The sequence below is a fragment of the Desmodus rotundus genome, chromosome 2 (assembly GCF_022682495.2).
Source record: "Desmodus rotundus isolate HL8 chromosome 2, HLdesRot8A.1, whole genome shotgun sequence".
Classification (NCBI taxonomy): domain Eukaryota; kingdom Metazoa; phylum Chordata; class Mammalia; order Chiroptera; family Phyllostomidae; genus Desmodus; species Desmodus rotundus.
In genome coordinates this window covers 96769854-97019204 of record NC_071388.1, presented here as the reverse complement: position 1 = coordinate 97019204, position 249351 = coordinate 96769854, and the positions used below count along the sequence as shown (strand labels likewise).

At 41.6% G+C, this 249351-nt stretch overlaps 4 protein-coding genes and 1 pseudogene across 5 annotated transcripts; 1 reads left to right on the top strand and 4 right to left on the bottom strand.

The window, feature by feature from the left end:
• Positions 1–15845: 15845 nt before the first annotated feature.
• On the bottom strand, positions 15846–42923 carry TIMMDC1 (translocase of inner mitochondrial membrane domain containing 1). Its single transcript, XM_024578114.3, has 8 exons — positions 42800–42923; positions 42477–42699; positions 39948–40113; positions 36999–37087; positions 36419–36486; positions 29993–30071; positions 21752–21862; positions 15846–18617 (listed from the first exon to the last, which is right to left on the bottom strand). The coding sequence occupies exons 2-8, from the start codon at positions 42683–42685 to the stop codon at positions 18467–18469; spliced, it is 873 nt and encodes a 290-aa protein (XP_024433882.1). The 5' UTR covers positions 42686–42699; positions 42800–42923; the 3' UTR covers positions 15846–18466.
• A 7191-nt stretch (positions 42924–50114) lies between these two features.
• Positions 50115–70405, bottom strand: POGLUT1 (protein O-glucosyltransferase 1). The gene is made up of 11 exons (XM_053918408.2): positions 70085–70405; positions 69258–69348; positions 67842–67985; positions 63462–63597; positions 61126–61247; positions 56667–56726; positions 55165–55264; positions 53425–53483; positions 52205–52372; positions 51304–51360; positions 50115–50702 (listed from the first exon to the last, which is right to left on the bottom strand). Exons 1-11 carry the CDS (start codon positions 70167–70169, stop codon positions 50546–50548), a joined length of 1179 nt encoding a protein of 392 aa, XP_053774383.1. The 5' UTR covers positions 70170–70405; the 3' UTR covers positions 50115–50545.
• Positions 70377–107467, top strand: TMEM39A (transmembrane protein 39A). 2 transcript variants are annotated; one of them, XM_024577895.3, is made up of 9 exons: positions 70377–70511; positions 80529–80715; positions 87026–87248; positions 92344–92427; positions 96395–96549; positions 100802–101150; positions 101926–102113; positions 103990–104110; positions 106990–107467. In XM_024577895.3, the coding sequence occupies exons 2-9, from the start codon at positions 80603–80605 to the stop codon at positions 107221–107223; spliced, it is 1467 nt and encodes a 488-aa protein (XP_024433663.1). In that variant the 5' UTR covers positions 70377–70511; positions 80529–80602; the 3' UTR covers positions 107224–107467. The 2 variants fall into 2 exon arrangements, with proteins under 2 accessions (XP_024433663.1, XP_024433662.1); XM_024577894.3 differs by lacking the exon at positions 70377–70511 and adding an exon at positions 79026–79312.
• Positions 74521–78706, bottom strand: LOC112320423 (serum response factor-binding protein 1-like; annotated as a pseudogene).
• Positions 107468–116574: 9107 nt separating the features above from the next.
• On the bottom strand, positions 116575–222507 carry ARHGAP31 (Rho GTPase activating protein 31). Its single transcript, XM_045185868.3, has 12 exons — positions 221841–222507; positions 163991–164093; positions 157979–158123; positions 147558–147640; positions 146721–146828; positions 145692–145834; positions 133882–134080; positions 131651–131775; positions 127724–127786; positions 125312–125887; positions 124110–124393; positions 116575–120307 (listed from the first exon to the last, which is right to left on the bottom strand). The coding sequence occupies exons 1-12, from the start codon at positions 221938–221940 to the stop codon at positions 117872–117874; spliced, it is 4365 nt and encodes a 1454-aa protein (XP_045041803.2). The 5' UTR covers positions 221941–222507; the 3' UTR covers positions 116575–117871.
• Positions 222508–249351: the final 26844 nt, after the last annotated feature.

Sequence of the window (249351 nt, the reverse complement as noted above, 5' to 3'; positions counted from 1 at the left end):
AGGACCTCATTTAAATTGAAGGTGAAATAAGGAACTTCCCAGACAAAAGAAGGCTGAAAAAATACACTTCCACCAAACTAGCAATGCAATATATGCTAAAGGGATTGCTGTAAGAGAAGCAAAAAAAAAAGAGTGAGAGAGAGAGGAACACAAGTACAAAGGGAGGAGGAATAGATAAGTACCTATCAATAATAACCTTAAATGTAAATGGATTAAATGCTCCAATCAAAAGACATAGGGTAGCTGAGTGGATAAGAAAACATGACCCACACATATGCTGCCTCAGAACAAAAGACTTACACAGACTGAAAGTGAAGGGTTGGGAACAAATTTTCCAAGTAAATTGACAGGGGAAAAAAGCTGGGCTAGCAATAATTATATCTGACAAAACAGACTTCAAAACAAAGGCCATAAAAAGGATACCCAGAAGGACACTTCATAGTATTCAAGGGAAGAACCATCAAGAATACACAAACATTATAAACATAGATGCACCCAACATAGGAGCACCCAAATATGTAAGGAAAATCTTGAAGGACTTCAGGAAAGATATTGACAGAAACACATTTATACTAAGGGATTTTAACACCTCACTGTCAACAATGGATAGATCTTCCAAACAAAGAATCAACATGGATATTGAAGCATTGAACAATGTCCTAGATCAAATGGACTTAACTCATATATAGAGAGCCTTTCATCCCAACGAAGCAAAATACACATTCTTTTCAAATACACATGGAACATTTTCAAAGATGGACCACATGATAGGACATAAAACAAGCCTCAACAAGTTCAAGAAACTTGAAATCATATCAAGCATTTTCTTGGACCACAAGGGCCTGAAACTAGAAATCGACCTCAAAGAACAACTCAAAAACACTCAAATTCATAGGGATTGAATAGCATGTAATTAAACAATGAATGAGTTAAGAATGAGATCAAGGAAGAAATCAAAAACTTTCTGGAAACAAATGAAAATGAACTCACAACAACCCAAAACCTGTGGGACACAGCAAAGGCAGCCCTGAGAGGGAAGTTCATAGTGATACAGGCTTACCTAAAAAAGATGGAAAGATTTTACCCTGACTGGTGTGGCTCAGTGGATTGAGAACCAACCTGCAAACCAAAGGGTCACTGGTTCGATTCCCAGATCAGGGCACATGCCTGGGTTGCAGGCCAGGTCCTCAATAGAGAGTGCACAAGAGGCAACCACACACTGATGTTTCCCTCTGTTCCTCCCTTACCTTCTGTCAAAAATTAAATAAAATCTTTAAAAAAATAAAAGATAGGAACATTTCAAATAAATGATCTAACCCTACACCTACAAGAACTGGAGGAACAAGTCACTCCTGGTGCAGGTCTGTGAATTGCCCACTCTGGGAGGGAAGGGAGTTGCTAGGCTGCTATCATTGCCCTGGCTCTCCTCCAATGTCACCATGCAGCCATGGTTTTTGGCACCACACCAGGGGATCTTCCTAGTCAGACTATAAAACTTCCTTACCACCCATTTTGAAACATCCTCTGCACACTTCGGTTTCCCAAGTTGAAATCAGCTAAGATTCTGTTGGCTATTCATTTTGTTTTTTGGAAGATCAGCTAAGTGTCCCAGTTGATGCACAAGCAAGTGGGCTCAGCTTCACCACCATTTTCTCCTGTACCTACTTTTTTTATTATTATTGATTTTAGAGAGAGGAAGGGATAGAGAAAAACATAGGTGTGACAGAGAAACATCAATTGGCTTTCCTCTCATAGACACCCCAAATAGGGATTGAGCCCACAAACTAGGTATTTTCTCTAACTGGGAATTGAACTCACAACCTTTTGGTTTATGGAATGACATTCCAACCAACTGAACTACCCATGCAGGGCTAAAATAAGATAGGTTTTTAAATTGTGTATACATACAGACATATGTTGTTTTATGGTGCTTTGCTTTATTGCACTTTACAAATGTTGCATTTTTTAAAAGATTTTAGATAGGAGAGAACCAAGATGGTGGCGTAGGTAGACACACTGCGCCTCCTCGCACAACCAGAACTGACAGAAAATCGAACGGCAAGGAAGTCCGACACCAAGGAGATAAAAAAGAAACATACATCCAGACAGGTAGGAGGGGAAGAGACGGGCACCGGGGCAGAGAGGACTCGCGTGGCCGTGGCGGGACCAAGACTGGCGGAGTGTGGGACGAACAGGGTAGGCAGTCTGACCACTAGCAGACCCTGTGGCCCCACATTCGCGCACAGATAAACCGAGAGGGCCGGACTCAGAGTGGTGGAGAAGGGGGCAGGCAGAGTGGGGGGTAGTACCTCGCGGCCCCACATTCGTGCACAGCTAAACCGGGATGAACGGTGGGGAGCAAAGCAGACCGTGTAACCCAGGGTTCCAGCGCGGGGAAATATAGCCTCAAACCTCTGATTGAAAATGCCCATGGGGGTTGGGGCGGCAGCAGGAGAGACTCCCAGCCTCACAGAAGAGGTCATTGGAGAGACCCACAGGGGCCTAGAGTGTGCACAAGCCTACCCATTCTGGAACCAGCACCAGAGGGGCCCAATTTGATTGTGGGTAGCGGAGGAAGTGACTGAAATCCAGTGGAGAGTGGAGCAGGCGCCATTGCTCCCTCTTGGCCCCTCCCCCACGTACAGCGTCACAGCGCAGCGACCAGCATTACCCCACCCCGTTGAACAACTAAGGCTCCACCCCTTTAAGTAACAGACATGCCAACACACACACACAAAAAAAATGGCCCAAATGACAGAACACTTCAAAGCTCCAGAAAAAATACATCTAAGCGAGGAAGACATAGCCAACCTATCAGATGCACAGTTCAAAACACTGGTTATTAAGACACTCACAGAATTGGTTGAATATGTTCAAAAACTAGATGAAAAAATGAAGCCTATGCTAGGAGAAACAAAGGAAAATGTACAGAGAACCAATAGTGATGCAAAAGAAACTGGGACTCAAATCAACAGTGTGGACCAGAAGGAAGAAAGAGACATCCAACCAGAAAAGAATGAAGAAACAAGAATTCAAAAAAATGAGGAGAGGCTTAGGAACCTCCAGGACACCTTGAAACGTTCCAACATCCGAATTATAGGGGTGCCAGAAGGAGAAGAGAAAAAACAAAAAATTGAAAGCTTATTTGAACAAATAATGAAGGAGAACTTCCCTAACCTGGCAAAGGAAATAGACTTCCAGGAAGTCCAGGAAGCTCAGAGAGTCCCAAGGAAGCTGGACCCAAGGAGGAACACACCAAGGCACATCATCATTACATTAGCCAAGATGGAACAGAAGGAGAGAATCTTAGAAGCAGCAAGAGAAAAGGACACAGTTACCTACAAAGGAGTTCCCATAAGACTGTCAGATGATTTCTCAAAAAAGACTTTACAGGCAAGAAGGGGCTGGCAAGAAGTATTCCAAGTCATGAAAGGCAAGGACCTACATCCAAGATTACTGTATCCAGCAAAGCTATCATTTAGAATGGAAGGACAGATAAAGTGCTTCTCAGATAAGGTCAAGTTAAAGCAGTTCATCATCACCAAGCTCTTATTATATGAAATGTTAAAGGGATGTATCTAAGAAAAAGAAGATCAAAAATATGAACAGTAAAAATGACAGCAAACTCACAGTTATTAACAACCACACCTAAAACCAAAACAAAAACAAACTAAGCAAACAACTAGAACAGGAACAGAACCACAGAAATGGAGATCACATGGAGGGTTATCAATAAGGGATTGGGAGGGGGAGAGAGGGGGGAAAGGTACAGAGAATAAATAGCATAAATGATAGGTGGAAAATAGAGAGGGGGAGGGTAAGAATAGTGTTGGAAATGTAGAAGCCAAAGAACCTATAAGTATGACCCATGGACATGAACTATAGGGGGGGAATGTGGGAGGGAGGTGGTGGGCAGGATGGAGTTGAGTGAAGGGGCGGAAATGGGACAACTGTAATAGCATAATCAATAAATATATCAAAAAAAAGATTTTAGATAAAGAGCAAATATGTTTTTTAGTACAAGCATGTCCCAAACTTTGCAAGGGACATACATACTTTTCCTAAAATGTTTTTACTTTATTTTTAATTAAATATATTGATGTGATATTGTTTAATAAGACTATGTAGATTTCATGTGTACATTTCTGATACATTATTGGTATATTGAAGTGTCCGCCTACCACCAAAGTCAGATAACCTTCCATTACCATATATTTGGCCTGCTATACCCTTTACAACTACCCCCACCCCCTTCCTTCTGGCAATCACCATGCTGTTGTCTATGTGTATGTTTTAGTTTTATATCCCACATATGAGTGAAATCATATGGTTCTTAGCTTTTTCTGACTTATTTTTCTTAGCATGATATTCTCAAGGTCTATCTGTGTTGTCACAAATGGCAGTATTTCATCATTTTCTTATGGTTGAATAGTATTCCATAGTAAATGTGTATCCCATCTTCTTTATCCAGTCCTCTATCGAAGGACACTTTGGTTATCTCCATGTCTTGGCCACAGTAAATAATGCTGCAATGAACATAGGGGGGTACATATCTTTGCAGATGTATGTTTTGAGTTTTTCAGTAGATTCCCAGGAGAGGGATTGCTGGGTCGTATGGTACTCTAGTCTGAATTTTCCAAGGAACTGCCAGACTATTTTCCATAGTTACTGTACCAGTTTACCTTCCCACCAGCAGTGGATAAGGGTTCCTTTTTCTCCACACTCTCTTATACTTCTTTTTGCCTGTCTTGTTGATAACAGCCATCCCAACAGGTGTGAGGTGGCATCTCATTGTAGTTCTTTTTAGGTTTTATTTACTTTTAGAGAAAGGAGAAGGGAGAAAGAGATGGAGAGAAGCACCAATGTCAGAGACAAACATCGATCAGTTGCCACTTGTGTGAGCCCAGACCAAGAACCAAACCCTCAATCTAGGTATGTGCCCTGACCAGGAATCAAACCAGCAACTTTTGGTTTGCAGGATCATGGCCCAACCAACTGAACCACATTGGTGAGGGCTCATTATAGTTTTGATTTGCATTTCCCTAATAGCTAGTGAAGTTAACATCTTTTCATGTATCAGTTCACTGTTTGTATATCTTCTTGGGAGAGGTGTCTGTTCAGGTCCTCTGTCCATTTTTTAATTGGGTTGTTTGTTTGTTTGGTGTTGAGTTTTATGAGTTCTTTCTGTATTTTGGTTATTAACCTTTTGTCAGAGCTGTTGTTTGCAAATACTGTCTCCTATTTGTTTGGTTGCCTTTTTGTTTTGTTGGCTGTTTCTTTTGCTGTGCAGAAGCTTTTTAGTTTGATATAGTCCTGTTAACTTATTTTTGCCTTTACTTCCCTTGCTTTGGGATCAAATTCGTAAAATGTTCTCTATGGCCAAGGTCCATAACTATAGTACCTATGTTTTCTTCTATGTAATTTATTGTTTCAGATCTTATATTTAGGTCTTTGATCTACTTTGAATTAATTTTTGTACATGGGGACAAACCATAATCTAGTTTCATTCTTTTGCATGTGGCTTTCCAATTTTCTCAGTACCATTTATTGAAGAGGCTTTCTTTTCTACAATTGTGTGGTTTTGGCTCCTTCAGTGTTCTCATCTATCAAAAAGAATTTCTACCTTAGAATGAGTAGTAAATGAAACAATGCATTTAAAGCATAGAACAATGCCCTGACACACACGACACTATATAACAAATATTAGTTATGAGGTTATGAAAACATATGCACCAGTATGTTTTTTTAACAGTAACTTTTTTCAATCCTCACCTGAGGATATGTTTAACACCTTTAGAGAGAGAGGGTGAGAGAGAGAGAGAAAGAAAGAAAAACACAGAGAATGATTGATTCATTGCCTCATGCACAAGGCTTGACCCGGGATTGAATGCGCAACCAACGTATGTGCCCTGACCAACAATTGAACCCACAACCTCCTGGTTTACCTGATAATGCTGCAACCAGTGGCCAGGGCTACACCAGTATGTTTTCACCATGATTTACATGTTATTACCACACTGCATAAAGCATGTTTAATTATCCAATTCATGAATTGCTGATGAACTGGAATTAGTCAATCTGTTCATAATTTTATTCATACTCACATGTAGATTAAACCCCTCTACTAGAAGATATAAAATTGGATGGTTGGTTTTAAAGGTAATTTTATTTGTATCACAAAAATATTTATCAGAATAATAAAAGCAAATACAACTTTTTGAAAAAAATAGTACTAACACATTTATGAAATGTAATAAGCAATGATAGTATAATTTATTTAAATATAAATGAGGTGTCTTGTCCTGGGCAGGTAGCTCAGTTGGTTAGAGCATCATCCCTGACACACAGTTTGCAGGATCGATCCCTGGTCAGGGCACATACAAGAAGCAGTCAATGAATGCATAAATAAGTGAAACAAGTCAATGTCTCTCTTGCTCCAAAAACATTAATAAAATAAGGAATCTGTCTTTTAGGTTATTCCTATTTTGTGGCTATTTCTTGAGGTTTCTTTATGATCATGTAATGATTATGAGTCCTTTTATTTTTATAACTTTTTTTTATTGTTGTTCAATTACAGTTGTCTGCATTTTCTCCCCACCCCTCCAACCCACCCCAGCCAAACCCACCTACCTCCCCCGCCTCAACCCTCCCCCTTGGTTTTGTCCATGTGTCCTTTATACTAGTTCCTGAAAAGCCTTCCCCCCACTACCCCCTACCCACTCCCCTATGGCTATTGTTAGATTGCTCTTAACTTCAATGTCTCTGGTTATATTTTGTTTCCTTTTTTCTTTTGTTGATTATGTTCCAGTTAAAGGTGAGATCATACTGTTTTTGTCACTCACCCCCTGGCTTATTTCACTTAGCATAATGCTCTCCAGTTCCATCCATGCTGTTTCAAAGGGTATAAGCTCCTTCTTTCTCTCTGCTGCGTAGAATACCATTATGTAAATGTACCACAGTTTTTGGATCCACTCATTTGCTGATGGGCACTTCAGTTGCTTCCAGTACTTGGCTATTGTAAATTGTGCTGCTATGAACATTGGGGTGCATAGGTTCTTTTGGACTGGTGATTCAGGGTTCTTAGGGTATAATCCCAGCAGTGGAATTGCTGGGTCATTGGGCAGTTCCATTTTTAGTTTTCTGAGGAAATTCCATACTGTTTTCCACAGTGGCCTCACCAGTCCTCATTCCCACCAACAGTGCACTAGGGTTCCCTTTTCTCTGCATCCTCTCCAACATTTGTTTGTTGATTTGTTTATGTTGGCCACTCTGACTGGTGTGAGGTGGTACCTCATTGTGGTTTTAATTTGCATCTCTCTGATGGCTAGTGATGCTGAGCATCGTTTCATATGTCTCTGGGCCCACTGTATATCTTCCTTGGAGAAGTGTCTGTTCAAGTCCCTTGCCCACTTTTTAATTGGGTTGTTTGTCTTCCTGGAGTGGACTTGTGTGAGTTCGTTATATATTTTGGAGATCAGACCCTTATCTGAGGTATCGTTGGCAAATATGTTTTCCCATGCTGTTGGTTCTCTTTTCATTTTAATGCTGTTTTCTTTAGCCGTGCAGAAGCTTTTTATTTTGATGAGGTCCCATTTGTTTATTCTTTCCTTTATGTCCCTTGCTTTAGGGGATATGTCTGTGAGGATGTTGCTGCCTGGAATGTCTGAGATTTTCCTGCCAACATTTTCCTCTAGGACTTTTATGGTGTTACAACTTATATTTAAGTCTTTTATCCATCTTGAGTTTATTTTTGTGTATGGCGTAACTTGGTGATCGAGTTTCATTGTTTTGCACGTAGCTGTCCAGATTTCCCAACACCATCTGTTGAAGAGGCTGTTTTTGCTCCATTTTATGCTCCTGCCTCCTTTGTCAAATCTTAATTGCCCGTAAAGACTTGAGTTTATTTCTGGGCTCTCTGTTCTGTTCCATTGGTCTATGTGCCTGTGTTTATGCCAGTACCAGGCTGTTTTGATTACAGTGGCCTTGTAATACACTTTGATATCAGGTATTGTGATCCCTCCTGCTTTCTTCTTCTTTCTCAAAATTGCTGCAGCTATTTGGGGTCGTTTATGGTTCCATATAAATTTCTGAAATGTTTGTTCTATATCTGTGAAGTATGTCATGGGTACTTTAATAGGGGTTGAATTGAATATATAAATCGTTTTGGATAGTATGGCCATTTTGATGATGTTAATTCTTCCAATCCATGAGCATGGTACATGCTTCCATTTGTTTGTGTCTTCCTTAATTTCTTTCTTCAGTATTGTGTAGTTTTCTGAGTACAGGTTTCTTAACTCCTTGGTTAGGTTTATTCCTAGATACTGTATTTTTCTTGTTCCTATATCAAATGGGATTTTTTACTGATTTCTGTTTCTGATGTTTCATTGTTGGTGTACAAGAATACCTTTGATTTCTGAGTATTGATTTTGTATCCAGCTGCTTTGCCAAATTCATTCATTAGGTCAAGCAGTTTTTTGGTGGAGTCTATAGGATTTTCCATGTACACTATCATGTCATCTGCAAACAGTGACAGTTTCATTTCCTCCTTTCCAATTTGGATGCCTTTTATTTCTTTTTCTTGTCCGATTGCTGTGGCTAGGACTTCCAATACTATGTTGAATAGGAGTGGTGAGAGAGGGCATCCTTGTATTGTTCCTGATTTTAGTGGGAAAGCTCTAAGTTTTAGTCCATTGAGTATGATGTTGGCTGTAGGTCTCTCATATTGGCCTTTATTATGTTCAGGAATGCTCCCTCTATTCCTGCTTTGCTGAGTGTTTTTATTATAAATGGATGCTGTACCTTATCAAATGCTTTTTCTTTTTCTTTTCTTTTTTTTTCTGCTGAGACATCCACTGATTGGCTTATCTTATCTTTATTGTGGGAGCCAACCCCTGGGTGCAGTCCCAGAGACTGGTCATCCATTGACCTGTGGGGCAGGCCCAGGACTTCCTAGCTCTGTCTGCAGAAGAATGAAGCCTCTGCTTGGGACCATCAAATGCTTTTTCTGCATCTATTGATATGATCATGTGGTTATTGTCTTTGCTTTTGTTTATGTGGTGTATTATGTTTATTGATTTGTGACTATTGTACCATCCTTGCATCCCTGGGATGAATCCCACTTGATCATGGTGTATGATCTTTTTAATGGAATGCTGGATGAGGTTTGCCAGTATTTTGTTGAGGATTTTAGCATGTATGTTCATCAGCGATATTGGCCTGAAGTTTTCTTTCTTTGTTATGTCTTTATCTGGTTTTGGGATTAGGATGATGCTGGCTTCATAAAATGAATTTGGGAGTCTTCCATCTTCTTGAATTTTTTGAAATAATCTGTGGAGGATGGGGGTTAGCTCTCCCTTAAATGCTCTGTATTATTCTCCTGAAAAATCATCTGGTCCAGGGCTTTTGTGTGTTGGAAGCTTTTTGATTACTGTTTCAATTTCATCAGGTGTTATTGGTCTGTTCAGGCTTTCTGCTTCTTCTTCATTGGGTTTTGGAAGGTTATATTTTTCTAAAAATTTGTCCATTTCATCTAGGTTTTCACTTTTCTTGGCATATAGTTCTTCATAGTAATTTCTTACAATCCTTTGTATTTTGGTGGTATCAATTGTAGTCTCTTCTCTTTCATTTCTGATTGTGTTTACTTGGGTCCTCTCCCTTTTCTTCTTGATGAACCTGCTTAAAGGCTTGTCGATTTTGTTTATCTTTTCAAAGAACCAGCTCCTGGATTCATTGATCCTTACAATTGTGCTTTTAGTCTCTATGTCATTTAATTCTGCTCTGATCTTGGTTATTTCCTTCCTTGTACTTGCTCTGGGTTGTCTTTGTTGTTGTTCCTCAAGTTCTTGTAGGTGTAGGGTTAGGGTGTTTATTTGAAAAGTTTCTATTCTTTTTAGGTAGGCCTGTATCACTATGAACTTTCCTCTCAGGAATGCCTTTGCTGTGTCCCACAGGTTTTGGATTGTTGTGAGTTCATTTTTGTTTGTTTCCAGAAACTTTTTGATTTCTTCCTTAATCTCATTCTTGACCCATTCATTGTTTAATAGCATGCTATTCAATCTCCATGTTTTTGAGTGCTTTGGGGTTTTTCCTTGAGGTTTGTTTCTAGTTTCAGTCCCTTGTGGTCAGAGAAAATGCTTGATATAATTTCAATTTTCTTGAATTTGTTGAGGCTTGCTTTGTGTCCTATCATGTGGTCTATCTTTGAAAATGTTCCATGTGTATTTGAAAAAAATGTGTATTTTGCTTCTTTGGGTTGAAAGGCTCTATATATATCAGTTAAGTTCATTTCATCTAGGGCATTGTTCAATGCCACAATATCTTTGTTGATATTTTGTTTGGAAGATCTGTCCATTTTTGACAGTGGGGTGTTACAATCCCCTACCAGAATTGTGTTGCTGTCAATATCTTTCTTGAAGTCCTCCAAGATTTTCTTAATGTATTTGGGTGTTCCTATGTTGGGTGCATATATATTTACAATGTTTATGTCTTCTTGGTGGATTCTTCCTTTGAGTATTATGAAGCAACCTTCTGGGTCTCTCTTTATGTCACTTCTTTTAAAGTCTATTTCATCTGATACGAGTATTGCTACCCCTACTTTTTTTCCCTGCCCATTTTCTTGGAATATGTGTTTCCAGCCTTTCACTTTCAGTCTGTGTAGGTCTTCTGTCCTGAGGTGGGTCTCTTGTACGCAGCATGTGTGTGGGTCATGCTTTCTTACCCATTCAGCTGTTCTATGTCTTTTGATTGGAGCATTTAATCCTTTTACATTTAAGGTTATTATTGATAGGTATGTATTCATTGCCGGGTTTTTTGTACCTGTATTCCTCTCTCTCTCTCTCTTTTCCTTCCTTTCCTTAAAGGAGTCCCTTTAGCATCTCTTGCAGAGCTGGTTTGGTGGAGATGTATTCTTTTAGACTTCTTTTGTCTGGGAAACTCCTTATTTGGCCTTCTATCTTGACTGAGAGCCTTGCTGGGTAAAGTAGTCTTGGTTGCACGCCTCTGGTTCTCATTACCTGGAATATTTTTTGCCATTCTCTTCTGGCTTGGAGCATTTCCATTGAGAAGTCAGCTGCTCACCTTCTCAGGGCCCCCTTGTATGTTACTTCCTGTTTCTCCTTTGTTGCCTTTAAGATTCTCTCTTTGTCTTAGAATTTTGCCATTTTAATTATGATGTGTCTTGCAGTGGGCCTCTTTGGGTTCCTCTTGATTGGGAACTCTCTGTGATACCTAGATTTGCATGACTTTTTCTCTCATCAAATTAGGGAAATTTTCCATCATTACTTTTTCAGACAGGTTTTCTATCCCTTGCTCTTCTTCTTCTCCTGTTGGTATCCCTATTATACAGATATTATTATATTTCATGTTGTCCTTCATTTTCCTTAACCACTCTTCATTCTTTCTGAGCCTGTTTTCCTTTTCTTGCTCTTTATGGGTGTTTCTTTCTATTTTGTCCTCCAGCTCGCTGGTCCGATCCTCTGCTTCATCGAGCCTGCTTTTGTCTCCTTCTACTGTGTTCTTCAGTTCAGAAATTGTATTCTTCATTTCCTCTTGGCCCTTGTTGATAGTTTCTATTTCCTTTTTCATGTTGATATAGTTTGCAGTGAGTTCATTGTAGTTTCCCTGTAGTTTTTGGTAATTCTGTGTGAGCTCATTAAGCTTCCTTATAAACAACTCCTTGAACTCATTATCTGATAGTTGACTTGCCTCTTTTTCATTTAGCATTGTTTCTGAGACTTCCTCCTTTCCTTTCATGTGGGGACTGTTTCTTTATCTTCCCATTGTTTGTGAGACTCTTCTTGTTAGCCTCTGCTTCTTAAGTTGCTCTGTTCTTACCCCCTGCATTTATGGTGTAAACTTCTGTGGTAGAATACCTGTGAGGTTCAGTGGGATAGTCTCCTTGATCTCCCGCTCTTACTGATCTTGGGCTGTGGTTTATGTTGGCTCTGTGTATGTCTTTGATTTTTGGTTGTTGTTGAGACTTTCTTTGGTGGGTCCATCCCACCAGCTGTTTATCTTAGGGTCAGTCTGTCCCCCACCTCTTGTTTTCTGTTGTGCAGGTGTGGGCAGGTTGTGTTGGAGCTGGTTATTCTGTATGTACAAAGCTTTGAGGCTTTTCTCTTGCTCTTGTTCAATTGTTTGTTCTGAGTAATTTCTTCATTATTTAATTGTATTTCCAGATAGGTCCTGGGTTGAGTTAGTGTGACTTCCACTCCCTCCTTCACCTTCTTCTGTTCTTAGCTGTTGGTGTTTCCTTTGTTGGTGGGTTTCCCCTTCCAGGAGGTATCCTGGTGTTCACGGCTTCTACCTACTCTTTTTTGTGATAGGTTGCAGGGGAAAGGTGAAATGGTTTAAGACAGCAGGAGTGTATTATATGATATTTAAAGTACCAGCCCTTAGAGAAGAGATAGGAGATCCTTTGGATATATATATATAGTGTTAACCATGACATTTCATCTACCTTTTTAGAAAGGGTGGAAAGAAGATAAGATTCTTGTTGTTGGGGGGAAGGATTGTGAGTTGGATGTAGAATGTTGTGAGCTTGTGGAAGATCAGATTATGAGGTAAAGTGAGAGTAAAGGGTAGAAAATATGTGTAATATAGCCATGGCTGGTGTGTCTCAGTGGATTGAAAATATGTGTAATGTGTGAGAGAATAGAGTTAACCACACCAGTAATAAAGTTCAGGAAACAGTGAAGTGGGCTGAGATCTGGGAGGGGTTCTGTGTAGTATTTACAAATGTATGGAACAGCTACTATTTACAATATTAATGGAGCAACAATCATATGACAGAATCTATGTGATCTGGGTAGCTAGAATAGGGAGTATGGGTCCTAGAGTAGTGTGCTAATGGAACCCAAGTGAAGTGAAAGACAGCTAATTAACAATACACTGTGAAAGAGAGAACAAAGGGAAACCAGTCAAACAATGCAAATTAACCAGTCAAGCGAAGAAAACTAAGCAGAAAGAAGAAAGACACAAATACTAATAAAATGAGTGATGTAAGAATAATGAAAAAAATAATAATACAAATATACAATATGTTGCAAGTTCTCTGGAGTAGCAAAGTGAAATTTGTTTCACTGTCTCAGCTGTTGGGATGCCCCCTCTTTGGGTCCAGCTTTGGTATTTCACAGTTCCAGGTTTTATTGTCTCACTTGTGGGGATTAAAAAAAAAAGGACAGAAGGAAGAAGAGATATAAAAGGAGAGAAAGAAGGAGTAGAACAAGAAAGAAAAAAAGAAAGAGAGGAAGGAGGTGTTAAAAGAAAGAAAAAATAATTAAAAAATTAAAAAACTTGAAATTACTTTAAAAAACAACAAAAACAAGCCCACTTGGCCAAGCCAGTTTTGCTGGTCTTTTGGCTGTAGCCAACCCAGGCAGCCTAGCCCAGCTCTTCTCGGTCCCAACCAGCTCTCGGGCAGCCTCCCGCCCAGTTCTCCAGCAGCCCCCACACCCTCAGGTTCAGCCACTCACTCTCGTCCAGGCTATGGGTGCATACAAGGGGCCTTCCTTGATTTGCACTCTTCCTGGTGTCTGTGGTCTCTCATCTCTCTGAGTTGCACTCTCCCTGGTCAGTGCCTGTGGTCTCAGTGTGATGTGCACTCTCCCCGGTGCTTCAGATTTGGACTTGATATCCCCCACAGCCCCAAGGGACCACTGGGCAGCCAGGTGGAGAGGCGACTGGAGCTGTTGCTGCCCTAGAATTCCCCAAAGTGCCCCCGAGGGTCTTTTTCTTTTTGAGAAATCCTCCCGCTCAATCCTGCCGCTCCCTCCGCTCCCTCCGTACAAGAGCCTGTACTCTCGCACAGCCCACCTTAGCATCTAGGCCAGGGACTCTCAGGGTCAAGGCCCCACACGGCCCAACTCTCAACTCTCCCCAGCCTGCGCCCACAGTCTCCGCAACCAGGTCTCTCTCAGTGCTGCTCAAGCCTTGTTTGGCAGGGGAGGAAGCCATTAACCCAGCTCTCCTCTCCCAGGAGTCCTGCGGCAGGCCCAGCGGGCGCAGGCCTGGGGCTGCAGTCGCCCTGTTCCCCCGGTTGGTCCCAGGGACCTTTTTATCCTGAAGCAGCCCCCTTACCGTCTGTTTTTTCAGTGTCTTCTATACTTTTTGGTGTCCTGTCTTCATAAATGCTGGGGTGCTGTTGGCTGTTCACTTTGTTCCTCAGTAGATCGGCTAGGTGTTTCACCCATGTGCAGGTGGAAGTGGACTCTGCTCCCACCTATCTCATCACCATCTTTCCCTCCTCGGATTATGAGTCTTTTTTTTATTATTATTGTTATTCAATTACAGTTGTATGCCTTTTCTCCCCATCCCTCCACCCCACCCCAGGATTATGAGTCTTAACTAAATGCAGCAATTCTTATGTTTGTTGTTTGCTTTGTCAGTCCACTACCTTTATTTTCATTGTGTTAACTACTTTTTTCTTTTCAATTCTGTGCTGATGTCAGAACAATCCAGAAATACCAAGGAGAGCTATTTTAGGGATCTAAGGAAGCCCTATGGAATGCTATTTTTAGTACCTCAATTTCTTCTAAAGATAGCTTAGTGTTTAGTGTACATGCATACCCTGGAAATATTGCAGGTTTGGTTCCAGCCTACTGCAATAAATCTAGTATGACAATAAAGCAAGTCATAATCTTTATGCTGGGGAAGGTTCTTGCATTCAATTTGTAAAATGCAACATCGGAGTGACCTCAGAAGATTGGTGGTGTGACAGATCACCTAGGTCTTTCCTCTTGAAGTTTCAACAATCTCAACAGCCATAATTCCACAAAGGATTCCCTGCTCAACACACAAACACATCAGAAAGATCCATGCATCGAAACACCTAAAGCGGGGCAAATGGGAGCAAACTGGGGAAGCGAGAAGGGAAAAAAGCTCAGAGGAGCCACAGATGCAACCCTGCAATCTATTTTGCTCACCACAATCAGCCTGGAGAGGGAAAGAATAAGGTTGTGGCTGGAACTCCCTTCAGCAGATGGAGCAGATTTAATGAGCACTCCTGCAGGAGTCGGCAGTACATCTGTGGCTGTGCCCACATCCCTGTGGCTGGGCAGGGATGAATGAAGCACAAAGGTGTAGCCACACTTCTTGTGGCAATTGGCATTCCAGAAACAAAGTCACAGTCCTCCTCCACTCTCCCATAGCTCGCCTCTGCAGAAATACTTGTCATGGTTCACACCCATCACAAACATTGGGGCATTCACAGAAGGGACAGAGAATGAACCTCTTGGCTCCTCCTTTCAAGTGAGCCCCAGCCTTCTGCAACATAGTGAAGATCCCAGTGGACTCCACAACATATTCAGCACCAGCATCACCCCATTTGATGTGGATGGGATCTTGCTCCTGGAAGATGGAGATGGACTTTCCATTGATGGCAAGCTTCCCATTCTCATCCTTGACTGTGCCTTTGAACTTGCCATCAGCAGAATCATACTGGATCATGTAGACCATGTAGTTGAGGCCAATGAAGGGGTTACTGATAATATCCACTTTGTCAGGGTTAAAAGAGCCCAGATAATCAGGCCCCAATATGGCCAAATCGGTTCACTGCAACCTTTACCACTGTATCTCAGGGTTGTGGCTGGCACTCCGCAGGAAGACACGGCAGGAGAAGCACAGAGCCTGGGCAAATAATTTTTGACAAAGGAGCCCAAAACATACATTTGGAGAAAGGAAAGCCTCTTCAATAAACGGTACTGAGAAAATTGGAAAGCCACATGCAAAAGAATGAAACTAGATCACAGTTTGTCCCTACATGCAAAAGCTAATTCAGAATGGATCAAACACCTAAATATAAGATCTGAAACAATACATTACATTGAAGAAAACACAGGTACTAAATGTATAGGCTTCGGTCATAGAGAACATTTTATTGATTTGACCACAAAAACAAGGGAAGTAAAGGCAAAAATAAATGAGGGGGACTACATCAAACTGAAAAAGCTTCTGCACAAAAAAGAAACCAACAAAAAGGCAACCGACTGAATGGGAGTAGATATTTGCACACAACAGCTGCGAAAAGGGGTCAATATTCAAAATATGTAAAGAATTTATACAACTCAACACCAAACAATCCAATTAAAAATTGGGCAGAGGCCCTGGCAAGGTGGTTCAGTTGGTGGGAGCATCTTCCCATACGCCAAAAGGTTGCAGGTTCTACTCCCAGTCAGGGCACATACCTAGGTTGCAAGTTCTATCCCTGACTAGGGTGCAAATGGGAGGCAACTGATCTTTGTTTCTCTCACACATCAATGTTTCTCTCTCTCCTGCCTCCCTCCCTCTCCCTCTAAAATCAATAAACATATCATCAGGTGAGGATTAAAAATTGGGCAGAAGACCTGAACAGGCACTTCACACAAGATGACATACAAATGGCCAACAGATACATGAAAAGACAGTCAACTTCATGAGCTATTAGGGACATGCAAAACAAACCTACAATGAGATACTACCTCATACCTGTTAGAATGGCTGTTATCAGTAAGACAGACAAAAACAAATGCAGGAGAATGTGGAGCAAAGGGAACCCTCATTCACTGCTGGTGGGACTATAAACTGGTATAGCAACTATGGAAAACAGTCTGGCAGTTCCTCAAAAAATTAATAGGGCCCTGGCTGGTGTGGCTCAGTGGATTGAATGCTGGCCTGGGTACCAAAGGGTCACTGGTATGATTCCCAGTCAGGACCCAGGCCTGGGTTGCAGATCAGGTCTCCAGTATGGAGCATGCAAGAGGCAACCACACATTGATGTTTCTCTCCCTCTCTTTCCCCTCTAAAACTAAATAAATAAATCTTAAAACAATAGAATATTATGGAGAATATTATGCTAAGTGAAATAAAGCAGTCTGGAAAAGCTAAGAACCACGCGATTTCACTCAAATGTGGGATATAAAACTGAAACTTGTGGACACAGCAGTGTGGTGGTCACCAGAGGGCAGGGGTGTGGGTTGTGTGGGCATGGAGAGAGCCTAATTCTCAGTGATCCTTTGACTTCAGGTGCTGAAGTGCATAGTTTAGTATCACAGAACTGTACACTTGAAACCTATATGGTCCTATTAACCAATGTCACCCCAATAGCTTTATAAAATTTTTTTTTAAAATAAAATAGTTTTGTTTTAGCTAAAATCACAAGGCTTCGAAGCCACATGCTGGTCTTCTTCCAGAGCCAACTGTTTTATCCACCACACTCACGGCTTCACAAACCTTGTTCCTGTGAGCAATGGTATTTTCAAAGTAGGAACTATGAGGTCTAACATTGAGACAAAGCACTATTTTTCTTTTGCCTTTGATAGTTAATTCAGCCATCCCCATCCCCCCCACCTCCCCTATTTAGTAAAAGTCACAATCTGCGGAACAGCTTCCAAGGCAGTAAGCTCCTGGAGTGTAGAAACTGAGTATCTATCATATCTATGCTAAGTAACCCATAATACAGCACAGACACTTTGCCAGCAATACTGACAGAGTAAACAAAGTCAGGCTGCTTCTGTAATAATGCTTATCCACTTCCTTTTTGTGAAATTCATGTTATTTCAAATGACAGGAATCATTTTTTATTTTTATTAAAACCAAACACTACTACTTAGGCCCCTACTGTTACTAGGACCCAAGGGCACCAGGGTTTCACAGACCATTTACCTTACCTGGTTCTTTTCTCTCATCCTCCTGCTGATTCCTAGAGGACCCTTTTAAAGGGCTACAAGCATACATACATACATAACCTGTAGAGTTCCACATTAATCTTTTGGGAAATTTTTAATTTACTGTTATAAAATTTAGAAAAAAAATATTGATCAATCAATATAGACATGTCAAATATATAGGTTGATCAATATAAATACATGTATGTATTTAAATTTAAGGATATGTAAAGTGAGAGTACACTGGCCCAATTCTTGGTTTCACAAACAGGTAAGAGTTCTTTATATATTTTGGAGATCAAACCCTTGTCCGAGGTATCATTGGCAAGTATGTTTTCCCATATAGTTGGTTCTCTTTTCATTTTAATGCTGTTTTCTTTAGCCATGCAGCAGCTTTTTATTTTGATGAGGCCACATTTGTTTAATCAACAAAACAAGCAAGCAAAATATAACCAGAGACATTTGAAATTAAGAACAATCTAACAGTAACCAGAGGGGAGGTAGGAGGGGATAATGGAGGGGGGAAGGGGTTTCAGGACCAACTATAAAGGACACATGGACAAAACCAAGGGGTGGTGGGATCAGGGGACAGAGGTGGAGATGGCTGGGGTGGGGAGGGGAGTGGCAGGGGGTGAATGCAGACAACTACTTGAACAACAATAAAACAACTTTTAAAAAAACAAGTAAGAGCAAGCACTGCCACTACAGGTGCTAGTGCTTACAGCTGTCATCGAAGCAACCAAGGAGTCGCCCAAACACCGACATGCAGCAGACATGGCAACATAGCTTCCTTCGACTCTCCAGTGAGTTTCAAGTTCAGAACAAGTTCAGTCCTTGTCTTGTTTATCTGTTGATGAGGGGCTTCTAGGAAGATTTAGTAGTTCTTCAATTCTCTCAGCATCATCCTTAGATCGATTTTTCTGTAGGCTACGTTCAATTTCTTCAGGGAGGAGCTCAGTAACCTTTAGTCTGGCTTTCCTGTAACCAAAGAAGGAAAAGGATGTATCAAGTCCTGCTATGCTTTAGTTGGCAGAGATTTTTTTTTTTTTAAGATAGCATTTGTCTTACTCTCCCTGTGAATTATGAGCATACACTGCTCCTTGCACTTCAAATACACTGACTTTCTTCTTTCTCCTAACCTGTTCCACTCACAAGCCAGCTAGAATTCTTATATTACCAAAATGGAGACTGCTACTGTGGCAGCAGAGTTGTCATAGGGCTGACGTGATGCAGGGGCTGAAGCACCCTGATCTAAGGTGTAAGCCTTGCAACGTGGCTGTCCTCTTGCCTTCACAGTCAGGGGGACATGAGTCCCCAGCCACTCTGTTAAACTGTTTGTTGCCATACCTTGTAGAAACTGCACAGAAGCTTTAACAATGGTAACCTTGGTACAGAAATATCAGATGGGATGCTACAGATGTATATATATGAGGAATTAAAATCTAATTTCTAAATAACAGATTAGTACTTTTTCTAAATGAAGTCGTATTCCTTTCCTTTCTTTAAGTGATTATCAGGGTCATCTACGACTTTCAACTCTTCACAACCAGATTTGAGTTCTTTTTTCATCTCTATAGCCAGTTTTCTAACATTTGGTGCTTAGTAGGGCAATTTTTTAGATTCTAACTATGTTTGATTTCCCTAGATTAAAGAAGCAGATAAAAGTTTCTTTCCATATACTAATGTTTCCCAGAAATATCATTTGTATATGTATATGTGTGTGCATATGTATATATGTATGTATATAGTCAGTCCAGAAAAAGTCAAAAGTCTAGGCATTATTAATATAATGAGAATGGTTTGTGAGACAATGATGTGAACTTCCAGCCAAGGACAGTGGACTGGAATGCACATGTGTGAATAATGACAACTTCACTGTACTAGTCAGTGGGGGCGGTAGATGCCATTGAGTGAGCATGTGTGCTGTGTGGCCATTGCATTCAAAATGACTTGAGTGAGTAGAGCAACAAGTCTGCATCAAATTTAGTGTTAAGCTTGAACATTCCTCAGCGGAAACTATTTGGATGATTCAGAAGGCCATAGCTATGGGGAACTGATAACTGGCAGTTTCATCACGATGACATGCCCACTCATGCATCACGTCTTGTGCAGAGTTTTTTGGCGAAACATCAAATTGCCCAGGTGACTCAGCCCCCCGTACCCAGATTTGGTGCCCTGCAACTTCTGGTTTTTCCTAAAACTAAAATCACCTTGAAAGGGAAGAGATTTCAGACCAATGAGATTCAGGAAAATAAGACATGGCAGCAGATGGCGACTAGGAGAACTGTGAGAGGTCTCAAGATACCTACTTTGAAGCTGACTGAGGTGTCCCTGTCCTATGTACAATGTTTCTTACATATTCTTCATTAAATGTCTCCATATTTTTCATATTACATGGCTGGATACCTTCTGGAAGCCCTGTTTTCAAGGTTTCATTGGCTCCAATAATCAACGCTTTTTCTCCTATAGCACCTAAGTCCTTGAACAACAGATCTACAGACCACATATATATGTATATATATATTTTTCATCCCATACTTTGATACTATTTCCTTCTGCCGAAGTATTCTTTCATTATAATTGTTTTGTTTTTACCCATATTCCACCACTAAATAACAATCAACTTCTCTAGTTTCCTATTTCTGGTTTCCATTTTTTTATCAAAATAAAATCATTACTTGTTCATATTTTTCCAAATGCTAATTCTTCCATACTTCCTATATTAGATTCAAATAGCCAATATACTTTCTTTATCTTTCCAACTCCTCTCTCAAGGTTTCCTTTTTAAGAAAAGAAGTCTCTTATGATACCTAAGAACTAGAAAGAAGGTAATGCTTTCGTGTTTTTAATTCTCCCTAATATTAAATTTTATGCTTGTTACAAAATTTTAAGTGTCTTTGCTCTAGAACCTATATAACTGTATATCTCAACCTCTTAGTATGGAAAAGAGAAAGGAACAAAATAAGCATATATTGAACACTGTGGTGTGATTCTGCCCTTAGAATGCCTGAGACAACTTAGGGATTAAAGTTAAGAATAATGTCTAAGGTCATAGTGATGAATAGTCTAGCTAGGATTTAAAGCCTTGTTTTCAAGCTTTCATTGGCTTGAATAATCAACGTTTTTTCTCCTATAGCACCTAAGTCCTTGAACAACAGATCTACAGATATTAAGAACTCCCATGTCTGTGTGTTTGTTTAGCACAAATGAAAGTTTCAAGTAAAAACCTGGATAAAAAAAGACTGCCTATCTATTCAACTCTCAGTGCAGCAGCCGCAGCCAATGTCACCTTAGGTACCCAGGAAGCTGAACTGTAAGAGTCATTTGTACCAGGAGCACTAGATGGCAGCTTATTACATTGATCTTACAAAGAATCAGCATGAAGTCTACTGTCAGTCTGACTACTAGTCCACAGGAAATGTCTACATGGAACAGGTGAAAGTTTTCACCCTCCTCAGTGGCATCCGGTCCATGTCCAGCCACTACACCTACTTCATTCCTCCACATCCACAGCAAGAAGTAGAATCTCTTTTTTCTTTTTATTCTCACCCAAGCACATTTTTTTCCCCACAGTTTTTAGAGAGAGAGAGGAAGGAAGAGAGAAAAATCAATGTGAGAAACATTGATTGGTCACCTCCATTATGTACCTGGGGTACCTGGACTGGTATTTAATCAACCCTGTGCTTCAGTCTTTACTGCAGTTGCGAGATACACTGATACCAGCCATAAACCACATTTATGGTTTATGTTCCTCAAAGAAAGGGAAGAATGCTAAAGCAAACAGAGAAGCTATGTGACTTCCCTTTCAGTACTCCCACCCTTTACTCCCGAAAGAAACAGCAGTTCTGTAGGAATTTTCCCCTTCCTGAAATCCTACCAACTCTCTATAAGACTCACTGGCTTGACCAGAGATGTAAAATGGGTTTTTGAGGACAGGAATCCACCCATCTTCTTAAGATGCTGATGCTCGAATAAATCACTTTCCTCCTCACCAGCACCTGTCTCATGAGTTTGGTTTTTGTTGAGACAGGCAGCTAAGTTTGGGTTCAGTTATAGTATCTAAGGCCTGCTGCTAGGAAAGTCAGATATCCTAGTCTTAACATGTTCCTTACCACTCTTCCAGTTTCAGCTCACGGAGTGCTTTTCGATCCCTCTGTTTTCGTTCCTGAACCGTCTCACCATAATACTTCTGAAGTGCCATCAACAGGCTTCCTATAGGAGTGCTGAGGAAGAAGCAGAGGGGAAGCTTAGAAAAAACATGCCATTAGACCAGACAAGACATGAGCATCTCTGCTAAAACATGAGCAACACCAACTGAGCCATTTGTTCACTGATGGGTACAGGAACACTTGACGATTAAAGTGTCCTTGTTGAATAAAAACAAAAATCAAGGCAATTTCCTTCCTGTTCTGAACAATAAACACTCACTGCAACTTCCTTAATAAGTGATATAAAAACATGTCTATAAATTAGCTACTTTTTAATCAAAAATCGACCAGGAAAACACATGATTATGAAAAGTTCTAGTAAGTAGCTTTATACTGAGGATTTCTCAGAAACAAAATGAATACAAGGAATGGCACCAGATCCCCATTTTTGGTTGAGGGAAGAATGCTAGTGGCTTTTAGGGTTGGAGCCACCAAAATATCCTAAAATCCAAAAGTTCAGCACAAAGGTCTCACCCACAAGGCGAAGAGTTGCCCATTAAGAAACTGATTTATATTATATTTATTACAATAAGGAAGAGGGTTTTGTTCTTGTGTACTCAGAGAAAAGAAGATATTTGGCTCTGATATAACTTAAATTTCCTCTGGCTACAACTTAAGTACGCTTATTTAAAAAATTACTGTTGCTAAGTGGAAATGTCCATAGACAGATGAATAATGAAAATGTTACTACAATGAAATGTTATTCAGCCTTAAAAAAAGAGATCCTGTCACATGCAATATAATGTCCTCAGGGATGAACCTCAGGGACATTATGTTAAGAAAAATAAGCCAATTACAAAGGACACTTATGATTCCACTCATGTGAAGTATCTAAAGTGGTCAAAACCACTGAAACAGAAAATAGAAAGGTAGCTGCCAAGGGCTGAGGAAAGGGAGAGGGAATATTACTGTTTAATGGGTACTGAGTTCCAGGTTTGCTAGATGAAAAAGTTCTGGAGATCTGTTGCACTACAATGTAAATATACTTAACACCTTGGAACTATATGATTAAAAACTGTTAAGATGGTAACTTTTATTTTTATTCCACAGTGAAAAAAGTTTATTATTGTCGCTAACTTCAACAATTTTTCCCTCCAAACCAACCTCTTACATTAACACAACAAAATGTCAGCAATAAATGAAGACATGCTAAATTTAAAAATAACTAATTAAAAAAAGGAGGGATCACAATACTTGATATCAAGTTTTATTATGAAGCCACTATAATCAAAACAGTCTGCTATTGGCATAAGAACAGACACATAGATCAATGGAACACAACAGAAACCCCAGAAATAAACCCATGTCTCCATGGTCAGTTAATATTTGACAAAGTGGGCAGGAGCATAAAATGGAGTAAAAATAGCCTCTTCAATAAATGATGCCTGGAGAGCTGGACTGGTACATGCAAAAAAATGGAATGAGACCACCAACTTACACCATACACCAAAATAAACTCAAGGTGGATAAAAGACTTAAGTATAAGTCATGACACCATAAAGTCCTAAAGGAAAACATATGGAGGAAAATTTCAAATATCTCACACAGCAATATCTTCACTGATATATCTCCTAGAGCAAGGGACATAAAGGAAAGAATAAACAAATGGGACTTCATCAAAATAAAAAGCTTCTGCATGGCTAAAGAAAACATCAGCAAAATGAAAAGGAAACCAACTGTATGGCAGAACATATTTGCCAATGATACATGAGACAAGAGTTTGATCTCTAAAATGTATAAAGAACTCATATGACTCAACACCAGGAAGACAATAATCCAATTAAAAAATAGGCAAACAACCTGAACAGACACTTCTCCAAGGAGGACATACAGAGGGCCCATAGGCATATGAAAGGATGCTCAACATCATTAGTCATCAGAGAGATGCAAATTAAACCACAATAAGATGCCACTTCACACCGGCCAGAAGGACCATCATAAATAAATCAACAAACAACAAGTGCTGCTGGTGAGGATTGCAGAAAAGGGAACCCTAAGTGCACTGTTGGTGGGAATGCAGACTGGTACAGCCACCGTGGAAAACAGTATGGAATTTCCTCAAAAAACTACAGAGGGAACTGCCTTTTGATCCAGTGATCCCACTGCTATGATTATACACTAAGAATACTGAAACACCAATTCAAAAAAACCTATGCACTCCAATGTTCATAGCAGCATTATTTACAATAGCCAAGCGCTGAAAACAGCTTGAGTGCACATCAGTAAATGAGTGGATCAAAAAACTGCTATAAGTTCAGGCCAAGATGGAGGCATAGGTAGATATGCTTCGCCTCCTCATTCATCCAAAAGAAGGAAAAAAACAATTTAAAAACAAAATCAACCATAACTTCCAGAAAATCCAATAGCATGGAAGTCCAATAATGAAGGAGTTAAAAAAGAAACATTCATCCAGACTAGTAGGAGAGGCAGAGACGGGAAGCTGGGGCAGAGAAGACAGGCAACAAGGTACCAGATTCCAGACTGGGTGGTCCCACAATAGTGTGCAGATAAACTGGGAGGAACAACTTGGGAGTGACACAGACCATGCAACCCGGGGTTCCAGCATGGGCAAGAAAAGGCCTCAGAACCTCTAGCTATAAAAACCTGTGGGGATTGTGGCAATGAGAGAAACTGCCAGTCTCTTGAAAGTGGGGTGAGGGCCGAGTAACTGGCATTGTTCCCTCTCTAACCCCTCCCACCACATGCAGTGCCACAATGCAGCAAAGTGGGTTGCCCCAGCCTAAGAAATACTTAAGACTCCGCCCCTTACAATGTAACAGGTGCACTGAGACAAAGAAATATAGCCCAAGTAAAAGAACAGATCAAAACTCCAGAATAAGAACCAAGGGATGAGGAGATAGCCAACCTATCAGATTTTGGCAAAGTTCAACACACTGGTAATCAGGATATTCACAGAATTGATTGAGCTCAGTCACAAAATGAAGAAGAAGTGAAGTCTATACAAAGTGAAATAAAGCAAAACATACAGGAAACAATCATTGAAGGGAAGAAAACCAGAACCCAAATCAACAATTTGGAACAAAAGGAAGAAATAAACATTCAACTGGAACAGAATGAAAAACCAGAATTCAAAACATGAGGAGAGACTCAGTAACCTCTTGGACAACTTTAAATGTCCCAACATCTGAATCATAGGGGTGTCATTAGAGGAAGAGCAAGAAATTGAAAACTGATTTGAAAACATAATGAAGGAGAACTTCCCCAATCTGGAAAAGGAAATAGACTTCCAGGACATCCAGGAAGCTCAGAGAGTCCCAAAGAAGTTGGACCCAAAGAGGAACATGTCAAGACACATCATAATTATATTACCCAAGATTAAAGATAAGGAGAGAATCTTAAAAACAGCAAGAAAAAAGGAGACAGTTACCTACAAAGGAGTTCCCATGAGACCATCAGCTGATTTCTCAAAAGAGACCTTGCAGGCAAGAAGGGGCTGGACAGAAGTATTCAAATTGATAAAAACAAGGACCTGCAACCAAGATTACTCTATCCAGAAAAGCTATCATTTAGAATGGAAGGGAAGATAAAGTGCTTCTCAGATAAGGTCAAGTTAAAGGAGTTCATCATGACTAAGCCCTTATTATATGAAATGTTAAAGGGACTTATCTAAGAAAAAGAAGATCAAAACCATGAACAGGAAAATGACAACAAAGTCACAACAACGAACAAGTGAACCTAAAAAACAAAAACAAAAACAAACTCATCAAAAACTAAAACAGGAACAGAGTCACAGAAATGGAGATCACATGGAGGGTGATCAGTGGGGAGGCAGAGGGGAAAATGGGGAAAAGGTACAGGGAATAAGAAGCATAATTGGCAGGTACAAAATAGACACGAGAGGTTAAGTATAGTATAGGAAATGGAGAAGCTAAAGAATTTATATGTATGACCCATGGATATAAACTAAGGGAGGGAATGCTGGAGGGAGTAGGGGTAGTAGGTGGAGGGAGACAAAGAGGAGAAAAAGAATGGGACAACTGTAATAGCATAATCAATAAAATATACTTAAAAAAAAATTATGGTACATTTAGGCTTCCGGCCAAGATGGAGGCATAGGTAGACACCCCGTGCCTCCTCACACAACCAAAAGAAGGACACCAACAATTTAAAAACAAAAAAACAACCAGAACTGATAGGAAATCAATTTGTATGGAAGTCCAACAACCAAGGAGATAAAGAAGAAATATTCATGCAGACCAGGAGGAGGGGCAGAGACGGACAGCTGGGGTGGAGAGGACTCGCGGGAAGGCAGCGGCTGGCGGACCCGGTGAGGTGGCGGATTGTGGAACGGGGCAGGCTGCAGCTACCAAACCCTACAAGATGGTGGCTGGCAGACCCTGCAGCCACACATTTGCGCATAGATAAACCAGGAGGAATGGTGGGGGAGCAAAGCAGACGGTGCAACCCAGGGCTCCAGCGAGGGGAAATAAAGCCTCAAACCTCTGATTGAAAACACCCGTGGGGGTTGAGGTGGCAGCAGGAGAAACTCCCAGGCTCACAGGAGAGTTCCTTGGAGAGACCCACAAGGGCCTAAAGCGTACACAAGCCCACCCACTCGGGAATCAGCACCAGAAGGGCCCAAATTGATACTGGGTAGCAGAGGGAGTGACTAAAATCCGGCAGAGAGTGGAGCAAGCGCCATTGCTCCCTCTCGGCCCCTCCCCCACATACAGCATCACGGCGCTACAACCAGCATTACCCTGCCCTGGTGAACACCTAAGGCTCCGCCCCTTTACATAGCAGGCGCACCAAGACAAAAAAAATGGCCCAAATGAAAGAACAGGTCAAAGCTCCAGAAAAAATACAACTGAACAACTAAGAGATAGCCTACCTATCAGATGCACAGTTCAAAACACTGGTAATCAGGAAGCTCACAGAATTGGTTGAATATGTTCAAAAACTAGATGAAAAAATGAAGGCTATGCTAAGAGAAACAAAGGAAAATGTACAGGGAACCAATAGTGATGGGAATGAAACTGGGACTCAAATCAACGCTGTGGACCAGAAGGAAGAAAGAAACATCCAACCAGAAAAGAATGAAGAAACAAGAACTCAGAAAAATGAGGAGAGGCTTAGGAACGTCCAGGACATCTTGAAACGTTCCAACATCCGAATTATAGGGGTGCCAGAAGGAGAAGAGGAAGAACAAAAAATTGAAAGCTTATTTGAACAAATAATGAAGGAGAACTTCCCTAATCTGGCAAAGGAAATAGACTTCCAGGAAGTCTAGGAAGCTCAGAGAGTCCCAAAGAAGCTAGACCCAAGGAGGAACACACCAAGGCACATCATCATTACATTCCCCAAGATGAAACAGAAGGAGAGAATCTTAGAAGCAGCAAGAGAAAAGGACACAGTTACCTACAAAGGAGTTCCCATAAGACTGTCAGCTGATTTCTCAAAAGAGACCTTACAGGCAAGAAGGGGCTGGCAAGAAGTATTCCAAGTCATGAAAGACAAGGACCTACATCCAGGATTACTGTATCCAGCAAAGCTATCATTTAGAATGGAAGAGCAGATAAAGTGCTTCTCAGATAAGGTCAAGTTGAAGGAGTTCATCATGACCAAGCCCTTATTATATGAAATGTTAAAGGGATTTATCTAAGAAAAAGAAGATAAAAAACATGAACAGTAAAAATGACAGCAAACTCACAGCTATTAACAACCACACCTAAAACAAAAACAAAAGCAAACTAAGCAAGGAATTAGAACAGGAACAGAACCACAGAAATGGAGATCACATGGAAGGTTATCAACAAGGGAGTGGGAGGGGGAGAGAGGGGGGAAAGGTACAGAGAATAAGTAGCATAAATGGTAGGTTGAAAATAGACAGGGGGAGGGTAAGAATAGCATAGGAAATGTAGAAGCCAAAGAACTTATAAGTATGACCCATGGACATGAAGTATAGGGGGGGAATGTGGGAGGGAGGAGGTGGGCAGGATGGAGTAGAGTGGAAGGGGGGAAATGGGACAACTGTAATAGCATAATCAATAAATGTATTTTAAAACATTATGGTACATTTACACAATGGAATACTACAGGGCAGAAAGATAGAGGAACTCCTACCCTTCTCAGCAGCATGGATGGAACTGGAAAGTATTATGCTAAGTGAAGTAAGCCAGGCAGTGAAAGACAAATACCATATGAGCTCACCTAAATTTGGAATCAAATGAAGAAAACAAATGAGCAAAATAGAAACAGAGACATAGAAATAAGGAACAAAATGACAGTGACAAGAGGGGCGGGGGGAGGGGGGAAATGGGGAAAGAAGGGGAATGGTCTACTCAAGGAATATGTAGAAAGGACCCATGGTAATGGACAACAGGGTGGGGATTGACTGAGGGAGCTGGGGTGGTGGGGGTGGGGTGGGGGGGGTAGGGCAGGGGAGAACAATGGGATAAAAACTGGGACAACTATAGCTGAAGAATAAAAAATAAAATTAAAAAAATAAAGCTAACTCAGAACTTAAAAAAAAAAAATAAAAGGACCTATAAATCTACAGTGTTACCTTCTGAAAAGAGGAAAGGAAAAGGGAGTGGGTACATGGAGGGAAAGGGAGAACTCTTCTATTCAGGTGAATGCCCATGAGAACAGGAGAAATGATAGAATAGCAAGTCAATGTTTTGCCTTTGTAATAACTAATTATATCATGTATCATCAATGGATCATTAAAAAAATCACTAAAAGATAGCTGGAAAGCAGGCTATTCACAGACTTTTACCGCATAGATAACTAATTAATCATAATGGGAATAAGATACTACTGCAGCAGAGAAATTTGTGTGCAGAATTAAAAAATGTACCCCCAAATTTTCCTGCCATCACACCCCAACTCTGAGTATGATGAGATATTATGCCCATGATTATATTATGTTACATGACAAACTGATTTTACGTATGTAATTAAGGTTACTAATCAGTTGGATTTGAGTCAATGAAAAAGGAGACTATCTGCCTGTACCCCAAGGCAATGCAGAAGAGTTTTCTCTGGCTAGTGTTAGAGTGGAAGTCAGAGAGATTTGATGTATGAAAAGGTTCAACATGCTGGTTGCTGGTTGGAAAATGGAGGGATACTGTGAGGTGGAATGTAAATGCCCCTAGAAACAGAGTGATGCCAGAGTGACATCCAGCCAGGAAACAGGAACTTCAGTCCTATTGCCACAAGGATTTTGTCAACAACCTGAGTGGTTTAAAAACAGATTGTTCCCCAGAGCCTCCGATAAGAGCCTGCCTGGCCAACACTGATTTTTGGCCTTGTGAAAGCTTGAGCAGAAAACCCATTCAAGGCAGTTCAGACTTCTGACCTATAAAACTATGATATAATAAAGGGAACTGTTCTAGATGAAAGGAATCTAAAAAGACAATTACTAAATACAATATACAATTGGGTCCTAGGCTTTAAACATTTTCTTGTACACACATTATTGTAATAACTAAAGAATTTTGAATATAGATCCTACCTAAGATTGTTTTATTGAATCAATGCTAAATTATTAATTGTGATTACTGTGATATCACTGGACAATGATCTTATCCTGGGAGATGCATACTCATGTAATTCAGGGTCCAGAGTTATGAAGTTGCAAATTGTTTAACCAAAAAGAAAAAGAAATATACACATATCCCAAACACATACAGAGGTAGAATACAAATATGGCAAAATGTTAACAATTGGTGGTTCTAACTGAAGTGGAAATGGGTGTTCAATGTATTCATTCATTCAATGTATTTTTCTGTGGGTTCAGAATTTTTCAAAGTAAAAAGTTAGAGAAGATATTGTTTTTTAATTTATTAAACTAAACAAACAAAACAGAAACTTTTTAAAAATAGAAATGTGCTTAACTTTCTTATTCCTTTCTCCTGTTCCTTATAAGTACCTTTGGTCAAACTACAAATAGTTTCAAGTGTTAGCAATATTTAAAGTTTTTAACCCAGTGAAAACTGGAAGTAAATGAACAACTGAGGTAGAATTAAAATTGGACAGTCAAAGCTATTACCAATATGTGACTAGAGATCTTTTATAAGGTCTAAGTATTAAATTTGTTCTTTAGAAATGAACGAGATATTAAACAAGCAGAGCATTAATGAAAGTTGTGTTAATTTAGAATCAAATCATGTTAATACTTACCCTAGCAAGGCTCCAATTATGCCACCAGCTACCAGGCCATGCAGGCCTAAATTTATTCTAAAAAGACTTCCTGTGACAGCTATTTAAAAACAAACACAGAAAAACAGCAATATTAAGTCACCTTTAAGCACTAGAATTCTATTTTTAAGTTTTTCTTCTATAAAAAGGGCATAAATACCTAAGAAGGTTTTCTGAACCCAACCTTAGTATACTATCACAACCAAGATTTCCTGGGTCTAAAATGCCAATACGGCTAGCTTCTCTTCTATTCTGCTGGTTCAAAGGAAGAAATGCTCCTTTTACAAAACAAATTCCTCGATCTGTTCTATGGATCCAACCTCTTCTTATTCTAGTTCATTTTTACCCACCTCCCCTTAAAAATCTGTAATTCCTTCACTTCCACCTCTTTCATTTTTTTCTTCTTCAAGGAAAGCTTTCCTCCCAAAAAACAACGGAAACATCTACGGCTTATGCCTTCACTCCTTACTGTATGGCTACACTACACCTCTCAGGCAGGCCTGAGAGCAGACATGCCTTACATGGTAGCCGGTGCTCAGAGATTCCTTCCCACTGGGATTGTATATCCATAATGGTCATTCATTTTCCTCTTTTACTAAGCACAACACAACTAATGTCATCTCAAGTGGCAACATTTTTAAAAACTAACATTTGAAGTTTATATTTATTAGTTAAGTACTATATATTTTTCTTACATTTTCTAACATTTTTAATTAACAAGAACGAATGCCACCTTTAATTCTATTACCCAGAAAGAGTACAAAATTTAATCTTTTTTGCTAGTTTTCTTTTACAAAGTATTTTTTAAAAACCTATTACAATAGCCAAAATCAGGAACACTAACACCAAATGCTGGTAAGGGTGTGGAATGACAGAAACTCTCATTCATTTCTGGTGGAAATGCAAAATGGTAGTCACATTGGAAGACCGTTTGGTAGTTTCTTATAAAATAAACAAACTTTTACCATATGATCCAGCAATCATACTCCTTAGTATTTACCTGAAAGAGTTCAAAACTTATGTCCACACAAAAACCCGCAAACACATTTATAGCAGCTTTGTTCATAACTGTCAAAACTTAAAATCAACAAAGATGCCCTTCACTATGTGATAGGATAAATGAGCTCAGTACCTCCAGACAACAGAATATTATTCAGCACTAAAAGTAAATGACCTATGAACTCATAAAAAAAACATGAAGGAACCTTAAATGCATATTAAGTGAAAGAAGCCAATCTAAAAAAGCTACATAATGTATGACTTGAACCGTGTAACATTCTTAAAAAACTATGGACTTAGTAAAAACATCAGTGGTTGCAGGGGCAAGTTGGGGAGGGGGGCTGAATGTGTAGAGCACAGTTTAGTGTAGTAAAAACCCTCTTTATGGTACCATAATAATAGGATATGTCATTATACATTTGTCCAAACCCATATGGTATATAACACCAGGAGTGAACCCTAAGTTAAACTATGGACTTAGGGAGATAATATTATGTCAAAATAGGTTCTTCAATTGTAACAAGCATACCACTCTCGTAAGGAATGTTGGTAATGGAAGAAGCTATTCGTATGTGGGAGGGAAGGAAGTATATAAAAATCTTTGTATTTTCTGTCCAATTTTGCTGTGAACCTAAAACTGCTCTAAAAAATAAAGTCAAGGGGTTAGAAGCTGTCAGCAGCCAAACATCAAAATTACAACTAAAATACAGAACAGCATTCCTTCACAATCACCTGAAATCTGGCTGAATGGAAGTCCTACAACTAGGGAATTACAGAAGCCGCCACATCAAGACTGGGGGCGGGGGGGGGGGGGGGGGCGCAGTAGAGATGCAAAATGGGCTAGTCCCACACCCAAATGTGCCAGATAAAAATTGGGAGGGATAGCTCAGCTGCAGAGGTCCCCCCTTTGGGGCACAGGTCCCAGTCCCACACCAGGTTCCCTCAGACCAGAAAGAAGTCCCCCTAACGTCTGGCTGTAAAAACCAGTGGGGAGTGAGGCTGAAGGAGTTGGAGGGTTTCTGGAGCCCCAGCAAGTTCCTCTTAAAGGGCCCATATACAAACTTACTTGAACTCACTTTGGGTTCCAGCACTGGGGCAGCAGCTTGAAAGGCACCAGAGACATACAGGGAGGAACTAAATTGTCTAGCATCAGGACAAGAACTCAGGGTGGGCAGCAGCTTTCTCTGAGACAGAAGTACTGGCAAAGGCCATTGTTCTTTTTCTGAGCCCTCCCCCCATAAGCTGGTAGGCACCATAGCTGAGATTCTTAACCAATCTGGTTCACACTGTTTGCCCTACCTTGGTAATTCCCTGAGGCCCCGCCCCACCCAAGCTGTTTCCAGTGGCCTTTCCATACTAATGGCCTGTCCTGGCTCCTGCTTTCAGATTTTCCTAAAATCTCTCAAACATGCAGTATCAGGAAATGAACCCCGTACCTCTGGCTAAGTGGCCCCAGGCCTGGCACTAGCAGCAGCCAGACTTGGCTCACAGCTTGGCCTCACCTGGGCACCTCTAAGTCTAGCACAAGTAGCAGCCATCTGTAGATCCCTTTGTAGCTAATGCCAGGTGGCCCTGGGCAGAATACAGGTGGCAGATGACCTTGGCCTACACTTCCCAGGAGAGCCTAGAGCCAGCACACCTACAAAGAAAGTTTAAGACCACATCAAGGCACCAGCATCCAACCACCTCCACATGCAGCACACTCAATGAAAAACACCTTGTTTTAATTTTTTAATTCAATTTTTTATTCACTTATATTTAGATACTTGTTTTTTGTATTACAAAGGAATTTTAGCATTTATTTTTGGACATATTATGGTGTAAGAAATTTTATGTCACAAATAATTACAAAACATAAGAACAGATACAAGGTATTTCAGGTACTACCCATGTATAGTGTGCATCCTTATTTCTCCTTCTAAAATTTGGGCAAGAAGTGTGTATTATACACAGCAAAATGTGGTATATCTTGCTCTGTGGGCTGGGATCCTGCACAGCTGATCCTGCATGGTGGTCAGAGGTCAGTGGCCACAGCCAGTTCTTGCAGCTGATCAGTCTGGGGGTAAATTCCTCCCACTGACGTGCCAACAGCAAACAAGGCTCAATTACAAGAGGAAAGTGTATACAGACCACATAGATGGTGCACCTCAAGTACCCAGCTAGGGTGATCAGAGAGGCTGTACAGTAGACCCTACATAACACCTACTACACCAGGCCATGCTACCAAGACCAGAAGACATAGCAACTCTACCTAATACACAGAAACAAACACTGGGAGGCTGCCAAAATGAGGAGACAAAGAAACATGGCCCAAATGAAAGAACAGACCAAAACTCCAGAAAAAGAAATAAAATGGACACAACCAATCTACTAGATGCAGAGTTCAAAACACTGATTATAAGGATGCTCAGTGAACTTAAGGGAAGAGTAGATGAATTTAGTGAGAACTGCAAAGAGATAAGAAACAAAAACAGAGATAGAAAACGTAACAGACCAGTCAGAAGGGAATAATATATTAACTGAAATGAAAATACATTGCAGGGAATCAACACTGAAGTAGATGAGGCCAAGGATCAAATCAGAGATTTGGAAAATAAGGAAGCAAAAAACACCCAATCAGAACAGAAAAAGGAAAAAGAATCCAAAAATATGAGGATACTGTAAGCAGCCTGTGGGACAACTTCAAGCATATCAACATTCACAACATGGGGATGCCAGAAGAGAGAATACAAGAAACTGAAACCTATTTGAAAAAATGACAGAAAACTTCCCTAACTTGGTGAAGGAAATAGACATACAAGTACAGGAAACACAGAGAGCCAGTCACAAACAAGATGAACCCAAGAGACATCGTAATTAAAATGCAAAAGGTTAAAGACAAAGAATCTTAAAAGCAACAAGAGAATAGTTAGTTACCTACAAGGGAGCTCCCATAAGACTGTCAGTTGATTTCTCATGTAGGCCAGAAGGGATTGGCAAGAAAGATTTAAAGCATTAGAAAACAAAATTATGCTACCCAGCAAAGATATTATTTAGAATCAAAAGACACATAAAGAGCTTCCCAGAGAAGAAAAAGTTAAAGGAGTTCATCATCACCAAACCAGTATTATGTAAAATGTTAAAAGGCCTTCTTTAAAGAAAAAACAAATCCTCAAAATATGAACAATAAAATGGTAATACATACATACCAACAATTGAATCTATAAAAACAAAATAAAAAAACAAGCAGAACAGAACAGACACACAGATACAGAGAACATTGTGACTTGTTGCCAGAGGGAGGGGGTTTGGGGGAGGTTGGTGAAAAAGGTGAAGGGTTTAAGAAGTACAAATGGGTTGTTACAGAATAGTCATGGGGATGTAAAGTAGTGCACAGGGAACATAATCAACAATATTCTAAGAACTATGTTGTCAGATGGGGGCAAGACTTATCAGGATGATCACTCAGTGAGTCATATAATATCTAATCACTGAAGTGTACATCTGAAACATATTAATAATGTATGTCAACTAGAATTGGAAAATTAAAAAAGGATTTAAAAAATAGCCAGACTCAGCCCTGACCAGTGTGGCTCAGTGGACTGAGCGTCATCTCGCAAACTGAAAGGTCACTGGTTCGATTCCCACCCAGGGCATGTGCTTGGATTACAGATTCAGTTCCCAGTCAGTGTGCATGCAAGAGGCAAACAACTGATGTTTCTATCTCACATCGATGCTTCTCTCTGTCTCTCTCTCCCTTCTCCTTGGTCTAAAAGTAAATAAATAATCTTTAAAAATAAAAAGAGTCAGAGTCCTTATTACATGGAACCATGTTTTCAGTGAATACAGATAGTTTTTGTTTTTTTTTTTCAATCCAGATGCTTTTTATCTCTTTCTGTTGCCTGAATGCACTGGCTAAAGTCTCCAGTATAATACCAAATACAAGAGCATTCATTTCAAGCATACACTTCAGTACAAGCGTATAAATCTTTGCCTTGGTCTCAGTCTTACAGGAAAACCAGCTTTTCACCATTAAATATTACATTAGTTGTAGATTTTTCACAGATGATCTTTATCAGTTTAAAGAAGTTCTCTTTAAAAAAAAAGTAAGTTTCCTTTTATTCCTAATTGAGAATTTTTATCTTTTTGTCATTTTTTGTCATTGTATATTTGTTTTTTGTCAAATGCTTTTTCTTTTACACTAATCCTGAATTCCTTAGATAAATTCTACTTGGTTATGGTGTATAATCCTTGTTTGTTGCCAGATTTTGTTCACTAATATTTGTAAAGGATTTTTGTGTATATATTCTTGAGAGATAATCATGTATAGTGGTCCACAGCTGTGGATTCCACCAACTGCAGGTTTAAAATATTTGGAAAAATAATCCCAGGAAATTCCCAAAAGCAAAACTTGAGTTTGCCACACCCCAAGTACTACGCTGAATCCACGTGAAGGAAGGGATGTGTAGTCATACCCTGCTGTAGCCCATATGCAAACACTATGCCATTTTATATAACAGACTAGAGCATTTGTGGATTTTTGGTATCCATGGGAGGTGATGGCACTTGAGGAGTGTGATGTCTTGGAACCAATTCCCCCATGGATACTGAGGGATGGCTGTACTTTCTTTTTTTAATGTTCATTTTAATCATCTCCCAGAGGTAGAGAGCTTTAAAATAAAATCCAAAGTCTTACCATGAAAAACCTGGCCCCTTCCTAACCAATTTATCTCAAACCACTCTTACCCTAACTCACTATGTTCCAGTCATGTTATTTTTGAGAAACTTTCTTGCCTCGGAGCCTTCCCCTTTGATGTTCCCTCTGCCTAGACTACTCTTCTTTGCAAGGCTTGTTCCTTCACATTCTTCAGGCATCAAATGTCAAAGCTTAAATGTCACTTTCTCAGACGGGCCTTCTCTAATCACTCTGTCCACAGTAGATCCCACTGCCCTGTCTATTTGGTATATTCTATCATAACAAACTGTTTTCCCCATTCCCCGTTAGACTGTAACACTCCATGGAAGCAAAGACCTTTTCTGTTTTGTTCACCATGCATACCAAGGACCAAGTATAATAGCCTCCATACCTTTGACAGGAATGCTGAATAATCCCACCAAAGAATTTACTAGCTATGACTTTTACGTCCTTACATACCGTATTTTTTGGACTATAAGACACACCAGTACTTAAGATATACCTAGGTTTTAGAGGACGAAAATAGGAAAAAAAAAAACCCGTTCCACCACTGCCTCCCCCACTCCCCGCCAGTGAGTCAGGTACGCTACATTCGGACTATAAGAGACATCCCCATTTTCCTCCCAAATCTGGGGGGGTGGGGGAGAGGAGTGTGTCTTACAGTCCGAAAAATACGGTATTTCCCAAATCCTGTTTGAGATTGAAAAACGTAAGTAAGAACAAAAATGTCTTACCTCCTGCAATGAAAAAATGGCTTATGGCATTTTTATCTCGGTACACATTTAAACCAGTGTTCACTGTGCTGGGAAGAAGGGAGGAAGAGGGAAATATAAAATTTAAGGTACATCCCATTTACCTTCTTGACCACAACTTTCACTGAAGAGATATGTATTAGTTTAGAAGAGCCTATTATGTCAATCCCTGATCCCACTCAATGTCCTTAAATGTCTTTCACATTATTAATACGCCTGTGGATTCCTAGGTAGACCTTCTCCTGCTGAAGAATGAACAAAATAACAATCAAATTTCTGGAATAAATATTCACTTAAAAGTAGAAATGTAAAGAAGAATTTTGCAGAATTTCTCTTACTTAAAAACTTTGTATCTATTTTGATACCAGTTGGTAGACCTCCATTCATGAATGCAAAAACTACAACTGGCCCAGTCTTTTATATAGATAGGCAACAGTTCTTAAGAAAAAGGTATTGTGAATCACTTTCATGTGGGTGTTCAGTTTTCATAATCCCACTTGCTCAAAAGATGTGCTGATAAAAGAATACCAAGACCCTCTTTCACAATTCAGAGAGAACTTACTTGAATATAGTCACAAACACTGCTGTTCTCCAACCCCAGCGCCAGCCATACCGGATGAAGCCTCGTGTGGCAGCACGATGCGCAGATTGCTAAAGTTAATAAAAAGGCTGTGAGGTTCCACGATACCTTGATACTTTCCTTATTCTAAAACTGCGGTGGAGGGATATCAGCTATGGGTTAGGCAGGGACACCTGAACAGATAGAAACTAGAAAATCTCTAGAAATATCCTTCGTTAAGTACTGAAGCTTAAGCAAAAGTCCCATGTGCATCCTATTCTATGAGGAGATAAAAAAGAAACTAAGAATTGCCAGTGTCAACCAAGTAATCCATCAATTAAATATCACTGGGATGGCAAATACCATGCCAGCAATAAAATCAGTATTAGACATGATGCTTTTTCCCCCACCAAGAAATCTTGAGGAAAAGAAAAACATAAAATAAAGAACTGAGTAAATGGAAAATTAAAAGGTAAGGATTAAAGTAATACAGATGTGTAAGAAAGGAGCAGAGGAAGACAAAAGTAATCATTTACTGACCACGTTCTAGGTAAAAGGTGTTAACATTTTACCCCATTTAATCTTTATATTTTTTTCAGGCAGGTGTTTTAGTTTTAACTAAAGCACAGAGAGGAAGTTTCTAACCAAGATCACTCAGCCAATAAGGAATAAAGTGAGAAATGGAAGGTAGGTTGTCTGTCTCCACAGCCCATTGTCACTAGACTACCATAAAAGGCACGTCCAGTATAATATTGTGGGAATAAACTCTGGGTATTTAAAGAATCTGAGAGAATCCCTAACTGGATTCTAAACTACTATATAGTATTGGGCAAGTGAAAACCACTCTGAAAGGTATCAGAATGAACTCATGGCTTTTAATAAGTAGGCAGATACACAAAACAGATAGAGATGTATGTGGGAGTATGCATATGAATACAAGTCATATGCATGCACACACACTGCCTAACTCTGTCTGCCTAGGGCCTAGAAGCCATGACACCCCAGTAGCAATGACTGTATCTAGCACCAGATCTTGGTTTTTAAATATCATTTTCCACTAAAAGAAACTGGAGTTCCTTGGTGAAATGGTCCATTCCAGCTTGAAAAGTAAAGGATGAGCTAGGAATACCTCACTGTGCCAAAAAGTAAAGATGTGCTCAAAAAATGATGAGGAAGTATCAAAAGGATCTAGCTTGAAGGGCTCCAACTGTCCATATCTAGGCTAATTTGAGTATCAAAATAAATGATGATAATAATGGATTTATAAACATACAGAATAAAATAAGAAACCATGAGTCCACACTAAATAAATCAAACAGATACACAAACAGAGGGAAAGTAAAAGCTCTTTCTGATAGCAGAATACTAACCAATAAATGCAGAGGGAATGACAGAATCAGCAAATGGCCATTCAGCACCCACCACATTGACAACTGTTTTCACACAAGAATCGTTAGTGAATACTAAAACTACAAGGTAGACACTTGATGAAAAATAGGATATTTGCATAGTCTCAAAGTATCTAGTAAGTATCCATAAGGTAACATTAGGGCAACAATTTTCAACTTTTTCATTTCATGGCACATAAAAACAAACTAAAATTCTGCGGCATACCAAAAAATATATTTCTTGCCAATCTGACAAAAAAAAAGGTATAATTTTGATGTGTTCATACTGGACAGCTATTGTTGTATTGGCTGTTGTGGTGTTTTTTATTTGACAATCTAAGGGAAAAGAGATCAGTGGCCCCCAATACACAGTCAGGTACTGCCTGCTTTAAGAATTCTTGCGGCGTATCAGTGTGCTGTGGCACACCTTGAAAACTGCTGTCATGGGGAAAAACAGTTAACTTCATGGTGGAAAAACCTTGCAGTGACCATCTTAAACAAGTGACTAAAGTAAACACCATGAGTGTAGTGAAAAACAGGTATCATGGGCTGCTGATATAGTGTACTGGGGACACATCAATACTAGGATATTCCTGCTAAAACACATGACCAGAATCTAATCACATTTTTAAAAAATCAAACAAATCCAAATTAAGGGAAATTCTACAAAATAAATGGTCCATAATCTTCAAAAATGTCAAGGTCTAGAAAGTCAAAAACAGACAGGGAGCTTTCCGGATTAAAGGGGACTAGAGAGACATGATGGGCAAATACAGTATCTGATACAGTATCAGATCCTGGAACAGAAAAATTTTTCCATTTAGTTACTTTTCAAATAGATTGTACTAGTGGGACAACTAGCAAAATTTACATAAAGTCTGTAGATAAAATATACTCTATCAGTGTAATTTCCTAATCTGCATAATTATATAAGAAAATGTCCCTTTTTTCAAGAAACAAGGCTGAAGTATTCATCATGTCTATAACTTACTCTCAAGCAGTTCACACACACACACACAAATAACAGTAGGCATTATACAGAGAAAAAAATGATAAAGCAAATGTGGTAAAATGTTAACATTTGGATAATCTGGGTGAAAGGTATATTGCAATTCTTTGTACTTTTGAAACTTTTAAGTCTGAGATAATTTAAAAATAAAAAGCAAAAACTCTGAGCTGTAACTTCCTCACTAGTACAACAGAATTGATGCACAAAGCTAACAAATGAGTTACACTCTACAACGCTCAAGCACAGGTGGCAAACACAAGGTCCAGGGGGCGAATCCAGCCCTCCACCTTGTTTTGTCCCCTCCCAGCACTTTGTTTCTACCCAGCAGGGGCTCCAAGCTCTCCCTTAACTGTTAAGGAGTAGTTACATTTTTACAGTCCTAAAACCACATTCAGCCCTGTGAAGGCAACCTCAAGACTGATGTGCAGTGGATAGACTGTTTCTTTACTCTTGACATCCTGAACCCGCCCAACCTACCACCTAACTGAATGATTAAGCGTAAAGTGAATTGCTAACTGGCGTGCCCATGAGTACTTTTAGAACACCAGTACCTACCACAGCATCAAACCGGTTATGATAAACTTCTGCTTGGCTCTGCTCAATGTAGCGCTGTTTAGCATGAATAAAAGCTGGTATTCCCCCATATGCCCAGCCAATGATGCCTGCTGAAACTGCTGCCCTATAAATATTCTGAAGTTCCTTTGACATTCTCTCCCGTTCACTAAAACATCAAAAACAAAATGTTGTTTGGCATTAGTATATGTATACTTCTCTCCAAAAAATAGAATGGAAGAATTACCCCAAATGCTAATACAACCACATTTTTCATTATGGGCTGAACCAATTAAATCCTCTGATGAATTAAATAATGCAGCTACAAGTAACTCAAATTTCAGCCCAAACTAATCTATGCTGTTAGAAATTAGGCTAATTGTTAGTTACTCTTGGGAAGGCACACTTAGGAGAGCTTCAGGTATGCTGGTACCAAGTCTCTTGGTATTGGGTTTCTGAAAACCCACTGATCAGTACACTTACACATTTTTCTAGATGCATATTGTACCTCAATAAAAAGGGGTTTTTTTTTAAAGGCACTTTCATTTAATGACTACTATAGCCTCTGGAAATAGGAAGAAATTTAGCTGGGTGTAGAGATCATGATTTTCCTTTTTGAATTTTAAGCTAACTTTTGGAAATTACACACTTAAGGCATTTTAGGGCAATGTATGCAAGAATGAAATCTTAGCTGTAAAAAAAAAAAAAAAGAAAAGGAAACCCTATCTTTTCTAATACTTCAACTGTTATGTCATGCTCAGGTGGGCACCAAATGAGAAAACTCATGATGCAGCGGACAGCACAGACCAACCCAAACAACAAAGAAAAATGTTTTAATTCAACTTATTACTCTCAACAGCATAAACTAGAACTGCTAAGATGTCCTCCAGATATGTATCCAAGATGTGCTCCAGAAATTGCTCTGATGAATAGCTACATTTGTTGAGTATTAAGTTACTATAAATAATGATCTTACCAGGTAAGTAAACTATTAAATGTTAATTGTTTACATTATTAACTTGTTTCTTCAGCGACTATACAAGTGTTTATCTAATTGCCAATAGCCACATTTCTGATATCAGAATCAGTGTCTTTAGTTTCTGCATCTATGAGAGAAATCTAAATCTCTTAGAAAACTGCCATTCTTATACGATGTCAACAGGAAAAACTATAATTTGAACTTTATATTTTATCCTTTATAGTGAATAAGATCCACAACATTTACATGAAAAATGGCCTATGGTAGAATTCAGAAAAGAAAAAATGTAAAACAGCTTACGATTTAACACGCAGATGTATATACTTTGTACTTTTTCAGCTTCTGAAAAATTCCATGACACAGGTGATATTTACCTACATTTTGCCAATATGGAAATAGAGGCTCTAAGAAATTATATGGTTGGCCCAAACCGCTAAAAAATAGTGGAAAACAAACAGGGCACAGTGGTTGGAAGCGCCTCAACTCCAAGTAACAACAATGGAGTGTAGCTCTGGTCCTGTCACCCACTGCTAAGTGACCTGCAGCCAGATCGCAATCTCTGTGAATCTTGCGTTTCTCATTTATGATAGGTGGGAGTGCGGAAGTTACGTTAGATTGTCTTTCATATTTCTTGCAGCTCTAACATTCTCTGGTTTATAAAGCTTATCAAAATAACCCTCTTCCATTACACACTACATAGGATCTTTCACAAGAATCTCAACTAAATATTGGAAGGATCAATGAGAAAGGCTAACTCATCTTAAAAATAAAGATGATTAAATCTAATTAGAGTAAATATAACTCTGCCAACTCCCTTGCCCCAACTATATGCCCCTCAGCAACATGATAAATATTCAACGTTAATTTAACCACTTTATAACACAGTAAAGTACTTGATAAAAGGGCAAACTTTTCACCAGTAATTGATAGATAAAATGAATCAAAAAATCAATGAAATATACTGTTTTTCATTAAAATTAATGAAATTCAAAGGATTATCTTTTATTCTGAAATATCCTCATTTGTTAAACCAGCTAATATCTTTTATAAAAAGGCAATAGGTGCTATTTTTATATATCCCTTATTTGGAAGAATAAAAATTTTACAGCCCTCTGCCCATCTCTCCAACTTCCACTTTTTTGGAGGGTAGCGGGGTTACTGGCCATCAAATACAGAAGTTTGGGATCAAGTGAAATCCGAAAAGGAATACTGGAGTGGGATCCTGCAGATGTGGGTTCCAGAGTCAATTCTGACACTAATTAGTTCAGTCCAATTCTTCTAATCTGTAAGATTAGAGTATTACACTAAGACTATATTCCTTAAATATCCCTAAAAGCTCTTATTCCTGAGTCTCACCCTTATCACCTAAAAACCGTTCGGTCAACACAATTGTCACATGAAACGACGGGATGCAAGCCAGGGACACAAATATTAGAAGCCCGAATCTCATTTAAAAATAAACAAAAACACCCTGTGGTCCTTTGCTTCAGGGTGACCCAGGTTTCAGGGTATTTCCTTCGCAGCCCCTCCCCACGGGCCCCAAGCACTTTTACTCTTTAACAAACAGCTCTCGGAGACGGTCCCATCCGGACTCCAGGTTATGAGGTTCCGAGACGCAGGAAGGCAGCTTCTGGTCCTCCACAGGGACCTTCGAATCGGCGGCCACAGAACTGACAGTCACAGCTTCCGCAGCAAAGACCCGGGGGAAAGGACCCAGCGCCCCGTAGAGGAATCTCCGGGGCGCGGGAGGTCGCACCTCCATGGCCCTCTCCGAACCTGCGGACAGACACAAGCTTGGGTTCTCGGAGCTCCAAGGCCTCTAGGAGAGGCCGTGGGAGAACAGCAAGGATAACTAAAAGAACATGTGGGTGAATACCCGTGCACTAGGTACGAATTTAACCACTGCCACAGCTCTTGGCACACCAACCCCCTACACTCCGCCTCACTTTGGAGGCTCTAAGACAGAGGAGACAGGAAGTCCTGCCTCACTAGAGCAAAGGCCAAGGGGCGGGGCGACGGCGAAGACGGAACGGAAAACACTTCCGGTTAGAGGCGGGACGGACCGCAGCGATACGGAAGTGAGTTAACAGCACGTAGCCCGGCTCAGCACTCTTTGGCTCGGCCACTGGTTCCGCCTCCTTGAGCTTCCAGAGCCAGCTTGGGTCTCCGGCTTGTTCCCTGCAGCAGGTATTGTCACAGGCCGAAGTAATTTAGGGCATTTTAAAACGCCAGAAATACCACAGAGATGAATAAGAGAGTGCAAGATTCAATATAAGTGGAATATGGACAGTAGTTTTATGCAAATACAAGCCCAACCCACCCTATCAGGCACGAGGAGCTTCCTGGGCCGGTTCCGTTCGTACTCGTTCAAGTTTTGGTTTCCAGAAAGAACCGAGGCATTAAAGAGGGGTCTTGGTTCCAGATACGCTGAGATTTCCAGAATGCTGCTTTGAATAATCAGTTTGGGGCAGTTTCTTACAAGTAGGGTTTTACGCTCCCCCCACCCCCCCGCCCCATTTCCTATTGTTTCTATAAATGTCGGAAGGACAGTTTCTGGAATTTATAGCAGGTGCGTGTTTAATAGTACAGCAATAATTGCCCATCAGTGCAGCCTCTGCTAACAAGCTTCCAAGTATAGCTTTTATTAAAACGCACGTATTTAAAAGTCTCAGACTGGTTTGTGTACTTCAAATCCTTGCTAGCAACCAAACATACTCTCTTATATTTGCCAATCCCTACCCCTCCTTTATTCCTTTCTAGATGTAATTCAAAACTTAAACACTCTTTAATAAGTAGAATTCTGGAATTTGATAGCTGTTGTATAGAGCAAGGGCAGCGCAGACTTTGGATGTTTTTCAGGAATCCAATATGGAATCACTGTCAGCCATGACAGTTACTCAAGTGGCACGATGCTCAGAACTGAGGTAATGGGGTGTGACAGGAACGCCCTTCCGATGGCCCTGAAATACCAAAGCCACAAGTCTGAACACTCAGGTAAGGACTTCACCTGGACACCGATATGAGTGGGACTGCTACACATTGTGGACTATAAAAATTCAGAGCTTCCACTATTTGTTTTTAAATCCTCACCAGAGTATGCTTATTGATTTTAAAGAGAGCAGAAGGGAGAAAGAAACATCAATGGGTTGCCTCCCATAGGCGCGGGATGATGCTCCAACCACCTGAATCACCCAGCCAGAGCAGAGCTTCCACCATTTGATGCTTGAGCTTGGCTTTACCAGGAGTCACGCTTGGAACCCAATAGCACTCTAGCTCCACTAGATGCATGCCACCACTGTAGCCGCCTGGCCTGAGGTCTGTGCCTGACTCTCCATCCACACACACCACCAGTGAACAGGACTTTGCACCTGATGCTTGCTCTGCTTGCTCTATCACACAAGCTCCCCCTTTCTGAATGTAACCTGCATGTAACTCTAACGGTTTTGGGGGGAGGTCCCCCCAAATGAAGCTGGCACCACTGTGTAAAAACACAAATGTGTGCGACAACTTTTGGGGATGCTCTGTTGCTCACAACAGCTGAAATTTTATAGATAAGGCCAGAGAACTGACTGACTAGACTAGCTGAATTACTGACAGTGAGAGAAAGATTTCACTGGTGTCTGGGAGACAGGATTAGTTTCATCTCCCTTACTACATACACTATATCCCAACTTCCTATTTGCTGTCTTAGTAGAGTAGCTTTGAGGTCAGAGACCATGTATATTCATCTTTATGTCCAGGACCTAGCACAATGTTTGGACATACACTGTTGAACAAAGAATTCAGATCCCCTGACTCTGGCTCTGGCTCCAGGTGACCGCTTATTGCATATAGGCTCAGGAGGGTATCAGGATAAAGTCACAAGAAAATGGCTATGCATTTTTTCTAGTCTATATGTGGAGAAACCTAAATGCTTACGATGATCCAAGAATCATCCTGAGGTGAGGGAGGACTTGGAATTGTGAGGCAGGTGTGATGAGCTGATACTAATGGAATAATTTATACGCAACTCAAATGTCTCCAGGACTCACTACCCTGTGGACACAAAGGAGGTCATATTAACAGGCAAATTTCACTAACTCCATAGCTGCCTTTTCCTCTGGGTAACTGGAGCTTCAGTTGTAAGTTTCCTTTTGCCACACGGTACCTCAGGAAGATCCTAGACCCTTGGCCACTGCTCACTGTTATTTCATCACATCTCCTAAGACTCTGTCACAAGCCCACACTCGCGCTTCTCCAAGCCCCTGGGTCTTTCCTTCTTTTATCACTAAAGAAACACTCTCTCTATTCTGTGGTCTGCTTTTTGAAGGGGCTAAGAGCAATAATAAACCAAAAAATGTTAAGAGGTTTACTTGGGCCACTCTGTTTAACATATAGCTCTCTCCTCCCACTATGTGCATTTGCCACCAGAATGAAGGAATCAGGGAAGGATTTCAGTATAGTCACATTGTGCCTGGAACCACTGTTCTCCCCTCAGCCCTCATTGCTGAGTTCTGCTCATAGAACTCAATAGCGTCTTCTGGCATCATGAATTTTCTCCCAGGGTCAAATTTCCCTGTCACTGCCAGATACACCAGGCAATGCTCTTGTCACATTAGTTTATTATATTACATGTTATACAGACTGTTTCCATAGGTAGAATGAATTTTGAAAACTCCCAAGAACTATTTCATTTACCCATCCCTCAGAACATAAGGATTTTTTACCTCCATGAAGTTTCTCATCTGCACCAGATGAAAATTGCTTCTTCCTCTAAACTCAAAATCTAGTGTCTTTGTGAATAAACTGGCCTTATAAATCTCATGTCATTTTAATCACCTGCTGCTAATGAATGCCTCTAGTATTACCATCTCAACTACACAGCTCCTTCACGATAGTCTGCTGTAAACGCCTTATTTCCCACTATTTATGCATAGTAGATGCTCAAAAAGTATTTAATAAATATTAAATGAGTAACTGTAATTTTACCCCCTGCCTCACTCACACCTTACTAGTAGATGCAGTAGGATTATCTTAAGTGAAAGCCATCTTTAGGTGCATGGGAAGATGATTTTTTATGTATATGTGTATTCCTGTTCGTTGTCAATATAGGGGTGAAGGATAAAGGATAGAGAACTATCCTCTTTGGAGATGACCCAAAGGAGCCCATGAATATTGTCTTCTCTTGGGAATATTAGGCTGAGAGCCAGAGCCTGGCAGACTCTGGACCTACACAACAGTGGCAGTCTATCATTGACAACTCTTGCTGAGATTCCTTGAGTTGGCTTGCTGTCTACCCTTCCAACTGCTGTGAAACTCATTTAGGTTCTTCAACATGCCTTCATATCCTTCGAAAAAGTTCTTTTGCTTAATCTAGCTAGGGGCAGTGTCTGTTCTTAGCGACCAGGAGAACCTGACCTAACAGTGGTATAAGGTGGGCCACTGACAACATCACACAGGTGACACTCACCAAATAAAGGAAAAGCATAACTTGTGTTATCCAAGTATCCCATTTCATTCAAAGAAACTAAATTATACTCTTTCCTTGAAACAAAAGTGAGGCCTTTAGATCACTGAGGAGGAAGGGGCAAGTTTGAGACCCAGCTAGTATTAACAGCAGCAAACAACCTTCAAAAGTTATGGGGATAAAAATTATTTTCAAAAACATACATTTTACATATTGTTACACACCATCCTCATACCATCCACATCAAGGTAAACAGGTAAGTATAAAATCTGATTAACATTTTCTGTATTTAAATACAAAGATGTCCTTATTGACTCCACAAAGGGCAGATGACATTTTGCATTGTTCCAATTGTTAGTCTTGAGCAGTCACCCACTGGAGCCAATGGCTATGTAATCTGTAAGTAGGATATAATTAAACCAGCTGTCTCCATCCATCCACCCATTCACCCATTCACCCTTCCAACAGTACTTTAGTGTCCACTCTGTGTGACATTCACTGTACTGGATAATGTAGGCTTCATGAGTAAAATATGACTCCCACCCATCAAGAAATTCATAGAACAGTAGGAGAAATAGTCAAACAACTACACTTAAATGTGATGTCATAAAATACAGGCAGGAGCAAAGTATTATGATGCTCCATAACTGCTTAGAGAAATAAAGGCTTCAAAGTGAAGGTGATGCTTGAGCTGGAAATTAAAGCAAAATGGGAAACACTCCCAGGGAAATGTGTTTCAGCTCCTAATCCAAAGGACAGAAAATTTTATCACTAGTTTAGTCAGAGGAGAAGTAAAATACAGAGAGAATGACGACATCTACTAGGACCTCAAATTGACAAGGCAAAACCATAATATAACTCAGAAATCTGGACCTCTTATTGCTAGACTTATATCACCTAAGGACAAAATCCCTAGTAATTGTTTTTGATGTTTTTTTAAATATACTTATTGATTATGCTATTACAGTTGTCCCATTTCCCCCCTTCACTCCACTCCATCCTGCCCACCCCCTCCCTCCCACATTCCCCCCCTATACTTCATGTCCATGGGTCATACTTATAAGTTCTTTGGCTTCTACATTTCCTATGCTATTCTTACCCTCCCCCTGTCTATTTTCAACCTACCATTTATGCTACTTATTCTCTGTACCTTTCCCCCCTCTCTTCCCCTCCCACTCCCCTGTTGATAACACTCCATGTGATCTCCATTTCTGTGGTTCTGTTCCTGTTCTAGTTGTTTGCTTAGTTTGCTTTTGTTTTTGTTTTAGGTGTGGTTGTTAATAGCTGTGAGTTTGTTGTCATTTTACTATTCATTTTTTTAATCTTATTTTTCTTAGGTAACTCCCTTTAACATTTCATACAATAAGGGCTTGGTGATGATGAACTCCTTTAACTTGACCTTATCTGAGAAGCACTTTATCTTCCCTTCCATTCTAAATGATAGCTTTGCTGGATACAGTAATCTTGGATGTAGGTCCTTGTCTTTCATGACTTTCAATACTTCTTTCCAGTCCCTTCTTGCCTGTAAGGTCTCTTTTGAGAAATCAGCTGACAGTCTTATGGGAACTCCTTTGTAGGTAACTGTGTCCTTTTCTCTTGCTGCTTCTAAGATTCTCTCCTTCTGTTTCATCTTGGGGAACGTAATGATGATGTGCCTTGGTGTGTTCCTCCTTGGGTCCAGCTTCTTTGGGACTCTCTGAGCTTCCTAGACTTCCTGGAAGTCTATTTCCTTTGCCAGATTAGGGAAGTTCTCCTTCATTATTTGTTCAAATAGGTTTTCAATTTTTTGTTCTTCCTCTTCCCCTTCTGGCACCCCTATGATTTGGATGTTGGAATGTTTCAAGATGTCCGGAGGTTCCTAGGCCTCTCCTCATTTTTCTGAATTCTTGTTTCTTCATTCTTTTCTGGTTGGATGTTTCTTTCATCCTTCTGGTCCACACCATTGATTTGAGTCCCAGTTTCCTTCACATCACTATTGGTTCCCTGTACATTTTCCTTTGTCCCCTTAGCTTAGCCTCCATTTTTTCATCTAGTTTTCGACCAAATTCAACCAATTCTGTGAGCGTCCTAATTACCAGTGTTTTGAACTGTGCATCTGATAGGTTGGCTATCTGTTCGCTGCTTAGTTGAATTATTTCTGGAGCTTTGAAGTGTTCTGTCATTTGGGCCTTTTTTTTTTTTTTTTTTGTCTTGACATGTCTGTTACTTAACGGGGCGGAGCCTTAGGTGTTCCCCGGGGTGGGGTAATGCTGGTCGCTGCGCTGTGACACTGTACGTGGGGGAGGGGCCAAGAAGGAGCAGTGGAGCTTGCTCCACTCTCTGCGGGATTTCAGTCACTCTCTCCCCTACCCACAATCAAATTGGGCCCTTCTGGTGCTGGTTCCCGAGTGGGTGGGCTTGTGCACACTCTAGGCCCCTGTGGGTCTCTCCAACGACCTCTCCTGTGAGGCTGGGAGTCTCTCCTGCTGCCACCCCAACCCCCACAGGCATTTTCAATCTGAGGTTTGAGGCTTTATTTCCCCACGCTAGAGCCCTGGGTTGCACTCCCCGCCATTTGTCCTGGTTTATCTGCGTGAATGTGGGGCCGCAGGGTGCTATCCGCCGTTCTGCCTACCCTGTTCTCCGCCACTCTGAGTCCGGCCCTCTCAGTTTATCTGTGCGCGAATGTGGGGCTGCAGGGTCTGCTAGTGGTGACTGCCTGCCCTGTTCGTCCCACACTCCGCCAGTCTCGGTCCTGCCAAGGCAACGCGAGTCTCTCCGCCTAGGCTGCCCGTCTCCGCCCCTCCTACCGGTCTGGATGAATGTTTCGTTTTTATCTCCTTGGTATCAGACTTCCTTGCCGTTCGACTTTCTGTCAGTTCTGGTTGTGCGAGAAGGCGCAGTGTGTCTACCTATGCCTCCATCTTGGTTCTCCCCCCTAGTAATTTTTAATACTCAAAAAATTCAAATTTAAATGTCTGCCTTATTCCATGCAATGATCTTACCAGGGATATTTAACTCCTCTAAGAAGTTCCTTAGGCTTACATTTTTGTGGAAGGGAGTTTATAAGGCCATTTCCCACAAATGCAATAAAATCCTGAATTTACATGACTGAATCTCACATTGACTAATTTTGAAACCAGGTAGTACCAACCTGTTCTCAGGAGTCAAAGGGAAAGAACTGATTTCTCTGTAGAAAGGCTGGGCTTAAAGGACAAGGATGGTTCTGAGTCATTAGATTATATGAGTTTTAATCCAACAATTTTTTATTTTTGACTATGTTAGTATGAGCATCCTGAGAGATTTAACTACTATCCAAATGTCTTTTTCAAAAAGGAAAAAGCCAGTCCCTGCAAAACTGTGAAAGGGTGGACTGCTGCCAATTGAAGGAGGAAAAATATTAAAGGTGTGCAAAGAGTGAAGAATTGGCTGTTCTATGCACAGTTCCTTTGAAGAGCGAGAGCTACTTCCTAAATTTATTAAGAGGCTTTTATTTTTTTAAGAGACCATAAAAAGAAGGGTGTGAAGGCACAAAAGGAATTCAAGATCCAATTGCAATTACTCATGCAACTGGCCCCTTTCTATATGGCATCAAAGAAACCTCCTGAGTACCCAAGAGTGTATGCTTTTAAAAAAGAGAACTCCTACGTCATTGCATGGCACAACTACTGCTTCCTCAGACCTTTCAGGAAATGATCCCTAAGTATTTTTCACAAACCATATAGGGCTTCCTTACATTAAAATATAGCATCAAAGATCAAGCCTAGAATAACTGCAGAATTGTGGTGATGAGTTGTACTAAATTCTAATGACTGGGTTTCTGCTCCAAACAATGGGACAAAGGACATCATCCCATGGACACAGTCAGTTTCACAGTGATGGACATACATAAGTGGATGATCTGAGGCACAAGCTGTGATTGGTCCTAAGAAAATGTAAGGTAGAATTGGGTTCAAAACCCACATTTCATAATTTTTGGTCCTTATTCAGCCAACGCGTTGAGCTGCTTCATATCTGTATTATACATATTTTGGATCTTTCTCAAGATTTGCTCTGGGTGAAGCATGATAAGGATAACCAGATATTTGGCTTGATAACACTATTCAAGGCATAGATACCACACTCAGGGTCAGCTTCCCCCCACAGTGTATCTCAGATCTGCTGCCAACAGTGCGGACTTTGGTCCAATGATGACTACTAGAGTTCAGTTTTCAAGATTTTGGGAATAATCTGATCATAGTCTTTCCTTCTTGTTACATTATAGGACAGGAATTTAGAATATTCAGTCAACAGGTTCTCCCAGTAACAGGTGACGTCATCCATCCTCAAGTGATTCATAATAAACTGGCTTCCCCTAAAGACAAGATTAACAAGAACATTTAAAGCACAGCATTTAATAATACTAATAGCTCATGAGTGCTTACCTTGTGCCAACACTGTTCAGAGTACTTTATATGAATTAACTTTTTTTAACTCACCTGACAACATGTTTTTATTGATTTGAGAGAGAAAGGAAGAAACATCAATAGGTTGCCTGGGAATCAAACCCACAACCTTTCGGTGTATGGGACAATGCTCCAAGCAGCTGAGCCACTGGTTACAGCTATATGAATGAACTCTTTTGATCCTCAGAACCAATACTCTAGCCATCATATCCACACATGTGCTCTTAGCAATAGAACTTCATTTTTTTTTCTTAAAAACAAACATGTAAACAGCCAATGCTCAGAAAAAGAACTTGATTAGTTACCTCAATGATTTCAGTCTACTTCTATAAAGGATAGGCTTGGGACATCTGTGAATGTGTGTTTTTCCCCCAAAACTGTTTTAATTCTGATTATCTCTGTATAATATGGATCAAGTCCAGACAGTGCCATGGTAACAATATTCACATAACTTTAGCGAGAGCAAAATGGGGAGGATAAAATGGAAAAGGAAAAATGAACAGAACTTACCTTTCAGCGATTTCTTGAGCTATGTCATCATTTGCTTTTACAAACTGCAAAAGCTCCCTAAAATGGAAAGAATGATTAGATTCTGAAGTATAGAGCAAGTTTATTAGCACTAAATCAGAAAGACCATAGATTGAGTTCTACTGTTAATCTGTAGGTATGTTGCTGGTAGATTATTTCTTTTTTAAAGGAAGGATATCAGGGTCCCCACAGGAACAAAGTAACAACAAAAAGCCCCCACACAGGCTAACGGCAATGTTTTGTAGTTTGCGGACGTATCTGAGAAAATAGAGAGATATTCAATGATACACATCAAAAGTCAACAGTGCAGGCCCTGGTATGGCTCAGTGGATTGAGTGTGGGCCTGCAAACCAAAGGGTTGCCGGTTTGATTCCCAGTCTAGGACACATGCCTGGGTTGCAGGCCAGGTGCCCAGTAGGGGGCGTGCGAGAGACAACCACACACTGATGTTTCTCCCTTCCCCTCTCTAAAAATAAGTAAATATATTTTAAAAATCAATAGTGCAGAAAAAACTTCTCTTATCTCCTGCTCTGGCCCCCTTATGTTTCTAGCCCCTGTCATCATGAGAGGAAATTTTCTTCAACTTCAGTGGGATAATTTCTCAAAATGTATCTGAGAGTTCCTTAGACAAAGTAAGAACATTAAATATCCCTTTCTTTAGTCTTTGAGAGATTAGAGCTTTTTCACTGAATACTGTCTGAAAGTCACATTTTGAACCAGCACTTTTTCAAATTATATCGTACTTATAGCCTCATCTATGTTAACAAAATAAAGAAAAAGCTTTCAGTGGAAAAAGTCATCAGAAGTATATGCCTTGAAAGGCTGGGGACTTAGAGGAAGATTACAGGAGTCACTAGACTCTGTTTGGCAAAGAGTGGCTTACTGGACATTGGAGAGATCTGTTTTGACTGGAATATAGTGAACCCATGGCTTCAGTTGTGGATAGAAGAATTCCAGCCACTCATCACCAACATGGAAAACAAGTGAACCACACAGGAAGAGGTGTTTGAACCGGAAACTTGCAGCTACACCTCTAAAATTAAACAGATACCTGAGAAAGAAAGAGAAGAATGTACTTGATACTATATAGTTGCTCCCATAAATATGACCATTTTTTCTTAATCCCTTTCCCCCTTTTCTCCTTTGTTGACCACTCTCCCGTCTCCTTCCTTTTAATTTTTCAAAGACACATCAGCATATCCCTGTGGCATTTCCATAAACTCCTTGCTTTTCCAGGGGCTGTAGGTTATTCCTGTAAATGTCAGGATGAGGTGGAAAGGGGGAAACTTTCTACAGGCAGAGCTAGATACAGCCAGCAGCTGGGTGCTAAGTAGAGAGGATTCAAGGCTCAGACGGAAATGATACCTCATCTCACCCTTTGCTATAAGCTACTATAGGCCTAATGTCTCCAACTTGTCATGCCCACCCCAAGGTGTGTTTTTCCCATAGGGTACCCCATCTGGTCAAAGGCATGCCCCGTTCCCTCTTCTTCTGAAGTATGGAGAGGACAATCAGGCATACCTAATCAATCTCTAAAGAAATACACCCTGGGAAAAAAACTATTTAAAAAGAACATTTTCTTTCCAATATGTCTCCTGCATGCACCTGTTTCCAATCAGAGCTGCTTCTCCCTGTAGTTCCCACTGTGCACTGTAATCAGCATCCATCTCTCTGAATCCTGCCACTGTCCCCTTCCTGGCCTGATTTTACCTGTTCTTCTAATTCTTAGTCCTGGCATTTAAATATACTATTTCAATTACATATTCTTTATTCACGTTGAATCTTAAAACTATTTTATAAACCTGATGAGTAGTCCATCTAACTTTAGCTACTCACTGGATGGGGTGTGGAGAGAAGGAATCCCATCACTCTGATTAGCACACATGCTCTATGGAAGCAGGGACTATATTTCATTGTCTACACAGTTTCCATGGAAGTTATGACAGAGCCTGTGCACAGCAGGTTTTCAGTAAATGACAGCTAAATGAATTGCTGTGACTTTCATAAACCCCAGCTGGGCCTTGGCATTAAAGTTCTCACCCAAAGTGCAGCTATTCCAAAAGCAAAAGGGAAACCAAGAGTAAGGAGTCCAGGAAGTCTTACTTGTATTTGCAGTGATCCACAAGATGGACATCCTTAGCAGCTGGCTTTCCCAGGGTATCCTTTAAGTGAAAAGGAAGTTATTAACATTAGTGATAGCATTTACTGAAGACCACTGTGCAGCAAGCAAGGCAAACATTTCAATCACATGATCTCATTTAAGTCTCAATAAATATACTCTGGAAGCATTATTACCTCATGTTATAGATGAAGAAGCCAAGGCTTAGAGAAGTTGGACGATTTGCTCAGGGTCACGTGGCCCTAAGTTGTAGGGCTACATTTTTAAACCTGGGTCTGTCTGATTTGAGAGTTTAAGCTCCCCTGGAGCTTATGAACTCAGAGGTCATGGCCTACAGTGCATTTCACTCTGTGTAAACTATACGCACAGGAGGTCACAAGTAGGTCAGAGGTGTAGATCACGCACAAATTTTGTTGGTCATGCAAAGTATTTGAAGTAAGTATTCAAATCACTGCCAACATTTATAGGTAGTATGATATTTCATGCAAAAATCCAGATTTTCAACTTTGCTTGTAAAAGGAAAGGAGAGCTGGTAAATTGTGCCCCTACTCCCCTTGACAGCAATGACTGGACCTTTGGCGCTCTCTCCTGCGCACCCCTTCGGCCCCTGGAACATCTGCACTCGAGACACCCATCCATGCGCATTCCAGTCACCTTAGCAGGTGAGAAACTCCTGGATGAGGGCTACGAGTCCTGTTGGCTTTTGCAGCCTCCCACAGTAGATGCTCTGCTGAATGGATATTTTTTTCACATTTTTATTATTAAGCAAAGTTTCTTAAAATTCATTTGCTCCTGTCTGATTAAGACTATTATACAGTAAGTATGTCCATCTTAAAGATACACTTAATTTTTCCCACAAGAAGTTTAAATATTTTTTCTTGTATCATCCTCATACAGTATGTGGCAATTTCAGATAAGTACATTTCGAGCTTAAAGTTCTTTGAATTAGGCAAGAAGTCATAGAGTTAAGAGGACAGAAATGGGCTCCAAAACAAAGCCTACCAACGCTGGCTTTACCTTAGAATACTCAGAGAGTTTTAAACAAATGAAGATGCCTGGACCCTATCCCCAGAGATCCTGAGATTCATTTGAATCGTTTCCGAGCTCTCTGCTTGGATTGTATAGTCACAGGGTTGAGAACCACTGGTTTAAACCAGGGGTTGGCAAACTGCAGTCCATGGGCCAAATCCAGCCTACTGCTTGTTTTTTGCATATGACCCATAAACTAAGACTGTTTTTACCTTTCAAATGGTTGCAAAAATCCAAAGGAAAATAGTTTGACATATGAAAATTACATAAAATTCAAATTTCAGAGCCATAAAGTTTTACCAGCACACAGCAAAGTCCAGACATTCACGTGTTGTTTATGCTGCTTTCGTGCAGCGACATCAGAGTCGAGTAACCACAACAGAAACCGCGTGACCCACAAAGCCTAAAACATTTACCATCTGGCCCTTTACGTAAAAAGTTTGTAACTTCTGGTTTATAAGTAATATATAATACTACTCAGAAGTAATATAAAAGTAATATAAAATACTACTCAGAATATGGACCAGAAAAGCAATGTGAGTTTGAAAAGGAATGCCAACACTAGTTCATGCAACACTCTCCACATTCATCACATAACTGACAGGAACCCTACTCTGAAATTCTACCCAGGTGGCAATGTTCTTTGAGTGAGAATATTCGCTGCTTTAGGTTCTACTCAGATGATTGGTGATTACTTTCATAGACTTCCAGGCCTGGTTTTTGGTGTACTCTGCATCAACAAGTTTTGGATTTTTCCGAGATAGGAGAATGAGAGGATCTCGCTCAGGACTTGTCCTATAAAAGAAACACATGACATAAAACTATATGTCCTACACCACAGTACCATTCCCAGTCTCCGGAAGGTAAGCAGTAATTGGACCCAATGCAATGATGGTACACACAGGTGCACAACTCATTGGCTACTTGAATAGTGGAGGAGAAGCATACCGGATACTGCAGTATCTAGGTGGTCCGGGGCTGTCCCCACTTCACCTTCAGGGATGGGGAGTATTTGGCCCTTCTTTGCTCGCATCCAGTTTTTAAGGTTATGTTGTTTTGGTCACTACAGCCATATCCCAGGAAATGACTTCCCTTTTAGGAGGGTTCATGTAGCCTCTCTGATCAACAGTACCCAGAACTGTGTGACCATGTAATCACCACTCACCAAATAGCTACATGACCTTTGTTATATATGCTCTGTAAAGTCTAGGATAATATTTAAATGAAAAAGAAAACTAAAAGGCTTAAAAACCTGAAGATTATTGTAGAAAAAGTTCTTGCTAGGGTCCAAGTAGCAAATGGTCTTGACATTTGTGGGGTCATAGACCCTCTGAGAATCTGATGAGAACTATGCACTCTCCTGTCTAGAAAACTGCACAATCCCCCTGTAAGTTCAAGAAAGTCCTAAAACCTTAGAAGTCCACACATGGATCCCAAGTTGAGAATCTGTGATCTCAAGATTTGAGCAGCAGAGAAGTTGATAAGAAATGGTAAGCAGGGGCTGTTCGGCCATCTGCACTCTGAAGTCCACTGTTCAAGTAAACAGAGGGTGGGATCCCTAATAAGAACTCACCAAGAAAACTACAAAACCCTTCTCTCAGCAAAGTCTCTTTTGTATTCATCTGTTCAACACACACTCATTGTGTGCCTATGTGGCAGACACTGACCTTGGCAGTGGGGATACGGAGCTGAACAACACAGATGCAGTCCTTCCCCACCTTTTCCTTTTCCTTCTTCCTCTCTTCCTTCCCTGCTGCCCTCTCCATTTTTACCAGTCTCTGTCCATGCTCTCTATCACTGTTGGGCAGCCACAGGGTCTGATGAAAAAGGTACTCAGGAAATAACTAACAGAGTGACTGGGCAAGATCATGAACTGCTCCCAGGAAACTGTAATCTCTCAGGTCAGAGGACAACTCATCTTTCTGTTTGATGTTCTGTACTCATTGCCCATCACACTTGCGGCACTCTGTAAGTATCTGTTGACTTACTGAGTGAACTTTACTTCTTTGAATTTCAGTTCAATTAAGAGTGATTTGGGCAAGTAATTTGAGTTCTTCTGTAGTCTAAAAGTTCTATGATTCTACATGGATTTCTTAGTTTTCTTTGTGAGCTAGAGTTTGCTACATCCTCAAAATTACTTAGATATTACACATTAATTGTAAGAATATCTTTGTAAAATGCCAGCAAATATAATCACCTTGATCCTCGGAAATACGCTGTGGAATTTTTCTTTTTCCATGGCCACTGCACTGCTGACCTAAAAATAGGTTTTGATTAGTTTCTATGGTTTTTTTTTTTCTTAACTATATAAGGATGTGTTTTAACCATTTTTGAGGATTAGTTCAGAGCTTTACATTTTTAAATAAGTCTGAGCCAGGCTATTCAAAATAAAAATCCCTAAACGACATTATGTCCCCTTTTGTTATTACTTCATTCCTCCAGAGGCATCAGCAAGTAGTATCTACACATCTACTGCTCCATTGATAAGTTAACAACATTCAAAGAAAAGTTCCCAAACACTAAGTGACATGTTTAGGGCTATATAATTCAGAGGGTTTCCTCTCTACTTCAAGTAGAATGTTATTAATAAAATTGACATGCAAAGAGAACTGGAGAAAATATCAGAAATTGAATTAAGGGTCAGAAAAAGAATCACTCCTTGACTTCATGGGTTGGATACATAGGAGGTATCATCAGGTTTAGTGTGATTGTGCAAAGCACCCTGGTATTCTCAAAACTGTACTAAGTGCTCCATAAAGACAAAGTGTCTGACACTCAGGTCTCAGAACGCATTACCACGACCAGCTTTTCTTGCTGAAACTACTAGCTCACCTTTCTTAACTTTCTTCATAGGAACCCTGCACAGAAGTTTTCTCAATGTTTTCTCTGAAAAAGGAGAGGAGGGCTCAGCTGGAGTTAATGGGGGACTGGTGGTCTGTATTACTATAATGAGATTTAGGGTATTAACTTTTTGGATAGAGATACTTTTCAGATACACAGTGTCACATTGCTCATTTCTCTCAGCTGACAGCACTGCTCCATTTTTCCTGGCCTATCTCTAGCCCTTTCTTGCTGGATCATCTTTAGCTGATTGTCCAGTTCAAAGCCAGCACTCTCTTGCACTCTGTCCCATATTCCTTTCCACCAAAATATAATCACTGTGGCACTGGGTTTTTGTTTTATAAGTTGTCCAGTGGAAAATGATGTGTGCTAATTATATAAATGTAAAAACATGAAATAAAAGTGGAGAAAGCATCATCTAATTTCCCTACACACAGATAAACACTTTTAACAATATAACATTTGTTTCAGCGAAGAATTTCCTTCCAATCATCTCTCCATATCAGGGTTCTCAACCAGAGGTGATTTTGCCCCTTTCCCTCAAGGGACATTTGGCCATGTCTATAAACATTTCTGATCGTTACTACCAAGGGACTGCTATTGGCCACTGCTAGTGGTAAAGGCCAAAGCATGTTGCTAAACATCCTACAATGCATAGGACAACCCCCTAGAACAAAAAATGATCTGGCCCAAAAATGTCAATAGTACCAAGATTGAGAGACCTTGTTCTATATACTAGAGATCATACCATGCACGCTGTTAGGAAACATTCTTACAAGTATTGTAGATAATAAGAGCCAATACCTACAAAGTACTTTCTACGTTCTGGACACTGTTCTAAGTGATTTATACATTTATCAACTTATCCTCACAAACTTCTGAGGCAGGTTTCATTATTATTACTTTACAGCTGAGGCTCCTGAGAGGTTAGGCAATTTGCACAGAGTCACACAGCAAATAACAGCCAGGGTTTGAACCAAGAGTCCCTGATTTTAAGTCCTATACTAATTTAATTTTCCAGTCACACACAGTATTCCATTTGTTAGCTAAGCAATAATTTGTTTCTTATGAATGGGCTTTTAGGTAGTTCCCAACTTTTTGCTTTAAGAAACAACATGGTAGCAAATACCCTTATATACACACCTTTGCACACTTGTCTAATTAATGCCTCAGGATAAATTGTAGAAGTGAAATATCAGGATAAAAGGATATATACACTGTAAGTTTTAATATATTCTGCCAAGCTATTCAACAAAAGTTATATTCATTTATACTCAATTTTTAGTATAAATTTCCTCGGTCCCTGGGAAAGGTGTGTTTAATATACACTGACTTGAATGATGCATTGTCTCTGTTTTCCCTCTCCCTCATTCTTTCCACCCACCTCCTACATACCTTAGGACTTTTTCCTTCAGGCAAGTGCTAAGAGTGGCCACCACAGCCTGGTGTTGCCCCCGCCCTCTTCGACTACCCTCTCCCCCATCCCTGACAGTAGAGAGTGAAATCTTTAAATCTACAGGGACAGTGAATTCTTCTACAGAGTGGAAAGTAAGTCAATGAAGAGAAACTCCCAAAAGATGATAAAAATAGAAAAGTGGCAGGCCAATGCATTTGGATTAAAAAACTGACTATTTGTTTCAAGGTAAAAAAGTAAAATCACATAACTAGAGATTCTGAATGGAAGGCTCTAAACTGTAAAATGGCAATTCTATAATCATGAATAAATTCAACTGAAGAATATAAAGGGACGATATCAGAACATTTTCATATAAGATTAGATTTTAATACATGTTCTATCTCCCTATTAACTGCTTATTAATTTACAAATGGAAAATAGTAACTACACAGTGAAGGATAACACCTTGACCAGATGATCAACATCAACATCACTAACGATGTTGGATAAAAAAATCACTTATGTAGTACATAAATACAGTATTTGGACCAACAATGCATACACTGAATCTGATCATGAGAAAAAGACAAATCCCAATTGAAGAACATTCTGTATTCTTCAAAATGTCAATGTCATGAAAGAGAAGGACAGATTGAAAAGTTCCAGATTAAAGGAGACATGACAAGTACCTGTAATCCATGATGGTAACCTGTGTCCTGCACTTGAGGGAGAGAGTACTATATAGGACATTATTGAGACAATTAAGTATTGTATCGATACTGTTTTCTGAATTTGATCATTGTAGTGTGGTTATAGAAGAGAACACCCTTGCTTTTAGGAAATACACAGCTAAATACTAAAGGGTAAAGGATTATAAGGTGTGCAACATCCTCTCAAATAGTCCATTGAAAAAGAAATTATGCTTGTGCTATTATATGTATGCGGTCTAAATGTATATCAAAAGACATAATAAAATAAATTATCATCCATGCAATAGAACACTATGCATCTGTTAAAAATAATGAGGTAGCTTCATATACACTGACGTGGACATATTTTTAAGACACATCAATAAGTGGGGAAAAAGTTGGCTAGGTTAGACATTTAAAGTTTTATGAGCATGTACAGGTTTCGTAATAGAGAAAGTTATTTTTTAAGATTTAAAAATATATAGTAGCAGGTAGAAAAAGAGCTACAAAAAGAGTATGAAAAGGGCATTTGCAAGCACCTGAAAAAAAAAGGATTAGAAAAATAAGGCCAAAAATAACTTGGAGAACAAAAGGTTTAAGATGCTTTTATTTTTCCCTTCTCTCAAAATTATGTTCAAAATTAAAAGATAAATAAGAGATGATGGTCCCAATGGCTGGAGAACACAGGTAACATTAACAGGTAAAGTGGAGATAGTAATGCTCTCAGAAATCTGAACTTGAGGCCTAGACTGGTCCTGATCTTGATCGAGTCACTTAACCCATCTGGGCCTTTTGTCCCTCATCCCTGAAACAAAGATTTGGATGAGCACAATTTGCAGTGCCAGATCTATGAAGTATGAGACCAGGTTAGACTAAAAACCAATTTACAAAGTATACCTATGGAGAATAGACTCTTTTTTTTTTTTCTTTTTTTACGGAAAGGGCTCTCACAGCCCCTGAAGACTATGGCCCCACATGTTTCTCCAGAGAAGGGACATGCACTTCATCCCCTTTGAATCTCCAGCCACACTTAGTACAGGTGACAGATACTTGTAGAAAAAAGTTAAATTAAATTATCACTTCCCCTATACCTGAGAGAAGACCTATATAGACTGTGTTTCCAGAAGTTTACCAACTAAGTATCATTGTTGTTTGAATCATTAATGTAAAGTGTAGCTAGGTAAGAACACCTGTAACTTAGATGACCTGAACAATATAAATTCTGAAATGATGGCAGGATGGGATGAAGACAACAGGCAAAGAAATGTCTTAATCGTGTATCAGAGATGATATGGACTAAACTTGCCTTTGGGATGCCCATGGGACATTTATGCCCATGCCACTCCCACCTAAAAGACTTAGCTCTAAATTACACAGTAGATTTCTGTCGCTTTAAGTAATGTTCTATCATCCCCCACAACACAGCCATTCATTTTTTTCTAATTATAAAAGTAATTCTTTCTTATTTACAAAATCTTAAAAGTATAGAAAAATTTAAAGGAGTAAATGTTCCTATAATCCCTTCCACTGAAGCACTGATGGTTTAGATTAGATTCTTCTGTTATTTTTCTATGGATATATACAAACACATACAAAATTGCTTTTGCTCTAAACAGTTTTTGTCTTTTAACTTAAAAGTTAGTCATTTAAAAGTAATTGTTTATACGCTACTGTTTATTTTAAGAAGACCCATAAAGAAGGGACAAACAGAACTTCTCTAAAGGACCTACCTTACCAGCTCTTCTCTGAAAAGGTCCCACCGTCCAAGACCCGTAGGATAAATTGGCCAAACAGCGGGTCCCCCTTCCCAAAATGTCCAAGCAGGATACATGATATCATGGTACTCTGATGTCTTCAACAGAAACAGAAAGGTGGTTCTAAATCAGTCTCAGAACAGAGGGAAAAGCAGCCAACTGCATTCATACCACAGGATCCAGACAAAGGCCTTGCAAGCCTGATTGCCACATTGCCAAGCCGTATCTTCCCTAGTCTGCAAAGTCTAGACTCTAGGTATTAAAAGGCAAAAATTCAGTGAGCGTGTGCTCACTGAATCCCAGAATTTGAGATCCCATTAAAAGTCAACTTTTTCAGTTCCCCAAAGTTCTGTTTTTCTAGAGGACATACACCTAGGACATAAACTAGGGTTTCTAGTTTAAGGAAATAATGTACAAAATTCTGGAAGATCACATAGCTTGCTCATCTTTTAACTGCTATTACACTTGGAGTGCATACTGTCTTACCAGTTCTTGGTTATTTCTTAGACGGGCTTTTTGAAAGCAAGAATTAGGAAATGCAGTGCATTGGCTAAGATGTGGGCCTACAGTGCAATGTGGGCTCCCGAGACAGATCATTTGAATCTGAATGCTGACTCCACCTCTTTTCAGCTCTAGACAAATTAATCTTTCTATGCCTCAGTTTCCTTATCTTTATAATGGGAGAAATAATAATATCAATAATACTGTCTATGTAATAGGTTTGTTTTGAATATTAAATGAGTTATACACATAAAAAGCTTAGGACAGCATCTGACCCATTACGTACTCACTAAGTGTTAGTACTTCCCGACACTGTGGCACTGTTGAGCTCACATTGGTTGGTCAATAAATTCTTGGTTATTCGTCTATCAGGTTTTGAAGTGCTGATGGGCAGAATGGGGTAAAGGAGGTTACCCCACATCTTTTGAAAAAAGTTTGAAACCATCTGTTCCCTTTTTATAGTTACTTCAGTTAAAACTCTGGCTACTGAGAAACCTCTAACTCTACTGTTTCTTCTGCTGGAATTATATACCCAATATGCTGTTTGCCTTCTCCTTCAAATACTTGAAAAAAGGTATGTGATTTATTAAGCAGCTCAGACATAGCTTCTCAATGGAAGCTGCACAATTACTATAAAGTTGGCAGACTAAAATCCCTCCTTTGGAGACTAGGAATCATTGGTTTTAAAAAAGGAGGGAAGTAAAAATGAAAAGAAAGTTAGTATAATGATGGTCATACTTTGTTATCCACAGAAACAACAGATAAAGAACAAACAAAGTCCTTGCTGACTTACATGGGAGCCTCTATTTGTTCTTCAGGAAGGGTTTCATGACAAACAACAGGACCAAGCACTTTTGAGAAATGAGGCTAAATCATGGGAAATGCAACACAAATGTGGCCTCAGCCCACTTGCAATACAGGAAATAAACAAGTCTAGAGAGAAAGTAAACTGGGATAAAGAAAAAGTAGGGATAAAAGGTCCCTCTGCTTTGGAAAAACCAAATCAGAGATGATGTTCTTTTCTCAAAGTCCATAGGATTTTCCTAAACTCACTCTTCCCGCCACAGAACCTTCCACCCACTCTGTTCTGGCCTCTCCCACCTCTGCCCACAAATGCGTTCATACTTAGTCTCCAGGGAACCAAGGCTCATCCCTGCCAATACACCATTCACAAGAATCCGAGCGCTGGTAAGATATTAACTGTCCCAAGTTTTCCAAACCCACCAATGTGTCCTAGTAATCCTGTTCCTCCATGACTAGATCCAAAGATCACCCCTCACAAATCTCTCTTGGATATCCCAGGCCTATCCACTCAATGCGCTGCTTGGGCACAAACTGTGTGGAGTTATCTAACACCTTTGGTTTCGCTGTTAGCCATGCTAGGCTCCTGGGATACAGTGACAGGCCAGATGACACCCAATGCTGTGGCTGATGTATATGTTGTTGGAGCTCAACAAATATTTTGAATGTGTTCTCTAATTCCAAGTCCATGAGTTTTCTTGGACCACTCTCTCTCAAGGATCTCTGAATACCCCCTCCAATGTCCTATAGATTCCTCAGGCCTCTCTTTCCCTACCCTCCATCCCTGGCCCTAGACACGTAAGCAATCTCACATTACTTACAGGTCCTCAATCCTATCTCCCCAGTCTTCCCGCTCAACCACGGTGAAGCAACAGGGACAGAGACCCACTCCTGGATCTCAGGCCTCATCCTCACCATTACCCGTGAGATTCTGTCCTAGGACAATCATCGCCGCGTGATGCCCTAGAGGCCCACCCTGCACCCTCTCATTTGGCTTTTCCTGTGCTTACCTTGCTGAAGGAGAAGACGGGAATGGCAGGCTCCATCCATTTAGGGACCTGTGGATAATCTCGCACATTGATCACCATCTCCATGTCAGGGAGGCGTCCGATAACTTCCAAAATAAAGTGCTCCACCCCACTACACCTGTCAAACAGAAATAGCACAGTTCACCAGAGCAGGGCCAGCTCTAGGACAGGCCAGTGTTCCAGGCACACTTCTAAAGACAAACAAGTCAGCGTTCACATTATCAGCCACTGCCAAGTCCCCTGAAAGCTGTGCTCCTAAAGACTGTCCCACTATTTCATGCTGTGTAAGTCAACTTTCCTAGCAAAGCTGCTCCAGCTTCCAATACTTAGAATCTAATTTTCCAACTGGATCATCATAAGTTTGAATGGAGTATTATTGCTACTCCTACCACCACTTCTCTGTTCATTCCCTGTCTTCTTCTTTATTCTCCAATATGGAACACTTTAGTAAGCAAGACACAAATTGTGACTGGAACTGAAATGGCTAATTTTCTAATTGCATACCTTGGGCTTGCTTCTCCCAAGACATTCTCTTTTTCCTACATAATTAATAAGTGTTACAGTTTATGAGGAAAGATAGGAAAACTTTCATTACCTTCACCCTGAAATAAAGAACACTATCAAAATTAGTTTTGCAAGCCAGAAAAAGAATATTATGTACACAATCACAAGCATTATAATACAACATTCTGACTAGACTCCCTATAAATCCTCAGAGGATTTCTGGCAAGAAACAAAGGACAGAGTGACAGCTTAGCTTTTCTGACCCATCCTTCAAGGTCCTCTGGGACCACTATTATACTGGGAGCAGCATTCCAAGGCTTCACCAAAATGTTCTGGCAGCAGGAAAACAAATGATTTATATATAGGGAGATAACTGCAAAAAAAAAAAACCCCAATGGTTTATAAACATAAGAAAAGTTGCTCAACTGTATTAATAATAAAGAAATGCCCAGCTCTGACTGGTGTAGCTCAGTGAATTGGGCACTATTCTGAAAACCAAAAGGTTGCTGGTTCGATTCCCTGTCAGGGTATGTGCCTGGGTTGTGGGCCAGGTCCCTGGTTGGGGGTGGGCATGTGAGAGACAACCAATCAGTGTTTCTCTCACACTTGGATGTTTCTCTCCCTCTTTGTCCCTCCCTTCCCCTCTCTCTAAAAGTAAATAAAATCTTTTTTGAAAAAAAAAAAGAAATGCCCAAAAACCAAACTTGTAAAACCAGAGATGAAAGGGAATGGGGAGTAAGGGATAGGACAGACGTTGTTTAATGGTATAAATTTACAGCAAGTAGTAATAATTCCTAGAGATCTTATGCACCCAGTACAGTAAATCCTCACTTAACATCTACAGGCTCTACAACTTTAAGTGTAACAAACCAATTTTACCAGAGGCTAATGGATATAAACAGTAGTTACGCTCTTACATATGACAATATTCCAATATTCGAGCAGCTGCCGTGCAACGTCTACAGACAACAATGTTGCATCATAATCATCAGACTTGCTAAGAGACTAGAACTCATATCAACTACTAACAAGAAGGATAATTATGTATGTGATAGAGGTGGTAATTATCATACAATGCCAATATATTACAATAAAAAAATGTATCAAATCAACATGTTGTATACCTTAAATTTATACAATATGTCAAATATATTACAACTGAAAATTAAGTAAATAAAGTATCCCCATGACAAAAAAAAGTAAAGAAATAATAGCGACACTAGATGCCAGTTTTCGCTAATCAAATTGGCAAAGAGTCAGATAACACAGTGTCAGCAAGGGTGTGAGTTCTGTTCTGAGCACGTGATACAAGGGTGGTGGAAGTGTGAACGGGCAGAGCCCCTTTGCAGAACACCTGGCTCTTATTTACGAAGATTTCAAAAGACACATTAATTAATTAATTCTACTTCTAGGAATTAACCTGCAGACATGTTTACACTGCGTGTTCGAGGGCGTACGCACTAGGGTGTTCACTGCGGCACTGTTTGCATTAGTCAGAGATCAAAGGGGAGTGAATAAGGAATAATTTAAATGTCAGCTGACAGAAGACTAAAGAAATCTATATAATGGATTATTATGTAGCTATGAAAGAGTGAAGTGTTCTCTATGTATTCTTATGAAACAATTTCCAAATCGACTGTTATATGGAAAAGAAAAGTAAGTTGCAGAACCAGAAGACATATATGTTCTAATTTGTTGATGAGTCTAGGTAATTATATAAAGCTAGATTATTTCTGGCAAGATATACAAGAAACTTGTCATTGTGATTGTCTCTTGAGAGGAGGACTCAGGGACTAGCAGTCTGGGGGGCTGAGCTGGTAGAGAAACTTCCTTTTCATTGTACATCTTTTTGAATTACTGAAATATTAACACTCTGATATTCAAAAAATGAATAAAACCAGTTTAAAAGTTTTAAATATATATTATTGCAGTTCATCATGTAACAGATAAAACATTTTCTTTCACATCTGGTTTTTTAAATAGTGTCTTCTCACATGCTGAATGATCCCATTTATATAAAACGCTAGGAAACAGTCTATGAGAGGAAGCAGAACAGTGGGTGCCTGGGAATGGTGGGAGGGGTGGGAGAGAGGAACTGCAAGGACGCACAAGTTCACTTTGAGAGGGATAGATATGTTCACTATTCTGGTGTTGACTTATATCAAAACATCAAATTGTACACTTTTATGTGTGCAGTTTACATCAACCATACCTCACTAAAGTTATCATTCTATTTTATTTTATTTTAATTTTTTAAAAGATTTTGTTTATTTTTAGAAAGAGGGGGAGGGAGGGAGGGAAACATCGATGTGTGAGAGAAATATTCATCAGTTGCCTCTCACACATCCCCAGCGAGGGACCTGGCCCACAACCCCGGCACGTGCCCTGACTGGGAATCAAACCAGAGACCCTTTCGTCTGCAGACCGACACTCAGTCCACTGAGCCACACCAGCCAGGGAAGAAATACAGACTATTTTACCATCCATTAAAGGTCCCATGCTCCTTTAAGAACATTTCTAAGAGCTCCTGATCCTGACCAAAAGGCTCTGAGGTCTGAAATAAGAGTTATGCACTTTTCAGAAACTTTCAAAGTATTTCATTTCATCTGGAAATTGTTCAGCTATTAAACACTGGGTAAGCTTCCAAAGTCCAATAATGTATATATTCCTATTTTCTTTCTCATTGTAGAAATTAGAAATTCCTCTATGCTCATAATTTCTACTTAGAGTCTCTATTATTCTCCCAAGTAATGAAACAAATGTCTGTTTAAAATACCTCAATGATTTTCCCCACTACTACCTTATTTGCTCTTGACACTTGATAACCAAACAGTAATTGTGATTACCTCAGTGTATAAGATACTAAGCGATCTTCATTTTCCTTTTTGTTGTTGTTTTTACATATTTTGACAATGAAAATGTACTAATTGGTAATAAAGTTGTTATTAAGAACAAATAATATAAACCCTTGTGTCCAAGTGGATACATGTTTTTTGCAATACTGACAATTTATTTTACTTTTAATAACAGCATAGAGATTGTTTAGAAAAATGATCTTAGGCAAGGGAATGTCATGCCCTTTGAGTTTTATACATTATAATTTTATATAGATTTTTAAAAATAATTTTATATAGAGTTGTTTCTTTTTTAATCCAAGGCTTCTAAAAGGGAGGTCTATCACCGGTTGTATATAATGCTGCCTAACCCCAACTTCCAGGCTCAGTCCATGACCCTCCTCCTCCTCCATGACCTTCCTCAGCCCACTGATTCGTTACCTCAGCTCTCATACCTGAAGTCCTGGCTAGTGTATCCTGCACAGTCTGCACCTCCAGTCACTCCTCTTGACTTTCCACCATCTTACTTCAAATATTTGGTATGCAGAACAATAGTTGGCCCTTGACAATCAAAGCTTTTCCCCCACCTTCAGCCCAGCTCACACCTGGTAGGTCTCATCAGCCTGTGTTCTGTAGCTACTACATGCAGGAAAGAAGAGCAAGGGCAGAAGCACAGGCCAGTACAACCAGTGACATGACCCAGCCTCACGAAGAGAGAAGAGACGGGAGTCGATGTAGGAGTTGGCAAGAAAAATTCCCAGGCGAAAAGAGGTTGTCACTATTTTACAGTCCTCTGAAATGTGAGGAGGGATTTGCCTGTGGGTCCCTTTAATTGGCTTGTGTGTTTTTTTATTTTATTTTTTTATTGTTGTTCAAGTACAGTTTTCTGCCTTTTCCCCCCACTTCCTCTCTACCACTCCTGCCCTTCCCACCTCCTTCCCCTAATTGGCTTCTTTGTAAGAACAGAATCAAGTGAATTCGTATGTAATAAGGTCAGAAGATATCTTTACCTCATAACTCTCACCTTGAGGGAAACATGCAGTCATTTTCTCGATATAATCTGTGCTTAATGATCTGATAGTGAGTTCCTAGCTTCCGTCTGACTACCTCCACCATCACCTTCCTGGAGATACCTCCTCGGAAAGGAGTCAGATCCTCTTCTATGACGCTAGGAAAGAATGGGAATCATCAAGGAAAGCAGGTCAAGAGAGTGGTACCATTCCGCCTACTTCCTTGGCTCTAGGTTTAGTGTTAAAGAACACAGTAAGCTGAGGGAAAGAATAGACGGCAGGAATGAGTACCCTTCTCCCCCCCCCCCCCCCGAGGTACCTTGGCAATCTAAAACATCATCAACATCGAAGCCACCAAAAGGAAAGAGCAAGTCAATTTCTCTTCTTCCTCCCTCCATCTGGATTGCCCCTCCCTTGCCTGATGCATATTCCACCGTCCCCCTCGGGCCACATCCATGTCCTCCCCGTCACTGCAGTCCCACTGACTTCCCCGTCTCCGAATCCCACAGAAGGTGTGGTTTACGCATGGTAGTCTGACATTGTCTGACTCCCTCATTCTGATCTGTCTGTAGCCTAACAGCAATCACCGGAAATTACCCTATTTTGTATTCCCTTAATAAAGTTCAGTACACAGTAAATTTTTAATAAGTATCATAAGCATCAAGTGAATTTTCTGAGGAGCCCTGGAGTAACATAATGAAGAGCTAAAGGCCCCTGATACATAGCAGATGGGGAATCTGAGGCCCAGACAGCTTAAGCGGCTTGCCACAGGAATAATTAATGGGAGATCTGGGAATAGGACCTCATTGTTGTTTTCCAAAAAATCTTTCTTTCACACTCTAGCCCTAATTTCCATACTTTAAAAGTAACCAACAGGAAAGGTATGATTAGATTCACTTATAAATATGCTCATTCCGTCAACAATATTTATTAAGACACACCTTTCAGCCCAGTGGGGAACACAGACAAGTGCATGTGCTGACTTCCACAAGGAGGCGGTGGCGAGGCTGAGGCCTCTCCTATCCCAGGGCATTTTTATGTCCAAGAACAGCAATTTTCAACCTTTTTCATCTTGTGGCACACATAAACAAATTACTAAAATTCTGTGGCACACTACAAAAATAGGTATAATTTTAATTCATTCACACCAGACAGCTATCGTTGTGTTAGCTGTTGTCATTTCTTTATTTGACAATCTAAAGGAAAAGAGGTCAGTGCCCCTGACTAAATAGTCAGGTACTGCATGTTTTAAAAATTCTCGTGGCACACCGCTTGAAAATCGCTGCCCTAGAAATAGGAAACCACCTCAGGGACCCTGTCTGCTTTCCAACCATGCTTGCCTCCCTGACCATTGAAACCAAGGTCCCTCGCAGATCTTAGGGGACTTCTTTGCGACAAGAACTAAATTCTCAGACAAATCAAGAACTCACCCATGGTAGCAGCTGCAGTTTTGACTTGAACATGGTTCATAATTCTCCAAAGACCTGTTAATTTGGTCAATAAATACTTTCCATGTTGAACCTTCAAAAAGTGAAGTAAATAAAGATTAACAAAACCCCCTGAGCATTCTTATTTGCTAGTAGAACCAACAGAAGGCCAAAAGTTTTACACACCCCCTCCCATCCCACTCGTGGAAACGAAACGCCAGGCAGGTTTCATTCTGTAACTCCCCAGCACTCATTTCAAACCTGCTACTCTATTCAGGCCCTAAGGCAACCAAGAAACAGGAAATTTTCCAAGCTTAATGCCAGGCATTCAGAAGGCTACGGATAAACTGGTAACACCGATTCCCAGCTTTTACTAATCAATCTCAGTCCTACAAAGATAATCAATTGAGCCTCCCTTCATCTCTTCTGGTAATGGCCTAACACACACACACACACACACACACACACACACGCACGGGCACCTCCGTCCCCTCTCTCACCCCCGGGCGCGCACACACGATTTATACCCCAGTGTGTTTTAGGGGGTGCAGAGCGCGGGGGATGCCCGCTGTGCGCGAGCAGGAGAACTCCCTCTGCTCCCCACTCTCACTCCAAATTCTGGACAACGGGTGACTCTCCAGGGTCCTGGGCAGGAGAAGCAGCACCGGACACCCAAACATCCACTCTCCGATCCAAGGCGCCCGCCCCACCTCCCCCGCGCCCCGCGCCCAACCCTGCTTTACGGCGGTCACAGCATCGACCGGGTGCAGCGGCCCGGGGAGCCGGGGGGCGGGAGGGCGCCCCTGGACCCAGCCAGTCCCCGAGCCCACCTGACTCCTTCTGGCGGCCGGGAACTAGCGACAGGAGCAGCAACAGCAGCCGTAGCCCAAGCTGGGAGTGCGCGGGCCGCTCCATCGCCGGCGGAGCCACTGCAGAGCCCCCGCTGCGGCACCGTGGGCGGAAGCGCGGCCCCGGGCGAACGTGGCCGAGCAGCCGCCGCCGCGTGCGCGCAGGCGGGGCCGCCCCGCGGAGGCTGGGGGCTGCGGTCTTCCTTCCCGCGGACGCAAGTCCCAGCTTGGGGCTGTTTGCCGGCAAGTGCTCGCCTGGAAGTAGGGCTGCGCTGTTTACGTGCTGTTCCGCGGGGCCAGTGCAGGCCTGTTGGTTCGTGTAGCGCCAGCGGTAGGAGGGAGGACCCCGGCCGAATGGTCTGCCGGAGGGCCGCACCCTCCCGGTTCAGGCAGCCCCCAGCCCCAGCCGGTGAGTGCTCCAGCCACCCGTCCGCGTCCGCCTACTAGCTGACATTGCTGTGAGAGACTGTATTCAGTTTCGGGGAGGGTTTTTTTGAAAGCTCTTTCAACTCATTTGCCCATTTCATGACAGGTGATTTGTGAGTGCGCCTGCCCACACCAGACGAGTGTTTTTGACAAAAAACCGCAGGACCCCCATGCTCCACCCACCAGATTCACCTGATCTCGCCCCAAGCCACTTTTTGTTTGTTTCCCTGGATGAAAAAAGTCCTCAAAAGGAAACATTTTGTCAATGTGAAAGCAGTGAAACAAAAAAACAGCGGAAGCACTAAAAGGCACCAAAATCGAGTTCAAAAACTGTTTTGAGCACTCCAAAAAAGTCTCGATAGGTGTATTCCAACAAATGGAGAGTACTTTGAAGTTCTCTGAAGTTTAAACACGTAAGAATAAATACACAATTTTTTAATGAATAAATTCTGGGTGTTTTTGGGTCCTCTGTCGACCACAAGTTTTGCCTTTGGGGTATCGAATTTTAAGCTGTTTATTAAGAAACAAAAGACTCAGAAAGGACCTTTGCCTCTCCCCCTTCCTGTTTAAGAGATTCACATACTAAAGGCTACTCCAGGCAGGGGACCTTGGGACACTTGCTTTACCCTAATGTGAATTAGGGACGGTAAATACAGGCAGGGGCCTTTTAGGGAGGTGCCCAGTGTGTCCCAATGTTTCTGAGTTACCGGGTAAGAATTTGCCTCCCTTGTGTATTCCGCTCTTCCTCAACTACTTATAAATAGCCCATTCTCACTACTGAAATCTAAGACCCTACCCCCTGCCCCTTTTCTCATTGGTCCAAGATGTCACATATATCCAATGTTGCCTCACTGTCTGGAATTTTCATGCCTGTGTGAACTCCCTATGTGCATGTATCACATACAATTTGAGTTTCTCCTGCTAGTCAGTTTCTGTTAACTTAATTATTAGCCCATCTAGAAAAACTTAGAAGATGGGAGGAAAAGTATATATACACATTATATATAATATATACAATATGTTGTATAATATATACAACATATTGTATAATATATAAAATATATGTATGTATATAAAGATACATAGATATATAGGTGTCTATAGATATAGCCTCCACACTACAGTGTACAGCACTGTTAAACCCCAAGGTCTTGCAATGGTGTAGCATAGGTCTCCTTAGAATAGGAATTTATAAAAATTGGGGTGACTTAGATACTGAAAAATGTCAGTGGGCAACATTATACTGGACACTATGTTTAGGTATATAGTGATCATACAACTGTTACGGTAGAAACTCCCAGAAACTCATTTCTCGCGGATGCAGTAAAGAACTGGAGATCTGCAAGTTTATTAGGCTGCAAGCAGGTTTTATTGGTGATATGTTCTCAGGAAAGAGAATAGGCCTTGTTGAGGTGGGGGGGGGCAGTGAAAGGCATAGGTTCAAGGAAAAGCAGGGTAAGAGAGGCGAAAGTATGGAGTGTCAAGTGCCTGGGTGGCCAGAGAGCTGAGAGAGAGTCCTTTGCTCTGTGGGCTTATATAGTTGGCAGGGTGGGGTAAAGAACTTACATGTTGACAGGTAAAGGTGGTACCAGCTTTCCCAGGGGGATGTGACTACCCAAACTTAGGTATGTGTGGTAGTATGTGTGTTAGCCCGAATCCTTATCTTGCTCCAGAATACACTTGTTCATCTTATTGTAAAACAGATTCGTGATTGGAGGCAGTTAATTAAAGTTGGGGTGTTTACCCAAAGTTATTTATGGGCTCTTTCTGTAAGCATCAGAGACTCCCTCATAAATCAGATAGTGACCAGGGACAGGCAATCAGCCAAAGCTGTTTTATGGGCCTCTTCCTTTGGGCACTGTGGACCCTCTCCTGCCTTCCAGGCCTCGAAAGTACAGTTTCAAAGGCTTTCTGTTCTTTTTTTTAATATTTATTGATTATGCTATTACAGTTGTCCCATTCCCCCCCCCTTCACTCCACTCCATCCTGCCCACCCCCTCCCCTCCCACATCCCCCCCCTATAGTTCATGTCCACGGGTCATACTTATAAGTTCTTTGGCTTCTACATTTCCTATACTATTCTTACCCTCACCTGTCTATTTTCTACCTACCATTTCAAAGGCTTTCTTTACCAGAGAGTGGAAAAGATGCATAGAATTTCAAGGACTGCCCTCCTCCTGTGCTATCATGGTGTTTCTTGTGGTGTTGGAACACCTGGCAATATTATCGGACCAGGCTCAGGACTGCTGAGTTAGTGGGAGAGATATGTCTTCCTCCTCCTCCCTGCCTTGTCTTACTATCTACCCTACCTAACACAGCTACAAGTATTTATCCATTGTCTAAAATGTGCATGGTGATATCTTAGGCTCTGTGGAAATATGTGGAAAAACAAGATGAGATCTGTGCCCTGAAGGAGTCTCGAACTAGTGGGAGGCCAAATACCCTTCCCCAGATATAACTAACAACTTAAGGCAATATGTAAACATTCTTGGTTTCAGTGGAGGGAAAGATCAACATGAAGTGGACATCTGGAGAAAGGGGTAAAAGGGATATATTCCAGGCTGAAAAAAAAAGGAAAAGCTGTAGTTAGGGAATATTGTGCTAGAGACACTAAAAAAGGGGGAAGTCATAATTTGTGGAAGGCGGGGGTAGAACTTGGGATGATGATAGTGGAGGGCAGAACTTGGGATGCATGCTAAGGAATGGTAAAGGACAAAATAATGTTCATTAGTTAAGCAGCAGGGCATGTCACTCACTTTGGGTGAGTAGGCAAGAAGAGAAAAATGGATCTCCAATACTGTATCATACAAGACTTCTTTAGGAATCCAATGAAACCTTGAGTCAAAGTTCCTTTTATTTTTAGGAAGGCCTGCAGTACTTCAAAATGAGTGTTCATCAAAACACACAACAAGGCGGTGCACTACATAAATGAACGCTGTAATAACCTGCATTTTTAAAGTTAGTCTAAAATGAACATAGTGGGGAATACTTTTTAAAACTTTAATAAAAGAGCTTCCCCCCCCCCACAATTAGTTTTCTGTGATCAGAAGAAAATGGAAATCACCTTGTGTTATAATGTCTTTGAGATGAAAATAAGTCAGTATTTTCTGCAATTTTGCAGTGTTTATCTGTGTGGAAGAAGAGCAGCGAGGGTGGGAATTAAGTGGGCCCTAGACACAGGTGGAATAAGCTGCATGTGAATCCAAATAACAGTTTTATTTCCTTAACAGGTAAGATATTTTATTCCAGTGGTTCCTAGCTGTGACTAAGTGCCAGAAACCTAGAGCTTATGAAAACCACAGATTTCTAGATCCTATGCCAGCCGCTATTTTAAAATGCAAACACTATGGTGTAAAAGACCCTCCATGTTCAAACTCCTGGTTGTGTCTTTGAGTTCATTTCATGACATTTACAAGAAAAAATCCTGAGATGTTCTAAGTGGAAGTTACAGTGGCTGGAGAGTGAGAGAGAGAGCAGTTAGCCTATTAGTAGCTGTGGATCAGCTCTGGCAAAAGGCTTCTTATACTCTTGTATATCTGTTGGAATTTAGGATTACTTTCCAGGTGGCTATTCCCATAGTTATCCACTTTCTTCCAACTACAGTCAACATTAAATATTACTTTTTATTAGTTTTAGGTATACAGCATAGTGGTTAGACATTTATATGATTTATGAAGTGATTCCCCCCATAAGTTCAGTACCCACCAGACATCATACATCATTATTACCATATTATTGGCTGTATTCCCTAGGCTGTACTTTACATCTTTGTGACTATTTTGTAAATATCAATTTGTACTTCTTAATGCCTTCCGCCTCTTCATCCAACCTTTCAACCCTCTTCCCATCTGGCAACCATCAGTTTGTTCTCTGTATCTATGAAGCTGTCTCTGTTTTGTTTGTTTGTTTATTTTGTTCTTTAGATTCCACGTGTAAGTGAAATCATATGGTATTTGTCTTTCTCTACTCAGTCCACTTAGCATAGTACCCTCTAGGTCCATCATGTTGTTGTAAATGGTTAAGATTTCATTCTTTTTTATGACTAATATTTCATTGAATATATATACCACCATCTTCTTTTTTTAAGTATTTATTTGTATGATTTATTATCTGTATACTTATAATACACATTATTATTTTAACCTTAGTTTTGCTAACAAGAATAACTTTAAGCAAAGATGAGCTATATTTTAAATAGCTACAATTTCCTCATATTTTTCCATTATTTTAAATATATCTCAACATTTATTTTCAAGGCAAAGAAACACAGACCTAATCCAGTGAAGTACACTTCATGGGAAGCACAAATGAGAAAATCTGAGTTATAAACTCAAAATTCTTTTATAAAGGGAACACACAAGGCATATTTAAAAAAAACAATGTGTGTAGTTGATTTGTGGAAGGTTTATATAACCATAACTTGAACACACTTAAAAAGGAGAAGTAAAGACAACAATAAACTTATTTCTATGCCCTCTCCAAAGAGGCTCATTCAAATATGAGTTTAAGTATTGGACTGGAAAAAAAGAAAAAGAAAAAAATTTTTAGATGAAAAGGTTCACAGAAAGAGGTACTAATCAATCATCAAATGTAATTTTCTTCCCCTGAAACACAGCAAGTTTAGATTGCTGTTCCTTTCACCTCCTGCTTGTGCCCCATGAAGGATGAAGAGGCAGCTGTGCCTGCTGTGCTGTGTTTTGGGGTCCTCTTCGTGCATGCTTAATAAACTGATTCTTCAGCTGAGGTTCATTTTGCTGAAAACCTAGGATGTTGCTTTTTGGAACCTATTCTCTATAATTTCTGCTAGAGTTTTTAAATCCAGATAAAGAAGGAAAAAACACTGATTGAAACTTCCTTCCTTCTTCTGTACTTGGCCTGTTTTTTTACCCTGGTGGGTCTCAAGTACCGTATTTTTGGACTATAAGACGCAGCCCCCAATTTGGAGGGAATGGGGGGGTGCATCTTATAGTCCAAATGTAGCTTACATTTACATTGGTGAAATATTATGTTATTTATGTTATTAAATATTTTACCACATTTTTTGCTTCAAAATTTTTTTTCCTATTTTCCTCCTCTAATACCTAGGTGCATCTTATGGTCAAAAAAAATATGGTATATTCTCTTCAGGGGACACCTTTTGGGGGGATTTTTGTTCTACAACTGAAGAATGGCAATTACTTTCCTTCTTTCATGTCCGTCTGACTTTCTCAATGAAGAAGTCATCACCACTGTCACTATCCTCAGACATGGAAGACTGTTTGTAAAACCTTTCTTCTGTGCTGTCATCAAAATACTCCTCTTCTTCATGTAATTCTTCTCCATCACTGTTTCCAGCAAGTGAGCTATTGGGCGCTTTCTTTTTTTTGTTTTGTTTTGACATAACAGTTTCATTTTTGGGTTAGCAGGTATCTTCTGGGGCTCAGAGGGAACCACAGAATCCCTTTCAGAAGGCTTTGATGGAGAATTTGGAATGTCCACTGTTTTGGGTCCATGTTCCATCTTGGCCATTTTTTCTTTTGAACTATTTATTGGTTTCTTTGCCATCATTTTGGCTTCTTTGTCTTTTTGCTCACTTATAATAGCTACTTCATGCTGTAACTTAATGGCATCATCACTTGAACCTAAAGTGTCCTTGGAATATTTTCTTCTGATGCATTCTTTCATGGCTGAACTTCAGTATCATTTTGTCTCACATCTTTAAAGGCTTTGACAGCAGCTTTTAACACATCTATTTTTTCTTCAGAAGAGGGTGCATCGCTAGTCTGGCAGTTGCTCTTTCAGTTGCAGTAGAATCAGGCTTTTTGCAGATTTTTTTCAAAATTGGTATCATCACCAAGAGCAGATTTCGTTACTATATCAGGTTTCAATTCCTTCATGGCATGAATTTTTTCAAGTAGTTCTTGTGCCTGTCTTTGGTTTTTTTTAACAGTGCGTCTTCAGTACTCTTTTTTGACTTCAGTCTGCCAACACTCCTGACAAGTTTTTGGATAACCAGAACTTGGATTCTCTTCACTTCTTTTCTCATCTTGACAACCTCGTTATTGAGATTCAGAGTCCCAGGTTGAGCCATGACAGATGTAGGAAGAGGATCCTTTGCTGCTGGCACATGAACTCCACCAACATCTTCTTTATCCACTCATCTATTAATGGACATTTAGGCTGCTTCAAAATCTTGACTATTGTACATAATGCTGCAATGAACATTTGGGTACATATATCCTTTCAAATCAGTGTTTTAGATATCTTCAGATAGATATCCAGAAGTGGAATTGTTGGGTCATAAGACAGTTCTATTTTTAATTTTTTGAGGACCTGCCATACTGTTTTCCATAATGGCTGTACCAATTTGCCACAATTACCCACTTATTAAGACATGAATTTTCCAGCCTTCTGCTCACAGTTAATCCACAGGAGCAGACACTTCTTCCTGGTAGACTCTGCTGAGCTTATCCCAGAACTAGCTCTGCTTCACCTCTTCCCATCCCCTTTATCTAAAGCTAATGCAAATCCTTTCGGAACAGCATACATCTTTCTCCCACCCCACACTTGATGTATAACTTGAAAAGCTTTGGGATAATGGACATGTATGTTTTTTCTATCTAGCCGTGCTGGTTTGGAATTCATGTTGCAAAATTAGTCTTCTTTTTGGATAGCATTTTTGGCTCAATAAAACTTTTCTTTAAAAAAAAAATAGTCTTTCTGCCCTGGACGGTGTGACTCAGTGGGCTGAGTGCCGGCCTGTGAACCAAAGGGTCTCAGGTTTGATTCTCAGTCAGGGCACATGCCTGGGTTGTAGGCCAGATCCCCATTAGGAGGCCTGAGACAGGCAACCACACATTGATGTTTCTCTCCCTCTCTTTCTCCCTCACTTCCCCTCTCTCTAAAAATAAATAAATACAATCTTTAGAAAAAAAGACTTTCAGCTATGGAAGTTAAAACTTTTAACACCACATTTCCCTTTGCTCACCATGACCTAGCTATACACAAAGCTATACTTTGTGCTAAGTTTCTCAAACATGCCAAGCTCTAACCCACCTTAGAATTTCTGCGTAAGTTTTGTTTTCTATGTGGATCGCTTTTCTCTCCCATCTTTGCATTTCTGGTTCTTTTCCAACATTCAGTTTCTGCTGACATATCATTCCCTCAGACGGATATCACCTCAAAATAGCACCCTCCTTACTGTGTCCCTCACCCCCTTGTTTGTCTCCTTCACAACACTTACTTAGAGATTAATTACTTAATCTCTAATTATTCTATTTATTAAATAAATGTTTCCCTCATTAGAATATAAGCTCCAGGAGGGCAGAGAAATACCTCTTGTTCACCAACACTGTGTCTGGTGCATAGTAGTCACTAAATAACTGCTTGAATGCAACGGATGTTGGGAAGACAACAGAAAAGTGGCAAAGGAGTTTCAATGTAGCAAGTTAGGAAACAGTTAACAAAGTAATTAAGAAAATAAATGTGCAAAACTCCTTACACCTACAGGTGAATACAATGAAAATATTTTAATGATGTGTTGGATTTTACATATTCACGTCTCCTAACTTCAGTTTTTCTGTAAAATAGTAACAGTGGTAGTATCAAGCATTATGGGATTTAAATGAAATATATAAAGCTACTAGTCTAGTGTCTGGTGCAAAAATAACTCTCAATAATGGTTAACTAATCATATACCCAATGCAAAGAGCTTTTGCGTAAGGCTCTTAAAATCTGTAGAGTGAGAGATCTCACCCAAGTGCTCCTTTTGATACTTTCACTCTCCTAATACCAAACTGTTGACAGTTTCTGTTTTCATCATGACGTTGTGCATCTCCTTACCATACTATCTGCCAATTCCTTTCCTAGAAAGCCATTCTATCAGCCGCCCGTTCCTTCCTGTAGTCTTGGCTGTAAACCTCATGCTCTCTGTGAGGCTTTCCTTGGTATCTACCCCACCGCCATCTCACAGAATTTGTTATGCTACCTTGCGTGTTATCTCCAGCATTTGGGCATAATTTTAACCTTTCATTCTCCGTTACAAATTGTAATTTGTTTCTGTTATTGTAACAAAATGTACTTCGTTACAATTTGTCTCTTCCACTAGACTGCGAGCTCTCGTCCTTTACAATAAGAACGAGTACGACTGGTTGCTGAAGCAAGACTGCGTGAATTGGGCTCCTTTACTTAGCAGTGACGTGACTTTAGGTGACGTCTCCCAACCCCCCCACCCCAATCTGTAAAATGGGAGTGGTAACTTGCATGCAGTTGTTACTTGCAGCCCATAAGACTACAAGAATGACTCTTACTGGCTGACTGGCTGAGGCCGGAGGAGGAAATACGATGGTCAACGCTGGCCGTGGAGGCGGGACCACCAGTCCAGCGGAGCAGGCGCGTCCCACTGCGCAGGTGCACACAGGAGGGGGTGGGGTACTTGCTCCACAAGCGGCTATTGTAGTTCCGGGAACCAGCTCTGGCCGGGGACGCCGGCCGTCGCAGAGCTGACGTCATCGCAGTGCGCTGCCACGTCTGCTCAGCTCCGCGGTAATGGAGGCTGAGGTTGAATGCTGACGGCCGTGGGGTCTGCATCTTGAGTTAACTCTACCCCTGTGTCTGGCACCCTCTCACAGTCTGAGGGTCTGGCAACCTGAAGCTCGAACACCTTTTTTCGTCTCTGTGGGCTGGGCTGCCTACGGACGAGCAGCTGGCCCAACGCGGGGTTGGAATTCTCTTGCTGGGGTACGGTCTGTAAAGCTGCCGCCTCCTCCCAGGGATCCCGCCCCACCAGCCGGGCTTCCTTCATGCGTGAGTTTTACTGAGTTGCGGTGCTGTCCCTGTCCGTCTGTCCAGGCTCTGTTTCGATTCTCGCGGTGGCGCGGTGGGGACGGCTAGTCGTCCCCTCTTTAGTGGCTGGTCTATTAAAGCGTGTAGTGTCTCACCACCCTCCTACCCGTACCCCATAATTTCTAATCTTACATCCGAATTTTTTTTTTTTGCCTCACGCTTTTCTTTCCGTTAGAGCAAAGACTAGCAAGCCCTACCTACATCCAGCGGTTTGAATGCTTTGTCTCACCTGACATTTGTTAGTCTACAGTCGAAAGCTGTAGGAATGTGGAACATCGATCAGTTTGCAGTACCGTTTTGAAAGCCACGGTTTTTTGTTTGTTTGTTCGTTTGTACAGGGTGTCATTCTTCAGTTTTTAAGTTGTATTGTTTAGGAAACAGATTTTGTTATCCATACGGGAGAAGCCATGATTTTACCAGATTGATGCAGGCAGTTTCTTTTCAGTGAGGGTCTTCATCTGTGACTTATATTTTAATCCTTCAGTTTCAGTAATTTCTAAGTGATTTTACATAAGTTTTTACGGAGTGGGCATCCACTAGAGTTCCTTCCAGTGTTTTCACTCAAACATATGGAGATAACACTTGAACCGTTTTACAGAGTTAAAAGGGTCTACTAATGTACTTCCATTCATCACTGTCAGTCCTGACAACAACCTCTGTAGGAGGGGGAACACGTTTTTTTTTTCCCCCCTGATAAAGAAACTCACAGGTTAAATGCCTCAGTTAAAGTCAGATAGTATGTGACACATCTGATCTCAGAACCAGATCCCTTGATAACAAAACCTAACGTTTTGGGCAGTGCTGATTTTCCTGTATTTTAAGTGGCTTGCTGTGAAACATTACCTTTGAGTTGGAAGTGTTTATAATAGGTGTTTTCTTGTGAACTTCTATCTGATTGTAATATCTTTCATGTGCTAAGACTCAACTGACAAAAGACGCAAATTGTGACTTCCCTAATGTTGAACACACTTTAGATCAGAACTTAAGCTTCTGACCTGACCCATTAGAGTTTGAGTAGTCATTTCATTAGAATAAAGTAGGTAATAGACACCGAGAGCATATTTGAAAATCTGGTTTTACAAGACCTGCTCACTCAGTTTTTCTGGTGGTTTTGTCGAATTTCCTAGTTTAAAAATAGTAAACTGATAATTAATTCTTTTTTTTTGTTTTTGTTCAGAGTTGAAACAGGTTGACAACCATTAACCTGGGTTGCAACTACAGGTGGCACTGGAAGCAGACTGGTTCCTGGACATGCCCGGTGGAAGGAGGGGCCCTAGTCGGCAGCAGCTAAGCCGTTCAGCTTTACCTTCTTTACAGACTTTGGTTGGTGGGGGCTGTGGCAATGGAACAGGCCTGAGAAACAGGTAAAGAAGAAATAAGATTATGCATAATTTGTAATATCCTGTGATCAGTAAATCTAACATGGAAGTCATCATGCTACTCAGCTATTTGTTTGTGAAGATAATTTCTTGACACTGAAGTAGAAATCCTGCTTTGAAAACCGAAAGCTCAATATTTCAGAATACTTGGGAGGTAGGTAGTTGTGATATGGGGCCCACAAAGTGACAGTAGTCCAGTCCTTACTCATGGTTGTTAATCCAATTTCTAGTCATCACCTTTTTTAGCTATTCAGAGAAGGGAGGAGTGAATTAAAGTACAAGGCAAATGTGATGGCTTAACGACTTACTAGCATTTTTTTTTGAAGGCAAATTAAAATTGACAGTTTATATGAGATTCTAAAATTATAAGTAATTCTATCAAGGGTCTTAAAAATTATTTTCTTCAAAAAATTGTTTGAAAATTATAAACTGTCAGCTGTAACCTAAACATCTTAAGAATCATGTCATGTTGTATGAGAATAAAATTGATTTTTTTAATGGCAATTTATCTCTTTCTAATTTTAAAAGTTAGGAAGAATTACTTCTTATCTAGGATAACTCACTTCATCAGGAGTTTTAATCATGTAGCATTGGAAAGAGATGACTTTTACTTGGTCAAGATGATATTTGCCAGTTAATTTCCGCTTCTTCCCTGAACAGAGTTTTCTCTTACTTTTCTAATTTTCAAATCTGGTAATCAGTACTACTGCTGTCTTTTCAGGCCCTCCTGGTGTTACTTAGGCACTTCTTTCTTCCTGGCCCATTCTCCCCCTTTCTTTCTGACTTTTTAACACAAGTTCTACTTACTCTCCAAATCAGCTCTGATTCTGTCATTTCACTGGGGGTCTCCATGAATCAGTTTGGAAAGATTTTTCCAGTCTGATTCTCATACTAATTTTAAATTGAAATTATGTTTATGTATACAGATTGCTTATAATTTATTCTAGAGTATTATTTTTTACTCTGTTCTTTGGATATTCATACTTTAAATTTTTTTTTTAAAGATTTTATTTATTTTTAGAGAGAGGGGAAGGGAGGGAGAGATACATCAGTTGGTTGCCTCTTGCATGCCTCCAGCTGGGAACCTGGTCCACATGCCCTGACAGGGAATGGAACAGGGATTGAACCAGTAACCTTTAGGTTCACAGGCTGGTGCTCAATCTACTGAGCCACACCAGCCAGGGCTGGATTTTCATACTTCAAAAACAGTGTTACTCTCTGCATCATAGAATAATGTTGAAAATAAAAGAAATGGTAACTTGCAGTAACTTTTTAAAACTTTACTCTGAATTTTCAAAAATTTCTACAAATATCATGTATTATATTTTTAAAAATAAAGAAAAATAAAAAGAATGAGAATATGTGAAAATGCTTTTGAAGGAACGTAGTATCTCACATGAGTATTGAAATAAAGGATGTTTCCTATTTGACATACATGCCTTAATTTTACTAATACATACTGTCAACTTAGTGATTCAGTACTTTCACGTTGCAGTAGAAAATAGTAGCTGTGTATCGTGGGATTTTTAGTTGGTTAAAAAAGTCTAGCTTTGCCTCTCTGTAAACTGCAACCATTCTTTGTTCATTTTCTTCTACTTGGGCTTTGATGATCCCCTAGATAATTATGTTCTCAAATTGTCCCACGGAATCCCTCCTCGGGGTCTCAGGGGCTGCTGTAGGAGTGCTTACAGGGAAGAAAGAGACAGTCCTAGCAGTCTAGGCATCAGGTTTCCTAGTTCTTAAACAGACTAACTCCTGTGTGTTTTAAATATTGGGATACCATGTACCATGTATTTTGGAGAGGAAGAATGAAGTGTTCTGCCATTTAAAAAGAGTGAAAATCACATCCCTAGATGATTATGCTTGTACTTAGTCTGCAAGTAGAGAGTACTGGGAAGAACTAGGAACGTTTGGAAATTACCTCTGCTCTTGGGTGGTTTTAGCTATGATCATGTATTTCTCTGCCTTTTTCATAGCTCCTTTTTCCTGGCTTTCAAGGTTCCAGCTGTGGTTGCCTTGATCTACCATTCTCCACCCATTGTCCTCCTTTAACTTATTAGCCGGTTTCTTTAGCTGGTACAGCAGGGAGAAAAACATTTGTCAACAGGTTAAAATAAAGTGAAAGATCATAGTTTGTTCATGGTTTGAAAAGTCACTTATTCGGTGATTATTTTGTGACATTTTCATCTAGAGAGGTTATTTTAGGAGAAGATGGTACTATATTTTGATGGGAAAGAGACATATAAAAAAATAGGGATAAAAGCCAGTGGTAGACGGCCTAGAATATAGTCAGGAAGGATGTGTACAAAGAAAGACAGGGTCCAAGTGGGGAGAGCGCTCTTCTGGAGTGTCTAGAGTACTGAAGAGAGAAACAGATAATTGCATAAGTGTGATATAATGTTGGATGATATCTTTGATTCTGCAAGAGAGGGCAGCTGGAGAAGAGAGCATTTGCCCCTGTTTGGTAGGTAGGTATTTATGGCATGATTGATGAAGTTAAACTTGAGAATGTCAGAGAGCTAGTTAGTCTGGTGATAGAGTCAAGGATGAAATCCATAGTTCCTGTCCTGTTTTCCACCTATGGCAGGGGTGTCAAACTCATTTTCACCGGGGGCCACATCAGCCTCATGGTTGCCTTCAAAGGGCTGAATGTAATTTTAGGGCTGTATAAATGTAACTACTCCTTAACAGTTAAGTGAGTGCTTGGTGCTGCCGCCAGGTAGAAACAAGGTGGAGGGCCATATTGGGCCTGCGGGCCTTGTGTTTGCTACCTGTGCCTTATGGGGAACAGGGATTTGTTCTTGGGGTTGCGTGCTTAGATGATTGCCTTCTAAAGGAGGAGGATATACTGTGAGTTTCTGAATTTCCTAGAGAGCTTTTAGTTGAGGGAGAAACCTACTTGAGGAGTAAGAGTCGTTTTTCTTTGCTTTGTCCTTGCAGGTGCTTTGTTAATAATATTGCCTGAGCATGTCCAAATGATCACTGCTTTATCCCTTCCTATTCCCTTCTGTCCTCTGAAGCCTCCTTGCTTTATCCGTTTGCTTAGCTGAATTCTGTTGCTTGCTGTCTCCATAAAAGCCAGTCTCAGACCTACTATGTTAAGTCTTTTCTGCACACAAACTTTATATGCAAGGACAAAGCAGATGTTCAGCATAAACCACATTGTTTGCACGAATGCTATAGGCATAATGAGCCACTCAGTATTTTAGTGAAACTTTTGTATCAGTAAGAGGACTGTTTACCAGTCAAGTTCCCAGATGCCTGCTTTGCAAGCAGGCCATTCTAAGGATGGCTATGCTAAACACCTACTGTCCTTTTTGGGAGTCTGGAAATATTTGTACTGATAGGCAGAAAGTCCCTCATTGCCAGCCCCCAATAAAAACTCTGAGTGCTGAGTCTATTAATAAACCTGGTAGACAGCACTGAACACATATTATCACAAGTAGTTGTTGAGAGTTAAGTGCATCCTGTATGATTCCACTGAGAAAGGACTCTTGGAAGTTTGCACCTGGTTTTTTCCAAACTTTGTACCTTTTCCCTCTGTTGATTTTGATTTGTGTCCTTTTGATGTAATAAATCTTAGCTGTGAACACAACTATATGTGGAGTCCTATGAACCCTCCTAGCAAATCGTCAAGCCTGGGCTTGGTCTTGGGGAACTGCAACACGCTTTAAAAGATAATATTCAGTGTTAACATTGAGAAGAGTTCTTTAAAGAGAATCTGCACCAACCCTTGTATTATGGATGAAGAAACTGAGGCTCAGGGATATAGTTATTTTCTCAAAGACCACAGCTGGTAGTGGAAAATCTGGGATAACTATCCCACATTGTATCTCAGATATTTGTGTCATTTTGCTTTTCTTGAACCTATTTTTATAAGGGAATAATCCTTTTATTTTTTCTAAATAACACCTCTAATTTTCTGCGATGTATTGACCAAGTCTTTTTATGTTAGCTCTTGGCTTTTGGAGGAGGAGGGGTTAAGAACTTTGGTCATATCTCCTCTCAAGCTTCCAATTTTTTCCTTATTTTCTTTTTCCTACTGATGCTATCAATCACTTTATTTGACCTTTGTCTCTTTGTCTTCTGGCTTGAAGTGTTATAGCCAAGGTATATAGAATATCACAAGTGTAGATCTTTTGTAGTTTTGAATATCTTTCTCGAGGCCCAGCATTTCATTGACTTTGTTAACAGCAAAAGCACATTAGTCTTCACTTGGAAAAAAAATTCTATAAGAACCTTTTTAACCTTTAAATTATAAATAATTTAGCATGCTTTTCCCCTTTCATGTAGTTTTGACTAAAGGGGAATTCAAATTTTTATTTGATTTACAGTAGAGACTCCTAATCTTGTAACTTTCCCTCAGAATTCTTTATTTCCATCTCTCATGATTAACTGGAGTGAAGGACTAGATTGGCTGCTGGCGTTAATCCCCTGCATTCAAGTTCACTAGCTTGTGCAGCTCCAGAGGGCACCCTTCGTGTTGTGTTTGTGTGAATGAGGTCTCCAGGAGTTGTGAAGTGCTGGGACTCATCTCCCAGAACAGATCAGATGGCTGTGGTGTTAATGATTGATTTCTGATTGTGCGGGTAAGGTTGTGAAACCTGCTGGTATAGCATCACCTACTCCTTGATAAGCTTGTTTTATTACAGTACACTCTGGAGATGAGTGGAAGAAATTTTTATAATTTTTTTCTGACCCTCTCACTCCCCCATCCATATTCTTACCTTCTAGCTTCTCTGCTTTTCTGCCATGGTACTCTTAACTGTTCAGAATGAGGAGAGTTCGTATCCCCATGAGTCACATAAAGTTCTGTGGATTTCACGTACTAATACTAGAATTCTATGTTTGGAACTTTTAGAGGAGAATGGTAACGTTAATATTGTGCTTTCCCTAGAGTCTTCTTTGAAAATACCCAAATGACCCCTCTTTTCTGTATTCTGTAAGCAATAGTAGACTTTTAGATTTCTGTAACTATTCCCAGGTGTATATATAATGGGAAATTTTATCATTTTAGATGGCCAGCAATTTCTGACCTAAAAAACAGCTTGGAAGAAAGAACAACAAGAAGATAGGGATTAAAACCTGTTTATTTTAATTCATGTTTTAAGAGATCACTCTTTTTCATGACTGTATTTGTCTTCTCTCTTCTCAACCTGAAGGTTTATATTTGCAGTGATGTAGGAAAAGTATCTCCGTGGTCTGATACATGAGACATAGATATATACAAACAATTATATAATAGTATGAAAAATGCAATATTAAAGGCATGTGTTACATGCCACTGAGTCAGTTCCAGCTCCTACTGAGTTTATGAGTTAGTGATATTCACAGTACTCTGTACTCAACAATGTACTGTAGACTTGTGCCTTTGGCTTCTTTTATGGGGTCAATCCGTCTCAATTATGGTCTTCCTTTTTTCCTTCTGCCTTCTATTTTCCCAACATAAAGGCATATTTTAAATACAATGGTGACACAGAGGAGAGCAGAATCAGTTTTGATTGAGTAAATCAGAGTAAGGTTTATAGAGAATATGCTTGATCATTTTAAAAGTCTTAAAGGATTGTGTCAGTAAATGTGTATGTGAGGAGTTAAAGAAGGTGTTTTTGGAGATGAGGCTAGACTGTTAAACTTCATAGGATGTACTGAAATTTGTGATAGTATCCTGTTGGCAGTACAGAGGCATTAAAAGGGTTTATTTAAGAGAGCCACTTCAGAGAGTAACACTCTGAAGGAAGGTTGGAGGACTGGATGAAAGTGAAGTTGAATTTGTGGGGATTACTGCAGCAGTTTAGATAAAAGATTGTAACTGCTTGAACTAAAGCAGTGGTGTTTGAAGAGAAGGGTACGATTTGGAAAAAGTTTTATAAAGTGGAATACATAAGATTTAGAGAGTGATTGGGTATGAAGAGGAGAAGGAAAGTCTGACTCTCAGGTTTCTGATTTGGGCAACTAACTGGGTGAGCCATGAACTAGGGTCAGGACTGCAGGACGAGGAACACAGAGATGTCCAGTAGACAGCTTCATAAAATGGGTCTAAAACTCAGGAGTGAGCTCTGTGGAGAAAAATTTTTGTTTTCAGCATATAGGGGATAATGGAAGCCATGGCCACAAAATGTTATAGGTCACTGAGACTGTGTGTGTAGAGGTAGAAGACAAGGGCCCAAGATCCTAGGGTAGAGTTTGGGGAAAGCCAACTGTAAAAGGGTAGGTGGAGAAGGAAGCAGGGGCCCTTTATGCTGTATGACCCTGAAGAGTAATCACTATTTGAGCTAACTCTAGTTTTCTCTTTCAGGAATGGTAGTGCTATTGGCCTTCCGGTCCCACCTATCACAGCCTTAATCACCCCAGGTCCTGTTCGTCATTGCCAAATTCCTGATTTGCCTGTGGATGGGAGTCTGCTTTTTGAATTTCTCTTTTTCATCTACCTGCTGGTTGCACTGTTCATTCAGTACATCAACATCTATAAAACAGTGTGGTGGTACCCTTACAATCATCCTGCTTCTTGTACTTCATTGGTAAGTCTTAATCGGCTTTTAAGTTCTTCATGTTACTTAGCAAAGAAACTAGTTGGGAAACTTGTGTGTAGAAATTATTTTTCTTAATCATTTTTCTCCTAATGAAATGTTTTTCTGTTAAACCACAGATTACTTTCAGAAATATAATGTCGTAAGATTGTTAAAATATAAAATATCTTGCTTGGGTACATGAGTGAAGGAAGTAAAAACAAATTAAAATGCAGAAAACATTTAAATAGTTTATTATAATAATATCATGGGAAGATTTTGATATTAACTTTCTCTACACCATGTTATTTATATTTGTTGGAAATTTAAGGTGGCATTATGATTAAATTCTAGGAGCTCTACCCTTTTAATGGCCATACTAGAATAATGGAAGCTTCTATAAAAAATAAATCCAAAATTCGTTTAATGCTTCAAACATATAGCAGTCTGAGGCAGTTGTCCTAGTTGGCAGGAGTAGCATACATCCTGTGTGGTCAGCCAGGGGACCCAGGCTATGCTGTTGACTGTAGTCCAATGTGTGGCCTTCAAAATATCTGTGGTTCATCCCTGTCAGCCAGCAAAGGGAAATGGCGAAGGGGAGTATAAAGGAGAGATTTTTTACGGGCCAGGCTCATAGCATTTTCACATGTGCCCTGCAGGGGAGGCTGGAAAACATAGTCCCTTTACTCAATTTAATGTTACCCTGAATAAAATTGGGTTCTGTTACAAAAATAAAGTTGAGACAAGAGCTAGCTGTCTCTGCTAAAGTACATCACAATATATTGTAGGTTTCTTGTGCTCTTTTTCCAGTTATTTAGGGGGGCTGTGATGATCTTCTTGCACAGAATGTTCTCCATAGAAGGGCTTGTAAAATAATGGTAAGGCTATTCAGGTGACTTGACATCTAAGTGGTTGGCGCTGGCAGTCTGGGTGGGTAATGGTGAAATCTCCATCAGACAGAAGGCCATTGTCCTGGGTAGTTTCTGTATCTGTGACTTGTAAATGATTAGAAAACCTCCTTGGCCTGGTGAACGAAGAAAGAAAATGCAGACCAAAATCTTTAAGATAGTATGAGCAGGGAATAAACATTAATAATATATATATATATATATATATACACACACACATATATATATATATATTTGTATCACTTGGTTGTTCCCTGAATTCAGTATTAAGAATTTTCTTTCCATATTGACCAATATTAGGTGAAGAGAATTTCATTTTCTTATTTAAAAATTGTAATGATTTAGTGCCAGATTATATCCTTTATTTTTAATAGTCTTTTTCCCACCTGAAATTTGAGTTTACTGAGTGTAGAAACTGTGCTTCATCCATCCTTCTTTGGCCACAGAGTTATGAAATGAAGAGTTTGAATTATATGATCTTTAAGTCTTCTTCATTTATGTAGCTCTATAAATACTTCACTGTCTTAACAGTGGCGTTAGCAAACACTTACTAAAATGCTTATTATGTTCTTTGCAAGTATTTTCTCATTTACTCTTTTAAAAACAGGTAGGTACTACTGTGTGACTCCCATTTTATAAATGAGTTCTGTGAGACCTAGAAATTATGAAACTGGCTCCAAATCACATAGTGACACAGAGACCACTCAAATTCAAGCATGTCTGCTGTGCTTGACTTGCTGTATTTATTCTATGTTTACTCCTTAAGTACATTATACAAGTTCTGCTCTGACTGATATCCTATGGAAACTTCTCACTTGTTGAATTTTCAGACTAATGAAAGAGCTTTTCACCGTTTCTGATGAGAGTCTTTTAAAAAGTCTCCTACAACAGTTGCCTGGAAACAAAGGGAGCCAGTGTTCCTGTGAGTCAGGAACACTGCTACAGCGCTGACTCTAGAACTCTGCTTCCTTCACTCTGGTGCAAACCACCAAAAATGGGTACCTTTTGCTTGCCCATCTCTCCACTTTACTCAGTTCCGAATTCGAGTTTTATATGATACCTGTTAGGCAGAAGCTAAATCAAATACAGAGTTTCAGTTGCAAGAAAGTCTGGAATGTAGTTTTCAGCCTTCCAGTCTTTGCAGTAGAGATGCAGGCACACTTACAGGAGGTTATTCTGTGAACTGCCCTACTTATCCATCACATACGGTCCTTGCTCACACAAAGCTTAAAATTTAATTGTGGAGCTAAGAGTAGCATAGGTGGAATAGCAAGTAAGATTTCAGCCCATGAATCTGAAAGGGTCCTGAGTCAGTGAGCTGTTCAAAGATAAAAGGGCTGCCAGAGATCTAGTTAACTTCCTGTCGCTGAAGGTGTTCAAGCATGGCAGGTGGCAGCCTGACAGGGATTTTTAGAAGGGGCTTACTTACATCTCAACTAGTGTCCGTCTCTTTTAAGTTTTGTTCTGTTAAGCATGGCACACTGAAAATTTTTTCACATTTATATATTAGGTTTTTCTTTTTCCATTTCAAGACCTTAATAATTATCAAAAAGAAAATGTGGACACCTAAATATGTAAAGTATCATTCTAGCTATCAAGAAATTAGCTAAATGAATTCTAACCCTAACAAACATAAAAGCTGTAAGTAGTATAGTAAATTATTCAGAATAGTCAGGAGTGGGGGGCTCTGATTAATCAAATATTCTGGTTTATAGAGAGTTAATCATAAGCAGATAAGTTTTCAGCGCTTTAGAATATAACAGTTAACAATGAGATACATTAAGCACTTAAATTTTTTGATATTAAAAAATATCTTAGATGGACTGGTGATGCATAAATAAAGCCCCTAGACGTTAGCTAAGGAGTCTAGTAAATTTGCTTACATTATTTTGGACGAGTAGGGTGAGCAAGGAGCAGTCTCAAAACTGAGAGGGAATAAGTGTTGTTAGAGTCTACAGTTCTAAGAGAGGGAAAAGACGTGATCTGGGGAATGTACGGTAAGCTGCTCCCTGGACGTCCTGGCTGCTCTGCCTTTAAAATGTGTCTGAGATCTCTCCACTCCATCTCCCTTGCTACTGACCGTGTTCAGTCCACAGTCATTTCTAACCTGAATCAAAAGCAATAGCTTCTTAATTGATCTTGCCCCAATGTAATATGTTTGCCACACAACAATCAGTGTGAGCATTTCTAAATACAAATAAAATCAAGTCATCCTTTGCCTGAAATACTTCTATGACTTCCCATTAGGGAATACATTCTCAATTTTTTTATTGCTCATTTCCACCTTCTTGCTGATTTCAAACACCTGGCGTCTATTTTCCTGCCTTAGGACCTTTATAATTAGTACTTTTTCCTCTGCCTAGGGCTCTCTGTCCCCAGATCTTGTCATTGCTAGTGCTCTTTTGTCATTTAGCGCTCAGCCCAAATGCCACCTTCTCATAAATATCCTCCTTCACCATCAATTTAAATTTGCTCTGTATCTCCCTTCCCAGTCATTTTAAAAAAATTAATTTACTACTTAAATTTTTTTTAATTTTAATAATTTTAATTTTTATTGTTATTCAGTACTTCTTAAAATTTTAATTACAGTTTATATTTAATATTATTTTGTACTGGTTTCAGGTATACAGCATAGTAGTTACATAATCACATACTTTACAAAGTGGTCCCCTGGATATTTCAGGGACCCATCTGGGACCTTACCTGACTATTACAATATTGTTGACTGCATTCCCTGTGCTGTGCTTTACATCCCCATGACCGTTTTGTGACTACCAATCTGTACTTCTTAATCCCTTCACCTTTTTCACTCACTCCCCCCTAACACCAGTCATTATTTATTACTGTTATATTTCTTATCAGCAGTTATAGCTATTAGAAATGCTTTTGCTTCTGAGCTAGTTTATTGTCGTTGCTCTTCTCCCTTGAACAAATTTATTAAAAATATGGGTTTAGGTGCTATAATAGGGTGGCTAAAACAGAAAAGAAACTTAATTCTCTTAAATAAAAATTAGGTTATATGAGGCCAATGAGGCAATTCTTTGTATCTGTTGCTCTGCCACCCCATCACGCTTCTTCCAAACCATGATCCGAGGTAGCTGCTCCAACTCCTGTCGTCACATCTGGCCGGCAGGAAGGAGGAGAGGCGCAGCTTCTTCCTTTAAGAGCACAGCTTAGAAGTAGTACACATCACTTTCCCTCACATCCCTTAGCCACAAGTAGTTTTTTCAAGGGAGGCTGGGAAATGAACCTTCAGTCAGCTAGGAGTTAGTGCCCGGTTACATTCTACTGTGACGGCAGAAGAGACAACTAGTAATCTCTGCTGCCCCCTCGCACTCTCACATTGCAGTAATAAATACAATCCAGGGGGGCAGGAGACTTGCCTATCATTCCTTGGCACTGTGTCTTCAGTTTGAAGAAGAAGTACTTACCACAGTATGTAACAGATGCCCAGTACATATTTATTGAAAGTATTAATTATGAAATTGAACTTTTCATTCTGAAAGGAGAATTGTAGAAACCTACAGACTCTTGGACCATCAAAATGAAAATATACTGATTCTGTTTGTTGCTAATGACTTTCCATTTTGTTTATCACTGTTACGTATGCAGACTTAGAACCAGAAGGAATTGTGTATAGAATCTAGGTCATACATTCATTTTATAGGAAGAAGAAATCAAATGTAAGACATGTTTCTACATCAAAGTAAGGAGAAAGACTAAATGAATGTAATTGATGTATCAGCAAATAGGCAGTTTAGGTTAGTAGATGCCCAATTATATAACATAAGCTCTTAGTCCAAAGAGACCAGCCAACAGTATATTGAAAAGACTGAGAATTCCAACTGATTCATTAAATTCGACACTCAAAAATATGGCATTTTAGATAAGTTATTCTTGCCGTAATTCTGCAAGTTGTCATTGGTTAACCCAAAGCTGTAATCTTTTCTTTTTAATATAGTAAATTTTCAAAAAGGAGAGGAATACATTCCAGATAGTATAAAGTAGCATTTGAAAAGTTAAAGCTACTTGCCGTGGAAGGAGAAGTAGAAGATAGGTGGTCTCTTCAAGATCTCTCAGATTCCCATGGTCTGTAACGTGATTAAGGAAGATCTACGGAGGACGCAAACCTTTTCCTGTAATAGTTCCAACTAGATACGCATATTTCTTTCCGGTGAAGTCATTTGTTTCTCTTACAGAATTTTCATCTCATTGATTACCATCTGGCAGCGTTCATCACAGTGATGCTCGCTAGGAGGCTTGTATGGGCCCTCATCTCAGAGGTAACAGCTCATTCACTACTTTCTGTCACTTGTAGCTAGAGTTAGTTACTAGAATGGGTTCAGGTTGAAAATATGAAATGTCTGAATCTAATTTGAATGTAATTATAAATTAATTTCTTTACTCCCATGTGAATTGTGTTAGTTTTTCCTACAATATATTTAAAATTCAAGTGTGACATAACTCAAAAGCACTGTTAGAAATCTCATCTGTCTGGTAGAAGCTCATTTCTAGCTTCCAAGTTCTTCAGTACAATCTTTCTAATTTTAGTAATTACAGTAAAAATAGGATGAATTTTAGGTAACTATTGATATGAAGGGTTTTATGTAAATAGTTGCAGCTAAAACATTGTTTCAGATAACATTTACTTGAAATTATTTATATATCATTTGTGGAGTTGCTAGCAAGAGACATTTGTTTGAGTTAATCACAACTTGGGATTTTAAAATGACAATATCCAAATGGGCATAAGACTAATCTTGAAGAGTAGTATCTAAGTTTAGTAGTCAGTGGAGGACAGAATTGGGACATTATTAATATGGTCTTTTTAAAAATTAAAGCTGTTAATAGAATTGGCCACGTTATCATTTTTATTTGTATTTATATACTCCAATGAGGGAGGCAGGTAAATGTGTTTTCTTAAAATTTTGTTATCTCTTGCCCTATAAATGATTACAAAAACAAAAAAAAGTATTAACTTAGCTAAAGTTCTAATAATTTTAATCTTGGTGTTTATAATTCATTGTGAGATTTTAAACAAATAGTTACCGTAATCACTGATAACCAAGTCAACTTTTTTCTTCCAAAACGTACATGGGAAGTCTTTTTGTCTGTAAGCTCTAATTATCAGGAACCTTATTTCTACAAATACAGAATGATTGCAGATACTAAATCATAATCTAAAAGCCGTTAACTAGAAACCAGTAGTGGTAGGATCATCTGTTTTGCACAGTGGGAGAGGCTGTCTGTAACCTTTTCTCCAGGGTTCTTTATTTAGGTCCTGAAAATACATGCTTACTTGTGGATGTATATTGAGAAACTTCGTTCTTTCTTTAGAGGAACTGAGTGGAGTTGTAGGTTTACACCTATTAAAGCAAGCAGGGAATGATTTTATTTCATCTCATCAGTTACTTAGAAATGATACTTGTGTGTATCAAATTAGTATGTCCAGTTAGTGTGTAAACCCTTCATAACTGGGGTTTCTACCTTGGAGCTACAAAGACTGTGACTTGAAGTACTCTTATTTTTCCTTTTACTAATGGCTTCACAATAGTTTAACAGCTTTTTCATAAGCTTAGTTGGAGAGTATATTAGCTGTTTTCTAAAGAAACCTGTAATTCTTACTGAGAACAAAATACTTAAGCTGATTGTAAACAGATTTCTAGTCAAAGACTTAAACTTTAATACTTTAGTGTCCATCAGAAAAGGAATGTTTAAATAATTATGGTATATCAACATAATGGAATAAATTGCACGCAGCCTGCCATTAAAAGATGAAAATGTCTTCACTTACTGACTTTAATATATTAAGTGAAAAAAGCAAAGTACAGAACAGTGTTTAAAGCAAGGAAGGAACAAAATATATTTGCTTACATATGACTAAATTACCTCTAGAAGTACATACAAACTAATAATGGGCCACCTAGTTGGTGGCTGGGAGACAAGACCAATAGGAGGGGAACTTAACTAGAACACTGTTAAACGTTTTGTATTTTGAGCAGTGTGAATATATTACCTATTCAAAAATTTAAATAAGAGCTATATAGTGATTCTCTTTCTAAAATATTTAAATTTGATGGATAACACCCATCTTAAACTATCTTCCCTTCCTTCTATTAAAATATGTTTGCCTTTTGTTTTGCTTATATCACAGAAAGGATCTCTACTCTGAGAAAGACCAGTCATTTTTAAGGAGAGGCTGGAGGTAATTGATTCAGAAAGCTAAATACTATTCTGGGCGGAATACCTCTCCGACTAGTCAGGCTCCGTTTATTCACCTCCAGGCCAACTCGAACTTCTCTACTTGCTCCACAAGACCAGAAGTTACTATACTATTCTTTCACCAACCTGAGGCAACTCTTTTTTTTTTTTTAAATTGTTTTTCTAAGTAGAAAAGTAGTACATTTTACTGAAGAAAACTTGGAAAACACTGAAATATAAAGCAGAACATTTAAAAATATTACCACACCATTAAGAGAACCACATTTTGGTATATTGCTCTCTAATCTTTATATGCATATAGGGAATATATATATTTGGGGAGTATTATCTGTATATTGTCTGGATATTTGGGACATCATTTGTATAAAATTTTATATTCCATATTTCTAACTTAACATAGTGTTAGGAATATTTTTCTACTTCTAACCTGGCTAAATCTTTCTTGTTCTTTAGCTGTTAGCTGAAATATCACTTCCTCAGGAAGTCTTCCCTGGGTTACGGTCTCCTGTTATTTGTTCTCCACAGCAGCCTACTCTTCCTGTAGCACTCATCACAACTATGAAAATAATTACTTGTGTGAATCTAAATTTAATATGTGTCTTTTTGGTTGGGCAGCCTTGTATAGATATAGGTCTTGGTTACCACTGTGTCCCCAGGACCTGGTATGGTATATGTCACACAGAGCACACTGGTTAAGAGCTTGGACTCTGAAATAAGGCAAAAATGATCAATGTATCCAAGCTCTGCAGCTCTGGTGATATTGGGCAGAAGCAGTGTTTTAATTCTAACTCTAAACTTTTGAGAATGGAGGCAATGGAGCAATTCTATGGGATTAATTACCTTCCCTAGGCTTTGAAACATGAGTTGCCTTGGCATGAGGTATATATCAGGGGAGTTCTGTGCAAATATTTACCCTGCTCTGGATGAGAACAGTTTGAGCCTTTTTTAGTTTGGGGTGTAAGCAGTTCATTATGATATTAATTCTACTGTTTCTTTGCATTCATAAGTAGCTATATAAATAGTATATATTGCATATTTGTAGTATATGCGATGTAGTACATTGGGTAAAATAAGAAATGGATATATTGGAGGGACCTGAAAAGATCATTATCTAGATAATTTTCCCCCTTTCTTGGTTTTAATACTGCTGTTTTAGAAGTTATAGGAATCTGCCATTTTTCTTCTGCATTTTGCTCGTTCTCTCCTTCCTAGTTCACTTTGAAAGAAAATGGCGTTGCAGACCTTCATGTTTAGACAAGTATGTTTTCTTATTATATTTAATCAGTTTTAAGGATTTGGGATTAAAGAAGAATATTTGAACAGCTGTGATATAAAGAGTTGGAAGTGATTATGCATTATTTCCATGTTTGCAAAAGACAAAAAAGAAACTTACTTATATAGGGATTTGTTGAAGAAGATCTGATTATTTTTTGCAACTTCAGTAATTTATTAAACATTAATTCAGCAAACAGAATGGGGGGAAGGATTCAAAGAAAAATTAGAAACTTGCTGCAGTTGAAGAAGCCATTATAATCTAGTCTGGAGTCAGATAAATTAGTATCTTTGTGAACCTTAGAAATCACTTGGTGGGTTGTTAAAATACAGGTTACTTGACTTGCAATTTTTTTCACTGTATCTGGTGAGGGAAGTCAGTAGGAATTTTTGTGTTCTGTTAGCAGCCCAAGTGATTCTGATGAATGTAGTTCATGGACCATACTTTGAGAAACCACAATGTAAACAAATGAGATAATATCAGAAGAACTTAAACGAGGTCTCCATGAGGCACTATGGAAATACAAGGAGGAAACAACCCAACTGCCTGGAGATATATGAATATAAGGGGAGGGGGGCATTTCTTCCGCCCTCCTCCTGCCCTCCTTTACTTTATCCCTTCCTTCCTTCCTTCCTTTTTTTTGGGGGGGGGCACAGTTTAACCTTCACTAAATCTACCAAGTCTTTACTTGAGGCACATTGTTTTTGTATAAGGTCGTTTATAAAATGTTCCTTTTGGTGCTCCCAAACTTGTAGGCCACTAAGGCGGGTGCAGCATCTATGATTCACTACATGGTTCTGATATCAGCTCGCTTGGTGCTGCTCACTTTGTGTGGATGGGTGCTTTGTTGGACACTCGTCAATCTCTTCCGAAGCCATTCAGTCCTCAATCTCCTTTTCCTTGGCTACCCGTGAGTATCCAGTTTTCCCATTTTATTAGTAAGTCTTTTAAGAAATTATTTGGGTCATGCAGTCGATAGTATAAAAGGAAGAAAATGAAATTCTTTAAATATAAACCAAGAGTTCAGAAAATTGGAAAAGTCAGCGAGCAGGATGACCCTGTAGTTTATTTTCTAAACTGGGATACACTTAGACGTAAACCAGGACTGTCCCAGGAAAGCGGAGCGATATAGCTCTCCTACCACTAGAGAATATTTTTTAATTTGCTCTGCTCATCACACAAAGGCCCCTGGTACTGACTGTAGTGGCACAGAATGGTGGCTAATGTTAGTTGAATGAACCGACTCAACCAGTTTTACCATTTTGGTCAAAGTACTTTGAACTTTGGGTTCATGTAACAGAAGTATGCCATAATGAATCCGTGTAAACTTTTTTGACCAACATTTTATTATGAAACAAAATATGTCAGCATATGCATATCAGTAATTAGCTTGATATTTATAGTTTACTCGAAGTAGAATTCATATACAATTAAGTTCACAATTTTGTGTACATTTATGAGCTGTAATGAATACCTGTGTGACTCAAACCACTATCCCAATGTAGAGCATCATTACTCCGAAGGTTCCTTTATTCCCCTTTCCAATCACTTCCCACCTCCTGCCTCCCAAAGGCCCCTATTGTTTTGATTTTTTTTCTCTACCATAGATTAGTTTGCCTGTTCTAGAGTTTCATACAAAAGGAATCATACAGTATGTACCCTCTTGTGTAAGGCGTCTTTTACTCAGCCTATTGTTTTTCAGATTTGTCTCTGTAGTTCATATGTCAGTAATATTTCTTTTTTTTTTAAGATTTTGATTTTATTTTTTTAATTTTTAGAGGGGGAGGGAAGGAGAAAGAGGGAGAGAAACATCAATGTGTGGTTGCCTCTCATGTGCCACCTACTGGGAACCTGGCCCACAACCTAGGCATGTGCCCTGACTGGGAATGGAACCAGTGACCCTTCATTTCGCAGGCGGGCACTCAGTCCATGGAGCCACACCAGCCAGGGTGTGTCAGTAATATTTCATTGTGTGAATATATCACAGTTCATTTTCCTGTTTTTGGATGCCTGGGCTGTTTCCAGTTTGGGTGCTTTCATTAAAAATGAAACTGTTATGCACGTTATTACATGTCTTTTTTTTGTAAAGATATGTTTTCATTCTCTTGGGAGAAATATCTAGGTGTGGCATTGCTAGGCTATAAGATAGGTTTATGTTTAGTTTTATAAGAATCTATCAGACCTTTTCCCAAAGAAGTTGTATCATTTTATCCTTCTACCAATTCTGTAAGAGTTCTGGTTGCTCCACATTTTTGCCAACATTGATGTTTTCTGTTTTTCTAAATTTAGCCTTTCTAATGGGTATATAATGGTATCTTCTTATACATATTGGCTTATTAAACTAACTACTTTCCATGGTTGAGCTTATATACATTTGGCTAATACTTTCTTCATTGTATGTTAGTAGATAGCAAACATTTATTGAGCTCGCTTCATGTGCTAAGTGCTGGGCTAGGTACTTAGAAACATCATCTTATGAAATCATCACAATAACCCAGGAGATGGTATATTTAATCTGCTCTAACAGATTGAAAATACTAGTAATTTTAAAAGGTTAGAAATTTATTCCTTTCTACTGTACAGTGTGTGGAAATGATCTTGGGTATCGTTGGCAGCCTCCTGGTGTCTGGACCCTGCTATCTTAGTCTTTAGTTGGGTACCTTTATCTCAACTAAAAATTCTGGTGCTGTGGACGCTCTGGAGAACAGTGGCTACTGGCAGACAATGAACAGTCTTTGCCACAGGTAGAGGCAGATTAAGAGATTTAAAAACTTTCCTGTGGTCAGACAGCGAGAAGGTATCAGGTCTTTTTGATTCCAGAGCCCTTGTTAACTATTACATACAAGGAGGGACCCCAAAAAACCCCAGAATCTATTTATAAAATTTTTTGTGTTTATTCTTACATGTTTAAACTTCAGTCACCTTCAAAGTACTCTCCATTTGATGCAACACACCTATCGAGATGTTTTTTATCACCTCTCAAAACAGTTTTTGAACTCATCGATTTTGATGCCTTTAGTGCTTTTGCCTTTTTTTGTTTCACCTGTTCCACATCAGCAAAATGTTTCCCTTTGAGTACTTTCTTCAACTGGGGAAATAAATTCGTGTGGGGTGAGATCAGGTGAATACAGAGGGTGAAGTGCAGGGGGAGGGGATCATGCCATTTTTGGTCAAAATCTGCTGAACACTCAGCATGGTATGGGCAGGTGTGCTTGTAAATCACCCACCAATAAGTGGGCAAACACATTGAAAGTGGGCAACACTTTTTAAACACAATTTGAAAGTCTTCAAAAAAAAATTTTACTGAAGCCAAGCACAGCCTCTCGCAGCAACGCCAGCTGGTACACTGATAGAGATGGGTTCCTAGAGCACCCACCTGGTGGGAGAAACCTGTACAAGAAGGGTGCCGCCCTTCGGAAGATAATTCTGGGGTGTTTTTTGGGTTCCCCTTGTACTGTATATTCAGTAGTTCTCAAAGTATGGTCCCCAGAACAGCAGCTTCCGCATCTTCTGACAGTTTGTTAGAAATAGATATTGTCAGAATCTACCCCAAATCTACTGAAACAAACTCTGGGAAGTAGGGCCAAGCAATTTGTCTTTTAACATGCCCTCCAGGGCATTCTGCTGCTTGTTCAAATTTGAGAAGCATTGATTGATATCATTTATGGGTCTGAAGTGTAAGCACAAATTTATATGGGTAGTCACATAGTATAAAATCAAGGCATAATCAGATTTTATGGGGCCATCATTTCGATCTACTCCACACCCCAGCCTTCCACCCCTACTCCTACCCCTACCCCTACACTGCAGTTTGTGTTTCAGCAGTGTTGAACCTACAGCCTTCTCTGTTCTTCTCAATTTTGCATAGGTGTGAGTTCTGCTTGATGCTTCTGCATTTACCTGCTCCTACCCTACTGCCCCAGGGCACATTCACAGTGGATCCCAGAGCTGCTGCTGACCATTTTCTTGCTAATTAAGCTCATCCTTTCTCCCTCTATAAAAAACTATGAACAAGTGACATTTGTTAATTTTTTAAATAAAATATATGACTATCTTTTCATTTGCTATTTTCCACATCTGAATTTTTGTCAGTAAAGTGACTATTTTATTTTTAATACCTCGGTTACAATGTAGAAGTTACTTTAAGGACTTAGGGGAAGTATTTAAAATGTTTTTAAGGAACCAAAGTTTGGAGTAACTATAAGAAGTTATGAAACGTCTCAAAGATACTCAGTCCTTTAACCAAGTTTATATTTACTTATAATTCTGGAATTTTTTCATTAGTCCATCAAGTATTTATTGAGTGCGTAGTATGTTTTGGCCACCACTCTAGGCATCAAGGATACAGCAGTAAATTAAGAGCAGACTAAAACCTCTGGTTCATGGTGTTTACACTGTAAATCAGAGGGAAGGATAGGCAAAGGGGGAAAAACCCAAAATAAAAAATCTAACAAACATGTAAAATACATGGAATGGTAAATTCTGTGGAGAAAAATTACCTGGTAAGGGTTATTCCCAATCCTGTGGGGGTGGGGTGGGTGACGTAGGGGAGAGACAGGGGAACCCCTGACTAAGAAGGAAAACTCGACATGAAGGGCAAGCCATTGGAAAATTACCAGATGTACACAAAGCTCTGTGTAGGAAAGTACTTACTCCATTAATATTTATGGTAGCTGGAAATGAGAAACAGCCTGAGTTTTCAAAAAGAGAAAAATGGGTAAATTATGGTACACCTATCTGAAAATACTATAATATCTTTAAAAAATTGTTATAAAAATATTTAAGAACAGAAAATGCTCAACATACCCAAGGTTAAAACAGCAGGCTACAAACCAGTTTATACGGTATGAGGCTTAACATACAAAAGGAAAAAGTGTATAGTCTGCACCTAATTATAAAAGTTATAAAAATGACTATTTCTAGGTGATCTATATTTTGTCAATTGTGATTTTGTGTAGTTTTCTTTTATTCATTCTACAGTGAATACGTATTGCGTTTGTGGAAAGAAATTACTTACAGAGCTTCCCCCAAAATGAATTACCATCAGTAAAGAAAGTCTCCATTATATTATGCTCACTCTGGTGACTCTTTTAATAACATAGCTACAAGATCTGTCTTTGGTGGCATCTGTGTCTCACTTTCATATTCCTCTTTTTCTACAGGTTTGGTGTTTATGTTCCTCTCTGCTGTTTCCACCAAGATAGTAGAGCTCATCTTCTCCTCACAGACTATAACTACGTGGTCCAGCACCAGGCGGTAGAGGAAAGTGCCTCAACTGTGGGTGGCTTGGCCAGATCCAAAGACTTCCTCTCCTTATTGCTGGAGTCTCTAAAAGAACAGTTTAATAACTGCACACCCATCCCCACCCACAGCTGCCCTCTATCTCCAGACCTCATTCGAAATGAAGTAGAATGTCTGAAAGCAGATTTCAACCACAGAATCAAGGAAGTTCTCTTCAACTCCCTCTTCAGTGCCTACTATGTTGCATTTCTCCCCCTGTGTTTTGTGAAGGTAAGTGGTTCCTTGCTTTTATGTGCTTCCTGGATTTGTGTGTGAATGACATAAACTGGGTGTTTCTTATTTAATTCCCCCTTTTCTCTGTCTCCCCTTTGGCAGCCTGGATGGTGGAGTTCGGCTGCATCTGGAGTGCACTAATACCGCTCCTGGTTGGCGGATAGGTATTTCCATATATGTGATGCACCCGTGGTGGTCCCCTCCTTTTTTCTTTTCCTTCCTTCTTTTTTCCCCCAGTTTCCTGGGAGAATAAAACTTGTACTTATAATAGAGTCAGTATTTAGTAGCTTAAAAGAGGACTGAGGTTTCAATAAAATTTAGGCTACTGTGGTTGATCTTAATATGGTTATCAGGATTTCCTTGATTTTAATCTAACCTTTATCTAAACTTCAATTTACTTCAGTAGAAAAGAAAAATGGTCTGGATGTCACTGGGCCCAAAGTCTTTTGGGACATTTTAGTGCCCTTCCTTCACCCATTGAGAAGCACGTCTGCAGCCGGAGTGGTCATTCACAGAGAGCCCTCACTTCTTCTAGAAAGGAAGCACTTAAAACATAATTGCCTCTCCCTCCCAGCCTTAACTCATACAGTCAGAAAGTCAGGTTGAAGGATTTGGAGGAGCCTGCTCGTGAACTTTCTGCACAGACAGCAGGACAACCAGTGCATGTGTGACTCAGTGTGGCATTGGTCTGCAGGGCATACGTACATGCACCCATCTCTGCCTTCTTGCTCACCGGTGCATGGATCATTTCTCGTCTTCTGATCTCTTCCAGAGTACCCAGTACTATGACATGCGCTGGTCGTGCGAGCACCTCATTATGGTATGGATCAATGCTTTCGTCATGCTTACCACCCAACTACTGCCATCCAAATACTGTGACTTGCTGCATAAATCAGCCGCTCATCTGGGCAAGTGGCAGAAGCTCGAACATGGGTCCTACAGCAATGCTCCGCAGCACATGTGAGTAAGCCAGAGGGTAAAACCACATAACACCTTTCTACATGCTGCTGATCATGTTTATTTGCTTTGTATGTCATTCTTGTTCTCGGCTTTGAACATTTAATTTTTAGTTTTTGTCTATATGGATGTTTGTCATCACTCTAAACTGAGCACAGGGGACATTAACTCATCGCCACCACCATCCCTAGTGCCTCCTTAAATGTCTCCTTTTCAGCTGCCCAGTCACTCTAGAAGGCCTAATTTGTTTCCCAAGCTATCATTTCAGAGTTTTCTTTCAGTCTTAACCCTTTGGCCAAATTCAGAGTCATGATAATATTTTTAATTCTCTTTAGAAGACTGTAAGATTCATCTTCTCATCTTCATTGCTACAGCTAAATAGTTGCTAGCTTATCATGTCACACTTAGGCAGCTGGAATTTGCTTCTCTCTTTTCTTTCTAATACAAATTTGTTCTAGTAATTTTCCCACATTTTTATTTTTTTTTCTTTTTAAAATTGCTAATGAATATTTCTCTGCTTTTCCCATATTTAAATGAAAACTGTCCCTGATTGCTTACTGAGTATTCCTCTCACTGTGTCCCCTTATCAGTCATTTCTCTGTCTGGTTCCTGTGGTCCAAAATGGCTAATGTTAGAACCCTTTTGTTCTCTCATTGCTGAGCCTTCATCATGCCTTTCTCTCAGATCTGGACCATCCTCATCTCCCTCCTTTTTATAATTTGAACATTTCACAAATTTCCTCACCTAGAAATTCTTCCCTAATTAAGTGGGACAGATTGAGGTGACCTTCCCCTCCCTTCTCACCCTCACAGTCCTCCCTTCAATTATCTGCCTTGATGTCTGATACAGATTAGCACAGGCCTTCAAGATCAGGAACTGAAAAGAGATTGGGCCAGGCTGAAAGAAACCCAACTGTGGGCAAAGGACAAATTTCAATAAAAATTGAAAGTACAATCCACAGTACTAGTACTGTACATCTTCAGGCTCCTGATGGCACATGGCCATGAGGTGTATCATCACTTTAATGCTGGTAAGTGTGAGCAAGGCTGACGGAACATTTTCTGAACTGGGAAAGCTTCAGGGTGCTAGAATTTTTTAACATATCTAAAATGCTGTCCCAGTTCTTCTTTTAGGAAACTAACTTTTCCAAAATCAGGAAGAGATGAATTAACTTAGATTTTTTTTTTAAAGCTTAACCTGAAAATTCCCATCCCCACCCCAACTCCATTACATTGGTGCTGGAAAGAATGAAGCTTATTCCGTAACTTCTTTTTCCTAGAGAAACCTCTATAACAATAAACCAAGAAAGCGGTAAAAAGAGAACCTTGTATGTGTCTGTGTTGTTCCATAGAGCTTCTTGCATATGTGAAGCCATAAAAGTATGTGATAAACTGATTTTCTATATAGCTTTTTGGGTTGTAATTCTGCAGTAAATGTCATGCCAGTTTGACAGTCTGTTAATTTCTCCCCTCCTCTTACAGCTTTCCACTTTCTCTTCTTGGTTGTTCCCTCTAGCATTTCCACCGGTAGACTCTGCTCACTTGGGATTGAGATGACAGTCTGCTTGCTTACACTTGATTTTCTGGCTCATAGATGCCTTACTTACGCATTTAGTTCTGCTCATTCTCCTAAGCCTCTTAGTCCTTTGCCATTGAGTTAACTATATCACTTTGCAACCTCTCTGTACTGTATAGCAATGAAGTTATAATAAATTCTTTTTAACTCTTTCCAGTTTGACCATAGAAAACTCTCTTTTCAGAATTTAGGCAGATGAAGCTTTGAATACTTAATCTCTTCCATAGAAATATAGCTGGCATTGCCAGGCACTATCCTATCTGTAATCACCAGTATGCTAACATTGCATTTCTTTCTCCCTTAGTTGGTCAGAAAATACAATATGGCCTCAAGGGGTGCTGGTGCGACACAGCAGATGCTTATATAGAGCCATGGGGCCTTACAACGTGGCCGTGCCTTCAGATGTATCCCATGCCCGCTTCTATGCAAGTACCACTTATTTCTTTTCAAACGTAAGCTTAGGGTTAAGTGTTAGAAGGCCATTATGTGTAAGCACCTCACACAGCGTGAAGCACATACTAGGAAATTACAATAATATATGGTGATTATTGCTTCTATACTAATGGCCTTTGTTCTTTGGAAATGTCTTCTGAAAGGCAGTTTGAAGGTCAAATATCCAGCTTCGACAGCTTGACTGGTTTCTCTAGTTACATTAGAATTTATTGAGTCTAGTAGAATTACTTGATTTGAGTAGACAATTATTTAAGACTTTCCCTTTTCATCTTATTTTTTTATTTGTAATAGTTTGCTTTAATGGTATCCTCATTATAATGTATCTGTGTATCCTTAAGCAATATTTAATATAGTAATGTAATATGTTTTGGGGTTGGCTTTTTTTTTTGGTATTTGTGATATGTATCATCTTAAAATACCTTGACTTCCTCTTTGAAAGTTAGACAAATGCCATGATCAGCAGCCTAACCTTTACCTTTTCCTGGATTAAAAGGAAAAAAGGCTTAAAAGTTAAAAAGGAAAGTAATAGATAACCCCTAAACCCAGCTTCTCACCCATTTTAATTTATACCTTGGGTTATGTTCTATTTGATCTTTGTTTTCTAGAAATTCTGACTCTAGGGGGCAGAAGTATTTATAAGACAAAGGCCAAGTGGTCAGTGGGAGTGGGGGAACAAAGGTGCACGCAGGGACCATTCTTACAAAAATGCCATAGTGCGGTATATTGCCTTTGAATGGAGATCATAGTCTAAAAGAGAATTGGAGATCGGTTTTTTTTTTTTGAGATACTTGTGGGGGGCGGCGAGGGTGGGTGGTTTGTCCCTTTCTCTCATGCTCCTCGTGAGGGTACATGGACTTTTGGTTCTGCAGGTGTTTGCTACTAAAGGCCTTTCAATTAAATCCTGTGAACTTGCATCAGGGCAGGATGCTTGTAAATGCAATGAAGGGGGGGCAGGGCGGGTTGGGAGGAACAGATGGGAGGTAAAAGACTCTTTAATGAGGAAACTACAAGCATCTCCTAGACCTCTGTGGGGTTGTCTTAAGACGGAGGAGTAGACTTGAATCATAACTGCCTGAGCATTTGGTTTCTACACAGAATATTTCATTCAACCAGCTGAATTCTAGAAACCATTAATTACTTCTGTTGGCCCTTGCTGTCCCCTGGAAACCTACAATAACCAGATGTTTTATTAGCATTTTCTGCTTGAAAAATAAGTATTTTCCTTGCTAGCACTGGACAGCTGAAGAATCAGGTGGAATCCAAAGAAGAAGGATTAGGGAAGTTAACTTATTACTGATTGTGCGTGACCAAACAGGTAAATCAGTACTTCTCAAAGTGGTCTTTGGGCCACTTGCATATGAGTCACCTGGTTCACTCTTTAAAAACAGTGACGGGGTCCCAGCCCCAGACTTCTGAATCAGAATCTTGAAGGATCCAGGAATTTTCAGCATTAACACATTTGGTAATTATTCTTAGGCACATTGATGTTTGACAGCAGTCATTTCAAATGTTCTTCTGGGGTATAGGTATTAGAACGTAAAGCCTGTACTCGCCTTTCTACTCATTCAACTTATAGTTTACTAGTGCATTTAATTATAATTGTAATTGCCACACAATGTGAAATTGACCGAGTCCTTTTACAATAGAATATTAATTCTGAGCCAATTTTATACATGATATTGCTGGATATCCTGTAATAAAGCTCAGATTAAATATTTCCTTCCTTCTAATGACAGACCCTGAGAAGCTTGCTGCCTTTCAGAGCTGTCATAGTAATTTGGCTTTATTCTCAGATTAGAGCCTTGAGTTCTAAATGATTTCTTTTAGATATGATATACTACCATTACCATAATTTGCAACCTGTGACCCCTCTCTTTTTATTCATAATACATTTTTATTATTAAACCAGAATTTAGTCTCATAGAGTGAAGAATTTGGTTGGTGTGAAAACAGTGAGACCTGTTTTTGGCCAAACTCCGTTTATGACTAATTTTCACTTTCTTTCTTATTGTCCTGTATTTCTGCACTCTGCTTTTCAATATCCAGAAAAAGAAAACAAAACACCAGAAATACTTGGTGTAGAGGATTTAAGTCAGTGACCATGGTGGGTAAAGATAGTTTTAAAGAAAAATTAGCCCTGGCTGGTGTAGTTCGGTGGATTGAGCACAGGCCTGAGAACAAAATGGTTGCTGGTTCGATTCCCAGTCAGGGCACATGCCTGGGTTGCAGGCCAGGTCCCCAGTAGGGGGCATGTGAGAGGCAAGCACACATTGATATTTCTCTCCTTCTCTTTTTCCATCCCTTCCCCTCTCTCTAAAAATAAATTAAATCTTTAAAAAAAAGAAAAATTAATAAATTTGTGTTGATGTGTCAGCCTGGCTTAGACCAGCCCACAAAGTTGCGTTGGATTTTAAATGGTTACATCTTAAATGGCTATGTAAGTACTGCCATCATGTCCTCAGTTTTGCCTCTTGACTTGCAAAGTCTAAAATGTTTCCCATTTGGTCCTTTATCCAGCTCTTGTCTTAGATAAGTATACTTTCAGGTATCTCAAATAAAATATATACCTAGAATCTAAGAAAAATCTTTAGAGGCAGAGTTCTTATGGGTGTGATCCCCTTTTGTATCTCAGGGGCATTGAAAAGAAGTTTATTTCATTATTCCTTGAGCAAAAAGGAAAAGGTTTGGGTCTCTACTGTAAGAAATAGCCTGATGGTTGATACTCAATGATTAGATCTATCTATTATTACATATAGGAACCTGTAAATATGAGATTGTTTTAGAAAAAAAGTGAGAATAACTATAGTCTACTTCTCTGTGAAATAACGTTTGCTTTTTGATTTCCTTACAGTTCCTATTTCATCGTCCATTAAGGCTGTTAAATCTGCTTATCCTCATTGAGGGCAGTGTCGTCTTCTACCAGCTCTATTCCTTACTGAGGTCGGAGAAGTGGAACCACACGCTTTCCATGGCTCTCATACTCTTCTGCAACTACTATGTTTTATTTAAACTCCTCCGGGACAGGATAGTGTTAGGCAGGGCGTACTCCTATCCGCTCAACAGTTACGAACTCAAGGCGAACTAAGCTGCCTCTCAACAATGAGGGTGAACTCAGATAAAAATATTTTCATACGTTCTATTTTTTTCTTGCAATTTTTATAAATATTTAAGATATTTTATATTTTGTATACTATTATGTTTTGAAGGTGGGAAGGGTACGGGATATTAAATGTATCCATAAACAAGGTGATGTGATCTTTCATGTGTTAGTATATTCAAATAATATACAGATGAGAGGTGTGCCTCTCCAGTAAAGAGATTGATTTGTTTGTATGGCTCCAGAATAGCTCATTCGTTTATGAACACAGCTCATATACCACTTGACATAGTACCTTTGGTGTGTCTCCTTTGCTTTCAGTCCTTCTAGTTGTCTTTAGTCCCCATTTGGGGACTAAATAAGTTGGGGACTTATTCCTGCAGAAAGGAAGATCAGTGGAGTTGCCTGCCAGCACCCATTCTCTTTCTTCGGCTGGCAAATAGAATTGGAGTACACGGGGCAACGGTTAAGCTACATGTAGTCCTAAATGGGGTTCTCTTTGTTGCCTACTGGGAAGAAGCATTTCCGAGGTAGAAACCCAGTGATCTCTTCTGCCCTATGCCATTTAAATGTACTTTTGAATAAGCTACTATCCCGAAACTCAGGATATTTTTGTCATTTTCCCTGTTCTTTTATTTATTTTTCCTCTAAAGATTAGCTTTTGATTTTTAGCTGTTTGAAATAGTACTTTTTAAGACAGAAAGTCTTTAGCATGCCCACACTCATGAAGAAAATAGTGTATAGCCAGATCCATGGGAGAAGATGGGTGCAAATGCCATGTGGGCTGGAGTGTGGGCAGGGTGAAGATACTGAGTAACTAGAAGAATGGGCAAGTCCTCTGATAAGCAACCATGGATACAGTTTAGCAGCAGCCCAGCCACAGTGGCATATTTAGAATTATGAGTGGAAGTAAATTATAAGAATTATAATTCTTACATTCTATGTCCTCTGGTAATTTGGTCTATGCCCAAAATGTGTTTGTATTTTAAAAATTTTTTAAATATATTTATTGATTTTTTAGAGAGAGGGGAAAAGAGAACGAAAGATACATCAATTTGTTGTTCTACACACCTATACATTCATTGTGCCCAGACCATGGATCAAACCCGAAACCTTGGTGTATCAAGACAACCCTCTAAGCAACTGAGCTACCTGGCTAGGGCCAAAATGTGTTTCTAATTTCATACTTCAGAACCTTCGTGTTTGTGAGCGTTAACCTTTTCAGTCCATGACTTGAGACGTGATATAGTCAATTGATGTCACTAGTCATCTAAGCTTCTGAGGCCTTGTCTTGAGAGCCTGAGTATATTCTTACATATTTCTGTGCTTGGTTAGCTTTTTCACACTGTGCAACTGGTGAAACATCATATGTCTTGTGAACTAAAAAGACCAATCTTGTAATTCATAACTGGATCTGAAAATAATTCTTGCAGAAAAACTCAGCAGGTTTTTAGTGAAGGCAGCATTATGAGTAGTAAGTATGTATACACCTACCTAAGGCGACTGCTATGTTTAAATTAACAATTTTTTCCTTAAATATTTGGATGCATATACTTTTTTTTTAAAGTTAAACTGTTTGGCATTCAGTATGAGTCTCTTCAGCCATTTAAAAAATCTGTATCAGTGCCCTTGCTGGAGTGGCTCAGTGGACTGAGCACCGGCCTGCGGACCAAGAGCTTGCCAGTCTGATTCCTGGTCAGGGCACATGCCTGGGTTGCGGGCCAGATCTCCAGTTGGGGGTGTTTGAGAAGCAACTGATCAATGTATCTCTCGCACATTGATGTTTCTCTTCCTCTTTCTCCCTGTCCCCCTCTAAAAAATGTTTTAACAAAATCTATATTGACCCCTAGGCACGTTAGGCACTACGTGAATAAGAACTGCAGAGACCCTGCCATCATAGTTTTCAATCTGGGGGGTAGGGGTATAAACTGGGCCATAAATAAGTTTATAACGTAATGTCTCTGGTGGTAGTAGTAAGTGTGGTGAAGAAAAAATAAATAAGGGCAAGGAAGTAGTGCCAAGAATGGCACTGCTGGAAGGCATCTTTAAGGAGATGATTTTGAGCAAAGACCAGATGAAGCAAGACAGCCATATAAATAGCTTTGAGGAGAATTCCACGTTACAGTAACAGCAAGGGCAGGGCCCTGAGGTGGGAACAATTTCAGCATATTGGGAACAGTAAGATAACCAGTGTGCTGGTTTTTATAAAGTATTTCAACCTAAATGTGGTTCTTGAGGTGGGGGAGTGTGGGAAAGTTGCCATCTTTATAACCTTTCCTTAGGATCTTGAAGGTGTGCTTTTTTGACTAGCAAACATTTTGATGAGATTACTTGATCGCTAAAACTAAATGGGCAGCCTGGGCACAGAGATGTTTCATCAGAATGGCTCCAGGTTGGATCTTTCACTAAAAAGCAGCTCAGATAACTGATTAAAGGCAATAAGCTGACATGATTCCCCTTCTATTTTGGCCTGTGTTGGCCATATCCTAAAGGAATAGCACAGGAGAATCAGAGGCCAGGTTGGCTGAACAAAAGAGAATGGAAGAAAAATAAAAATTTTGGTTAGTGGAATTGCAAAGTGCTCCCTTCTTCCAGATATGACAGCATCAGGGAGGTAATGCCCTTCAGTTAATGATGCTCCTACTCATTTAAGCTGTCCTTTGGAGGTGCCACATTCAGATAGGGGAGAGGAAAATTACTTGTTACCTGTGTATTACAAGTCATGTGAAAGAAAGGGCACCATCTCTGCTTAGTGATAGTAGAAGACACATACCCATTAAAGAAGAGCCTTTTTTTGGTAATCGTTTATATATTGGGAAGTTAAATGGCATGTGGGGGGAAATGGTGTAGCAAAAGATCAGTTGGGTGAATTTGGGATATTGGAAAAGGAAAGATGATGCCTGACCAGTTGTCTGGGTGGCTTTAGGTGGGTAAATGTGTTGGGTATAAGCACAGTGGAAATGTTTCTGAATATTCTATTTACTCTGGTTCCGTGTTGTATTCCCTGAGCTTCTTCCACTCCCTGTCAACCACCACCACCGCATTCCCCATTTCCGTTTACGGAGCAATTATGTGCCAGACACTGTAGGTGTCAGAGATAGTGATGTTCAGAGTTCATTAACTAATAGAAGGCAGGCAAGTCAATTAACAGAAAGGTGTTCAGTAAAGGAAGTATATACGAGGTAAGAGGTGAGGCAGAAAAGGGAACAAGCCGCTGCTTGGACAGCTTCTTGCAGCGGTAACATGTGATGCATTTGGATGAAAACTAGATGTTTGCCACATGGGTGAGGGAGGTGAGGTTCATGCAGTGGGAACAGTATATAATACAGAAAATTAGGCGTGGATTTGCATACCTAGTTCAGTAATGCTGGAGAGCTAGGTGAGGAATAGATTACAGAGAGCCTTGAATTCCGCTTTAAGGGGTTTGGATTTTTACATCCTGTAGGTCACAGGGGTGGTCCTTGGACACTGCATCAGACCCACTAATTCAAAATTTTGACAGTGAAGCCCAATAATACGCACCTCCCACAAGTAATTCTTAAGCAGACAGCCCTGGGAACGTTTGTGGACAGAAGACAGCTAATGAAGATTTTAAGCTGAGGAATTAGAACACAAAGAGTTGTCAGGTCAAGGGTTCTCCAAGAGTAACCAGGACCAGCAGCATCAGCATCATATAATTGGGAACTTGTTAGAAATGGGAAATTTTGAGCCCTGCTCCAAACCTACTGAGTCAGAACACACTGGGTGGAGTCAGTACGTCTGTTTTAACAGTCTCCAGGTGATTTTGAAGAGAATCACTATCCTATGTTAGACTTTGGCAGCAATAAGTAGGGTAGGTTTGGAAAATGGGAGGATGCCAATGAGACAGCAGAGACCAGTGGCCAACTATTTAAAGAGTCCATGCAAGAGGCAGTGGAAGGTGGGGTGTCACCACTGCATGGGTGACAGAAGCAGCTATGGGGGTGAATAAGAGAATGTAGGGAAAGTATGCGGAGTGAAAAGAGAAGGGCAGGGTTCTGGTGAACATTTAGAGGAAGAGGCCGCTTTCAAATGAACCAGACTAAGAAAATGGAAGTTCAAGAAGTGAACTAGTTTCAAGAAGAGGAACGATCAGCAATATCAAATATTGGAAAAAACTTGGATTTGGTGGTTAGATCATTGGTGACTTTAGCAAGAGAAATTTTAATGGAGCAATAGGAGTGGTGGTCAGGCTGCTGCTGGTTCAGAGTAGATAACTGGAATAAGTAATGAATTGGAAAGAAGGGTTCCTGGAGCCCTTGGGAAGAGTAAGAGCACTTCCTCTGAGCTAGAAGGGTTAGGTTAACACATGGATAAGGGGAAGTGGCAGTGGGAGATGGAAGAAACATCTGATAGTGTAAACTTAAGGTGAAGTAAGAAGCAATAATCAATTTGGGGAGTCTGTGTAGGAAGTGATTGGAATAGCCTTTGTGAGTTTTGGGAATAAGGCCACTGCTAAGGTGGTAAACCATCACTTTCCAAAGTCTCTTTCGTACCATAGTTTTATGATCTCTGGTGTAACTCAAAAGGGAGAGTAAAAGAGTAGAGAAGATAGGTGGTAAGGGCCCTGATTCTAATTTAGAGGTTTGCCAGGCAGGGATGGCTAAAGGATTAGTGGTCAAGGAAGTTAATGGTCGAGATGAGAATAGTTGAGATGAAGCATCTCGGGGTCTGAAAAGGCTAGGGAAGGAAGTCTGGGGGAACTATTGTCTGTCAGAAAGGGCAGGAGTGGACCAGGCATTAGTGATCTTGAGCTCAAGTAAAAGGAAAAAAGGAGCAAGGATAGGAGAAGTTCTGAGAACGGAATATGAATACAATAGGACCACAGAGTTCTGGGTTGTGAAACAGTCTGGTGTGTGACCATGGAAGAAATAGCCAAAATTGAGAAGCAAAAGCTGTTAGCAATTGTTGCAAAGGTGGGTGGGTTTTCCTCAGGAACATTGACGTCATCCAGAATGAAGGTGGGGCATGAGGTAGAGAGGAAACAGGGAGCCTGGTGCTGAACCCTCCGAAAGCTGGGACATTGATTACATCGTGGCTACAAAGAATGGTAGAAGTTAAAAAATGGTAAAAGTGAAAATAGCTGGATGCCATTTGTTTTGGTAAAAGATTTTGTGTGAGAGGGAAAGACAATGGTGCAGAAGTGAGAAACTGGAGAACATCTCAGCTCTTCGCAGTCGGTGTAACCTGGGGGAAATGTGCAGCCTTTTTGTTCAGGGAAAGAAAGATCCTCCGGGGAGTGTCAAGTGTGCCTGAAGTCCAGGAAGTGGAGGCAACACTCAGTAAGAGAGACTGTAAGGAGAGAAGGAGTCCAGAACAACTGCGGGAAATATTAGGAGCAACTGGCAACTGTCTGAGGCCAGTTGGGGTGGGAGAGGGCACTCTGGAGGGAGGGGCAGAGGACAGGGCATCTGGGAGTGTACAGGAGAAAAAGGCTCTTAGGGCCGTAGGGAAGGCTGACAGGAGCCGGCCTGGGGAGGTGTGAGGTTCTAAGCATAATATTGTTACCAAAATGTTGGTATTTTTACTCCCCTGGCTATGATATCTTTCACTGCCAATACCACTGCCTTGTGAGCCTGGGTTGCATAATTGTTTTCCGGAGCGTCCCATTTCAACATACTGAGCACCCCTCTCCCTTTTTTGGTGATAATATATGCGAAGATTACAGACTTTTTTGCTTTTTTACCCCCCAGACCATCATTAAAATAATCACTCAAATGAAAGAATAGTCCCTTTTGATTGATTCAAGTAATAGAAAAATTGAGTTCACTACTGTGTAGGTGAACCCAAACTTCTCAAGCTCTGAAGCGGTGGAGTTTTGAGAAGCAATAGCTTTTTTCCTCTCATTTTTCATTACAATATGCATTGATTTATGCTGGATATCTTGGGTGACACATGTGATTGCAACTGTAAGAGAGGAAGTTGCAAATGTTTGACAATTATTAAGAGATAAGATGAAAAGAAAAATTTACTAAAGCAAATCATCAGGACTTTTGCTGTGAAACTAAACCTTGAAGTTAAAAAAAAAAAAAAAAAAGCAATGAGCCCGATGCACATAATACACCCCCGCTATGGATTTCAAAGACCGCATGTCCTCCAATTCACAGTGCCATTATAAGCATTACATTTTATATCATTTATTAGAGTACATTTTTAAAAGCATAACAATCTGTTTTAATTACACTTAAATGTCTCTATGGATAGGTTTAATATTTATACTTTTTTAATTAATAGAAAAACATTTTGATTATATCTTTGGAAACATATTTGTCAAGCTCAACAAACAGCTGAAATCATTTGGCTTTTTAATCAACTCCTTTGAAAAAGTGCTTCTTTACCTTGCAGAATTATATGCCAGTAAGAACTGTGATGTTAAGTTATTGCAAAGCATTGTGATTCCTCCAGTAAAATGCATGGCTATGTGCTTCATGGGTTTCTCCTATTTAGTTACATCTCCTTCAGCCTCACAGAGAAGTGATCCCTGCCTTGCTCATGAACATCAAGGCTACAAAGTGACCTGGGTGCCAATCAGTCTCTGATGTTCCTGTTTTATCCTATTGGGCTGACACAGGTCTCAGGCAATTACCCTCCTCCCATCTCCCACTCCTCTTCATGCTTGCAAAGGTGTTGGCTCCCTCTCCTGGCCTGTATTTGCTAGAAAAGGTGTTGACAAAGGACACATTCTTTGTTACTCAGCATTTTGAGCTGAACTTCCTGTTGGAAGTGCCTGAAATTATACTCCTGGCAACACTTGACCCCAAGATTTATATTGTCATCGGACAGGACAGACTGTGGTGGAGTCTAGCTCTAATCAAGCCTGATGGGAATTGGACCAACCCCCAACCTCTCCTGTTCCAATCCTAGATAACTGAATCTTATGTTCCCCGGTCCCTCTTCAGGCAGGAACCGGAGGCCTGTGTAGACAAACGACTGTCCCACCCAGTTTTAGTCAAATGTGATTATCGTGTGCTAAACAGACATGAAAGTAATAGTTTACCTTGGACCTAAAATTCATCATCGACAGGAGTTAGCCCATTCTGTGATGGTGGAAGGCTCTGAAACCACTCGAGGAGTATGGAGCACTGGTATCACCTTGCAGGTCTGCAGAGATCCAACAGGACTTCACAACCAAACCAGTTAAGACCATGCAAAACCACAGGACTATTTATATTTAGTTACTACTCTCTAATTTTTGTAATGATCAAAGCAAAAATCTATCTCAGCACCTGAATGTCTCCCTAGTACTTTCTGTTGGGTTTGCCATTGCGTTTAATCTGATCACAGTCAGTAGGTGACTTGAACACTAATAACCCTACTAAAAGATGCTGGTCGCTACATATTCTTCTACGTTCATTCGGTAACTTAATCGTTTTAAATCTTGCTCCTGGTTGTTCACAGGCTGTTTCATTTGCTATCATCCCCTTCCCCTTTTTCATTAGACTCTTCAAGAATTTAAGAGTTTTAAAGTACCTAGTGCAGTATTAGTAAGCTCTTGATTAAGTATTATCTGTTGAAGGGAATGACATTTACATTTTTAATTTCCCCAGGATCCAAAATTCTGATGTAATCAATGTTTCGAATTTTAGGCTGGCAGTGTCTTAAAGGGGTTCTTGGTCAGATCTCTTCATATTCTGTGAGAAACAGAATAAAAACCAATTCCCGCTGTCTAGTCCATTTTGAAAAGAAAAAAAAAAGGCTGGCCTGGAAAGGCGATTTTGTCAATAAATATAGGTTATTATCTTAAGCAACCAATAACACTGAAAGGAAACACTTCAAATTCAACATTTAAAATCAGCCACCACCCCATACCCCCTATTTTGAGGACTGATGGTTGATTTGAAGTCGCTCTTAGAGAATTTGCTTCTGCAGCCCTTTCTAGGGCACCCTGTAGATCCTCCTAAAAACGGCAGCACCTCTCTCCCTCCCCTGCGTGGGGCCCGATTCCCAACCAGCCATTCTCATTTCAGTCCCAAGTGGGTGACCAGACAGGTAATCTCAGGGCATTTGGAGGACCAATTTCGGGGGTAATAGAAGTTTTCTTTGCATGGGGGGTAGAACTCCCTCAGTACCAGGCTAGCCCCAGCACACGGGAAGCTTATGAACGTGTTTGTGACAGTTGCCGGGCTGGGTGACGGTCAAAGGGGAAGCACACACTCAGAAGCGGGACACTGAGAAGTGAGTCAGCTTCCCAGGCCTTCTGTACTGACTGGTCGGGAAAGCTCAGAGCAGGAAATACCTCCAGACAGCAGTCATTGTTCACATGATGACGTCCACACCCCACACCTCGCTCCTGAAGATGATGACACCAGTGAACAGTGTCAGTCTCAGGAATGTGGCGGTCATTTAATAAATCAACATGGGTGCCTCAAATTGGACTCGTGTTAGTATGTAAATAGTGGTTTCTCAGTCTATGCCCAAATAAAAACACATTCTGTACATGTTACAAAAATTTAAAATAATCACAAAGTAGTTTAAATATTTCATTACTCAGCTCAGAGTGCTGATGGTGAAGCAAAGTGTAGTTGCCTTCCTCTATAACATTCTAACTGGAACACGTCCGTCCTATCAAAGCGCAGACAGCACAGCCCACTGAGACTGATAGCCTATCCATCCTATCAAAGCGCAGACAGCACAGCCCGCTGAGACTGATAGCCTGTCTGCCCACATTTTCTGATAAGGCAGGAATGTACTTTTCAAATCTCCAGAACATGGCCTTTCTCATCTGCCACCACTATATTTCTTCACTTTGCTTCCCTAGGGGGGAAATGCTGTACTCTAGGACTTTTCTTAGGGGTTGACATCTCATTGGCTGTTGGTCTGATGTCTTGCTCAGCTAATGAGAATGCAAAGACCCTGACCAAAGGCCTATCGACTGCTTCCCCTGCTCACTCACCTCGGTGCCTCTGAAAGAACTCATCAGCTGGCCTGCTCCTGCGGGAAACGTGTACCCCTGCAATAGGCAGTGGCTTAAAAGGTATAGGACGAGATTTCAAAACTGTTTCTAAGGCTTATCAGGGAAGAAGGGAGAGAGGACTGTATCTGTTGCAAGGCACCAGCTTCCAGTTTCTTACTGGAGGAGGTAACTTTAGTTCACCTCCTACCCGCCCAGCACCCAGCCTTGGTTGTGAGGTCTGCCCAGAAGTACTACTGGCTCTTAAGAGAAATTTCTGCAATAACTGGGCTTCTGGACAGAGTTCAACCAGACTTGAATCTGAGAGGAGGTGCACAGGGCTAAAAATAGGTCTACTTTTCTTTGTTTTTCAAACAAGATAGCTGTCTTAGAAGGTGAAATGTGGATACCCTGATGGGTTTTGCCTTGAGAAGTGCTCCTGTGAGGCCCTTTGTGGGGAAGCACCAAAAATCTGCCAGCAGGTTATTAGTTCTTTTTCCTCTCTGCAGCTGAACACGAAAGAGCCATCTGAGGTTCTAAATAACTGACATCAGATTGGTTTATCGCTTCTGCTTTTAAACAGACAGGAGAAGGGCAAGTCTGAGCACCTGGGGTGGGGGTGTGTGGAAGAAAGAGTGCCTCAAATCTGTCCTTCAGCAACGAAGGGAGAAGGAGAAAGGAAGGAGTCCACTGGCTAAAACGAAATACATATTCAGAAGGAGAGCGGCAGTGATTGCTGCCCTGCCAGGGCTCTTTCCCCGCCCCTCCTGGAGCTCTTCCTTATCTTCTCCCACACTCCTGTCCCGGCCTCGAGTGTAAGGAGACTGAAGCTGACCTAGACGTGCTTTCTGCTAACGCCCCACCAACTGAAACACATTCAGCTTGGAGTGTAGCTCTGTCTACGTGTGAGGCTTTTCCTTATGATGACACCCTGGTTTTGGACTGTGATATTGGAATGAAAGCAGATCACTTCACTATTGCTTATGTAAATGAAGACTTGGCACATTTCTCTGAGGTAACCCTCAGCTCACCCCCCACCCTGTCCAGCTACTGGATTTATAAATCAGAGGTCAGGATAGTGGCCGTTGGAGCCCCAAATTAATAAAAAAAAGCCAGAGCCAGGAATTCTTCATAGATTGTGCCAGTCTCAGAGTTTGCTCTTGTGTATGGATTCTGATTTTCTAGGCTGGTACATGGAGCCATCTTGGGCAGGCCAGCAGGGATTCCAGGAAAGAGCAGGAGTAAATCCACGCACTGGGAGATCTAAGTGTACATTAGTTAGCTTTTCCAAATCTGCTTCTATTCCGGATAGTACACTTTTACAAAGCTTATCAGGAAACTGGTCTAAAAGAACACATGCTTTAAAGAGCATTAAAAAGCATGAAGTAAAGAAGAGGCTTTCAAACCTCAGTAGCAACATTTTTCAATAGACAAAGGATCTCTCTTCCCTTTCAATAGTCATGATCACATCCAGCTCGCCACAGTAGAAGATAATGGCAAGGGGGTAGTAATGCAACACGCAGATAAGCCCCAAATCTCACTGGAGGAAGCATTTCATCCTCTTCCTTACCTGACTAATAAGTGGCCAAAAGGCTGAAGGAAGAGAAGCAGCAGCCCAAATAAGCCCAAACTTGGATAACCTGTGTCTGGACTAGTGGGGAGTTGGCCCTGTAATAAGTCCCAGATGAGTCATGGCATTTTTTTCAGACACCAGCAGATGAACTGAAGTCATTCTATTTGTCTCCCACTTCTTCCATCCAGAATCACTGATCTCCGCTGAGGCTGATAGAAACAGCTGGTTGAGGTCTCTAGTCTCTGGCCATTCTTAGGAATGGTCATTTTATTCCTAAGTGTAACCCCTTCTGGTGTGACCCATGTGTTTTCTGCCAACTCCCCACAAAGAAGACCTGGGGAAACTGTCTGTGTGGGACTTCTGATAGGGGACAGCAGGACCTTGGAATCTGTCACTGTGGAAGAAGGAGGTGGATGGTCCATGATGGGGAAAGGAGGACTGAATAAGATTAGGCTCTGAGGTCTTCCTGGCCTTGACCGGTGGAAAGGCTTAGAACTCCCTGATGGTCGCTCTATTTTTGAAGAAAGAAGGTTGTCCCCAGATGGCTCTGTGTTTGACGTGCGCTTTCGGCACTGCACTGCTGCATCCTGGGTGGACAGCAGGTTAGCCAAACCTGATTCTGGAGAAAGGGTGGGTCCTTCACACACGCGGGACGCAGTGGCATCCACTGGCAAGGACTCCGTGGCTCCTGTGTTTTGCTTTGGTTTCTCTTCCTTTGGGCCTTCCAGGATGGAGAGAGAATCATCTTCGGCAGGTTTTTGAGAAGTCCCACCAGTTGAGCTGGGTTCCTCCTGGCTCATCTCCAGAGGCTGAGCACCCTCCTCCCCTGGGCTCTGAGAGGGCAGTGGCTGTGGGATCTGTGTGTATTGAATCTTGGGTGGGATGACTGGAACAGCCCTGGCCTGGCACATTTTGACCATGAAGGAGGTTCTCACAGCCGACACACTGACGGGAGCTGAGTTACGGCGGCCTGTCAGGGCGTGAGCAACAATGTCTAGGTCTTGAGGGTCCTGGGAGTAAACCCCCCAGGGGTCTACTTTACAGTGAGGTGAAGTCATCCATGTGATCTTTGGGTCTTCTGGCTCAGGGACCTGCATTCCAGGTGAACCAAATGAGGCCACATTCTCAAACTGGAAGAAGTCAGTGATGGGAACGGCAGAGTCCAGGTTGAGGGAGGAAGGCCTATTTTTCCCTTTGGGGGGCCCACACTCAGTGCTCTTCAGCTGTAACTTGGGGGTACGCTCCCCAGGGGAGGTGCTGTCCTGTGTACTAGGTGAGCTCTCCTTGCTGTTCTCTGGTCTGGGAACACTACCCTGCTCAGTATGAGGGTCGCCGTGTCCCAGGTGTATCCCCAGGTCCTTTCCCTCTGCTGGGCCGACAGGGCTGGTTTCTGCTGGTTTAGGCTGCAAACTACCTGGTTCCTTCTGGCTGGGAAGAGCCGCTGTCCCTTTCAGGCCAGAGAACTCTCTGAAGGATCTTAGGGCTTTCTCATGCCATCCAGTAAGCTCTCTCCTGGAGGTCAGGGGCTGCAGAGGGTCAGAATGCCTCTCTGCTTCAAGATTCGCACAGCTGCTGGAGGAGGGAGCCTCTAGAGTCCACTGGCTCTTAGCCATGGTTTTGCTATCTAGAGAATGGCTCTGACGGAGGCTAGGCCTGCAGGAGAGCCTCTTCTCTAGTTGAGGGCCCTGAGGGCCCTGCACCTGGGCCTCTTGCACATTTTTCAGGGTAGGGGAATGAAGGGGACTCGTCACCCACTGGGGCTCCTCCCAGGGTTCCACCATCTCCAGGCCATGCTGGGCGATATCTGTCACAGTGTCATCTTCATCACAGTCTGAGGGCTCCTGTACTGAATGGGCTGCATCCCCTTCTCCTTGCGGGGAGATCTCCCCCTCCTTTGCTGGGCTTGGAAAGCCAGAGCCTTTTCCATCAGGAACAGCATTCTTTGACTTTTGTTTCTCACTTTGTCCTGGAGAGGACTTGTCTCCCTGACAAAGACTGGGGATCCCAGGACTGCCTTTGGACTTCAGCTGGTTTATATATGGTTTTGTCCTCACATTCTTTGATGAGTCTTCCCTTTCAGCCCCATCCTTCAATTGCTGGACTTGAGGTGCCTCCTCCAGAAGAGTTGGAGGGGGTGCAGCAGGCGGGATCAGAGGAGACAGGTTCCCCGGGCCTCCTACCTTGGCCCTTGCTTGTGGAGAAGCCGTCTCGAATGGAACGATTTCCAGAGAAGCCAGGCTGGTGGGATCTGGGCACTGGCCCTTCTCAGTCTCAGATCCATGGAGACTGCTAGTTGTCTCTGGCTTTTCTCTGTTGGCTGCTGTGGGAGCCCCCTGTGTGCTCTGATTGGCTGGATCCCTAGTCCACTCCTCCAGAGGGGTGGAGACTGGAGCTGGGGTGGAGACAGAAGGTAAGCTCCCAGGAGGCTCTGGGGGAGCAAAAGGCCTTGGACTTGACTCAAAAATGGGTTGAGTTGGGCTGATGTTTCCAGCAGGTAGTGGCAATGAGGACAGCTCCTCCTCAGATTCAATGATTTTTAGCTCCTGTTGAATCTCAGGCCAGATCAGGGTGCTGGCCAGATCATCTTCATCCTGAAAAACATCAAGAAATGGATTATTTTTGAACCAAAGACTCTCGGGGCTGTCATCCTCACTGGCTGCCAGGAGAGTGAAGGGACTGAGCTGTGCCAGGCTACGCTAACTCACCAAATAAAGGACACAGCACTAATAACAACTGCATGTTCACTCAGCGCTTACCATGTGCCGTAACATACTGGCGGCCCTCCACATCTGGGGTGCCACACCCACACGTCCACCCAGCCCCACATCGGAAATGCTGAGGGTGGGGAAGTGCTACCTCGTTGCTGACATGTACTATGTAGTTAGGCCTGTGATAACAGTACTGAACGTGCACAGACGTTTTGCTTGTCATTATTTCCTAAGCAATACAGTATAACAACTATTTACGTAGCATTTGCATTGTATTAGGCATTATGAGTAATCTAGAGATGACTTAAAGTACTGGAGGCTGTGTACAGGTTATATACAAATACTATGCCATTTTACATAAGGGACTTGAGCATCCTGGATTTGGGTAGACAAGGGGGTCCTGGAACCAATCCCCCCGCCCCGGGGTTACCAAGGGATAACTGTATATTAACTGTATTTTCTTATTTAATTTTCCCATCAATCCTAAGTAAGAGGTAACTCTACTAGAATTACTTCCATTTTAGAGATGAGGAACCTTCTGTTCAAACAGATTAAACAATTTTCCTAAATCACACAGGAGCAGACCAGGATTGAAAGCCACCTGTGTTGACATCGGAACATAAGCATGTAATCCCTGTCCAGTGATGCCTTATACCATATTTGCAGTGTATTATGCTTACTTTTTTGCCCAATTTTTTGAGGGAAAAATAAGGATGCACATCACAGATGGGTAGTACTAATTCCCTATTTATATACCGTAAAACAAAAGCTTTTTTTCCCTGAAAGTTTGGGCCAAAAATGTGGGCAAGCATTATACACGGCAAAATACGGTAAAACCAACAAAACCCCTGGTCTCTTTTATCCTCAAATTTACTGAATGGCATACATGAATTAGATTCTCCCAATAGCATGAAAATGTGAACTCTTGCCCTGGAACCTGCTGTGCAAATAAATATACTTATTTATAATATATATAATATATGTCTTCCCCTTATTTTATATATAAAATATATAAATATATAATATATAAAAAGATATGTACATATGCAAAGGTATATATACAAACATATATAATATGTATATCTTTTCCCTTATTACCAAAAAAATATGTATTTCCCATGGGAAAAAACTTTAACACATGTAAAAGAATACAAAAACAGAAAAATATTATTTCTACTACCCACAGGTAACCATTGGTCATGTGATGAGGTACCTCCTCCCCCATCTTGCTCACTGTCCTGGTCTCCCCTCAAGTCCAGCTTCCCTCTGTCCGACTCCTCTGTTTCCCTACACCGAGCCCAGGCTGTAGACACGAAAGGGATAATGGGAGCCCTGGTCAGTTCCAGTGAAACAAATTTCAGTTCCTTCCATTTCTTGCCTCAAGGTCAAATTCTATTCCAAGGAGAAGCATCGGGAGGCATCTCCACCCTGTAAGGGTGCAGGCCTTTCTGAGAAGTCTGACCTGCTGCCAACCCGACATCACTTCTCACCTGGCTCTGATCATGTGTCATTTCATACGACAGTTAATTCGGTGCTTGTTTCCCCTTTCCTAATGGGCTGTGAGATCCTTGAGGTCAGGGATTGCGTTCTTCTTTGATTCCTCAAGGCCAAATGGCATTTGGTCTACTGTGAACAGTTGCCCAATAAAAAGGTCTGTTGAAATGAAATGGAGTCACTGTTTTCTTTTGAGTTGTTTCTTACAAATAACTCTCCTGGATTGGATTACTTCGTCAAAAGTCAGGAATATTTTTGAGATTTGATTGTACTGTATTGCATTTATTTGTGTATATTTCCACTTCACTTATTACAGTTGTTCTCCTCCAGGACAGGACCAGTCTTTCACTCATCTCTTTACTCTCCTCAGCACCTACATTAAGTGACACCTTGCTAAGATCAATACATTTGATTAATACATGAACATCTAAACTCCCACCTCCCTGTCAGCGATCTCAGTGAGTGACCCATAGTGCATCTTTTTACTCACATAAGAAACCTATGAGCTGTCCTTGACTCTTCCTTCTTCCTCGCTCCTTATCCAATCCCTCACCAAGGCCTGTTCGCACTGCCTTCTAAATAGCTCTGAAAGCCTTCCATTTCCACCCCCAGTGTCTCACCCTAGTCCAGGCCACGGTCTTTCACACCAGCCCTGCACACAGGAGCCTCCTAAGTGGCATCCCCGCCTCCTCTCTGCCCTTTTCCAAGCCATTCTCCTCACAGAATAGACATTTAAAAGACATAATTCTGAACAAATCAGAAAAGTTTCCATTGCCCTTAAGTTAATCTTCAAATTCCTTCCAAGCAGCCCTGCCTGCTGTGGCTCCTGCTTCCCCAAGCCTCACTTTCTTTGGCCCATGCTTCTGTTCTCTGGCCCTGTTCCTGTTCCTTACATTTTTCATGCTCTTTCTCACCTCAGATTCATGGCGCATCTTACTCTTTCTTCCTGGAGGTCTTTCTCTTTTTATTATGCCCCCTACTCCTTTCTTCTAGCTTAAGTTCTCAATCTAAACATCTGTTCTTCAGAGAAGACTTCCCTGACCCTTCTGACCCTCCTTCTCCCTCTGACTAGGTTGGATCCTCCTGTTCTATGCTCCCACAAAACTCCATGCTTCCAGAACCCTAGAAATTACTTCTTTTGTGACCTCTTACCTACGAAGGTGTCAGCTCTAAGAAGGCAGGGCAGTGACCATCTGGTACTCTGCAGTGAGCCCAGTGCTCAGCAGATGCCTGGCACAAAGGTGTCTAATGTAGGATTTTAAATGAATGCATGCATTAGTGCCTTTACTTGCTCCCATGAAGTCAACCTGGTTCTCCCCCCAGTGCTAACTCCATCTCTTTCTTAAAGCAATGCCATTCATACCTGATGCCTCCCAGAATTTAATCACTGTAATAATCTCTGTGTCCTTCTCCTTCTATGAACACAAACATGACTTACAGGAACCTTATTCAGCCTCCTGAGGCCACTATGGTGTCTCTGTACTTCCCTAACTCCCAGCACATAGACCTTTTGTACCTGCCTGGGAAACCAAGGCCCTGGAAGCAAGTCAGACGAACAGGGCTGCCTATCCGCCTTGGGCACACTCCTCCAGGTCACAGGGCTGCGTCCCCAGTGCAGGACTCCTCCATGGAAATCCTTCTCACACCTTCAGCTTACACAAAGACATCCCAAAAAACCTAGGATAATTCCACCTCTAAAACATGGAAGAGGTTTAGCAAGCTCTGGCATCATGTTTTCACTGCTCCAGAAGCCACAGCAGGAAGGACCAAATTCTGGAAATATTACAGAAGATTTTACAAACATAGACACTGTCCATCCAGGACGTCTGGAAGAGAGCAGCTCCATGAAGGGCCATCATCTTTGGGACTGGGTATGACAAGCAGATTTTGTGCTGCCTCTGGGACTGAATGTCACTACAACCTAAGGGCATATTACCGGCTTCAGGTGACTTCAGGTCAGAAGTATTTAGAGTTGAGTCTGTCCTAGGAAACCTAACCCCATTACTGTAGGACCTCCGTGAAAGAAAGTCCAAAATCCGGTTAGGAAGTTGTCTCCTAAAATCCCGGTCAGAAACTGGTTTCCCCCCACCCCCAAAAATCTACTTATGCAAAAATCTACTTATGCAATGTGAAGAGCCCTTTGGGAAAAAGAAGACTCTGTTGGCTGGACCAGACGGTGGGTCCACCTTACCATCTCAGGCAGAAACACCACCTCTGCTCTGGCCCCGGGGCTCTCCTGCAGTGCTCCTTGGGACTCCACCTGGCCGGCCTCTCGACCCTCCTCCACCACCTTCTCTGGATCCCTTCTCTTCTCTGGATCATTTGAATGTTGACCGCTCAGGGAGATTTCTGAGGTTTTCTTCTCCTCCATTTGGGCTCCTGCCTCCAGGGAAAGGCCTTTGCTGCATTCCACTGTCCTCACGGCTTCTGGTCCTGGTTTGGCATCCTCGAGAGCCACCTTCTTAGGTACAGAAGCTGCAATGAGGACGAGAGTTATCAGTTGGAAGAGACTGATAACTCATTTTAAGAGAGGTCGTTCCCAGCACAGTCACTGACCTGGGCTAGTCCTGCTTCACAAGGATGGAGGGGATTCTCCCAGCTCACTACCCTCTCACATCCTTTACCCTTTCCTCCTAGCAATGTCCTGTCCTTGGATCCCAGAGTCACAGAGTATCAGAGACTGAAGATCATCTAGTCCAGTGGTTCTCAGCTGGAGACCACTTGGCTCCTCCCATCCCCAGGGGACATTTGGCAATATCTGGAGACATCATTGGTTGTCACAAATGGGTGGTGGGAGTGGTTTCTGGCATCTAGTGGGTAGAAGCCACAGATGTTGCTAAATAGTCTACAAAGCACAGGACAATCCCCCACAAAAAAGAATTACCCATGCCCAAACGTCAACAGTGCTGAGGTTGAGAAGCCTTGCTTAATCCGACCTTTCACTTCACACATTAAGTCAATTCAATGCTAAGAAGTCAAGCTTGGGTGGGGGGTGGGGGCGGGGACAGTGGGTAGAGGGGATTACAGGAACTACTATAGAGGACACATGGACAAAACCAAGGGGGAGGGTGGAGAGGGGGGAGGGAGGTGGGTTCACATGGGGTGGGGTGGAGGGATGGGGAGAAAAGGCATACAACTGTAATTGAATAACAATAAAAAAAAAAAAAAAAAAAGAAGTCAAGCTTGTTGCCTAAGGTCACAGAAACCTGCCATTTACACCAAGCTACACAGACGTACTGTGATTGTGATGGCCAGCTTCTTGACAGACAGTCTGGCTGAGAGCCCACGGCCTTAACTACTTTATTACATTGTCCTGCAAACTCTGTTTAAGCAAATTTAACTCTGATTTTTAATTTCTTGCAGTGGAAAAAGAACTTCTCTCCCCTCCTTTACCTGTTGAAGTCTCAGCTCCCAGTGGCTTCTCTTCTTCAGGACAACCTCCACTCTCTGACCCCTGGAAAGAAAACTCCTCCAGGCTGGAAAGAGACTGCAGCTCTTTTGGGGGTGTTCTGCACGGGGTGCTGTTGGTGCTGATGACAGCTGACACGCGGAGGGGCACGGACACAGCAAAGGGCTCAGAGATGTTCAGCGCCTTGCGCTGGTGACGGGGCGAGGGCTCCATCTGGAAGAGACTGCTGGTGAAGACAGATTTGCCGGCACTGTCGTTCGAGGTGTAGAACATACCCAGCATCTTTGGGGCTGTTTGCTCACTCTCGGGATCCTCGATGGGCCGGAACACCTTCAGCTGCTCAGGTGGGAACCGGGCCTGAGCACCCTGGAGTTGACTTCGGTCACTGCTCATGTCAAAACCCCCCTCGGCCCCCGCCGGTGTCCCCTCCTGGCCCCAGTCACCCTCCTGCTTGCTGAGGTCACAAGAGCTGCCAGTGCTGGTTCCATGCATTTTTGCTGCTGGAATAAAAAATCCACCAGTGGTGACTGTTCGATTGAAATTTCCCTTGGTTTCTTTCCCTAGTGAAAAAGCAGACAAACACATGGTCAGCAGCCTGGGCACACGCCGCCTGCACAGTACCTCCCGGTGAGGGCACGCCTGCAACCCTTGAACATCAAAAAGGTCTATCATTCTAACAAGGGCATAGCTGCCCTAATAAAGACAGGTTCATAACACTTGGTTAACAAGATAGGAAGCATCTTTTCATGTGCCTGTTCTGTTATGATGCCCTGATAGGGCCATTTACTATTGTGTCATATGTATTTGTTTTCAGCTTTGCAGGTAGAGCACTTTCCAAAAGAAGGCCCTGCTAAGGTTGCTGACCGGAGCAGTCAAGTATAAAATGTAGTTCACGAAAACATCAGCAGATGGATGGGAGGTGACAGAATGACGTTTGCTCAAAATGAAGAAGACATACAGGGCAAAAGAAGAGAATCTTCTTTTACTTTAAAACTTATTGTTTTAAGCCTCCTCTGGCAGATGAACCCAAATGGGGGTTTGATTTCCAGGCAAGAAAACAAATGCTGTTCTCAGCTAGACCTTTCTCCCTTTTCCCAGGCTTCCACCCACCGCTTCCGAGGATGGGAAACTAGAAACGTTAGAAAGCCCAATTGTGAGGTTCGAGTTCCTGGCTGAGAAGTGAAGGCAAAGAAGAAAAACATCTGTATGAGAAATAAACAAGCTGGGAGATGACAAGTGAGTTGCCTGAGGTCTGGACAATAATTCCCAACGAGGTGACGAAGTGCTCCGCCGCGCTGTAACATCAGGTTTAAAACTCTCACGCCCACTCTTAGGGGAAGTGTAAGTATCTCTAACAGCGGAAGAGACCGGGACGCAAGAGGCTCGATAACCTGCCCAACTCCGGCGAAAGCTTACCTGGCCTTTGCAGTATTGAATTCTGTAAAACTGGGCAGGAATTGCCCCTAGAGGTTTTAAAACCAAAGCAAACGGATGAATGTAAAGGTGAAAAAATGGTAAAAGTATTGATTCAGTTTTGAAAGATTCACTGAGTATTTTACAAGTTGAGAATTATTTTTAAAAGTTGTCCTAAAGATTTTCTGTATTATTTCAGGTTGCTTCATTTATCACAGAGCCAAATGTTCTACATTAAAGGGGCTGAGAAGTCATGGGAAAGATATGGGGAGTTTGGTCTACTGCTAGGGAACCCCTGTGCTTTATTACGTGTAGCAGTGCTGCGGGTTGCTGAGCAGAAAAAGAGGTACAGGCAAGTCAGCCCTGTGAGAACCAAGGTGGTGAGGTGTCACTTTGATGACAGGTGTCACCTTGTTTGCAACTGCGGACAGATCCACTCCAATAAGTGACGACCAGCTACATGCCAGGCCAGCACCTACCCGTGTTTCCTGATGAGCAAATGAGGGAATCTACCAACGCAAAATCATGACTTGACGAGTACGGTGAAGCTAATGTCTATGTAAACACACAAATTCAAAGACATACAAGTATCAAGGCACAAAATTCTGAGGTCTATAAACCAGTGCCTGCCTCTTCGTTAAGCCCAAGGGAGAAGACTCTTGTCTGTCTTGGTTTTCAGGTGTTGCCCGTTTAGCTGGTTCAGGTGAGAATGTGAAGCAGCTGTTGTCTCTGTGGTCCGAGGAAGGCTGGAGAAAGAGGATGGCCCTAGAGGCCTTGCCCTGCCATGGAGCAGGGGGGTTCATGTAAGGGCTACGTGAACCCCCTGAGTTCAGAAAGGGTCAGTGAGGGCTTCGGCCCGGGGGATTGTGCGTGACTGTGGCCCGACCGGAGCAGGCCCGGTTGCTTATGACGGCAAGTCTGGTGCGGCACCTCTGGTCTCCCAGCTGTAACCCCCAGTCCCAAAAACGACGGTCACATCTCACCTTCCACAGGCACTGAGCACAGTGAGTCCATGCTTTTAGCTGGTCGGATAGTAGCTTTTTCCACTAAAGAAAAAAAGAAACAAATATCCCTGTTGAATGCACGGTAAGAGGAAGCATTCAGAGCGATAGATCAGGCTGTCAGCACACAAGAAAACTGTCTTTAGCAAAGTGTTTAAAATATTTATAATTTTTTCCTTTGGCAAACATCCCCCACTCCACCCTAGATGTTCCCACTTTCTGATTGGGGCTGACCTTATAAAAACAAGGTATCTGTAGATCAAAATTTTATTAACATTATACAGATAAAGACAGATTATACTTTTTTCAAATACTAGCTATTAGCAAGTGAGGAGTCCTGAGCCCAAAGTTCCTGCACAAAAAGGATTCAAAGATTCATCTACGGAGTAGAAGCCATGAGGCTCCAGGCAGGCCCTCCTATTTGGCAGGCCAGAGAGCAGGATTCTTGGCTACGGCCGCATCTCTCAGCACCAAGGAAGTCAGTGCAGCAGGTGAGAGGGCCCAGGGGAACGGCCACCACTCTCCCATGTGCAGCTCTGCTCCTTGAGCTCTCACACAACCTCACCCTGGAGCAGATGCCAAGCAAACAAACCTTTTCTGAGTACCTACTATGTGCCTGGTAGACCCCATGCATCTTTGTAAGCCACCTAAGCAGGTTTTTGGAGGAGTGCCACTTGACTCAGTAAAAAATTATTCTGGACACAGGGTTAGACACTCTGTTTTGAGGGAGCTGAATTAACTGGAAGGTAGTTCCTTCTATGTCAGGTTTGCTAGGAGGGAAAAGAGGGCACTTTGGAAGCTGAGTGGGAGCCCCAGAACTCATGGTGTTAACAGTGACTTGAATTCAAACAGACCTCCCTTTGAATCACAGCGCTGCCAGTTTTTGGGCCCTGTGACTTCAGATAAGCAGCTTCCGTTTCCTAACCTTCAGTTTTCTCACATGTAAAATGAAACATAGAACTGTCGTGAGGATTAAAGGAGTAATGCATATAAAAGAAGTAGGCGTGCTAACCTAGAATAGGGTAAATGCTTAATAAAAAGTAACTACTATTATTGTTGTTATTCAGGGTAGACCAGGGTTTGGCAATAAAAAGGAAGCTGGGAGATGGTTCTAGAAGAAGCACTCAGAGTTGGTCTTAACCCAAATTGGGCTTTGTCCCTCTTTTAAAGTTTTCCCCTTTTTCCTCTTTGCTCCAAACCCAGTTCCCCTGGAGGCTCTGCACTAGTCCCTTGGCCTCCCCGGCTCAGGGCCTCTCACTGCCCGGGGCCCACTGTGCTGCGGGAAGACACAGCCATCTTCACTCAGACCCTTGGTGAACCTCCTCACATCCAATAGGAAGCCAGAATTCTTATCCTTAGAAGATCCGCTGTTTTCACAAGTTGACAAACTGATGCATTATCCTAACACTGCCTGGCCTGCGACCCTTCATTCGTGCATTCTGATGCAAGCTTTTCTCTTTGTTTCCAGAAGCCACACTCCTGGACTTCTGCTGGGTTTCACAGGTCAGCCTTTAGGGGCAGTGACCACGTGACCCCAAGTGTCGTGGGGGGTGAGCGACAGTTCTGTCTGCAGGGGCATCGGTGCTCACCTTTCACGCTGGATCCTCTTTCTGATGGTGCAGCTCCTTGTGTCCTCGCAGGCCACAGCAGCTGCTTTTAGGAACAGTCACCAAGGACTTCCTGTTCCCTTTTCTGGGCAGTAAGCACTCGGGGCTCCTTGGCCCATGACTGTATTCAGATTATATTTTTCTGTCTGGGACCTTTACTCCATGGTGGCACGTCCACCAGTTTCCATGGCTTTGGGGTTTTCCTCCTCAAAGGAGTTCACCTTCGAGGGCTCCCTGCAGCCCTCCTGTTGGTCACACACTCACTCAAGCATAGCAGTTCATTCATCTCCATCCCATCAATGCCCCAGTTTTTCTTATTTTTGTTCCGTCCTCTCAGTATGGGTAAACATCCCTTTACCTGCTGTTCCCCCACCAAAAAAACAATTCCCAGTGCTACTCATGGTGAGTCAATTTTAAAAATTTCCTTAGTTACGGAGTTTTGTTTTTAAAAAGCTTAAAGATTTATTTAAATATATTCATTTAGTCATTAACTTTTTTCACATTCATATTTCAACAAGTATCCAGTCCGCGTGCCAGTTATGGAGACCATGCTGGTGGGTTATGATCATAAGCTTCCCCTACCGCCACCCCAGTCTTTAGTTTCTAGGGTTCCAGCAATGCCCCTGTGGTAAAAAGTGGCCACGCAGGCAATAGGCCAGGTCACAGAGAGCCACCTGTATTAACACTGATAGTTCTTTAATTTTAGCCCTGCATCCTATCAAAATTCAGCCAGTTTGATGATCTATCTACACTTATGAGATATTAATCCAGCAGTTTTCAGCCCGGGCTGCATATCAGAATCATCTGGGAAACTTTTTAAAAATCACCAGTACTGCGACTTTACCACAGACCTCCTGCGGCAAAGCTGGTTGACCTCTAAACCTACCACCTGGGTGGTACAAGGGCTGACATTTTGCAAAGTATTTGTTTTATCTATATTTATACTTATATCTACCTACACACCTGTACCTATATTTTGCTGAATCATTTGAAAGTGAATTTCAATACTGTGATACTTCCTTATATACTTTAACTTTAGTGTATGTCTTCTAAGAACCATTAGCATGCTATGAAAGTTGATACTTCTAATATTCAATGTATTTATTCCCCAATTTGTCTTTTGTAGCCTTTTCTTTTTCCAAACTAGGATCCAGTCAAGGCTTGCTCATTGCATTGGTACATTTACCTTTTACAACTTGTTTTTATAACTATTCCCATTTAAAAAAATCATACTTTCAATCTATAACACTAAAGGGTCATTAGGACAGATATCTTTGGTCTGCCTTTTCTGACATAACACTCACCTGGACAGGTTATATTCCCCATTGTATAGTGGGTCCCTCAATTCATTCCTGTATCAATTCCTATTCACTGCTCAGATATAACTCCCATCTCTCTTTAAAAATCTTGACTCTGACTCTGAGGGAGAAGGAACAGGTCTTCCTTATGACAGAGTTCAATTAATAAATATAGAAGGAACAGTGAAAATAGAAAACAACCCTTTGACAAATATCACAGTAGCAACTGTCGTAGGCAGGATCCATGATGGACGCTAAAACTGTGGATGAGAGGATGATAAGAAACAGGCTGTTGCGTAGTCTCAAACTCTCTCCCTCAAGATCCTTATTAATTGCAAAGGAAAAACCAGTAACTTTACAGGGACAAAAGTTTGTAGACAGCACTTCAACCAAGTGATCAAAGTTAACATCACCTGCCATACGGTACTGACATCATCTGCCTCCCGATACAACACGCTAAGACAGGCACAGCGTTCATAACCTCTGTCTAATCATGAGAAAACATGAGACAAACCCAAACTTAGATATATTCTACAAACAAATGGCCAGTACCCTTCCAAAGCGTCAAGATCAGACAGACTGACAAACTGTTCTAGATTGGTGGAGATTAAGGAGTCCTGACAACTAAATGCAATGGGGGTTCCTGGACTGTATCCTGTACCAGAAAAAGGACATTAGTGGGACCATTGGCCAAATATGAGTGAAGTCTGTAATTTAGTTAATAGTATTGTATTGATATTAATTTTCTGGCTTTGATCATTATATTACAGAGATGTAGTGCTAAAATTTGGGGAAGCTGTATGAAGAAGACTATACAGGTTCTCCATGTACTACTTTTGCAACTTTTTTGTAGATCTAAAATTGTCTAAAAATTGAAAGACTCTCTAGTTAATATGTAAGTTTCTCTTTCAGGGCAAGTGAGTTCAATGTTATCAAACCAAAGACTTAAAGAGCAGAGTTAGTGGGACAAGTGTCTCATAAACGTAACTGCTGTTGGTTCTTACCTGAGAGCCTCTGTCCTCTGACAAACACACTCCCATTTCTACTCAGCTTTGATTTGGAGTCTGATCCAGAACGTCCCAGATTAAATATTGACTTCCACTTCTTTGATTTACTGGAGAGCTTTCTTCTAAAAGAGCCAAGCCGTAAGGGGTTAGTTTCGTAACTAGTCATTTCAGTGGGCCTTTTAAATTGAGAAGGACTACCCTAAATGTGTTCTAGTTAAGAATGGCTCTGACATTTCAGGAAATTCCTCTCTAAATGCCAAGTTGAGCCTGACTCTCACTGTATCTGGGAAGCCCTAGTTAACCAAGCTAGGCTTTCATGAGTCAGAACAAAGGACTGAATTCCTCAGAGGGAGAGGCACAGGCATGCCATTAAAGGCAGTGGTGGGGCAAGCAGAGGCCAGGACTGATGGGAGACTCAGAGGTCACAAGCAACCACACAGTTCTGGGAATTCTGGTGGTAAGCATTTTAGTCCTGGGTTTTCAAAGTTACCTATATTTATTATTTTTTACAGGAGTAAACCCTAAAGACCATAGACCTCAGTCCTGTTACGCTCCCAGCACTGTGGGCCACACTGCTGTCACATCCATGTGAGAAGAGAGCTAGTGAAGACTTTCAGGGACTGCAAAACGGGTGTATGAGAAAGGAACTTGGAAAAGAGTGTGGCCTGGGAGAGTGGCAGGCTGCTGGGCGTGGTCAGTGGTCACGGCAGAGAAGCGCCCTGGGTAGTTAGTTTGTCTCTCATTTTCCTGATGCCTGGCACACCAGGCTGCCTCAGTAGGAAGCAAGGAAATTAGAGTGCCAGACTGAATCCCAGGCGCCTGGCACCACCAGGGGTCACCACCAGGGGTCCCCACAGAGGCTTTGCCCTGCCCTTGCTGGGTCCAGTGTCCAGACTTCATCAAGTTCCAGGATAAAACCCTGCAAATTGTGGGTTCCACAAAGAACCTTTTCTCTTCAGGCTTCTCACAGAACACCCAGATCTCAAGCCCCGCACGTTTTTACCACCAATCAGAGATTTTCTGTGCTGGGTGGTTTCTTTGAATCTGGCCTGGATCTTTCAAGCAGGTGGCCTTAGGGTGGATTTCACAGGGTGGCATAAACTGGGGTATGGGGCACCTCAGGTGTGGTTGAAGGCACAGAGAAAATGCACTGGATGATCCTTCTGAGGTAGGTTTCTTCCTGATCCCTGAGTGGAAGTCTTATTCTCCAGGGATTTGGGGGGAGGAGCACTGGGGCTCAGTCTTGAGAGAGCACCATAATGCACTCCAGGAAGTGGAGGGGTTCTCTGCAGGTCAGTCCCAGGTGTTCCATCCCCATAACATGCAATGTGACAGGTGCCCCCTATGGTTGTGCAATGTGAAGAGCTTCTTTCCCTTCCTCAAAGGGAAACAGTGCTGCCATTTCGGGGCGGACACCGACAAGAGTTCTGAGGTGTCTGTTTTCATATTGACCAAACAGTGAGGATGACACTCCCTAATGAAAAGATTGCCTTTCAGCCCCTCCACCTACTGTCTGCCTACAATTTATGACTCCAGCTACAATGTCTGCCTCCTTTTTACAGTGGAGTGTGAGGGCAAGGGGAGCAAAGGGATGTGTTGAGAGTAGGGTTGCAACAGAGGAAGTGAGCGGGAGGAATGAGGAAAGAAAATATTCCAGGATTTAAAATGATGTTCAGTGTGTTTCTGGAGAAGAGGGAGGGCTCTGGCAGGTATGGGAGGAGGAATGGAAGCCAGAGATGGCATCTCCAAGTCCTGTGTGCCCTGACCTCCCAGTCTAGAGTGGCCTTATTTGTCAACATGTCCTCCATTCATCTCTGTATCTTTTGTAGTTTTGTGGAGGTGAAGGATGGGGGAAGGGTGTCAAGTTTGTATTGTTTCGTTTGTTTTGTTTTGTTTTTTAGCAAACTTCCTTTTGAAAATGTCAAGTGTGTTGTGTCTGAACTAAGGACTAAGGCGTTTTATTCATGACTCTTATACCTCTGAGCCCCAGTTCCATCACGGTACCAGGGATCTCAGGTCTTGATAACCTTGGGGCAGTGAGCGAAGGCACCAACCACTGGTGAGAGAGAGTTGTTGAGAGAGCTCCTTTCTCTTCTGGAAAGTTTCCTGACACCCCAACCCAGACCGCACCCCCAACGCATGCTGTCATCATGGCCCTGAGACTGTTTCTTCCTCCTCTGTCCCCCTCCACACAATCATCTCCCAGAATTGCAAATAATGCCACTTACTTGTTGTCTGGTAACTCAAGGACAGTGTGGAAGAGGGTGCCCATGGGAGGGACAATCTCAGGCAGGCTATTCTCCCTCCTTTCCTTTCGAGCAGGATGGTTAGTAGCCAAGCTCCGGGCCTGAGCTTCTTCCAGGCTCACCAGTTTCATGGGCAGGGAGAGGGCTGGCAAGGTCAGGCTCTTCATGATGGGCCGGTTTTCTGTACAGAGAAGAGAAGAGCTCATAGACTTCTGGGAGGAGGCCTGTGCACTGATCCATCCAGATTCCCCATCCACAGCTCCTCCTTTCCTGACTTCCTGACAGGGCACTCCTCTTGGGTCTGGTGGGGCCTGGGGTAGAGGCTGCACACAGGAGGAAACTGACCACCCGTCAGGCCAGAGTAGCACACAGGGCCATCAGGAGGTAAACTGCACTAATTGTACATTTCAAAGAGGGGTCATTCATTCATTCATGTGACAAACATGTATTGAGCACTTACTGTGGGCCAGAGTAGCAGCAGTGGGTCTTTAACCCTGGGAACTGCCCAGTGCTTTGGCCAGGTGGAAGGTAGCCTCACTCAACTAGGCTAAGGCAGGAGATTGCCCCTTCTCTTCGCAGCTGGAAAACGGGGGCTCCGAGGCAATTTAAGGTTGGAGCCTATACTTTCTCTAGATCACCTAGGCTTATATTTCTGCAGGAAAAAGTGGATTTTATAGCCAATACTATTCTCTAAAAGAGGCTATTTACTCAGTCACCAGTCATCTTCTAGTATATGTAAGCTAACCCTTTCTTTCTATAGTTGTTTTTTTTTTAAATAGAAGTGATGACAGATCAGTGGAGCCGAGGGTAACCCCTTTTCTCCAAGTCAGTGGTTACCCCTTTTTCTGCAAAAACTTGAGGCAATTTTGCACCACTTCCCTCCAGTCGGGGGTACTTAGCAATGTCCGGAGACATTTTTCATTGTCACAAGTATGTGTGGGAGTGTTACTGACACTACTGGATATGGGCCAGGGATGCCGCTAACCATGCGACAATGCACAGATGTAAACATCCACAATAAGAACTAATCAGCACTAAATGTCAATAGTGCTGAGGTTGAGAAACCCTGATCTAAGTATAAAAAAAAAAAAAAAGGTCTAAATCTGCCTCTATTTAGTCTTTTGTCAACTTTGCCAGTTTTCTGTAACTTTGGAAGGTGTAAAGGGATTCAAAGATAACTTGGACCAACTGAGACTCAGAAATCATTTTTTGTATAGGACTTGCCTAATTTTCAGATAGTACTATTTCTCTTTGCAGAGCATGGCCCTCTCTGGGTAGAGAAAAACAAAACCACTGAAAAAGGGCCTTGTAGAAAATGGAGACAGAAAGTGATCTGGGGGTATTTCCAGGGAGGGTAGCAGGGCGGCCGTTCAGTCAGTTAGGTAACTCTGTGATCCTACAAACTTGTCAGTGATGTTTTTGACTTTAACTCACTTTTCCTACTTAATCCAAAAGTGGTCAATTTACTTTCAATATTTGTTTGTAGATTCTAGATTATTTAGGTACTTAATTATTTATTTACTTAAATTAAATCACTCTGGGAGCAACTGGAACAGGGGAAGAACATACACAGCAGGGTCAGGAGACCTCGGTTTAGCACCTCCCCCTCCCCCTACTTCTGGGCTCCAGTATCCTAAGGTCTACTCATCATCTCTGCTTAGACGTTTAATAGGCATCTCTAACTCTACATTTCATAACAGAGTTTGTGATTTCTGTTCCTCACTGCTGGACCAGTACCTCCTCCCATCTTCTCCAAATTGGCAAATGGTACCATGGATCACCCAGTTGTGTACCTCAAAACCAGTAGTAGTAATTTTCCATTCATTCCTTTCTTTGGTGCATCCCCTTTTCCCACACCTAGCCTATAATCAAGTCCTGTAAACCCAACCTCTGAAATACATCCTGAATCCAGTCACTTTCCTCCACTCCCATTAACATGCTAGCACAGGCCATGATGATTTCCCTCCTGATTTCCGCCATAGCTCCTGAACTGGTCTCCCTGCTTCCAGCCTTTTTGCCTGTCAGTCCCTCCTTCACACAGCAGCCAGAATGCTCAGATCCTCAGATCGCTCCCTGCTCCAAAGCCTCCAGTGTTTTCCACAGCACTGGAAATAGACCAGACTCTTAGCACGACCTGCAAAGACCTCCATCTCCTTCCGCGCTTCTCTTTGCCCAGTGACCCAGTGGTCTACAAAGACACACAGTAAAATTTTTTAATGTATGCTCCCACAATCTATATGTATTTATAAATTATACATATTTACCACTGTATTAGTATTAATATAATAAAAACATCAAAAATCATAGAAATTACAAAGTATACAATAAAAATAAGTGAAAAAAGAAATTGTAATAGTTTTTTCTAATTCCCATACTTCGGCGACCATACTTTGGTCTCTGGTGTCCCATAGGTGGAGCACCCCACTTTGGAGACCACATTGGCTCTCACTGCACTGGCCAACTCACTGCAACTCTGTGAGCCCCTTCCCACCTCAGAGGTTTGACGCTCCCTGTCCTCTGTGTGTGGAAACTTCATCCCCCAGATTGGTGACTGGTTCCTTCAGTCATTCAATTTCAGGCCAAAGATCACTTCCTCAAAGATCATTACCACTATGAACCCAAATAACACCTCCAAGTCACTGCCCATTCCATCACCCTGCTGTCTGTTCTTCTTGGCACTTACGGTCTTTGAAGTGATAATGTATTTATTTGTAAATTTATTTATTGCCAGTCCTCCCAACCAGACCTAGCTCTCTATGCAAGGCAGTGTCTTTGCTGTTTGAGTAATGACACTGTCCTCAGTGTCACCAGCAGTGCCTGGCACACCAGGGGTGCTCAAGATATACTTATGTTTTAATGAATCTCGCTGCTCTCATTTATCAATTAAAGGTATTGGACTCTATGGCTTCTATAATCTTTCCAGTTTGAAATAGAACCCTATTTCCAAATCTAGAATTCCAGAGGGTATGACTTATTCTATTTTGTGTATAAATTGACTATGTTACCTTACCAGACTCAATGCAAATTCATAATAAGAACATTTAAATAACATGTATTGAATAATAAGTATCAGAGGCAATCAAGAGTTAAAGGGCCAAGAGTGAACTGGATTTCAATATGCAGGACAAAAGATGATTAAGGCAATGGTCACAAAAAGAACAGGCATTTCCAGGTTAGAATTAGGAACAACCTTAATACTACACACGGATTTACTGTCTAGAAGAACATTATCCAACAGTCATTAATAATAAATAAACCACAGTGGTTTATTTATCTTTTTTCTTCACAGAGGCAGCACAGACTTAAGAAAACAGCAAGGTTGGAAGATCTTAGGTTCAATGTTCAGTCTCACCAGTTATTAGCCACGTGGCTTTGGACAGTTACTAAGCTTTTCTGGTTCTCTGGCTCTTCACGTATAAAATAAAGTTGATAACAACTTCATGATGGTTGCTGCAATATGTCAGTGAGATGATGTATGTGCTTGCAATAGTTCTTGGCATAGAATGAGTCCACAGTATATTATTAGTTGACTCAAAAGTATGAATGAATGAATGTATATTAATTCTCATTTACTTTCAAAAAGGATTTATATAGTTTACAATAAATAATACATCTATAATGGACTTAAAAATAAATGTCAGCCACTTATAGGTATATAATCAAGAGAATTGAAAACATATGTTCACATAAAAATTTGTGCATGAATGTTCATAGCAACATTACTCAAAAAAAAAAAAAAATCCCAAAATGTCCATCAACTGATGAATGGATAAACAAAATGTGGATATTCATACAATAGAATATTATTCCACCATAAAAAAAGAAATGAAATACTGACACATGTGACAATATGTATCAGCATAAGTAAAGGAAGTCAGTCACAAAAGACCATGTATTATATGATTCTATTTATATAAAAAGTCAGAAGAGTTAAATCCACAGAAACAGAAAGCAGATTAGCGGTTGCCTGGAACTAGGAAGAGAGAAAAATGTGGAATAACTGCTTCATGTGTAGGAGACTCTTTTCAGAAAGAGAAATGTTAAAATTTTTTTTATTGATTTGAGAGAGAGAAACATTGAAACATCGATTTGTTGTTCCCCTTATTTATGTAAAAGTCAAAAGACTTATATGATTTGAAGAGAGACCAGAGTATGTTCCCCTTATTTATGCATTCAGTGGTTGATTCTTGTATGTGCCCTGACCAGGGATCGAACCTGCAACCTTAGCATATTGGGATGACATTCTAACCAACTGATCTGCCTGGTCAGGGCTGGGATTTTTTTTTGTCTTTCTTTTTGGAGTGATGAAAATGTTCTGGAATCAGATAGTGATGATAGTTGCACAATTCTCTGAATACTTGCAGTAAAAAGGCACTGAATTCTATACTCTAAAATGATAACATGGTAAATTTTATAGTCTATAAATGTTATCTCAATAAAAAAATTTAAAAGAAAGGTCATAAACCACACAGAAGACAGGGTGACATGGAAACAACTACACCAGAATTCAAAATTTGATAATTGTAATAGATTATTCTGATGATCATACCAGTTTTTCTAAATATACTAGCTAAAATGAGAAGAATGCTTTGACAGCTAACACAAATGACTTGTAGTATGGTCTTCATACACCACTGGCTCTCCAAGTGTGCACCCTGACCACTAGCAGCAGCATCACCTGGAAACTTGTTAGAAAGACAAATTTTCAAAAGCACTCCAGACATGCTGAACCAGAAACTCGGGGATGAGGCCGAGTAATCTTTGTTTTACCAAGTCCTCTAGGTGGTATTGATATACACTAATGTTGGAAAACCACCGTCACAGAAATGGCAGTTACCAGGTTTCTTTTTTTTCTTTAATGAGATATTTTTCCTTTTTGTTTTCCCAATTTTATTTTGTATTGGTTTCAGGTGTACATCTTAGTGGCCAGACAATCATATACTTTACATAGGGTTCCCCTAGATATTTCTAGTACCCCAACTAGCACCATACATAATAAGTGCAATACTATTGAATATATTCCCATGCTTTTCTTACATCCCTGAGACTAATTTGTAACTACCAATTTCTACTTAATCCCTTCACCTCCTTCACCCAGTTCCCCAAACCCTACCCCTCTGGCAACCACCAGTTTGTTCTCTGTGTCTATGAGTCTGGCTCAATTTTGCTTGTTCATTTATTTTGTTCTTTAGATTCCACATATAAGTGAAATTACATGGTATTTGTCTTTCTCTGATTGACTTATTTCACTGAGCATAATACCCTCGAGGTCCATTCATGCTGTCCAAAATGGTAGGATTTCATTATCTTTTATGGCTGAGTAATATTCCATTGTCAATATGTACCACCACTTTTTTATCCACTTGTCTATTGATGGGTACTTGGGTTGCTTCCATATCTTGGCTATTGTAAATAATGCTGCAATGAACATGAGGGTGCATATATTCTTTTGAACCAGTGCTTGGGTTTCTATGGATAAATCCCCAGAAGTGGAATTGCTAGGTCATAAGGTGGTTTCATTTTTAACTTTTTGAGGAAACTCAATACTGTTTTCCATAGTGGCTGCACCAATCTGCATTACTACCAACAGTGCATAAGGGTTCCCTTTTCTCCACATCCTCATCAGCACTTGTCATTTGTGGATTTACTGATAATAGCCATTCTGACAGGTATAAGGTGGTATCTTATTGTGGTTTTAATGTTGAGCATCTTTTCATATATCTATTGGCCATCTGTATGTGCTCTTTGGAGAACTGTCTGTTCACATCCTCTGACCATTTTTTAAATTGGATCGTTTGGTTTTTTGGTGCTGAGTAGTGTGAGTTCTTTATAAATTTTGAAATATTAACCCCTTATTAAATGCATCATTGGTGAATACATTCTTCCATTTAGTAGGTTGTGTTTTCATTTTATTGATGGTTTCCTTTGCTCTGCAAAAATTTTTATTTCTTTTTTTCCAATTTGGATGCTTTTTATTTCTTCTTCTTGTCTGATTGCTGTGGCTAGGAATTCCAGTACTATGTTGAATGAAAGTGGTGAAAGTGGACATCCTTGTCTTGTTCCTGATCTTAAGGAAAATGATTTTAGTTTTTCCCATTGAGTATAATGTTACATGTAGGTTTATCATATATGGCCTTTTTATGTTGAAGTATGAGTATGTTCCCTCTATTCTCACCCATTTTATCAGATATGGGTGTTGAATTTTATCAAATGATTTTTCTGCATCTATTTATATGATCACGTGATTTTTATCTTTCATTTTGTTTATGTGGTACTTCATGTTAATTGATTTGCAGATATTGTACCCACTTTGCGGCCCAGGAATAAATCCCACTCGATCATGGTGTATGATCTGTTTGATGTATTGCTAATATTTTGTTGAATATTTTTGCATCTACTTTCATCAGGGATATTGGCTTATAATTTTGTTTGTAGTATCTTTATCTGGTTTTGGAATTAGGATAATGCTGGCCTCATAAAAAGGCTTGTGAGTCTTCCCTCCTCTTGAATTTTTTGGAATAGTTTGAGAAGAAACAGGTGTTAGTTCTTCTTTAAATGCTTGGTAAAATTCATCTGTGAAGCCATTTGGCCCAGGACTTTTGTTTGTTGGAAGTTTTTTTGAGTACTGCTTCAATTTTATTACTTGTAATCAGTCTATTCAGATTTTCTGATTCCTCTTGATTCAGTTTTAGAAGATTGTGTGTTTTCAGAATAGGAATTTATCCATTTTGTCCAAATTGTCCAATTTGTTGGCATTTAGTTGTTTGTAATATTTTCTTACAATTCTTTGTATTTCTGTGGTGTCAATTGTTACTTATCTTTTCCCACTGATTTTATTTATTTGGGCCTTATCTCTTTTTTCTTGATGAGTCTAGCTCAGGTTTATCAATTTTGTTTATCTTTTCAAACAACCAGCTCTTAATTTCATTGATTTTTTTTTTTGTCTCTATGTCATTTATTTCTGCTCTGATCTGTATCACTTCCTTCCTTCTACTCACTTTGGGCTTTGTGTGTCATTCTTTTTCTAGTTCCTTTAGGTGTAAGGCTAGATTGTTTATTCGAGATTTTTCTTGTTTCTTGCGGTCGGCCTGTATTGCTACTCTTAGGATTGCTTTTGCTGTGCCCCACAGATTTTAAGTTGTTTGTTCATCTTTGTTTCTCTCAAGATAACAAAATTTTAATTTCTTCCTTGATGTCATTGTTAACCCAGTCATTGTTTAATAACATGTTATTTAGCCTCCATTTGTTTGTGATTTTCAGGTTTTTTTCTTGTAATTTAAATCTACTTTTATACCATTGTGGTCAAAGAAGATGCTTGATGTGATTTCAATCTTCTTAAATTTATTGAGACTTGTTTTGTGTTCCAATCTGTGATATATCCTTGAAAATGTTCCATGTGCACTTGAAAAGAATGTATATTTTGCTGTTTTTGTGTGAAATGATCTTAAAATATCAATTAAATCCATCTGGTCTAGAGTGTCATTTAAGACTGCTGTTTCTCTGTCTGGAAAATCTATCCATCAAAGTCAATGGGGTGTCAAAATCCCTGACTATGACTGTATTTCGACCAACCTCTCCCTTTATGTTCATCAGTATTTGCTTTACATATTTAGGTGCTTCTCTGTTGGGTGCATAAATATTTACAAGGATTATATCTCATTGTTGGGTTGACTTTTTTTATCATTATGTAATGTCTTCATCTTGGAGCCTTTGTTTTTAGTCTATTTTGTCAGATATAAGTATTGCTACCCTAGCTTTTTTTTTAATTTTCATTTGCATGAAATATCTTTTTCCATCCTTTTATTTTTAGTCTGTGTATCTTTTATTCTGAGGTGGGTCTCGGGTAGATAGCATATATATGGGTCTTGTTTTCTTATCCATTCAGCTACCCTATATCTTTTGATTGAAACATTTAAACTACAACATTTAAAGTGATTATTGATAGGTACATATTTATTGCCATTTTATTCTTTATAACTATGTTCCTCTTTAAAAAAAAATTCTTCTTCTTAAAGAAGACCCTTTAACATTTCTTGTAATACTAGTTTAGTGGTAATGAGCTTCTTTAGCTTTTTTTTAAATCTGGGAAGCTCTTTATTTTACCTTCAATTTTCAATTATAGCCTTGCTGGGTAGAGTAGTCTTCGTTATAGGTCCTTGCTTTTCATTACTTTGAATATTTCATGCCAAGCCCTCCAGCCTAAAACATTTCTGTTGAGAAATCAGCTGACAGACTTATGGGAGCTCCCTTGTAGTTAACTGTCTTTCTCTTGCTGCTTTTAAGATTCTTTCTTTGTCTTAAACTTTTGCCATTTCAATTATGATGTGTCTTGGTGTGGGCCTCTTTGGGATCATCTTGTTTGGGACTCCCTGTTTTGTGGACCTTCGTGACATTTTCTTTCACCAGGGTAGGAAAGGTTTCAGCCATTATTCCTTCAAACAGGCTCTCAATTCCTTGCTCTCTCTCCTCTCCTTCTGGTACTCCTATGATGAGGATGTTGTTATGCTTCACACTGTCCTAGAGGTCCCTCAAATAATCCTCATTTAAAAAAAAATTCTTTTTCCCCCCTACTCTGATTGCGTGTTTTTTGCTATCTTGTCTTCCAAATCACTGATTTGGTTCTCTGCTTCATCTAGCCTACTGGTTGATTCCTTCTAATGTATTGTTCATTTCAGATATTGTATTCTTCACTTTTGACTGGTTATTTATTTTTTTTTGAATTGTATGTCATTTTATATGCATGTTATCTCTTGTTAAAGTTTCACTAAGTTCCTTGAGCATCCTTACAACCACTGTTTTGAACTCTGATAGCTCACTTGCCTCCATTTCATTTAGTTCTTTTTTTTCTTGGAATTCCCCCTGTACTTTCATTTGAGGCATATTTCTTTGTCTCCTCATTTTGGCTGCCCTCTGTATTTGTTTCTGTGTATCAGGTAGATCTGCTATGCTTTGGTATGGTGATCTTATATAGTAGGTGTTTGTGGGACACAGAAGGGCTCTATCCCTGATCCCCGAGCTAGGTGCTCCAGGAATGTACTTTGTGTGGATTATGTGAGCCTTCCTGTTGTAGTTGAGATTTGATTGCTCTTGGCCATGGGTGGGGCTGCCCCACCAGCTGGCTATAAGTATCTCTCCCAAGAGCAGTGTATGAGCTGCTGGGTGGGGGCTGGCTTCACAAAGCTGAATTTGCCTCAATAGAGTCTGGTGTCTGTTGAGATCTCCCTTTGTGGTTTGAACCACTGGATGTGTTGGTTCTAGGGCGCTTGGAAGGGAATCCAGTGCAGGTCAAAGTCAGGTGCTGCCACTGATGGTTGCTGGGCTACCTGTTTGGAGCTACAAAGTGATCCACAGTTTGTGGCTACCTCTGCTGGGCCTGGATCTGTGTGGGAGGTGCCTAGCGGTGCACCAAGGTTGATTTCTGCTGGCACTGAGTCCACGGACAGGTCACCAAAAGGCCCAAGTCTCCTTGAGATCTGTCCTCACCTGTTAACTGTCTGGTAGGCTCAGTCAGTGTGCAAAAAAGCCTCTGGCAGTATGTGAGTTGTGTGATGGAGGCTCTCAGTGAGTGGTGTTCATCAGATTGATACAGATTCAAACTTGGCACCTGTGCTATGTTGGAGGCTACTCAGCAGTAGTCTCAGGGTACACCAAGGTCAGCTCCACCCACCAAGGTCAGTCAGCTCCACCCACCTAGTGTCTGTGGACCTTTGTGGTGGGGCAGGATCTCAGTGATTTATCAGGGTGAGGCCAGCTGAGGCCCAGACAGACAGAGATGTGGCCTGTGAAAAGATAGTTCTACATAGGAATGGTGGCGCTGGTCTGGTGTGTGAGGCAAAAATGGCCCCGCTCAAGAGTCAAATAACTCAGTTCTTCCCAGAGTCTACCAAGACCTCCTGGAGAGTTTTCTGTAATTGGGGACCAGGATGGCCACAGCCTGCTGACAATATTTCAGAGTGAAGCTAAGCAGGGCCAGCCACTGGGAGTTGAGAGAGTGGAGCTAGTGGCTAGTGGCTAGCGGGGCTGGGATGCTACTACTCTGGCCCATGGGGTAGAGGGGGCAGCTTCTCAGGCATTCTGATAATGTGTCACAGTTACTCTGGCCCACAGTGGGGGTGGGGTGCACGTACTCTGGTCCTCAGGGAGCAGGGCACTTCACATGCACTGGTGCTCTGGTGCACTGTGTGTGAGGGGGCAGGCCAACTCATCTCTGACCCAGGGCCACACAACTCTGATTTTTTCTGAGTTCACTCTCAGGCTCCCTTCAAGAAAGTCTCTACTACAGGCTGCTCAAGCAGCAGATTCCTGAAGTTCATGAGCTTGGCTGTAGTGACAGGGGGATGGGAGGGTGGGGCTTGTGCAGTCCCCGCATGCCAGGGCAGTTTGGAGGGGAGTGCTCAACTCAGGAAAGATGGTGTCTGTGGGCAGAATGGGAGAGGGGTTCAGCACAGGGACGCTGGTGGCTGTCCCTTCAGCTCTCTACCCAGAACCATACAACTCAGTCTGTCCTCATAAGGCTATAGTCTGCTCTGAGCTGCTCTTCCTCTGCTAGTGCCTGGGGTGAGTGGCAGTGAACAAGATTGCATGAGCTGGCCCTTTAAGAGGGCACCTAGGACTCTAGCAGATGCCTGTGTTTCCCTAGTGACCAAATCCCTAGATTTTTATAGCCAGGCCTTATGTGGGCTCCTGTTCCAGGCTCTGGTGCTCTAGGCTGGGGAGCCTGGCATGAGGTTGAGACCTACGTTCCTCATGGGGAACCTTTGTAGCTAAGGTATTCCTCTAGATTTTCAGCTGCTGCACATGGGTTCAGGGTCAGCCCTTTTCATGTCTCCACCCTTCTTACCAGCCTAGATGTGGCTTCTTCTATAAGTCCTTTGTTATAAGACTTCTGTTCTCCTAGTCTCCAGTTGGTTGTCTAGGTTGATGGTTCTATACCTTGTTGTAATTCCAGTTCAGGCCTGGGAGGAGGTGAGTGTAGCTTCCACCTGTTCTACAACCACCTTCTCCCAGGCTTCTTGCTCAACTGGATTTCTGGTTTTTACAAATTGGATTTACATGAGTTCAAGCAACATTACCCAATGCCTTCCTAGGGTTCACTGTATTATAAGAGCTATAGGACTAAAATATAATATTTTGCATCCCATAGTGCTCAGCCTGATATAGCTATATCTTTCTCACCAATATGGCTACAGTGTACGCTAACTAGTCTCTACAAACTCACTCATGCCTACAAACAATCTCATTTTTCTACGGGTGGTGCCTGGTTTAGGAAAGAACAAAGTAAGCACTCAAGAAAGACTCGGGAAGAAAATGCATTCTGAATATACATGTGAGTATGAACATGATGCCTCTTAACTCATTCACTTAAGACTTCAAGATGAAAGTATAAAGGTATTTGGAAATATATCATACTGAAAGTAAAGATGAAATCTAATAGTTAAAGGGAGGAGTGTTGCCAGTGCTTCTAGATAATAACTCAAAGACTTTAAGAGCTTACTAAAACCAATAGAACATTATTACAGTTTACCATGCCATGTTCACAGGGTAGTCCAAGTATGCAATTGATCAAAAACATGCTACAGCCACCTGCAAACATACCACATTTTTGTTGCACACACACACACATATGCATAATCCCCAGACACTGGCACACACACAGTAATTAGCATATACACAGTGCCAACACTTAGAGTTAGAACTTATAGGTTAGGGTGTCCCTGGTTCTAACTCTGGGGCCCCATGACTATGGCAAGAAAGGATGGGCTGGTGGGGAGTATGCCAAGAGGAACCATTACCATCATTCTCCAGAGACCCGGGTGCGCCATTGTTAAAGATTTGATCCACATGATTCAATATGAACTCAATCACCACCTGCTGGACCCGCACGGCAAGGAAGGCTGCATCTCCATTGCAGCCGGAAGCTTCAATTTCTTTGGACCTAAATTGTGAAAGAAACACATTCAGGTCAGTGAGTCAACCCTAGAGCAGTAAGGGGGAGCCAGTGGGCCTTTTGTACAAGCCCCATCTCTTCAATGCATATGGTTTATTAATCTGTAGAATATACACATTCTTAAGTCTCACCTGAGTATATGTTTATTGATTTTAGAGAGAGAGAAAGAGAAATATTGATGTGAGAGAGAAACATTGATCAGCTGCCTCTCATATGTGCTCCAACCAGGTATTGAACCTGCAACCTTTTTGGTGTACAGGACGATGCTCCAAAGAACTGAGCCACCCAGCCAGGGTGAATATTTTAACTACTAAAACCTACTAAAGGGACTCTCCAAATGCTGTGAAGCCCCACACACTGAACGAGTTTAAAACAATTACCAGGAATTATACATTGCAAGACTATAACACTATTATTAGTGCATATACAGGAATTGATTTCTTTCCATAGGATCTGCCCCACCTGACTGTTCTGTGGGGCAGCTCATCATTTATAAAGTCATATGAAGCAATTGACTCAGGTTACAGCCGGCAGTGACCCCACCAAAACCAACAAAAGCCAATGAGCCACATAGACAAGAAAGGCCTTTTCAAGAAATTATAACATACAGACCTATAACTTTAGTCACCACCCAGAAAGAAAATGCACTTTCTAAAGAAAATGCCTTTAGAACCCAGAGTTTCCAGGTTAGCAGGCAAAGGACTTAGGCTATTAAAAGCACTTTTAATCTCTATGTGTTACAAAAGACAATTTAGCTACAGGTTTGTCTTCAAGGGCCTTCAATTTTGAAGAATCCAATCTTAATTTTAATCAGTGGGTTGTCTGGAGCCCACTGTGGGGATGGTGGGGGGAGAGGTGAGGGTGCGGCGATTACCTGAGGAGGTTTGGTGCCCACACGAGGGCCAAGTTCCTGGCATGCATGTTGGTCTTGCTGCTGAAGGAGGCGATGTGGGCCAGGTGTCGAATCAGGTATTCCAAGGTCCTGTAATGGTTCATTTTTTTTTTTTTTTTACAAAGTAAAAAACTTTAGGGCCTGTGTGAAGCGTGGAGATAATTTCTAAGTTTGGATTTGAGAGACTAAATAAATATTTCTATCTTGTGAGTTTTAGAGGAATATCAGGAAGATACCAAGACTGATGGAAGTAATTTTCTAATTTTCTTGTCCCTCAGCACGTTGGCCCAGGGTGGGGAAGGGGGACATTCTTGGATGAATAACATCTATTATTGCTAGGAAGTTCTATCTTACACCACATCAAAATCTGCCCTCCTGTAACAGATGGGCAAGCTTAGGGAACACTGGGAAAGGTGGTAAGATTAGGGGCTAAAGTGGGAGAATGAAATAAAGGATGGGATGATGCTCAACACTCAAGAGCTACAGTCAAACTGTTTTAAAACCATCTTGGTTTTCACAGATTTGGTTACTCTATGAATCTGGGTAAGAATCTAGGATATCACTGTGAGAATATCCTTGTGTGATCAGAATTAGGGTGAGACTCCTGAGAGTAACTGGGACATGGGCTGCCCCTTCCCATCAACGTCCCTAGTCAGATATCAATTCATTCTGATAAAAGTGAGCTGTTCACTCACCTCCAAATGCCCCAGGAAAGCCACTGTCTGCTAAATTTGTTCCCTTTTATGATGCCAGCCTGCACCTGTGGTGGTATTACACCCCCTTGAGAGGCTGAGACTTTCGTTCACCAAGGATGCTTACCTATAATGGGATGGGGGAAGCTCCTGGATAACATTTTGGATTCGGGCCAACTGGCCTTCTTCTGGGCAACGCGACACTGCCTCCTGCAAAGAACACGAACAACCCAGTAAGTGCCTGAGAGGGTGGACACACACCTGCATCAGCTGGTTTTATTTAGGCTTCTGGTACTGCAGCCTTCCAACCAGGCCTAGAGATCATCCTTCCAAGAGGCATGCTTTTCTAGTAAAAACAAACAACCGAAATCTGAGGGTTCACAATGTGAAGCCTCTAGCATTGCACACACACAGAGGCCTGTGGATTGTTCGGGTCTCTCTGCCTTCTCAGATGGGTGTTAGGTATCCGGTAAGGAAGGTGTAGAATCTTGCGTGTGTCTCGGGTGGCAGAAAGAGTCACAGAAACTCTGGGAGAGATAAAGAGACAGAGACAGAGGGAGACAGGGGAGGCGAAGATGACAGGGTGGCTCCGTGTTTACTCAGCCAGTCTTCTTGGGTGCAAAGAGCCACTTCCCACCCAGCTTCAGACTATTCCATGACCTTGCTACTGCTCAGCAGCTGCATGTGGTAGATGCTGGGAATCAGGGAAGATGAGCCTTCTCAGGCAGATAAGAACTTTTTCCCTGAGACCCAGTGGCTTTGCCCAGTCTTGCTCTCTGTTGTTTCCTGTGTGGGTATGCTGTCTTCTCCCTCCAGCCCAAGGCCCTTATGGGAAGGGTTTCAGTAAAGGCAATGTGGTCACAGGCTTGTCCAGGGCTTCTGTACAATGCATGTGTCCCTGGGCAGATTCCCCCACATCCCTGTCCTGAGAACCTATCCTGCCTATGCCCAGGCTCAAGAGTCCTTCCCAGTGCATGGCTGAGTGCTCCAGAACTGCCATCATCAGAGCAGTACCTAAATTCAAGGTCAACAGCAGTCACACCTTTCTCTTTTGGTCTGAGATATAATTTATATATATTAAAAATGTACAAGTCTTAAACTATAGCTCCATGGGTTCTTTATTTATATATATACATATATATATTTATATATATATTTATATATTTATATATATATAATTGATTATGCTATTATAGTTGTCCCATTTACCCCTTTTATTCCCCTCTGCCCTCCATATCCCCTCCCACCCACATTCCCCCCCTTTAGTTCATGTCAGTGGGTTGTATGTGTAAGTTCTATGACTTCTACATTTCCTATACTATATTTAACCTCCCCCTATCTATTTTCTACCTACCATTTATGCTACTTATTCTCTGTACCTTTTCCCCCCTCCCCCTCCCACTCCCCTGTTGTTAACCCTCCAAGTGATCTCCATTTCTGTGGTTCTGTTCCTGTTCTAGTTGGTTGCTTAGTTTGTTTTTGTTTTTTTTTAGGTTCAGTTGTTAATACCTGTAAGTTTGTTGTCATTTTAGTGTTCATAATTTTGATCTTTTTCTTAGATAAGTACCTTTAACATTTCATATAATAAGGGCTTGGTGATGATGAACTCCTTTAACTTGACCTTATCTAGGAGCACTTAATCTGCCCTTCCATTCTAAATGATAGCTTTGCCAGATAGAGTAATCTTGGATGTAGGTCCTTGCCTTTCATGACTTGGAATACTGCTTTCCAGCCCCTTCTTGCCTGTAAGGTCTCTTTTGAGAAATCAGCTGACAGTCTTATGGGCACTCCTTTGTAGGTAACTGTGTCCTTTTCTCCTGCTGCTTCTAAGATTCTCTCCTTCTGTTTCATCTTGGGGAATGTAATGATGATGTGCCTTGGTGTGTTCCTCCTTGGGTCCAACTTCTTTGGGACTGTCTGAGCTTCTTGGACTTCTGGAAGTTTATTTCCTTTGCCAGATTGGGAAAGTTTTCCTTCATTATTTGTTCAAATACGTTTTCAATTTCTTGGTATTCCTCTTCTCCTTTTGGCACCCCTATGATTCAGATGTTGCAACGTTTAAAGATGTCCTGGAGGTTCCTAAGCCTCTCCTCATTTTTAAAAATTTTTGTTTCTTCATTGTGTTCTGGTTGAATGTTTCTTTCTTCCTTCTGCTCCAAACTGTTGATTACAGCCCTGGTTTCCTTCCCGTCACTGTTGGTTCCCTGTCGATTTTTCTTTATTTCACATAATGTGACCTTCATTGCTGCCTGGGTCTTTTTTATGCTGTTGAAGTACCCAGTGAGTTCCTGGAGCATCCTGATAACCAGTGTTTTGAACTGTGCATCTGATAGGTTGCCTATCCCTTCATCACTTAGTTGTATTTTCTCTGGAGCTTTGAATTGTTCTTTCATTTGGGCCTTTTTTTTTTTGTCTTGGCACGCCTGTTATGTAGTAAGGAGCAGAGCCTTAAGTGTTCACCAGGGCGGGGCAACCCATGTTGCTGTGTTGTGACGCTGTGTGTGGGGGAGGGTTCCAAGAGGGAACAGTGCTGCTTGCTCTGCTCTCTGCCGGCTTTCAGTCACTTCCCCTGATACCCATAAGCAAAGTGGGCCCTTCTGGTGCTGATTCCCGGGTGGGTGGGTTTGTGTACATTCTAGGCCCCTGTGGGTCTCTCCAACGAACTCTCCTGTGAGGATGGGGTTTGTCCCACTGCCGCCTCAATCCCCACAGGTGTTTTCAGTCAGAGGTTTGAGGCTTTATTTCCCCCCGCACTCCAACCCTGGGTTGTTTGGTCTGTCTCGCTCCCCAGCTGTTCCTCCTGGTTTATCTGCAAGCAAATGTGGGACCACCCGGTCTGCAAGCTACCGCCTCGCCCAGTCCTCCGGCTGCCACCTTGCCACGAGTCCTCTCTGCCCGACTGCCCATCTCCGCCCCTCCTACCAGTCTGGATGAATGTTTCTTCTTTAACTCCTTGGTTGTTGGACTTCCATACAGTTCAATTTTCTGTCAGTTGTGGCTGTTTTTTGTTTTTAAATGTGTTGTTGTCCCTCTTTTGGTTGTGTGAGGAGGGGTAGTGTGTCTACCTACGCCTCCATCTTGGCCGGAAGTCAGATAATTCCATGAGTTCTTTCAGATACATATACCCATATTACCCAACCAAGACCAGGGTACACTTCAAAAGGAGCTCCTGATCTCACTTCAGTCCTATGACATGGAATCCATAGGCACATACAACTCACACTGTCTTGTATTTCCTCCCCATGCTGGAAACTTGCTTTACATTTATGCACAGGGTGGGCAAAAGTAGGCTTACAGTTGTTTATATGAAAAAATGTATAATATAAGAATAAATAATTATACAAGAATAAACTCTTTGTTTCATGTACTCACAACTGTAAACCTACTTTTGCCCACCCCATATACAGGGTCTGTCCAGAAGGTATCCAGCCATGTAATATGAAAAATAGAGACATTTATTGAAGAAGATAAAAGATATAAGAAACACTGTACATGGGACAATGGTGTCTCAGTCCCCTTCAAAGTAGGCACCTTGGGACCTCACACAGTTCTCCTAGTCGCCATCAGCTGCCCCATCATATTTTCCTGAATCTCACTGATGGTCAGAAATCTCTTCCCTTTCAAAGGTGATTTTAGTTTTGGGAAAAGCAATTAGTCACATGGCACCAAGTCTAGGATGTAGTGAATCAGCTGGGTGGTTTGATGTTTTGTCAAAAAACTGCATGAGACGTGATGCATGAGCAGGTGCGTTATCGTGATGAATCTGCCAATCACCAGTTGCCCATAGCTGCAATTGAATCACACAAATTGTTTCTGCAGAGGAATGTTTAAGCTTAATGCAAAATTTGTTGCAGATTTGTTGCTCTACTCAGTCATTTTGAATGTGACGGCCACACAGTACACATGCTCACTCAACAGCGTCTACCGCCCCCACTGACTAGGACAGTGGAGTCGTCATTGTCCACATGTGTGTGTTTCAGTCCACTCTCCTTGGCTGCCAAGTTACATCGATGTTGTGCAAACCATTCTCATTATATTAACAATGGCTGGAATTTTTCTGGACAGATCTCATATATTGTAAAATATAGTCTTTAATTTGACAAGTACTGCCCCTGCAATACCACTAAAATAAGATCTTAACTATGGTGTGGTTTTCTTATTTTGTTCACCTCTGCTCAGCATTTAGTTGTCATCTGCTTGCTGTGCATAAGGAGTGAAGTTCAAACTCGCAGTTATGAGAATTTTTATGCACAGAAAAGTAGAAGGAAGTCAACTTCACGGGGCACCTCCTGTTCGTCAGCCCTGGCGAGGCTACTCTTGCTGGGTCAGTTGTGTTCTAACCAGAGTCCAAGGCGCTGCCCCAGCCAGCCTTCCCAACCCCCTCACCTGACTCCATTTTTTCCACAGCACTCACCGCCTTCACCTAGACTAAATAATGTGCTTATTTATCAGGTTTACTGTTTTGTCTATCTCCCTTGCTAGATGCAAGCTCTGTAAGTGTCAGGATGTGATGAGTCCCAGTGCCTGGCACACATGCATTCTCTCCAGACTTGTTGAATGACTGACTACACTCCATTTCCCTCCATGCCAGGGCTTTATCTATTAAGGGTTTTGTTGGGCGGGGGGTTGCCTTTCTATTTAATTAAAGTAAAATATATATACAGAAGCTTACCATTTTTAAAGGCAAGGAAAATTCTCTACATGGAAAACTTGATATTTTGTTTCCTAAGCAGAAGTGAGGAGAAATTTGAGTGTAGGAGGGGCACAGTCACAGATGCCCCGACCTGCTGGTGGGTTTACAAGCCTGAGAACAGAGCTGGCATCTGTCTGCGCAGCCTCTGACTCCGTCCTCACTTTTTGAGAGAAGTAGGATGAAGGGGGCGAGGACAGGAAAGGGGGCTGGAGTAAGCACCCTGACACCTCTGCTCTCTTCCCGGGAGTGGTCACTTAGAAAACATTTGTGGGGAGGACCCTGGCTGCCAAGGGAGGGCGTCATCAAGGGAGTAAAGGGAGAGAAACTCCAGGGGAGGGAGGGGCATGGAATGCAGAGTGGCGCCTCCCGTAGTCTATCCTGCAAAGGGGGAGGGGAGGGAGGACTCTCTTCCTCTCCCTGCAAAGCTAGGATGAGCTTGGCTAAAAATGTAACTGGGGAATAAAGGTGTAGATGAATTTAACAGACCACATGGAAAGTTCCTTTAACATTTTAGGAAGCTGTTAGTCATCTTTGTTCTCTGAGAGGCAGGGTGGGCTCATCCCCTGATGCCTGCAGCTCCCATTTGGGATTGGCGTTTATTTTATTATTCATAGCCTCTCCCCATCACACCCCAATCCTATTCAGAGGCTCTCTAGATCTTTGTTTCTCTCCTGGAACAGCCCGGTCACTGCACTTATTTTTAGCCCTTGCAGCCCTGTCAGCAGTGTGGACAAACAACCTGGGGCTCCTCCTCCCAACTACACCCCCGCTGCAACTCAGCCTTTGCCTTTTATTTTGGATTACTTATTTAAAGGTTATAATTTTTATTTTAAGTTATTTACTCAGTTAGGTTAAAAGAAAGTAACTCATACACATAATTTTGAAAATGCAAAGCAACCAAAGGAATACACAGAAGAGTTAGTGTTCTTTCAACAGCATACCTCATTCTCCAAAGGCAACCACTGTGTGTCCTTCCCGACAGTCTCTTTGCCTATCTGTCTTTGTCACACCATGGAAGCAAGCGTGACTATAGGATCTGCCCCATCTGCAAAGTCCCTGTCTCCCATCACTTCCCCTTGCTTGCTCCACAACAGCCATGGTGGCCTCCACATACTCTCTCAAGCAAGCTCAGGTAAGTCCTTCACAGGGCCTTTGCACTCGCTGGTCCTTCATGGCTTCCTCTTCCCTGAGACAGTTGCCTAATTTGGTCCCTCACTTCATCCATGTCTCTGTTCACATATCACCTTACAGAGAGAGGTTTGATTTATCCTGACAAAAATATCAGTCCCCATCATTCTCTCCCCTGTACTCGCATAAATTCTCCTCATAATACTTATCAACAATTCTCCCTGTGTAACAGTGAAATGCTTACTCTCTTGGACTCTCTTCTAATTCTAGTCTGCATTTCTCCCCTGGCCTCAGGGAATAGCTCTTGCTATAGATATGCTAATATTAGAGGATTTCTGCTTGAGGCTTGAGTTTTTGGCCAAGATTTGCAGGAGCCTCAAGACTGGATGCAAAGGAAGGGTGGGGGGACACGAAGAGATTTAGATTTTTCCCTCCACTTCTGTTGGTGCCTAGATGCCTGTGGTCAGTCATCACACACACCTCTTGCCCAGCCTATTCTCCCTTTCCTGGACATGAAAGAAACCTGAATTCCTGGCTCTCTTAAGATGGATTTAAGGAAGATCTAAGCCTGCTCGCCACCCCCACCCCCCAGTCTTCAATCGTCTCCAGTTTGACACGTTCTCAATCAATAAATCTTTTCTTATTCCAAAATGTTTTCCCCGATGTTTTGAATATTGGCCTTTTGAAGCACTGGGCACATGGACCTTGAACTGGTAACATTTACAGAACTACACTTTAAATTTATCACCCGTCTCTTTCATTAAAATTAAGTTGCACAAGAGCAAGGATTTTATAGGTCTTGCTCACTATGAAATCCCAGTACCTGCTATATATAGTGTACGTAGTAGATACCCAACAAATGTTTGATGAATAAAATGAGTAAGTGAATGAGTCCACAATTTGCTTTTTATTCAAAAATGTCAAACAGACACATTCGTGCCACACTTCCAGGACAGTACTATCTGAGGACCATACCTCCATCGCAGGGAACACTAGCATTGCTGACGTTAACTTTACGTGGTCACAGGTATATTTAATAGAGGAAGGAAGAGGAAGATTTGACACAGAGCGGAAGAGGCAATGTGATCACACAGGCAGAGATAGGAGTGATGTGGCCACAAGCCAGAGAATGCCAGCGGCCACCAGAACTGGAAGAGGCGAGAAATGGGTTTTCCCCAAGAGCCTTTGGAACAGCTCTGCTGACACCTTAATTTCAGCCCAGGGAAACTGATTTCAGACTTTTGGACTCTCGAAATGTGACAGACTCAATTTCTCTTATTTAAGCCACCAAGTTTGTGGTAATCTGTTACAAGAGCCACATGAAATGAATACATGTGCTCAAAATTAATATGAAATATGAAGGGCAAAAACTCACCTCCTATCCCACTCCCCAGACATGACCACTACTAACTTCCTCACATGTAGAGCATAAAAGAAGCAATCTTCCCAGGCTTTCCAGTACCAAATAGGAACACTGGTACCATTTCCCATTTAGTTACAAATACTGCTTTATTCTATTTTATTTTGTATTGTGGCCATTAAATACACTTCAGAAATGTGACTTTTCACAGATACGCAGGATTGAAAACAATAGATTTATTATCATTTATTTAACCTATCTCTTACTGATAGACACATAGATACTCCCAACATTTTGATACTATAAATATTGCAATAAAATACTCATAAATCAATTATTTTTGCATATCTGATTATTATCTTAGAATGGAAGCCTAGAAATAAAGTTATTGTATAAAAATATGAGCTTTTTAGGACTTTCTGACAGTGATTTCAAACCAGTTTCTGGGTGTCGCGACAACTTACACCGCCAACAGAAAACTGTGAGAGTCAGTCTCACCACAACTGTCCAATTTATCTCACGTTATTTGAATTGTTCCTTCATTAGTTTAGGATCCTTTCTTTACCTTATATTAAGTTATTTAATACCTGAGCATATTTAAGAGCTGTTAACTGCATTTTAAAATAATGTGGGAGTTCTGAAACAAAATGTAAAATCTTTACTTCCATTTAACAGCTGTATCCTCGCACAACCCCAGGCAAGAGCCTCTCTGAGCCTCAATTTACTCATCATAAAAGAGACAAAATAAAAACTAACACAATAATATTTGTAACAATAAATAGCAGCTATTAATCATTATTATTTTTCCAGTAATTTTTTCTGATTCTGTTATTCCATTGAGATATTATCCCAGTTTAACTGTGCAAGTTGAGATTAAATAAATCATTATAAGAATGTGAGACAATGTAATGGAGCTATTTCCATGTCCCTGAAAAGGTTTGCTTTTAGTATAATTTGTTACTATTAAATTTTAAATTCTTCAACGTAATTAACCTCACTAGGTTCTAACTATGCAGAAGTCAGTTGTTACAACAAAACATTCGTATTTTATTTCTTAGTGAAAATAAACTGTTTAAACATAATGTTAGATTTCCTTTAAGTTTGATGACAGGTTGACAATATTGCTTTGTCATTTTTCTGTTGCTGTGAGAGAACAGAATGATTAGCAATGTTAGGGAACAGAAGCAGGGAGAGATAGGAAGACTTTTGTTTCTGAAGTTTCTAGACAAGACTTCTTATCTATGCCGACTGTCACAGAATGAAATTTAGTTAAAATAAGTTAGATTCATTCAGTTCTTTAACATGATGACATTCTATCATAGTCAAGGGTGATACTATGGCACTGATAAGGGGATTAAAACAATGTAGAAAGCAAACAATAAAGTCTTATGTACTAATTAAAACAACAGATATATTTTGACTCAAAATAGCAAATAATTTAGCAAACTGAAAATATCCAGTGTTGAGAGAGAGTTTGAGTGTGTGAGAGAGAAATGGAGAGAGATCTGTAAGGGTGTCTCCTAAAATGTTAATAGCAGATATGCCTGGGATTTCAGGTGATTATACTCTCTCCCTTATATTTTCCTGCATTGCTTTAATTTTTGAAATACAATTTTATTTTAATTTGGAAAAACAAAAACACCATGCCAACAGTAAATTTTAAAAAATGAAAGAACTATCCAGATATTAATTGTAGTTGTCTTTAGTCTTTAAGAGGAGAGACCAAAGGTGTGTCTTCCTACTTTCCTCCATTTTCCAAATTGTCTTTTATTGAGTATGACTGCTTTTAAAATGAGGAAATGCTCATATATGGTGATGGTGGTGATGGTCTGGCAGACTCACATGAGGCCCACACACAACCTTTCCTCCTGGTTCCCGGGAAAGACTCCTCTGTGGTCTGATGGACAGAATATGCCATTATTTATGACCTAGCCACTCAGAGTGGAGGTTCATTTGCCTTTGTCTTAGATCTCAAGGTCCCCTTGGATTTCTTAGGGTCCTCTAACCACTGCTACTTCCACATCAGTTGGTATATATTTTTTTGAGGGTTTGGCCCAATTTTTTCATTAAAAATATAATTTATTTTTAATGGATACAATTTTGAAAGAAGCAAGGAAAACTATAATCCATCATTGAAATAAATGGTTATTAATCTTTTGAACATCTTTCTTTTTAATCATGTCTTAATATACAATTGTATATCTATTTTTTCCATTATCATTATGTTTTCCTCTATCATTAAAAACTTGTAAATATATTTTAATTGCCCAAGCCCGATTCTTAAAAAGCTTTTACTTACTCCATATCATTTCAAATTGAAGAATGTTTTATATGCTCCAAATAAGTTTATTACAGGAGCCATGAGAGAGATTCCTTCCTATGGTTAGAGTGTATATCTGTCCTTACCGATAATTGCAACTCTTCCATAATCTTAATTTCAAACATCCTCTCTGACCACCCCACTCTAGCAATCTATTGACCTCACTGGATGATGAATCTATCAATCTTCCTTTCACTGCTATACACCCGCTTTCTGCCCTCATTTCCTTTCTTATTCAGACAAAATTTCAGGGTCAATTATTTCACTCACTTCTTTGCACACACCCTCATCTTTCTCACTCCTCTTTTGCTGGCCAACACTCAACCTTAGTTAAACCCAACTCTCCTCCTCCACCCCTGCATCAAATGGTCAAGCCCTGTTTTTAATGCTGTCTTTATGGGCATCCTTCAAATATTTATTCTCTTTTCTACTTTCACTATGGGTGCCTTATTTGGTGACTCTACAGCTGCTCTTTAGGTGTCCTGCTCTTGCCCATCCACCCTCCCCCAAGCCAACTCCTCAGTCCATCCTGCACTCCTTCTGGGCTGCCTTTCCCAGATTCTTTTCGCTTCCCTGCTTTCTGAGCTCTCTCCTGACTTCTGTTTGTTCTCTCTTCCCGTCCTACTTGCCTATCTCTCTCCCCAACCCTCAGAAGGAATAACTTGATAAAAACAAAGTAGCAGTGGGTACAGCAATTAGTCTCAGGTTCCTGTCCTGCTGTGTGAGCGTGGGCCAGTCATTTCACTCCTCTAGTTCTTCGTTTCCTCCCTAAGCAATAAGATACACTTGGTTAAATAAACCTGGAGATAATTTAACCCAGCTCTTAGGATAAACAAACAAACATGATTCTGAAAATTTAATAAAAGAAAAATTAGACAAGTAGTCCCACTACCCTACTTTCTTCACTATACCATCCTACGTCCATCACCATGCTAAGGTAATATCATCCATCTTATGAGTATCATTATTATTACTTTCGTGCTGAAACTCTCCTTGGCTCATCCACGCATCCCACCCAGGAACCATAACGGAAATCCAAACACTTACTGTGAATTTCTCATAGAGCTCATAGGTCAGGAGGGGGTTGGGCAGTTCCCTAAAGTAGAGCTTGCAGAGTGAGCCCACACAGTGGATGTCCTGGAGGTACACTTCCCTTGTCAGATCTGGACATTGATCTGAGCCAAACTCTTGCCTGAAACAACACAGACAGAGACATAACAATCCCAGGAACCTGTGCTCCATGTCAGCAGCATAGAGGTAAAAAGACCCTAAACTGCTGATCTGAAAGTATATTGACCCTGATACAAAAAGACCTTCTATTTCAGGCACAAGGAAGCCATGGGAAAACGTCCATTTCAGGTCTGGATCTTCCCTGTGAAGCAGCTGTCATTAGAAAGACATGCCCATTTACAAATGGGCTTCTCATGGCACTGTGTTCACAGTCCCCATTATGAACAGCGGGGAAATATGAAATCAGTGTGTCAAAGAAAAGCCTGTAGAGATCTCAGTTTTTCCAAAATATGTTCTAATGAAATCCTATTTCTTGGAGGAGAAAACAAAGCCAGGATGAGTCAGACTGTTATCACTCATCTCCACATATTCATGCCAACAAACTTGTTTTATCTGGAGTCTCAAACCTAATCAATGATCTCTTTGATGCAGGATGGAACCTTCTAGGCTGCCTGGTAGTGACTCCCACAGGATAGAACTTATAAATCTCTTGTTAACCTATGGTGGGGTGTTTGGAAACATGGACAGATTCCAGGCCTCATTTCCAATGACAAACATTTCCTAACAAGGTTACACAAATACCCTGACTCAACTAATATATACTTCCAATTAAAAATCTGTTTGAAAAAAGACAAATTTAAGTTTTAACTCAGAAGAGAAGTTAGGCTTCATGAGAGTATTCACTTGGTCAACCAAGTAGTGACAAGGACAATGGGACTCCCGGAGCCAGCATTTCAAATCAGCTTGCCCATTCTCCTGTAGTTTGGTCCTGCCCTTTTAATAGGGGTAGGGAAACCCCTGATGCTGTCAGAACCCCCCCCCCCCGCCGCCAAATTGAGTGGGGCCTAGAAAAGAAAAACAATGGCCAAATAAATTCATAGCCATGTGTTTTTCTAAGAGGGCAGAACAAGAACAATTGAAAGCTTATTCATTTATTTAGCCAAAAGTTTCCCTTGTAAAGGTTAAGTTCAGTCCTTAATTAAAAAAAGAAAAAATGACCATCACCCAGGTGTCCTTCCATGATATCAACTACTGTGTAGTATATTTTAGAACTAAGAGTGAACTATTAAAAAGTATTTGCTATTGAAAGTCTAAAAAATGTCACACTAGTCAGTTAATGAACATATGTAAGCATATAGTTCTGTTAAAATCCATGGTTGCAATTAACTAGTTATTTTTTTATAGCCATCACTTCTCCAGGAATAAAAAGATTGTTTTTTTCACTTAGTACAATTTTATTACAATTGAGATTTGAAAAGGAGGGTCAGAAAACCAAATAGAAAAAAAAAAAGACAAAAAATGAATTATTTGCACAATCTCTTACCATATTTTGCTGTGTATAATGCATACTTTTTTGACCAAATTTTTGAGGGAAAAATGAGGATGTGGGTATATACATGGGCATAATGACTACATACCATGGGTATGATAACCCCGTGTGTAATGTGCACCAATTATGGGTGTGCATTACAGATGACAAATACGGTAAATTTTACATTCTTACTCTGTAACAAGAATGTTTTTATTATTTTAAAACTCTACATTTACAACTAAAAACATATAATAAATATATAAAAATAATATCAATAAAATGTTCTTTTTCATGTTAAAGTATATAACCTATTGTTTTAGTCACAAAACAGTATATATATTATATAGTGTCTATGCAATGTACATTATATATACATGGTGGTGCAAAAGTAGGTTTATAGTTGTGAGTACACACAGAATTTATTCTTGTATTATTATTTATTAATTATTGTATTATTTTCCATACAAACTGTAAACCTACTTTTGCCCCACCTTGTATACTGCATATATAGTATGTACATATGTAACAGGGTGCGGCCAAGGGGGGACCCCACATAGGGATTTATAATGGGGTCCAGAACTCAGGGTGTTCAGGAAATATTAGAAAATAATTTATATATGATGTCCTCACCTCCACCAGTCTGACCTGGGGGATGGGACACATGGAGCAGGGCCACTGAGAGCTGTTTTGTATAGCAACAGCTTTGCAGCTAACCTCTGGCATGGTATAACAGTTAACTGGTTTCACAGATATATTAAATAGCTGTGGTGCTTTGAGCCAGGGAGATGGGAGCGACTTCCACCCAGGATGTAACTGGGAAGCAACTTCCCCTGGTTACAGCACTGGCATGAGAGCTTGGAGATGATTGGCTCCACGCCATGGGGCCACACCTGCCCAGACTTACTATGGCAGCCCAGTAAAGCTGGGAGAATACAGGAATGCTGGCAGGTGTAACTGATTGTAGGAGGGGTCAGAAATGGGGCTGCAGAGGAAGACTGGCGCGGGGATTTAAACCCAGGCGCGGTAGCCACATTAGAGAGGACCACACGGCTTTGCAGAGGTTGGGACCATGCGGTTTGGGCGAGAGTTAGGACCACACAGCTTGCCACGTGGCTTAGGCAGCAGGAGAGACTTTGCCTGGAAGAAAAGGGGAGAAAGGACTCTTGCGGGTGGTCTATGAGAAGGTGCCACGTGGCTCTAGATTAACTGGAGATTGCGGCGGTGACACAGCAGATGGTGCCAGAACCGAGGAGCTGCCTGAACCACGGACTTCTACTTCTTTTCCTGAGATATAGTGCCCCAGACTGGGCAAAGGGGAGAAGGAAGGACTGTGTGCATTTGTGGGTATTCTAAAGAACATTAGTATTTTAATGAAGCCATTAAGTCATTACTCTAAGTCAGTATAACTTATCTCTGGCACTGAGAAATGTCTTTCCTTTGGCAGCAGGCAAAGCGAGCCTAGTAGGTGGGGGGGAACCCACAGAGAAAAAGGGGGGACCCTTTTGGTAATAGTATATTGTTCACCCTCCCCGGTCTGTTCTGTAACATATACTCCTTTTATTTTATAAGTAATACATATAAAATATATACACACATATCTGTAGGGTTTTTTTAATTCTCACCCAAGGACATTTTTCATTGCTTTTTTTTTTTTTTTTGAGAGAGAGAGAGAAAGAGAAAAGGAGAGAGGAAGGGAAAGACACAAAAACATCAATTCAAGAGAGGAGCATTGATTGGCTGCTTCCATCACGTGCCTGGACTGGTTATCAAACTTGCAATTTAGGTGTGTGCCCTGACCCGAAGTTGAACCCACAGCCTTTTGGTTATGGGATGACACTCCAACCAACTGAGCCATACCAGCCGGGGCACACATATCTGTGTTTTCTGTGGATTATTATACTGAAAATTCAATGTGATGGAAATTTCTTCCAATAAATTTGAGGATAAATTTTAGAATTGCTCAAGATAAGTTCATAGAGTTAAGAATCATTCATGGCTTCCGGCCAAGATGGAGGTGTAGGTAGACACACTGTGCCTCCTCACACAACCAAAAGAAGGACAACAACAATTTAAAAACAAAAAACAACCAGAACTGACAGAAAATCGAACTGTATGGAAGTCCAACAACCAAGGAGATAAAGAAGAAACATTCATCCAGACCGGTAGGAGGGGCGGAGATGGAAATCTGGGGTGGAGAGGACTCGCAGCAAGGCAGCAGCTGGCGGACACAGAGAGGTGGCGGAAGGTGGAGCAGGGCAGGCCAGGCTGCAGCTAGCAGACCCCACGGGGTGGTGGCTGACAGACCCTGCGGCCCCACATTGGCGCATAGATAAACCAGGAGGAACGGCGGGGGAGCAAGGCAGACCGTGCAACCCAGGGCTCCAGCCCGGGGAAATAAAACCTCAAGCCTCTGATTGAAAACACCCATGGGGGTTGAGGCAGCATCAGGAGAAACTCCCAGTCTCACAGGAGAGTTAGTTGGAGAGACACACAGGGGCCTAGAGCGTACACAAGCCCACCCAATCCGGAATCAGCACGAGAGGGGCCCAATTTGATTGGATGTAGTCACCTACATCCAAGAGTGACTGAAATCCATGACAGAGTGGAGCAGGGGCCATTGCTCCCTCTTGGCCCCACCCCCACATACAGCATCACAGTGCAGCCACCAGCATTAACCCAACCCTGTGAACACCTAAGGCTCCGCCTCTTTATATAACAGGCATGCCAAGACAAAAAAAATGGCCCAAATGAAAGAACAGATCAAAGCTCCAGAAAAAATACAACTAAGCAATGAAGAGATAGCCAACCTATCAGATGCACAGTTCAAAACACTGGTAATCAGGAAGCTCACAGAATTAGTTGAATATGGTCCCAAATTAGAGGGAAAAATGAAGGCTATGCTAAGAGAAACAAAGGAAAATGTACAGGGAACCAATAGTGATGGGAAGGAAACTGGGACTCAAATCAACGCTGTGGACCAGAAGGAAGAAAGAAACATCCAACCAGAAAAGAATGAAGAAACAAGAATTCAAAAAAATGAGGAGAGGCTTAGGAACCTCCAGGACATCTTTAAATGTCCCAACATCCAAATTACAGGGGTACCAGAAGGAGAAGAGGAAGAACAGAAAATTGAAAACTTATTGGAACAAATAATGAAGGAGAACTTCCCTAATCTGGCAAAGGAAATAGACTTCCAGGAAGTCCAGGAAGCTCAGAGAGTCCCAAAGAAGCTGGACCCAAGGAGGAACACACCAAGGCACATCATCATTACCCAAGATTAAAGATAAGGAGAGAATCTTAGAAGCAGCAAGAGAAAAGGAGACAGTTACCTACAAAGGAGTTCCCATAAGACTGTCAGCTGATTTCTCAAAAGAAACCTTGCAGGCAAGAAGGGACTGGCAAGAAGTATTGAAAGTCATGAAAGACAAGGACCTACATCCAAGATTACTGTATCCAGCAAAGCTATCATTTAGAATGGAAGGGAAGATAGAGTGCTTCTCAGATAAGGTCAAGTTAAAGGAGTTCATCATCACCAAGCCCTTATTATATGAAATGTTAAAGGGATTTATCTAAGAAAAAGAAGATAAAAAATAGGAACAGTGAAAATGACAGCAAACTCACAGTTCTTAACAACCACACCTAAAACAAAAACACAAGCAAACTAAGCAAACAACTAGAACAGGAACAGAACCACAGAAATGGAGATCACATGGAGGGTTATCAACAGGGAAGTTGGAGGGGGAGAGAGGGGGGAAAGGTACAGAGAATAAGTAGCATAAACGGTAGGTAGAAAATAGACAGGGGAAGGGTAAGAATAGTATAGGAAATGTAGAAGCCAAAGAACTTATAAGTATGACCCATGGACATGAACTATAGGGGAGGAATGTGGGAGGGAGGGGGTGGACAGGATGGAGTGGAGTGAAGGCAGGGTAAATGGGACAACTGTAATAGCATAATCAATAAATATATTTTTAAAAGAATCATTCATTAATTTTAATAATGAATGATTCTTAATCAATAATTTTTTAAATACCAGCTTCAGTTAGAGAAATGCACATTTGTGCAGACTTCTGAGCTCTCCAGCAGATGAAATACCATGTGTCGAGCGCGTGCCAACAGAAAAACTCGCATCTATCTCTAAGTTTTGAACACTATGTAATGGGATCTAACTGAGCTTTGGGTAAGCAAGTGAATTCTAACCAATCTTATTTCCCTAACTCATAAATTGAAATCATTTGAGTTCAATCAAATCCACCCAAGGAGGGTAAATCTAGTATAAGATAAAGAAACAGATTAAGAGCCCTCAGGAACTTCTGTTGGAAAGAATAACATCAGACTAGAAAATTTCCTGATTAGATTAAGAACAGGCATCTGAAAACATCAGCACTTGATCTTTTGCCCCTCCACCCTTCCCTCATTCCCCTCCAGTTTTTAATACCCCCAACACCTGTGCACAGAGATATGGACGTAGAAAGAATCCCGAGAGAATTCTTTTGGGGGCTATTCTTTTAGCTTACCTTAGCCGTTGTATGTTTGAGGTGACTCCCGAAAGCCGATAAATTCCATCCACAATGCCATGAGTCTCTATAAATTCTGCACAGCTCTTCAATACATATGGCACTGTGTAAAGGCAAAGAAAAAACAATACAGTATTAGCTATAACTTTGACTCTTCTTTAAAGATATTCTTTTTTTAAAAAATCCAGGTAAGCTTCAAAGAGAAATAGGTGTGGAACGCATATGAGCTACAAGTGGAAACAATTACTTCTAAATGGTAGATGTTCTTTTATATTTTTAAAAAGCACTGGGTTCTTTTAAAGTTCAGAAAAGTCATGCATTTTAAGAGCTGGGTTTTTAAACATTTTTGAAAAATATGCAAACACTTAAATTTTGAAACCATCAGGGACCTTGGAAATCCCACAACTCAGTCTCCTCATTTCACAGGTTCTGCAACGTGGTTTCCTGATCTGCAGCATCAGCATCTCCTGGGAACTTGTTGGGAACACAAATTCCCAGGCCCCACTCCAGACCCACTGAATCAGAAATTCTGCGGTGGGGCCCAGCAATCTGTGTTTTAGAAAGCCTTCCATTCCTGACTGGTGCGGCTCAGTGGGTTGGGCATTGTCCCACAAACTGAAAGGTCATCTGTTCAATCCCGGTCAGGGCACAGGTCAGGGTTGCAGGCCTGGTCACTGATTGGGGGTGTGAGAGAGGCAGCCAACTGATGTTCCTCTGTACCTCTATCTTTCTCTCCCTCTTTTTCTCCCTCCCTTCACCGCTCTCTAAAAATAAACATATAAAACCTTTAAAAAAATTTTAAAGCCTTCAGGTGACTGTTGTGCAATGAAACTGGAGAACCATTGTTTATTCTACAAGTGAAGAAAGTGCAGGTAAATTTACCTACCTCACTCAAGATTGCTATGTAAAAAAAATTGCAAAGGAAGACTGGAAAAATATCTGCCAGAACTTTAAAGGGGATTTAAGGTTAAAGTGTTGTTGTTTTTTTAAGGTGAGAACCACCCCGCCCCATCACAACCACCACCACCAAACGTGGTCCATTCAGTATAGTCATTAATGTTATCGAACGGATCACATAAAAGGGACCAATATGGCCTCTTTAATTCCTGCCACTCCGGACATTCGGTGCTGGTGTAGAAGAGTATGGCGATGCTGTTCTCTCCTTGGGGCTGACCCTGATTGGCACCGATAGCTCAGTGACCTAGAGTGGCAGCCATAAGCTTTCTGGACGGCATGAAGAGAACGTCAAGTCACTTGCCACTTTGGTCCTTGGACAGAGCCACCCGAGGTTCTTCCCTGAGAGTGCTGTGGATAGGGGCTTGGTATGGAACTACCCACGCCTTGGCACAGATGGTGTGGGAAACCCATGAGCTAGTGTTTGAGATAGCATAGTGCTCCCTCCCCCTAAACATATCCAACCCATTAATGCCTTGGATTGGACAAACGTCAGACCATTAACGCTTCATGCACATGGCCGTGCCTCTACCCAGTTCCAAGCTGTACTAGACTTGTACATGAGTAGACACCAGATGTTCAGACTCATTCTTCCTGGGTTCGCCATCACAATACTTTCTAAATGACTGCCCTGCCATTTCCTTGAACTAGTAACTATATCTTTTGGTAATCAGTGAAATTCGTCATACTGAAAGTATTCTGCTCATCGCTCAGAGGCCATGCACCGCCAGAACCATTCCCCTCCGGGACACATGGCATGTTCTGCTCCCTCTTTCAGGACTGGAACGGGGGTTGGGGAAGCTTCTTATTCCCCCAGGTGGGAAGCGGGCAGGGAGTGGACTTGGGATAGGAAATACTGAGGCCAGAGACCACAGAGGTGGAACCACTCCCTGTGAGTGATGCAGGGTGGGGGCAGAGCGTGGTGCAGGAGGGGCTGTGAGAGTGGGCAGGGGTCCAGAGCCTCTGCTGCCTTCAACTGGAAGAGCTATACTTTGATCTGTTTTATAAAATAGGACTCCTTGTCTGATTTTTGTTTCCTACCCTTATGCCAATAAATAAATAAGCAAGCAAGCAAATAAGTTTCCAATGCTTAAAGAAAGTGTTTTGTTTTGCTTTAAATCTCTGCTGTGCACAATCATGGCAGACTCTTTCCCATCACACCAGCTGTTGCTCTGGAGCCTGTCACGTGTGGTCTACAGTTGAGAGCACAGGGTTGGATGCCAAACTGTCTTTGCAACCTTGGACAAAATATGTAAGGTTTCTGTTTCCACATCTGTAAAATGGGGACAACAGTGATGTTAACCTCATAGCTAGGATTAAAGTAATACCTGTAAACGTTTAGCACAGACCCTGGCATATGATAAGCACTTTAAAGTGATAGTTACTGTTTCTGCTTTGAAGCTTATCTGTGATGTAAATTTATAATTTGTGAGACGCAACCTTGGTGAGAACAGTTTGTCTCCCCCCACCAAATGGGCAATTGGGGCAAAGCTGTCCAAATTCCTAGTCAACACTCGTCTCTACTATTCACAATGGCTTTTGTGTTCTCCTTTGGTTAAATGTTTCTATTTGAAGGTAATTACTTCAATCACTGTTGGTTTCCTTGCTATGCACTTCAGTGAAATCTTCCTAACACAAAGGCAGGAGAATCCAACAGTAAACGCATTTTGAGTTAGCAGTCCTGGAGCTGTGCTTGGCCTTGGAGTGTTCTACCGTGTGCGTTTGTACTGGGTTACGTGGCTGTTGTGCCATGCGCAGAGGATTCCCGAGGAGGACTCGAGGAAAAAGCCTCGGACTCGAAGGGCCTTTATAGAACACTCCATAAAAGGGGTGGTGCAGAGTCACCAACCTGTACCAGCCAGTTCTCAGAGAGAAACCTCCCGTTCCCATAACTCTCTGCTGCTGTGCCTCAGCCTCTGTTTGTTTTAAAGGTGTGCAAAACACATTCCCGGATGGAGCCTGTGCCATAAATTTACTCTGGCTTCGGTACAGAGGCCCTAGAACCTCTCATCCACAGCTCTGTTTAAAGGGGCAGTATTAAAACAGCCCAAGGCAAGAGGCCCAGGTCACAGGCCCTGAGGAGTGTTAGCTTTCCTGGATTCTCCCCTCAGGCCGAGTTGGAAGGTGTAGGGCTTCTCCATCACACTCAGTAAATGGGAAAGGATCCACTTACTCTGTTAACTGATCATCTGGCTGTAGAGCCCAGAGCAGTGGTTCTCAGACTGTGGTCCCCGATTAGCTCCAGCAGCAGCAGCTGCCTCCAGCAACCACCATCTAGACCACAGCTTCTCATTCTTCCTAGTGTGCATATAAATTACTAGGATCTTGTTAACATGCAAATTCCAATGAGGGGTGGGGGGGAGTGTAAAAAATTTGCATTTTTAACAAATTCCCAGGTGATTAGGGATACTGCCAATCTGCAACCCACACTTAGGGTAGCAGGGGTCTAGAGGTACTACTGGTGGGAGGTGTTCCAGGGGCTACTAAGAGTTTAGTCAAGTCTCAGAATTCTTTTGACTATTGTCTCTGGGGTCCAATCCAATTGGAGACACCCATGATTTTGGACGGAGTAGAAGCTTGATACAAAATAGCTGAGTAGCTAGATAGGAAAGAAAGCTTCCATTGTCAAGTAGGCACACAGAGTGATGTAGGTTGGGGTGGAGTCACAGAGCTGGTTCCGTGGGATTTATCATGGACCCAGCGAGCTTTGTCTCCTCCTACAGAGGTACACATAGTTGCTTATTATGATATTATAACTTCTCTGAATTGTTTCACGGATGGTTCTCTAAGTTCCTTTTTTGTTTTGTTTTTGTTTTTCCTGGATCAGCAATCTTAAACGTTACATTTTCATCTGAGCACAAAATACATGTTGACGTGGTTTCTGATGGAAAAGACAACCTTACCCTCGGTTTATGCTTTACCATTTATAAACACTTTAAAGTCCTCTGTCTCATTTAATCCACCCTGGTACAACTACAAGACATTTTATACTTATAAATACTGTGGGGCACTTCTTTCCTCAATTCCCAATCTCATCAAGGGTTTAGGGCAGAAAAGGCCAGCAGTCACACCGCTTCCCTAGTGCCCCCAGCAGTGATGTCTGCCGGTCTGCTCCGGCTCCCTGTGTGGCGAGGACCCGATCAGAGCAGGAGACAGACTGGAACAAGCACCATTTTATTTGGTCGGTTATGTGGTCACGACAGTCGAATTCTTTCGTGTGCAAATTACATTTGTGTTGTAGGGAAATATGGCACTCCTCCCTCCCCATTCTGGATTTTTGTGAAGGTCTCATACTGGTTAGATTTCATTCCTCCCTGCCCTGCCCACCTCACCCCCATCCTGCATTCCTGTTCTTCAAAGTAATGTCTAGTGGTGTATACACGCAATGGAATACAACTTGAAATAAAGAGGCATGATATAACATATGGGTGACGGAAGCCACAGTATAAAAAAGTACACAGAATATTCCATTTAGATAAAACTCCAGAAAATACAAACTAATTTATAATGGGACAAAGCAGGAGAGAGGCAGGAGGTAGGAATTTCAAAGGGACGGAGGACACCTTTGAGCATGATGAATACATTCATCATCTTGACTGGGGCGACAGCCACGGTGGGTGAAGGAGAATTGATACTTGTGGGGAGATGAGCCACTGCACATAAATCTTTCAAGAATCTGGTGCTGTGCACAGGGGAGAGATGAGGAATGCAGACACTTTGCTGTGCTGTGAATAACCACTGTGTGGCATTTTTTCAAGAGATGGAATAAAGATTTCAATTACTTTTCCATTATTCTTGATTGTCAGCTGAGAACTTTCTGGCTTCCCCCGGGGAATCTAAGCGATACACAGTGGCTCCCATAATTTCTCTCCCCCTCTGCCAGTCCCTGCTCTTTATTTCTGTCCCATCCTTCCTCTGCCCTGCAACCCTAGCTCTTTTGTCCCATGCTCCTCCCTGGCCTCATGGAGTCTCGGTGTGCCTAGAGGTCGCTGTCCCCCAAATTCTTCCTCTGATTCTTTATTTTAACTTGTTTCTATTTTCTTCCTTCTGGCCTAATGCAGAATTAGAGAAAAGTTTTAAAGTGTGGTATTTATTTTAAAAGTATAAGTTTCTCTGCTTTGTTAAAAAAGCTAATTAACTGCTTTCTAATTTTCTAAGGCAAAAAATTTTTAAATATGTTCAAGCTCTGGCTGTATTTCATGGAGAAAAGTTTCTTTTCATTTTTAAAATCTTTAATTAAAAATGAGACATAATTCAAATGCTATAAATTTCAGCCTTTTAAAGTATACAATTAAGTGGTTTTTAGTATACATATTTATAGTTAAGCAACCATCCCATTTCAGAACATTTTCATCACTCTAATTACAGAACATTTTTATATGAACAAGACTATTGATTGCAGCAATTTTTGTAACAGCACAAGACTGTCCACCAATAGGAAGCTACTTATATAAATAATAGAACAGGCACATAGTGAAACACTACATGATCATTAAAAAGAATGAGGAAACTTTCCTCAACTGATAAAGGATAGTCTCCAAGATATATTATTAAGCAAAAGAACAAGATGAAGACCAACATAATGTTATGCTAGCATCTTTTTTTTTAAAAAAGAGAGAATAAAAGATTAGATAAACAACTCACTTGTATATGTGTTAAATATCTGTGGAAGGATGTAACTTTAGCTGTATCCCTACAGGAAGGGATAACTTTAGTTGCCTACAGGAAAAGGAACTGGGAGGCTAGGGCCAGGGCTCTGAGTAATAAGGACGATTATATATTTTCATTGTATATTCTTCTTACTTTTGAATTTTGAACAATGAGAACATATTATATTTTCTAAAACTTTTTCATAAAAACTTCAATTCAACAATATTTATTGCAAGCCTCCTCTGATCCAGCACAAGGCCCCAGACGTTGCCTGTGCCTATGTCGTCTCCATTAGTAACTTGTGAGATCCTCGGGGACATTGAGGACAGTTCTGTACCCATTTATCTAGAATAGCCTTGAAAACACAAGCACCTAGTGTGTTGCTGAACAGGACATTGGTCATTTTTCTCCAAATGGGTTTTCATTGTTATCTGGGTCCCTCAGGGCAGAAAACACTTATGTGTCAGTACTACATTAGGTCCTTTTTTTTTCTTTTAACAGTATTCTCCATCCCATAATCACAGCAAAATTAGGAAACAAGTAAAATTCTCCATTTTGAAAATGTGAAAGCTGATTCTCAGAGATGTTGGGTAAGTTACCTAACATCACACAGTAAGTACCAGAGTTGGGATCCAAACCCAGGTTTGTCTGGCTCCAAAGCCTACGTTTCTTTTCATGGCGCCACAATTGAGGGGCAATAGAAGAAGTGCCAGGCTACACCCACCTGACTCAAACCTTCTCCATCAGGAGGGCCCATGAATTGGTGGCCAAATATGGAGACACCATTTGAGGAGAACGGGTGGTTGCCTGGCCCTTGACTGCTCAAATGCCTGCAATTCCACCACCGCAGGCCCTGCCTTATGGTGGTGACGGCTTTCAAGTGTTTAACACCTAGTGGTTAATATCTACTTTTACATTCCTTTTTAAAAAGTTAGAAGAAAAGCAATATATGTTGATTAAAAAGGGAAAAATACTTCCTGTTTTCAAACTATACTAGGAAGCTATAGTAATCAAAACAGTATGGTACTGGCATAAAAACAGGCAAATAGATCAATGGAACAGAACTGAGAGCCTAGAAATAAACCCATTCATATACAATCAACTAATATTTGACAAGGGAGTCAAGACAACTCAATGGAGGAAAGGCAGTCACTTCAATAAAGAGCGCTCAAAATATTGGATATTCATATGTCAAAGAATGAGACTAGATCTCTGTCTTACGCCACTTATAAAAAATAACTCAAAATAGATTAAAGACTTAAACATAAAACCCAAAACCATGAAACTCCTAGAAGAATCCCTGGGGGAAAAGCTCTTGGACAGAAGTCTTGGTCATGATGTTTGGAGGTGACATCTAAAGCACAAGCAGCAAAATAAAAAATAAACAAGTGGGGCTACATCAATCTAAAAAAGCTTCTGACCAGCAAAAGGAACACTCAACAAAGTGAGAAGACTACCTATAGAATGGGAAAATATGCAAATCACATATCTGATAAGGGGTTGATATCCAAAATATATAAAAATGCATACAACACAATAGCAGAATAACAAACAATCCACTTTAAAAACAGGCGGAAAAGAAACAGGAAAGGCCAACAGGTACATGAAAAGCTGCTCACATCATAGTAGCTCAGGAGATCAAAACCGCATCACCTCAGGCCTGCTAGGCTGTGATCAAAAAGACGAGAGACAACTACCGGAGTGGACGTGCAGAAAAGGAAACTCTCCGCGCACCACTGGCAGAATTGTAGACGGGTGCGGCCCTGTGGAAAGTGGTATGGAGGGTCCTCAAGAATTAAAAATAGAACTACCATAGATCCAGCAATCCCACTTCTGGGAATATGTCCAAAGGAAATAAAAATGCTAACTCAAAAAGATATCTACATGGATCCCCCCGCCCCACCCCCTGCCCTGTTCATAGCAGCATTTCTCTAACAGCCAAACCTGGAAACAACCTAAGCGTCCACTGACAGGTGGATGGATGAAGAAGTTGTGGTATATATATACATATACACACACACACACACACACACACACACATATATATATATATATACTGTTAAAAAATAGGAATATTATGCCATTTGTGACAACATGCCTGGACCTTGACAGCATTATGCTAAGTATACTAAGACAGAGAAAGACAAATACCATATATTCTCACATATATGTGGATTCTACAAAAAACAAACAAACAAGAAGAGATCAGACTTGTGGTTTTGTGGTTACCAGAGGAAGCGGGAAGAGGAGGGAGAATTACAGAAAGGTGAGCAAAAGGTATGCGTTCCAAATACAAGATAAATAAGTACTAAGAATTAATGCACAGCATGTTAATGACAGTTCAAACTGCTGTATGATATAAATGAAAGTTATGATCCTATGAGTTCTCATCTCAGGGAAAAAAGATTTTTTTATTATTTTGCCTCCTCTTTTTATTGTATCAATATGAGATGATGGATATGAACTAAAATTATTGTGGTAATCACTTAAAACATATGTAATTCAAACCATTCTTCTGTATATTTTAAACTTACACAGTGATGCATGTCAATTATATCTCAGTAAAACTAGAAAAAATTTTAAAAGATTAAAAAAATAAAAAAGATACACAGATATAAAAAGTACAGAGTGACTGTCTCTGTTTTACTCCACCCTTTCCAATACCTTAAATGATAAAAAAATGACATCCAGTGAAATGTTAATAGTAGTCAGATGCATAGTTCAAAACACTGGTAATCAGGATGCTCACAGAATTGGTTGAATTTGGTCACAAATTAGAGGAAAAAATGAAGGCTATATAAGTGAAATAAAGGAAAATGCACAGGGAACCAATAGTGATGGGAAGGAAAATGGGAACTCAAATCAACGCTGTGGACCAGAAGGAAGAAAGAAACACCCAACCATAAAAGAATGAAGAAACAAGAATTCAAAAAAATGAGGAGAGGCATAGGAACCTCCAGGACATCTTGAAACGTTCTAACATCCGAATTATAGGGGTACCAGAAGGAGAAGAGGAAGAACAGAAAATTGAAAACTTACTGGAACAAATAATGAAGGAGAACTTCCCTAATCTGGCAAAGGAAATAGACTTCCAGGAAGTCCAGGAAGCTCAGAGAGTCCCAAAGAAGCTGGACCCAAGGAGGAACACACCAAGGCACATCATCATTACATTACCCAAGATGAAACAGAAGGAGAGAATCCTAGAAGCAGCAAGAGAAAAGGACACAGTTACCTACAAAGGAGTTCCCATAAAACTGACAGCTGATTTCTCAAAAGAGACCTTACAGGCAAGAAGGGGCTGGAAAGAAGTATTCCAAGTCATGAAAGACAAGGACCTACATCCAATATTACTCTATCCAGCAGAGCTATCATTTAGAATGGAAGGGCAGATAAAGTGCTTCTCCGATAAGGTCAAGTTAAAGGAGTTCATCATCACTAAGTCCTTATTATATGAAATGTTAAAGAGATTTATCTAAGGAAAAGAAAATGAAAAATAGGAACAGTAAAATGACAGCAAACTCACAGTTATTAACAACCACACCTAAAACAAAAACACAAGCAAACTAAGCAAACAACTAGAACAGGAACAGAACCACAGAAATGGAGATCACATGGAGGGTTATCAACAGGGGAGTGGGAGGGTGAGAGAGGGGGGAAAGGTAAAGAGAATAAGTAGCATAGATGATAGGTGGAAAATAGAGAGGGGGAGGGTAAGAATAGTGTAGGAAATGTAGAAGCCAAAGAACATATTTGTATGATCCATGGACATGAACTAAAGGGGGGGAATGTGGGTGGGAGGGGGTGTGCAGGGTGGAGGGGAATAAAGGGGGGGGGAATGGGACAACTGTAGTAGCATAATCAATAAAATATATTTTTAAAAATGACATCCAGTGAAATGTTAGTAATAGTTACCTCTAGGTGGTAGAAAATAAATGAATTCTGCTTTTCTAATTTTTTTTTGTAGTGAAAATGTGGTACAAATGACTTTTAAAGAAAGAAATAGGTTTTTGAAAAACAAGTTTCATTAAAAAAGTTGGAGGGCTTTCTGAAGTCAGATAGGCAATTTCTAAATGTTTGTTGAGATCCTTTCCAATGACCCTATTGAGGTAATTACTCCTTGTTAAATACAAGTTTTGCCTAACCTGCTGGCCTGGGGTGGTCAAGGACTAGCCCTGCCCTGCTGCTAGGCAAGGCTCCCGATGGTAGGTTGCATCCTGGAGTCCTCTCCCCTCCTCCCTTTCAGGGTCTCAGATGCCAAGTCCATCAGCTGTTTCCTGTGGAAGTGGCCAGGTGCCCACTGTTGTCCACACCCTGACTTATCTCAGATGGGCCCTTAGGTCTCTGCTATCAACACCCGCACTTCTTCCCAATGACAAAGATTCTCCTTCTACCAAAGCAGACATATTGAAGAATGATGTAGCCCAAGGGACAAAAAGGGGAATAAGATCTTTGTCCTCAAAAAGCCAAGAAGGGAATGGACAATGACTGTGCACCTACTGTGTGCTGGTCCCTGAGTGCTACACTGTCATCCATGATTTGTACCTAATGTGATGCTCACAACCACCTTATGAGGGAAGTATTATCCCTTCTTTATAAAGGAGGAAACTGAAGCTAAGTGGTATTAAGTAACTTGGCCAATATGAAAATATCAAGCAAAATACTTAAAGGACCCTAGAGAGGCACTAAAAATGTGATAGAAGTTCTTCCAAAAAGATTACATATGGTGGGGAAAGTCAGGCAAGGCTCTTAGATGTTGAATAAGAACAGGAAATTGTGTATTTATTGAGAACCAACTGTACAAGGGGACTGTGGTAGAAAGTGCTGAGACAGGACCTCCACCCTGAGGGGCTCACAGCATTGTGAGATAAGTGGGGAAAAGGACGAATCCAGGTGATGCAATAAGAACTCTGACAAGTGCGATTGGAGATGCTAGGATGTGATATGATGTGATCCAGTGAAACGCAATCCATACTACAATACAAGCAGATCTCTTGGTTAAGCACCTGGCATATAAGAAAGCACTTCATAAAGAGAATACAATTTCTGGTGGGGACAAAGCAGAGGATGGTATAAACAAGAGAGAAAGCAAGAAATAATGTGGTGAATTCTAGGAATGCTGACTAGACCAGTCTGAGGGAAGAGAAGCATTTGTTCAGGTAAATTGGGGGAGTTTTTAATGATGGCCTATGAAGCCTTTGCTTTATCTTGATCTCTACTGCCAGACAAATCTTTTCAAAACTACCTTGACGATGAAGCTCTCCTACTCCAAAACATTCAGTGGCTCCCCATTGCCTGTAGAATAATGTCTAACCCAGGCAGCTCTGGGACTAAAGCTTCAGCTGCCTCATCAGGGCTAACCCTGGAGTTCTTTCCTTTAATGGAGCAGTCTTTTGAGAAAGGTGGGTGGGGAAGAGGGGATAAAATGAGGGAAAAGACTTACCATAAACATCACTCCAAAAAGAAAATATAAGGTACTCCTTTAGGGTCAGTGGAGAGGACCTCTTATACTTAGTCGAGGATGAAAAGGAGGTGAGAAGGCTCACTCTTTTCTGGCTGTTGCCTGAAATTTCTTTAAGAAAGGTAGGGTCTTTCTCACTCCGAAATAAGATGCCGGTTGGGGGTGGAAATCTGTGGGACCACACATCACCAGAGAGCTAATGAGCAAGTGGAAACAGCCAAAGAGGGGCTGTCACAGGGGCTTCTGGGAGGGAGGGGATTGCGACCTTGAGGAAGGGTGGTGCAGAATAGAGAAAAAGCGTGGGGTGTGATGAAACTTCAAACTTAGACAACAAATCTCCCGGGAGCCCCCACGAGACCATGGGCTTAGAGCTGGCCCTGTTCACCTTGTATACGGGAACCATGCAGAAGGATTTTGCCCTGTTGCTGGAAATGTAGGCTGCTAGGCTTTGCATGGTGTGTAAACCCCCCCTTTTCTGCGGGGGGGGGGAAGCCATTCTTCCTACCGTCTGACTTTGCTCTCTAGGGATTTGCAGGGCAGACCTCACTCACCCCAGGAGGCTGCTCACAGGTGATGGAAAGACGCTCCAGTCATCCCCTGCACACTCCCAGGCCGCGTTTGTGAGCAGCAATATCCCTTCCTTTGCCAACAAATCATTTAAATTCTCAATTTAACTGTATAAAGACCAGTCAGCTTGAACCATCAGATCGAGACTTTATTTCCTGGACTAGCAATCCCTCTCTTTCTCACCACCTGCTCCTTGGGATGGCATGGATGGAGGCCCTTCCTCAGCGATGGATAGAGGATGGCCACATATGCCTCTAGAGAGGGTGCTGTGGGAGAAGGCACAGGGGCAGAGTGGGTTAATGAGAGTCCAACAAGGAAAATAAACCTGCTTCTTGAATTATATGCTTCACTAACATCAGTCATCTTAAGAATTAGGACAATGTAAGTTTTTTCCTTGGCTGAGGTATCCAGGCCACCTACTTTTTTTTTTTTTTTTTTTTGCATGCCTTATGGGTGATCATGGGATGCACTAACCACTTGCTATGTGATGTCCTATGCTTAACAATCATTACTTCATTTAATTCTCATAACTCTGATGTGTAGGAATTACTATTCCTATTTTGTAGATGGAAAACTAAGATTTGGTGTGGTTGGATGACTTGTTAATGACGAAACAGCTACTGGCAAAGCTTGGGTGCAATTACAAGTCTGTCTGAATCTCAAGTTCATGAACTTCTCAGTACATTTTATAAACAAAACCTTCACACTAGGGAAACAGACACATACCAGGCCTGGGGAAGACCAGAAGGCAGAAGAAAGCAGAGGTGATTTCATGTCTAAGGGCAACCTAATGAGGGAGAAGGACTTAAGCCAAAAAATTAAGAAACATGGGCTCTAGTCTTAACCTCCAAGGTACTACACTTCAGACCTCCGGGGAGCAAAACTGTTCTCTTCATGTTCCCCCAGGCACCTCACAGGCAGAGGTGCTCTGCACAGAGCAGTCAAAGCAACATGAACCACCTGTGTGTCCTCCAGAAAAAATTAGCCCACTCCCAGCCTGAGAGTTCTCTCTGTCCTAGGAGCAGGTTCTGGGTCTAGATGACTTCTAAGGTTTCTTCAGATCTAACACCTGATGGCCTGTGGACCTCCTGGATGAAACTGGGGAAGAGAAGCTGGGCTAGAAATTTGGAGAGCAGACCTGACTTCTTGCAATGTTCAGGTCCTCACTCCTACTGGTTCTGGTTTATATCTAGGTTTTGTAGAGCAAAACATTAGCATTATTTTTCTGTTTGTTCATTTTGTTTTTCTCACTTTGACTGTTAATGACTCCCTAGCTCGCCCCAGCCATCAGAGTGGAAATATGTGTTAAATAAATACAAATTTCAACTTCAGAAAGTTTATACGAATCCTTTGGTATGGCTGGACTCCGGTTAACCCCAATGCTTTTTTTTTTTTTTTTTAATGGAGGCTGGAGTCCTCCAGGGACTTAGCTTTAAATGGGGCTGAGTTCATCTGAAGGTCCCTGACTGATGTGACTATGCCCTAAGAGCTAGAACTACCTCCTCTTGCTTATTGTACCTTTGGTTTCCCAGGAGGCTCAGCTTCTTAATGGTTTCCAGACCTATGGCACCATGGGTTCTTTTTCATTTCTGTGTTATTTTTTTTAATCAATTTTGCTGATGAAAGATGAGGAGCATTTAGAAAAAACACCCATCAGTGGCCCACTAGGTCTATGTGAAGAAGGGCCAGGTAGTGCTTATCAGCTCCTCCCGGCACCCCCCCTCCCAGCAGTCTTTCATTTCCTGCCCAATATTCCCAAGCCACAGGCAGCCATTGTTTCCAGACCGCTTTGCTTGGAAGCCTGGGTACCGTGGCCTCCCAGAGCTTCCTGTTGTTACAAGGCCTCTCTTTCCTGCTGAAAACAACGGCACTTCCCTGCTGTAAGTAACCCTTTTGGGGGCAACTCATTTCTTCCATGAGTTTGTTCAGTGCTTGCAAATACTGGGTGCTCATTAACATGGGTTTATTTAACTTTTTTCCAAATTATACAAGTACTGCAAGTAGAAAACTTTTAAAATACAGACGAGCGAAAGAAAAAAATCACCAAATCTCACCCCCCTCTGTTAGCACTTGAAACCTCTCTGGTGTTCATATATAACAACTATGCATCTATATCCACAGAATTCAGCAAGGGGACCCAGGGCTTAATGAGACGACCATATTCACAGTTGGAGTGGAGGCAGGCAGGCCTGTCTGGAGACCAGCCTTCTGCAGGTCCTCATACATTGGAGGGCAACAAAGGCTCTCAGGAGCTTAAGTGCAGGCCTCAGGAGATTTTCCTGTAAGTTCTGGGGCTAACTCTGAAACTCTGAAAGCGATCCTCTTTAAAATGTTTGTTGAAAGAATTTGGGAGAAACTCATGGAGGAATTGAACATGAAGGAGTTGGGGAGGTGGAAAAGCAATGACATTGTTGGGACGTTTAGGACTGGAAGTCTCCTCAGTCGATCTCCCTGATGGCTGCCAAAGGAGCTTTCAAAAAACACAGATGTAATTGTGTTTGTCTCTAATGAAGACCCCGGTCCATAGCACAGCAGGCTGGGTCCTTTGTGACCCTCCCCCAACACGACCTCTGTAGTCCCATCAATCTCCCCACAGTTCCCTGAAGAACACCCCTCCGGCCTCTGCATTCTCCTTCTTCTGAAGGAAATGTCCTCGCCCCCCATCCCGCTCCTCGGTCTTTCAGAATCCAACTGAGGGAAATCCTCTCTCAGTTACAGCCTTCCCTGTAACCTCAAACAGGATAAGTCGCCAAAAAACAGGACACAAAGCTCTGCTCTGTTGAGAATTCCGGACACTATTTTAGGATGCAAATTATTAATAAGATATCCTCATTTTTATGAGTTTCTGTTGTGCGGTCCAGGGAACATAGTTGTGGGATATGATGTAGTGTATTTCTGGGACTAACACTCCCCACCACCCACAAGGGATGATAATATTCAAGCTTTTATCCTGAGGTTTTGCAGCACAAAAAATATTTAGTATTCTCTGAAATGTCTCCTACAAAGAACCAGCATTCATTCACATGCAACTATTGCAATTACTGGAACCTGCTCACTCCTCATCTCCCACACAGTGCTGTCTTTAGAAGTTATTTTCAGCAGATGCATTTAGCATTAAGGCTCAGTGACAGAGAGGGCACAAAGAATTATGGTCAAATTCCTGAGCACCTCTTTAGACGAGGAGGAAGTCGTAAGTACTATATAAAGGATGTAGACAACTAGTAAGGAACATGCTTGTTTACTACTCAGAGTTCTAGAGTTAGAGAATCTAATACCTAACAAATCTCTAATTTCTAACTTTCATTCCCCTCACTCTTTCCTAAACAGCTTCAGAATTGGTATTTTCTGCTGTTTGCAATAGAAAATGTCAGCAGTCATATGATGCCAGTTGGGTGCTAGAAGTATCGGGGGGAACGGTCTGTAAAGTATATGAGACTGTCTAACCACTATGCTGTACACCTGAAACTAACACAAAATAATTTTGAATGTAAACAGTAATTGAAAAATTAAAAAAGAAAAGAAAATGTCAGTAGATCTGATCCAAGGGTAGGGCAGGAATGGGTCTTTTTTTTTTTTAATCCTCACTCAAGGATATGTTTTTATTGGTTACAGAGAAAGAAAGGAAAGAAGAGAGAAGAGAGAAGAGAGAAAGAGAGACAGAGAGAGAGACATCGATGTGAGAAAGACACATCAATTGCTTGCCTCTAGTACACGCCTTGACTGGGGATCGAATCCCCAACCTAGGTATGTGTCCTGACTGGGAGTCAAACCCACAACCTTCTGGTGCACAGCACAATGCTCCAACCAACCAAGCCACTCAACCAAGGCAGCAATGGGCAGCTTTTAAATGGTAAGGCTCAGGTTCTGATCTCTTTTCTCGGGTACATGGAAGGGGGTCAGGGATGCATCTGGGGAACTCTGGACACCAGAGGCCAACAGTCCATCCTGTGAGCAACAGTCTAGATGAGGTTCTGAATGAAGACGGAGTCTCTACTCAAGCTTACACACAAGGAGGCCTCTGCAAAGCTTCCATGAAGGAAATGATGGCAAGAAATCAGTATGTTCAAAGGTCTGCCAGAATCAATTATGGCAAGGAGAAACTAGGGGCAGAGAGACCTTCTGGGAAAAATCCAGGCACTGTGTGATTCCCCTCCAGTCACTCCCTCTGGAAACCCATCCCTGACCCCCAAAAGGAGGGAATACTTGTTATATAGTTCCAGAGCAACTGGTACATAATTCATACTTATTTGAGCAGTTTTTGTTTTTATCTTTTAAAACATCTGTTTTTTTTCTGTCCCATAAATTCCATGTAGAGCTATGTCTATGTTACTCAACTTTTAAGACATTGCCCACAACGTTAGCTTGTCGTCCCGTAACTCTCGTGCCTCCAACAGCACCTGGAACAAATGTGTGAAAGGAACGGCTGGGCCAGATGTGTGGGCATCATCTGGGCCCCATGTAGGATGTGGCAAGATGACTTGTCTTAGCAAGGACCAAATCAGACGCGAAGTACACCTTTGTCTCCAATGCTTTTTCCCTCCCCAACTTTATGTTTATTTTCTCCTTCCCAGCCACCTTATTCTCACCAAGCATCTACTCCATACTCTATTCCTACTCTCCACTGGTTGATCAACCAGAATTCTGGAATTTTGGAATGTCAGAGGTGGAAGGGACTTTCAGATCACCTGTTAAGCCTTCTTGATTCAGTGCCAAAAAATTGAGGCTGCAGGAAGTTTGGGGACTTATCCAAGGTCACCAGCTCCACAGTGGTAAAGCCCTGGAGTTGGAGGAAGACTGAGGAGAGGGGACAGGAGTGTTGAAATTGATTAGCATTTCTTTTCTTCCCAATTTTGAAGATCACAGTTTAAGTGTCTGCTAGGCCTCTTTGCCCCAGACAACTGACTCTTTGATGTCAGAAGTAATGTAGGGTATTTAAATTTAGGTTCACCCTTGGCAGTCAAAGTGAATCAAGTGTGTTTATTAGATCCCCACATGTAAAACACTGTGCCAGACTCTAGGGCTTCAAAGAAGTATTTTATACTTATAAGACACTGCCCATGACCTCAGCTTACAGTCTAGTTAGTTCAATTACTTGCAGTTAAGTTGTGGGTAGAACAAAAATGTCGGGAAGAGCCCTTTCTTCTTCATTCTACAGCCATCAGGCAGGAGTCAGCTGCATTTAATATCTTTCTGGAGAGAGAGGAAAGGGGGTCAGCTGCCGGAGGCTGTCCCTCCACCTCTACAAATTTGCTTTCTCTTCTTAAAAAGTGGGTAGTTGATCCTCAGCAAGGAGGAGGGGTTTATTTATTATTTTAAAGACTCCTGATTCCTGTTTAAAGATAGTATAGGCTTGCAATGGATTGTTCCAGGCTTAAATTCCCTGAAGAGAGGGAAGTAGCAGGTTCTGCAGGGGTAGCCTTGGGCTAGGGGCTCTGGTGAGAACGCTGAGGAAAACAGGCACAAGCTGGTTGAGGAAAGCAGGGACTTACTGGGACTCAGCTCTATACAGAGGACTGAGCAGCCCTCATGCCAGAGAACCCAGTGGAGGGCATTTGACTGGTCAGGACCTAGATGATAAGACCCATCCCCAATCCAGGGGATCTGAGACAGTCAGCACAGGCAGTGGGCACCTGGGTGTTCACATAAAACAGGTGGGCGAGGGCTGACAGAGCCCTTCGTGACTTCACCTTGAGTGCAGACTTTACCTTATTCGTGTCCCAACATTTTCGTTTGGTATCACCAGTTTAGCTCACTTAGTGGCCCTCTCTCACTTACCTTTCCTTAAGCACATGGGAAGAGAGACAGATCAAGGAACAGAAGGGGGCCCCTGCCGTAGTCTTCTCCATTGCTCACACCATGCTCCTGTCCCACTCTCTCCATGAAGGCTTCCCAGATTCATTTCTCCATCTAGGGTTTTTTTGGCACCCACTCTGTGCTTTGGTGTTAGGTGCCAAGGACACAATGGAAAGCAAAATAAGAGGCTCCATCTTGAGGGATCTGAGTCTGCTGGGAGGGAATTCATACAAATAAATTCCTCTTCTAATGCTGCTGGTTAAGGGGACAAGTTCTGGAGCCGTTCTGCCTCGGTTCAAATCCTCCCACTGCCGCTTACTACGCGTAAGACCTGGACGTGTCTGTTATAAGTCAATGCCACAGTCCTAGTAACTCGGATCAGTTCCAGTTTGTACCTGTTATTCTGTTTAATTACAGATAGTAATCCCTTTCACTTAAAAATGTTTCCCAATTTGGGAAAAAATTATAGTGTTACCTTACGTATAATGTTCAGTTTCCTTATTTATAAGCTGGAGTTAATAACAAAATCTATCTCATAGGGTAGTTAGTTGTGAGATTTAGATAAAATAATCCACAAAGTGCTTGGAACAATGTCTCAATAAACTCCTAATAAATACTGACCATTGCTATTGTTATTTTTATTGGAAATACTATCCCATTGGACTTTGGCTCTCTAGAGTGAGTGGGTCCCTGTATCAGGGGCTGTTTTATTTCTCTCTGTATTCCTAGCACCCAGCACTATGCCCTGTGTGATGAAGATTCTGACTGGATGTCTACTCATGGGCACTGGGCCACGGGCTTAGCCACACCCAGTAGGGCGCACGGGCAGAAAGGCGATGGTCGATGGTCCTGGATGCTGCTTCCTATCTGGTCTCAGACAGAAGCACTGGGAAATGGGGGATGTGCTCCTAATTCCCTTTCTGAGTAGACTTGCCAGGAAAAATACAAAGTACCCAGTCAAATTTGAATTTCAGATAAACAAGCAATTTTTAGTATAAGTGTATCCTCAATATTGCATGGAACATAGATCAAAACATGATTTGTCTGTTTATCTGAAATTCAAATTTAGTTGAGTGTCTTGTATTTTCATTTGCTAAACATGGCAACTTTGTATCTGTGTCTATATCTCATTCTTTGCTGCCTGATGCTCCACAGTAGTGTTCTCTTTAAGCCTTGTACAAGGCCATAACCACAAGCTTGCCCTGGCTCTTATTTGCCCTACTGGCCAAGCCTAGGCCTATCCATGGCACACCTCTCACGACTCAGCTCCCTACAGCATGAGAGGAAACTAAGAAAGGGGTGGGGCAGCAGAAGTGTGAATATGTCAGGGAGCCAGAATCCTCATGGGGTCCGAGGCATCTGGATGTCTAGAGATGTCCAAGAACACACCTCCCTGTAGAGAAATTTCCCCACGTGGTCTCTGAGAGAAGAGGCAGAACCGGAAGAAGCCAGTCCTGATAGAGAATCAGGGTTTCTTTTCTCCTGGGTTTGATCTAAGCCTGGCTGCAAACTGGTATGTGGATGGGTGGGGGCACCTTCGCAGCTCTCTTTTAAAAAAGGAGGAAGCAAGACCAGGCAATCTTTCCATTTAGGGAGTATCAAATTTTGGAGTGCAACCTCCCCCTGCTCCTCCTCCATTTTCCTTAGCACATTTACTGCATGCCAGGCATTGGGTTATGTATCTCATATATATTACTTCATCCAATCCATTCAATCCTGCAAGGCAAACATAACTATACTCATCTTAGAGAAGAGAGATGGGGCGGAGAGAGGTTTGCTCCCTGTTGAACATCATTCATTTTGCAAGTGGTGGAGCCAGTATTTAAGCTGAGTGTCTCTGACTCCAAATCCTACTCTTAACCAGCCTAGTCCTCTGCTCTTTTCTCAGATTTCACCCTGGCACTAACAATTTCCTGAACAAATGTATGATTGGATGTACAAATGAATGTATGCAGAACTGAGGAGCCACATTTACCTCTGTAGACTCACTGGACAATACCCATCAACAGAATGGCTTGTTATGAGGTGTCTACATATTTTTTGAAAATTCATCAAAGTATAATTTGTGGTCAAATATGTCATTACAATACTTTGTGTATTTGTTTGTTCTTAAATGAAAATGTTTCGGTTGATTGTCCCAAGTTCCATGAATCTTGATGCTCCTAGTTATATTTTCCATTTAATACATTGTTTTCATGGAGCACATTCCCCATGTAATTCAGGATTCAGCTGGCTTTTGGGGAAATCATCCTTGTGGGATTCTCAAATCATAGCTTCTGGCTGGTCCCTGCCTTTTTAAGAATTTTACTGAAACATGCTGACCTTCAGTTTTATGTGAACCGTCAGTAACCAACAGAGTCTGCATCGCTCAGAGTATTCCATTGAGAAATTTATTTTTCTTTTGATCTTGATGTACATTTGGTATTAATTTTTTTTGGTGTGTTTCCATTTACACATGAATGACCTCAGTCTGTTTTTAGCAGAGCACTGCTAGAGCTGGATAATGATGAGGGCTTATTAACAGAAAAATCCTTGAAGCTGCTGACCTAGAATAGAACTGCTTTTTCCAAGCACGTGCAGTCATAGTACACGTTCTGTTTTATACACACACACACACACACACACACACACAAAGTCACAGGACATCAGGCTGTGAAAGATAGAGTGACTTTACTTTGAGATATGTGACAATGAATATGAAAAAGTAAAACAATCACCATCCTAAAAAAGCGGTAGGGACCAGGCTGGGTAGAAGCTGTGCTATGCGGGGCCTGGTATGGTTTAGATCAACATTCCAGGAGTGCCCAGAACTCCTAAGTCTCGTGTCAGAAAGTGAGAGGACAACTGGGAGGCCCCTGAGAATTAGCAGGAATGTCTTGCATACGGATTTCTGGTTGCTACAGTGATGAGTTTTTCAATGGAGACACGTTCTTGGACAAGCATTAGCATATTTAAGAGAAGAGAAACACAGAATAATACATATGGGATTGTCTCAGATGTCCTTGGCCATATGGCTAACAAAATTAAACTTCTCCAGAAAGAGTCACGTAAATCCGTCCTAGAGAATGCATACAGCCTCGGCTTGTGTGCAGAAGTAATATCCACACCCATGATGAGAACAAGGCTGGGTACCTCCCATCCATGGGTTTTGATTTGACCTTCACAATACCCTGTAAGGTAAGAATTATCATTCTCATTGCCAAAGGAGGAAACTGAGTCTCAAAGAAAGCTCCCTTGTCACATCACACAGCTGGTAAGTAGCCTAGGCTCTGTCCACCCCACATAGCTGTTGCTACGCAACCGCTGATGGCATCAAATGGTGCCAATTCTCATAAACACTACAGATACTCCTCTATCAAATTACTCCCTAAAGTCACTATATCCTCCTGGAATTATATATGGCATGCGTGAGCAATGCCTCTGGAGACCTTTGTGGATCTCCAATTTAGGAGATATCATTAGAGCACCTAATTTATATGATAAAATGAGAAGGAAACAAAAAGTTACCTTAAGAGATGGTCGCTGAGGTGGACTAGGCTGTTTTGCTGGCTAATTATTAATTTCTACAGACCAGACCCTCCATGTGGGCCATAAATGTGTGGCTCAGCAAAATTAGAAATGACTGCAAGACATGTATCTCATTGAGGTTTTAATTTTCATTTCCCTGGTGGTGAACGATGGCGATCATCTTTTCTTGTGCTTATACATCTATATGTCCTCTTAGTAAGATGTCTGCCCGTGTCTTTGGCCTATTTCCTAACCAGACTGAAGCTTTTTTACTGCTAAAGTTTACACGTCCTTTAAACATTCTATACACTAGTCCTCTGTCAGATACGTGGTTAGCAAACATTTTCTCCCCTCTCTGTCTTCTCTTTTTACTTCTTAACCAGGGTCTTTGGCAGAGAAAAAGGTTTTAATTTTGTTGAGGTCCAATTCATCATTTTTGTTTTTATGAATCATGCGTTTGGTGTCAAGCCTTAGAACTAACTCATTGCCTTGTATCAGATCCCAAAGCTTTTCTTTAAGTTTTTAAAAAAAGCTTTATAGTTTTGCATTTTACATTTAAGTTCAAAGTCTATTTTTTTTTTAATCCTTACCCAAAGACATTCTTATTGATTTTAGAGAGGGGAAGTGAGGGAGGGAAGGAGAAAGAGAAAGAGAGAGAAACATCATTTGGTTGCCTCCCTCAGGCATCACCACTGGGGACCAAACGCACAACCTAGGTATGTGCCCTGACTGGAAATCAAACACATGACCTTTTGGTTTATACGGGAATACGCTCCAACCAACCGAGTCACATAAGCCAGGGCCCATGATCTATTTTGAGTTTACTTTTGTTAAGGCTTAGGTCAAGACCTGTGTACATCCACTTGCTCCAGCACCATTTTTTGAAAAGGTTATTCTCCCTATGTGGCATTGCTTTTGCACCTTTGTCAAATATCAGTTGGGTGCATTTGTGTGGGCTATTACCGTGTTCTCAGTTCTGGTCTATTGAACTATATGTCTATCCCTTTGCCAACACCACGTTGCCTCCATGCTACAGCTACCCTGATGTTGGGTAGAGTGATCCTTCCCAAGTTCTTCTTCTTTGTCAAGATTGCTCCACCTATTTAAGGGCCTGTGCCTTTCCACCTAAATTTTGGAATAAGCTTGTCTATGACTACAGAAAAACCTGGCTGGGATGTTGATAGGAATTGTATTAAACCTACAGGTCAATTCAAGGGGAAACTGACATCTTTCCTATTTGAGTTAATAAGATCCTTTGCATTTGTTCCTTCTCCATTCCTAACTACCATCCAAAGGAAAATGTCATTTGCTTGTATCTGAACTGCTTTACCAACCTTATAACACACTTTTGGATTGTGGTCTACTGTGGTCCCCATTCATCCTGCATAATGCTTTCAAGATAAAGGACCTCCAGCCCTCCTCCACAAAGTTCTTGCGTGGGAGTCTCAGTGGCTTTCTACCCCAGACCCATGTTTACCCTTTTCTTCAAACTCCGCAAACTTCCCCTCTCACTCACTCTTGATGTACCCAGGTGTTCATGACTCTGAACTGTTCCCTGTTCTCTGTGTGCTCTCTTCCCTCTACAGCTTTCTCCTCTTATATCCACCTCCCCCTGCCACTTCCAGTGCCACCAGCTCCATCTGAGGAGGACACATTGCCCCAGAGGTTCCCAGGTCTTCCTGGGCCTGGTTACCCACTCTCCCACCACCCTACCTGGCCAGAGGAGTTTTTGTCTCCACTCTTGAGGGTCAGGGCTAGGGTTCTTGGAAACCTAAGTTGCCTTCTCGCAATATCATCAATGGTGGTTAGTACCTATACTATTACAAGTGCCACTTTTAAAGGACTTTTACGCACATTGTCTCCTATGAGTCTTGTTATGTTTAGAAGCTAGACATTTTCTTAATTTTGATGACAAAACTGAGCACAGAGAAGTGAAGTAATTTGCCCCAAGTCACACAGCCAAGTGAAAAGGCTGTGATACAAACCTAAGGTTTCTGCTTCTTACTCCAGTTCAGTATTACACAGAGGAGTAGGCCACAGTGAAATTACAGTCTGCACAGACTTCTGTTGGTCGGTCTTGGAGCCTAACCATCATTTTAGACTTCTCCTCCCCTGTGGGAGAAAGCATTTCAAATTCTAAGCCACCAATGCACAAGTGTTCCTCTGGAGCATAACTCATGCTTAATTAGGGGGCTGTCTCTATCATCTCGCCACCAAAGATTTCATTTTCATTAATTCCACTGTTACACTGGTCAGAACCCAAAGGGAAGATTGAAAACAATGGCTTTAAGTTAAGTTTGGGTCCGCCACTTATTAAATGTAATCTTAAACAAATTATTTAACCTCTTTAAGCTTCAGTTTCCTCCTCTACAAAATAAAGGCAACATCATACATACAGGATTGTTGTAAGAATTAAATGAATGAGGCATGGATGTAAAGTGCCTGTTGTGGTACTAGGTGCAGAGTCCACCTGTGGTAATGTGCAATGTTGTTTTAAGGGGAGAGTCAGGCTGACTACAACTTGGAATATATCCCCATTGGCCAGGGATGGCCCTTGTTTATCCTACTGTACAGGTGAAATTATTAATAGCACGCCCTCCCACTTTTAAGGTGCCCCAATAAGGATGATAAATTATATGTCACCCTACTTGCAGATGGCTAGCTGGCAGAGCCCGGGGGCTGTGATGTTACAGGATCACACAGCTGTGAGGCTGAAGCTCCCTAATTATAGGAAAGTCTGCCTTTGTGAAGAACCTCTCACCAGGGAGCTAAGAGCTACTGTTTGGATGTTTCCAGAAGCAGAGTCTGGGTTCCGTTCAGGGTCTGAAGCCAGGAAGAGAGCTTGCAGGGATTAGGGAACCCAGCCAAAGGAACCAACAGTCACGCAAGTGTCTGGTCATCTAGGAGGCCTGCCAAAGAGCCAGGCCACGGGGAAGGAGCCAGGCCACTGGCTGGAGTGGGGGCCTCAATGGCAAGCCAAACAGGAGGTGAGGGTGAGCCGGGGCATGAGGTGTCAGGGACACCAGTAAGGGAGGTCAGCAAGGTGCCGGAAGGGCGATGGGACTTTGTGCACGGGAGGAGGTGCTGGGCAGCAGTCCCCCCGCAGTGTCTGGCTCCATCCTTCTTTGTCTCTAAGGGGTTGAAGCACTGTCTAGGGCACATCCGGGTTGCACCCTCCATGATGCCACACATGGGCAGGGTTGCTCAGGGACTCTGAGAAGTTTGCTGGTGACAACTAGGGGCAAATGTAATGTGGGCAGTGCCACTGAAACCTCCCAAGGCAGTGTTTCCCCCACTGCTGGTGTCGATTAGTCAGACTGAATACTAGAGTTGGCAGCTTATTCAATTTTACTTGAGTACTTACTTAACTTCTCCCAAAGCAACTGTCATAAAACACATCTCATAAATTAGCTGTAATGATCGAAAGCCCTACTAATCAATAGGCACACTGGGGAAAATCGAGGAGCAATGCGGTGGGAATCAGAACCTGGTTCTCTCCTAGCTCTGCTTCTTTGTAACTCTGAATCTTGAGATAAGTCACGTCACCTCCCTGAGCTCATTTTCGTCGACGCTCAATGATGAGAACAGTGGCGGTGAAGGTAAACAGAGCACAGGTGTGCAAGCACTCTGGACTGTGCAGTGCTGCACAAATACAAGCTAGATGGTAGCTCCAAGAAAATAGTAAAGTGGCAGTATTTTCTAAAACAAACATTTATCATTTGTATTAAGAAAGAAGCTCAGAAAAATAACATTATACTTTAAAAATAGCATAGCTGGGCCCTGGCTGGTATGACTTAGTGGACTGAGTGCCAGCCTGCAAACCAAAGGTTGCCAGTTTGATTCGCAGTCAGAATCGGCACATGCCCAGTCCCCTGTTGGGGGCGTGCAAGACGCAACCACACATCAATGTTTCTCTCCCTCTCTCTCCCTCCGTTCCCCTCTTCCATCCCTCTAAAAATAAATAAATAAAATCTTTAATAAATAAATAAAAAGAGCATAGCTGGGGCAAATGTAACAAACAAATTCTAGTGTATTAAAAGCAGGACAACTTTAACACTAAGGAACACTTCTTGACATGCTCCTTGAATATGTCAGTAGGAGGTGCTAACCTCACCTCCTTCTGGAAACACCCAACAGTTACAAAACATAACTATCTTCCCAAAAGGTTGGCTGATAGGCCCATACCAGAATATCAATATTAACAGAAATTCGGAGTCCCCCTTTGAAGAAGGAAGGGCAATCTTTTCTTTCCAACAATTTTCGAATATCCTGATTCAAACCAGAATGTTGAGGTGGGCTATGTTTCCAACAGATGGAACAAACAGCACCCTTGATCAGGCAGCACCGTGTTATAGAAAAAGTGTGGGCTCTGGAATCTGATGAGCTCGGGCTCCTTTCCAAGCTAGCCCTCACTGCTTCTCTGACTTTTGGCTGGTGATTCAGCCTCACCGAGCCTCGGTGCTCTCACCTGGAAAAGGAAGACCAAGTTGCTATAGTGACTGAATTAAATAACTTCTGCCACACTTCAAGTACAGTGCTTGGCACAGAGGAGGGGAGTACATGGAGTTTCTTATTGTCACTCTGGAAGCACCTTGACTGCCAGGAAGTCAGGGACAAAAACGATGTCAATTGTTTCAACTAGTTAATGTCAGTGAGCCTTGAGACAAGGCTGCCAAGAAGTTAACCCAGCCCAGGCCTGAAGAACAGAAGCAGAGGGTCTGGACCTTGTGTGCACGCACGTGTGTGCATATTCCCTGTGCATTCCGTGCTAGTCATCCAGAGGTCTAGGTTCAGCTTGTGGAAACTCATTTTAAAATACAGGGAATCCAGAGGAGGTTGAAGAGGCGGCCAGAGGGCCTGAACACCACCTTGGAGAGTGGTTGAAGAAACTGGGAAGTTAACCTGGAAAGGAGAAGTCTTAGAACAAAGTTGGAACAGCCTCCAAATGGTTGAAGAGTTTCATGCAGAAGTAAGTGAAGACATATTCTTTGTGGCTCTAGAAAGCAAATTAGGACCAGAGACAGAAATGACGAGTGCCCTTGGGCTCAACAGCCAGGAGGACTCTGACTCAGGTGGTGCTCTTCACCTGGAGGCATGTCACTGCAGGCAGTCTGGGTCCAGATTCCTGCCCTGGGCTGGGCGGAGATTAGCCGCCCCAGAGGAGAAGGCCCTTCTGAGTCAATTAACCCTTAACAGAGCCCTGGTCTTTAAATCCTAGGATAATTTTTTGTTCATTATTAAATCACATTTTACCAATCTCAATTTCTTCAAAATGGTTGATCAAGGTGGTTATGCCTGAAAACATATTAAAAGCAGAGAAAATGGTGAAGCCATTGGAGCTGTTATCCTTTTGTCATCAGGTTCAGAACGCTTCTGATGACTTTCATTCCTGTCTGGAAGGAATGAATACTCACTGCCGTGCCCAGGCACTGCGCACATGCCTTCCCTGACTCTTCCCCCGCCCCTCAAAATCCAGCCTGGAATCAAAGAGCCCTGTTTGTTAGTGCTTTGTCTGGAAGTTATGGGTTTTTTTTTTTTTTAAGTCTAAAGATAGTTAATAATCACTTTCCTTAACCCCATCCATTTGTATTCTTTTCTCTCAAACTGTTCTGAAGTTAAGAACATATTTGTGCAGAAATACCATACACATACATAGAAGGAAACCAATTAAAAGGCCGATTTTATCCTCTTTTCCCTCCAAATACAACTGTGTACATTACATTATTTATCTTGTCTCAAGTATGGAGTGGTACAGAATGTGATTCAATGCTCAAACAACATTCAATTTTTCACATGGGGACCCTGGGGCTAAAGGAGATTTGAGGACCCTAAGGTCCTAGCCAAGCAAGCACCCCTTGAACTGATCTGACCAAGGGCAGGCCATCCGTGGTGGACATTTGAAACAAGTCAGCAGTTTCAGAGGCACACCCAATGACATTTTATTCTGAAAAATTATAAACAACCCCACTCCCACCGCCAGCCCTGCCACCTCCTGAAGAATGTGCAGCGTGGTGGATCTGAAGGAGCCACTGATAAGAGAAGCTTTAAAGTGTAGTGGTGAGGCAAGAGCCTGACAGCAGAGATTATTTTTGATGCTTTCAAAGGCGCACACTTTATAAATATATTACACACAGAGAGCATAGGTCTGTTTCTATACACGGCATATACGACTATCTGTTTAAAAGCATTGCAAAACTCATTTAGTAATGGCTTCTGCTGAGTGCTTTGGGGTGAAAGATAAAGAGATAAAGAGGCAAGGCCTCTTCCCACAGAACCTAAGATGCCCTTTCTAGCAGATACTTCCGGACCATGTCCATCTCCCTCATTGGGCAGATAAGGAAACTGGGATTCCAAGATGGATGGTGACTTGCTTTAGGGTTGTTAGAAAGTTAGGCCTAGGACCCGCGTTTCTTGATTCTAAGACTAGAATTTACTATGTAATAGTGGAAAGAAAATCTCCACACTGTAAACCACAAAACAGTTCCAAAGACCGGCAAAGCCCCGGGGGGCCAGCAAAGGAAGGCACGCCCTACTCCATTTTTTTGGCTGCCACAACACAGACCATAGGATGCTCACAGTGGGTCACAGAACAGTCACACCACTGGAGTGGAATGCGAGATGACTGGTCATTCCTATGAAGCCAGCAAGCTGAGCTGCTGGCACTACCCTGCTTGCAGGGAGGAGAAAAGGCCATGCCAGGCTTCACCCCGGGGCAACCCTGGTTCTCTGTAGTTGGTGTTTCAATCCACTGAGGATTTGAAGAGGCAAACGGGAAAATACACAAACACTACCTCCTCCATTTCCCCAATGTGTAGCTCTTGCCTTTTGAGCCTGGTCAGCTCTTCTCCTGAAGGCTTTGATCACAAATGAACTGGGACAATTAGGTCAATACAGACAATTAAATGGAAATATCTACCACATCAGTTGATTTTATGAAGCAACTGGCTGAGTTGCTAATGATAGTGGAAAAGCCACTTTGCTTAGACATAGCTTTATTCTCTTTCTCCACTCCAACTTCATCAGTGTCTCTGTTTACCCAGACAAGGTCTTCATTTACTGGTTTCTCAGGACCAGTGAGGACCCACACAATGAAGCTTGGCTAACACTGTGGCGGGGATGCTACAGACGTAGACTCTCAATACCCTCATGGTTCAGTCACAGAACAGTCCGTCCTTTCACTGGCCACTGTGGAATGAGTGCGAGCTCTGTGAGCGGGCACGCAGGGTATCCTCTGTCTGAGGGCCAAGTCATGTTTCCAAGTTCCCCATCGTAACCCTGGATACGGCTGGATGGAGTAGGAAGGCCTGTGAGGGGCCTTTGTTTGTCACTGGAGACTCTCTATAGGAGGGTGTGGATAGCTGGGTTCTGGGCCTGGCGAAGAAGCAGGGAAAAGAACTGGATAGAGGGAACAGAGCTGCTGCAGGCCCCCAAGGAAAGGAGCCAGGCCGGGCCAGATCCATGCAATAAGTTCTCCAGGTTTTCCAGCTCCCCTTCCACACCTCCTGAATGTTTCCTTTTAGCTGCTCCCACTCACACAGGCTGCAAGGATTTCACACAGGAAGACAGGGGCCTGTCCTTGGCACATGCATGTGCTTCTGGTCCTGCAATGGCACCATCAGGCCACCCTCGGTGACTCGATGCAGACTGTGCTGACATGTGGCTCCAGAGCACAAGCAGTAGAGAAAGATGAGGTTGGTGACCATCTGCCACCATGATGTAAAAGGCAATGGAATGGCAGGGACCGTTGCACTAGCTCAGGGTAGACTTTGGGGTCTCCACACACTGGACTCACTTATATTCTCAGACAGACTTCCTTCCTGCAGACTTTTAGATTCCTTCCAAGGTGAGGGAGGTGGCTACATGATCATGCCATGAAGTCCCATCCATCATGGGAGATTTAATTGTCCAGCAGATATTTCTTGGAATAATAATGATTATTATTTTTACAGAAGCTATCATTTAAAGCATCTGTTATATGCCAGACGCCTACTTACATGATTTCATTTCCTCTCCCCGACAATCCTGAAAAGGGTATTATTATCCCCTTTAATAAATGAGAACACAGAAGTTCAGAGGTTAAGGCTACACAACTGGGAAGGGGCAGACAGCAGCTTGCAAAATCTAGATCCGTCCAACCCCAAAGCTTGCAACTTTATAATAATAAATACAGGTGAGAAAGTAGTAAGCAAATGCTGCATTCAACTTTTAAATATTTAATAACTTTTATTGTAATATGCATTTAATTTTGAGTACCATTTTTCATCTCTGAGGGCACAGCTCATTGTCCTGGTGATCATTCTAGATGGGAAGCACACTATGTTCAAAGTGTGCTGTGGCTGCCAAGGACACAGAAACCTCTCAGGGTGCATTACCACAAGTACAGTGTCTAGAAAGAGGGAGAACATACTCTGCACTCCTTCGCTGATACCTGGAATACTACGTCCTGTTTTCAGGAGCACAGTTTAAGAGGCGCATAGGCAAACTGAGCCATGTTCAGAGGAGTGTGACCTGGAAAGCGAGTGAGCCCTCAACAATGTCCTTTGCAGAAAAACTACAAGACCAAGGCCATTTGGCTTGGAGTTCCTGGAGACATGTCAGAGTTGGGGTGGATGGGGATGATAAGGGATCTAATAGATACCTTGAAAGTTTGAAATGCTGTCCAGGAGAGTGAAAATCTCTTATGTGATGGTAATGAATAGTTCTATATACTTACAAAATGAGTATAAAGATGTTGCTAACTGCTTAACAGATGGAAAGCCTTTCCAACAAACAGAACTGTTTACAGATGGAACAGTCCACTTTGTGAGGTTGTGAGTTTCTGTCACTGGAGAGATACAAACAGAGACAGGACTTGGTGTTCATGTGATAGAGGACAGTCTTCAGGTCCCTTCCGACCACCAAATCCCAAGATTCACCAGTAAATGTACCATCCCGAGTGTCCTCTCTGACTCTATAGTCGTCCCTCCAGATATTTCATTTGCATTTAATCTGCTATACATGGTGAACTTTACATTTTCCCTTCACTTAAATCAATTTTATTTTAAAATACTCCAAAATTAAGGTGATCATTGATGGTTTTATAAAGTTTTCTTGAAGAACATTTTTTTAGATACTTAATCTTTTTGCTCACCAAACATCCGTCCTAGATTTCTAATACAGGGCATGTAGAGAAAATATCTTGTCCATTGGGAGGACAATTTATTTTTATGAACACGTTACTCCAAATTTTCCTACCTAGTGACCAAATACTGTCATCATTTCCTTTTCTAAAATGAAACAGTAGCAAGATGGATTCATTGGGTTGCTCCTGCCTCTGAATGTTGAATATACTTGTGTTGGCAACAGCACTGTATATACATTCAATCCAGTTCATTCATTCATTTGATAAATATTTGTAGAACGTCCAATATTGTTTTGGGAACTGGAAAACAGCAGTGAATAACACAAAATTCTCTGCTCCTTTTAGTGGAGAAGACAGACTGTAAGCAAGATAAAAAAAAAAAAGTAAATACAGGGTGGGGCAAAGTGGGTTTACAGTTTTGAATATATGAAACACAGAATTTATTCTTGTATTATTGTCCATTAATTTTCGTATTAGTTCTATCCAAATAACTGTAAAACTACTTTTGCTCCACTTTGTATATACAAGATAAACTAAATATACATTAGATGGTGACTTGAACTAAAGAGAACAAAACAGGAGGAAGTGTGGGAGGGAAAGAAAGAGGATGTTTCTATTTGCATAAGGTGCTCGATCTCTTTACATTTTATTTAAATAGTGGGAGCCCCACTAAGGTGACAGTTGAGGTTAAAGTCTTAAAGGAAGTAAGAGTAAGGAGGGGAGTAAGAAAGGTCAGTGTATAGCCGAAGAGCACCCCAGGCCTAGGGATGCACCCCTCCAGTCAGGTACTGAACACCTGCTGAGTGCTAGCATCCCGTGTGACAAAAGAAGTAAAACACAGGTCTCTGCAGGTAGGATCTTGAAGAGGGAAGAACACATCTGCATCCAAAAACAACAGGCAGTCAACTGCCAAGTGCTAAATCGTATAGGTCAGATGACTAGAGAACTTCTCTTCTTTAGTTACATTGGACCAGCTCCTATCCCCCAAATACACCCTGCATGTCCACCACACAGGCCAGAATGCTCTTCCCATACTTCTTCAGATTAAGTCTTATGCAACCTTCCAAGTCCAGCCTAAACTTGTCTTCCTTCACGGAGCTCTTCCTGACCACCCAGTGGCTCCTCCATCTGAATCTAAACAGGAGCAGGCCTCACCCTTGACCTGTTGAGTCAGAACCCACATCCTCACAAGATCCACAGGCAAGTGATATGCACAGTGGCATTTGAGGAGCTCTAAGCCACTCGTTTCCACTGTAAAACGCTGGGAAGCCTTTAGTCATACAGTGCCTGATTCTACCTCCAGAGACTCTGGATTAATCAACAGGACATGAGAGCTGGGTATTGAGATTTAAAAAAAATTTCCATGTGATTCTAATACGCGGCAAAGTTTGAGAACTACTTCCCTCTTGCTTCCCTCAAATTCTCCTCCCCACTGTTTTTTCCTAGCCGGCACAGCCTGCTCTCAGACCTGGTCATTTTTTCCCCCGAGATCGTTTTTTTCTTTGGCATGTGGCACCAGTAGAGGAGTACCCCCTGCACCCTTGTTTCCTGACTCAGGACCCTGTCTTGGCCTCATGGAGGCCATCATGGAGTGAGGACTGATAGCAGGGAGCAAGTGGACTCACAGCAGACTCCCCTCCCAGAAGTGTGGCCTTGTGGTAGGCAGCCTAGGACAAGCCACTTACACTTCTCCTTAAAGGGCAACAACTAGATCTCTCGTTTGCCTCAAGGAGTCACAAGGTCGTGGTGAAGATGAACAGAGGTCATATGTTAAGTGTTTTTAAAATAATAGAGTATTAGCCGTGGTCACATAGTTCAGTTGGTTAGACTGTCATCCCGATAAGGTTGTGGGTTTGATCCACACTCAGGACACATACAACAATCAACCAATGAAGGCACAGATAAGGAGAAGACCAGGCTGATGTTTCTCTTTCTCCTTCTGTCTCTCTCTCTTAAATCAATAATTTTTTTAAAAGTAGGGTATTAATCTGCATGAATGCTGGCATGGCTTCCTGTCCAGTAGTCCTAGGATATTTGCTTTAAACTAAAAAATTTCCCTTTCCCCTACTTCCCAAACGTAAGCAAGAATTTTAAGCAAAAATTTATTTTAGCATCCGAAAGGAATGAATATGCCCGTGTACAGTCTGTATAGGTGCAATTCAACCTCATGGTGCCAAGGGTCCCAGAAGGCAGTGATTCTGTGACTTGAGGATATTTTGATTGGCACCAAATACCCTGTCAGTGTTCGAAAAATATTAATCAATGAAGCTTAACTTAAAATGGTACCATGTAAAACCACATTATGCCACTATTAAAATGAGGATTACTACTTATTGCTTAACCACATGACCTAATTTTTACCCTTTAAGGAAAAGGATTGCATCTTCATTTAGCCACTATGCTGATCTGCAAACTGCAAGACCAAAAGACTCTGGCTCATTCAAAATAGGTTCTCTGTTTTACTAAAAGGAGCAGTCCATTACAAGTCATGGTAAAAATGCTCTGACCCGTGCGGCTTAGTTGGCTGCATGTCATCTCGCAAATCAAAAGATTGCTGGTTTGATACCTAGTTGGGGCACATGCCTGGTTGTGGGTCCTGTCCCGGTTGGGGCATGTGTGAGAGGCAACTGACTGATGTTCCTCTCTCACATGGATGTTTCTCACTGTCTCTTTTGCCCTCCTTTCCCCTTTCTCTAAAAACAAAATCTTTTTTTTTTTCTTTAAATCATGGTAAATGCTAAATGCCAGAAATTCAGAATAGATACAACTGTGATGCTTTTAGCTAGACCAAGTGCTAGATGTTGAGAAAGTATAGAAAGGCTCCTCTGCCCAAATATATTTTCTCCACATCTCTTCTTACAAATTTTGAGGTTTTCCTTCTGGCAGTTTTTTTTTTTTGAATAGATACACACACCCCTATGAGGGGCAACAAGAAGGCCCTAGCACCTTGATGTGAACCAGATGTTAAATAGAGCAGTAATATCCAGGAGATTTGGAATTCATAATTCAATTTTAAAAGATTTTGGGGGACTCACATAGGATTACTAATCTTTTATTTTTCTGTGAGAGGACATCAACTAACAACAATAAGGACTATTATCATTTCATAGTAGAGCAGGCAGTTTAAAATAAAATTACAAAGAATATAATCTCAGAATAAAGGACTGTTCTTTTCAAGAAGGGACATCTGGAATCGTAAAATTGTGATGATATACACAGATAAAAGTACTCCATGATCCCTACTTCTCCTATGGTTATGCATTTGTGAGCCACTATCTAGGCAGGTAGGAGGACTTGAAGTGAATGGAGAACGTTTAGTGCCCTGGAGATGGCGGGTGCTAAAGAAGATATATTCTAAAAGGGGGGAATGAAAGAAGAGAGGCAGGCAAGCTCTGAGTCCACAAGGATAATTTTGCCTACGATTACACTTGGTTACAGACCAGAGTCCTCCTTGTGCTGGATGTGAAGGGAACTTCAGTCCTTGGTTATAAAGCGGGAATGACAGGAGCCCCACATTCATCTGAAGAAAGACCACTCGCAGTGGCAAAGGGTCTCTGGTGATAACTTCTCTTTTTCATTCATGAACACACACTCTCTGTCTCCTCAGGGACCCATGTCCCCATTCCCTGGAGGGAAGGGCAAAAAACTTAAAGAAGAAAGGTGGAAACTATACCAACAACCTGAATAAACTAGACTGTAACTAAGATACAAGGAGGGGAGAAAAAAGAACTCTCCCACTGTCGTTGAAGACCATGATGATGAAACAAATCCTTCCCTTTGAAAGTAAGGATGTGAGCCACAGAAGTGACACAAGCATTTTCTGTTAAAGATGTGCTCATTTTGCCTGAGAGCCGGCAGCTCAGACCTGCCCAAGACCATCCTGCTGGTGAGATCGAGGGCCTCGCCCCGACCCCAGATGGCAAGGCAAGGCCCCCCTTGTGTTTCCATAAGCTTTCCTCCCTCAGTTGATGGTCACAGGAGGCAATAAATCAATTTCCCTAAGTTCTGATGTATCCTCTCTTTCTTCCTTTCCTGTGATCAGACAGGTTTTCCTCCTCCCTGGATGTGGTTAAAAAACAAACGAAACCCTTGTTTGATATTCACGGCACCCTTTCTCTCCTTTCCTGCTCGGGGACCGGGCGGGTCCCCACCTTCCCTGGGGCATGAGGCCCCCACCGTCTCCCAGGCGCCGGACCCACCCGAACTGTGGTGGGGAGTCAAAACCTCTGGTCTCCCCTGGGGTTTCCCCACTCCCGGGAAAGTAGCGTGAGCAGAGCCGTGCGGTGACGGTGGGTGACTCAGACCCACCCGAGCCGTTCCGGGAAGCGGCGGGAGGCGAGCGGGGGCGCAGGGCTTTTCCGCAGCCGCAGGGTGCTGAGTTCCAGACGCCAAAACCGGGATCAGAAACCCGTAGGCGGAGACAGAGAGAGGAAGCCGGGGCTCACAGGGAAGCAAGCGCCCTAGTTTCTTTTGGGAGGAATCAGGGGGAGGTGGCCTGGACGTTACTAAAGTCTAACGGCGAGGATGCCAGCCCCAGGGGACCCGGAGGGCCAGTGCACGCCCGGGGCCCCGGGCGCGGTTACGGGGACGCCGGGTCTCCCCGCGGGGAGGGAGGCGGCGGGAGGGGCGGCGGGAGGGTCAGCGACGAGGCTGGGAGAGGGGATGGCAGGCGGAGGAGGGAGAGAGCCAGACGCCGCGTCCCCGAGCGAAGGGCAGAGGAGCAGGCTGAGGACTGCCCGAGCAGAGAGGGCTGGAGGGACGTGCAGTGAGGGCTCCGCGGAGGAGAAGCCCCCGCGTCCCACTCCCCTTCTCAACCCATCCCTTCCCAGACTAGCAGTTTCTCCATCACAGATCCCTTTGTTTTCCACGTCGGCCTTCCCGCACTGTGGTGGGAGGCGGGGGAGGGAGGTTGGGCAGGACGAAGGGAGTGGAAACAAAGATGGGGGTGTGGGGTGGAGGGGCTGGCAGCGGCTGGATGGACGGCGCGAGGGAGACCCTAGACAAGTCCATTTGGAAGTCAGGCTGGCCGCAAGGAGGAAAGGTGCCCGGAGGAGTAATGGGGTGAAAAGCTGAACCACAGGGCACGGCAAGTTAATAAACAAAAGCTTGCTTGTGAAAAAAACCTTGTAAAGCACTTTAATTGCATTATCTCTGTTTGCATTTATCTCTGTAAGATAAATGCTCTCACCCATTCCAGAGACAAGGACAAACCAGAAAGTTAAATTCCAGTTTCAGGTCCCAGGTCGCTAAAAACAGCCCCGGCCAGTCGCCTTTACCGAGGTTTGCTTATATGAACCAATAACCACCACTCTCTCTCTCTCTTTTTTCTCATGCAGTTTGAGTTCCTTCACTCCCAAGCCAAAAAAATAAAGCCCTGACTAATCACTTTTTAATCTCATAATTTTACGTGTGGGAATCTACTCCAAAGAAATACTAAATGTTCAATAATGGAAAGGAGTAAACTGGTATATTTATATGATAAAATATCACAGGGCCTTAAAATAACGTTAAGTGTGCGGTTTGATAATTAGAATAAAAGCTTAGGTTATAATTGTAAGTGAGAAAGCAAGAGAACATTTTATATATATATATATATAAAATCACAATTACGTGGAAAGTATAAACACAAAAAACCTTGGAAGTAAATTACCTCTTTTTGTGGTAGAACTAACAAAAACATTTTTTTCTTTCTAAAACATTTACATATTTTCCACTTTCTCTACAATGAGGATAAACATGTATTATTAATTAAAACATTTATTTCAAAAATGTTACATGTAATATATATTTTGTGATTTTATATACATACACATATGTATGTATATATATGAAATTGCTACTGAACAGAAAGTCACCAGGCCTGGGTGAAAGAAGACAAGATGTACTTGAGCAATTTTTCCATTAATTGAAATATTTTCCATAATTTAAAAGGGTATGTGGAATTTAAAGGGAATGGGGCAGTTTTTATACATCTTAAATATTAATGAAAAGGGAGGACATGTCTCAATGGGCCAGAGGAGGGACAAATATCTGAGTTTTAGAATACACACAAAGGAAATGATGACTTTGTAGCTGATTCCAGATTGGGAAGGACATGCTGATTCGCAGGTGGAAGGGAAGAATACTGGAATGGAAAGTTTAATAGCAAAGAGATGAATATGTTCATAAACATAATTACTTAACATGTTCATGTTTGGTCCAAGGTTGTTGATAACAGTATTTTGGCATTTCAACCCAAGCAGATAACGGTTATGCTTAGTTTGGAAAATGCCTAACAATGAAGTGGTCCCTTATTTGGGGCCCATTCCTCTTCTATAAAGAGGGAAGGGAAGAAAATCAAGGAAGCCTCATGTCTACGTGCTGTGCGTTCCTGAAGATCCTTACATAGCAGCAGAAAATCACCCAAAAAGCAGGTTTTCTTTGGTTTGAGAACTTTCTAGTCTTATGTGAGGATCTGGTAGAATGAAGAATACAGCCTTTATTCCTTCAAGTAATTTTTACACTAGATAGTGTTTGAAAATAACTGATGGAACATAAACTACGTTGAGAACCTATGTTATGGCAGAAGGCAAAGTCTAGATTCTGGGATCAAAACCTAGATTCTCTGGTGGTGGATGTAGAATTTACCAAATCATACAGAAAGCCCTCTGTCTGGGTCTCTTGAGTGGTTCCAATTCCCCTCCCTGATTCTTCCCCTGCCTGGGAGATCCCTTGGTGACCTCACCTCTCTTGCTGGTTTCACCATGTGTGGACTTTTTCCTTACTCTCCACTCCCGCTCCCCACCCCCCAATTGAAAGCCGTACACCTTTTACTGGAAATGAGTTGGAGCATCCACTAGGTTGAGGGCTAGATCCTGAACCTTTGTGGAGTCACTGCCTTCCCCTAACAACACTCCAGTCTTCCCAACATCATCACTTTCCAGTCTCCCAAATCCCGTCACTGGAATAGATTATAGAAGGGGCAGGAGGAACCACTCATGGTTCTTCACAGATTTTTAAAATTAAAGGCTACTACAGCCAGGAGATAGGTTGTTTCAGCACTAGGACAATGTTAGGATTTCTACAAATACTTGTTGGTTAAATGAAGAAATAAGGAGCATGATGTTTGGGTTGCACATGACTTTGTACTGGCGACTAGCTGGAAGGTGGGAACTGTCTTGCTTGATATCCCGCAACTCTTGGAATGCAGCAAAACGTTATCTTCTTAAAAGTGCCTTATGCTACAACGTGCTATGATTTCTTAATACCTGTCATCAAAATCAAAGAGGCGACAGAGAAATTATCTTATTTAAAAATTACAATAGAGCGCAGAGCAATTTCCATTTACTTCTACTAAAATCCAAGCACCAAACATAAGCATTTGTATGACATTTGGGCTCACAAAAGGGAAGAACTTTCTGACCCCACCCTTAAAAGGAAAACAGCAAACAAGCAAACAAAAAACCCCTTCGCAATTCTCTAGAGGCTGCTTTATAAAAATATATGAGGAAACCCAGAAGGTGCTTTTATCTCGTAACACCCATACCAGAAGATCAGTCTCTGGGGTTGGTGTCTTGTTCTGGCTGGGGTACGTTTGAGCCCGGCTTTGGAATCTTCTCAGCTAGAACATCTGTTCCACAGTTGTTAATGTTTGTTTGGTACTGCCCAGAAGAAGGGTGGGGAAGGGAGGAATTTTTAACAATGAGTCCCAAGATAGACTGTATCAGCAGCACTGCTTATTTGGAAAAGGCAGTTTTTTGGTGCAATGTGAACTGTATGGAAAATAAGGTGAGGTGCAGGCCCTTGGACCGGGAGATGGATGGCCATGTAATACTGGAATGTAGTTTAGCTTGTTTTCGCCACTTCTCACTTTTTCCCCAGAAATACGTGTTCATTGACTACTTGTTCACTATTACTACATTCCACACTAGCTGAGCTTAGTTTTTCAACTTTTAGAGAGCGATTTGAAGGTTTAAGTCAAAATTATCCTAAGTGGGAATGATTCTACAGTATTCAATTTGGAGTATGCAAGACTACAAAGACTACACGGTTCTAGCTCTCTTAGGACGTCTAAGTAAAACATGGATATAGTCTCTATCATTTGGAAATTTGTTACCTTAGACAAGAAAAGAGGGAACTATCATTTCTGTAGGCTCTGTGCAACTGGACTAAATTACTTGGTCAGTAAATGGAGCGTCTCCTGATTTTCCCTAAAGAGGGCGAGGTTCAAGCAAAGTCAGGCTAACCTGCGTTACAGAGTGGCAGAGTCACATTTAAGGCAAAATTCAAACTATTAAGTGATATTTTTAAAAAGAGATTAGAACACAAGTCCTCTGTCACTAGTGTTGTTTTTAAGTTATTCTTACTGCAAGAGTTATTATTCAAGAGTTCCAGTGGACATAATTTATATAGATTCTCAATCTCAGCCAGTGAAAAACCATTGAGACCTAGCATTTGAAAATTCTGTAGAAACAGCTGGGTTTAGTTTCAAAGCTTCAAAATTAAATCGAAAGAGGGAAAGATCCTAAACCCTCAAACCATCTGTTCAAAGAACAGAGAAAAAAAAATGACAGTCTTCAGCTGGAGAAACAACAATGACCCTAAGTCTATAAATCCCTTTCCTATTCACCATTTCAACAGATCCTCGCAAAATCCCTGTGAAATCCATAAAGCAAATATTTTTATCCTCATATTACAGATAGGGAAACTGAGGCTCTTTACTCCCTGTCACACAAAACACCCTTTGCAAAGGCAGTTCTTCTACCTGTGTTGTTCGCTTCAAAAATTCTAAAGTTTCTTTACTGTACCAGCTTCCAATTGCGTTTTTTCTTCCTCTCCTCCTTCCTTTCTTTTCCCCTCTCCTTTCTTCCCTTTCCTCCCACATTAATTGCGATGCAACAGTAGTGCCGGAAATTATGTTGCTAGCGTTCCCATAGCTATTTCTATCCGCAATGGCAAAAAGGCTTAGAACTAGTCATGGAAATCTAGCGAAGTTAATGCCAGCACAGAATCTCTGCCTATTTCTTTACTGTTTCCATTGAAAATGGAAACTTCACATAGCATATCAAACTCATATCAAACATAAAACCTCACATTGCATATGGGTGCTGACTGTTTTTTGGTTGTTTTTGGCCAAGGAACTGACTTCGTATGCATACTCCGCAGGCTCTTTGAGAAATGTCTTATCCCCCCAAATGAAACAAAACACCACACAACACCTGAAACGTCCTGAGGACAGTTTCCAGGGTAAACCTAAGGGCAACAGGTCTCAGAAAAGTATTAGGAGGTCAGGAGGAGGCATGGGAGATAAATCATTGGCTGGCTGCAAGACCCTCAGACAAAAAAAAAGTTTTGCTCATTTGCAGATTTAAGCAGTAGTGGTTTTCAAACTTATTTTTTTAAGCATTAAGTGTTGTGTTCAGATAAATTTCACCATTATACATAAAACAAATAGCACTGAAGAAAGCAGACTGTTGTGGTTTAAGCAGGGTGGGATGACCCTCCGGGGCCCTCCCTCTAGGCCTGTCTAGTGGTCCTGCCGTGGGAAAAGCATAGCACAGATTGAAGGTTATTTGACTTTAAATACCTCTCAAAAATAAGCAGGCAATCCCAATTTCTTAGGATTAAAATATATGTCACCAAGAAACTATTTCAGGAAGAGCCCCTAACTCAAGCCCACTCCAACCCAGGGGGGTTCAATGAGAAGAGACAGCTGGTCGGGACACCTCTCCTTCCAGGAAACCTGGTTAACTTCATCTGCAAAGCTGACAATCTACCGGCATCTACAGGGGGTGTGAAAATAGAAGGTCGGGTTCGCAGCGAACTGCCTGGGGTTGCTACATTGTTGTAGGCTGTAGTAAGCTCATCCAATTTTAAAATAACAGTTCCGTCCAGAGCAAGTTATTCTCAAACACATAATCTCTCAGCACTGTACTAGGAATTTAATCATACTTTATATTGCTTTAGTGCTTCACTATTTTCAAAGCACACTTTTTCTGTGTACATTGTCTTGTCAGATCTCCACCCTATGAAGCAAGCTGGACAGGTATTATATTACCTCCATTTTACAGACGAGGAAGTTAAGGCTCAGAAAGATGAGGGAATTGTACACAGTCACATGACAAACGCATAGGTCTTCTCATTCCCTAAGCCAGAGCTGTGAACATGCAGGTATGTACAAAAAGTCATGCCTCCTAGTGAGTAGGAAGTAAAGGCCACAGATTGGCGTTACCAGTTCTGTGTCCTTGGAGGACATCAGTGTCCCCATTATACAGCAGGTTAAATAATTACGTGCTGCCTCTAACTCACGGGACTGTGAAGGACAATTGAGATCATTTGGTGAAAGCACTTTGTATGTACCACCTAAGGGTTAGCTACTCCTCCCTCCTGCCCCCCAGTCTTGGCAGGTTTTCTGTCTTTCTATTAACTTGGATTTCACTTTCACAAACCAAAATAAAATTTGTCTCACACACTCTCTTGGTATTGTGTAAGTCTCTTATAAATATCAGCTGGTGAAGAGAGCAGCCAGCCTGACATACTTTTGCACAACCTCAAGCCCAAACACTTTCTCTCTCCTTCTTTCTCTTTGTCCATCTCAGAGATTCGAGGACACACTGCCAAAGATTCCCAAGACTGCCTTACTCCGAATCCCAAGCAGTAGCCATAAAGGCTGTGGGTCCAGCTGAAGTGTTAGGGAGAATCTTAAGGGGTGTGTGCCTGGGGGAAGCTGAGCCTCGGTGCAGTCGGCATAGGCCACAGGCTTGGTCCTCTCCTTGGCAGAATCAGTACCTGAGTTTGGCACGTTTCTGAGAGCGATCTGGTCTCTGCAACCAAGTTCCCAGGGGATGACTCTGTGAAGTCAAATGGCAATTCCATCGTTTTTTAAATAGGGATTCACAGCTGGTCCAGGCTCTGCACAGATAGATGATGGCCTTACTCAGAAGCCTAAGTTGCAGGTGACAAAAGTTGTTTGAGGAAAACAAAATCAGAGCAAAGAAAGTTGGAATAATTTAGGAAATATGGATGTTTTTACAAAATGAAAATACCTTCCTGTCTTTTTAAAGTAGAATCTTTATACATGTTCATCATTTTTTAAAAATTCAGACAACACAGCGGAGTATGCACAAGAAAGAGAAAAGAAGTGTCCATTCAGAGAAAGCCATTGTTAATGTTTTTAGTATATTCTCCCAGACTTTTTCTTACATATAGTTACCAAAATAGATTTATACTGTACATGCTATTTTGTAAACTTTTTAATTTAAATATTGTTGAACATATTTCTGTGCAAGTAAGTATATGTTATCCTTTTAACCAGCTGCACTATACAATAAAGGATATTTTTCTCAAGCTGTGTGGTAGTCTTATGAATCCTCCCTCTGTCCTAAAAGCACTATCATCTGAGCCTCTTATCCCTTCTCAGCGATCCCTGATGTGGGATGGTTCTGAGAAACACACTGACCTCTTATTTCTGGCCAACACCAACAAGCAGCCAGAAACATCACCTGGCCAGCTGCATCTTCTCAGGAAAATTATTCTCCTCTCCAGGGCCCCAGGCTCTCTCGCTGTTAAATGAGAGATTTGGGTAGCGATTTTCTAAGATGCTGCCCACTCTAACATGACACATTAGCTTCTAGCTCATTTATCTCTGTGTGTGCCTTTGGCATGGGATGTTCCGGGCATGGAGTGAAGGGGGCAGCCTCAGGAGCCCCAGCTGCGCACCTGTATGATGGACCTAGAGGCTCTGAAGAAACTTTGCTGGTAGTGGATGGTTGGAGCTGGCAGGGCTGGGGGAAGCACCACGGTATGCGGGAGGGTTTTACTCCAGGGAAACAGCTCTCCTGACTTCCTTCCAATGTGGTGGTTGGTAATGTCTACAAGGAGGCATCAAATTCACAGCAAATCAGTAAACACAGCCTTTGGGGCCATTCTGCCCTTCTTGAGATAAGCGTTTAAACTGCAGGATAATTATAGTCATCATTTTCCATTTTAAAAGCTCTTGGCATATAATATCTCATCTAATTCTCATTCCTGTCTCTTTTGATGAGGAAATTGAGATTTTGAGAGTGTGATGATTTGTCTAAGACCAGATGACAATTACTTGCTGAGTGAGGACTCAATCCTAAACTCCACCAGTGGATTCCTCCTTTGCCTCCATAGTCTCCACATTGGATATACACAGACATGTGACAGATGCACACACATGTGCAAAATATTCATGCATCACACACCCCTTTGTCCCCACTCCACCACCAGCATTGCCCTCTCCTGAATCCATCCACTCATTCGACACATCTTTAAGAGCATTATGCTAGGCACCAGTGATAAAATGATGAAGCAGGAGACATAGCGTCTGATCTCACAGAGTTGACCCAGGGTCTACTCTGGAGAGTCTAGAGTGAGGCAGTGACAGGGTGGGGGAGAGACTGGTGCATTCAGTGTGACAAAAGCAATAGTGGGAAGGAACAGGATAGAATGGGATCATATAGGAGGGCACCTAGCCCTTCATCATTGGGCTCAGGAAGGCGTCCTGAAGGATGAGACATCCAAACTGAGGGTTGGAGTTGGCAAGACCTGCTATAGAGCTAGAGAGAGAGAGAGAGACAGAGAGAGAGAGATAGGAAGTGTTCTACACAGAGTGGGGAGCATGTACCAACGCTTGGCAACAAGAGCAGCAGTGTGCTTTTGAGTGAGTACAAAAGCACAGTGTGTCTGGCGAGATGATCAGGTGTGGAGCTGGTGTCCACTGAGGCTGCAGAGGAGGCAGGTGTCTGAGTGTGATGGGCCAGTAAACCTTGCTGCTATTTATGGAGTTGATTTTGTCTTGAGAAAACTGGGAAGCCATTGAAGGGTTTAGTGAGTGACATTGGTGACAACCTCTTTTTAAGACACTCTCCTTTGCGCCCTGTAAGAATCTATAGTAATAACTGATTTCTGATCCTACTTTAAGACGTACTCAAGCTACATTTTTTATAAAACTATAGATATGCAACTTTTCATGTTCCAGCTGCCACCTATGTTTCATTGGCTTTTGCCACTCACCCTGGGTCTCTGTGGTCTCTGCTGGGGTGGCTCAGATGACCAGGGCATTGTGGTTAAGATGCCATGACTATGCCAGTGTGTGAGCCAAACAGCTTCTAACTGTTCTCTGCTCCCAGCCTCAGCCCTAACCTGGGCCCTGGGTTCCAGCTGACAGAATATGGATTGACCAGCTGACATCCCTCAAACATACTGGAAAACAGTTTAAAGTAGAATTAGAAGAATGTGGGCTAGCAGATACATATTCAATAAACACTAAACTAATTGATAAGTATTTAGATGAGAAGAGAAGCCTTATAGGAACCTGTAAAAAGGGTAAGGTTCCTATAGAAAGAAATGTTTAAATAAATTACAGTATCTTATGGAAAATATATATATATATATTTGCTTGTATATGTACAGACTATGGAAAGCTTAGAAAATTAATGTTAGTCACTTCTGGGGTGAGGAACAGGAGGCTAAAGATGGGGATAGTGGGGAGATGGTTCTTATATGTTTTGAACCTTGGGAATGTGCTATATGATTTAAAAGTTAAAATTAAACTAAACTATCAATTCATCAGAATCTCATGTGGTGATTAAAAAGAGATGGAGCTGTAATTACAAAAAGGGACAGTACTCCACGATCTCCTGCTATTTAAAACAGCACATGTCAGAACATATGCATGTGGTACCTTTATGAGAAAGACAAAAACAAAGAAAATCATTCTATGTGAGTATTTTTTAGTATATCCAGAGAAAGTTCTCTGTGCTCTTCAGCACAGTAGCATTAACCACATGTGGAAATGCAAATTTAAATTAATTAAAACTTAAGGTTAAGTTTCTCAGTAGTACCAGCTATATGCAAGTGCTAACAGCCACATGAGGCTAAAGGCTGTCATACTGGGCAGTGCAGACAGAGCACATCTCCCTCGTGGCAGAAAGTTCTGCCAACAGACCTGGTCTCGATGAATCCAGTCCAGATTGGTAACTCATGAATGGCACTGCAAGGATGTGAGATGGAACTTTGTACTTTGCACTTTGCAAATCTCTGTATTGTTTGAATTTTTTTTTTACAATTACATTTTATTGGGGAAGAGAACAGCTTGTACCTGTGGCAGGTGTTTATTCCTTATTAAAATCTCATCCTGCATTTTGTCATTACTCCTGCCAGTCCACTCAGGAGTCAAGGGTGGCAGAGTATTTCCAAAGGAGCTGTTCTGGGGAGGGTTAGCGGAAATGACCACGGTGTGGCGTGAACACAAGTCTGAGCGGAGCCCCTCAGGGAGCAGCTGACTGAGTGCCTGTGCTAGTCTCACTCCCTTCTGGGCCTGCGCTTTTCAATCCCAATGGACAAAATCAGTGTGAGTGCATGTCAGCAGAGGCTGAAGTATTTCTAGTTTTTGGAGTTTTGGAATCTGGCAGGGGCAAGGCAGGCACTGGGCAGGGAGACCCACCTCTAAGGGACCCCAAGGTGTCCTCATAGATGGGGACCTAGGAGGCTCAGGAGGACACTAGCCTGAGGGGACAGCCATCCCATGGTGGAACAGGAACATACAGGGCCAGGCTCAACCTAGCACCCAGGGGAGGAATTAGTACGAATGATGGAGCTGATATCTGCTTCATGGTTTCTTAAACTGGAGGAGTGACATGAATGAAGAGGAATGCAGAAGAAAAAGAGACGGAATAGGGTACAAGTGTAACCAGTAAGCGGGTGGGAAGAAACACTGCAAAATTTTTCACCTCAAATAAAACTTGGAATAAAATGTTAAACATTGCTCTGGTTATCATTCACAAGACAGAGAGAAATGGAATTTCCTAAGATTATAAATAGATGAAATGAACTCAGAAATGGAGCAATAGCTGCTTGGGGCATCTCATTTCTCTTCCACCTGCAGGAAGTTTATTCCTAGACTGGGGCTCAGTTTTTTCTCAGGAGCCACAGCAAAAACAGCAGAAAGGACACAGTAGCTGTAAATGTGCCTCGAGATTCTTCTTCCTTTAACATTCTGTTATTTAAACTGACACATTCATCTTCATCACTCTTTTTTTCTCTAGACAACTTAAAATGGTCATGTAATAAGCCGATTGTTTCTATAAACCCAGTCCAGGCTTTACCCTTGTTCTCTTTGTCCTTTTTTGAAGAATGCCGATCCTGCCATACTATTTTACACCCCAACACCTTTGCTTATATATTGTTCCTTCTGTCTGGAATAACTTCCCTTCAGGCAGAGATGACTCAGATTCCATTCATCTTAAAAGACCCAGCTCCTCTGAGTCAGAATTAATGTCATCCTACAGATACCTAACACACAGATGAACAGAGAATGGTCCCAGTCTTCAATGAGCTCATTGTCTTTCTACTCAAAGGAGGTGACAATTTAGGAAGTTGTGACAGTGGCTGTAGGTGAGAGGTAATGAATTTCTAAACTTCACCATCCTGATCACCCTCCTAAATATACACGTATGTCTGTGTACGAGCTTCCATTTTCAAATGGAGCACCGAGAAATGAACACAGATTCAACCATGAGAAATGTGGTGTGAATCCCTCAGTCCATATGCTCTACCGCCTAAGATTGAGCCAGATCTACCTCATCCAATCAACTGTCCAAATGATATTTGTGGAACAAAGAAATGGGCATTTGTGACATATCATACGGGCCAGTGAGAGCCCAGGCCTTATGCTGTTTCCATCAATGATGGAAACAGGCTCATTTTCCAGATGTATAACTCTCCTGAAATACAGGTGGGAACGACAAGTTCGGATGGCTGTCACTATGATTCTAATCTTTGGCCATAACCTTTATTTTTTTCTTTTCAGTTTTGTGTTTAAGTTGTTTTCTTTTTCTAATTACTCAAAAAAGAAAAGAAAGAAGGAAAAAAAAAGAGAAAAAGGTAAAACTTAGAAACTTTGCCACAGTCCCACCCCAGAAATACTTATCAATAGATAAGAATCCTTAAAAAGGTAGGACGACTGTAACTGAACAACAATAAAAAAAATTTTTTAATTAAAAAAAATTTCTTGTACCAGCCCTGGCTGGTGTGGCTCAGTGATTGAGTGCCAGCCTGTGAACGAAAGGGTCGCTGGTTTGATTCTCAATCAGGGCACATGCCTGGGTTGCGGGCCAAGTCCCCAGATGGGGGTGCACAAGAGGCAACCACACATTGATGTTTCTCACCCTCTCTTTCTCCCTCCTTTCTCTTCTCTCTAGAAATAAATAAAATCTTTAAAAAAATGTTCTTATACCATAATATGTTAAAAAATAAATGCTGAAATCCCTTCATAATACAAAAAACAAGTATCTAAATATAAATAAATACAAAATTGAATTAAAAATTAAAAGAAAAAACCTAGCATTTTATGCATTCAACCAAAGGAAATAAATAATTGTGTGTATATAAGAGAATTTTTAAAAAGAGAAGAAGCCTCAAGGGACATATGGGAACCTTGCAGTATTCGTTTTCAGCTCTCTCAACCTCCACGTCTGTAGCAGTATTCAGGAACCACGTTCTGAGTGATGAGGCTGCAACAGCACAAGCTTTCCAATTACTAAGAAATAATAATCATAATTAACACTTATGGAAAGTTTACTAAATTCCAAGCAGTACACTGGTTCATTTAATCCTCAATCCCCATTTGATAGGTGTTATTATTATCACAATCCCCACTTTATAGATGAGGAAAGTAAGGCACAGAGAGGTTTGGTAGCTTGTCCATGGTCACAAAGCTAGCATATGGAAGAGCTGGGACTTGAGCCCAGGAAAACTATCAGCAAAAAAGCCACATGCCAACCATGTTATTATGCTGTTTCTCAGAGGAGAGGATAATTGATTTCCCTAAACTGCATCTATTAAGGCAGAAAAGCAAACTAACAGAACTGTGAAGATTTTTAAACATAAGGATCAGAACAAAAGGGCTTTCTGAAAATTCAGTAAACTAAGATACTGCATTCCCATTAATAATTTTAACAGATTGTTTTCACTCTAAATAGGAAAAAAACATGTTCATTGTTGAAAATTTGGGCACTATACAGGGGTGGGCAAAGGAAGGTTTACAGTTGTAATACAAATAAATAATAAAATAATTAATAAACAATAATACAAAAGTGAACTCTGTTTCACACACTCACAACTGCAAACTTACTTTTGCCCACCCTTGTAAAACAGTATAATGAAGAAAATAAAAATCATGTAGTTTCACTTAATTGCTTCTTTCTATGGGCTAAGTCAATGTTTTACAAAGTAGGCCAAAGATAATCAGAATCATTCAAAGCCCGTCTTCAAAAATGTGGATTCTTGAGCCCCACCTCAGACCTACAAAGGCAGAATCTCTGCAGGACTGACCTCAGAATGTTGTCATGCAGTCGCACTTGACAGCTTGCAGCTCTGTCGACTGCAGAACTCATTCGACGGAAAACCACATTGTCCACAGATCCAGCTAGTACAGGACCTGTGCACATGCCCATTGGAAACTTTTATAAGGTGTCCATTTTGTTTCAAGGAGTCTGAAATGGAATTTAAAGAGTATTCCTAACACTGCATTAAATTTAACTACTATTTTTAAAAATAAAAACTATATTTTTAGTTGTTCTTATATTCAATAAAGTTGAGTATCACTGCCCAAGGCTGAGAAAAAGAGGTCCAGAATTCTTGGACCCAAAACTTAAAATTCATACTCTTCCTCCAGCCCCCTTCCCTGCAGGATGCCTCTCCCCCTCACCATCCTTTCCTTTTGGAAACCAAATGTCTTTAGGGACAGTAAAGAAAAAGGAACTGAGGAAATCATGTCCCACTTGAAAGTCAGCTTTGGGCTGAGGGAAACCAGATTACTTGATGTGTATATTTTCTCGACCTTCAGCTACTCATTCTGTGTCCTGGGTCTAAACAGCTTTAATGCAGCCCCTGAGGGGCCCCCACAGGTTGTTCATCCTCAGCTCTGAGTCTGATTCCAAGCCCTGCATCTAGCTTTGCTTTTCCAGAAAGCAAAATGGCTCCTCTCCATTAACACCAGACCTACGTTCTAGCCATTAGCCAAACAAAGGATTTTCCAAATATGGACCCAAAAGAGCATGTGCAATTTGAAGGCCACAGTGAAGCTTAAATAACTAAAACTCATTAAAAAGAAAGCCAACAATCAATGCCAAAAGCATGACTCCTTAAAGAACAGAACAGCAAGACAAAAGCCAGAAAGAGGAACAAAAATGTGCATTGTAGGGGAGGGGTAAGCAGGGAGGTGTAGATTTATGTGGAAGAGTTGACATCATTGTTTCCCAATAATACTCAGCATGCCGGAAACAGATGGGAAAGAAGTGGTGGAAGGGGCTACTTTTGGTAACAGGGCATGCTCTCTGTTCAGAATCCTGCCGTTTGGAACCTGAATGTTCTACTTTGAAAAACTGGGGATGGGAACTCTATTGCGAGAGGTTTTATTGAAGTTTAAGTTAAGTCCTGCTGAACTTATTACTTTGGCAAAGCATAGTAAAATGGAGCTGTGCGTATCAGACCCTGATTTACTACCAGCCTAGCTATGCATGTTTGGGGCCAGAGGAGACAAAGCCATGGAAGGGGAATTCAATGTCAAACAGACAAGGTTTGATTCCTGAATCTCCCATTTCCTGGCTGGATGGCATTAGGCAAGTTACTTAACCTCTCTGAGTTGGTCTACATATATACAATGGAGGACAAGACAGAAATTTCCTCAGGCAGTGGGGAGAGGTCAAGGTTTCACATTTATGCCATACAGCAAGATTTAATCAAGAAGCATAATTAGGTCATCAGTTAACATCATTTTTTAAAGTGTTATCTTTTAACAGAATCCCCCATTCTCCTACCCTTAGACAGGGTACAGACTTAGTTAAAACAATTGCCACTTATATTATTAGCTGTCTTGCCTGACAGCTTCTGTCACCCCAGCCAGGGTCCCCCTAATGAAGCCTGGCCACTATAAGTCAAACTTCTATCCCTCCCCCCACCCCTGCGCAAGAAGAGGGTGTAACCAATTGCAAGTGTCAGGCAGAACCATCTGGTTTCCTGTCTGCAGAAACCAACTACCCCATCTTCCCATATCTCTGTTGTTCTTCACAGCCAGACAATGTTTGTTTATCATTTCATTGATTTTTCCCCCTTATAAACAACCCACCCTGTCTGCCAGTTCTTTCACTCAGCTGCCTCACGTGCTAACATCCCCTGCTTGCACACCCTCCAGAATCCTCATTTCATTCTTCCTGGTACTTCTTTTAGTTCTTTTTCCATCTTACGACCCTGAGCACACTAGGCTGAGAGTAACTTGAGAGCATCTTTGGAACTTAACAGTGTCTAGCATATTGGAATCCTGTTAAATATTTGTTGCATTGAATTTAAAGCTCTATACAAGATAATTTCTGAATAAAACATAAAAAGAGCCAGGGAAAGAGATATGCATAATTACACACATTAGCTCAACTGCCTTTCATGAAGGCTATAGATTTATTTATAGTTTGCCAGAATCCTACCTTATACGTCAAACTGTTTTCTGGTGTCCATAACAGTGAGAGCTGGTATATGTTGCTCTGGAGGAGTGACATGCACCCCTCTCCCTCTGGGGGTGGTGGAGAGGGGGTCCCCAAAGGCATCCTGAGCCAGCATCTGGCCGTGGGTGTGGTACTAGGGCCTGGCATGCATCAGCCAAGCTTGCACTAGAAAAAAGAGTGCCTGAGACTCGATCCCAGAAACTCAGCTGGTTCTGGGGCCGCGCCAAGAATGTAGTTCATACCAAGGAGTAACTGATGAGGCTCTAGGAAAAGGCAGTGTTTCTGGGGCATCCTGTGCAAAGTCCAGCTCAGTTTCTATCAGGGAGTAGCTACAAGCTTTTGAGGGGAACCTTCAACAATCTTAGATTCCTGGTATTTCAGCACATCAGCAAGTCTCTGGGCTGAGCTGCCTAGAAAGGATTTAACACCGGCTTCCTGAGCAGGAAATAGGGCCAATCAATCAATTGCTGTGTGCTGGCCACAGGGCTCACCCTGAGAGGCAGAGTGAGCTTCCAAATCTGGGTGAGCAGCCGAATGCCACCTGCCTTCAGTGGAGCTCACCATCGACTTGCACACACATGGCCAGTTAGAAAACAGAGTAACAGGTAGAATGAAGACTAAATTGGGTGCTCCTGACTCTCAAGCAGCAGGTGTCCCAAGAGCGAAAGAGAATTATGTTGTGGTGGCAATGGGCAGGGAGGGGCCTGGGAGGAAAAGGGAGGATCTGGTAGGACTTGAAAACTGGTAGGTTTAGAATGTATGTGTGGAAAGCACCTTGCAGAGGATAAAATGCTATGCAAATGTGGGTTGCTATTATTTCTATTAATGATTTAGGCTGGGGGAAGAACAAAGGGAGAACAAGCTATTTTTGCAGGTTTGTCTTCTATTTTTTATTTTTTTATTTTTACAAAACTGTGGAGTAAATGCCAAATTATGAAGTACGCTACTCTGGGAGATTGTGTGCTCATGCCGTGGCAGTCAGACAGGTCTGGATTTAAACTCTGCCTCTCCTCTCTCTACAGTCTTGGCAAGTGATTTAACCTCTTCCATCTCAGTTTTCTGCTCTGTAAAGTGGCAACCAGAGAGCCCAATTTACAATGTTCAAATACTACTTTTGTGTATAAACTGGCTAGCACATAGTAAGCAATCAATGCAGATAGTAACTCTACTAATAAAAATAACAAGCAGATCTGATTTGGGACTCAGCCTTCATTTTGGGGGTCTCTTCCTCCCTTTCCCTTGAGCCATCCAGAAGCCTCATATTGTTATCTTTCTCTATTAAAAGTTGCTCTTAGAAAAAAAAAATCTAGTACCAGTGCCTATTCTCTCTCCTAACCTTCAGTCAGTGTGTTTTCCCCAAGGGTCCTTTGTTCTAAATCCTAGCTAAAACTGCACGCTATGGAGAAGATTAGAGGGACACAGGGTGCTACCTGGACTCCTGAAATCTCATCAGGCTGTGGCCCCACCTCAGTAAGGACCTGAGGCCAGCCCATTGAGGGAGGAACGCCAAGACCAGTTAAACTCAAGCGTGGCATTTGTGTTGGGGCATAGTGAGAAAGAGCTCAGAAAACTGGGTGGGATGTGCACCCATTAGCAAAAAGAATATTAATTTGAAGGGTGGGGATAAACGGGGAAATGCCACATTGGCTTAAATACATGGCAAGCAATGAGTGAAAAACAAAGCAAAGAAAAAAAAAAAAAGTATCTCCACGTTCCAGGACTCAAGACTAGTGTGAAGGAACCAGGCAGAGGGAAGTAGAGAAGTAGAATTCTGCCACCCTAGGTTGGTGGGGCACTCAGCTGGGTCCATCTGTGCTAGAGGGAAAGAACACAAAGCACCCGGGACCAGAGGGTCTATCATTACTTTGTTTCAACAATAGTTAGCTAGAATATCTAATGGAAGAGGAGTGCTAGGAGGCTGGGGGGGGCGGGGACTTTTTATCCTGAGACTCAGTCCTGGATCTTTCAGCCCCGCCCTGTTCTTCTACCCACTGCTACAAAATCACAGGAAACTTTCTGCAGTGAGGTGATTCCCTGAGACAAACAATCCTCAGCAAGCACTTCAGAACTGCCTCAGTCAATCAGCTTCTGAATTCAGAGTGTATTCTCCCCTCCTCTTCACTCCCACATAAAAGGTTCTCAGGCTAGTCTACAGATGTCTAATGGAATAGGGGAAAAACAGAAAGAATGCATGAAAAACTATAGCTCTAATGGCATTGGGGAGCTCATCCACCACTTACAGCACCATTTGTGGAAAAATGTGTTCCTAGTTTCAACATTTCCCTCTGCCCAGCATATGACCAGGCCTCCAGCTCTCTCCTGCCCCAGCTTATAGTCTACTTGGCTTGAGGGCAGGTCTGGGGCAACAGGGGAGTGGGCTTCCTTATCAGCCCCAACAACTGGGCCTCCTGAGGCTGGAAGGCATTTGGGTGGCTGCCAGTAGTGGTGGGTAGGGGTGGAGGAAAGGGGAGACTATGCCTGTGGTCAAGGGACTCTTGGCAGAGGTCTGGAGAGTGGGCAAGGAGGAGGGATGTGGGTGGGCGGAAGTAGCTGTTTGTTCTCTGTGTGGGTTATTTGTCATATCCAGGCTATACAGAGTAAGTTACAGTTTGGCTTTAGTTTGCTCCAGGTTTAAAGTCTTAATTCTCCTCTTTTGGCTTTTCCTGTTTCACTCTGGGAACGATTTGGAGGTTCCCCTCTAAACTCAAGCACACGAGGTTGTTGTTCTGTCCCCGCAAACTCCACCTCCAGGCTTTATCTTCTTTTTCAGTTCCCTGTGGGTCCAGGAGTGGCTGGGCATTTTTCTCAGGGCATCTTTCTGAGGGCCCTTTAGTTTCAGATTGACATTTGGTCTTCCCCTATTGTACGGTGATGGTCTACTCCCAGTGGGCCTGCATGAACTGGCCTCTCCATTCAGTGGGCAGCCCATCTGCTTTCTCTTGGTGTCTGATTAGCCTGTCTGACCACATCATTTACTTACTGCTTTGGAGCTCTCATTCATTCAGTCATGAGTGGTAAGTAGTTGTGCTAGAGCAAGCCCAGGGTGTTAGGATAATAAGAGCTATATTAAAAAAAATAAAATAAATAATAATAATAATAATAAGAGCTATATTTGAAGCTTATTATGTGCATGCCCTCCGCTAAGTGCTGTTGCCCATATTAACTCATCTTCACATCAGTCCTCCTATCCCCATTTCACAAATGTGGAAACCGAGGCCCAAAGGGAGTAACTAACTTGCTCCAAGGTCACTCAGCTGGAGGCAGGCAAAGTTGGGATACTATCCCAGGCAATAAAGTTCTGAAACTTCTAACAGAAGTCCCCGGTGAGGGCACCTGACTTGGAAGGATCAGGGAAGGTTTCCAAAAGCAGCTGAGACTCAAAGGATGAAGATTCAGCCAGGGAAGGTGTGATAATGAAGCACCAGGCGAGATTCTGGGAAGGAAACAACTAAGCCAAAGAGAATGCCCAGCCCTGGTTCTCCATTTGTTAAATCTTATCTTGAACAGAAAAGTATTTACTTTCTTTGCTAAGACTTTGCTCCTGTTTATGTTTGGGTATCTCCTCTATTTAATTGTGGATAAAAGCTTTCACATTTTCCTTCTTTCTCAGCCATGACAGCCAATTTCAAAGCTCAATTAATTTCTGAAAGTTTGTTTGCATCCCTTAGACTGTAAATTTCTTGAATCTGGGGGGTACATGTTTCTTTCTCCCCCATAGTACCTAGCACAGTGCCTTAATAGATATCAGTTAAATAAATGAATAAACAAAATGAAAGAATGATTTAGCCTCAGAAATGTAGAACAGCTACCTCTAAAAGTGTCCATTGTCTTATCCTTGTTTTCTGAATTTATGGGGCTATCTTACTTTCATCAAACTTAAAATTGTGTTCATAATGGGCGTTTATGTATTTGTTATGAACCTTCTGTCATCCCTCAAATCAAATATATATTTTCTTTTTTTTTTCTTTTTCAATCTGGTAACAACTATGAAAAAATCTTCAAGAATATAAAGTCTCACAGTTCTCCCCTGGCTGGTGTGGCTCAGTGGGTTGAGCACTGACCTGCAAACTGAGGGGTCACTGGTTCGATTCCCAGTCAGGGCACATGCCTGGGTTGTAGGCCAGGTCCCTGGTTAGGGATGTGTGAGAGGCAACCAATCAATGTTTCTCTTGCACATGGATGTTTCTCTCCCTCCCCCTCTCTCTAAAAAAATAAATAAAATCTTTAAAAATGGGAGCTTACAGTTCTTATCAAAAGTTCAGAGGGTACATTTTGAATGGTCTAGGCTACTTATCTGAGGGGAGATGTTCTATAAACCTCTGCACTGCAAGCAGGGGTTGTTAACTCTGCCCACATTTCAGAATGTCTAGCTTTTATTTTTTAAAGATTTTATTTATTTATTTTTAGAGAAGGGAAGTGAGGGAGAAAGAGAGGGAGGGAAGCATCAATGTGTGGTTGCCTCTTGTGAGCCCCCTACTGGGGACCCAGCCCATAACCCAAGCATGTGCCCTGACTGGGAATTGAACCAGTGATTCTTTGGTTTGCAGGTCAGCACTCAATCTACTGAGCCACACCAGCCAGGGCAGAATATCTAGCTTTTAAAACACACCCATGTCTGGGCACCAAGAGACTCTGATTTAATTGGTCAGAGCAGGGGGGCCTGGGCATCAACTTTTTTTTAGGTTCCCCACATCATTCTTCTAATATGCCACCACCATGATGAACCACTGGGCCAGAGCAATATCACTTTTTACCAAGGTGTTAGTAAAATGACAAAGATTGTTTGCGAGGGTGAGAGAGTCCTCAGCCCTTAGAGTGGGGCCAGCACGGAGGCAGAAGAGCTTTCCTGACATGCTCTCTCACTGGTCCCTTGACATCTCCCAGCACTGCGGGAAGACCCAGTGCAATTGGGTCAGAGGGGAGAGGTAGGAAATGCCTGTGAGTGCAATCTGGCCTCACGGGAGTTCACCCACAGCCTCCCAACCACAGGCGACAAAATGATGTAGTTTTCATTACACAGTTGCAAGCATGGGCCTTCATGTACAGTGGTCAAAAATATTATTTTCAGCATTAGCAGTGAGGAAGGGATGATCCTTTCCCCTCTATTCCAGACAGGAAAAGACAGTTATCTGGTTCCTAAGGGAGAGCTGGGGGTTGGGGCAGCAGCCACCTTGCTGGAGAGGAAGTAAAAGAGGCTCCTGACAAGTTGGCCAGAAGCAACTTCTTGCCATTCTTGGGTGTTCTCACCAGGCTGGAGAAAAGTGGTTAAATAAGCAAAAGGGGAATACTGTCATTCCCATCAGGCCTGTGGACAGCTAGGGATGATCAACAGCAGGGTCTGAACTTGGCATCTATGTGAACGCCCACAAAAACTGTATACACAATTTGAGTGTGTGTGTTTTCCTAAAGAAAAGGGGTTCTGTTTTTCATCAGCTTCCTAAAGATTAAGGATGACAGCTGGCCCTGAGCAACATCCGCTCTAAGCTGAACACCTATTTGTCACCCACACACCCTGCCCTGTCAGATTTGTCCAACTGAAGATAGCAGGGCTGGGCCGCAGTGAATTACAGGAGTCGATGGTATTCGTCCTCTATGTTCAGCTTCAGTGTTACCTGAGTGCAGCTGATTGTCACCAGCTTTGTCCTCCACCACAACTCAGGCCTTTCCTTCCCTGTCCAAGCACTGAGACTCCCTTGGTTTCTCTACACTTCTGTCCTTCCTTTCTGCCTTGTTCTCCCAGACCCGAACCCATTCTTCTCTGTGTCTACCCAGATCCATCACAGTACCCTCGCCCTACAAGGTTAAGAAACCACGACGACAGTTTTCTGAGGTCTTCCCCAGACTTCTGGCTCCTAGGTACCATGATGACTTGTTGCCATCAGGATTCTGGGCTGATCTTTCAAGGTGGTGAGCAAAGTGGCAGGGCCCAGGTCAGCTTTTCTTCCCTAGAAGCAGAGTCCAGGCTTTGGACTTAATTGTCTATTAACCAATACATGTTTCAGAAAACCCATAAGGAGGATACATTGTTTTAGAGAAAATATTATTAGCGCTGACTCTGATGCTACACTGTAACAATAAATAAATAAATAAATAAATAAATAAATAAATAAATAAATGAGAGACAACTACCTAACTAGATTTAGATGTGGGAAAGAAGTCCTAATTACTTTTATTTATATAAGCAATTTATTATGTGTGCCTAATTCCCACACGGCACAATAATGGTGCATGAATCATTAAGTAGGTCAGTTTCCTTTCATTTCAAAGGTGAACTCTATTCAGGTATGTCAGTCAGTCTTGAAAGTTTGCTGATCCCATGGCAGGGCGGTCTGCTTTCAATTTTGGGGGGAAAATCACTAGAGGAGAATGTTGGCCTAGACACAGAAGCCAGGGAGAGGAAAGGAGCCTGATAGGCCAGGGCCCTCTGCATCCTTCATGATTAACTGTGTGACCTTAGGCAGGTCAGCTTATCTCTCTGGGCTTCCTCCCCTCCTCCCCAGGGCAGGGAACACTAGGAACTGGTTTTCAATTTTTTTCTTTAAGCAGTAAACCCATTCCTTTTTTTCCAAATGAAGCATATATGGAACCCCCAAATACAAAGCAAGTGAAAGAAAAGCTGTCTAAGGCTGTCTTTGAGGTATCTCCACAGAACCCTGGGTTCCGGGCTCATCCTGTGCTCTATGACATTGTGAGAATGGGGGCAGGGCTGCCAATACCCCCATGCAACTGTCACAGCCTTAGAGGGAGCGCCCAGCACAACACGCGCAGGGCCGCAGGGCCGAAGGGGGCATCTCAGGAGCTCCGATGGTGTACCTGGACCGTAACCTGAAGGCCCCTGCTAAAACAGGTGGAGGGAACATCCACTCTGAATTCCTGAGGGTAGTGTTAAAATGTATACTTGTGCTCTCACACCTTCAAAAAAGAAAAAAAAAAAACCCCTCAATCCAAGCCGTTTGATTTCAAAGGTTCCTCTCCAGCCTGTCGGAGAGGAGGAAATGAATTGACTCAGGTATGCCTCACTTTCCAAAGAGGCAGTTTTGAAACCTATGGTCCCCCCAGCTCTCAAATACTAAGCCATTTGTCCTAATGACACAGCAGGCTCTGAACTCTAGAACACCACAGGAATATCACACCACTGCAAATTACTAGGTGGTGCTCAATCTCTAAAAAAACGGAACTGAAACAAGAGCCTTGCACTGGTTTTGAGGTGCACATCTGATATGAGCTAATCACATCGTTTTTGAGATTACTTTCCTGGAGGCAGAATTATTCTGCACAGTTAAGCTGCCCTTCAGTTACCCCTTTTGTTGTACCTATGTATAAACACACGACCCACAGAGTGGACGATTTTCTCTCTCGCTGAAGTTTTTGAAGACAAGGCCTTTTTGTCACGGTTAAATGCAGGGCCAGTCAACCTTACAAAAGGACTCATTTAATGCTCAATTTCCCCAACTTTCCTATGATTAAACACTTCTAACCTCAAATGCTGTTTTTGTATTTTACATTATTTTCTCTCCCCTCCCCCAACAAACGTTTGAATTGTCTCTACTCTGCAGGATTCCCTCTATTTCTTTCCAATCTGACCTTGAAGACAGAGACCCTCTCCTTTTCTTTTACATGCCCTAACTAAACTATTTTAAAATCAAGGCCCTCTGACCTTTTCACAACACTCTTCTTGTCTGACACACCAAATGCTGATCTGAAAGCCAGGAGGAGGTCGAGGGGCTGGGGGGCTGGGAAGAGGACGGAAGGAGGTACTATATGTTTGGCATGAGTTCAGAAATTCAGAAAATGTTTGTGCAACCACTCCCCCAGCCAGGATCCACCGCACCGCCCCCCCCCCCCGCCCATGTGCTGGAGCACATTAATAAAAAAAGATGTGAGCGATGAAATTGGAGAGCCCGGGAGGGACACCCAAGGTGGTCATAATTGTGAATGCAGCGAGGCCCACTGATGATCATCCCACAGAGGGAGCCCTCGTCCCTCCTCTCTGATATCCAAAGTTCGCGATCAAGACCTCTCCAGCTCCCACCCCCACCCCCAGAAATAGCCAGTTAAACAGGAGCAGCACCGCCCATTAACGGCTTCTGGGAGGCAAACGGACGGATTGACCCTACCTCTGCCTGTCGGGGTGGCAGCGCTGCGCACCTTAAGAAACATACTGTTCTCTAAAAAAAAAGAAAAATGAGCACACAGGCCTGGAATACATTAACTTGTGAACTGACTCTAACGCACCCCAGGAGAGTTCATCTCTCCCTCAAACAAAAAGAGCTGGGTAAAAACGCGAAGGCACATTACCATCTTGTCCTGAGCTTTCCAGATATTCGGTCAGGTCACAGCCGAAGGCACTGGTGGCTCCCTTTCGTTTCAGCTTCTGCTTGGCACCCTTGTTCTTCATGAGTTAGTCCCAAAGAGGCTGCCCCTCCGTGTCCCCCTCCCCTGTGCTTGGCACCGCGCCGAAGATTGTCTCCGGGGTTAGATCACGGGCTGCAGCGCGGCTCGAGGGGGCCGCATGGGCGTCCAGAAGAAGTTGGGCCGGGGGCAGTGCGCCTGGACCCCGCGGGGCGGCGCGGAGCCTGAAATCCACCGCGCGCTCCTCCAGGGCCGCGGTGCCGGAGGCCGTGCAGAGCTGGCAGCTGCAGGCCGGCTCGCTAGGGAGTGTCACTTCCTCACTTAGAGTCCCGGGGACTTTCACAGCCTCCTGCGGTGTCTTCGGCCGTTTTCCTCCGCCGGGGAGGAAGGGCGAGCTTGGCTTTCCGCCTTTCTGGGCGCCCAGGGCGAGCGCGGGGAACGCGGCGGCCGCGCGGGGCGAGGAGACAGCGCGGGGTTCCGTGGGTCCTCCTCCCGGCGCCCGCTGTCCTGCCTTCAGATGGCTTCGGTAAAACGAAAAGCAAGCATCCTGTCTCTCTCGCCCGCCCTCACGCCTTCCTTTTTTTCCTGTCTTACAAATCCTAGGATCATCCAGCTCAGGAAATGCTGGAAGGAAGTTAGCGAGGGAGGGGGGCGGAGGGTGGAAATTTTTGGCAGCTCTGTGCCTGTGTGAGTCCGGAGCGGAGGAAGTAGGTGGGTGGGTTGAGGAGTGCGGGGTGGGGGAGAGAACGCGCTCCGCGCGGAGTTGCTCGGCCACTCTGGAGATGGCTGGGCAGCTGGGAGTTCGGAGGAAATCGCGGCTCTCGGAGGAGGACCCGCCGCCGGAGCCGCCGGCTTCCTGCGCCACCGAACGCGCTTTGAAGAGGCGGGAGGCGGCGCGCGGGCGCTCTGGGTGGCGGGGTCTAGGTGGGACGGAAAAAAGTCCTGCCTTGTGGTCATCCTCCTCGTCACCGTCGCTGGGACGCTATCTGCTCGCGGTGCCCGCCCTCTCCCACACAAACCCTTGAAGAGTAATGACAGAAACAAAGGCAGGGATTCCAGCGGAGAAACTTGACAGGGGGCGGTTTCCCCCGGCCACTCTGGTCCTCCTCTCCGCGCCCAGGTACCCCCAACCCCGCCAGCGCTCCTCCCACGTGAGGGAAGGGTCTGGTCTCAGATTCCAGTACACACGCTCACACACGAGCATTATCGCAGTTTGCTGAATGGAAGTGACGGGGTCGGGGGAAGAAGCCAGGAGTTAGGTTGACCCTGATATTCTAATCTAGCATGATGTGGAGAAAGCAGTCTCCCAGGTGCTTCGTAATTTGTGTCGTTTCTCCCAGGTAGGTTTGAAATTCTTTGACTTCTGTGTACTCAGCACACAGTAAGCACTGCAATTCTTGTGATTTAACCATTCGAGGTTTAGATTAAACTTCCTGTATAAATTCAAATCCATATATAGATTTGAAGGGTAGGGGCATTCGTACAACTCAGAGGGCTGGCAGAAGCTTTATGTGCAGTATTCTAGTAACCGAATACCTCTACAGTCACTTGTCCCACCATGTATCACCACGACAGTTTATGAACTTTCACCCTTAACCTCATCTCTTTGTCAGAGGTCACAATTGATAGCCTGCCTGTAGAATCTGGCCCACAGATGTGTTTGGTTTGGCACACGCCATTCTTTAAAATTTTTGAAAAATTAATTGCCAACATTAAAGAGTTAAGAGCTTTCACATAAGAGAGCTGGACTTCGGGCTTCTCTTGCAAAAACGGAAGATCGGGTACCACTGGAGGCGCAGTCCTACGTGGCAAGAACTCCGCTGGGAAGTTGTGTCAGCGCCCTTGGAGGCCATCTCTTTGGAGGGATGCATCTTCCAGTCTCACAGCCCCCGTGGCCTGTCGAACCCCCTTTGCACCTGCCTGGCCTCTGGAGACACAGGAGTCCTCCGTCCAAGCTCTGTGTATGGTGTCGTCCTCCTTCCATTCCCCAGCTGTCTCTCAGTGACATCACCACATTGCCCCAGTCCTGGTGAGACATCTTCAAGTAACCACTGACTCATTTCTCTCTTTCCGCCCCCACCTCCAGGCTAGTTCTGCCCAGACCCACGAGTTCTTCAAACTGCCTCTGCTCTGGACTTCTTCCTTTCAAGGTCCAGTCAGTGGGATTGTTCACTTCTCAGTTATTGGAATGACTCCTAGTGAAGTTTGCGGAGTCTGGTCCCTTCCCACTTTGTCCGCCCTACGGATTAGAGGCCTGATGAACCTTTGTGCAGTATTGCTGTTGTTAAAGGCCCGTTTTTCTCAAACTGTCAATGATGCCCTGTTTCCTTCTACCAGGACAACAATTTCTGAGCATTTTGTGAGCCACCAGGAGAACACTGGTAGTGTATTTAGGATAATGGCTTGTTCCTCCTTTTATTTATAGAAAAGCATCTCCACCTGAGACTATAATTATTATTATTAACATTTGTTTAGGAGTTTCCTGTAGCAAAAACTTTCATACTTATTATTTCACCTGACCGATGGCGGATTTCACCATTACTGTGGCAGCAAAGGAGAGAGGCTACAGGGATACTTTTGTTTCTGGGTTCAGGCCCCCAGGGCACAAATTGTGGGTAAATTGTTAAGTCCTGTGAATTTCCTTTTTAAATCTTTAAAAACATTCTTTTAACTTTTCATTTTGAAGTAATTTCGGCTTATAAAAATTTGCAAAAAATATACTCAAAGAATTCCCATACACCCTCATCCAATGTTCCCAAACATTACCTTATATAAGCAGGACACATTATCAAAGTTAGGAAATTCATATTGATACAACGATATTAACTAATCAACATACCCTATTCAAATATGAATTAATTTATAATTACATACAATTTTTACTAAATAAGGGTCTTTCTCACAATAAAATTCACCAGTTAAGTATGGAAACAGTCATTTGCAAGTAATTCTCTAAACATTTCCTATGTTTCTGATGTATAACATTAGCTATGTAGCAGATCTCCTTATTCACCATCAAAACCCAAGAGGTGTAGGTTGTCACCAAATAGGGCTGTCTAGATGAACCAGCAAAGTTTATAACCTTGACACAGCTCTAAGATTCTTCTGTGCTTTACTGAGAATTCCCCAAAGGGACAATCACAGAATTTTCAGTCTGGAACTGCCTGATACCTTTTGGTCCCTGCCTCGTAGTCAGGGACCAAACTGACTACGAATGGATTCCAGTTGTTTAGGGTTCAGGGTTGAGATAATACTGAGCACTGGGCGAAGTATCCATTATGCTTGGGCCGATCGAACACACCTTTTTTGAAATGTGTACATGGTGGTTACTTGTCTGTGGTATTGCTCAATTGTCTACACCTTATGGTGGGAAGAACTCACAATGTATCAAGCCAGAATGCAGCTGTGTGATGACAGCCTCGTTCTGAGTGCTGGAAAGCTGGCCCCGGCCCGTTTGCTCTGGTCCCTCATTGCTGTGCATTCCCTGCGATAGGTGCTGGACTTTAATCTTATTCTGGACACTCTCTTTCTATTTTTCTTTCTCTTTTCTTACTGTACGATTTGTAACTTTTTCTGGCTCTCTGGAAGAAAGTCAGATTTGGGTTCCAAAGGGTTTTTCCATTGGGTTGTGGATTTCCTAGGAAGCAGGTTTTATAGAGATAGTGTATGATTGTTAATAAGAGGACTAATTAAGCTATTTGACAATAATATAAGTTATGCCTTTAGCAGATTATCATGCAGCAAAAAGCACTTCAGTCATGGAGCTCATGCTGAAGAGTTCTGTCATTGTCTGTGATTTATCTTATCTGCAACTATTTAAGACTGATGCCTGTCGCAATGTGCTCTCTGCTTCCTGTACTCACTAAAGGTGGAAGCAATCTTCTCTACCCTAAAGAAACAGGTGCAGAATACAGAGTGGGTACCAGGAAATTTTAATGTCACCTGTGATCTAGGTTTTTCTTTTACCCACTTTGTCCAGAGTTAGCAATCAGCAATTTTAGAGTTCTCTCCTCTTCTAGTGCCTAATTAAGTACTCACATATAATTCCTTGTCCATGGACTATGACTAATATGTTCTGAATTTAGCTCACCTTCCTGCTGGGTACATTTTCTCTTCTTTTTTCCTCTCCCCTTCTCCTAGTTTAAAGATGCTAGTTTGTCACCAATTGTCGGGTGTTATAGGATGAATTGTGCCTCCCCACTCATATGCGGAAGCCCTAACTCCCAATACCTCAGACTCTGACTGTATTTGGAGATAAAGCCTGTAAAGAGGGGACTCGGTTAAAATGAGATCATTAGAATGGGCCCTAATCCCATCTGACTCGTGTCCTTGTGAGAAGAGGAGGCTGGGACACAGGGACGGGTACTGCAGAGAAAAGAGCATGTGAAGACACAGCCAGAAGGCGGCCACCATCCGGGCAGGGGGAGAGGCCTCAGGAGAAACCAAACCTGCCATCAGCTGGATCTTGCACTTCAGGCTCCAAAACTGTGAGAAAAGAATTTTCTATTGTTTAAGCCACCCAGTCTGTGGTATTTTTGTTAGGCAGCTCTAGCTGACTAATATATTGGGTGAGGCTCTTCTGTGAGAGAGGCCTTGTGCCCCCGTCCCCCAGCCCCGTGCCAATACCTCGAGGGTCTGAAGCCAGTAAGGAATGAGAATGGCTAGAACAAAGGGCTTCTAGAAAGTCCTGTATCCCCCGCTCCATTATCGCTGTTCCCTGTGCTGTGGGTTCCCAGATCTAGGTTATGCTGCAAATTGTTCAAATGAGGGTGAATAAGCATTCTTAGTGGGGTTGGGAGAGGTTCACATTACCACCCTCTAATCAACCAGAACAGAGTGGAGAAGAGGTCAACGTGGTGGGAGAGAAGGAACAAGACCAGAATCAGTCTCCCTGTCCTAGAAGCCAGGGAAACGGTTAGCCTGCCAGCGGTGCATTCTGAAACATGTCTGTGGACCCTCCAGTGCTCCACCATCTCTGCGACCATGAAAGCCCATTTTGTTTCCAAATGTGCTTCCAAGAACAAGCAGGTGCGGTAACAGGAATAGAGAAGGAGAAGGGCTTTAAAGAGTCTCACTCCCTGCTTAAAAATTGAAGAACAGACATAGTTATTATTATACATGATTATCGTCTCCATCTCTCTCTTAAGCATTGTGTACTTCAGTTTCCTTTCAGTTCCTTGGGTTGCAAAACTGCATTACTCAGGGTGGGGGAGAAGCATTGGGAAACACGACTTTATAGCCTCACATTCCCAGCTGAGAATGTGATTCAGTTGCTTCACCATCAACCAGGCATTTTGGAGTAGAAAGGGCAGAGAAGGTGAGGAAACAGTAAGAAAGAAAAAGACTCGGTTACAAAATATGAAGTCTTACGAACTTTTTATAATAAAATGCCGTTGATCAGTGCCCCTACCTGCTAATTCAGGATCTCAGCCTTTTATTTAAGTACAAATACAGAGATAGTCCAAAATGACTCCAAGTTTATAAGATTGGGGGCTGGTAAGGGTCCAGACTATTTTTTAGAGAAAGATAAAACATACTTCTCTATAATTCCAGGGCTGTATCAGAGCCTTCAGGAGGAAATGTTCTTTGATAGTGTAAAATGCAGGACTGGAGAGAGGCTGAGAGGTTAGTGTTAGAGATTAGATGAGATATCTATCTGCACAGTGTTTGAAAATATTTGGGAAATATGTTTTCCTCACTAATATTTTAGCTTTACTCTAATTTTGCACTCGATGTTGTTAAAAGCAAGAGGTCTGGGTATCTTTTGTGTTCTGCCAGGCTTTTTAAAAACTATAATGACATTGGACCCATACTGCACATTGTAGCATTAAATGAGTCTTCAGTGTTTCAGAAACGGTGCAAACGCCAGGCAGCACAAGACCCCCTTGTCCCACTCCACCTCCGGCACTGGATGCTGCCAAACAGCAGCGGGAAACTTCCTTCCTAGGGTCACATGCAGAGAAGACACTTCGCAAGGCCACAGGGAGAGCTAAGTGCCCTGGGTTGAATCACTATTATACTCACATCTGAATCTGCCTAAACTTTTCAAGTCTGAATTTGGATCCATTTGGCTGGAGGCCTCTATTCAGTGGCTCAGGGGGAAGGATGCCAAAGCTGTTCCTGTAGGCAGCAGCCCCCAGAGGCCTGACTGGGTCTGCACTGAGGACCTAGAAGGAGGTTCTGGGTCCCTCTCCACCGCTGGGTTTGTTATCACTTCTCACACTCCCTCCTCTGTCTTTGGAGTTGCCAAGCTGCAGAGACTTTGGGAAGAAAAAGTGCAATTTCTCACAGAATTCGAGAGTCCTCAGACTAGGGGATGATTTGGGTGTTGACTGATTTCAGTTATCTTGGCATTTCGTTCGTTTTGTTTGTTTTGTTTCACTGCCTCTTACTCGCCTGCTTCCCATTTTACTCTGCTCATCACCCCTTTGGGCCTGCTGCCTTCTTTAAAAGAAGCGGAGGCCCATGCTGAGCTCCAGCTGTCTCCCCCAGGGTCGCTGAGTACTGCAGCAAGTGGCTTTCTTAGGTGGGTGGGGATCTGTCCCCGCCCCGTTCATTGTGTTCCAGAGTTTCCTGTGCATTGCCTGTAACCCTTTACCGATCTGCCAGGCGCCTTTTAACACAAAAGGGAGGAGATGAGGGAAGGGAGTACTGAGGAAAAACATCCCTATAAATAGCCCTCTTGAACAAAATTGTTTTCCCAATACACAGTTGTTGTTAGGCCTTGATGCCGTGATCTACCTCTGCACTCTCCTCTCAGCCCACTCCGGCCTTCCTCCACCGCCTGGGGATCCTACTCAGACTGCTTTAAGTTGGAAAACCCTGGGGTCCCCACAGGCACCTCACCAGCTTTGGACACACTGGCTTTGGGGTCACCTGGATTCCATGCCTGCTTTTGCCACTTACTTGCCCCTTGGACTTGGTATGACAGATTACTTCGCATCTATGAGCTTCACTTACCCCATCTGTTAAAGTGAAAATACCTACCTTGTAGGGTTGTTCTGAGGATTAAATAAGGTAGGGAAACCACCTAGCACTTTTGTTACCAAATCAAGTTTCGTGCAACCAACAATTCAAAAAAAGGCCAATATTCAAAAAGTCAGAGTTTGGAGTAAGGAAAGTTTTATTGATGGAGAAGGTGCCAGTTTGAAAAGATGGGGCCCTTAAGGCTTCCACAAAAGAGCCAAGAATTCATGCTTCTTTTATGTCAAGGGAAGGGAGAGTGGACTGCTGCAAAGGTGTATGACACTTGGGGGCAACAAGGATCAAAAAAGAGCGAAATCTCTAAATCTTTTCCTCCCCCTCTGAATCCAGTCTCCAGGATCCTGTCTCTTTCCCCAGTTGTTCCTCCCAGTTTGTCTGCATGCAAATGTGGGATCGCCTGCTGCACCAGCCACTGCCTTGCCTGGATTCTTCACCCCAGCTGCCCATCTCTGCTCCTCTGACTGGTCTGGATGAATGTTTCTTCTTTAATCTTGGTTGCAAATCTTGGCCAAAAGCTCAAGCTCCACACAGAATTCCTCTAGTTAAATTAGCATATCGATAGCCAGAGATACTGGCCTGAAGGCCACTGGAGAAATGCAGGCTCCAGTTAAGATAGAGTCAGGAAAAGTGAGCATTTCTGTGTTATACTTTGCCTGTACCTAGATCTGTGCTCAACACATAAAAGAAAGTGATTTTTTATTTTCTCACTGAGCAATGCTTTTGTTTCCTCGATCATTATCCGATTTCCTGGGGTCCTTTTCCCATTTCCTCATCCTGGTCCCTTGTCCCATACAAAACACATTTATAAGACTTTAAGCTAAAAAAAAAAAGACTTTAAGCTTATTTTATTTTCATTTATTTATATCATTACCAGTTCCACGATGGTTTGAAATGATTCACTTTATGAGGTTTGTCCAGAAAAAAATGCAGCCATTGTTAGTATAAGGAGAACAGTTTGTGTGATATTGATGAAACCTGGCAGCCAAGGAGAGTGGACTGGAATGCTCAGGCATGAACAACGACAGCTTCACTGTGCTAGTCAATTGGGGCAGTTGATGCCATTTTATTTTTAATTTTTAATATATTTTATTGATTATGCTATTACAGTTGTCCCATTTCTTTCTCCCCTTTATTCCCCCCCACCCAGTAACCCCCCTCCCATCATCATTCCCCCACCATAGTTCATGTTCATGGGTCATAACTATAAGTTCTTTGGCTTCTCCACTTCCCATAATATTCTTAACCTATCCCTGTCTATTTTCTGCCTAGCATTTATGCTTCTTATTCTCTGCACCTTTCCCCCAATTCTACCCCCTCCCCCAACCCCTCCCTGCTGATAACCCTCCATGTGATCTCTATTTCTGTGAATCTGTTCCTGTTCTAGTGGTTTGCTTAGTTCATGTTTGGTTTTGTTTTTTTAGGCTCGGTTGTTGGTAGTTGTGAGTTTGTTGCCATTTTACTGTTCTATATTTGATCTTTTTTTTACATAAGTCCCTTCAACATTTCCTATAATAAGGGCTTGGTGATGATGAACTCCTTTAACTTATCTGGGAAGCACTTTATCTGCCCTTCCATTCTAAATGATAGCTTTGCTGGATAGAGTAATCTTGGATGAAGGTCCTTGCCTTTCATGACTTGGAATACTTCTTTCCAGCCCCTTCTTGCCTGCAAGATTTCTTTGGAGAAATCAGTTGATAGTCTTATGGGTACTCCTTTGTAGGCGACTGTCTCCTTTTCTCTTGTTGCCTTTAAGATTCTCTCCTTCTCTTTAATCTTGGGTAATGTAATTATGATGTGCCTTGGTATGTGCTTCCTTGGGTCCAACTTTTTTGGGACTCTCTGAGCTTCCTGGACTTCCTGGAAGTCTTTTTCCTTTGCGAGATTGGGGAAGTTCCACTTCATTATGTTTTCAAATCAGATTTCAATTGCTTGCTCTTCCTCTTCTCCTCTGGCACCCCTATGATTCGGATGTTGAAACTGTCAGGGTGGGCAGGGATATCCGCCTGGCAACCTAAGCCCGCCCCTTATCCTATCAAAGATGTCAGAATATTAGGATGGGTGGGGATATCTGACTGACAGCCGGAGATCGAGGGGAACCACCAATGATGGATCGCGGCTTTGTCCAGGAGACCAATCCCTAGCCCTGGAGGGAAGCCAACCAGAATTTTTGTGCTTAAAACCCCACCATATTCCCTGCTTGACTCGACTTCTTGGGCCTGCTCTGCGGACCAGAGAATTTCGTCGGAGAGCACAAACCCGAAATAAAGCTCTGTACTGCCTAATTTTTTGGCTGATTGGCATTTATCCTCGGTGGAGCCTAAGAAAACCTTTCAGAAATGTTTCAAGTTGTCCTGGAGGTTCCTAAGCCTCTCCTCATTTTCTTTGAATTCTTCTTTCTTCATTCTGTTCTGGTTGAATGTTTATTTCTTTCTGCTCCAAACTGTTGATTTGAGTCCCAGTTTCCTTCACATCACTGTTTGTTCCCTGTACATTTTCCTTTATTTTGCTTTGTATAGCCTTCACTTTTTCCTCTATTTTGCGACCACACTCACATTTCTGTGAGCATCCTGATTACCAGTGTTTTGAACTGTGCATCTGATGGGTTGGCTATCTTGTCACCGCTTAGTTGTACTTTTTCTGGAGCTTTAATCTGTTCGTTCATTTGGGCCATATTTTTTTGCCTCAGTGCACCTGTTATGTAATGAGGGGCAGAGCCTTAGGTATTTGCCAGGGCAGGGCAACCCATGTTGCTACATTGTGGTGCTGTATGTGGGGGAGGGGTCCAAGAAGGAACAATGCTGCTTACTCAGCTCTTCACCAGCTTTCAGTCACTTCCTCGGCTATTCACAAGCAAAGTGTGCCCTTCTGGTGCTGATTCCCAGGTGGGTGGTTTTATATACATTCTAGGACCCTGTGGGTCTCTCCAACATACTCTCATGTGAGGCTGGGAGGTTCTCCCACTGCTGCAACCCCCACAGATTTTATCAGTCAGAGGTTCTGAGGCTTTATTTCCCCATGCTGGAACCCTGGGCTGTGCAGTCTGTCTTACTCCCAGTTGTTCCTCCCTGTTTGTCTGCATGCAAATGTGGGATCGCCTGCTGCACCAGCCACTGCCTTGCCTCGAGTCTTCACTCCGGCTGCCCATCTCTGCCCCTCTGACTGGTCTGGATGAATGTTTCTTCTTTAACTCCTTGGTTGTTGGACTTCCATACAGTTTGATTTTCTGGCAATTCTGTTTATTTTTTGTTTTTAAATTTGTTGTTGTTCTTCTTTTGGTAGTGCGAGGAAGCAAAGTGTATCTACCTATGCCTCCATCTTGGCTGGAAGTGAAAATTGGCAGTAGATGCCACTGAGTGACATGTGTACTGTGTGGCCTTCGCATTCAAAATGGCTGAGCAAGTAGAGCAACGAATATGCATAAAATTTAGCATTAAGCTTGAACATTCCCCCATGGAAACTATTCAGATGATTCAGAAGGCCACTGCCACGGCCAACTGGTGATTGGCAGCTTCATCATGATAATTGACCTGCTCACGCATCACGTCTTGTGCAGTTTTTTGGCAAAATATTAGATCACCCAGGTGACTCTGCCTCCCTACAGCCCAGATTTGGTGCCCTGTGACTTCTGGCATTTCCCCAAACTACAATCACCTTTGGAAGGAAAGAGATTTCAGACCATCAGTGAGATTCAGGAAAATGTGACAGGGCAGCTGATGGCAATTGGGAGAACTGTGTGAGGTCCCAAGGTGTCTACTTTGAAGAAGACTGAGGCATCATTGTCCTATGTACCATGTTCTTTGTCTCTTGTATCTTCTTCAATAAATGTCTCTATTTTTTCATATTACATGGATGGATACTTTCTGGACAGACCTTGTATATTAAGTGCTTAAAACCTGGAAAACTTTTCAGAAAGGGTAAATTGGGTAAGAAAGGTAATATATTTTCTATCAGGGAAGATATATTGCCTATGGTAGGCTATTTGGCAACTGGTTCTTACTGGTACTCCACTTTTCTTAAATCCCTGGTGTCCTGAGACTTGTGTGTATTCTTACCTTGAGAATATAGTATGCAGAAATTGGTTTGAAGATAGAAGTTATTAAAATAGGTTATAAATGTGTTGCTTTCAATGTATAATTTAATCCCCCAAATTGTGAATATTTTAAAGTTGGGTAGTATATTCTTGTTGCTTTTTAGTATACCTTTTGGACATGTGTTTCTAAGTTTGTAGGAGTCACTGGAAATGATACCAGTTGTAATAAAAATTACACTTGAAAAATCTTATATCTATTTCAGGAAACAGTCTACTTTTTTCAGTCCTCAATACACATATATTTAATTCTCCACACTGATCCTTAAAGAAGCTAGTCAATGGCAAACAAATCTCATTTACTCACACAGTTCCTCAAAATAAAGTGTGTGACCCTGGTCGGGTTACTCAGTTGATTGGAGCTTCATTCTGTGCATCAAAAATGTTTGCGTGTTTGATACCTGGTCAGGGCACAGGCCTAGGATGAAGGTTTAACCCCTGGTTGGGGAGTGTATGGGAGGCAACCAATCTTTCTTTCTTTTTTAAGATTTTACTTATTTATTTTTAGAGAGGGGAAGGAAGGGAGAAAGAGAGGGAGAGAAACATCAATGTGTGGTTGCCTCTCATGCACACCCTAGTGGGGACCTGGCCGGCACCCCAGGCATGTGCCCTGACTGGGAATTGAACCAGTGACCCTTTGATTCTCAGGCCGGCAGTCAATCCACTGAGCCACACCAGCCAGTGCCAATGTTTCTTTTTCACATTGATGTTTCTCTCTTTTTCTTAATCAATCAATAAAAACATAACCTCAGGTGAGGATTAAAAAAATAATAATAAGGTGTGGGTGTGTAGTCAGGTATATTTATCCATCTCACATTGATTTGATTTCCTGAGAAGTCCCCTCTGATTTCCTGGGACCTGATTATTTAGAGTAGCCACAGGTTTCTGATCTAATTCTAGGTATGTAGAAGAACCTCTTCAGTTGGTTATCTTCCTAGGGATGTTTTAAAACCTTTCAGATTAACACGTATATGCCTGGATTTACTCTTGAAAAATGATCCTCTCTAAACCCCCACATTTCCCAGACAATCCTGATTTCAAACATTCTGCCCCATTGTTAAACCATATGCCAAGCATGTGTCCTGATTTTTGCTTTAGAAAATATGGCCAATTTTATGAATTGAATGTGTCTCCCTCAAATTCATTGTTGAAATTTTAACCCTCAGTACTTCAGAATGTGACCTTTCTTTAGAAATAGGGTGGTTGTGATGTTGTGACGTGATTAAGTTAAGATGTGGTCAAACTGGAATAGGACGGGTCGCTGATCCAATAAGACTGGTGTCCTTATAAAAGGTTAGAAATTTGGTCACAGACATACACACAGGGAGAATGCCATGCAAAGATGAGACAGAGGATGGAGTAATGCTTCTATAAGCTGAGGAATGCCAGGGATTTCCAGGAAACCACCAGAAGCCAGGGAGAAGCATGGAACAGATTCTTCCTCACAGCCCTTAGAGGGAACCAATGCTGCCAACACCTTGATCTTGACTTCTAGTATCCATGATTGTGAGAGAATTAATTTCTGTTGTTTCAGATGCCCAGTTTGTAGTACTTTGTTATGGCAGCACTAGGAAACTAATGTAGCCCATATATTTAAGGAACAAAGCTAGCCCTCAGTCCTGCATTGGAACCTATTACTCTAATACACAAATTAGTAACAGCCTAAGTAATCTCAGAAGAAGTCTCTGGATAGAGCCCCCAGGAGATAATTGTATCTCTAGCTGCCACTGGCATTAAGCAATTTTATACAATGAATGCTCATTTCAGAAAGGGGCTCTAATGGAGGGCAAGGAAAATAATTACAAAAACAGCTAGGGATTCCACTGATTGTAAAAGATAGTGGGATATGGGATATTGGGGAGACTCCTTTTCACATACTTTAATGTTTTGAAGAACTGTTCTTAAAACACCAGAGAAAGGCAGCTTGGTGTGGTCACTGTGCAGCTCTGCAGCTTCCCTGAGTGGCCTTCTCTGGCTCTGGTCCTTTGCTCCTCCATCCCGTCCCACACCTCTGCAAGAGCTTCAGTGTAGAAATTATATCCCTTCTATAATTTTTAAGAGTCTGCAAAGTCTGGCTATTTATACTTAGCATTTATTCATTGATTTAGTCAATCAAATGTACTGGGTGTCCTTTATATGTCAGACACGGGGTTTGGTGCTACGGACAATGTCACACCAAGTGGCAAGGACACCTTCAACGCCCTCATGGAATGCTCACTCTAGTAGCAAGAGAGCCAGGCACACTGGCGGTTGCCATATCATGAGATAAATGGCATCGGAGGGGGGGGCCACTGAAGTCAGAGGGCCCGATTGCCTGGCAAAGTCAGATAGAGGAGGTGACTGTGGTGGAGACTTGAAGAGTAACTAGTTGCTGCTGCAGGTAACAGGAGAGAAGACTTTCAGGATAGCATTTCTAGAGACACAGAGCTGTGTGAGTCCAGGACTTGTTCAGGGAATGGGAAGTAAGGGGAAGTGTTGGGGGTGGAAGAGGTTGGTGGCACACCTAGCTTGTGCTGGTCCGGAGTGGACCCTGCTGTGGTGAGCCACGGGAGAACTTTCAGTAGGGCAGTGTCAGCTAGGTCTGGCAGTGGTATGGGATCAGGGGGCAGCTGCACAACTAGGAGGAAGGACACTAGCACTTCTCCCTGCTCCTTACCTCACCCAAGGCAAGAGGTGGATATGCATCCTGTGTAATGCCTGACTTCTGGAGTTGAACTCCTCCGGGGGCAAATCCTGGCCTTGCCACTTCTTTAGTCCCACAGTGAATGTGACCTGAAGCCTGAATATGTACTCAGATGGTCTAGTAAGGTAATTTATCTGCATGAATGCTATATTTTACATTGAAAATAAGTCACAGTAGATTTTAGAAATTGTGGAGCTATAAGTTTAACCTGTATCCCTATAAATTATTTATAAGTGATTACCACAAAGTTAATTTGCATACTCCTTAAACTGTATACAATATCTTGTCCTCATAGGAATTTGGCTTGAGTTATTAAAATGCCCAGCAGGGGCATCCCAGTAATCGTTAACATTTGAGATGTGGGTTTGCCATCTAGTGGGCATCTTTGAGTGTGTATGCATTACAGACACACATACAACGCACACACGCAGTTTCCATCAATGGCTCAACTTCACCTTTCTCCCCCATCCTCAACACCTAACGGCCAAACCATTTTTTGGACATATCACTGTTTGTAAGTGTCCTGATTTATGTGTCAGGAGTGTTAGAATGCTTTATGATGTGTGTGCTTGCACATGCAGTCAGGAATAATAGCATCACATGGAGGGTTCTGTCAAACTACGTGGATGCCTGCACACCTGTCTTCCTGCTCCCATTCGAGACTCACTGATCTGGAAAAGAAGGTAGGAAGATGTATCACCACTGTACAGGCATAGTGTCCATTCCCCGGCTGCCACTCAGTCCACATTTGTTTCTTTCCTCTTCTTCTCCCCACTGACTCCCTTAAAAGCTGAATTCCAAATTACAGTCCAACAGTTCAATGCGCATTTGTTGTGTGAAGCATCACTATGTGTGAAGCAAGTCCTTGGCTCAGCGAATACAAAGATGGATGGAACCTGGCTTCTACGTTAAGATGCTTATAGTAGAGAAACATATAGCTTTGTAACCAAATTCCAGCAGGTTACCGTATGTATCAAGGATTTGTTTGGGGTAGAGTGTTGGGAAATGAGAATTTGGTTTTCTTTTACTAACAACATGACAATAATGCTAGTTCTCCAGACTAAGAAGAAAGGCCCTTGTGGTGAGGGATCAAATGGACATCAGGGGAAGCTTGATTTATACCAAACCAGTAGAGACTTAGAAGCGAATAGGCCCAGGAAGGAAAGTGTGAGTACAGTGGGGGTTGCTTTGTGGAGAGAAGGAAGACAGAGATTTTGGGAGCATGGTGTGAGATTTTGTGGTGTGAGATATGGAGAGAAGGTGAGGGGCAGAAGGTTTTAAGAGGTTTTGTTATGTATTATGAGTGGAATCCCCCTATGATGTTTTCATGACACTGCAGTAAAGATTTAAATAGCCTCTATGTTATTTTTGGATGTGAGTTAGTGTTTCCTTGGAAAATAAGATTGTGTGGAGACAGGCTGTGGACGTGGCTTAGCTTTATCTGGAAAACATAAATGTGTAGACCATAAAACTTTAAAAATAGATACATTATATCTTCTTTACATGCATTAAGCTTAAAATTAAAACTAAAAAGATAAATTGTATAAGAGATATCTATTACAAAACTAATACATGTACTTGGTACAAAAATTAAAGTTATGTAATGGTATTAAATGGAAAAAGGAAAAAAATTCCTGCTTTATTTCTTAAACCTCTCCCTCACCCTTGTGTCTTGCCACCCAAAGGTAGTCACCTTCATGAGTTTGTTTTTAATTCTTTTGGTGGTTAGTGCTATAATTATAAACTCTATGCTTACAGCACTGTCTACTGATTTATCTACAGTCACGCACCTATCAACAACAGGGGCATGTTCTGAGAAAGCCAATTTCATTATTGTGGAGACATCGGAGAGTGCACTTGCACTCACCTGGATGGCGTAGCTGCTGCTTCTCGGCTACAAGTCTGTACAGCATGTTACTGCACTGAATACTGCAGGCAACTGTAACACAGCGATATTTGTGTATCTACACATAGAAACCTAGAAAAGGCATAGTGAAGTATGGAATAAAAGATAAAAAATGGTATACCTGTACAAATACCTACATAGGTATCACCATGAGTGGAGCTTGTGGGACTGGAAGTTGTTCTGGGCGAGTCAGTGAGTGAGTGCAGAGTGAATCTGAAGGCCTAGAATATTACTGTGCACTACCGTAGGCTTTATAAACACTGTACACTTAGGCTAACAACACGAGCTTTAATCAAGCTCAAGAGAAATGATGCAATCAGTAGATCAGGTAAACAAGAGAAGTATGAGGCTGCTGTTGGAGTAATGTGGCGTCCTGTTTTATAGCAAGCTTTTAAAAAAAAGATTTTATTTATTTTATCTTGTAGAGAGGGGAAGGGAAGGAGAAAGAGAGGGAGAGAAACATCAATGTGTGGTTGCCTCTTGAGCGCTCCCTACTGGGGACCTGGCCGACAACCCAGGCATGTGCCCCTGACCAGGAATCCAACCAGCAACTTTCTGGTTTACAGGCCAGCGCTCAATCTGCTGAGCCACCACAGTCAGGGCGCAAACTGTGTTTATAAGTAAAGAGTACACTCCAAAATAACAATAAATGGTACAGTATAGTAAATACATAGACCAGTAGCATAGCCGTTTATTATCAAGTGTTATGAATTGTACATAATTGTATGTGTTATACTTTTATATGACTGGCAGCACTGTATGTTTCTTTTTTTTTTTTTTTAGAGGAATGACTTAATGCCTTTATTAAAATACTAAAGTCCTTTAGAATACCCACAGATGGACAGTCCTTCCCTCTCCCTCTGCCCAGTCTGGGGTACCATATCTCAGGAAAGGAAGTAGAAGTCCATGATTCAGGCTCCCAGCACCATCAGCTGTGTGGTTACCGCAATCTTCCAGTTAATCCAAAGCCATGTGGCACCTTCTCATGGCCCACCAGCAAGAGTCCTTTCTCCCCTTTTCTTCCCGGCAAAGTCTCTCCTGCTGCCTAAGCCACATGGCAAAAAGGAGCACCCCAAAACCGCGTGGTCCTCTCCCTTCTCCCCCAAAACCACATAGTCCTCCCTTATTCACTCTTCCAAAGCTGTGTGATCATCTCCCTTCTCCCTCAAAACCGTGTGGTCCTCCTCTGTATGTTTCTTTACACCAGCACCACCACGAACACATGGGCAATAGTGTGTTGTGCTACGATGTCACTAGGCAGTTGGAACTTTTCAGCTCCATTATAATCTCATGGGACCACTATTGTATATGCAGTGTCACTGACCAAAATGTTATGTGGTGCATGACTGTATTTTTTTCAGTGTCTGTTAACCCCATGCTATGAATGATGAGAAATATAGCTGACTGAGACTCTCTCCATTTCATTCCCTCCTCATGTGCTCTGTTATTTACATTATTTCCCATTTTTATTTTGGTTATCATCATAAATTTAAATACTATGCTTAAACTTTGAGTTCTTGATTAAGCTTGCTTACCCACTTGTGGAAGACTTTTACACAAGGGATTTCATCCTTTCTCCGTAATATGAGTTATAGTTTCTCCAAATTTATTTGTCTTTTGACTTTTTAAATGCTTTTGCCATGCAAACTTTTAATGTATTGAATGTATCCATATATTCCTTTTATAATTTCTGAGTATTGAATCATGTTTATAAGGTACCTACCCCCACAGTTAAAGATTACAACAATATTTATCCATGTTTTTCCACAGTATTATATACAATTTTATAAGTTTTGGAATATGTATACACATGTGAAATTATCACCACAATCAGGATATTGGACTTATCATGCCCTGAGTGGTGTGGCTCAGTGGATTGAGTGCTGGCCTGTGAACCAAAGGGTCATGGGTTCGATTCCCAGTTAGGGCACATGCCTGGGTTGTGGGCCAGGTCCCCAGTGGGGGCAGGCGAGAGGCAGCCACACATTGACTTTTCTCTCCCTCTCTTTCTCCCTCCTTTCCCCTCTGTCCAAAAACAAATAAATAAATAAATCTTTAAAAAAGATATTGGACATATCCATCACCCCTAAAATGTTCCCCATTCCTCTTCATTATTCCTCCCTCCTGTATCTCTTAGGCCTCAAACCCCAAGCAAATGTTCTCTTTTCTATTTGATCTGTTTTCTCTCACTATAGATTAGTTTATGTAAATAAAATCATATAGTATGTGCTCTCTTTTCTTGGTTTGGCTTTTTTTCCCTCAGCATAATTTTCAGATTCATCCATGTGGTTGCAATTATCAATAGTTCCTTTCTTTTTATTGCTGACTAGTATTTCAACATAAGGAAATATCAAATTTGTTTATCAATTAACCTATTGATAGTCATTTGGGTTGTTTCCTGATTTTTGGTGATTACAAACAAAGATATTAAGAACATTTATGTACAAGTCTTTGTATAAACATACATTTTCTTTTAGGTGAGTATCTAGGAGTAAAATGGCTTGATCATATAGTAGGTGTATGTTTAACTTTTTAAGAAATTGTCAGACTTTCCAAAAGTATTGTATCATTTTATATTCCCACAGAAGTATATGAGAGTTCCAGTCACTCCATATCCTTGCTGTTAATTGCTATGGTCAGCCTTTTTAATTTTAGCCATGCTAAACAGGTATGTGTGTCTTTCTGTGGTTTTCATTTTCATTTGTCTATTAACTAAAGCTGTTGAGCATTTTTTAATATGGTTATTTGCCATCCTACATCTTCTTTGGTGAAATGTCTTCTCAAATCTGTTGCTCATTAAAAAAAAAACCTCACCCAAGGACATGCTCATTGATTTTAGAGAGAGGGGAAGGAGAGAGAAACAGAAGGAGACAAACATTGATGTGAGAGAGGAACATTGATTGGTTGCCTCTCATATGCACTCCAAGCAGGACTGAACCCTCAATCCAGGCAAGTGCCCTGATGGGAAATCCAACCGGGGGCCTCTGGTTTATGAGATGGTGCTCCAACCAAGTGAGTCACACCAGCCAGAGCTGTTGCCATTTTTAAAAACTTGGGTTGTTTTCCTTGTGATTGAATTTTGAGAGTTCTTTATATATTTTGCATACCAATCCTTTATCAGATATATTCTTTGAAATATTTTTCTCCAAGTCTGTGGCTTATTTTTTCATTTTCTTAACAGAAGTTTTAATTTTTAAGTCCAGTTTAAAAGAATTTCTCCTGTTTTCTTGTAGACATTTTATGGGTTTGGATTTTACATTTAGGTCTTTTTGAGTTAATTTTTGTATATGGTGTGAGGTGAGATAAGTTTTTTTTAAAGGACTACCTAGTTGTTCAAGCATTATTTATTGAAAAGGCCATCCTTTCTTCACTGCACTGCATTTGTGCCTTTGTCAAAAATCTGTATATGTATGGCCTATAATCCTATATGTAATTCATTTCTGGAATTTTGATTATGTTTCATTAATCTGTCTATGTTTATGCTTATACTACACTGTTTTCATTAGGGTAGCTTTACAATAATTCTTGAAATCATATAATATTTTTTTTTGTTTTGTTTTTAAGAGTTCTAGGTCCTTTTCATTTTCCTATGATTTTAGAATCAATTTGTCCATTTCTGAAGAAAAACAACCTGTTGGGATTTTTAAATGAAAATTCATTGAACTGAGAGATCAATTTGGGAAAATTAGCATCTTGATTATATTGAGTCTTCTGACCCATGAACATGTATATATCTCTGGTTATTTAGGTCCCTTGAATTTCTCTCAGCAATGTTTTGTCATTTTCAGTATAAGACCGTTCACATTTTTTGTTGCATTTATCCCTAAGTCTTTCATATTTTTGATGCTATTGTAAGAAGTTACAAAATTTTCGATTTCCAATTGTTCATTGCTCATATGTAGAAACTCAATTAATTTTTGGTTTGCATGCTGGCACTCAAGACACTGAGCCACACCAGCCAGGGCTAGAAACTCAATTAATTTTTGTATATTGACATTGTATCTTGCAACATCACTAAATTCATTTATTAATTTTAGTAGCATTTTTGTATATTGCATTGGAATTTTTGCAGAGACCATCATGTCATCTATGAATAAAACCAGTTTTTCTACTTTCTTTCCATTGTGGGTCCCTTTTATTTCTTTTTTAGAGCTATGATTTCATCTGATTTTAGTTTTTAGTTTGCAAATATGATGAATTAATGGTATTTCTACTAGATAGTGGATTATAGAATCCACTAGCTACCTGGGCCTGGAGTTTTCTGTGTGGGAAAGATTTTAACTACTAGTTACATGTGGATCTTCAACTGTGTGGGAGGTCTGAGCCCCAAACATCTGCACTGTTCAAGGACCAACAGCAGAATTTCTATTTCTTTAATAAATGTAGTACTGTTTAGGTTCTCTAATACTTCTGTGGCAATTCATGTTTTTCAAGGAATTTGTCCATTTTATCTATGCTGTGAAATTACTGGCACAAAGTTATTCATAATAATCACTTATTATTCTTTTAATACCTGTAGAATCTGTGGCATGTCACCTAATTCCTGATATTGATAATTTGTGTCTTTTTTTTCCTGATGAATATAGCTAGAGCTTAATCCATTTTATTGATCTCAAAGGACCAGCCTTTGCTTTATTTGATTCTCTGTAGTGTATTCTCCTTTTCTACATCATTAATTTATGCCTTGATCTTTATTTCTTATACTTACTTTAATTTGCTCTTCCTTTTCAAGTTTTTAAGGTAGAAGCTGAAATAATTGTTTTGAGACCTTTCTTCTTTTCTAATATAGACATTTAGTTGTGTAAGTTGTCCCTTAAGTATTGTGCTAATGGCATCTGCAAATTCTGGTATGTTGTGTTTTCATTTTCATTCAGTTCAGAATACTTTTCAATTTCTGTTTTGATTTCTTCTTTTATTTCCCAGTTATTTAGAATAGCATTGTTTACTTTTCAAATACTTGGGGATTTTCTAAGGATCTGTTTTTGGTTATCAATTTGTAATTGAACTCCTCTGTGATCAGAGAAAGTACTTTGTATGACTTGACACCTATTGAATAATTATTTTGAGTCTTATTTTATAGCCCAGCATACTTCTCTGTGCACTTGAGACAAATGTGCTATTGTTGGGTAGATAGTTCTACACATGTCAATCAGATCAGATAACAGCATTGTTCAAATCTTATATATCTTTACTAATTTTTTTGCATACTTGGTTAGCAATTATTGAGATAGGAGTGTTGGAATCTCTGACTGTAATTGTGAATTTATCTATTTCTTGTGTAGTTCTACCAGTTTTTCCTTTATGTGTCTTGAAGTGCTATTATTAGGTTCATAAATGTTAGGATCATTATATCCTTTTGATGAATTGACCCCTTTATCCTTTAAATGTTCAAATGACCTTCTTTATCCCTAATCATATTCTTTACTTTGATTTTAAAGTAGCTACTTTGTTTTCTTTTGACTAGTATTAGTATGGTAATCTATTTTTATTCTTTCACTTTTAACTTATTTATTACATTATTTTATTTTCTTTCCCATTTTTAAATAATTTTATTGTTGTTCAATTACAGTTGTCTGCATTTTCTCCCCACCTCTCTACCCCACCCCAGCCAAACCCACCGCCCTCCCCTGCTTCCAGCCTCCCCCTTGGATCCTCCATGTATCCTTTATAATAGTTCCTAAAAACCCTTCTCCCCACTATCCCTTCCCCCCTCCTTTCTGGCTATTATTAGATTGTTCTTAACTTAAATGTCTCTAGTTATATTTTGTTTGCTTTTTTCTTCTGTTGATTATGTTCCTGTTAAAGGTGAGATCATATGGTATTTGTCCCTCACTGCCTGGCTTATTTCACTTAACATAATGCTCTCCAGTTCCATGCTGTCCCAAAGGGTATAAGCTCCTTCTTTCTCTCTGCTGCATAGAATTCCATTGTGTAAATGTACCACAGTTTTTGGATCCACTCATTTGCTGATGGGCACTTAGGTTGCTTCCAGTACTTGGCTATTGTAAATTGGGCTGCTGTGAACATTGGGGTGCATAGGTTCTTTTGGATTGGTGTTCAGGGTTCTTAGGGTATAATCCCAGCAGTGGAATTGCTGGGTCAAAGGGCAGTTCCATTTTTAGTTTTGTGAGGAAATTCCATACTGTTTTCCACAGTGGCCTCACCAGTCTGCATTCCCACCAACAGTGCACTAGGGTTCCCTTTTCTCCGCATCCTCTCCAACATTTGTTTGTGGATTTGTTTATGTTGGCCACTCTGACTGGTGTGAGATGGTACCTCATTGTGGTTTTAATTTGCATCTCTCTGATGGCTAGTGATGCTGAGCATTTTTTCATATGTCTCTGGGCCCTCTGTATGTCTTCCTTGGAGAAGTGTCTGTTCAAGTCCTTTGCCCATTTTTTAATTGGGTTGTTTGTCTTCCTGGAGTGGAGTTGTGTGAGTTCTTTATATATTTTGGAGATCAGGCCCTTGTCTGAGGTATCATTGGCAAATATGTTTTCCCATACTGTTGGTTCTCTTTGTAATTTCGTGCTGTTTTCTTTAGCCATGCAGAAGCTTTTTATTTTGATGAGGTCCCATTTGTTTATTCTTTCCTTTAGGTCCCTTGCTTTAGGGGACGTGTCTGTGAGGATGTTGCTGTGTGGAATGTCTGAGATTTTCCTGCCAATGTTTTCCTCTAGGACTTTTATGGTGTTACGACTTATATTTAAGTCTTTTATCCACCTTGAATTTATTTTTGTGTATGGTGTAAGTTGATGATAGAGTTTCATTTTTTTGCACGGAGCTGTCCAGATCTCCCAACAACATTTGTTGAAGAGGCTATTTTTGCTCCATTTTATGCTCCTACCTCCTTTGTCAAATATTAATTGACCATAGAGACATGGGTTTATTTCTGGGCTCTCTGTTCTGTTCCATTGGTCTATGTGTCTGTTTTTATGCCAGTACCAGGCTGTTTTCATTACAGTGGCCTTGTAATACAGTTTGATATCAGGTATTGTGATCCCTCCTGCTTTCTTCTTCTTTCTCAAAATTGCTGCAGCTATTTGGGGTCATTTATGGTTTCATATAAATTTCTGAAATGTTTGTTCTATATCTGTGAAATATGTCATTGGTACTTTAATAGAGATTGCATTGAATCTATAAATTGCTTTAGGTAGTATGGCCATTTTGATGATGTTAATTTTTCCAGTCCATGAGCATGGTACATGCTTCCATTTGTTTGTGTCTTCCTTAATTTCTTTCTTCAGTGTTGTGTAGTTTTCTGAGTACAGGTCTTTTACCTCCTTGGTTAGGTTTATTCCTAGGTACTTTATTTTTCTTGTTGCTATATCAAATGGGATTTTTTTGCTGATTTCTGTTTCTGATGTTTCATTGATGCCTTTGATTTCTGAGTATTGACTTTGTATCCAGCTGTTTTGCCAAGTTCATTTATTAGGTCGAGTAGTTTTTGGGTGGAGTCTATAGGATTCTCCATGTACACTATCATGTCATCTGCAAACAGTGACAGTTTCATTTCCTCCTTTCCAATTTGGATGCCATTTATTTCTTTTTCTTGTCTGATTGCTGTGGCTAGGACTTCCAATACTATGTTGAATAGGAGTGGTGAGAGAAGGCATCCTTGTCTTGTTCCTAATCATAGTGGGAAAGCTCTAACTTTTTGTCCATTGAGTATGATGTTGGCTGTAGGTCTGTCATATATGGTCTTTATTATGTTCAGGAATGCTCCCTCTATTCTCACTTTGCTGAGGGTTTGTATCATAAATGGGTGCTGTACCTTATCAAATGCTTTTTCCGCATCTATTGATATGATCATGTGGTTTGTGTCTTTGCTTTTGTTTATGTGGTTTATTATGTTTATTGATTCATGAATATTGTACCATCCTTGCATCCCTGGGATGAATCCCACTTGGTCATGGTGTATAATCTTTTTAATGTATTGGTGGATGCGGTTTGCCAATATTTTGTTGAGGATTTTAGCATCTATGTTCATCAGCGATATTGGCCTGACGTTTTCTTTCTTTGTTATGTCCTTATCTGTTTTGGGGATTAGGATGATTTTGGCTTCATAAAATAAGTTTGGGAGTCTTCCATCTTCTTTAATTTTTTGAAATAATCTGGAGGATGGGGGTTAGCTCTCCCTTAAATGTTGTGTAGAATTATCCTGTGAAACTGTCTGGTCCAGGGCTTTTGTGTGTTGGAAGCTTTTTGAATACTGTTTCAATATCAGTAGGTGTTATTGGTCTGTTCAGGCTTTCTGCTTCTTCATTGAGTTTTGGAAGGTTATATTTTTCTAGAAATTTGTCCATTTCCTCTAGGTTTTCACATTTCTTAGCATATACTTCTTCATAGTAATTTGTTACAATCCTTTGTATTTCAGTGGTATCAGTTGTAATCTCTCCTCTTTCATTTCTGATTGTGTTCATTTGGGTCCTCTCTTTTTTTTTTCTTGATGAGCCTGCTTAAGGGCTTGTTGATTTTGTTTATCTTTTCAAAGAACCAGCTCCTGGGTTAATTGATCCTTAGAATTTTGCTTTTAGTCTCTATGTCATTTAACTCTGCTCTGATCTTGGTTATTTCCTTCCTTCTACTTACTCTGGGCTGTCTTTGTTTTTGTTCCTTGAGTTCTTGTAGGTGTAGGGTTAGGTTGTTTATTTGAAATGTTTCTATTTGTTTTAGGTAGGCCTGTATTGCTATGAAGTTCCCTCTCACGACTGCCTTTGTTGTTTCCCATAGGTTTTAGATTGTTGTGAGTTCATTTTTGTTTGTTTCCAGAAACTTTTTGATTTCTATTTCTTCCCTAATCTCATTCTTGACCCATTCATTGTTTAATAGCATGCTATTCAATCTCAATGAGTTTGCGTGTTTTTTAGTTTTTTCCTTGAGATTTGTTTCTAGTTTCCGTTCCTTGACGTCAGAGAAAATGCTTGATATGATTTCAATTTTCTTGAACTTGTTGAGGCTTGTTTTGTTTCCTATCATGTGGTCTATCTTTGAAAATGTTCCATGTGTATTTGAGAAGAATGTGAATTTTTCTTCTTTGGGATGAAAGGCTATATATATATATCAGTTAATTCCATTTGATCTAGGGCATTGTTCATTGCCACAATATGTTTGTTGATATTTTGTTTTGAAGATCTGTCCATCTTTGACAGTGAGGTGTTAAAATCCCCTACTGTAATTGTGTTGCTGTCAATATCTTTCTTGAAGTCCTCCAAGATTTTCTTGATATATTTGGGTGCTCCTATGTTGGGTGCATATATATTTACAATGTTTATGTCTTCTTGGTGGATTCTTCCTTTGAGTATTATGAAGTGACATTCTGGGTTTCTCTTTATAGCCCTTTTTTGAAGTGTATTTTGTCTGATATGAGTATTGCTACCCCTGCTTTTTTTTTCCTGTCCGTTGGCCTGGAAAATTTGTTTCTAGACCTTCACTTTCAGTCTGTGTAGGTCTTTTGTCCTGCGATGGGTCTTGTGTAGGCAGCATATGTGTGGATCATGCTTTATTATCCATACAGCTATTCTATGTCTTTTGATTGAAGCATTTAATCCATTTACATTTAAGGTTATTATTGATAGGTACTTATTCATTGCCGGTTTTTTTTGTACCTGTGTTCCTCTCTCTCTCTCTTCCTTCCTTTCTCTAAAGCAGTCACTGTAGCATCTCTTGCAGAGCTGGTTTGGTGGAGGTGTATTCTTTTAGACTTCTTTTGTCTGGGAAACTCCTTATTTGGCCTTCTATCTTGATTGAGAGCCTTGCTGGGTAAAGTAGCCTTGGTTGCAGGCCTCTGGTTCTCATTACTTGGAATATTTTTTGCCATTCTCCTCTGGCTTGGAGCGTTTCCATTGAGAAGTCAGCTGCTAAACTTATCGGGGCCCCCTTGTATGTTACTTCCTGTTTCTCCCTTGCTGCCTTTAAGATCCTCTCTGTTTGGAATTTTGCCATTTTAATTATGATGTGTCTTGAAGTGGGGCTCTTTGGATTCCTCTTGATTGGGACTCTCTGTGATTCCTAGATTTGTGTGATTTTTTTCTCTCCTCAGATTAGGGAAATTTTCCATCATTACTTTTTCAAACAGGTTTTCTATCCCTTGCTCTTCTTCTTCTTCTTCTGGTATTCCTATTATACGGATATTGTTACGTTTCATGTTGTCCTGCATTTCCCTTACTGCCTCTTCATTCTTTCTGAGCCTCTTTTCCTTTTCTTGCTCTTTCTGGGTGTTTTTTTCTACTTTGTCCTCCAGCTCGCTGATCTGATCCTCTGCTTCATCAAGTCTGCTTTTCATTCCTTCTACTGTGCTCTTCAATTCAGAAATTGTATTCTTCATTTCCTCTTGGCCCTTGTTGGTAGTTTCTATTTCCTTTTTCATGTTAATATAGTTTTCAGTGAGTTCATTGTAGTTTCCCTGTAGTTTTTGGTAATTCTCTGTGAGCTCATTAAGCTTCCTTATAAACAATTCTTTGAACTCAACATCTGATAGTTGATTTGCCTCTTTTTCATTTAGCATTGTTTCTGAGACTTCCTCCTTTCCTTTCATGTGGGGATTGTTTCTTTATCTTCATACTATTTGTGAGACTCTTCATGTTAGCCTCTGCTTCTTAAGTTGCTCTGTTCTGACCCCCTGGATTTATGGTGTAAACTTCTGTGGTAGCATACCTGTGAGATTCAGTGGTGCAGTCTCCTTGATCTCCTGATCTGACTGATCTTGGGCTGTGGTTTATGTTGGCTCTGTGTATGTCTTTGGGTTTTGGTTGTTGTTGGGTCTTTCTTTTGTGGGTCTTTCCCACCAGCTGGTTATCTGAGGGTCAGTCTGTCCCCCACCTCTTGTGTTCTGCTGTGCAAATGTGGGCCGGTTATGTTGGAGCTGGTTCTTCTGTGTGTACAAGGTGTTGAGGCTTTTCTCTTGCTCTTGTTCAGTTGTTTGTTCTGAGTAATTCCTTCACTATTTAGTTGTATTTCCAGATATGTCCTGGGTTGAGTTAGTGTGACTTCTACTCCCTCCTTCACCTTCTTCTGTTCTTAGCTGTTGGTGGTTCCTTTGTTGGTGGGTTTCCTCTTCTAGGAGGCATCCTGGTGTTCACAGCTTCTACCTACTCTTTTTTGAGATAGGTTGTAGGGGAAAGGTGAAATGGTTTAAAGTACCAGCCCTTAGAGAAGAGATAGGAGATCCTTTGGATATATTTATAGTGTTAACCGTGACATTTCATCCGCCTAGCCACTTTTTAGAAAGGGTGGAAAGAAGATAAGATTCTTGTTGTTGGGGGAAAGGATTGCGAGTTGGATCTAGAACGCTGTGAGGTTGTGGGAGGTCAGGTTATGAGGTAAAGTGAGAGTAAAGGGTAGAAAATAGTTGTAATGTGTGAGAGAATAGAGTTAATCACACCAGTAATAAAGTTCAGGAAACAGTGTAATGGCTGCTGAAATCTGGGAGGGGTTCTGTGTAGTATTTACAAATGTATGGAACAGCTATTATTTACAATAGTAATGGAGCAACAATCATATGACAGAATCTATGTGATCTGGATAACTAGAATAGGGAGTATAGTTCCTAGAGTAGTGTGCTAATGGAACACAAGTGAAGTGAAAGACAGTTAATTAACAATACACTGTGAAAGAGAGAACAAGGGGAAACCAGTCAAACAATGCAAATTAATCATTCAAGTGAGGAAAACTAAGCAGAAAGAAGAGAGATACAAAAATACTAATAAAATGAGTGATATAAGAATAATGAAAAAATAATAATACAAATATACAATAACTTGCAAGTTCTCTGGAGTAGCAAAGTGAAATTTGTTTC

Excerpts from the sequence above, each read along its gene's own strand:
- POGLUT1 (XM_053918408.2), bottom strand. The coding sequence starts at position 70,169 with ATGGAGCGGCCCGCGCACTCCCAGCTTGGGCTACGGCTGCTGTTGCTG. Across the intron at positions 67,986-69,257 it reads AACTGCAGCTGCTACCATGG|CGTCATAGAAGAGGATCTGA; the intron begins GTGAGTTCTTGA and ends ATTCTTTCCTAG. Across the intron at positions 52,373-53,424 it reads GTGGATCACTGCAAATACAA|GTATCTGTTTAATTTTAGAG; the intron begins GTAAGACTTCCT and ends TTTCTTTCTCAG.
- ARHGAP31 (XM_045185868.3), bottom strand. The coding sequence starts at position 221,940 with ATGAAGAACAAGGGTGCCAAGCAGAAGCTGAAACGAAAGGGAGCCACC. Across the intron at positions 146,829-147,557 it reads CTTCCCCCATCCCATTATAG|GACCTTGGAATACCTGATTC; the intron begins GTAAGCATCCTT and ends GAACCATTACAG. Across the intron at positions 131,776-133,881 it reads CTTGAGTTACCAGACAACAA|AAGAAAGCTCTCCAGTAAAT; the intron begins GTAAGTGGCATT and ends TGGCTCTTTTAG.
- TMEM39A (XM_024577895.3), top strand. The coding sequence starts at position 80,603 with ATGCCCGGTGGAAGGAGGGGCCCTAGTCGGCAGCAGCTAAGCCGTTCA. Across the intron at positions 87,249-92,343 it reads CTGCTTCTTGTACTTCATTG|AATTTTCATCTCATTGATTA; the intron begins GTAAGTCTTAAT and ends TTTCTCTTACAG. Across the intron at positions 101,151-101,925 it reads TCCCCCTGTGTTTTGTGAAG|AGTACCCAGTACTATGACAT; the intron begins GTAAGTGGTTCC and ends GATCTCTTCCAG.
- TIMMDC1 (XM_024578114.3), bottom strand. The coding sequence starts at position 42,685 with ATGGAGGTGCGACCTCCCGCGCCCCGGAGATTCCTCTACGGGGCGCTG. Across the intron at positions 36,487-36,998 it reads GTGTTTGTGACTATATTCAA|CACAGTGAACACTGGTTTAA; the intron begins GTAAGTTCTCTC and ends CCTTCTTCCCAG. Across the intron at positions 18,618-21,751 it reads GAGCTGAAACTGGAAGAGTG|GAAAGCCAGACTAAAGGTTA; the intron begins GTAAGGAACATG and ends CTTTGGTTACAG.